The 207,500-nt window shown below is 45.7% G+C and overlaps 2 protein-coding genes across 2 annotated transcripts in view; both read left to right on the top strand.

Annotated features, from left to right (window-relative positions):
* Window positions 1-27,279, top strand: part of rpf2 (ribosome production factor 2 homolog) — a 28,176-nt gene extending 897 nt beyond the window's left edge. The window contains exons 2-10 of the mRNA XM_078212334.1: window positions 5,200-5,332; window positions 7,455-7,492; window positions 11,879-11,918; window positions 13,604-13,685; window positions 15,317-15,393; window positions 15,510-15,609; window positions 19,857-19,959; window positions 22,669-22,813; window positions 25,835-27,279. Coding sequence (XP_078068460.1) covers window positions 5,200-5,332; window positions 7,455-7,492; window positions 11,879-11,918; window positions 13,604-13,685; window positions 15,317-15,393; window positions 15,510-15,609; window positions 19,857-19,959; window positions 22,669-22,813; window positions 25,835-26,020 — 904 coding nt within the window. The 3' untranslated portion in view covers window positions 26,021-27,279. The remainder of the gene's footprint in view (window positions 1-5,199; window positions 5,333-7,454; window positions 7,493-11,878; window positions 11,919-13,603; window positions 13,686-15,316; window positions 15,394-15,509; window positions 15,610-19,856; window positions 19,960-22,668; window positions 22,814-25,834) is intronic.
* A 20,248-nt stretch (window positions 27,280-47,527) lies between these two features.
* On the top strand, window positions 47,528-186,676 carry slc16a10 (solute carrier family 16 member 10). The gene is made up of 6 exons (XM_078212343.1): window positions 47,528-48,005; window positions 141,624-141,768; window positions 145,907-146,333; window positions 167,455-167,595; window positions 169,650-169,878; window positions 178,603-186,676. Exons 1-6 carry the CDS (start codon window positions 47,543-47,545, stop codon window positions 178,842-178,844), a joined length of 1,647 nt encoding a protein of 548 aa, XP_078068469.1. The 5' UTR covers window positions 47,528-47,542; the 3' UTR covers window positions 178,845-186,676.
* The last annotated feature ends 20,824 nt before the right edge of the window (window positions 186,677-207,500 follow it).

Genomic DNA, 207,500 nt, shown 5'->3' with positions numbered 1-207,500 from the left:
TCCGGGCCTGGGGGAGGTGAACACACACTGGCCCTGGGGGGAGAGTCCGGGCCTGGGGGAGGTGAACACACACCGGCCCTGGGGGGAGACTCCGGGTCTGGGGGAGATGAACACACACCGGCCCCGGGGGGAGAGTCCGGGTCTGGGGGAGATGAACACACACCGGCCCTGGGGGGAGACTCCGGGTCTGGGGGAGGTGAACACACACCGGCCCTGGGGGGAGAGTCCGGGTCTGGGGGAGGTGAACACACACCGGCCCTGGGGGGAGAGTCCGGGTCTGGGGGAGGTGAACACACACCGGCCCTGGGGGGAGAGTCCGGGTCTGGGGGAGGTGAACACACACCGGCCCTGGGGGGAGACTCCGGGTCTGGGGGAGATGAACACACACCAGCCCCGGGGGGAGAGTCCGGGTCTGGGGGAGATGAACACACACCGGCCCCGGGGGGAGAGTCCGGGTCTGGGGGAGATGAACACACACCGGCCCTGGGGGGAGACTCCGGGTCTGGGGGAGATGAACACACACCGGCCCCGGGGGGAGAGTCCGGGTCTGGGGGAGATGAACACACACCGGCCCTGGGGGGAGACTCCGGGTCTGGGGGAGGTGAACACACACCGGCCCTGGGGGGAGACTCCGGGTCTGGGGGAGATGAACACACACCAGCCCCGGGGGGAGACTCCGGGTCTGGGGGAGGTGAACACACACCGGCCCTGGGTGGAGAGTCTGGGCCTGGGGGAGGTGAACACACACCAGCCCTGGGGGGAGACTCCGGGTCTGGGGGAGGTGAACACACACATACAGGCCTTTAAAGAGATACCGCACAGTTGGTTGTTGCACAAGGTTAAATCTCACGGGATCCAGGGTGAGGTAGCCAAATGGATACAAAATTGGTTTGATGCCAGAAGATAGAGGGTGGTTGTAGAGGGTTGTTTTTTCAAACTGGAGGCCTGTGACCAGCGGTGTGCCTCAGGGATCAGTGCTGGGCCCACTGTTATTTGTCATTTATAGTAATGATTTGGATGAGAATATAGGAGGCATGTTAGTAATTTTTCAGATATCATCAAGATTGCTGGCATCGTGGACAGTGAAGAAGGTTATCTAGGATTGCATGTGTACGGCACTACAGTAACTGACTTCATTCGCAAGTGTGTAGAAGATTGTGTGCCAAAGAAGCAAATCCATGTGTTTCCCCACTGGAAACCATGGATGAACAGGAATATCCACTGCTTGCTGAAGTCCAGGTCTGAGGTGTTCAATTTATGTGACCCTGACCTATACAAGAAAGCCAGACATGATGTACAGAGATCCATCAAAGATGCCAAAAAACAGTACCGGACCAAGCCAGAGTCCCAGGCTAGCCACACGGACCCCCGCAGACTATGGCAAAGTCTGCAAGACATAAGGCTACAAGATGAAGGCAAGTAAAATCACCTGCACCAACGCACCCCTCCCAGATGAGCTCAATGCATTGCCCATTTTGAGCAAGAAGTCAGCGAGAGCATGCTCTTCACTCCAGAAGCCTCAGACGAACCTGTATCCGAGGTCACCATTGTAGACGTCAGAGCAGCCTTCTTGGAAGTCAACCCATGGAAAGCAACTGGCCTGGATCTACTGGATGAGCATTCAGATTGTGCACGGATCAGCTGGTGGGGGTATTCGCAGACATCTTCAACCTCTCTACACCAATCTGAGGTCCCTATCTGCTTCAAGAAGACGACCGTCATCCCGGTACCAAAGAAAAGCCAGGCAGCGTGCCTTGTTGTTCATTGCCCGGTGGCTCTGACATCCATCATTATAGAAACTAGATGCAAGAGTAGGCCATTTGGCACTTCGAGCTTGCTCCGCCATTCATCTTGATCGTGGCTCATCATTGAATTCAATATCCTGATACCCTCCCCTTGATCCCTTTTAGCCCTCAGAGCTATATCTAATTTCTTCTTGAAATCAGACAATGCTTTGGCCTCAACTACATTCAATAGTAGTGAATTCCACACATTCACCACCCTCTGGGTGAAGAAATTTCTCCTCGCCTCACTTCTAAAAGGTTTACCCCTTATCCTCAAACTATGACCCCTGGTTCTGGACTCCCCCACCATTGGGAACATTCTTTCTGAATCTATCTTGTCAAGCCCTATTAAAATTTTATAAGTTTCTATGAGATCCCCTCTCTCTTCTAAGCTCCGGTGAATATAATCCTAACCGACTTTGTTTCTGCATATATGACAGACCTGCCTTCCTCGGAATCAGCCTGGTAAACCTTTGCAGTACTCTCTTTTTATAGCAAGGATATCGTTCCTCAGATAAGGATACCAAAACTGCACACAGTACTCCAGGTGTGGCATCACCAACGTCCTATATAATTGCAGCAAAATATCCCTACCCCATACTCAAATCCTCTTGTTATGAAGGCCAACAGACCATTTGCCTTCTTTACTGCCTGCTGTACCTGCGCACTTACTTTCAGCGACTGATGCACGAGGACTCCAAGGTCTCGTTGAATATTCATCTCCCTCAATTTACACTCATTCAAGTCATAATCTGTCTTCCTATTATTGCTGCCAAAGTGGATAACCTCACATTTATCCACACTGTACTGCATCTGCCATGAATATGCCCACACACACAGCCTGTCCAAATCACGCTGAAGTATCTCTGCATCCTCCTCACAGCTCACTCTCCCACCCAACTTTGTATCATCTGGAAATTTGGAAATAATACATTCAGTTCCCTCTTCCAAATCATAAATATGTAACGTGAACAGTTGGGGTCCTCGCACAGATCACTGTGGAATCACATTTGTCACTGACTGCCAATCAGAAAAAGACCCATTTATGCCAACTCTTTACTTTCTATCTGCTAACCAGCTTTCGATCCATCCCAAGACATTACTTGCCATGTGCTTTAACTTTACATAGTCTTATGTGAGACCTTGTTGAAAACCTTCTGAAAGTCAAATAAATCACATCCACTGGTTCTCCTCGGTCAACTTTGCTAGTTACATCCTCAAAAAATTCTAATAGATTAGTCAAGCATGATTTCCCTTCTGTAAATCCATGGATGTTGTCTTTATATAATGTGAACAGTTGGGGTCCCAGCACAGATCCCTGCATAACCCCACTAGCCACTGACTGTCATTCAGAAAAAGACCCGTTTATGCCAACTTTTGTTCCTATCTGCTAACCAGCTCTCTATCCATCTCAAGGCATTACCTGCAATCTCATGTGCTTTAACTTTACATAGTATTCTGTTATGTGAGACCTTATCAAAAGCCTTCTGAAAGTCTAAATAAACCACATCCACTGGTTCTCCTTGGTCAACTCTACCAGTTATATCCTCAGAAAATTCCAATTAATTCGCCAAGCATGATTTCCCTTTTGTGAATCCATGCTGATGTTGTCTGATTATACCACTGCCTTCCAAATGCTGAGTTATGAAATCCTTGATAATAGACTCTAGCAACTTCCCCAGAACCGGTGTTAGACTCACTGGTCGGTAGTTCATAGAATCCCTGCGGTGCAGAAGAAGGCCATTCAGCCCATCGAGCATGCACCCAACCACAATCCCACCAGGTCCTATTCCCGTAAGACCACATGTTTATCCTACAATCCCCCTGACACTTGAGGGGTAATTTAGCATGGCCAATCAACCTAACTCTCACATCTTTGGACTATGAGAAGAAACCGGAGCACCCGGAAGAAACCCATGCAGACACGAGGAGAATGTGCAAACTCCACACAAACAGTGACCCAAGGCCAGAATCGAACCCGGGTCCCTGACGCTGTGTGGCGCAGTGCTAACCACCGTGCCACCCTAGTTCCCTGTTTTCTCTCTGTACCTCCCGTTTTGAATAGTCTCACAGCACTCGGGACCCAGGTTCGATTCTGGGCTGTCTCTGTGGAGTCTGCACGTTCTCCCCGTGTCTGTGTGGGTTTCATCTGGGTGCTCCGGTTTCCTCCCACAGTCTGAAAGACGTGCTGGTTAGGTGCATTGGTTGTGCTAAATTCTCTCTGTGTACCCGAACAGGCGCCAGAGTGTGGCGACTAGGGGATTTTCACAGTAACTTCTTTGCAGTGTTAATGTCAGCAAAGTTGTGACAATAATAAACTAAACTAAAGTCACTGGAGGTCACTCCAATCATGATCCAAGCAGGGATGAAGGAATCCATCATTGAGAATTGGGCTGGTGTTCATCAGAAGCAGTGATTAAAAATCTCTGTTGGCCCTTCTCCACTCCTGCCCCAGCTCTCCTTCATGTCTGGTATCTATAGACTCAGTTACAGTAACACACTCCTGGCTGACCTTTCAATTTGCATCCGCTATACACTTGAGCTTATCCAAATCTATGCTGAACTCGCACCAAGTCCTGATTAGTGCATACCCCTGAGCTCGCTGACTTACATTGACTCCCCAAGTCCAGAAACCCCATCATTTTAAATTCTCATTGATTTCAGCTCACTCACTGGCCTCGCTCCTTCCCATCTCTGTAAAGTTCTCTCGCCCTACAATCTGCATTCATTTAATTCTGGCCTTTTGTGCATCCCGGATTTTCATCAGTCCCGTAGAACAGTGGTTAGCACAGCTGCCTCACAGCACCAGGCACCCAGGTTCAAATCTGACCTTGGGTCACTGTCTGCGTGGAGTTTGCACATTCTCCCCGTGTCTGCGTGGGTTTCCACCAGGTGCGCCGGTTTTCTCCCACACTAATTGGCACTTAGTGTCAGGGAGGCCAGCCGGGTAAATGTGTGGGGTTACAGGGATAGGGCCTGGGGGGGATTGTGGTCAGTGCAGATTCGATGGGCCAAATGGCCTCCTTCTGCACTGTACGGATTCTATGATATATCTCCAGCTGTGTTGGCCTAAGCTTTGGAATTTCCTTGCAGTTTTGATGTAGTGTTTACTGAGTTAAGCTGCTCTTCGTTCTGTGGCAGTAGGTGTGCCTTTGGATTACTAGCCTTGTGCTATTACCACTATGCCATCATCACCTCTCTCTCTCTTTTCCGAACCCCCCCCCCCCCCCCCCCCCCAACCAGTTTAAGTTGAGAAAGAGGGAGTTTATTTCTTACTCTGTGATTTTCTAGTTCCTTGGTTGGATGAAAGCTATCATCTTTATGAAGCTGAGGGTTTGTTTCTATTGCTCTGCTTGATATTTCTGACATTGTAATTCTAATATTTTCTTGTTTTCTTTACACTCCTCAACTGTAGCAAGCCCAAGACAAAACGTGCAAAGAGGTTTCTTGAGAAAAGAGATGCGAAGGTCATCGAGAACATTAAGAATGCCATGCTCATCAAGGGAGGCAATACCAGTGAAACGGTGACACAGGCTCTCAGAGATATTGTGAGTTTTGTCATGTGTATTATCTGTATTATTTTCCATTGGTTTACCAAGGTGACATGATTGCATTCATGTGTCACAATTGTAAATATTTGCTATCCAGTGTTTCCATTGAGACCAGGGTTGGCAGTGCTAGAGAATTGAATTGTCCACCCATTGTTTGCACTGAACATTCCTAATAATTATCATACTCTTGTGCCTTTTAGCAATCCAACCCCAAAATATTCCTGTACATTTCCTCCTCCAGCAACCTGTAAGGGATTATGTTTTGGTGGGGAATTATCTCTACTCAGCTGTGAGTTGACAGGACAAAGGAGAATTTTATACCATAATTCTGAGCTAGTTTGCAACCTGTTTCTTAGAGTAGGCAGGACTGTGTTTTACTCATTGCAAATTTAGATTTTATTTATTCTTTCATTGCCGGCAAAGCATTTGTTGCCCATCCCTAATTCCCTTGGTAGGCGCCAACCACATGCTGTGGGTCTGGAGTCACCGACCAGGTAAGGACGGCAGATTCCCTTTCCTAAAGGGCATTAGTGAACCAATTGGGTGTTTTATTACGAGTGCCGGTTTCAATGGCTACTATTCTAGACTGCATTCTAATTCCACCAGCTGCCATGGTAGGACTTGAACCCTTGTCCCCAGAGCCTGAACCCTGGGCCTCCAGATTACTAGTCCAGCAACATTACATAGAAACATAAAAGATAGGAGCAGGAGGAGGCTAATAGGCCCTTCGAATCGGCTCTGCCATTCATCACGATCATGGCTGATCGTCCAACTCAATAGCCTAATCCTGCTTTTCCCCCATAACCTTTGATCCCATTCGCCCCAAGTGCAATATCCAGCCGCCTCTTGAATACACTCAATGTTTTGGCATCAACTACTTCCTGTGGTAATGAATTCCACCGGCTCACCATTCTTTGGGTGAAGAAATATCTCCTTATCTCTGTCTTAAATGGTCTACCCTGAATCCTCAGACTCTGACCCCCTGGTTCTGGACTCCCCCACCATCGGGAACATCCTCCCCGCATCTACCCTGTCTAGCCCTGTTAGAATTTTATCAGTCTCTATTACCACTAGGTCCTCCCCATGATTTATTTCCTGCTGTGCATAATTCTCTAGCCAGAGTAGTTGGGCTCTAATATTGCAATTTAGCCACTTGTTTAGTTCATGAGTGGCTAAAGATAAACTGAATCTATTTTTGTTCTTATCCTGTGAAGGGAAATATTTTGAATGGACCTATATGTTAAGCTGATCTTTCTCTGTACCCTGGCTATGACTGCACCTTCTTTCCTTCTCCTCTATGTTTCTTTTATTCATCCGTGGGACGTGGGTGCTCCTGGCTGGCCAGCATTTATTGTCCATCCCTAGTTGCCGTTGGAGGGCAGTTGAGAGCCAACCACATTGCTGTGGCTCTGGAGTCACAAGTAGGCCAGACCAGATAAGGACGGCAGATTTCCTTCCCTAAAGGGACATTAGTGAACCAGATGGGTTTTTCCCACAATCGGCAATGGTTTCATGGTCATCAATAGATTCTTAATTCCAGGTATATTGAATTCAAATTCCACCATCTGCCATGGTGGGATTCGAACCCGGGTCCACAGAACGTTAGCTGAGTTTCTGGATTAATAGTCTGGTGATAATACCACTAGGCCATTGCCTCCCCTTATGTACTGTATGAACTGTATGCTTTGTCTGTATAGTGCACAAGAAACAATACTTTTCACTGTATTCCAATGTGTGACAAATCAAATCTGCCATCTTATTGAAAACCTTTGCTTTGTTAAGTACATGACTGAGGTATTACTATATTGTATTTAATTAGAATTCTTGATGTTTACTGAATACAATTCTCGAATTGCATTCAGAAAACTTGGGAGGTTTTTTGGCTCCCATTTTCTGCTAAGATTTCTAGGTTTTGTAATTTGAATTTGTGTCTCTTGTTTATCGCTGTCACCCTGGGCCACTTTGTGCTGAACGGGGTATTTGATAGCGGGCTTAAGGTGACAATGCCTAGCAATTCAGGTTATAAGAGCTTTAAATTGAACAGAAAGTGGGTTTATATGCTGTCCTGTGAACAGTTTCAGAGTAATTTATACTGACCCTCCTGTTCTCTGTTTTGCAGTATTCTCTAAAGAAACCAAATGCAGTTCTATATCGGAAGTAAGTATTATTAATGAGCTGGCACATTTCAGTATCCTGCGTTGAGCCTAGTCAAGTTGTTCAGCTGTGGATAGATCCTGTCTTTGAGCAACATTCGCTCATGCACCTTCAAGCGTGGTTCACTGAATGGCAAACTTTACTAAAAAATTCCCCTCTTCACAGCTTATTTTGTTGAATTCACATTGCTTATAATGTTGGCGGTGATTATAAAATCACCGCCAACATGAACAGATGTTGCAGTTGAGAAATTTTCCCACACCTTTATTCAGTGACTCGGAGATCTATTTTATTGCCTCCGTCCATCTTGACATCGAACAAATCTGCATTGAGTGGGGATCAAAGCAAAATACTTCAGATGTTGGAAATCCGAAAGATAAAGAGAAAATGCTGGAAAAACTCAGTAGATGTGAAAAATTCCTTGGAGAGAAACGGAGTTAACGTTTCAAATCCAATGTGACTCCTTTGGAACAGCAAAATTGGAGTTCTTGTCATGTGACCTTGCTTTTATTTCTGTCACTTACTCTGCCTAATCAAAATCCTGCTAATTAGTGTAAAAGATCTGGATACTTTAAGGATGCTCTCTTAAGAACAAAGAAAGTTACAGCACAGGAACAGGCCCTTCGACCCTCCAAGCCTGCACCGACCATGCTGCCCGAATAAACTTAAACCCCTTACCGCTCAGGGGACCATATCCTTCTATTCCCATCCTATTCATGTATTTGTCAAGACGCACCTTAAAAGTCACTATTGTATCTGCTTCCACTACCTCCCCCGGCAGCAAGCTCCAGGCACCCACCACCCTCTGTGTAAAAGACTTGCCCCCTACATCTCCTTTAAACCTTGCCCCCCTTAATGCTATGTCCCCTTGTAATTGACTCTTCCACCCTGGGAGAAAGCTTCTGACTATCCACTCTGTCCATGCCCCTCACAATCTTGTCGACTTGTAGACTTCTTTACCCCAATGACTAAACATAGTCAGTGGTGTTGGGTCATTCAGGACTAGAAAAATCCAAGCTGATCTGTGCAGATTTTGTTGGGGCTAGGGAGTGGGAAGGAGACTAAAAAAATTATATTCAAGCTGAAAAATGTGTTTTTCTAATTCATTCGTGGGACATGGGCATCGCTGGCTGGTCAACATTTATTGCCCATCCCTAGTTGCCCTTGAGAAGGTGGTGATGAGCTGCCTTTTTGAACCGCTGCAGCCCATGTTCTGTGGGTTGACCCACAATGCAGTTAGGGAAGGAATTCCAGGATTTTGACCCAGCGACTGCGAAGGAACAGCGATATATTTCCAAGTCAGGATGGTGAGTGGCTTGGAGGGGAACTTGCAGCTGGTGGTCTTCCCATTTATCTGTTGCCCTTGTCCTTCTAGATGGAAGTGGTCGTGGGTTTGGAAGGTGTTGTCTTAAGGATCTTTGGTCAATGTAAGGAGTTAAAAACTTAGTTGTCACTATAATTGCATCTGGAATAGATTTCTAAACATTTTTAATTGTGAGGTATCTGAGATTTCCAATTGGAATGCATTTGCTGAAATACAGATTTAGGGGGCTGGTTTTTGTCACCTTGCCTCAGTTGGCTTGAGGACAGAAGTGCATACGCTAGAAGTACGTACCAAAGCTTGAACTGATACTAAGGATAACATTGCATTGCAATCATGATGTAGCGTTGCACTGTCAAAAGATACATCTTTCAGAAAAAGGACAAAAAAACACAGGGCGCTACTCAAGGAAGAAGTGCTTCTCCTTACGTCAGCAATGGGCAACCTGCAGCCCATCTGGGTTCTAGGCCCACAAGACATTTTGTTGACCGTTGCCCACAGGCAGGGCTGCCACATTCCACTGATTTCCGTCCGTGTCGTTTTTTTTCTACCAGTATGACAGAAGTGATCCGCACGTAAAGCAAGGACAAGTGAAGTGAGGTCCATGTTGATTGCTCACAACACTGACTGCGCGACAGTGCACTCCCTCTGCGTCAAAATTGTAAATATTCTTTTGCCTTTACCATTAGGAGTTGATAGTTCCACTCATATATAAATGATTAAGCATTTTCTATAACTCGTTATGAAATATTCGGCATGTATTAAATGTATTCAATCTTATTCACGGGGGTCATAGAAACTAGAAGCAGGAGTAGGCCATTCGGCCCTTCGAACCTGCTCCGCCATTCATTTTGATCATGGCCCATTGATGAATTCAATATCCTGATCCCCCCCCCCTTCCCCCCTGTATTCCTTGATCCATTTAGCTACATCCAATTTCTTCTTGAAATCAGACAATGTTTTGGCCTCAACTACATTCAGTGGTAGCGAATTCCACACATTCACCACCCTCTGGGTGAAGAAATTTCTCCTCACCTCAGTTCTAAAATGTTTATCCCTTATCCTCAGACTATGACTCCTAGCTCTGGACTCCCCCACCATTGGGAACATTCTTTCTGAATCTACCCTGTCAAACCCTGTTAGAATTTTAAGTTTTTATGAGATCCCCTCTCAGTCTTCTAAACCCAAGTGAATATAATCCTAACCGATTTAGTCTCTCCTGATATGACAGACCTGCCATCCCAGGAATCAGCCTGGTAAGCCTTCGCTGTACTCCCTCTATAGCAAGGGCATCCTTCCTCAGATAAGGATGCCAAAGCCACACACAATACTCCAGGTGTGGCCTCACCAACGCCCTATACAATTGCAGCAAAACATCCCGATCCCTATACCCAAATCCTCTATGAAGGCGAACATACCATTTGCCTTCGTTACTGCCTGCTGTACCAAGGACACAGGACACCAAGGTTTCGTTGAGTATTCATCTCTCAATTTACATTCATTCAAGTAATGATCTGTCTTCCTATTATTGCTTCCAAAGTGGATAACCTCACATTTATCCACATTATACTGCACCTGCCATGCAGATGCCCACACACACAGCCTGCCCAAAACACGCTGAAGCATCTCTGCATCCTCCTCACAGCTCACTCTCCCACCCAACTTTGAATCATCTGCAAATTTGGAGATAATATATTCAGTTCCTCCTTCAAAATCATTCATATATAATGTGAGCAGTTGGGGTCCTAGCACAGATCTTTGCGGAACCCCCACTGGTCACTGACTGCCAATCAGAAAAAGACTCATTTATGCCAACGCTTTGCTTTCCGCTAGCCAGCTTTCTATCCATCCCAAGACATTACCTGCAATCGCATGTGCTTTAACTTTACATAGTAGTCTGTTATGTGAGACCTTGTCAAAAGCCTTCTGAAAGTCTAAATAAACCACATCCACTGGTTCTCCTCGGGATCAATTTTACTAGTTACATCCTCAGAAAATTCCAATAGATTCGCCAAGCATGATTTCCCTTTTGTAAATCCATGCTGACTTTGTCTGATTATCCCACTGCCTTCCAAATGCTGAGTTATGAAATCCTTGGTAATGGACTCTAGTAACTTCTCCAGTACCAACGTTAGGCTCACTGGTCTATAGTTCCCTGTTTTTTCCCTCCCTTTTTGAATAGCGGGCTTACATTAGCTACCCTCCAATCTGTAGGAACTATTCCAGAGTCCAAAGAATTTTTGAAAATAACCATCAATGGACCTACTATTTCCAGGGCTACTTCCTTAAGCACTCTGGGATGAAGGTTATCAGGACCTGCAGTTTTATCCACCTTCAATCCCATCAATTTCCCCAAAATCAGTTCTCTCCTACTGCTGATTTCCTTCATGTTTCTCTCAGCACTTCTGGCACCTTATTCATGTCTTCCTTTGTGAAGACTGAAGCAAAGTACAAATTTAATTCCTTGGCCATTTCTTTATTCCCTGTTATGAATTCTCCTGTTTCTGACTGTATGGGGCCTACATTCGTTTTTGTCAATCTTCTTTTCTTTACATATCTATAGAAACTTTTACAGTCAGTTTTTATGTTCCCAGCTAGCTTACTTTCATACTCCATTTTTCCCTTCTCAATCAATCCCTTGGTCCTCCTTTGCTGAATTTTAAACTGCTGGCAATCCTCAGGCAGATTGCTTTTTCTGGCCAATTTGTATGCTTCTTCCTCGAATCATGGTTCGTGAACCGCCTGATTTCAAATTGTGGCGCACTGAGGGGACCATTCACAGGGCCTAGGCCACCCATCTCTGCCTTATATTCTGGTCACCATAAACAGTATTGCCAAGAAGTACATTAACTGGCAGTCCGTTCTATGCCATATTGTTCTAATAACATCCATAATTGCTCACTCCAAGCATTGTGAAAGGTTTTGATACATTTCAGTACATTAGTGTTCAGATTTATATGAATTGCAAAACCCATTTTGGGTTCTCCACTAAAAGCAATGGGAAGCTGAAACAGAAAAATCTGATTTTGAAGGAAATCTGTTTCTAAATCTCATTTCTTTTTAATCAGGAAAAATATAACTCGGCCCTTTGAAGATCAGACATCAGTGGTGAGTAATCGGATTTTGAAGCACAATACTTGAACACTGCAGATCCTGGTTTATTTTAATTTTATGCTTTTATCCTGTTTCTGTGGACGCGATAATTGAGTTTGATCATTGTGTATATGTTTGTACTGCTGCTATTTTTCTGATGCTGATGTAAGGCACTGATATTTGAATCTTCTGCAGAATTACAGAGGCAGTTAATAAAACTGCAGCTCTCTAGTTGGTTTATGAATGAGGGAGGATTTTATTAGGTGCGGACAAGTAAAGGAAACCCATTTTCAAACCTCCCTTTGCCCACTGAAATAAATCTTAATTTCGGTCCAGTGCAGTGCTCTGGAGATCTAAAAAGTTTTAAAAGTTTATTTATTAGTCGCAAGTAAGGCATACATTAATACTGCAATGAAGTTACTGTGAAATTCCCCTAGTCGCCACAGTCTGGCGCCTGTTCGGGTCAATGCACCTAACCAGCACGTCTTTCAGAATGTGGGAGGAAACCGGAGCACCCGGAGGAAACCCCACACAGACATGGGGAGTACATGCAGACTCCACCCAAGCTGGGAATCGAACCCGGGTCCCTGACGCTGTGAAGTAGCAGTGCTAACCGCTGTGCTATCGTACCGCCCCTTGATCAGGAGAGTGTTGTGCTAATCCTGTCAAATTCAGACATAGGGGATCAATTTCAACTGTGGCAATGTTTGCACATGGCCTTGTTTAACCCAAGTGAGGCCACATTGGCTTTAAAATCAGTGCCTAAGGAACAGACTTTGTTGCAGGCATAGCAGACAATGGTTTTGGCCTTCCTGCTGCTCAGCCAAAGGAGGCTGACGCAGCTAAGACTTGATGTTGGCCAGGCAGTCTGATGCTGCTGAAGGTGTTTGTCATAAGGTTCAGAAAAGTGGTGGGAAGCTGGGCATAATCAGCAAATTTTGGAGCTAACTGCCTGCCTGCAGCTGGTATCTAGAGGATCTGAGAACAGTTGGGAGTGCCCGATCGTTACCCTGCCTGAGATACACCTTAGAGCCTCTGTCTTACATGACTCCGTGTTACAACATAATGTAGGGTGACATGGCAACACTGCTAGCACTGCTGCCTCACGGCGCCAGAGACCCAGGTTCAAATCCGGTCTCGGGTGACTGTGTGGAGTTAGCACATTCTCCACGTGTCTGCGTGGGTTTCCTCCGGGTGCTCCAGTTTCCTCGCACCAAAAATGTGCGGGTTGGGTTGATTGGCCATGCTAAATTGCCCCTTAGTGTCAGGGGGATTAGCAGGGTAAATACTTGAGGTTACGGGGATAGGCCCTGGGTGGGATCGTTATCGGTGCAGGCTTGATGGGCCAAGTGGCCTCCTCCTGCACGTAGACATTCTATGATAAGAAGTAATTACTGATGGACCTGGTTTTGGGGTGGGGGGAAAGAGAGAATCTGTTTAGTAACCATGTCTTGCTGATGGGGGAAAAAGATAGTTAAGGGGTTAGTGAAGACATAATTGATCTGTTGCTGACTCCAACAAAACACTGTTGCTATCCGGCCTCCACAGTGGTGTCGTACATGAAGTAAAAGAAGGATCTCCACAACTGTAGAAAATACTTTTTTAAAAATTGCTGTCGATATTCAATCAGATTACGGGATAGGTTTTTGAGGCGAAGTTTGTAATAATCTTCCTCCTCTGAATTCCTTTTGTACGAACAGGAATTTTTTTCGAAGAAGTCGGATTGTTCTTTATTTATCTTTGGCTCTCACAATAAGAAGCGACCGCACAATTTGATAATTGGTAAGATTGCTGAGATGTTCTTCAGTTCCGATCGTTCAGATTTACAATACGTATAGAATACATCTTGCATCTGTAACGTCAGACAGTCCACCTAACTGTTCATTACTGAAATAGCCCCTGAAATTTACACACAATTTAACGACTGCCGCCTGATCTCAGCAGTTGATTGTTGCTGCGATTATCTGGAGGTGCCCACTTGGAGCCTTCAAGAGAAAAGGCCAAGTTGGCAGCTGAGCATTGTGACTGTTCCAGAGCCGAGACTCCCTGTCAGCGTTGTCAAGGGAGATCTTCATTTGTGGGGGCCAGAAACCACTATGCCTATAACTGTTAACTCTCTCTGTTTAGATTTCATGTAATGACACTGCTCATCCTCCCCTTTCTCTCACCTTCCGCCTCTGTCAAATTCCCTTAACAGGAATTGTTTTCACGGTCCAGCTTCAGGTTTTAGCTTCCCTACTCATGCCTCTCTTTCAACCCTGGGGTTTAGTCTCTTAAATCTTGATTTCACAAACAATGCAGAGCTATGAGTAAATCACGAATGCAGTTTCTGTATTTGACAAGTTCCCATCCTCTCAACTGTGTTGTTAGGAACTGAGTTGATTTCTTACTGTGAGAAAGAACTGATGACAAAGTATATGTTTAGACAATATTGACTGCAGTGATGTTAGTTGATACGAGTCCCTATATTTGTCTTGTGATGTTTATGGGGTGGTTATGTGGAATTTATGAAACATAGAAACAGCTGAATATTAAATATATTTAATTAATATTAAAATAAAAGCAAAATGCTGTAAATCTGAAATAAACATAGAAAGTGCTGAAAAAATTCAGTAGATCTGACAGTATCTGTGGAGAAAGAGCAACATAGAGTTAATGTTTCGAGTCCGTATTACTCTTCAGAGCTGAATATTATTCACCCAAGTCCCCAATCACCAGACTGATAGCAGTTTAAAATTTACTTATTAGTGTGACAAGTAGGCTTACATTAACACTGCAATGAAGTTACTGTGAAATTCCCCTAGTCACCACAGTCCGGCGGCGCCTGTTGGGTCAATGCACCTAACCAGCACATCCTTCAGAATGTGGGAGGAAACCGGAGCACCCGGAGGAAACCCACGCAGACACGGGGAGAACGTGCACACTCCACACAGACAGTGATCCAAGCCGGGAATCGAACACGGGTCCCCGGCGCTGTGAGGCAGCAATGCTAGTTAATCACTGTGCTGCCTCTGAGCAGTTTCCTAAAACTGAACGCTACCTGTTTTAGATTAGAGATTTGTTAGGGGATTTAAATGCACAGTAAGTCATCGGATGCAAAATTTAAGATCTCAAATCTGAACACCGCTGGAAGCATAAAGCAATTTCAGTTTTGATGTACGGAGACACTGAATTGCCTTTTTGTTGTCATGTGCACTTTTATCAGTGATTTTTGTTGAATGAGTTGTTTAATTGAGAGGAACAAAGAATGACTCTGTGTAACCATGTCGGCCAACTGTTTCTAGCAGAATTGCACTGTATGGTTCAGGGGAATACTATTACATTTCATATGCTGGCGTACAGTTTGTATAATTACACCTGGATGTGTTAGCACAAAATATTTCTGAGCATTTCATTATTCTCCTTCTTGGCAGGCCGCATGTTTGATTACCATGTTCTGGACATGATGGAGCTTGGAATTGAAAAGTTTAGTGGTTTGAAAGATTTCAAGGTATTGTTTTATAAGCTGTTGAAGGATTTGCCATTTGAATTCTCTGAAGCATTAATTAATTGAAGCAATGCAGCGGAATACATTTAAACAATCTTTGCCATTCAATTACTTTCCAGAACAGTAAATCTGCAGAAGGATCCAAACCAATGTTGATTTTTGCTGGAGATGCCTTTGAATTAGATAATGATCTTAAAAGACTGAAAAATCTCTTCATTGGTAAGTTTGCCTCCATAACATTGATTGCACTTCAAAAGTAATTGACTGATATTTGAAGTGTTTTAAGGTGCCATGAGAATGTGATAAGGCACCGTACAAATAGGAGCTCTTAATGGAGCTGGTTGCGTCCTTCCTATTGGACAATGCGCATGTTTAAAGGATCACTCCAGATTTTGGCAGGTTAATAGGCCAGTGTCCTATGCCCACACACAAGGACGGCCTCAACCGGGATATTGGGTTTATGTCACACTATTTCACATAAATATTTCTGCTTTTTTCCTCCTGAGTCTTTATCATGCGATCCTAGAATCAGAATTTATGTCACACTATTTGTAACTCCCACAGTTGCGTGGACCTGCAGAGTTTCACTGGCTGTCTTGTCTGGAGACAATACACATCTTTTTAGCCTGTCTTGATGCTCTCTCCACTCCCATTGTTTTGTTTCTTAAAGACTGGATTAGTTGTAAGTATTCGCATTCCAACCATTATTCATGTAAATTGAGTCTGTGTCTTATAAGTTCTGTTTGTGAACAGAATTCCCACTCACCTGAAGAAGGGGCTCAGAGCCTCGAAAGCTTGTGTGGCTTTTGCTACCAAATAAACCTGTTGGACTTTAACCTGGTGTTGTTAAACTTCTTACTGTGTTTACCCCAGTCCAACGCCGGCATCTCCACATCTTGAGTGATTGGACATGGATTTCAAAATGCTTTATAATGAGGTGTCAGTCTACCAGTCAGGAAATGAGCAAGTGACCACATATCTACATTTTCACAAGGACAGAGAATCATAGGGTTTCATTTGTATATTTTTCTCAGTTTGCGGAGGATGGCAAGGAATGATGCTTATTCTTTTATGGAAAGTGGATGTCGCTGGCGCGGCCAACATTTATTGCTCATCCCTTGTTGTCCTTGAACTGAGTGGCTGAGAAACAGAGAAAATAAGAGCAGGGGAAGGCCATTCGGCCCTTGGAGCCTGCTCCACCATTCATTATGATCATGGTTGATCATCCAACTCAATAGCCTGATCTCCTCTCCCCCCCGCCCCCCCCCCCCACCCACAATATCCCCTTCGCCTCAAGTGCTATGTCTAATTGCTTCTTGAAAACATATGTTTTACCCTCAACTAATTTCTTTGGTAGTGAATTCCACAGGAGGACCACTCTCTAGGTGAAGAAATTTCTCCTCCTCTTTGTCTTAAATGGTCTACCCTGTATCCTCAGATTGTGACCCTTGGTTCTGGATGCCCCCACCATCGGGAACATCCTTCTTGCATCTGCCCTGTCTTGTCTTGTTAGAATTTTATAGGTTTCTATGAATTCCTCCTTCATTCTTCTGAACTCCAGCGAATACAATCCTAACTGACTCAAGCTCTCCTCATACTTCAATCCTGCCATCCCATCAATCAGTCTAGTTAATTTTCTTTAGCATTCCTTTAGAACAAGAATATTCTTCCTCAGATGAGAACAAAACTGCACACAATATTCCAGGTGTGGCCTCACCAAGACCCTGTATAATTGCAGCAAGATATCCCTGCGCCTGTATTTGAATCATCTCACTATGAAAGCCAACATACCATTTTGCCTTTTTTTAATGTTTGCTACAGCTGATGCAGAGGTGCTGAGAGAAACATGTTTTAGCGGGGAGCTGAAGGAATTCAGCATTAGTAGAGAAATGGTTTTGGGGAAAGTGTTGGGTCAATAAATCTCCAGGTTCTGATAATCTTCATCCCAGACTACATAAGGAAGTGGCCCTGGAAATAGTAGATCCATTTATGCGCAACACGATGGTTAGCACTGCTACATCACAGCGCCAGGGACCCGGGTTCAATTCCTGGCTTGGGTCACTGTCTGTGTGGAGTTTGCATGTTCTCCCCGTGTCTGCTTGGGTTTTCTCCAGGTGCTCCAATTTCCTCCCACACTCCAAAAATGTTCGGTTGATTGGCCATGATAAGTTGCTCCTTAATGTCAGGGGGATTAAGAGGGTAAATATGTGGAGTTACGGGGATAGGACAGGACCTGGGTGGGTTTTTGTCAGTGCAGGCTCAATGGGCAAATGGCCTCCTTCTGCACTGTGGATTCTATGATCTATGATCATTGGTGGTTATTTTCCAAAATTCTTTGGACTCTGGAATAATTCCTACAGATTGGAAGGTAGCCAATTTAAGCCTGTTTTTCAAAAAAGAGAGATAGAGAGAAAACAGGGAACTATAGATCAATGAGCCTAACATAGGTACTGGGAAAGTTGCTACAGTCTATTATCAAGGATTTCGTAACTTGCATTTGGAAGGCAGTGGTTTAATCAGACAAAGTAAGTATGGATTTACAAAATTATGCTTGCCGAATCTATTGGAATTTTTTGAGGATGTAACTAGTAAAGTTGACCAAGGAGAACCAGTGGATGTGGTTTATTTAGACTTTCAGAAGGCTTTCGACAAGATCTCACGTAACAGCCTAGTATGTAAAGTTAAAGCACATGGGATTGCAGGTAATGTCTTTTTTTTTGTATGGATAAAAAACTGGTTAGCAGATAGGAAGCAAAGAGTTGGCATAAATGGGTCTTTTTCTGATTGGCTGTCAGTGACTAGCAGGGCTCCACAGGGATCTATGCTAGGACCCCAACTGTTCACATTATATATTAATGATTTGGAAGAAGGAACTGAATGTATTATCTCCAAATTTGCAGATGATACAAAGTTGGGTAGGAGGGTGAGCTGTGAAGAGGATGCAGAGATGCTTCAGTGTGATTTGGACAGGCTGAGTGGCATCTGCATGGCTGATGCAGTATAATATGGGTGGTTATCCACTTTGGTAGCAATAATAGGAAGACAGATTATTACTTAAATGGGTGTAAATTGAGAGAATACTCAGCGAGACCTTGGAATTCTTGTGCATCAGTCGCTGAAAATAAGTACACAGGTACAGCAAGCAGTAAAGACAGCAAATGGTATGTTGGCCTTCATAGCGAGAGGAGTTGAGTATAGGAATAGCGATGTGTGCTGCAAATGTATGCGGTGTTAGTGAGGCCACACCTGGAGTAGTGTGTGCAGTTTTGGTGTCCTTATCTGAGGAAGGATGTCCTTGCTATAGAGGGAGTACAGCAAAGGTTTACCAGGCTGATTCCTGGGATGGCAAGTCTGTCATATGAGAGACTAAGTCAGTTAGAATTATATTCACTAGAGTTTAGAAGAGTGATAGGGGATTTCATAGAAACTTATAAAATTCTAACAGGGTTAGACAGAAAGAATTCAGAAAGAATGTTCCCAATGGTGGGGGAGTCCAGAACTAGGGTCAACATTTGAGAATAAGGGGTAAACCTTTTAGAACTGAGGTGAGGAGAAATTTCTTCACCTCGAGGATGGTGAACGTGTGGAATTCACTAGCACAGAAGTTGAGGCCAAAACGTTGTGTGATTTCAAGAAGAATTAGATATCGCTCTTGGGGCTAAAGGGATCAAGGGATATGGGGGGGGGAAGGGGGGATCAGGATATTGAATTCGATAATCAGCCATGATCAAAATGAATGGCGGGGCAGGCTGGAAGGGCTGAATGGCTTTCTGCTTTTCGTTTCTATGCTTACCTTCAGTAACTGGTGTACGAGGGCACCCAGGTCTCATGGCACATTCCCCCCTCCCGGTTGTGCTACCAAAGTGGATAGCCTGGCATTTATCCAAATGATGCTGCATCTGCCATGCAGCTGCCCACTCACTCAGCCTGTCCAAATCATGCTGAAGCATCAACTCAGCTTGGCTAAATCACACTGAAGGATCTCTGCATCCTCCTCCCCAGCTCGTCCTCCCACCAGCTTATTAGGCCATTTCAGAAAACAGTTAAGAGTCAACAACGTAGGTCTGGGTCTAGAGTCACACATTGGCCGGGCAGGGTAAGGATGGCAGACTTCCTTCACAGAAGGGCATGTGAGAGAGAGCAAGTAGTCTGTGTGCCGATCTGTGAGCTGCGGAATAATGTGTGGCTTGCAGAAATAGTGAGGGGGAAGGGAGGAGGGCGAGTAGATGTAAAGGAAGAAAGAGAATGAGAGTGTGTTCCATATCTACTGATGCAGCTAACTAAACATTTGAACCAATGAATAAACCAAACCAACGGTTAAGTAACATAGAATTGCAAATCTGAAGATAGACTTCAACTTCCTGTTATACTTTCATTACAGGTTTCCTTCTGAAATCTGATTCAGTTTAACATGTTGGAGTTGGGTACTAGTTGATTCATTTGATTTCTTCCAATGTAATTCACAGATTTCTTTCGAGGACCCACAGTGCCAAACATTCGTTTAGGTGGCCTGGAAATTGTTCTGCATTTCACGGCTTTAGCTGGAAAGATCTTCATGAGAAGCTATAAGTGAGTTGTCTGCAGCCAGCTACCTATTTATATTTATAAATAATCTCACAAATCTGGTTCTTGGATATCAGGTCGGTGTTTAATCTGTCCACTAAAGATGTGCATTGTCTTTGGGCTTACTCATATGGCTGAGGAGTTTCCAAAGTGCCTTCAGATTAATTGGTATTGATGTTTCCCAACTGGCTTAACAGTGGGCAATGAGTGTGGGTAGAGGAAACTGCACTTCGAATTGTAGATTCACACAAGGGTTTAAATGCAACCCAGCCTGATGGGGGGAACCCTCTTTACTGGCAAAGGCTCTAACTGAGCTTGCTATAAATGATCTCGATTCATTTTGTAATGTTTGCCTGTTCTTGAACAAAGGTTTGGTGAGAGATCTGTAGGTTGCTAATTTAGTGTGTTTCTATGTGAATTTTGTTGTTTGTTCTTGGGCATCACTGGCAAGGCCAGTTATTAATGCCCATCCCTAATTGCCCTTGCGAAGGTGGTGGTGAGCTGCTGCCTTGAGGCACTGTAGCCCATGTGGTGTAGGTATATCCACAATGCTGTTAGGGACAAAGATCCAGAGGGTCAGTTGCTCACCACAGATTCTCGTTAATGGCTAAACCCCCCCCCCCCCCCCCCCCAATGTTGACGATCGTGGATGCAGCGATGGTCATGGCATTGAATGTCAAGAGTTGATGGTTAGTTCTCTCTCGTTGGAGATGGTCCTTGCCTGGTACTGATGCAATGCAACTGTTACTTGCCACTTGTCAGTCCAAGCCTGGATATTGTCCAGATCTTGCTGCATTTGGACATGCACTGTTTCGGTATCTGACTCGTGAATGGTGAACCTTGTGCAATCATCAGCAAACATCTCCACTTCTAACCTTACGATGGAGGGAAGGTCATTGATGAACTGTAGCTGTGAGGATTGGAACTGTTGTCCTTGAAGTAGTCTGAGATAGAACTATTCAAAAGGGATGGACAGGGTAAGCAGTGAGAAAATGTGTTTCCATTCAAGAGAACATCAAGAACTAGAGGGCGCAGATACAAAATAATTGGAAAAATAAGTAAAAGGGATGTGAGGAAAAAGCTTTTCACATAGAATGTGGTTGTAATCTGGAACAAACTTCCTGAGGGTAGTCGAGGCAGGTTCGATCAAAGTATTCAAAGGGGAATTGGATTGCTTTCTGAAAAAGAATATGAAAGTTGCAGACTCAATGGGCTGAAGGGTCTCTTCTGTATTCTATGATTCTAAGGTTATGCAGATAAGACAGGAGAGTGGGACTAAGTAGAATGCTGTTTCAGAGAGAGAGAGTCAGTGCAGGCCTGATGGGCTGAATGGCCTCCTGCACTGTAAAGATTCTGTGAAGCAGCTACCCTGAGGATGTCCTGCAGTGATGTTCTGGAGCTGAGCTAGTTGATGAGAATGAGATCATGCATGCTTTTTCCCTCTTGTTGGTTCTCTCGCCCCCTGCTGCAATCCCAGTCCAGCTCTGCCAACTCAGTCTGTGATGGGACTAGCGAGCCACTATTAGTGATGTACAAGTACATTCTCCATCCTTGTCACCGTCAGTGCTTCAACCAAGTGGTGTTTAACATGGTGGAGTACTGGTTCACCAGCAGTGGGTTTGGGGGTACATGGTAATCAGCAGGAGGCTTCGATGCCCCTGTTTGATCTGATACCATGGGACTTCCTGGGGTCCGGAGGCGATGCTGAGGACTCCTAGGGCAACTCCCTCCTGACTGTATGCCACTGTGCCGTGCCACCTCTGCTGGGTCTGTGCTGCCGTTAGGACAGGACATGCCCAGAGTTGGTTTCTGGGACATTGTACGGTATGATTCTGAGAATATGACGATGTCAGGCTGTGCCCTGACAAGTCTGTGAGACAGCTCTCCCAGATGTTAGTAAGGAGGACTTTGCAGGAGCAACTGGGCTGAGTTTACCATTGTCTTTTCCGTTGCCGAGGTTGATGGCGCGCGGTCTATCTGATTTCATTCCTTTTTTAGACTTGTTCGCGGTTTGATACGACTGAATTGCTGGGCTATTTCAGAGGGCATGGAAGAGTCAACAATAGTGACCATGAGGTTGCAGATTGTAGTCAAGTACAAGGAGTAGGAAATCACATTGGTCTTTAAGGGATGTTGTTGATTCTAACTGTAAACTCTGGTTTTGGGGCAGAGCACAGGATGAATTTAACTTTACTCGGGAGTCCTTGGTGTGAACAAGATTCAAAAATCTCTCTCCCCACTGCAAGCCCAAAGTTCTGATACTGGAGACATGAAATGGGTACAACAAGCAATGAAACAACAGGGCAGTCGAGGACGAGCTTCAAGAACTCTTTGTATTATTGGAGGCGCACAGCAAGCATTTTGAATAATTTTTCTGAAGATCAAATCCTTCCTGAAGTATCCTTATATTTATCGATGCAACCTCCTGATCTTTGCATATGTGAACCTTTCCATATTTAATTGTGTAGCCTTATTCTCGGATACACGAGCAGCTAAACTTCTCTTGTATAAAATATTGGTTAAAAGTCCATGTGAATCCGACATTCTATTTCCTGTTCTGTTTTTGCCGGATTAATTCTATCTTCTGGTAGGTGGCAAGGCTGTCTGTATAATTAGGGCAGTATTAAAGGAGCAGGTTGTCGTATTGTTTAGTGCATGTTCTGTCTGACTATTACCAAGGATCTTGACAAATGAAGATCTGCCTTACTCACACAGGGTACTCTTGAAGAAATCAGGTTGCAGAACACCCAGGATAGAGCTGGAAGAAATGGGTCCCTCCTTCAATTTTGCACTCAGGAGAACGCATTTAGCATCTGATGACCTCTACAAAAAGTCTCTTAAACAACCGAAGGCTCTTAAGGTGAGACGAGTAAACACAGAGTTAAGTTCCTAGGATAGCATTGAATTTTGGAGCATGTTTTTGTTTAAACTCCGCATAACCATTAAGACGAGAGGCGGGGGGAGGCAATAGCTTAGTGGTATTATCATTATTAATCCAGAAACTCAGCTAATGTTTCGGGGACCTGGGTTTCAATCCCGCCACAGCAGATGGTGGAATTTGAATTCAATCAAAAAAAATTTGGAATTAAGAATCTACTGATGACCGTGAAATTGTCAATTGTCAGAAAAACCCATCTAGCTCACTAATGTCCTTTAGGGAAGGAAATCTGCCGTCCTTACCTGGTCTGGCCTACATGTGACTCCAGAGTCACAGCAATATGGTTGACTCTCAACTGCCCTCCAAGGGCAACTAGGGATGGGCAATAAATGCTGGCCCAACCAGCGATGACCAAGTCCCACTAATGAATAAAAAAAGCTTAGAACCATAGAATCCCTACAGTGCAGAAGGAGGCCATTCAGCCCATCGAGTGTGCACCGACTCTCCAAAAGAGCATCTTACTCAGACCCACCACCCTGCCCTATTTTAAAAATCCCAAGTGGCTTGTTAAGAAATTGAATTTAGTAGATCTCTTTTGTGGACTGACACCAGGTAAAATAACTATGGGAATTGTTGGAGCATCATTAAAAATCCAACAGGTTCACTAATGCGCTTGAAGGAACATGGCCAGCCATTCGATGCACTCTGACCTTGCAAGTGACTCCATTCCCACACTGCATGGTTGACTGTCAATGTCCTCCAGGATGATGAAGAAGTGCGACCTTGCCAGTATCTCCCACACGCCAAGAATATGTAACAAAACTTTTTTTATAGGAAGGGGCTGTTTTTTGATAGATTGCAGAGTAATGTGTAAACTAGTGTTGGAGGAAGGGAGGCACAGGTGGGAAACCCCTTGAGGTCGTGAGAGATTAGGCGAGGATTTCAAAGCGGAGATGGGGAAATCTTCATGTCAATTGACTGGAGCGGAAGTGTACTTGGCCACCACCAGAGGGTGGCAGAGTCCAATGTTGTGGTGTTGAAGATGCAGCATTTTTACTGAGTTGGAGTTTGTGTTGACTCCCTTGGAGATATTAATTTCAAAGTGGGTATATGAAGGAAAGAAGTAAACAAACCCCAAGTTACTACTATCTTTACTTAACTAGAGTCTTTCAAGTTAAAGCTGCACCTCTTACAAAAAATGAGTTAAGTTAGTAAAGAAAGCTTGCATTTATATAGCACCATTCATGGCCACAGGATGTCTCGACGCACTTTACAGATCATAAAGTGCCTTTGTAAAGCAGTCACTGTTTTAATGTTGCGTAGGTGGCAGTCAGTTTGCAAACTGCAAGATCCCACAAACAGCAATGTTATAATGATGAGATCATCTGTTCTGTCATGTAGATTAAGGGATCAGTATTGACCAGAACACTGAGGATAACTGGCCTGTTCTTCCTCAAAATAGTGCTGTGGGGTCTTGATACCCGCCTAATAGGGACCTCCGGTTAATGTCTCAACTGATAGGTGACGCCACCAGCAGTAGAGCACTCCATCACTGAACTGGAGTGGCAGCTTTGATTTTTGTGCTCGAGTCCTGGAAAGAGATTTGAACCCACGGCTTTCTGACTCAAGTGCTACCAATTAAATCAAGGCTGACGCATCAACGGGTGTTTCGAAGCAGATTTTCCGTGACCAGGATTTGACCCGACATATTTGATTTGATTTATTATTGTCACATGTATTAACATACAATGAAAAACATTGTTTCTTGTGCGCTATACAGACAAAGCATACTGTTCATAGAGTACATAGAGGAGAAGGAAAGGAGAGGGTGAAAAATATAGTGTTACAGTCATAGCTAGGGTGTAGAGAACGATCAACTTAATATAAGGTAGATCTATTCAGAAGTCTGATGGCAGCAGGGAAGAAGCTGTTCTTGAGTTGGTTGCTATGTGACCTCAGACTTTTGTATCTTTTTCCTGACGGAAGAAGAATAGAGAATGTCCGGGGTGCGTGGGGTCCTTAATTATGCCGGCTGCTTTGCCGAGGCAGCGGGAAGTGTAGACAGTCAATGGATGGGAGGCTGGTTTGCGTGATGGATTGGGCTACATTCACGACCTTTTGTAGTTCCTTGCGATCTTGGTCAGAGCAGGAGCCATACGGAGCTGTGATATATCCGGAAAGGATGCTTTCTATGGTGCATCTGTAAAAATTGGTGAGAGTCGTAGCTGACATGGGGAAGTCCATTGAATTTCAAATCCAGTCAGTGACCTCTTGACCATCGCAGTTTCATTGCAAAATGTAGGCTACCAAACTCTTTAAAACTACATCAAGTATACAGCACAGAACCCTGCCAGGTTTCACCGCTGGCAGCTGGAGTACAAAGAATATCAATAGGAATGGTCACTTGTGGTATAAGCATTGGAGAATATCAGTGCAGGTGAAAAGATGAACTTCAGGAGAGAGTGAGAAATAAGTTATTTTTATTAGTGTCGCACGTTACATTAACACTGCAATGAAGTTACTGTGAAAGTCCCCTAGTTGCCACACTCCGGTGCCTGTTTAGGTACACTGAGGGAGAATTTAGCATGGCCAATGCACCCTAACCGGCACGTCTTCCGGACTGTGGAGGAAACCGGAGCATCCGGAGGAAACCCACACAGACATGGGAAGAACGTGCAGACTCCACACAGACAGTGACCCAAGCAGGGAATTGAACCCGGGTCCCTGGAGCTGAGAGGCAGCAGTGCTAACACTGTGCCACCGTGCTATCCTGTCAATCGTATAATTGAGCTTAAAGGTCTAATTAGCATTGCCTGTTAATTTAATGCTCAATATCTTAAACTGTTGCAGCTTTATTCATTTCTCCAGGTGTTTAAATCGCTGGTGACTGCTCAATGCAACTTTGATTTTGTTTTTGTTTATTCCTGAGCTAAATGAGACTGGGGCGATTATTGTGAAAAGAAGAATGTTTTCTGCAATTATGTTTTTGACCTCCTGTTCCAGGCCAAGAAGAAGAAGAACATTTCCCAAGATGTGTTTGGAACAACATACGGCCGAATCCACATGGAGAAGCAAGACCTTGGCAAACTGCAGACGAGAAAAATGAAAGGACTGAAGAAGAGGAAAGGAGGGAAGATGGTGGTTCCTGAGGAGGCAGAGAGCAGCCCCAAGAAGGCAAAAGAACAGTAATGGGACTGCTGGTAAAAGCAAGGAATCTGGCAAACTCCACCACTGCTTTTTCAAGTGATGAAGCCAACTGAACTTCCAACCCCAGCAAGCACAGACCAAATAAGTGTTGAAATGTCATCTGACAGACTTCTTGCAACAGTCAAAGTGTTGATTTAAATGATTATGTTTTTATTGTTGCAGAATAGTGATGGTTACAATATTTCTGTTGGGAGAGTGAGATATCAGATTTATGTGAAGTGAAATTCTCCATATGATTGGGAAGCCGTACTGTTTGAGAAATCTGTCCCTGTAGAGCGGTTTGACCCACGGAAGTCAGCAATTAACTTCACATTGCTGGTTTAAATGTAGTTTCAAACTACATTCATGCTTGCTTTGGAGGGGTAAGTACTAAATCACTGCTAAATAGTGATGAGAAGTAAGCAATTGGCCAAATAAAAGAATCAATTTGGAAGAAATGTAAAGTTCTCAAAAGTATTACCATCTTTCATAACTTGTGAAGCAAGTAAATTGTTTTTTGGATTTTGGAATACAAAATGCTGGTTACTGGCAAAGCTCACTTGGCAGTTTCATTGCTTTCAGTAGCACTTGGATCTATTGGGTTAGGAACTTCAGTGTGAGCTTTGCATCTGATTCATTCACCAAAATTCCAGTACTTCTATTTCAGATTTCCAGCAACTGCAGTATTTTGCTTTCTATTCATAGGAAGGTCCAGCTAGCCCACCACCTTCTGAACTCTGAAATGAAATAAGAACTCGTGCGTTTGCTCATAATGGTAAATTAAAATTAGTAATAGCAGGAAACTTTAACAACTATTGCGTGGATATTTTGGCTGTGGTCCATTTGTCTTCTGCATAATATTAAGTATAATTTTATTGTGCCATAGAACATATTGTGCAATTGCACGCCCCTCGCCTGTTTCAGTTACCCTCAGTGGGAGAATGTTTACAGGTCCCTGATTATCAGAAGCTGCAGATAAATGACTTTGGGTTATGAATGAGGGAAACTTTGCTGTTCTCTTTTTTGGTTATCAAGCATAACATTATGCCAGTTTTGTATCAGAAATCTATATTCTGTTGGTTTGAAGCTGATGTCTCCTCTTCCCTTCCAGTGAATTTGCAGAATTGTTGAAATTTAGCATCTGTGATCTTAGTGGCAATCCACTTTGCTCAGTTTTTTTAATCCATTCTACAATTTGTTGATGTACAGCTCTCAAAAAGGGCCATAGACACCTTGAGAAATAAATTTGGTTTTGAATATTGTGCAAGTAGAGTTTCAACTTAAAACAGAAATTGTGATGTTGATATCCCAAGTGAAGTCCTGGTCTCTCCCTCTCTCTCTTTCCTCCCCCCACCACCATGAGCATAGGAAAAATGGTACGGTGACTGCTGGCTGTGGTTTGGAGAGATTGATTTGGCGACACTCGTTTTCTTTGGATTTGGCTTGATTTTGTTTTACAATCTCCCGAAACAGAAAATCACTTCAATTTGCAAGGTACAATTACGATGAGAGGGAACACCGTCTATATAGAACAGTACAGCACAGAACAGGCCCTTCGGCCCACGATGTTGTGCCGAGCTTTATCTGAAACCAAGATCAAGCTATCCCACTCCCTATCATCCTGGTACAAAGGTATTTCTGAGCTTCTAATCTGGGGTGGAGTTATTCCGTATATGTATTGTGTTACGGTCCCAGCTGATACTACTCAGATTCCAGAGTGAAACCTGGCTTCATAGATCCTAACTTTTTAGAAACCATGGAGGTAAGTTACTGAACAAATTCACAAAAGTCTGCTGATGGAGTTTTAACATAAAGAATTTTTAAAAATCAAACAAGAAAAATGAACTATATTCTACCAGACAAAAAGTTTGGAACAATCTCGATGCGAACAGTGATTCAAAAATTCACTATACCTTAACCCCTGATATATCTTTATAGAGTAAGGAGTCTAACAACACCAGGTTAAAGTCCAATAGGTTTATTTGGTAGCAATCGCCACTAGCTTTCGGAGCGCTGCTCCTTCGTCAGATGGAATGGAAATCTACTCTCAAACAGGGCACAGAGACACAAAATCAAGTTACAGAATACTGATTAGAATGCGAATCCCTACAGCCAACCAGGTCTTAAAGATACAGACAATGTGAGTGGAGGGAGCATTAACCACAGGTTAAAGAGATGTGTATTGTCTCCAGACAGGACAGCCAGTGAGATTCTGCAAGTCCAGCAGGCAAGCTGTGGGGGTTACTGATATGTGTCTCTGTGCCCTGTTTGAGAGCAGATTTCCACTCCATCTGACGAAGGAGCAGCGCTCCGAAAGCTAGTGGCGTTTGCTACCAAATAAACCTGTTGGACTTTAACCTGGTGTTGTTAAGACTCCTTACTGTGTTTACCCCAGTCCAATGCCGGCATTTCCACATCATATCTTTATCGATATATACAAATTTGGAAAGATACACCAATTCACCATATCTATAGAATCCCTACAGTATAGAAGGAGGCCATTCAGCTCATCAAGTCTGCATCGACCACAATCCCACCCAGGCCCTATTCCCATAACACCACGTATTTACCCTGTTAATTCCCTTAACACTAGGGTCAATTTAGCATAGCCAATCAACCTAACCCGCACATCTTTGGACTGTGGAAGGAAACCAGAGCACCTGGAGGAAACCCACACAGACACGGGGAGAAAGTGCAAACCCCACACTCTCACAAGACCGGTATTGAACCCACTGTGAGGCAGCAGTGCTAACCACTGTGCCATTGTACCTACCTGAATATTGGATTACATGTGAACTATGGTCAAACACACCACACTTCAAAAGTTACTGACTGCCCATGACAGATGTGTCTATGGGATTTCCCAACAACTCGCCCAGATTCTTGTCACACCGTGAGCTATCTGGTCTCATTGAAGTTCTGTCTTTCTCATGAGGGTTTCCAATCTCTATGTTTGAAAAAGCTGCCTTGGGATTTTCTCCAAACTTTGCTCCCAATTGGACGATTTCAACAAGGATCAATCTCCAGGATTTCAATTGCTTTTTGAGATTCCTCTGAATCACAGTGCGCTCAAACTTCACCTTCCAAATAAGCTTCCAGACCTTTGGCCTTGCCAAGCAAAACACCACTGCCTTAAAAGGGTGCCTTTGCCCTTATGGCCTGCAGCAAGGAGTAACCAACCTTTCTCTGCCCACATGGTTCCTCTGGGCTTTTCTCAAGGCCCACATTGCTTCTGGTCTGCTGCTCACTACTCTTGCCTTAACTTGGGGCCTTTTTCTTTGCTTCTATCATTTATTTTAACTGCCTTGGACTTTCTTTAGGGTCTGTAATTCCTGAACTGCAACTTTAAATCAAGGTCAGTATTTACATTTTGAATTTCATTACAAAGAACAGATACTATTTATTTCTATGTCCTAGAACAGGTGTACTGACTGTGTAAAAGACAACGTGGTGTGTTCAAACCGAGGCAGTGGTTTAAAGTACTCAAGTCAGAGTAACTTAGCAGTACAGAATAAATGTGACCTGTAGATCAAAGGCTGTCTTAATGTCAAGCAAAGGGACGACCAGCATAGCTGGGAAAAGCATTGCACCCAACAAGGTGGAATTTTACCAGCAGAAGATGGGAGAAGTGCCATGAGATCATTTACTTATTTCAGTGTTAGACTTGCTTTCATTCTGGATGATTATTTTGTAGCTTTTTCAAATCATAGAAATGGGCTATGGCGCTGGTATGGACTGGGGGCTTAGATTTACTGACAAGCGTATTTCCAGTGGTGTGGAACTTTTACCTGCCTTGGAGCTTTCTCCAGCCGTAATTCTGGTTCCTGTGTTGTTTACATTGTTATGTGGACTCCAAGTCCTTCATTGGGATATTGCTCCAGACTGGAGGCAGAGAGATTAGCTGCAGTTTGGCCTGGGAGGTCCGCTGATCTGCAAGCCATTGTGGCACAGTGGTTAGCACTGCTGCCTCGCAGCGCCAGGGACACAGGTTCGATTCCCGGCTTGGGTCACTGACTGTGCAGAGTCTGCACATTCTCCCCATGTCTGCATGGGTTTTCTCCGGGTGCACCAGTTTCCTCCCGCAGTCCGAAAGACGTGCTGGTTAGGTGCGTTGGCCACGCTAAATTCTCCCTCAGTGTACCCGAACAGGTGCCAGAGTGTGGCGACTGGGGGATTGTCACAGTAACTTCATTGTAGTGTTAATGTAAGCCTATTTGTGATACTAATAAATAAACTTTTTAACCAAACTGCTGGCGAGAATTCTTTTTAAAATCCAAATTTTTCACGTTGCTGGACACTGCTATCAAGGATACCATCTCTGTTCTGCTGAATCTTTCTCTGTGACATCCCCTTTTAGATGGTGGGTTTTGTGCTCTGATAGCATCCAGCTCCTGTGTCCAGCATTCAATTTGGAAAATGGGGGAGGTTAGCAGAAGCTGTATTTCCCTTGTATTAATTTGCGTTTAGCTGCACACGCAAGGTTCCTGGGTGTGTTCATTGCCAAAGGTAGGGCTGAGGAAAGGTATAGTCAGATTTCCCTGGCATGTTTTCAGTCTGTACCTGCACAGACTTCCAAGTCTGCCAAAACAAACAATTGGTCGTGGTGGAAAATCTAGCCTGACGCTTTTTAAGATGTGCAAGTTAGGTGGATTGGCCATGCTAAATCAACCCTAGTGTCAGGGTAAATACATGAGGTTATGGGAACAGGGCCTGGGTGGGATTGTGGTCGGTGCAGATTCGATGGGCCGAATGGCCTCCTGCACTGTGTAGGGATTCTATGAATGTAAAATGTTCACTTCAGGCGTCAAGCCATTGTAATTTGGAGAAGAAACAGTGGCTGGTTCAGGCACTAATTTAATATCACTGGGTTTTTATATTTGAGACTTCCTGACGACAGGATTTGTCAGATTCCTGAGCTAAGTCATACTTTAGGATGACGCACACAGTTATTTTACTTGAGCAATAGTTGTCTGGCTGGTTTCTACATTGCTTCAATCAATTCAAAGCGACAGCAGAATTTTTTCCTGGAATTCTTCCCATTTTTGCTCCTATAACTTCATGCACCTGCTCTTGATTTTATTTTTTCCACGGGCTCATTTATTTTATCAGGGCAAGAAGCTTGTTATTTGTCAAAAAGTTTCCAATAGCTCTGGTTTCTCTCCTGATATTCATCAGTGGTCAATAAGAGGCATTCATTTCATGCACCAGGTATCTTCCCTTGTCTGACGGAACTGTATAAAACACTCATTAGGCCACAGCTACAGTACCATGTACAGTTCTGGTCACCCCACTATAGAAAGGATGTGATTACACTAGAAAGGGTGCACAGAAGATTCACCAGGGTGTTGCCTGGGCCGGAGCGTTTCAGCTATGGAGAGGGGCTGGTTAGGCTGCGGTTGTTCTCCTTAGAGGAGAGAAGGCTGAGGAGGGATCTGATTGCAGTATGCAAAATTGAGAGACACGGATAGGAAGAAACTTAATTTCCTTAGTAGAACGGTCAATAACTGGGGGACATAGATTTAAGATAAAGGGCAGGAGATTTATAGAGAATCTGAGGAAAGAAACAGGAACCCTCACAAAAAGTATTTAGATGAGCATTTGAAACACCATTGCATCCAAGGCTATGGACCAAGCGCTGGAAAGTGGGATTAGAATAGATAGGTGCTTGATGACCAGCGCAGACAAGATGGGCCAAAGGGCCTCTTTCTGTGCTGGAAAACACTGACTCTCTTTTGTCACAAGGTGGTGAGTTTATTTTTTTTAAATTAATGTTCTCAATTAATAAGCAAACATGATGGCTTCAGTTGTACGCTCCATAAATATCAGCAAATCGAGTTCAAAACCACAGGAGAGCTCCACTGGGCCAGTTTGCACTGTGACAGAATAGAGGAACTGTCCAATTGGCCCTGTACTTTTCTCAAAGTCCTGCATTTTTTTACCCCCGAAGTGTATAAAGACATGGTTATGTAGGGGTTCCACATAATCTAATATACTTCACACTAAGGGGGGCTCTACCAGAACTATTCCAGATTGTTGTGATATTTGAACTGGTTCACTAACGAGTGTATGCATAGATTTGATCCATTCATCAGTAATATTACACGGTGAAGATTTTCATAACAGATATTTCCAGGTGAAGAATAAACTATCACACACTTAAAATGCCTCAATCGCTTGTATTTATAAAGCACCTAGGGGGAGGTGATGGCCTAGTGGTGTTATCGCTAGACTACTAATCCAGAAACTCAGCTAATGTTCTGGGGACCCTGGTTCGAATCCTGGCAGATGGTGGAATTTGAATTCAATAAATTCTTTATTCTGGAATTAAGAATCTACTGATGACCATGATATTCCAGATCACAGCAATGTGGTTGACTCTTAAATGTCTCCTAGACTCGGGTGGGCAATAAATGCTGGCCAGCCAATGGGATGCTAATGTTCCACGAATGAATAAAAATAAACCTCTCACAACCTCAAGTCTTCCCAAAGCAGGAAGATGTGCCAGCTGCTCCAGGAAAGACCCCATCTCGAGCCCGAGGTTTAATTTCATGACTGGAATCTGTCAGCAGTGGATAAGTTCACTCTCAATTGGGCTGTCTATATTAACAATGAGACACATACAAGAATCGCCAAAGCAGATTCAACATCAGTCTGAGATTGATGAAGAGTAAATCTGCTGACTGAAATGAAGGTGTATTGAGCTGTAATCCTGCCCATTCTGCTCTACACGTGAGAGACTTGTATGTTATGCCAAGAAGTTCAACCACTCTCACTTCAGCTGCCTTCAGAAGCTTCTGAAGATCATTTCACAGGACAAAATACTGAGAAGCTCATCCGAGTTGGCATGCCAAGCCATCCACACCACATTGAATCCCTACAGTGCAGAAGGAGGCCATTTGGCCCATCGAGTCTGTACCAACCACAATTCCACCCAGATCCTATTCCCACAACCCCACACATTTACCCTGCTAATTCCCCTGACACTCAGGGGCAATTTAGCATAGCTAATCCACCTAACCACATCTTTGGAGTGTGGGAGGAAACCTGAGCACCCGGAGGAAACCCACGCAGACACGGGGAGAACGTGCAGACTCTGCACAGATAGTAACCTGAGATCAGAATTGAACCTAGCTTCCTAGCGCTGTGAGGCAGCAGTGCTAACCACTCTGCCACCATGCCGCCCCTAAAGAGAGAGTCACAACTGAGTGGGCTGGTCATGTAGCCATTTTCTTCACAAAGCAAATATTTTATGGAGAATTGGAGTCTGGGCTGCTTGTCATGATGTTCAAAGGAAATACTACAGGGGAACTCTGAAGGTGTCACTTAGGTTTGATGTTGACTTCAAGTCCTGGAAGCTGACCCAAGATCATCGCACTTGGTACAACCAAATAAAAAAGTTGCATTCCCCCATCAAAAGTAAACCCGTAACAGAGGCAGAGAGAAAAGGCAATTAAAGAAAATCCCAACCAGCAACTTGTCCTAACCTCGCTCACCTGTGGTATCCTGCTTTATTTGCAGCAGAACCTTCTTGGTGCAGATCAGCCTTAGCGGCCAACTGTATACCCACCGGAACACTGCCAAACATCCCAGATAATGAGCATGTTCATCCTGCAAACTAAAATGATGACCATGAAAGAGGTAGAATTGGTTCGAATTTGCTTCACAGTCAGCGATTGTGAAGAAATATCAAGAAACATGCAGCTTTGACTTGGTAGTATTTGGAATATGGACAGGGAATTGGGAGGAGATATTTATCCTTATTGTGATGGGTATCAATTATTTTAAATGTTTAAAGAAGTTAATGAAAAGCAGCCAGCATAATTAAGGACCCCACGTACCCCAGACATATTCTCTTCCACTTTCTCCCGTTGGGAAAAAGATACAAAAGTCTGAGGACACATCCCAACCGACTCAAGAACTGCTTCTTCCCTGCTACCATCAGAGTTTTGAAGTTGATCTTTCTCTACATCCTAGCTCTGACTGCAACACTACATTCTGCACTCTCTCCTTTCCTTCTCTATGTACAGTATGCTTTGTCTCATAGTGCGCAAGAAACAAGCTAAGGTCCCAATACTAACCCCTGGGGAACTCCACAAGAAATTTCTTCCTCTAACCTAAAAAACACCATAGGATATACATAGAAAATACAAGGAAGAGTAGGCCATTCGGCCCTTTGAGTCTACTCTGCCATACATTATGGTCATGGCTGATCATCAAATTCAATATCCTGATCCTGCCTTCCCCCCATTTCCAGACTCGAAATGTTGATTCTATTCTCTCTCCACAGATGCTATCAGACCTGCTGAGATTTTCCAGCATTTTCTGTTTTGTCCCTCAGCCTTTTAAGGTGAGTTAACACTTTTAACTAAGTGACCATTTCAGAGTCAACCAAAGGACACTAGTGAACCAGATGGGTTTTTACGACAATGATTTTGTGGTCATCTTTTAATTCCAGGTTTTTATTGAATTCAATTTCATCATTTGTCTTGGTGGGATTTGAGTCCAGTCCCCAGAGCATTATCTTGGGGAAGGGTCTTTGGATTACTGGTCCGCTGACAATGCCATTACTCCCTTTTCACACAGATATCAAATTATATGGCCTTAAATACAGCGGGTCAAGTAATACTCTGTTCAAATGCATGGTGGCAGCAGATGTCTGAAATGTTTGTCATTTGACACTGTAAGCCAGTTATGCAATACGTGTTCATGCTAAATTGTAAAACGGTATTATCTGTTGTGCAATGAACTGTTAGATGTAGTCAGTGAACGCAAAGAGGGAAATCCTTGCATCAGAACTGATATCAAAATACTCCAAATGACACAGCATAAACAGGCTGGCTGCTGCAGAATAACTATGTGTGGCTCAGCTTCATACTTAAGTTTCCTTCTCAAATGTCCAGGAGCTGGGTCAAAGTGCTCTCATTGTAATCTTGTCTATCAGTTGTTCTATTTGTAGCTTCCCAAGAGGACAGAACCATGGTGAAGTTACTCTCTGCGGAAAGAACTCTCAAATTATCTGTTTTTATGTAATGCTCCATTGTGAAAAAGCAGGTGAGCACATACAGTGAAATATGTGGAATTGGGAAGACGTTGACATTGAGACTGACTTTAGTCTCCATTTGTGCATTCACATTGCATTTGTCAGATTGGGTCCAATTTAACTCCTTCAAAACCCATTCACTTTCCCGGAGATAAACAAAGGAGGAAATCTCACGATATCGGATCTCTATTTTTAAATTTATTTATTAGTCACAAGTAGGCTTCCATTAACACTGCAATGAAGCTACTGTGAAAATCCCCCAGTTGCCACACATCTTTCAGATGTGGGAGGAAACCGGAGCAGCTGGAGGAAACCCACGCAGACACGGGGAGAACGTGCAGACTCCACACAGACAGTGACCCAAGCCAGGAATCGAACTCAAGTCCCTGGTGCTGTGAGACAGCAGGCTAACCACTGTGCCACCTAGTTTGTGCTCTGTGTGTATTCCCATCTTAAAAATCAGAAGAGGGAATCCCACCTGATACAGACACGAGATCCAGAATGACTCACCTGATGAAGAGGCAACGCTCCAAAAGCTCGTGCTACCAAATAAACCTGTTGGACTTTAACCTGGTGTTGTGAGACTACTTACTAATGTCCTGATGTTACAGCTGTGCTTAACACACAAGGTTCTTCATGTCATATAATAGGCGTTCAGGCTTGCTTGGCACAAATTTGTACATGTGTAATGATGCAGGGGGCGGCATGGTGGCACTGTGGTTAGCACTGCTGCCTCACAGTGCCAGGGAGCCAGGTTCAATTCTGGCCTTGGGTGACTGTGGCGTTTGACATTCTCCCCATGTCTGTGTGGGTTTCCTCCGGGTGCTCCGGTTTCCTCCCACACTCCAAAGATGTGCGGGTTAGGTTGATTGGCCATGCTGAATTGACTCTGGTGCCAGGGGATTAGCAGAGTAAATACATGGGGTTATGGGAATGGGGCCTGGATGGGATTGTGGTCGGTGCAGGCTCGATGGGCCGAATGGCCTCCTTCTGCACTGTGGGGATTCTATGTATTGGCCATGGTGCATTGTCCCTTAGTGTCAGGGGGTTTAGCAGGGTAAATCATAGATCATAGAAACCCTACAGTGCAGAAGGAGGCCATTCGGCCCATCGAGTCTGCACCTACCACAATCCCACCCAGGCCCTCTAACCTACGCATCCCAGGACTTTAAGGGGCAATTTTTAAACCTGGCCAATCAACCTAACCCACACATCTTTGGACTGTGGGAGGAAACCGGAGCACCCGGAGGAAACCCACGCAGACACGAGGAGAATGTGCAAACTCCACACAGACAGTGACCCGAACCGGGAATCGAACCCGGGACCCTGGAGCTGTGAAGCAGCAGTGCTAACCACTGTGCTACCGTGCCGCACATGGCCAAATACATGTGGTTACAGAGATAGGGCCTGGGTGGGATTGTGGTCAGTGCAGACTCAATGAGCTGAATGGCCTCCTGCTGTGCTGTAGGGATTCTATAATTCTATGTTATATTTCAGTCTCATTGACCTCAGTTAAACATGCACCCAATAAATGTCCTGATGTCAGCTGTGCTTAACACACAAGGTTCCTCGTGCCATGTATAATAGGTGGCCAGGCCTGCTTGAATCTGTACAGGTGTACAAAGGCTTAGTGAGAGGATTTGCTATGCCCAATCTTCAGCTGTTGACAATGGATAGAATGGAGGATTTGAAGCTCAGCTCACTGTCAAGCAGAGCACCAAGGTCACACGTCACCTGGTTTGGTCTGAGTAAGAAACCAGGCAGCAGCTGAGGCTGTGCCTGGAGATATTGGCCCGAACTTTCCGAGGAGTGGCAACGACCATCTGATAGCCACGACATTCCTACTTTGCTCCCCAGTGACAGAGCAGGGCATTTCTGGCTGGGATTTCCTATCCTGACTTTGGAAGTGAAGCTGCTTCCTGGTGGCACCAGATTATCGGGGGAAGACTAATCACATATTATGGGCGGCACGGTAGCACAGTGGTTAGCACTGCAGCTTCACAGCTCCAGGGTCCCGGGTTCGATTCCCGGCTCGGGTCACTGTCTGTGTGGAGTTTGCACATTCTCCTCGTGTCTGCGTGGGTTTCCTCCGGGTGCTCCGGTTTCCTCCCACAGTCCAAAGATGTGCAGGTTAGGTTGATTGGCCAGGTTAAAAATTGCCCCTTAGAGTCCTGAGATGCGTAGGTTAGAGGGATTAGCGGGTAAAATATGTGGGGGTAGGGCCTGGGTGGGATTGTGGTCAGTGCAGACTCGATGGGCCGAATGGCCTCCTTCTGCACTGTAGGGATTCTATGATTCAATTATATCCCTTTTTTATGGCGCCATATGCCATATTCTGGTAAGTTTAAATGTCCCAAAGCTTCTTTGAAAGGTAAAGGGTAGGGGTGGGTAAGATAAGGGGATAGGATGGGTAATGGCGAATGGTGAGGTAAGTGGGTAGGGAGGTAAGCTGGCAGGTGGGCAAGATGGTAGGATGGAAGGAGGAAGAATGACGGGTAGGTTGGCAGAGAGAGGTGGGTAGGTGGTAGGATGGTGAAGTGCCCAATCTACCTCAGATTATCCTGGAAAAGTTTGAGTGACAGATGAAGCAAGTTGTTTCATGCTGTTACTATAGACCATGAAACAAGATGCTACTCTCAAGCCAAAAAGGAGTTCTGCCTATCACACAAATGAATCATGTGATATATGAATTTCAGTGTCAATGTGATGTTTGGTATGTAGGCCACATGTCCCAAAGACTAGCGAGTCATCTCAAACCGCCCCCCACCACCACCCCCCCCCCCTCCCCACACCCCCTCAAACAGCATTTCCCTTCCGCTGTTCACAATGGGTAGGGTACAGATCACTCCCAATCAGCCCATGCTTGCAAAACTCAAAACTCAGTGTCCAACATCAGAAACGATTATGCGATTGGATGACATTTGCTAAATAATCCTCAGTATTTGAAAATGTTGATCAGTAATCTGCATGATTCAGCCTTGAATATATTCAGGGATCTGGAAGCCTCCATTACTCCCTGGGATCAATGACTCTTTAAGAGAAGAAACGATGAGGTTTTGGGATTGGTGGGGGGTGCGTGGGGGGGCACGGGGGGGGGGGGCGCGGGGGCAGTGGAGATGGTGGGTAAGTTGAATACAAATCCAAAAGAACAACAATTTTGCAGTCTTGTTGGAGATGGTCAAAGCCTGTGCTTGTGTGGCGCGAATGTTATTTACCACTTATCAGCCCAAGCCTAAATGTTGTCTAGGTCTTGCTGCATTTGTACGTGGACTGTTTTAGTATCTGAGGCATCATGAGTGGTGCTGAACATTGTGCAACCATCAGCGAACATCTCCACTCCCGACCTTCTCTTAGGGGGAAGGTCATTGATGAAGCAGCTGAAGATGATTGGGCCGAGGATGCCAACCCATAGAACTCCTGCAATGACCTCCCAGGAGTGAGATGATTGACCTCCAACTTGCAAGCTGTACCCAGCATACCTTCTAATTTTATCTTTTACTTTCGTTCTATGCTTCTAAAACTTCATTCTAACTCTTTTAAACTTTCTAACAATGCTACCCTAGCTATGACTGTAACACTACATTCTGCACTCTCTCGTTTCCTTCGCTATGCACGGTATGCTTTGTCTGTATAGCGCGCAAGAAACAATATTTTTCACTCTATACTAATACATGTGACAATAATAAATCAAATCAAATCAACAACCACAACTATCTTCATTTGTGCTATGTGTGGAGGGTTTTCTCCCTGATGCCCATTAACTCCGGTTTTATTAAGACACTTTTATACCATACACTGTCAAATGCTGCCTTGATGTCGAGGGCAGACACTCTCACCTTCCCCCCTCACCCCTCCATCCCGATCATCACTGGCATCCCCATCATTCTGTGACTACTCCCCACCACTGCAAATAGAAGAGTTCCTACATCCAAGGCTCCTCCTTGGACCCACCACAGCAGACCTGGAAGTGCCAACCTGACAGTGCCACAACTGGGGGCAGTGCTGCGCAGTGCTTGGCTATGTCCCTCTGCCCCGGGACTGCACTGACCTTTGCACCCCCAGAGGGCTCTCCTCGACAGGTCACGTCTGGGTGAATCTGTTGTAAATCTCGCTGACATGACGTCACATCAGCAAGGGACAGACATCTCATGAGGGGAGAGAAGCTGGTGAGGGGGGGGCTTTAATTACATTTAAATTTATTTAAGTGAATGGAAATCAGGTTCTCGCCCATGAGGCGTTCATGCACTAACGTCAAGCTGGTGTTCATCTCCAACAACTGCCTCCTACTGGCCGACTGTCACTTACAGGAAAAGCAGAGGGTGGGCAGGGGGACATGGAAGCTGAATGTCAAACTGGTGACCCCAGAGATCTTCAAGAAACCCATAAGGAATTACAAAGGTTGGGGAACCGTGAAACCATTCTTTTGAGTCTCCATCGCTCTAGTGGAAAGCAATCAAGGGGAACATCAAGAGGTTTTTCACCTTGAAAGGTGTTCAGAAGGCGAGGTGAGTGCTGACTCCAGAAAGACTTGAAGAATCTGCCCCGGCTGCAGTGGATGGGGGTCGATGTCAAAGAGGATTTCCAAAGAGGTGAAGAGCCAGCAAGCCTCGCCCTTTGTCTCGGAGGCTTCCAAGGTCATCCTCCAGTCCCGAGTCCATTCCGTGGAGCAGGATGAGATGTGCTCACGTTTCTTCTTCCAAAAGGTGCACAGTGAAAGCTCTGAGATCAGCAGCCTGAAAGAGAAAGATAGATCAACAAATTCATCACACTCTGACATTCTGAGGATCAGCAAGTCTTTTTATGCTGGACTGCATGACGTGAAACTGACAGACAGCATGGCCTTGCAGTCCTTCCTGTCGTCTATCACAGATGTCTTAGACGACAGCGAGTGGGAGAACCTGGACAAACTGCCAACTTTGGATAAACTGACAAAGGCTGTCAAGTCCTTCGAGACGAGTGAAACTCCCGGAAGTGAAGGCTTACCAGCTAAGTTGTATTCAGCTCTGTGTGAATGGAGTGGCTTGTGTGGTTTTTGCTACCAAATAAACCTGTTGGACTTTAACCTGGTGTTGTTAAACTTCTTACTGAATGGAGTGGCCCAGAGCTGCTGGATGTGTACGAGAGAATGCTTCTGGACAGCAGTACATCAGAACCCATGAGGAAAGGTATCATCACTTCGTACACAAGCAGAAAGGGGAAAGAGAGGAAATTAGAAATTGGCGACTCATTTCAGAGTTAATTGTGGACTATAAACTTCTAGCCAAGGTCATTGCTAATTGGGTCAGGTCTGCCTCTGGGATTGGTGATCCACCCTGACCAGACCTGCTCTGTTCCCAGCAGGAAGATCTCTCATAGCCTCTCGCTACTCAGGGATACGGTCGCCTATGTGTGGGACGGGGTGTGGATACTTGCCTCATCAGCCTGGATCAGGAGAAAGCCCTTGACAGAATTTCTTAAACATACAAATGATGTGTTCTCCAAAATGGGTTTTGGGGAGGGATACCTCTGAGCTAGGAAGGGAGACATCAACTAGTGTTCCTTATTTCTGCTTAGTGAATCCTTTTGTAAAGGGTCAATGTGTAGTGATCAATTAAAGATGGGATCAGGCTGAGCTGTAGTCCCCTAGAATACAATGTTGAATAAAGTACCAGCGCTGACTTTCTATTGCTGAGGAGTGGTAGCTGGCAGTGAAATATTGGACAGAATTCGCTCATACCCCTGCCAGCAGGATCAATGGCAGGCAGGTGGGGGTGGGGGATGGGGTGGGGGTGAATTCAGCAGGAGGCCCAAAAATCAGTCTTGCTGGTGTGAAATTACAGCAGGCAACATCGTAAAATCCTGCCCACCATGGCGGATCGGAAAACCCACTGGGGGCCGGAGTGAAACTGCTTTTCATCCCGCTAATGGAATGCAGATGAAGGCCTGACTGGAATCTTCCACCATCTCCCCGCATCCAAGCTGGATTCTCTGCGATGCCAGCGGATTCTTCATGATGCCAGCGGCACAGTGCAAAAAATTGGGACTTACCTGAACAAAGCTTGGGACTGCCTCTGGAATTCAAGATGGAGGTCAGCAGCGACCCTGGACCCCGGAACACCACAACAGCGGGTGGGGGAAGCATCTCCAGGTGAATCTTCCAGATTGAGAGACATCAAAGAGATTCATCTTCCAGCCTCAGAGTGTTCCTGGAAATCCATCTCCTTTTCAGGTGCTCCATCCTCCTTTTTCAGTAGTGGTGTCAGTGATGTTGGGCACCTTTTTAATATGGCGCTCGGGTATGGTGGCGAGATGTGCACCATCATGTCACCTCCCCCCCCCCCCCCGCCCCCCGCCACTCCTCACCCCCGCTTCCTCCCACCATGGAATTGTGGTGATATAAACAGGGCCTAATTTTAAGGCTGATAAAATTGGATATCCTAAATTAAAGAATTGGGCATATTAAAATCAAACACAGTCAAACCTCAGGCAGGCCAATTGTACAAATACACAAACGTGTCTGTGCCTGGCCCATCAACCACCCATCAAAGGTCGTTACAATCTATCGAGGCTTAGCAGGAGATCATTGCACCTCATTGAAATGCACCAGGCTATTGTTAGAAGCCTAAATCGGGCCAGACTTTCTGTCACCAAGAGTTCCTGTCGATACCTTATCTGAGAACAAGTTATACGTAAACAACAGCATGGAGAGGGGACACCTGGGGGGGCGGACCCTCGTGTCCTGTCAGGCAGATATCAAGAAACCCACTGGGTATTGGAACCCCCTCCTGGAACCTCATTGGCCAGAAGCCAGAGAAGTTTCTGGAAAGGCAAGCAGGCTGGGGGATAAAGGGACACACTTGGAGACACACAGGAGCGAAGACTCGACAGGGGAGACGGCCGTGACCATTCCGAAGACTGACCGAAGAAGGAAGGAAGGAAGAAGCTGCCATTGAGACTCATCTTCATGACGACGGACCAGAGGGACTCAGAGAATTGGGCCTGCAGTTCAACCAAACCATCTTTACGGGTAATATACTTGAATCTGGGGTATCCTCTTGTTTTATGTGGGTAATTTAAGGGTTAATAGTGTTATTATTAATAAACTTGTTGAACCTTTACTTGTGTTTGTCCTTTGTCCATCTTGCAAATAAGGACACCGGGGTAAAACCTTAGAGTAAGCAAACTGGTCGAAAGTATCTGAGAATTAACAGGTACTACAGAATACAGTGCAAAACTCCAGGATCTGTAATCAATTATGCCAGAGACAGTGTGGGTTCCCGTTAACCTCTGCAATGGGAGACATTCCCCATTCTTGTCCCTGCCATGGTCCTGGATAGGACACCTCCACCCAATATTCCATGTGAATCATGGCCACGATGGGAATAAAATAATTTGCTGCCCCTGACAGCACCGTTACAACAACACTATTCTATTGGAAGGCTGAGGTTTAGGTGAATCATTTAACGATTAGCTCTCTATCAAAGTTTTTTTTGTATTAATGACTTGCTTTGTTACATTTGGGTATGTAGGAACTGGCAGTTTCAACTAAGATCTGGCCGGTGCAAGTTTTTTTTATTCATTGAATGTGGGCTGGGCCAGCACTTATTGCTCATCATTTTGTCTACCACATTTTCGTGGGTGTGATTTCCTTCTTCAAAGGACAATGGTTTGATGATCAGCCATGATCATAATGAATGGTGGAGCAGGCCTACTCCTCGTTTTTATAGTCTTATTGAATTGAAATTTCGTCACCTGCTGTGGTGGGATTATGAACCCGAGTTCCCAGATCTTGTTCTGGATTTCTAGCATTTCCCCTTCGATTTGAAACCTAATTTCTCTTCAGGGGAGTGAGCAGTTTTCAATTTACTGTCACTTATTTGTTATGTAAAGTTTATTTATTAGTCACAAGTAAGGCTTACATTAACGCTGCAATGAGGTTACTGTAAAATTCCCCTAGTTGCCACTCTCCAGCGCCTGTTCAGGTCAATGCACCTAACCAGCATGTCTTCTGGACTGTGGGAAGAAACCAGAGCATCCGGAGGAAACCCATGCAGACACGGGGAGAACGTACAGACTCTGCAGAAGCAGTGACCCAAGCCGGGAATCGAAGCCGAGTCTCTGGTGCTGTGAGGCAGCAGTGCTATCCACTGCGCCACCATTATGCGGATGTGTTTGCGTTCTTTATTGAGACTGCACATTATGCAGTATTTTATATTGATGGATAGATCTGAGATACATGTCAGAAACTACTTACAGTGTATTGATTTACCCAAAAACCAAATATTTGAATCACTCACTTCTAGCTTGCTTTATTTACAAACAGGAAAACGAACAAATCAACTTAAAAGAAAGCCTTTCTCATGTGAGAAAATGCAGCTTATTTTCCCTCAGTGACTGAGAAAGTTGAAATAATTTTCACAGCACCCACCCAAGGGGTCAGTCTGTGAGATTCGAAAACAAATCTGTGGTAAACATACTCTTTCTTTTTGAAAAAGCACATGCTTCAAGTCCAAAAAATGTGAAAGATGTGCAACAATAAGAATGTTCAACGATAAAGATGCTAGAAGTACTCAGCCTGTCTGGCAGCATCGGTGGCGAGAGGTACAGAATTTTCATTTCAGCCCAGTGACCTTTCATCTGAACTGTTCACTTGTTTCCAGCTTACCTTCTCACCCTCATGTCTGAAATTAATTATTTGCTTCCTTTTTTAGTTAATTAATTGCTGAACAATTGAAGGGTGGCAGAGGGATTTGGGTGTCTTTGTACACAAAGTACAGTATGCAATTAGGAAGACAAATGGTATGTCAGCCTTTATTGTAAGGAGGTTGGAGTAAAAGATGAAATGGACAGGAAGGAGGTTAATTTAAACAGCCCAGATTTCTCCTCTCACCACCCATCCATCAACAGAAAGGTGTTTTTGATTTGCATCCCACTTTATGAAAGGCAGCGTATTTCCCAACCCCCAATTTTCGGTGAATAACCTCACTGCAAACTCAAGATAGGATGAACTCAAAGGGTTAGTTGATTTGCATACACTCAAAATGCAAAAAGAGGGTTCACAACTTTTCCCCCCTTTGCATTCATAAAGTTAAAGTAGGATAGAGAAAAGAAGCTTTTATAGTGCAAAGGCCACGGAGAAAATAAATATTGGTTCATGTGAGGTCCAGAATCAAAGTCCAATGAGGCATTTCTTCATGGAGGTCAGTGGGCTGAAAACTGATACTGTATAATTCACATTTCTGGTGGCGTCGGTTTCGCACAATGAGATAGGAAAAATCAGTCTTGTAGGTGATGGTACAGAATTTCCAGCAGAAGCAGTGTAGATGGGGCCAGGTGTTCCACCTGGGCATGTCTCCTTTTCTGTAAACCATAGACTGAGACTTTGCAGTTACCTGGATCTACTACAGTTCGCCTACCGCAGCAACAGGTCCACAGCAGATGCCATCTCCCTGGCCCTACATTCAGCCGTGGAACACCTGGATAACAATGACACCTGTGTTAGACTCCTATTTATTGACTACAACTCAGTCTTTAACACCATTAATCCTACGAAACTCATCTCCAAACTCTGTGGCCTGCGGCTCGGCTCCTTCCTCGGCAGCTGGATCCTAGACTTCCAAACTCACAGACTACAATCAGTAAGGATAATCAACAACACCTCCTCCACGATCATCCTGAACATCGGTGCCTCACAAGGCTGTGTCCACAGCCCCTTACTATATTCCTTATACACCTATGACTGTGCGGCCAAATTCCCCTCCAACTCGATTTTCAAGTTTGCTGATGTCACCATCGTAGTGGGTCAGTTCTCAAACAATGATGAGACAGAGTACAGGAATGAGATAGAGAATCTGGTGAACTGGTGTGGCTCCCTCAATGTCAGCAAAATGAAGGAGATAGTCATCGACAGCAGGAAGCGTAGTGGAGGACATGCCCTTGTTTATATCAACGGGGATGAAGTAGAAATGGTCGAGAGTTTCAAGTTTCTAGGTATCCAGATCACCAACAACTTGTCCTGGTCCCTCCACGCCGACGCTATACTTAACAAAGCCCACCAACACCTCCACTTTCTCAGGAGGCTAAGGAAATTTGGCATGTCAGCTACGACTCTCACCAACTTTTACAAATGCACCATAGAAAGCATTTTTTCTGGTTGTATCACAGCTTGGTATGGCTCCTGCTCTGTCCAAGACCGCAAGAAATTACAAAGGGTTATGAATGAAGCCTAGTCCATCACGCAAACCAGCCTCCCATCCATTGACTCTGTCTATACTTCCAGGTGCCTCGGAAAAGCAGCCAGCATAATTAAGGACCCCACGCACCCTGGACGTTCTCTCTTTCACTTTCTTCCGTTGGAAAAAAGATACAAAAGTCTGAGGTCATGTACCAACCGACTCAAGAACATCTTCTTCCCTGCTGCTTCCTAGACTTTTGAATGGACCTACCTCGTACTAAGTTGATCTTTCACTACACCCTAGCTATGACTGTAACACTACATTCTGCATCCTATGGGTGACACAGTGACACAGTGGTTAGCATTGCTGCCTCATGGCGCCACGGACCCAGGTTCGATTCCCAGCTTGAGCCACTGTATGTGGAGTTTGCACATTCTCCCCGTGTCTGTGTGGGTTTCTTCCGGGTGCTCTGGTTTCCTCCCACAGTTCAAAGATGTGTGGGTTGGGTGGATTGGCCGTGCTAAATTGCCACTTGTCAGGGGGATGAGCTAGGGTAAATGCATGGGGTTATGAAATAGGGCCTGGGTGGGACTTTGGTCGGTGCAGAATTGATGGGCTGAATGGCCTTCTTCTGCATTGTAGGATTCTATGATTCTTTCCTTCTCTGTGAACGAAATATGAGAAAAATATCAGCCATGATTGAATGGTGGAGCATATTCGATGGGCCGAGTGGCCTAATTTTGCTCCTATGTCATATGGTCTTATGGTATGTTTTGTCTGTATAGTATGCAAGAAACAATACTTTTCACTGTATCCCAATACATGTGACAATAATAAATCACTTGGATGGGTGAGGAGATTGAGGGGAGGGTGGGTAAGTACTCACTAACACAGTTCGAGAGGTCCAGCACAGCAAAAGGCTTGAGCTTTTGTGATGTGGGGGCTGGAGAGAAGTTGCTGTCTATATCGCCACGCCCCCGATTGTGATGGACAATCGGGATAACCAATAAGAGGGGGTATGGAGAGGAGGCTGGTGCTGGAGCTGTCCAATGGGGGTGAGGCTGGGGAGGATAGTCCGGCCCAGGGGTTGTAACCATTTAAAATGGATCAAAGCTGGGCAGAGCGGCAGTGGCAGACTGAGTGTGTGGGGCAGGAGAGTCTGTAACAGTGAGGCAACTCAAACTGTTAGTGTGGCAATCCCAGTGTGTGAACTTGGGAGGGGAGGGCAAGGGAGAGAGAGGCAGCACCAAGACTGGGAGACAGCATCTTATTGAATTATCCTGTTTTAAATGTGGGACAGGGGCTGAGGGGAGGGCAAGAGAGAGAGAGGGGGGCTGAGGGGAGGGCAAGAGAGAGAGAGGGGGGCTGAGGGGAGGGCAAGAGAGAGAGGGGGGCTGAGGGGAGGGCAAGAGAGAGAGAGGGGCTGAGGGGAGGGCAAGGGAGAGAGAGAGGGGCTGAGGGGAGGGCAAGGGAGAGAGAGAGGGGCTGAGGGGAGGGCAAGGGAGAGAGAGAGGGGCTGAGGGGAGGGCAAGGGAGAGAGAGGGGTTGAGGGGAGGGCAAGGGAGAGAGAGAGGGGCTGAGGGGAGGGCAAGGGAGAGAGAGAGGGGCTGAGGGGAGGGCAAGGGAGAGAGAGAGGGGCTGAGGGGAGGGCAAGGGAGAGAGAGAGGGGCTGAGGGGAGGGCAAGGGAGAGAGAGAGGGGCTGAGGGGAGGGCAAGGGAGAGAGAGAGAGGGGCTGAGGGGAGGGCAAGGGAGAGAGAGAGAGGGGCTGAGGGGAGGGCAAGGGAGAGAGAGAGGGGCTGAGGGGAGGGCAAGGGAGAGAGAGAGGGGCTGAGGGGAGGGCAAGGGAGAGAGAGAGGGGCTGAGGGGAGGGCAAGGGAGAGAGAGAGGGGCTGAGGGGAGGGCAAGAGAGAGAGAGAGGGGCTGAGGGGCGGGAGAGAGAGAGGGGCGGGAGAGAGAGAGGGGCTGAGGGGAGGGAGAGAGAGAGGGGCTGAGGGGAGGGAGAGAGAGAGGGGCTGAGGGGAGGGAGAGAGAGAGGGGCTGAGGGGAGGGAGAGAGAGAGGGGCTGAGGGGAGGGAGAGAGAGAGGGGCTGAGGGGAGGGAGAGAGAGAGGGGCTGAGGGGAGGGAGAGAGAGAGGGGCTGAGGGGAGGGAGAGAGAGAGGGGCTGAGGGGAGGGAGAGAGAGAGGGGCTGAGGGGAGGGAGAGAGAGAGGGGCTGAGGGGAGGGAGAGAGAGAGGGGCTGAGGGAGCTGGGCAGCCTGATGGTGTTGGATCCTCAGGCGGGACACTCCTGAAGCAGACACGGGGGGGCTGAGGGACACGGGGAGGGGGGGATGACAGCGAAGGGCCCGAGTGCCGAGGGCGGCCAGCCTCTGGCGGAGGGACCGGGGCAGGAGGAGGGAGAGGCCGGCAGCCCGGGGCAGGAGGAGGGAGAGACCGGCAGCCCGGGGCAGGAGGAGGGAGAGGCCGGCAGCCCGGAGCCGGCCCCCCGCCACAAGGAGCCGCTGAACGGGACGGCGAGCGCGGCGGAGGCGGGCTGGCGGCTGCAGCTGGGAACCGGGGATGGGGACGGGGAGCAGGCGGCGGGCACTGAGCCTCTCCGGGAGAAGCTGGCGGGCAGCCCCCAGCCCGCTGTCCCGGTGCCCCCGGAGGGAGGCTGGGGCTGGGTGGTGATGTTCGCCTCCATGTGGTGCAACGGCTCCGTGTTCGGCATCCAGAACGCCTTCGGGCTGCTCTTCCTGTCTCTGCTCGACAACTTCGGGGATCCCAACGACAAACATCTGCGCTTCAAGACAGGTAAGCAGAGGCTGCCAGAGAGTGCACAGGGTTAGACCCTCAAATACCCCCTCCCCAAATACACTAGAGAGTGCACAGGGTTAGACCCCCAAATACCCCCTCCCCAAATACCCCCTCCCTAAATACACCCTCCCTAAATACCCCAGAGAGTGCACAGGGTTAGACCCCCAAATACCCCAGAGAGTGCACAGGGTTAGACCCCCAAATACCCCCTCCCCAAATACCCCAGAGAGTGCACAGGGTTAGACCCCCAAATACCCCAGAGAGTGCACAGGGTTAGACCCCCAAATACCCCCTCCCCAAATACCCCCTCCCCAAATACCCCAGAGAGTGCACAGGGTTAGACCCCCAAATACCCCCTCCCCAAATACCCCCTCCCCAAATACCCCAGAGAGTGTACAGGGTTAGACCCCCAAAAACACCCTCCCCAAATACCCCAGAGTGTACACGGGGTTAGACCCCCCAATGTCCCCCTCCCCAAATATCCCAGAGAATGCACAGGGTTAGACCCCCAAATTCCCGCTCCCCAAATACCCCCAGAGAGTGGCACAGACTTAGACCCTAAATACCCCCTCCTGAGAAATCCCCTCCCTAAACACCCTCTCCCTAAATACCCCCAGAGAGTGCACAGGCTCAAATCCCCAAATACCCCCAGGGGGGTGCACAGCCTGCAACAGCGCCAGGCCCATCCCTAACTACCCCCCTCCCGGAGTTAACACCCTCCTGGAGACAGCCCCCACCCAAAGAGACCCCATTCCTCTATATCCCAGAGAGATCCCCTCCCTCTCCCACCCATTACTCCATACATGTTGCAATCTGAAACTTTCCAACCGATTCATCAATGTCCAGGCGACAGGATTCCTATATTTCCTGCCAGTCTTTCTCTCTCCCCAGATTCCCACTGCCAGGACCATCTTTTGGGAATGCTAATCACCGGCCTACTTTGTTGCTGCTGCTTACATGGTACAGGAGAGTTACCTCTGGTGTCCTGCCCAGTGTTAATCCCTCAGTCAACCCCACAAACAGAAACACCCTTCTAAAGTTTATTTATTAATGTCACAAGGAGGCTTACGTTAACACTGCAATTAAGTTACTGAAAATCCCCTAGTTGCCACACTCCAGCGCCTGGTCACATACACTTAGGTTGATTGGCCATGTTAAATTCTCCCTAACACACATCTTTCGGAATGTAGGAGGAAACCGGAGCACCCGGAGGAAACCCACACAGACATGGGGAGAATGTGCAATCTCCACACAGGCAGTGACCCAAGCTGGGAATTGAACCTGGGTCCCTGGCTCTGTGAGGTAGCAGTGCTAACCACTGTGCCACCGTGCTGCCCCACTTATTGTCACTTTGCTGTTTGTGGGAGCTTACTGTGTCTAAATTGGCTGTTCCTACATTACAGCTACATTTCCAGAGTATTTACTTACATGTCAGTAAAGTACTTTAGAACATCCTGTGCACCCAGAATGATGCTACATAAATGCATTCATTTTATTTTGCATCCTTTGATTGCACTGCCCCATTGGCTGGTAGGTGAGTGTGGAGAATGCTTGCAGGCTATCAGTGGGCAAACAAATGTTATTGTAGTTTTGTTGACTGGACAGTGATTGAGAGAGTTGGCACTCTTATAGTAAAAATTACAATGCAGCTTTTTCTGTTCAACAAAGGAACAGGAGTAGGTCATTCAGTTCCTTAACTCTATCATTCTGTCCAATTTGATCTGTCTTTCCTCCAATTCTCTTAACATCCTTACCTAACAGAAACACATTGATGAACAGTCTTGCAGCCCGGTGGCACAGTGGTTAGCACTGCAGCCTCACAGCGCCAGGGACCTGGGTTCAATTCCCGGCTTGGGTCGCTGTCTGTGTAGAGTTTGCACGTTCTCCCTGTGTCTGCGTGGGTTTCCTCCGGGTGCTCCGGTTTCCTCCCACGGTCCAAAAGATGTGCGGGTTAGTGGATTGGCCACGCTAAATTCTCCTTAGTGTCAGAGGGATTAGCAGGGTAAATAAATGTGTGGAGTTACGGGGATAGGGCCTGGGTGGGGTTGTGGTTGGTACAAACTCGATGGTCTGAATTCTGTACTGTAGGATTCTATGAATGTACTCAGCATGTACAACCTTTTTGGCGTAAGTTCCTGTTGTCCTTCATGAGAGAAGAATTGTTCTTGATTTCACTGCTAAACAGCTTAGCTCTAATTTAAAAATGAATTTTGAATGATTTTTTAAGCCCTCTTGCTCTGGTTCTTCACCCCTCCCCCCACACCATCCAAATAATTTTCTACCTACTGAATCCCTTTATTATTTTAAAGACCTTGGCTAAACCACTCAAACTCCTAAATTTATGAGAGTGTATCATTTTGGTAGGAAGAACATGGAGAGACAATATAAAATGAAGGGTACAACACTAAAGGGGGTCCAGGACACAAACACCTCTGTATATGTGAGTAAATCATTGAAAGTGGCAGGACAGGTTGACGGTATGGTTAATGAAGTATGCAGTATCCTCGGCTTTATTAATATGGATACAGAATGCAAAAGCAAGGAGGTCATGTTGAACTTGTACAAGGCAGTAGTTCAGCCTCGGCTGGAGTATTGTGTCCAGTTCTGGGCATCACACTTTAAGAAAGATGTGAAGGCATAACAGGGAATACATGATGGCACAGTGTTTCGCACTGCTGCCTCACAGTGCGAGGGACCCGAGTTCAATTCTGGCCTCAGGTCACTGTCTGTGTGGAGTTTGCACGTTCTCCTTTGACTGCATGGGTTTCCTCCGGGTGCTCCGGTTTCCTCCCACGGTCCAAAAATTATGCGGGTTAGGTTGATTGGCCGTGATAAATTGCCTCTTAGTGTCAGGGGGACTAGGAGGGTAAATATGTGGGGTTATGGGGATAGGACCTGGGTGGGATAGTTTTTGGTGCAGGCTCGATGGTCCAAATGGCCTCCTCCTGCACTGTGGATTCTATGATGCAGAAAAGTTTCATGCCAACCGTTCCAGGGATGAGAAACTTCTGAAAGTTATGAAGATAGATTGTACTGTTTTCCTTGGAGAGAGATGGCTGAGTGGAGATCTGTTAGAGGTGGCCAAAATCATGAGGGGGATCTGGACACTAGTTGTGGAGAAACTGTTCCCACTCATGAAAGGATTGAGAGCGAGAGTGCACAGATTTAAAGTAATTGGCAAAAGAAGCAGAAGTGACACGAGAAGAAACTTTTTCACGCAGCAAGTGAGTTAAGGTCTGGAATACGCTGTCTGAAAGTGTGGTGGAGGAGGAAGGTTCAATTGAAACACAAAGGGAATCTGATGGTTATCTGAAAAGGAAAAATGTGCAGGGGAGAAGGTAAAGGAATAACACTCATTGAAATGCTTATTTGAAGAGCCAATGCAGTTAGGATGGGCTGAATGGCCTGTACTGTAACAATTGTGATTGCTGCCTGCGCTGCTTTACAGGCATTATTAACCTGTTTATTTTAGATGGATACTGTTTGCTTCATAATATTGCCATGGCACTTGTATATGAGTGTTCTGCCATTTGGAAAGTCTATCTTGAGTTGTATTAATTGAATATCTGTCATGCCTCAACTCAGAGTCATAGAGGTATACAGCATGGAAACAGGCCCTTTGGCCGAACTTGTCTATGCGGCCTTTTTTTAAACCCCTAAGCTAGTCAAAATTGCCCGCATTTGGCCCATATCCCTCTATATATATCCATCTTGTCCATGTAACTGTCTAAATGCTTTTTAAAAGACAAAATTTTACCCCTTCTACTACTACATCTGGCAGCTTGTTCCAGACACTCCCCACCCTCTGTGAAAAAATTGCCCCTCTGGACCCTTTTGTGTATCTCCCATCTCACCTCAAACCAATGTCCTCTAGTTTCAGACTCCCCTACCTTTTAGAAAAAAATATTGACTATCTAGCTGATCTATGCCCCTCATTATTTTATAGACCTCTATAAGATCACTTCTCAGCCTCCTACACTGCAGAGAAAAAAGTCCCAGTCTATCCAGCCTCTCCTTATAACTCAAACTGAGCTCTGTCAACTCAGCATCAACTGGGAACATGTCATAGAGCATCGCTAGACCATGACTATCTGGACAAAGTAAAAGCTTTAACAACACCAGGTTAAAGTCCAACAGGTTTATTTGGTAGCAAATGCCATTGCTACCAAATAAACCTGTTGGACTTTAACCTGATGTTGTTAAAACTCTTACTGTGTTTACCCCAGTCCAACACCGGCATCTCCACATCAAATCCAAAGGAGCAGTGTTGAACAAAGAACAAAGAACAATACAGCACAGGAACAGGCCCTTCGGCCCTCCAAGCCCGCGCCGCTCCCCGGTCCAGGATTGAATCCTGAATCCAGGATCCCCGCCCAATTTTCCAGCCTATCTACATACCAATATCCTATCCACCGAGCTGTCCCTCACAGCTACGATGCTTTGTTCATCACAACCTATTAACTCACCCCCTCACCCCCCCATTCCAGACCATGTGATCTCCAGGGAGAGGCGAAAACCCAGAGTGAAAACCCCAGGGCCAATATGGGGGAAAAAAATCAGGGAAATTCCTCTCCGACCCCCTGAGGCGATCGAAACGAGTCCAGGAGATCACACTGGCCCTGATCGGAAAATGCTTCCCAACCCTAGTCATTTCCACTTCCACGAACACCATATGAATTCCCTGCCCCCGAGACAGGTTCCCAACTATCCGCAGTCTCGCTCTGTACTGGCACCAGCAAGATGATCATAGAATGAAGCCTTGAAACAAGAAACAAGGAACAATTAGCCCGCGCCGCTCCCTGGTCCAAACTAGACCACTCTTTTGTATCCCTCCATTCCCACTCCGTTCATATAGCTGTCTCGATAAGTCTTAAACGTTCCCAGTGTGTCCGCCTCCACCACCTTGCCCGGCAACACATTCCAGGCCCCCACGACCCTCTGTGTAAAATATGTCCTTCTGATATCTGTGTTAAACCTCCCCCCCTTCACCTTGAACCTATGACCCCTCGTGAACGTCACCACCGACCCGGGGAAAAGCTTCCCACCGTTCACCCTATCTATGCCTTTCATAATTTTATACACCTCTATTAAGTCTCCCCTCATCCTCCGTCTTTCCAGGGAGAACAACCCCAGTTTCCCCAATCTCTCCTCATAACCAAGCCCCTCCATACCAGGCAACATCCTGGTAAACCTCCTCTGTACTCTCTCCAAAGCCTCCACGTCCTTCTGGTAGTGTGGCGACCAGAACTGGACGCAGTATTCCAAATGCGGTCGAACCAACGTTCTATACATCTGCAACATCAGACCCCAACTCTTATACTCTATGCCCCGTCCTATAAAGGCAAGCATGCCATATGCCTTCTTCACCACCTTCTCCACCTGTGACGTCACCTTCAAAGCTCTGTGGACTTGCACACCCAGGTCCCTCTGCGTCTCTACACCCTTTATGGTTCTTCCATTTATCGTGTAGCTCCTCCCTACATTATTCCCACCAAAATGCATCACTTCGCATTTATCAGGATTGAACTCCATCTGCTATTTCCTTGCCCAAATTTCCAGCCTATCTCTATCCTTCTGTAGCCTCTGACAATGTTCCTCACTATCTGCAAGTCCTGCCAGTTTTGTGTCGTCCGCAAACTTACTGATCACCCCAGTTACTCCTTCTTCCAGATCATTTATATAAATCACAAACAGCAGAGGTCCCAATACAGAGCCCTGCGGTACACCACTAGTCACAGGCCTCCAGCCGGAAAAAGACCCTTCCACTTCCACCCTCTGTCTTCTATGACCAAGCCAGTTCTCCACCCATCTAGCCACCTCCCCCTTTATCCCATGAGATCCAACCTTTTTCACTAGCCTACCATGAGGGACTTTGTCAAACGCTTTACTAAAGTCCATATAGACAACATCCACGGCCCTTCCTTCGTCAACCATTTTGGTCACTTCTTCAAAAAACACCACCAGGTTAGTGAGGCATGACCTCCCTCTCACAAAACCATGCTGACTATCGTTAATGAGTTTATTCCTTTCTAAATGCGCATACATTGATTTTAAGCCAGTTTAAGTATGGAATTCTTTTTAATCTTGAAAGTAAATAGAGTATGGCCAAAGTTACCTGGGTGCAGTAATGGTGATAATGATTCAGGGGCGGCACGGTAGCACAGTGGTTAGCGCTGCTACCTCACAGCGCCAGGGACCGGGGTTCGATTCCCAGCTTGGGTCACTCTCTGTATGGAGTTTGTACATTCTCCCCGTGTCTGCGTGGGTTTCCTCCAGGTGCTCCGGTTTCCTCCCACGGTACAAAGATGTGCGGGTTAGCTGGATTGGCCGTGCTAAATCCCCCTGAGTGTCAGGGGGACTAGCAAGGGTAAATGCATGGGATTATGGGGATAGGGTTTGGGTGGGATTGTGGTTGGTGCAGACTCGATGGGCCAAATGGCCTCCTTCTGCACTGTCGGGATTCTATGCTAATACAGATAGCCCATAGTCTAGCACTGACATTCTTAAACTCAAAACAGTTTATGAGGAGGCCGCCATTTGGCCTGTTTTTCTTGTGCTGGCTCTTTGAAGGAGCTCTTCTCACTTATCCAATTCCCTTTTTTGAAAGATGTGGCATCTGCTTTTATCTCCCCCTTCAGAGAATGTGACCATAACTACCAGCTGTGTTTAAAAACTTTTGTCCCTTCTCTGATGCTGTTGCCAATTACCTTAGATCTGTGTCCTCTCGTTACCAGCCCTGCTATTAGTGGAAACAGTTTCTCTTTACTTACTCTTATCAAAACCCTTTTGTAATCTTGAACACCTCCATTAGATTTTAACAGTACTTGTCAATATTTTTATATGTACACAATCCTTTTTAAGTGGCTTGCCCGAAAACATAACTATGGGTCCGAGTTAACAGTGAAAATGTAAACCAAAACATGTTGTTATAATTTACACCCACGTTTCTCCCATTATAATAAAAGCGGAAAATGTTGGATAAACTCGTAAGCTCTGGTAGCATCTGTGGAGGGAGTAACAGAGTTAACGGTTTGAATCTGTATGACTCTTCTACAATCACATGGGGTGGAATATTCCCAAAAAATGGCAAAGTGTCAGGTTCTGACTGAAAACCGGTGTGCTTCTCTCCAGAAACACAGCCAGCTTTTCTCACCAGATCTTCTGACACTTTGTCAAAAATAAATCGAGCAGGGAGAGGATGTTTTGGGAGATGTGATCTGGTGGGACGGGGCCTAATAGAACGGGCTCCACAGAGATTGGGGCGCCCAGATTTCAAAATAAAGTTAAACAATCCCAACTTGGGACTCCTGGTGGGCAATGGGACCACCCACAACTCTCAAATGTAGAGGGACAACGTCCCCCCCCATGCGCGTGCACCCACACCACACAGGCGTCAAGGTGACCAAACCTGTTCCCCCCCCCCTCCACACACACACACACGCACACAAACACTTCAACAACATCAGGGCACCCCCCCTCCCCATTTACAGTCTCTGCTTCCTCACCCTTATGCAAGCACATCCCCCCCCACCACCACCCATTCGGGGTTACCCTGAGGACCTGCCCTGGTGCTGCCAGGTTGGTAATGCCAAGGTACCAGGTTGGCAGTGACAGGACACTGTCCTTTCATGTCCCTCACCACCTGTGGGGCTATACTCACCTCCGCGCCCCTAGCATGGTCATCACGACTGGCTTTCATTTTTGAAAATCAGGGGGAGCATTTAATGCAGCTGGACCCAGTGATGTTTGGCGGTGGGGGCGGGGAGAGGAGGGAAGTGGCAGGGAAAATCTCAAATTGAAATCTTGCCACCGCAAATCCGAGTTCTGGCCCTACCTGAGATTTAGCAGCCTTAACAGGTTTGAGCCTGTGGTGAACGGGTCCTCAGAATCGCACCCATAGACTTGGAAATTTTAACTCTGTTTCCCTCTTCACAAGCGCTGCTAGACCTGCTGAGTTCATCCAGCACTTTGTTTTTATTTCAGATTTCCAGCATCTGCAGTATTTTGCTTTTATTGTCATCTGATATAGTCTGGTAAATGTAGCTAACTGTGATATTTGTCCTCATTTAATGGAATAGGATCTAACCGTTCTTATAAGCCTGTCATATCATAACCATTCCAATAAATCTGCTTTGGGACAGACCATCACCAGAAACAAAAGTGTGATCCTTGTGCTTTTAGTTCTTATCATGCAGGTAGAAGTCTCGAAACATTAGTGCTGTTCATTGTACCTTGTGTCAATGTTGGTGCCTTGACATGAACTAGTCAATGCTAATCTGTAAAGAAAGGCATTCCTATAGTCTCTGCAATGTACTTTTACGAAACAGGAACTTTCGTTCAACCCAGCAGCGTCATGTTTCTGGCCTATAGGAAACCCACACTGTCAACTCGTGTTGTTGGACAGTAAAAATCCCAGCGGTGCAGAAAAGTTGCATTCTCTCTGCTCTGATTTAATATAAAATGTTCATAACTGGATGAAGCTCAGAACTCCCCTTGCCGTGAGGTTTTTACTTTACAGGCGTAATCAAGGCCTGGTCTGTCGCCGCCTCTTCCACGGCAGTCAGTGTGTTGCTTTTAGAGCACAAACAATGGCTTATCAGTTATTGCGGTGTGTCATCACCCCCACTACTTTGCTATATCACCTGGAATGTAAGTGTCTTGCCGAGCTGGTTCTTACTGACTGCACATCCTATTTGTGACAAATGTTACGTTGGAAGATGGAGCCATCTGTACTACAGCTGGAGCTCAGAACTCCAGTTTTGTTTGTGGTCAAATGTACCGGTTTCATTTCAGGCAATGGTTACAGTAAGTGTGTCAAAGCTTTGACTGCATCTTATTTGGTAACCTGCTTGCATTCATCCAGTGTGGTAGAGTGGTTGTTGACTGTTCTATTTACCTCCCTCTCTGGCAAAAGAAAATCTCAGTCTTGCCTTCTGACTGGTAGTCAGCGAAGTCCCAGAAGGTGTATAGATTTTGCATCTTTCATTCAAAGGAACAAAGTAAACTGGAGAAAGCTAAAGGGTAAAATGCTTCTTGCGTCAAAAAGATACAAAAGTCTGAGGTCACGTACCCTCAACCGACTCGAGAACAGCTTCTTCCCTGCTGCCATCAGACTTTTGAATGGACCTACCTTGCATTAAGTTGATCTTTCTCTGCACCCGAGCTATGACTGTAACACTATATTCTGCACACTCTCCTTTCCCTCGCTATGAACGGTATGCTTTATCTGTATAGCGCGCAAAAAACAAGTTTTTACTGTATACGAATACATGTGACAATAAATCAAATCTCAGCTGGTAATGAGTATAGGAGGAGATTGTGTTGACATGGTGTCATATCAATGCATATGATGCACCATAGTGATTTGTCTTGAATAAATTATCCTCCATTTAGTCTTTATTGTCTTGTAGCAAATGCGGCATCTAATTTATGTGCCACCAATGAGATGTACGGCCAGTTAATCTGTTTTTGGTGAAAGAATGTTGACCAGGTTACCAGGAGAACTCTTTACTTTTAGTGGACCTTTGGGATTCCCAGAGAGCAGTGTGTGCTCAATCGTTGAGCATATTCAAGTCCGAGATCGACAGATCTTTGGATACTAAGATAATCCTGGGATATGAAGATTATCCACAATTCTGATGATTGGAAGGGTGGGATTGAGGAGCCAAATAGCACATTCCTATTTCCTGCATTCTAATGTGTTAGTGCTGATGCTCTTGTGGAAGCAGGCACGGAACGTTTCATAGAATCCTTACAGTACAGAAGGAGGCCATTTGGCCCATCGAGTCTATACCAACCACAATCCCTCTCAGGCCCTATTCCCGTCACCCTCATTTACCTTGCTAATCCCCCTGACAGAGTCAATTTAGCAATGCCAATCAACCTAACCCGCACGTCTTTGGACTGTGGGAGGAAACCGGAGGAAACCCACGCAGACACAGGGAGAACATGCAAACTCCACACAGACAGTGACCCGAGGCTGGAATTGAACCTGGGTCCCTGGCCCTGTGAGGCAGCAGTGCTAACCCCTGTGCCACCGTGCCACCCTATATTAAAGATGCTAAATTGGTGAAAGTGATTGGGGAATAAAAGTAGCTTTCTTTTAATAGCGCAGTGAAGTTTCTCCTGGGTTTGCTGCCAGCAGTGTGGAGGAGATGAATGATGGAGAGTGTTGGATAGTGGTTGAGGTGTAAATAGAGCTGGTAGTTTGTGTGGGAGATTGAGAACAAGATGAGAAGGTGTAGCTGACGCAGATCAGTTCTGAGTTTATTGAAGGGTGGGGAGGTTTTGAGAAGCTGATTGATTGGCCATCTCCTGCTCCTGATCCTTACATTTTTTCCTAACCATGATGACTTCCTGGGATTTTCGTTTTTGAAAATATGCCCCTGAACAGCCCTTGGTTTAATATTTTCACCCTGCAACAGCACCTCTGACAGTGCAGCACTTAGCCCTTCAGTATTGCATTGAAGTTTCAGCCTGGTTTGTGCTCAAGTCCTGGAATAGGGATTGAAGCCATGATGTTTCTGACTCTTAAACCACGGCAACAGAGAGAGAGAGAGAGATTGGGAGAGCTCAAAACCAGTCCTGAGGCTCATCCATGGCCAGAATCGTTCCAGTGGAGGATCTGGATATATTCACTTGTTTCTGCTTCTTGTCACTTAAAATAATTTGTATAAATTATACTGCTAGTTTCCTCATGTATTTGAACTAAGAAGTGAATATTTTGTGTCCTGATTGTTGTAGGGTGATGTACAGTTTGGACAACTAATTGAATTTGGAAACATTTAACGTAAGCTTGAATTTAAATTCTTGTCGGGGTATATTACACAGGAAAGCAGTGGCTGGAAAATTCTTGTCTGACGTCAACAGTCCTATAGCTGGTCCGTCTAATTTTCCATCCCAATCCCGACGATTCCTGCCATGGGCAGGATGAGAAAATCCCAGCCTGAGCACAGTGATTTTTAGTTCTAACACTGGTAGGAATTTTAAATGCTGACTCAGGCGAGGACAATGAAGTATAGCTCGCCAGCATTCCTTACCATGTTGTCTGTCTTAAGAAGAAATCCTGGAGGCTCATCCCACACCCAAGGGTGGGATGGGGCCTGAAGAAGCTGGCAATGTCTGGTTTCTGGAAATCAGGGCAGCCTGGTCTCCAATTTTATAAAAGAGGACCCCGTGGTGCACTTTCACACACAGTCGATTCCCACCATTTGTGGGAGTTCTGTTCTCCGAAGCATGAAATGGTGAACATGCACCTGAGCAGTGTCGTCACATGCTCAGTGTGCACTTTCTACTTGGGAATGATGTCGGGAAAGGTGAGAGTTTAACATTCTAAATCACAGATGAGTGAAGTTTTGGGGCTGCGAACCACGATTACTTGTACTACATTCGCACAAGCATTGGTGGGAGAATCGGTGCAGAATTGATGGGCTGAATGGCCTCCTGCACTGTAAGATTCTATGATTCTAAACAAATTTGCAATAGAGGGAATCGTAAATGACAGGCGTTGACTATCTGATATAGAAGTCTTGCGAGCATTATGACCTTCTTGTCACTTCTAGCTCCCCTGTTAATAATGTATTATCTGAGCAGTTTCTGAGGAGATATGCTAGAATATTAAAATATATATTGAGTATTTAAATCTTGTTATGGTCTTCTGTGCTATAACAATTTTGTGATTCTGTTCACACCTCTTGGGCAAGATTTTCCAGTTGCGCCTGTCCCGAGACTGGAATTTCCTGCACAAGGTCAACGGATCTTTAAATGGTCCATCGAATTTTCCATCCCGCCTGCGACGATTCCTGCAGCGGGTGGGGCAGGAAGATTTGCCCCCTTGTTTGTAAATGTTACTTCTTGGAATACTTCATATCAGTGTTTAGAATGCAATCTTGCTTTATAAAATTTCACTTATGGACAGAAAGATTAATGTAAGTTCTTATCGTTGTTTTCAAATTTGTCAATGGCCTTGCCCCTCCCTATTTCTGTAATCTCCATCTCCACAGCCCCGTGAGATATCTACGATTCTCGAATTCTAGATGTTTGAGCACCCTTACACCTAAAACGCTGAAATTCCCTTCCTAAATCTTTTGATTTGATTTATTATTGTCACATGGAAAATCAGATCTCTCAGTGGGAGAGCATCTTGGGGATAGCGATCATAACTCTATCTCCTTTAGGCTTGCATTGGAAAAAGAGAGGATCAGGCAAGCTAGGAAAGTGTTTATATGGAGTAAGGGGAAATATTAAGACATTAGACAGCAAATTAGAGGAGTAAATTGGAAGGAGGTATTCTCAGGGAAATGTACTGAAGAGAAGTGGCAGTTTTTCAAGGAATGTCTGTCCAGAGTTCTACAGGACAATGTTCCGAGCAGACAGGGAGGAGTTGGTAGGTTAAAGGAACCGTGGTGCACGAAAGCTGTGCGGGACCTAGTCGAGAAGAAAAGGAAAGCGTACAAAAGGCTCAGGGAGCTTGGCGAAGATAGGGATTTAGAAGAGTATACGGCTTGTAGGAAGGGACTAAAGAAGGAAATTAGGAGAGCCAGAAGGGGTCACGAGAAGGCCCTGGCAGGTAGGATTAAGGAGAACCCTAAGGCGTTCTATAAATATGTGAAGAGTAAAAGGATGAGACGTGACAGAATAGGGCCTATAAAAGGTGAAGGCGGGAAAGTCTGTACGGAACCAGTAGAAATGGCAGAGGTGCTCAATGAGTATTTTGCCTCAGTTTTCACAGAGGAGAAGGACCTGGGTGGATGTACTGCGGGCGTGCGGTAGACTGAAAGGATTGAGTATGTGGACTTTAAGAAAGAGGTTGTGCTGGAATCTTTGAATGGCATCAAGATAGATAAGTCGCCGGATCCGGATGGGATGTACCCCAGGTTACTGTGGGAGGCGAGGGAGGAGATTGCAGAGCCTCTGGCGATGATCTTTGCGTTGTCGATGGAGACGGGAGAGGTGCCGGAGGATTGGAGGATTGCGGATGTGGTTCCTATTTTCAAGAAGGGGAATAGGGATAGCCCAGGTAATTACCGACTGGTGAGTCTAACCTCAGTGGTCGGTAAACTGATGGAGAAGATCCTGAGGGACAGGATATATGAGGTTTTAGAGAGGTTTAGTATGCTCAAGAATACTCAGCATGGCTTTGTCAAGGGCAGATTGTGCCTTACGAGCCTGGTGGAGTTCTTCGGAAATGTGACTAAACACATTGACAAAGGGAAGGCGGTAGATGTGGTTTATATGGATTTTAGCAAGGCGTTCGATAAGGTCCCCCATGCAAGGCTTCTAGAAAAAGTGAGAGGGCATGGGATCCAAGGGGCTGCTGCCCGGTGGATCCAGAACTGGCTTGCCCAAAGGAGGCAGAGAGTGGGTATAGATGGGTCTTTTTCTAAATGGAGGTCGGTCACCAGTGGTGTGCCCCAGGGATCTGTTCTGGGACTCTTGCTGTTTGTCATTTTCATAAATGACCTGGATGAGGAAGTGGAGGGATGGGTTGGTAAGTTTGCCGACGACACGAAGGTTGGTGGGGTTGTGGATAGTCTGGAGGGATGTCAGAAGTTACAGAGGGACATAGATAGGATGCAAGACTGGGCGGAGAAGTGGCAGATGGACTTCAACCCAGATAAATGCGTTGTGGTCCATTTTGGTAGGACAAATGGGATGAAGGAGTACAATATAAAGGGAAAGACTCTTAGTACTGTAGAGGATCAGAAGGACCTTGGGGTCCGGGTCCACAGGACTCTGAAATCGGCCCCGCAGTTGGAGGAGGTGGTTAAGAAGGCGTATGGTGTGCTGGCCTTTATCAATCGAGGGATTGAGTTTAGGAGTCCAGGGATAATGATACAGCTATATAAGACCCTCGTCAGACCCCACTTGGAGTACTGCGCTCAGTTCTGGTCGCCTCACCATAGGAAGGATGTGGAAAAGATTGAAAGGGTGCAGAGGAGATTTACAAGGATGTTGGCTGGATTGAGTGGCATGACTTATGAGGACAGGCTGAGGGAGCTCGGTCTTTTCTCCTTGGAGAGACGAAGGATGAGAGGAGACCTAATAGAAGTGTATAAGATGTTGAGAGGCATAGATCGGGTGGATTCTCAGAGGCTTTTTCCCAGGGTGGAAATGTCTGCTACGAGAGGACACAGGTTTAAGGTGCTGGGGGGTAGGTACAGGGGAAATGTTAGGGGGAAGTTTTTCACACACAGGGTGGTGGGCGAGTGGAATCGACTGCCGTCAGGGGTGGTGGAGGCGAACTCAATAGGGTCTTTTAAGAGACTCCTGGATGAGTACATGGAGCTTAATAGGATGGAGGGTTATAGGTAGGTCTAGAAGGTAGGGATGTGTTTGGCACAACTTGTGGGCCGAAGGGCCTGTTTGTGCTGTAGTTTTTCTATGTTTCTATGTATTAGCATACAATGAAAAGTATTATTTCTTGCGTGCTATGCAGACAAAGCATACCGTTCATAGAGAAGGAAAGGAGAGAGTGCAGAATATAGTGTTACAGTCATAGCTAGGGTGTAGAGAAAGATCAACTTAAAGCAAGATAGGTCCATTCAAAAGTCTGACAGCAGCAGGGAAGAAGCTGCTCTCGAGTTGGTTGGTACGTGACCTCAGACTTTTGTATCTTTTTCCTGACGGAAGAAGGTGGAAGAGAGAATGTCCAGGGTGCGTGGGGTCCTTGATTATGCTGGCTGCTTTGCCGAAGCAGTGGGAAGTGTAGACAGTCAATGGATGGGAGGCTGGTTTGCGTGATGGATTGGGCTGCATTCACAACCTTTTGTAGTTCCTTGCGGTCTTGGGCAGAGCAGGAGCCATACCAAGCTCTTTCTATCTTTTCTCTTTTTAGGGCATTCCTTAAAATCCACCTCCATTGACCAAACTTCTGATCATTTTCCCGGATGTCTCCTGTGTGGATTGGTGTCCAGTTTTGCTTTGCAATGCTCCTATAAAGCGACTTGAGGCAGTTTTATTATGTTAACACAATAAATGTACAACTCGTAAGCATTTTATTATGGGGAATATGAAACACTTCATCATTAAGTTTGCCAGTGAGCCAGCTGAATCGCCCTATCTTTAAAACAAAATGCCATTTTCTCTCAGTAATTGAAATTTCTGGACTCTAAAGTATCAAACTTAAAGAAACATATTTCATAAAAACATGTACTGTGAAACACCAAGAATCTAATATGCATCTTGTATATCATAATACAGAAATATGCATTCAGTCTCTAAACTATCAGTTCATGTCCCAGAATAGCATTTAATAAAAATGAAATGTAATTTAATCAGGACTGTAAGTTAATGCTCCTGGTGATATCTTGTATGTAGTATAAACAGTTGTATCGTTTTAAAACAGAGTATCCTCCACCTCATATAGGACACTGCGTTACAATAATTTTAGTCTAAACTGTGATTGGAAACAAAATCAGCTACTCAAATGTTTGGTTTTTTTTGCTACGTTGTTTGTTTATTCTGCTACTTTGAGCAGCAAAGGTTGTCTTTTGGAAGCTCTGTTCACCTGCCATTTTCTTTTTGAAAATCTGGAGTTGAAATTACTCTATTTAATGCCAGAATCTCTGCAGCATGTCTGAAGCTCGGGGCGGCATGGCGGCACAGTGGTTAGCACTGCTGTCTCACAGCGCCAGGGACCTGGGTTTGATTCCCGGCTTGGGTCACTGTCTGTGTGGAGTTTGCACGTTCTTCCCATGTCTGCGTGGGTTTCCTCCGGGTGCTCCGGTTTCCCCTCACAGTCCAAAGATATGCAGGTTTAGGTGCATTGGCCATACTAAATTCTCCCTCAGCGTACCCAAACAGACGCCGGAGTGTGGCGACTAGGGGATTTTCGCAGTAATTTCATTGCAGTGTGAGTGCAGGCCTACTTGTGACTAGAGTCATAGTGCTTTACAGTATGGAAATGGGCCCTTCGGCCCAACTTGTCCATGCCGCCCTTATTTCTTTTTTTAAAACCCCTAAGCTAATCCCAATTGCCTGCATTTGGCCCATATCCCTCTATACCCATCATACCCATGTAACTATCTAAATGCTTTTTAAAAGATAAAATTGTACCCGCCTCTACTACTGCCTCTGGCAGCTTGTTCCAGACACTCACCCCCCTCTGTGTGAAACAATTGCCCCTCTGGACACTTTTTTATCTCTCCCCTCTCACAAAGAACAATACAGCACAGGAACAGGCCCTTCGGCCCTCCAAGCCTGTGCCGCTCCCTGGTCCAAACTAGACCATTCGTTTGTATCCCTCCATTCCCACTCCGTTCATATGGCTATCTAGATAAGTCTTAAACGTTCCCAGTGTGTCCGCCTCCACCACCTTGCCTGGCAGCGTATTCCAGGCCCCCACCACCCTCTGTGTAAAATATGTCCTTCTGATATCTGTGTTAAACCTCTCCCCCCCCCCCCCCCCCCCCCCCCCCCCTTCACCGTGAACCTATGACCCCTCGTGAACGTCACCACCGTCCTGGGGAAAAGCTTCCCACCGTTCACCCTATCCATGCCTTTCATAATTTTATACACCTCTATTAAGTCTCCCCTCATCCTCTGTCTTTCCAGGGAGAACAACCCCAGTTTACCCAATCTCTCCTCATAACTAAGCCCCTCCATACCAGGCAACATCCTGGTAAACCTCCTCTGTACTCCCTCCAAAGCCTCCACGTCCTTCTGTGTGGCGACCAGAACTGGACGCAGTATTCCAAATGCGGCTGAACCAACGTTCTATACATCTGCAACATCAGACCCCAACTTTTATACTCTATGCCCCGTCCTATAAAGGCAAGCATGCCATATGCCTTCTTCACCACCTTCTCCACCTGTGACGTCACCTTCAAGGATCTGTGGACTTGCACACCCAGGTCCCTCTGCGTATCACCTTAAACCTATGCCCTCTAGTTTTAGACTCCCCTACCTTTGGGGAAAAAATATGGACTATCTGCCTTGTCTATGCCCCTCATTATTTTATAGACCTCTATAAGGTCACCCCTCAGCCTCCTATGCTCCAAAGAAAAAAGTCCCAGTCTATTCAGCCTCTCCTTATCATTCAATCCATCAAGTCCCGGTAGCATCCTCGTAAATCTTTTCTGCACTCTTTCTAGTTTAATAATGTCATTTCTATAATAGGGTGACCAGAATTGCACACAGTATTCCAAGTGTGGCCTTACCAATGTCTTGTACAACTTCAACAAGATGTCCCAACTCCTGTATTCAATGTTCTGACCGATGAAACCAAGCATGCCGAATGCCTTCTTCACCACTCTGTCCACCTGTGACTCCACTTTCAAGGAGCTATGAACATGTACCCCTCGATCTCTTTGTTCTGTAACTCTCCCCAACGCCCTACCATTAACTGAGTAAGTCCTGCCCTGGTTCAATCTACCAAAATGCATTACCTCGCATTTATCTCAATTAAACTCCATCTGCCATTCGTCAGCCCACTGGCCCAATTGATCAAGATCCCGCTGCAATTGGAGATAACCTTCTTCACTGTCCATCATGCCACCAATCTTGGTGTCATCTGCAAACTTACTAACGATGCCTCCTATATTCTCATCCAAATCATTAATATAAATGACAAATAACAGTGGGCCCAGCACTGATCCCTGAGGCACACTGCTGGTCACAGGCCTCCAGTTTGAAAAACCACTCTCTACAACCACCCTCTGGCTTCTGTGAAGAAGCCAATTTTGTATCCATTTAGATACCTCACCCTGGATCCTGTGAGATTTAACTTTATGCAACAACCTACCATGCGGTACCTTGTCAAAGGCCTTGCTAAAGTCCATGTAGACAACATCAACTGCACTGCCCTCATCTACCTCCTTGGTTACCCCTTCAAAAAACTCAATCAAATTTGTGAGACATGATTTTCCACTCACAAAGCCATGCTGACTGTCCCTAATCAGGCCTTGCATCTCGAAATGCCCATAGATCCTGTCTCTCAAAATACCTTCCAACAATTTACCCACCACAGATGTGAGGCTAACTGGACTGTAGTTCCCAGGCTTTTTCCTGCAGCCCTTTTTAAACAAAGGCACAACATTTGCCACTCTCCAATCTTCAGGCACCTCACCTGTGACTATTGATGATTCAAATATCTCGGCTAGGGGACCCGCAATTTCCTCCTTAGACTCCCACAACATCCTTGGATGTACCTCATCAGGTCCCGCAGATTTATCTACCTTGATGCGCTTTAAGACTTCCAGCACCTCCTTCTCTGTAATATGTACACTCCTCAAGACATCAATATTTAATTCCCCAAGTTCCCTAACATCCATGCTTTTCTCAACAGTAAATACTGATGAGAAATATTCATTTAGGATCTCGCCCATCTCTTGTGGATCCGCACATAGATTACCTTGTTGATCCTTAAGAGGCCCTACTCTCTCCCTTGTTACTCTTTTGCCCTTTATGTATTTGTAGAAGCTCTTTGGATTCTCCTTTGCCTTATCTGCCAAAACAATTTTGTGTCCCCTTTTTGCCCTCCTGATTTCTCTCTCAACTCTACTCCTATACTCTTCAAGAGATTCACTTGATCCCAGCTGCCTATGCATGTCACGTGTCTCTTTCTTCTTGACCAGGGCCTCAATATCCCGAGTCATCCAGGGTTCCCGACTTCTGCCAGCCTTGCCCTTCACTCTAAGAGGAATGTGTTTACCCTGAACCCTGGTTAACACACTTTTGAAAGCGTGCCACTTACCAGACGTCCCTTTTCCTTCCCACAGACTCCCCCAATTAACTTTTGGAAGTTCCTGCCTGGGGCGGCACGGTAGCGCAGTGGTTAGCACTGCTGCTTCACAGCTCCAGGGTCCCGGGTTCGATTCCCGGCTCGGGTCACTGTCTGTGTGGAATTTGCACGTTCTCCTCGTGTCTGCGTGGGTTTCCTCCGGGTGCTCCGGTTTCCTCCCACAGTCCAAAGATGTGCAGGTTAGGTTGATTGGCCAGGTTAAAAAAAAATTGCCCCTTAGAATCCTAAAATGCGTAGGTTAGAGGGATTAGCAGGTAAAATATGTGGGGGTAGGGCCTGGGTGGGATTGTGGTCGGTGCAGACTCGATGGGCCGAATGGCCTCTTTCTGCACTGTAGGGTTTCTATGATTTCTATGATACCATCAAAATTGGCCTTGCCCCAATTTAGAATATTAACTTTTGGGACAGACCTATCATTCTCCATAGCTATCTTAAATCTAATAGAATTATGGTCACTGGTCCCAAAGTGATCCCTCACTAACACTTCTGTCACCTGCCCTTCCTTATTTCCCAAGAGGAGGTCAAGTTTTGCCCCCTCTCTAGTTGGGCCATCCACATACTGAATGAGAAATTCCTCCTGAATACACTCAACAAATTTCTCTCCATCCAACCCTCTAATACTATGGCTGTCCCAGTCAATGTTGGGAAAATTAAAATCTCTGACTATTACCACCCTATTTTTCTTGGAGCTATCTGTAATCTCTTTACATATTTGCTCCTCAATTTCTCGCCAACTATTTGGGGGCCGATAGTACAACCCTATCCAAATGATTTCCCCCTTCTACCCATATAGACTCAGTGCCGAACCCTCGGATATATCCCCTCTCAGTACGGCCGTGATGCTTTCCCTAATCAAAAGTCCAACTCCCCCTCCTCTCTTACCCCCTGTTCTATCTTTCCTATAGCATCTGTACCCTGGAACATTAAGCTGCCAGTCCTGTCCCTCCCTTACCCATGTTTCAGTAATTGCTATAATATCCCAGTCCCACGTACCCATCAATGCCCTGAGTTCATCTGCCTTGCCTGTCAGGCCTCTTGCATTGAAATAAATGCAGTTTAATCTGGACTTCCCTTGCTGTCTGTCTTGCTTCTGCCTGACCTGTCTGGTACTAGGATTACTGACACTGCCTTTACTAATTAATGTGCTCTCTTTAACTTCCGTGCTGTCCTCAAACTTCTCTTCTGTCTCCCTATTGCTTTGGATCCCACCCCTAATAAATAAACTTTGAAGCTTGTGCCATACTAAGACTGATATTGCCTATGTTCCTTATTTTTTTAATTGTGGCCTTTATTGTTTGAGCAGTATGAATGTGGGAGAGTAACTTCATTGTAAATTTGCCAGTGTTGAAACTCCAGCTGCTTGCTACATTACTGGATCAGAGTTCAATCCCAAAGTGCAGGTCTGAACTTTGTCTAAATAGATGCTATAGGAATTTGTTACTCGCTATAATTATCTAGTGTCATAACCTAAAGGTTCATTTAAATTGTGCAATTTTAAAAAATGATAAGCAACTGGCTTTGATGTATTAAAAGTCAGATGATGAAACTGAAAGGGCGATTGACCCTGTCTGCACCTCTATATCTTTATCGCTGGATTTTGTTTTTGCTCTTCAGCTTTATTGCTGACTACTTGCACTGAAGATTATGATGACGAGGATAGAATTTCCTGAATGCTTTAGCCAAGTGATCATTCATTTTTACTTGAATCTGGCGGTTCAGTTGTACAACTGAGGCTATTGTATACCCTCTCCGGCATGCGTTAAAAAGATCCCACAACGCTAGTCTGAACTCGAACATGGGCATTCTCTATAGCAACAAGGCCAATATTTATCCTTCAACCAATATCACAACCATGATCACAGTGTTGTTTGTTGGACCTTGGTTTGCCTAGATTAGCTGCCATGCTGCTTCCATTACTACAGTGACTACACTTCAAAAGTACCCGTGAAGTGCTGAGGTCATGAAAGGTGCTATATCTTTCTATTTTATTTTTCCACGTGGAATCTTGACGTGTGGTTGAAATCTAGTACCCTGTTTTCTGGCTTTGCTATATCCAGGGGGAAAGGACTGTCGGCATTTCTTGCCCAGTAGGGAGCCGCACTGATGTTGCTGATACAGTGGTGAAGTGAGAGATGACGCTGGTACCATCTGCTACAATCTGGAAGGAGCAGGATTTAGACGTGGGCACTGGTATCCATGCCCTGGTTTGAGACTGACTGGTGGTGCTGCTCAGTTTTCTTCATCTTTGTGAATCATTGCTCCTCCCAGATGTTCATGTAGAAGATGTACTTTATGAATGTGGCCTCTGTACGGAACTCAGTCCTTCTCTCTGCTTCACCCTCCACTCTTTTTTATTTGTTGCTGTACTAATTAGCCCTCTGCCTCTATGGCAGCCCTACCAGACACCTCAGTGGCCACAGTAACGCTGCCAAAGGCCTTAAACTGCAAGCTAAACTCTCTTCTCAGAAACTAGAAGCAGGAGTAGGCCATTCGGCCCTTTGAGCCTGCTTCACCATTCGTTTTGATCGTGGCTCATCAAATTCAATATCCTGATTTTACCCCCCCCCCCCCCACCAAATCCCTTTACCGCAAGAGTTATATCTAATTTCTTCTTGAAATCACACAATGTTTTAGCCTCAGCTACATTCTGTGGTAGTGAATTCCACACATTCACCACCCTCTGGGTGAAGAAATTCCTCCTCACCTCAGTTCTAAACTTCAACAAAACATCCCAAATCCTATTTGATTTGCCCTCGTTTCTCTTTTCCTGTGCATCTGATTTTCTTGCCGTTCCATTGCTACACAAATTTCTGTAATCTTGCTTCATCCCTGTAAATGATGTGCAATCACAGCAGTTTCACTAGTGCTGTTAGCATTCCCACAATGCAGATCGTTTTGATGCATTTAAGGACATCTCGGTTGCTCATTTGTCCTGTTACTAAACACACATGACAGAATGCAAGAAAACCATATGCAGATAACATTTTCCTTGTTGAAGTTGTACAAGACATTAGTAAGGCCACACTTGGAATACTGTGTACAGTTCTAGTCACCCTATTATAGAAAGGATATTATTAAACTAGAAAGCGTGTAGAAAGGATTTGCTAGGATGCTACCGGTACTTGATGGATTGAGTTATAAGGAGAGGCTGGATGAACTGGGACTTTTTTCTCTGCAACATAGGAGGCTTAGGGGTGATCTTAAAGAGGTCTATAAAATAATGAGGGGCACAGATCAGCTAGATAGTCAATATCTTTTCCCAAAGGTAGGGGAGAGTACAACTAGAGGGCATAGGTTTAAGGTGAGAGGGGAGAGATACAAGTGTCCAGAGGGGCAATTTTTCCACAGAGGGTGCCGAGTGTCTGGAACAAGCTGCCAGAGGTAGTAGTAGAGCAGGTACAATTTTGTCTTTTAAAAAGCATTTAGACAGTTACATGGGTAAGATGGGTATAGAGGGATATGGGCCAAACGTGGGCAATTGGGAATAGCTTAGTGATTTTAAAAAAAGGATGGCATGGACTAGTTGGGCAGAAAAGCCTGTTTCCATGCTGTAAACCTCTATGATTCAGATAAACCTCTCAGATAAACTTCTAAATGATAATACTGTCAACTACCAGCATCATCTCCCAGCTGACTGCAGGATGTGGCGTCACACCTTCTGAGAATCAGATCATTAATCTCAATGATAATTAACAATTTGCCCAATGTGCAGGCGAGCTCCGCTCTTTGTGTCGAAATCTTAATCTTTGGCAGAACAGAAAACACTGAAATCACACAGTGGGGAATCGGGCAGGTCTGTTCTCTACACCCTAGCTATGACTGTAACACTACTTTCTGCACCCTTTCCTTTCCTTCTCCCCTATGTACTCTATGAATGGTTTACTTTGCATAGCGTGCAAGAAACAATACTTTTCACTGTATCTCAATACATGTGACGATAATAAATCAAATCTGGCGCAAGACTCTCTCACACAGACGAAAACATAATGGTGTCCAAACTGACTGCAAAGCATCAGACTCAGAAACCAAAATTACTCTGATATTGAGTGCCCAAAATCCAAATAACCATCAAAGGTATCGACTGCCCCAGTGAGAGACCAGATGAGAAATTCCATAGGGCTGTTTGAATCTCTCCAAATCAGCAGCCTTTCTGGACCTTCCACTCTGATGGAAGCTGTTCTATGGATGGAGGCTGCTTTGAGGATCCAGACCCCATTTCATTAACCAGTGGGTCCCTTATATGTAACAGACCCAGACCCCAGACCCTCCCATGAACAGGCACTTCTGTAAACTTCCTCTATTTCTCGCCTTCCTTCAAAAGGACTTCTTGCAAACACATCCAGTCTCTGTCACTATAAAAAGATGTAACGTCAGCTGAGAACTCCGTTCCTGTCTGCAAGGGCAGAAGTCAGACCTGGGCTGGTGACTCCCCCGGTCTGTCTCCGGCCTCATTACTGCCAGAGATTTTCCGTGCTTTCTGACACTCCCTCGTTCTTTTCAGCTTCTCCTCCTCGGCTTCCTGGAGTACGTCAAATGGGTTGAACTTATCGCCTAGCTTAAGTTTTTAAGTTTATTTATTCGTGTCACAAGTCCACTTACATGAACACTGCAATAAAGTTACTGTGAAAGTACTCTAGTCGCCACACTCTGGCGCCTATTCGGGTACACTGTGGGAGAATTTAGCATGGCCAATGCACCTAACCAGCACGTCTTTCAGACTGAGAGGAAACCGGAGCACCTGGAGGAAACCCACACAGACACGGGGAGAACATGCAAACTCTGCACAGACAGTGACCCAAGCCGGGAATCGAACCTGGGTCCCTGGCGCTGTGCTAACCACTGCGCCACCCACAGTACATGTTGGGCGGCATGTACCTCTTGCAGGTCAAAAAGCAATTGGTGATGGCACAGCTGAAGTTTATTTATTAGTCACAAGTAAGGCTTACATTAACACTGCAATGAAGTTACTGTGTAATTTCCCTAGTCGCCACGCTCCAGCGCCTGTTCGGGTCAATGCACCTAACCAGCAACGTCTTTCAGACTGTGGGAGGAAACCCTCGCAGACACGGGGAGAATGTGCAAACCCTCCACACGGACAATGATCCAAACTGGGAATCGAACCTGGTTCCCTGGCGCTGTGAGGCAGCAATGCTAACCACTGTGCCACCGTGCTGCCCTATGAACAGTGCAGTGGAACTGACCAATACAATTGTTCATTAACCTCCAATCACAGATTCCCTGTCTTCAGCCTTGCTGTTCCTCCAATCATAAATTCTGTCTCTGGAGGAGCGGCAAGAACTGGAGGGAGGGAACATTTGATTGGAAGACTGTAGCAGCGAGCTTGGCAGAAACAGAATCTAATTGGAGGAGCAGCTCCCTCTCTGCTCACCACGCCACCAATCACAACTCTGCAGTCAGTTCCCGCTCTTGCTGACTGACGGTTTGAGTTGTAATTCTTTTTAAGCTCCATATGTTGAACTAGCCTCGAAGATTGGAACATGGGCAGCACAGTGGTGCAGTGCCAGGGATCCAGAATCAATTCCGACCCTTGGTGGTTGTGTGGAGTTTGAACATCCTGCCCGTGTCTGCGTGGGTTTCCTCCGGGTGCTTCAGTTTCCTCCCACAGTCCAAAGATGTGCTGGTTAGGTGAATTGGCCATGCTCAATTTCCCCTTTAGTGTCCTAAAATGTGTCAGTTAGATTGATTAGCCATGGTGAATGTGTAGGTTTGTGGGATAGGGCTGGGGAAAGAGCCTGGGTAAAATACACTCCGAGTTGGTGCAGACTCAATGGGCCAAATGGTCTCATTCTGCACTGTAGGCATTCTATGTATTTAAATTGGTGGATTTCGGAGATGCCAATGTTGGAAATCCCCCAAACAGCTGAAATTTCTCATCTCCAGCCCTACCCAACCACTCTTGATGTGTGTGAAAGTTTACAGAGGTGGGGGAGCGGTCAGGTTGTCCTTTAGTAGCCAATTAATATCCCATATGGGCCAGTATTTCACCCATGGAATTGTGGTCCATTCGATGCATGTAGCTCTGTAGTTTTAGCACTGAGCTGGAGTTGGGAAAGGAGTGGATGCTTCCATCAGGAGCCCCTGGATCCCCTCGACGCATTCTGCCAGGCCATCCATCCCATTAACCCTCCCAACTCCCCTCCTGCCACACCTCCACTTGCTCTCCTCGTCATGACTCCCAACCTCGGACATGGTGTCAGCCTGGGCTCCAGCTTTGGGTGCTGCCTGTAATTCCAGCAGTCACTCCTGGTGGTGCAGCTGGGGTGACAGAGCTACAAGTTAATCCAGTTGTCTGACAGCTCTCCAAGCTGGGACTTCCTTCTGAGAAAGAGGCGGAAGTCTTGCCTTGAAGCAATCAATGCTGCTTCCAGCTTCAGATTTCTGCAGGGTACATTAAACATCTGATGTAGCTGCCCCGTATCATAGAAATCATAGAAAACCTACAGTGTAGAAAGAGGCCATTCGGCCCATCGAGTCTACACCGACCACAACCCCATCCAGGCCCTACCCCCATATCCCCACATATTTACCCATCTCAAGACACTAAGGGGCAATTTTAGCACGGCCAATCAACCTAACCCGCACATCTTTGGACTGTGGGAGGAAACCGGAGCACCCGGAGGAAACCCACGCAGACACGAGGAGAATGTGCAAACTCCACACAGACAGTGACCCGAGCCGGGAATCAAACCCAGGTCCCTGGAGCTGTGAAGCAGCAGTGCTAACCACTGTGCTACCGTGCTGCCCTTTCCCACGCTTTTATTTGAATGAAATTTGTCTATGACTGTACTTCAGTTTTTGTATTTCTAGAAAAAATTTGAATGCAACTGGGAAATTGGATTTAACTAGATTTTAAAAAATTGTCCACGTTTTACCTCGGGAAGTATGTCAAATTGACCAGCTATGGTCTCTGAGAAGGGACAAACATATTTAACAAATTGGAAAATGCACTTTTCTTCAAGAAGTTAATTTCTCGAGATTTTTAAATAGCAATTCAAGGTTTTAGACTTTCCAATTAAACAGTACGTGCTACTTATGTTGTCTATGTATTTTTTAATCATTGTATTTGAGAAAATCATTAGCAATTTTCATCCAATTGTCAGCATTCTAGTTGATTGCAATTATAATATTTATATATAAAGAGAATGGTGAATCTGTGGAACTCTTTGCCGCAGAAGGCTGTGGAGGCCGGGTCATTGAGTGTCTTTAAGACAGAGGTAGATAGGTTCTTGATTAATAAGGGGATCAGGGGTTATAGGGAAAAGGCAAGAGAATGAGGATGAGAATCATATCAGCCATGATTGAATGGCAGAGCAGACTTGATGAGCCGAGTGGCCTAATTCTGCTCCTATGTCATATGGTCTTGTATGCATATACAATAAGTATTCGCATTCCAACCATTATTCATGTAAATTGAGTCTGTGTCTTATAAGTTCTGTTTGTGAACAGAATTCCCACTCACCTGAAGAAGGGGCTCAGAGCCTCGAAAGCTTGTGTGGCTTTTGCTACCAAATAAACCTGTTGGACTTTAACCTGGTGTTGTTAAACTTCTTACTGTGTTTACCCCAGTCCAACGCCGGCATCTCCACATCATATACAATTGTAGTCAACAACTTTTTTAAAGTGCTTCTTGTGATAAATTCCAGCATCAAACCTGGAACTGATAGCCCAAGGTGGCAATGTACTAGTCGAGTACGGGCTGGACCAATGCAGATTGTCCTGGTTTCAGGAGTTAGTGCTGCCATATCCTAGCTCAGGTGATCAATGCTCCTGATCTCCATTGCTTATAAACCCCAAGACTTCCGTCCCAATAGCCTCAGATGCTACAACTATTCCCCATCTGCCCCACTGTGCTCTCAGACTCCAGGATATATTTCATACATTCCCAGTTCTTCTAGATCCTGGTGCCTATCCAGAAATCCACTTCCAACTTCTTGCATACAAATATGTCAAAAACTTCACATTCCCACTTACCCCCGTAACCTTTGCTTATCAAAAACCTACCTACCTCTGTTTCCACCCTCTTTTGAGAAAGAGAGTTCCTCAATTCCGAAGCCCAGTCCATCACTCAAACTAGCCCCCCATCCATTGACTCCGTCGACACTTCCTGCTGCCTCGGAAAAGCAGTCAGCATAATCAAGGACCTTGTGCACCCCGGACATTCTCTCTTCCAGCTTCTTCGGTCAGGAAAAAGATACAAAAGTCTGAGGTCACGTATCAACCAACTCAGGAAGAGCTTCTTCCCTGCTGCCGTCAGACTTTTGAATGGACCTACCTCGCATTAAGTTGATCTTTCTCTACACCCTAGCTATGACTGTAACACTACATTCTGCACTCTCTCCTTTCCTTCTCTATGAACGGTATGCTCTGTCTGTACAGCGCGCAAGAAACAATACTTTTCACTATGTTAATACATGAGACAATAATAAATCAATCAAAGACTCAGAGAGAATTTCTCAGAATCCCTGCCTTAAATTGGCGACCCCCTTATTTTTAAACAGTGCCTCCTAGTTCTAGATTCTTAAATCCAGGAACTTCACCCCCTTACCCACGTCCTGATCCCCAACGGCACTGCCACCCATCCTCTGTCAGTACTCAATGACTGCCCCAGCTATTGCCAAAACCTGGGTTCTAAATCCTGTGTTAGGCTCGAGTTGTTTGCAAGTGTTTCTAACTACTCTCAGTCAGTCAGTCTAACGAGCATTACTTGCTGCAGCCCCATAGGATTAAGTTCATAAAGCATTTTAAATCATAGAGACACACAGCTTAAAAGACAGGAAAAACACTGCCTGGATTTTAATGTCATCCAATTAGTATCACCTCACTCCACATCGTTCACTGTAAAAACTGTGACCACCCAGATGATTAATGTGGGTTGAAATGGGAAGCTGCAGTGGCAAGTCTGGTTTGTCTGCATTCTTTTTGCTCAGTGAGGAGGATAAGTGAATTATATTGGAACTAAGCACTGTTTAATTGCACGGCTGTCAAGCTGTCTAAGAATAAACATATCAGCCTCACTGGCAAATGTCACTTCGCTTGAACACTGAGCATTCTGACCGCTGTATTAAGTTTCTATGCATCCAAATAAACATTAATTACTTTTCGGCCATCAATGGGATCGAGTGATCATTATCTGAGAACAGAATTTAGCCCTAGGCTTTTCGTAGAATCCCTACAGTGCAGAAGGAGGCCATTTGGCACATTGAGTCTGCACCGACCTCCCTCTGACCCTATCCTCCTAACCCCATGCAATTTACTCTAGCGAGTCTCCCTGACACTAAGGGGAAATTTAGCATGGCCAATCAACCTAACCCGCACATCTTTGGACTGTGGGAGGAAACCGGAGCACCCGGAGGAAACCCACGCAGACACGGGGAGAATGTGCAGACGCCACACAGACAGTGACCCGAGGCTGGGAATTAAACCCGGGTCCCTGGCTCTGAGAGGCAGCAGTGCTAACCACTGTGCCACCATGCCGCCCAATTTTATTTTACAAACATTTCCTTATAGACTCTAAACATAAGAAATAGGAGCAAGTGTAGGCCATTCAACCCCTCAAGCCTGCTCTGCCACTCTCGGCAAGATCATGGCTGATCTGATTATGATCTGACTTCCCTTGTCGATTGACGATCTGTCTGTACCTCTGCCAGCACCTCAGTAGCTCTCCAGTGGACTGGTGGAGGAAGCAAAAGGCAATATAGGTGGTCATTACATTAGCCGGCCACTTGTCCCTTCTGATTTTGAGTAGACAGCCTGCACATTTCTCCTAAGTTCCCCAAACCCTGACCTGAGTGTGTGAAGAAATAATTCCTGGCTATTTTTAATACTTCATACCTCCTTATGGCAGGAGAATTTGCCATAAAATGAATTCTGCCCCACAATTTCCTTGCAAACATTTGGCTCTTTCCATGTTCCACCCATTAATCCCAAGTTTGAATATATTGTAATAACCACTGGCATTACATCTCCCAGTCCTCTGCTTTTAAATTCACAATGGCCGCCTTTTTTGTACCATTATGACTTCACAGCTTGGGAGAGTTATAAGGCCAGATAGTTAGTGGCGTTAGCTGAACCAAGCAGAATTGAGGAATTTCTCTTTCTGAAGTTTTCGGATAGCGTGATGTATCTCGGGAGCTCTCCTGCACCCTCGTGTCCCACAAGGAAACGTCCTGACAACGGAGTCACCAGGACTTCAGTGAACCTTAGCAGTTTTTCCACTGTTTTGGTACAGGATACTTGACAGAATTAGTTGGAAGTCAAGCTATCTCGATTTTGTCCAGTGTTACATGTGGAGTTCTGCAGTGCCTGTTACAATGTAGGGGTCCTCCAGGATGTTGCGGTGCTGCTACTGCTCTTGTCTGACATTGAGAATTGTTCAATAATCTTGTCCTCGAACATCTTGGCGGAGATTCTTTTATATTCGGCCTTTCCATATGTCCACTTGGTGGTGATGCAGGATGATGCTAGCGAGGAATGTGTAGATACTTTTTGGTATTCGGCATCATTTTTCATAATTTAAATAAAGTGGTCGACCTGGAAAATGCAAACTTTTTTGTCGCAGCTCTGTTGCAATAAGCATCGGGTTCAGCTGCCTCTGTTGCTATTTTGTCTGTTGGTACTTGGATAGTTTGATTACATGGTGACTTGTGAAAGTACCCTTATATGTAAATGAGTGGAGAAATAACGAACATTCTCTGTATAATGGCACCGTTGTCACGCTCTCTAATAAACATATCAGCCAACATCGGCCAATGTCCAGTCTCTTGGACAAGGTGTGTTTGTCTGTGATCTTCGCAGTTACTGACTGGTTATTATGGTGTGCATTATTTTGAACCCCTTTACATACGTTAGTTTTAACTTCTGATTAGCTGCCTTATATTTGATCATGGATTGTGTCCTATCTTTTGGAGATTTTTTTTTGAATAAATAGATTAAAAATTGAGCAACATGTATGAATTTCAGTGTCAATGTGCTGCCAGGTTTGTAGACTGTACACCCCAGCGATAATTGGGCAGTGCTTGTTGAATGACCCGGAGTACACTAAAAGCTACACTAACAAGCAATTTAAGATAATTAGTCATGCTCATAATGTAGCTAATTTATGCTTGTTAGAAGTGATATCCATTCACATACAGGGACCCATTCTTTGCAAACGAAGGAACATGTTCAAACCTTGCTAGGACCTTGGGGAACCTACAGTTCCCATTCTTTTTCTTCATGGCAATGCCTTCGCCAATCAGAGTTGACATACCAACCAGTCAGCATCCTTTCATCCTGTACTTTAAATTGTGATCGTTTCAATTTTGGCATTCTTGCATTTGTCCTAATCTGATGAGTGCAAAATGAAAAGCTTCAGCAACATGTTTCTCTTTTCAAGAACATTCAAAATTGAATCAGCTTTTGTGAATTAGATTCAGAGTTTTGATCAATTTTAATAACTTGATGGATTGTAACATGGATTAAGTTATATTTACCATATTTGGGCATTGAATATTAATTTAAACATCATCTGAAGCATTCTGCATGCCTTTGACGAGCAGGTTGACCTATAAATAAACTGCTTTTAATGATTGGACTCTAGGAGAAACAGGATATTTGAGTATATCAGGATTAAATAGGCACAGCAAATACCACAGAATTTTTAATACCGAGTTATTGGCAGCTTTCTTCCATGTGGAAACATCCTACATTTCAATTTCTTCCTTCAAGCCGCACTACGTTCTATAATTCAGACCTTTGCTGAATTGTGAGCTGTTTGTTGCTGTCACTTTTTATCTATTTTATCGACAGCCGTGTGGATGGGATTTGTCCTTCTCGGCTCTCGCCTATTGCTGAGCTTTTGTGCATGAGGCGATTGGCACCTCAAATGATGCATGTACATCAGCCTGATTCCTGATTTGAACACGCAGTTTCTGCTGAGATTACAGAACCACAAGGGTTTTGCACTTTGGGCTGGGGCAGGGGGGGGGGGGGGGGCGGGAGAGCAGTGGAGGTTGTGAGCTGGATTAAAATTATATTGGGATTATAATTGTGTTTTTTCTCCCGTGAAGTGTAAACTGTACCTATAATTAACCTTTCCAATTAGCTGAGTCAGTGAAACCCAATCAGAAGTGATTTCTTGCAGCATTCAGCAGTTTATCGCTGAGCCAAAATCTGGCTGTAAATCTCCTGTAACTCAGCCCTATATTATCAACCTGTTACGACACTGTGTTAGTCGCTCAGTTGTTAGACCTTCTCAAGAAAACACCATTCTTCTCCTGGCGGGCTGCATGATTACTATTACACTTGGTGATGATTCTGAGTGTTTTGAAGCAGTTACACTGGCTGCTTTCTTAATTAATAGTCGATGGGTTTTGGGAGTTGAATTGGAGTGGGAGTTGTTGTTGTGTGTGTTCTGAATGAGTTGTGCTGCTGCTGTAGTTCATTGGGTCTGAACAGCGGGTGACCTGGATACCCAGCTAGCCTGGGCTGGTGTAGGAAGGAAGGTGGGGAAGGTTGATGGGCGGGAATGAGGGTGTGGGGTGGGGGAGCGTGTGTGGCGAACAAGTGCTGGGGGTTCTGTGTGTTTGTTGGGGGGGAGGGGGGTGGCTGGGATAACCCAGGATTGGCCTGCTGAAGACGCACACACCGTGAAGACTGGCAGACGCCATCCTCATTTCTGAGGACTGATGGCAATGATGGTTGGCAAGTGGTCCTGAGAGGAACAGACGTCATCCCATCCATTGACTCTGTCTACACTTCCCATTGCCTCAGAAAAGCAGCCAGCATAATTAAGGACCCAGGACATTCTCTCTTCCACCTTCTTCCACTGGGAAAATGATACAAAAGTTTGAGGTCACGTATCAATCAACTCGAGAACAGCTTCTTCCCTGCTGCCATCAGACTTTTGAATGGACCTAGCTCATATTAAGTTGATCTTTCTCTACACCCTAGCTATGACTGTAACACTACATTCTGCTCTCTCTCATTTCCTTCTCTATGAACGGTATGCATTTTCTGTATAGTGCGCAAGAAACAATACTTTTCACTGTATACTAATACATGTGATAATAAATCAAATCGAATTTCATTTTGTTGTGGGAATGCTTTAAAATCAAACCGGAATTTAGACTGAGAAAGTGTTTGGTGATTGGAGCTGATTGCTGGTGTGTGAGAGGGATCTTGCCTGCTAGCCAGTTGGTTCTTCAAGATTTTCCAATGTTTTACAGTACACCTAATATCCACTTTGAGATTAAGGACACTGTTTCTTGCTCCTTTCAACTTGTGTCCTTTTACCCTCCTGAAGATGCCAGATTCCAGAAGGCCAGTGCTTGCAACCTTCATAAGAGCAGAAAAAATAGGAGCAGGACACTAATGCTCCTCGAGCCTGCTCCACCATTCAGTATGATCATGGCTGATCATCGACCCTCACTCCACTTCCCTGCCCTCTTCCCCTGTATCCCTTTATTCCCCAAGAGACCAAGTCTGGTCTCTCTCGGCCTTAACTATTTTCAGCGATGGAGCATCCAAGACCCCCTCGGGTAGAGAAGTCCAAAGGTGCATAAAGTTTTGAATGCAGAAATTTCCCCTTGTCTCAGCTCGAAATGATTGGCACCTTATCCTGACACTCTGCCCCCTCCAGCGTTCAAGATTTCTCGACCAGGGAAGCAATCTGCGACTACCCTGCATTGGAGCCAGCGATTTTACATGCCTTCATCTTGTAGCCTGTTATGTGTTGCAGACCTTGCCATAGTCAGCGGGGGTCCGTGTGGCTAGCCTGGGACTCTAGCTTGGTCCGGTACTGTCTTTTGGCATCTTTGGATCTCCTTAGATCATATCTGGCTTTTTTGTATAGTAAGAAGTTTAACAACACCAGGTTAAAGTCCAACAGGTTTATTTGGTAGCAAAAGCCACACAAGCTTTCGAGGCTCTAAGCCCCTTCTTCAGGTGAGTGGGAATTCTGTTCACAAACAGAACTTATAAAGACACAGACTCAATTTACATGAATAATGGTTGGAATGCGAATACTTACAACTAATCCAGTCTTTAAGAAACAAAACAATGGGAGTGGAGAGAGCATCAAGACAGGCTAAAAAGATGTGTATTGTCTCCAGACAAGACAGCCAGTGAAACTCTGCAGGTCCACGCAACTGTGGGAGTTACAAATAGTGTGACATGAACCCAATATCCCGGTTGAGGCCGTCCTTGTGTGTGCGGAACTTGGCTATCAGTTTCTGCTCAGCGACTCTGCGCTGTCGTGTGTCGCGAAGGCCGCCTTGGGTTTTTGTATAGGTCAGGGTCGCCTGACTTGAATGCCTCGGATCTGGACTTCAGCAAGCAGCGGATATCCCTGTTCATCCATGGTTTCCGGTTGGGAAACACACGGATTTACATCTTTGGCACACTGTCTTCTACACACTTGGTAATGAAGTCAGTTATTGTGGTGGCGTACTCGTTTAGGCGGGTTGCAGAGTTTTTAAATACTGACCAGTCCACTGACTCGAAACAGTCCCGTAGGAGATCATTAGATTCTTCAGACCAACATTACACTACTTTCTTTGATCGATTCTCCCATTTCGGTTCTTGATTCTAAGCTGAGAGCAAGAGCATAACCTTGTGGCCTGATTTGCCAAAGTGTGGGTGGGCGATAGAGCGGTAGGCATGTTTGATATTTGTGTAGCATTGTTCTAGAATATTTGGGCCTCTGGTGGAATAGGAGACGTGTTGGTGGTATCTTGGTAGAATGCTCTTGTGCTTGGTCTGATTGAAGTCCCCGGTCACAATGAACCTCGGGATGTTTTGTCTCAAGGCTATTTGTAGTGCTGTATATTTCGTCCAGTGCAGTCAAATCTCCCATCCCAGGAATCAACCGAGTGGCAATCAGTGCAAATAGATCCTTAAACTGCACAAAGTTTTGATCGCACAAAAGCCCAATTAGAATCCTAGATTCTATAGAATCCCTACAGTGCAGAAGGAGGCCATTCGGCCCAACAAGTCTGCGCCAACTTTAAAATGGGTGCAACTTTACCAATTTCTGATCCTACAGCAATCGGGCAGCACAGTGGCACGTGGGATGCCATGGTGGCACATTGGTTAGCACTGCACCATTCACCTTTTTCTGGTATCACTCTTATAAACTCCTCGCAATAAAGGCCATTTGCTTTTCTAATTGGTTGCTGTATTTGCATGCTAACACATTATGTTCCTTTTACTCCGCCAAGTCCCTCTGAATTTTAATATTTAAAAGTTTCACACCCTTTTAAACAAAATTTCAACTGTGACCACAGGGCTAAATGTTATTTATATCCGCCATTTGCGTAAGTGCACTTATTGTAGGCAATAATTTACTGAACAGGAACACTAGCTAATTTTTTGTTAGTTGTATCTCCCTTGACTACTCCAGGCCAATCGATATTTCCCAATCAGCTGAAATAAGTAAGCTAGGAACAGACTGGGAATCCAACCTTGGCATTGATCAGTACTTTATTCGCTAGTTCTTACACTGGTAAGCTAAGTTGTGGGCCCTCCACGATGGGGACTGGGGTTAACATATTTGGTCAATGCGGAGGTGAGTGTCCATGGTTTTTGCCCATAAGATTGTTGTCTTGGGCAGGACCACAGGGTACAAACCCAGCTGGCATATTCTTGGGGGGGGGGGGGGGGGGGGCGTGCGTGCGCACTTTCTCAATGTGGCTACATGCATGTTGTAGGCCAGAGCAATGGATAGTGATGGGAGAGGCTCCAACTACCTTTTCATCACATGGCTGCCCAGGATTCTTGGCCCACTTTTACTCCCTGTCATTAGTGTGCATTGGAAGGAATTGCGGGTTAATAATTGACCAGGTCATGGATGCATCTTCCATGACCATCAAGTCCTCGGCTGGGATACAAACTCAGAGCTTCTGGCTCAGAAGGGGGACATTGCCCACTCTGTCACAAGACTTCCTTTCACAAGTTATTGATTTTGTGTCAATTTCAAACATGAGACCAGCCTGGGTATTTTGATTTGATTTATTATTGTCACATGTATTAACATACAGTGTAAAGTATTGTTTCTTGCACTATACAGACATAGTGTTCATAGAGAAGGCAAGGAGAGAGTGCAGAATGTAGCGTTACAGTCATAGCTAGGGTGTAGAGAAAAATCAACTTAATGCGAGGTAGGTCCATTCAAAAGTCTGACAGCAGCAGGGAAGAAGCTGTTCTTGAGTCAGTTGGTGCGTGACCTCAGACTTTTGTATCTTTTTCCCAACGTAAGAAGGTGGAAGAGAGAATTTCCGGGGTGCGTGGAGTCCTTGATTATGCTAGCTGCTTTTCTGAGGCAGCGGGAAGTGTAGACAGAGTCAGTGGATGGGAGGCTGGTTTGCGTTATGGATTGGGCTACATTCACGACCTTTTGTAGTTTCTTGCGGTCTTGGGCAGAGCAGGAGCCATACCAAGCTGCTTTCTATGGTGCAAGGTTGGTGAGAGTTGTAGCTGACATGCCAAATTCCCTTCGTCTTCTGAGAAAGTAGAGGCGTTGGTGGGTTTTCTTAACTATAGTATCGGCATGGGGGGACCAGGACAGGTTGTTGGTGACCTGGACACCTAAAAACTTGAAGCTCTCGACCCTTTCTACTTCGTCCCCGTTGATGTAGACAAGGGCATGTTCTCCTTTGAGCTTCCTGAAGTCGATGACAATCTCCTTTGTTTTGTTGACATTGAGGGAGAGATTATTGTGACCACACCAGTTCACCAGATTCTCTACCTCATTCCCGTACTCTGTCTCATCATTGTTTGAGATCCGACCCACTACGGTGGTGTCATCAGCAAACTTGAAAATTGAGTTGGAGGGGAATTTGGCCACACAGTCATAGGTGTATTAGGACTATATAGTAGGGGCTGAGATCACAGCCTTGTGGGGCACCGTGTCAAGGATGATCGTAAGGAGGGGTTGTTGCCTATTCTTACTGATTGTGGTCTATGGGTTCGGAAGTTCAGGATCCAGTCGCAGAGGGAGGTGCCAAGGCCCAGGCCATGGAGTTTGGAGATGAGTTTATTTATATATCGGTATTTATTCGTTTATCAACATCACTTTTTTTTCAAATTAAAGATTACCTAATCTTTATTGTTAGTGTTTTTGAGGACTTGCTATGACTGCTGTTTTTCCACTACCGTCGTTACTGCACTTCAGATGTACCTCACTGACTTTAGGCAGTACTTGGTGAAACGTTAGTGTGTCTATATGTAGCTGATGGGATTTATTGTATTTAATTTAACCAGCTTCAAGCTGCTTGGGCTTTTTCCATTCCCCAAAATGCCTGTCAAATCACCTGGAATCAACCTGAATTAATTGTGCAATAGATTTGATTTGTCAGTAATCAGTGTTGTGGTTTAATTTGTATGGTCTCCAAGGGAGATGAGAGCCTCAATGTCTGCAATAAAATCACATAAATTGGATCTGTGATGAGACTGGGAATTTAGCGTACTGCCAACATTTTGCGAGACCCCAGCAGAGACGTGGAAGGGCTGGCTTTAACATAGTCCACCCCTGTGGCTACAGTTAAACTAACCCAGCATGACACGCCGATGTTGATCCCACTAGTGGGTTCTAGGTATGAGGAGAGGTTGGATAAACTTGGACAGTTTTCATTGGAAGACCTAATCCAAAATTATGAGACAATACACATCTCTTTAACCTGTGCTTAATGCTCCCTCCACTCACATTGTCTGTATCTTTAAGACCTGGCTGGCTGGAGAGATTCGCATTCTAATCAGTATTCTGTAACTTGATTTTGTGTCTCTATGCCCTGTTTGAGAGCAGATTTCCACTCCATCTGACGAAGGAGCAGTGCTCCAAAAGCTAATGGCATTTGCTACCAAATAAGCCTGTTGGACTTTAACCCGGTGTTGTTAAAACTCTTACTGTGTTCACCCCAGTCCAACGCCGGCATCTCCACATCAAAATTATGAGCCAGAATAGGTTGGAAAGTCGGAGGCTTTCTCCCAGGGTGGAAAGCTCAATTACGAGAGGGCGCAGGTTTAAGGTGAGCGAGGATAAGTTTAGGGGAGATGTGCGGGGCAAGTTTCTTACAGAGGGTGGTGGGTTTCTGGAACACGCTGCGCTGCCAGTGGAGGTGGCGGAAGCAGACACATGAGCAATGTTCAAGGTGTATCTTGATAGACATGTGAATAGGAGGTGAACAGAGGGATAGAAACGGCGTATTGGCACGGGCTTGGTGGGCCGTAGGGCCTGTTCCTGTGCTGTATTACAATGTATTACAGTGTGTTACAATCTCCTGCTTCTTTTGAACAACTTGTGAGTTGTGGGGTGGGGGGGAAGCACATGCCTGAAAGCAGTTGGGTCCTCCTTTAAGCAGCTCAACTTCTGATGAAATCGCCAGGGCCCAGCAGCAATTTTAACCATAGCCCTGCTCTGAGAAGCTGTGCTTGGGTTGGGAGAAAATGAGAGAGCCGAGTGGGAGCTTGCATGGCACATGTCCTGTTCAGTCTGAATATTACAGAAGGTTCTTGAAGCGCATGCAGGATCCTCCCTTGTGTATTTAAATTGGGCCAAAATTGCTATCAGGCAGTGCCCAGAATGCCCACAAACCGAGGGTTAACGTAGTGGGAGCGACACTAGCCGCACACTGCTGTAGAATCAGAAATTGGTGAAGTTTCACCCATATTACAGTCACAAGGAAGGACAGTTAGACCACTAACCGCTCAGCCAAAACTGAAGCTCAAGGAAGCCATGTGAAATTGCTCCTCTTAGACCATCAGGCGACCATCGTACTGAGGTGGGGACATCGCCAGTTACACCTCGAGAAGCAGCACGTTGGCCAGTGGGGAGTGAGTCTGGGGTGTGGGGAGTGAGCCCCGAGTGAGTCTGGGATGTGGGGAGTGAGCCCCGAGTGAGTCTGGGGTGTGGGGAGTGAGGCCAGAGTGAGTCTAGGGTGAGGGGAGTGAGTCTAGGGTGAGGGGAGTGAGGCTGGAGTGAGTCTGACATTTTCTCTCTGTCCTCCTTTAAGATTCTTCCACCCTGTTTTTTATTTCTGTGGCTTGTGTCAGGTTTTGTTTTATAATATCTCTGTGATGTGTCGTGGGGCATTTATTATGCTAAAGGTAAAATGTGAAAACAAGTTGGTCTTATTAGGGGAATGGCAGGCAATCTCAGTCACATTTTTAGATTTGGTGACTGTAGTGGGGAAAATCACAGAGATGGGTACCTGACACACACAATGGTTGCCTGGCACATAAAATGGTTACCTGAGAAAGAGACATTAAGCTGGCACTGACTTTTAGCACAGACAGCTACTTAAAGTTCAAACATGCAGCACAGACAGTTATTTAAAGTTAAGCATGCAGGAATCAGATACTGCAGGAAGCCAGTGAGAGATTGAGGTACTTTAAAGATAAGGACAGACCCAAGACAATTAGATCTGATAACAAGATCAGCCATAGATGGGAACAGAAATACATAAATGCAGCAAAACTAATCACTATATGTAAAGACCGAAACCAGTCATTGATAGAGGAAATGTATCCATTCTATGAAACAATGCGATGTTAAATGCCCATGTCTGTACCTGTCTGATTGTAACGATGTGTTAACTATCGATCACCATGATCTGTCTGCTCAACTATAACGATGTGTTAAATGGCTAATGTCCGGACTATCCATTGTCTGAAAAGTATAAAAATGACCAAGTGCTATTGTATGATTGAGAAGGAAGCTGCCAAGTACTGCGGAGTACCAGTGCTTTCTCCCTCGAAGCTTTGTGTCCAAAATAAAGCTGTATTATTGAACCTCCAGTCTGACTCCGGTGGTAATTTTCCCACAACAATTGGCATTGTTGGCACGGATCCTATTACTGGTAAGTTTCGATTGATTGGCCACGATCGGAAAGCCGGGGTAGAGATCACTGAATCTGTGGGAGTCAGACAAGGTCAAGGATACAGTTTGAAAGGGGTTAAACTTAAGGGGTATTTGTAGTAATATGTATTGGAGTGTATATGGTATAGTGATAAGTACTAACTGCTGATAGTGATAAGTAACTGTTACTTGTGCTGACCGACTAGAGGACAAGGTAGTGCCTGTCTCAAACGCACAGCCTTAAACCAGTTGTTAAGAGGGGAAATCCCCCACACGAAGGTCAGGAATTGAAGTGGGCATAGAGACACCAAGGGCACTTAGGATTGTAAAGCACAAGTGGCAGATTTCGGTTAACATCAAACTCTGTAGTGACGAACAAACGCAGAGTTTGCCACCTGATTGCATGAAAGTTTTTAAAGTTGAGTACTGGACTGTCAATGTTGTAAAGCGGTGTGGAAAAGGAGCTTGATCCACTCTGACCTCGAGCCAGACTCCGGTGGAGAAGCACACATTGCCAAGGTGGTAATAGTGGAGCCGTGAGTATAAATTGAAACGAGAGTAGTAATAGTGACTGGGGGTAGTGAAGTCCCTTCGGTAGAGAGCACACTTTACTAGGGAGTAATCGTGGCTGTACGGTGCCTAAAGCACGTTGCCAAGGTGGCAATAGTGACCGGGGGTAGTGAAGTCTGCGAGATGGCAGATAAAGAAGTTAAGAGGGGATCTGCAGGTTCTCTCATTGAAGTGTACATGACAGACAGGCAAGCGTTAATAAAGAGGATGCAAAAGGATGGCTGGGGTACTTCTCACACCTTAGAACAGCAGGGAAAGTGAATAGATGGAGAAAATAGAAACAAGACAAAGAAGATAGGGGTATTATTAGTACATCAGTTAGCTGGACTAATTGAGCAAGTAGTCGCCTCTACTAAAAAGTGGAGTGAAGATAAAGAAAAGATTATAGAGTTAGAATCCAGAGTCAGGGAACTGGAGAAACAAAACCAAGTGTTAGAAGAGAAGCAATGGAGAGGGGAAACTGTTCCTCTACCTCCTTACGAGTCCACACACAACAGGGACCAACCGCTCCTCCAGAGGAGTGGGAAGTGCTAGAACACAACTTAGCGCCAGTAACCCGAGGGGGAACAGATGCGCAGCCAAAAACGAATTATAAACCATTCACCCCAGGCAAAAGGCAGCAGATAATGGCTTCCCTGGGTAAATTACAACCTAGAAGCGCAAACACTAAATTCTGGGAAGAATTAGACACAATCTGTGTAAGGACACCAATTACACCTGAGAGACGTACACCAGCTGGTCAGGGCAGCCTGTCCAGTGGATAAGTGGAGGCAGGTAGCAGGTGGACCCGCCGCTCCTCCAGCGCAGGATTATAGTGGAGGACGGTGGACACATGTCGTCGCCCTAACATCAGAAATAAATGCCCAACAGGCACCCTTCGCCCAGTTTAAGGCAGTGATTCAGAGAGTGTTAGGGAATGCTCCTACTAACTGGAGCAGAATCACCACAACCAAACAGTTAAAACGGAAAGGAGCTTCTGAATATGGGGAACGATTGTTCCAAGTGTATCAAGAGTGCTCAGGGCAAGAGAACCCAGGTCGTGGAGATCGAGCGTTCATCCAGGCTTTTAAGGATGGACTCTCCAGTGCTCACCAGGTCATCCAAAAAGTGGGAGTGATTATGTCCCAAGATTACGATGAGTTGGTAGAGTGGGCTAGCGGCGTACCGGGAGAAGAGAAATCCCAGACAAGAACAAGGCTAGAAAGAGTAGCAGCTTACGGGAACGGGACTAAATCTAAACTGATTTGCCACAATTGTGGCCGGCAAGGGCACTTTGCGAGGGATTGCGGGGCCCCACGGAAAGGAAACAGATTTGGAAGCAGTGGGAAACATTGCAGCCACTATAACAAATATGGACACACAGAAGCAGTGTGTTGGGATAAACATGGGAGACCCCCCACCCAATCCATGACCACAGCAGAACCGGAGGAACCACGGAACCTCGGGGTCAGCAAGACTGACGGTCTGCAGCCCCCATTCACAAGGGTAAGAAGGAGGGAAGGATTTACGTGTCAGCACTAGTAGGGGGCAGTCAATGTGAGATGCTGGTGGTCACAGGAGCGTCCATATCTGTCACCGACCTACCCTTACCCACTACAAATAAAATTATTTACTTAACCAGGATAGGAGGGAACAAAACACCCGCCTACCTGAGCGAGACCACGTTAGTAGAGATAAATAATCTGTATATACCAATGAGGTTTTATGTATGTAAGAATAACGAGGGTACAATAATGGGAAATGATTTGATGAAAGAATGAGATTTTGATAGACTGTGGAAAGGGAGAATTAATCTGGCCAAGACAGGACGGTCGGAAAACTAGAATAGGGAAACTTACAAGTCACCTCGAAACTATTAAGGTGGCCACAGTCACCACCAGAAATTGGGAATTAGAAACAAGAGGGTTCGGAGCCATCTGTGCCTCCATCCCCGGAATATGGGCTCAAACAAAGTTAGATATCGGTTTGACTAAAACGGACCCAATAAAGGTACCGGGACCGGAACATAAGCCACACCGACAATACCCAATCAAACCAGAGGCAGAGAAAGCTGTAGTGGAGATAGTTAAAGGGTTAGTGGAAAGAGGGATTCTGAGAGAAACCACAAGCACCACTAACTCCCCAACCTGGCCTGTGAGCAAGCCTGACGGAAGCTGTAGGCTCACGATAGATTACACTGGACTCAATAAAGTCACGTCCAAGTTGCACCCCAAGCCCTTCGACAATCCTGAATGGACTGTCCCAGGAGCACAAAATATTCACAGTATTGGACATAGCCAACGGATTCTGGTCCCTACTCTTGGATTCCGAATCCCAAGACAAATTCGCCTTTACAGTGGGAGACAAGCAGTACACTTAGACTCGTTTACCACAGGGATTCCACAACAGCCCCGCTATATTCCATCGAGTAATGAGTGACATCCTGAACAGGGTAGAACTGCCAGAGGGTAGCACGGTCCTACAATATGTAGACGATATCCTGATAGTTTCGGAGTCCAAGTCGGGATATCAAGAAGCTCTATGTTTAGTATTGGACGAACTCAAAACTGCAGGGCTAAAGGTGAGCCCCAAAAAGGCACAAATCGGGAAAACACAGGTCCTATACCCAGGACACCTTATATCCCAAGGACTTAAAGAAATGCCAACAGACTGAAAGAAAGCAATACAACAAATGTCGCGACCCGTCACCGTAAGAGGGGTCAGAAAGGTACTAGGATTATTTAACTACAGCTGGAGTTTCATCCCAGGGTTTGCAAAATTGGCAGAACCTATATACAAAGACGAGTCAAAGGGGGAAAACCAGCTTTAGATCCTGTTGAATGGGGACCCAAGCAGGAAGAGGCTTACAACAAACTAAAAGCAGAGCTGATATCAGCCCCTGGACTAGGATTACCGGATTCTAATAAGGACTTCCATATCCATTGTAGCAATAAGGGAGGGTTCTATTCCGCAATGGTAACACAAGACCATGGCAACAGAAGGAGATGTGCAGATGCAACAGAAGGAGACCCATAGGGTATTATTCAACCGCAGAAGGGCTGGAAGTCACCGGACTACCAAGGTGCATAGCCGCCTTGGATTGCGCCGCCTGGGCTGTAAAGGTTAGCGAGCCAGTAATCATGGCAGGGAATATAATCCTTCACACCAAACACACCTTGGTGGAAATGTTGAACACGGGAAAACTAAGGTCAGTCTCAAACATGAGAAGGGCTAAGTGGGAAGCTGTCCTCCTACCTCCAAGCAAGTCCGTAATAATAAGGGATACAGGGAATAACCCAGCAGAAGGGATTCTAGACACAGGAGAGCCACACAATTGTGGAGATATAGATATGGACGTAGAAGAGGTAGGATATAGGATAGACCTTTAACAACAGCTGAGGAGACCTTTTTTGTAGATGGGTCACGCAAATATGTGGAAGGATCACCCCGAACAGGGTGGGCAGTAATAAATGATAAATTAGAGACAGTACAGCCAGGAAGGATTGACGGAGGTCTATCCGCGCAAGTGGCAGAACTAGTGGCACTCAGGCACTAGAGTTATCTGAAGGTAAAACGGTGAACATCTATACAGATAGTCGCTACGCGTTCGGAGTCATACATGACTATATGACAGCATGGGGTAGAAGAGGGTTCATAACCACGGGAGGAACTCCTATCAAACACCAACAAAGAATTGAGACATTGTTGAGAGCTAGCGCGAAACCTCGAAGCCACCGTAATCAAAATTAAAGCGCACCAGGAAGAGATAACCCGGACTGGTTAAATTTCAAAGGGAACCCCATGCCGCAGACAGGGCAGCACAGTTAGCCTTAGGACAGGAGACAATTGGCGAGCTGCCAACAGCAGCAACAGAACAGACAGGAGACTAAATAGATATTCGGGACTTACATGAGGATACCTCAAAAGAGGAAAAGGAAAAATGGGAAGCACGGAGCAATCAAAGGGACTGATAACGTTTGGAGACGGGAAGATAAGGCAATAGCACCAGAGTGCATACAAAACACCCTATTGGAACTACACCATGGACTCTCACATGCGGGTAGAGAGGCCATGATAACTAATATAGGAAAGGAATGGTGGTGGAAAGGAATGGGAAGAGATATAGCCCGACACTGTCGCCGATGCGTGACGTGCGCGCAACACAACCCTGGTCGACCCATAAAAATTAAGATGGGACACCAGCCGAGACCAAAGGGACCCTGGGAATATCTGCAAATAGATTTCACAGGACCACTACCACAATCCCATGGCAAAACCTATTGTCTGGTTATTATAGACCAGTTCACCAGGTGGGTAGAAGCGTTCCCTACTACAAATTGTACTGCTACCACGGTGGCTAGGATATTGGCAGAAGAGGTAATCCCTAGATGGGGAATACCCCTACAAATCGATTCGGACCAAGGGACGCACTTCACTGGAAAGGTGGTAAAACCAATATGTCAATTAATGGGGATAAAACAAAAATTCCACATCCCTTACCATCCACAGAGTTCTGGAATGGTGGAACGTATGAACAGAACACTTAAGAATGCACCAGCTAAAGCCATACAAACATCGGGGAAAATGTGGACGGAGGTATTGCCCACTATACTAATGAGACTAAGAGCTACCACAAACAGGACAACCGGATTAACCCCTTATGAGCTAATGACAGGACGGGCGATGCAATTACCACAAAGCATCATAACAGGTGGGACCGATGTAGGTCCACTAAAAGATAAAATTAGGAGGTATGTTTTGGAACTAAGCACCCAACTAAAAGGGATGCGCAAATTGGTAAAAGACAATCCGGAAATAAAAAGACGCAGAGAGAGAGCTTGAAATGCTCCCTGACAACCCAACAGTGGGAAGTCGCATCCTAGTAAAAACATTACCTGACAAACCAGGGTTTGCACCAAAATGGAATGGGCCATATGAAGTTATAATTAGTGGAGACACTTGTGCCTGTATAGACATAAGAGGGAAAGGTGTATGGAAACATTGGACCCAGCTGAAACTACACAAGGAAACGAGTGACTGAATTAATGAATTAACCGAATTGCTTTCCTCAACACCGGCAAAGACTGCAAGCAAGAACAGCTGGCGCGTGTGGGTTGATATTTATACACTTTACAAAAGTTATACTCATAGTATTAGAATTGACATTTGCTCGTTGCGGATATGTATTTAATCGCATATGTAACTGTACTACTTTGCGTTGTCGCAACTGTAAATTTGACTGGGTTGGAGGATAACTTATTTTACAAAGCTCACATACATTTACACGGGAATCGAACTGTATGTTACCCGCTGGCACAATCAGTAGAAGCCCTATTTGTAGCCACCCCGGGTGGACCCCTCATGACTTATATACAGTAGATACATCAGATGCACCCTGTAAGGGACAAATTGGCAAATATAAAAGAGGTATACAGGGGAGATGTGTGGGACTTGTAAATCCCACAGATCCTGTGTACAGGGAGCTCCAACAGGTGGGAGGAAGAGCTTGTTCAGATACTGCAAGCTATCCGCTTTGTTTTACGGGGCAGGGATGGGGATGTGCCTATGCCTTGGTCCCCAAGAATGATTCCTGCGTACAGACGCAGTGTCAACATCGTCGGGTTAATAAGGGACAATTTACTTGCACTTGTGATGAACAGAAATGTCTGAATATAACCGCGGGAAGACAGCTCATTTGTGGACAATGCAATGGAACTCGCATAAGCTCAGCCAAATGGACATACCCATTTGATACTTACCAAGTGGCGGGATCAAACGGGGAGTCAAGTAAACCGAGCAATTGGCAATATAAACAAACTCATAATCGGGACACTAAATGTTACTGGGCTAAGAAGGGATATGTGTTCCTCTTCAATGGTACTTACACGACAGAAACACCAAACCTCCCAGACCTTTTTGCAGTAGGAACAATAGGAGCACTCACTGTTCCATGTCCTCAGAAGGGGCATATCCGAAGGAGAATAGTAACTCGGGCTATCAGCAAAGAATTCTGTGCTGATTGGGAAGCCCGCGTGTGGGTTGATATTTATACACTTTACAAAAGTTATACTCATAGTATTAGAATTGACATTACGCGGGCACAATGGGATCATCACTGGGATACGGGTTCCTTGGAGCCCTATCTCTGGGGGGTGGCAGCAGCAGTGATTAGTGCAAAGAATAGGAACCATATTGTTTGTGGACTAACAGTCCTGGGAAACAGCACTTCAAAAGCACTGGAGGCTGTTAACCAAGAAATGGCTGAACTGAGACTATATGCACAGCAGACACGATATGCAGTGGACTACCAGCTAGCACAACAAGAGGGAGTGTGTACAATCATAGGCAATAAATGCATAACCCATGTCACAGACAAATCCTATAACATTACACAAGTCATCAATAACATCAGAGAACAGCTTGATAACTTCAGACAGGGACCTAAGAAAGGAAGTAGCTGGCTGGAATGGTTAGTAGGGGGATCCTGGAGGTCCTACTTATTACATGGATTGGTCATACTCATTTCAATTGTAATTGTCTGTTGTCTAATTGTTGGATGCCTTAATGTCTGTTGTAAAATGATAGTAACACGAATTGTGCCAGGAGCCAGTGTAACCATCGAGGAAGAACCCATGATGAAGATTTCTGAAGACACCAGAAGAAGGAAAGAAAATTAACCTCTACATGTGAAAAAGCAACTGTTGGTCTAGGGATTATTAAAATAATAATAATCTGGACCAAAAGAGGGCAATGTAGTGGGGAAAATCACAGAGATGGGTACCTGACACACAAAATGGTTGCCTGGCACATAAAATGGTTACCTGAGAAAGAGACATTAAGCAGGCATTGACTTTTAGCACAGACAGCTACTTAAAGTTCAAACATACAGCACAGACAGTTATTTAAAGTGGGGGTCTCCAAACATTTCAGTACGAGGACCACATCGCATATTTTACACATTTTCGGGGGCTGAAGAAAAAAAAATTAGTTTTATAAATGAATGAATAAAATTTAAATGAATGAATAAGTTTTATTTGGATCATCTTTGTAATCAGCATGATATGATTCAGAACAAAAGAGAAATGTGACAATTACAAAGAAACAATGCCGTGCTTACACTGAGAAATGATATATAATGAGTAAAAATGTCAAACATTAGCAAATGCTCTGACAAAAGAATCAATTATTTAACTGCAGATGAGAAAAGCAGACTATTCATTTTTTAATTTATTTACTGAAATTTTACAAATGTTTACTTGAAATGAGAATTTGCCCAATTTTGTGGCACACAGTCAGAAAAATAAACACGCCCCAAGAAAGAACTTCAGTAAAACAAAGCAAAGAAATTCAAAATAAACTTGAACCATTAATAAAGGTCGAACAAAAATAAATTCAGTCTGCACCTTTCTACACAATTCTGGCAATTGGAGTTTTCAATCGTAACCAACAAATCATGAAGTTTTGCACAAGATTAATGGGAATGATGGAACTGCTTTTTTAATTTCAAAATATTGCTGAACCGAGGTTTCAAACTTGAGGAGCCAATTATTAGAATGGACTTCAAATGCTCATCAGATAAATTTGCTCAATATTTGGACTTGACATACTTCATTTTTGAAAATGTTTGTTCACACAGGTACGTTGTACCAAAAACTGATACACATCCACAAGCAAATCGCTTCAAATTTGGAAACTGCTCAGGCTGCAAAGATTTATAAAATTGGATCAGATTTCCTTCTTTATACTAGTCTTTCAGCATGTCATCTGATTGGAGATCAATCATTTCCATTTGAAACTGACTTGGGAGTGTTTCAACGTTGCAGCCAAATGGATTTTGAAACAGCTTTATGTCATCTGTTTCCATCAAGATCAGAAAATCGTTCCTGAAATTGTTTTTGCAAGTCCTTAATGATTTCTGTTGCAAATGAAGAAGGAAATTCTGCTTCACTTTCTTCATGAAAATTTTCACAACATGGAAAATGAACCAAGTTATGAACTTTCAGCTGTCCTTGAAATAGCATCAGTTTTGCCCTGAACGCCTTGACATGCGCGAATAGATCACAAATCAAATTTGTTTCACCTTGCAACTTCAGATTCAATTGATTCATATGGCTTGTCACGTCTGCAAAAAATGCCAATTTCCAAAGCCAGTCAGTGTTTGATAAAAGTGGTTCGGGTCGATTCTTCTCTGTGAGAAAGGAATCAATTTCCTCTCTGAGCTGAAAGAACCGTGATCGAACCTTTCCACAACTAAGCCATCGAACTGCTGTATAATAAGGCAAGTCACCGAACTCGATCAGTTTCTTTCAGAAAATCACAAAACTTGCGATGATTAAGCCCGTGAGATCGAATGAAATTCACTATTGAAACAACAGGTTTCAGAACACAAGACATATCCACATATTTTCCGCACAATACTTGTTGATGGATAATGCAATGCAGAAACATGGGCTTTGAGAATCCACCAACCTCACAAGCTTTTGTGATTTGTCCAACCAAACCTTTCTTCACCCCAGACATGTTCTTTCCTCCATCAATTGTCACGCATTGCAGTTTATTCCACTCCAGGTTATATTCTAACACAGTTTTTTGCAATTCTTTGAAGATGTCTTCTCCAGTTACTGTGCTGTGCATGCTATGCACTGATGCTAATTCTTGTGTCACATTAAATTCACTTGTCGACGCCACGGATGAATACTAAGAGATGTGATGTGTCACACACATCAGTCGATTCATCAAGTGTGAGAGAATACAACTGAAAATTTCTTGCTTTGTCGGCAATTTGATGAAATATATTGCTTCCTATATCCTCAATTCTACGAGCAACAGTATTTGGCGCAAGACTGATGATTTTGAACAGATTTGCTTTTTCTGGGCATAACTCTCCCACTGCTTCCATTCTACACTCTTTGATGTGATCTCCATCGGTGAATGGCTTTCCTCTTTTAGCCAACACACAAGCTAGTTTGTAACTGGCCCTGGTTAAAGCTTCATTTTCAGTTCCCTTCTGCATAAAAAAAGCTTGTTGGGAAAGCAACCTGTGTTTCATTGATTCAAATTTTTCCGAACGCTGTGTTCCTGTGAATTGGGAATAACTTGGTTCATGTTTGGTCTCATAGTGCCGACGTACAGTGTACACCTTCAAAACTGCAACAGTTTCATTGCATATGACACACAAGGCTTTATCACCTACTTGTACAAAGAAGTACTTTACACCCCATTCTTCATTAAACAGGTGGCACTCACTGTCCACTTTTCTTTTTTCCTTCCATAACTGAATTGGTCTGAATTGCCGCCATCATTGTCATTGGAATTGGTCTGAATTGCCGCCATCATTGTCATTGGAATTGGTCTGAATTGCCGCTATCATTGTCATTGTTCTCGCTCATTTCAGACAGATGGAGCTTACGGATTGAATAAAGCAGCTGTCACTCAGTCAATGCAGAACGGCAATTGGATAACAGATGTCTCAATTGCTGATTCGTGTAATGAACTGTCAGTCACAGGACGGCAGCTCTGATTGGACAATAGGCTGGTAAAGAGGGCAGGGATTCCCATGGGTCCATCAGACACCGCGCAGAGCAGCAGCAAATGTCCGGCCTGTGGCTTCCGTCCCCGCGTCCGGATCCTGAGTCAGCGGCGGGGTTCCGGACGTGGGAGTGTTTTCGGCAGCGGGAATCCCGTCCCGCCCCACTGGTGGCGGGCCGGATGTGGCCCGCAGGCCGTAGTTTGGAGACCCCTGATTTAAAGTTAAACATGCAGGAATCGGATACTGCAGGAAGCCAATGAGAGCTTGAGGCACTTTAAAGATAAGGACAGACCCAAGACAATTAGATCTGATAACAAGATCAGCCATAGATGGGAACAGAAATACATAAATGCAGCAAAACTAATCACTATATGTAAAGACCGAAACCAGTCATTGATAGAGGAAATGTATCCATTCTATGAAACAATGCGATGTTAAATGCCCATGTCTGTACCTGTCTGATTGTAACGATGTGTTAACTACCGATCACCATGATCTGTCTACTCAACTATAACGATGTGTTAAATAGCTAATGTCTGGACTATCCATTGTCTGAAAAGTATAAAAATGACCAAGTGCTATTGTATTATTGAGAAGGTAGCTGCCAAGTACTGTGGAGTACCAGTGCTTTCTCCCTCGAAGCTTTGTGTCCGAAATAAAGCTGTATTATTGAACCTCCAGTCTGACTCCGGTGGTAATTTTCCCACAACAGTGACGGTCACCAAAGCATTTAGAATAAGTTTTTAAAATCCTAACCCGGCACCAAGTAACGTGAAGGGTAATCAGTTTGTTTAAAATATATGTTGCCTGGCCTGGCAAAGTTCTCTCATTTTGTGACTAAGTGCAGAGACATGGGGGGGTCCGGCAGCTCGCGTCCCACTGGAATGGCAGGATCCCACGTCGGATTCTGTGCTGGGAATCTCATTCTGTGCAGGCGGGTTCCCCTCCGACTCTCCTGGTGCGCCAGCAGCTGATTTTCCCACCCACCCTCAGCTGGTGGGTTTGAATGTCCTGCCGCCATATTTAAATACCAGCCCAGCACATTCGTATCACTCTCTCCAGCCCACCTGTCTTCAGCAGACTGTTCAGCATGTCAGCAACCCAGAGGCAAAAGGACATCGCAGCCTCAAGACTGTTCCTCGTGTCAACCACCCTCCCCCCCCCAAGCCTGTTACCTGTGAGGTGCCCATGCCCAACATGGACATCTACCCACCTTATCCTTCCCCTTCCGGTGAATAATGTGGTATTCCTTTGACCCCCCTTGTTTGTGAGTTTTCACGCTGTCTTGTAGGGTCCGGCTTCCCTCCCCTCAGTCTTCGCTCTGCCTTCCCTCTTCTTTATCCGATTTCTTGTCCCTGTCCTTGCCATCATGAGCCCTCCCTCCACATTGTCCCGCTTGTTTTCGTCTGTTCTTTCCCCAGGTTGAACTTTGACCCTATGTTGCGGTGACAGCATGAGTCCTGCAGCACACATCTGGCTGGAGAGACATTGGTGTGAGGCACCAGGAGCTGTCATGAAGCCGCATTGAAAGGCCTGGCGGATGTTGGCGGGCAGCTGATTTACTGAGCATTCATGAGATGCAAATATTGTTTGTGCCACCCACCAGCAGCTAGAGCGACCCCCACCATTGGTTGGTACGTGACTTCAAAAGTATGAGGTCACGCACCAACCGACTCAAGAACAGCTTCTTCTCTGCTGCTGTCAGACTTTTGAATGGACTTGCCTTGCATTAAGTTGATCTTTCTCTATACCCTAGCTATGACTGTAACACTACATTCTGGACTCTCTCCTTTAATTCTCTTCGTACGGTATGTTCTGTCTGTATAGTGCACAAGAAAGAATACTTTTCACTGTATCCCGATACATGTGACAATAATAAATCAAATCAAAATCATTAACCCGCCATTGGGAGAATTGCAGTGTGATTTTACATCGGCAAGTTTCCAACCTTTTGGCTCCTGTCAGATTCACTGCGATCGCCCACCACTAACCGTGGTCATGGTCGCATCTGCCTCCTGTCAAGTGAGACACTGGGTGTGTTTTTGGCGTGAGGCCCTGGCAATGGTTACTGGTGCACTCCTTAGATGGTCCCGAGGTACCTGAAACAATTGGACGTGTGGACCCCCAAGTGTCCTCTTTATCCGTCCAAGAGCGACAGCCGATTTTGAGGCAGATAGGTAATGCAGGAATTCAGCAGTTCTGCTGAATGGCTTGCGCTGCCCTTGCCCTGTGCATTGATTTATTTTTCCAAATTGTATGAGTGACTGTTCTTGGAAAGGGATTGCATTATGTCTGTGAGGGAAAAGCACGTGTCCATGGGCAAAGGTGCATTATTATCAGATGTGAACATGAAGACTCTGCACTGTAATGGTTTTGTTTGTTTGACTTTAGTGCCTTAGGTTACAGATGCATTTATCAAGCAGGAAACCTCTATCCAGCAGAATTTGACATTGTCCCTTTTAACACGAGCTGCTCTCTGATGAAGAATATTGTTCATTCCCCTGTGGCAGCCCCTCCCCACCTGGCTAGGAAGGTTTTAGTTCTTTTGTTTAACTTGTGTAATTAGGAATAAAATTCTGCTGCTGGTTTCTTTCCGAAGGGGGGAAGGTTCTTGCATGTTTACATAACTTTAGTGCATCCTAATATCTCGCTGACCTTTTATGTTAATCATGATGTGGAGATGCCGGCGTTGGACAGGGGTAAACACAGTAAGAGTTTTAACAACACCAGGTTAAAGTCCAACAGGTTTATTTGGTAGCAAATACCATTCTTGGAGATCCTCTCCACTTGGAACCGGCAGTTTGCGGTGTCGATGGTAGTATGATGTGGAGATGCCGGCGTTGGACTGGGGTGAACACATTATTTGCTACCAAATAAACCTGTTGGACTTTAACCTGGCGTTGTTAAAACTCTTACTTTTATGTTAAGCCAGCCAGCTCTTCTTGGGCAGAAATGTGAGAATTTACATACCCTTGCAGGCAGGTTTTTACATGTAATGATCCCCTAAATCGAACGTTATTCAACCCTTTTATTTGTTTGACTTTCCATGCTTTGTGACCCCTGAAAACTATCCAGTCACATCATAATGTTCTGTTTATGTTGGAGGTCAAAGCAATAACTTCCTGAGTTCAATTCCACAACAATGTGACAGTGCAGCTCAGGGGGCTACCACTCCTCAATGTTGGACAAAGGATCCCCATGGCTGGAACCTTGAGGTGTTTAATTGGAGTCAGGATTCCTTTGTTCTCGCAGACACTGGCTTTGGGTTAACTAAATGAGGGTCCTCTTCTTGCAACCATTGTGTTAAACCAATTGATGCTTGAGCCATTATATTGGAGATTCGGATCTGCAAAGGGTTGTCTTTGTTTGAAGTTTGCTGGAGTAGAACCATTGTCTGCTGGGTTGGGATGTTTATGTTAGTCATGATGTGGAGATGCCGGCGTTGGACTGGGGTGAACACAGTAAGAAGTCTCACAACACCAGGTTAAAGTCCAACAGGTTTATTTGGTAGCAAATACCATAAGCTTTCGGAGCGCTGTTCCTTCGTCAGATGGAGTGGAAATTTCCACTCCATCTGACGAAGGAGCAGCACTCCGAAAGCTTATGGTATTTGCTACCAAATAAACCTGTTGGACTTTAACCTGGTGTTGTGAGACTTCTTACTATGTTTATGTTAGGCCAGGGATGCTGTGTTCCAGATGTTTGAAGTGTTTAACCTTTGTTACTTTGAAACTGCTGGAAGGAAGCATGTGACCAGCTGGGACCACCTTGTCAGCACAGCAATTGTCCATGTCAAAAAGCACAAAAAATGTCTTTGTAAAGTAACGGTAAGAAGTCTCACATCACCAGGCTAAAGTCCAACAGGTTTATTTGGAATCACGAGCTTTCGGAGCGCTGCTCCTTCATCGGGTGAATGATCTGCGTCTCCACATTATTTAAAAAGTACTCCAGCTGTCAAATATACATTTCCCTTTACATCGACCGTGGCAGTAGCTTGCCTTGTTGCCCTTATGTCATTTGGCTTGATGAGGTTTCTCTTAGTCTGAATGACTTGGAGATTGTTGTTAGTACTTAGTTTTTTCTTGAAACTATTTATTCAGAACTATTTACGTGCGACACTGCATATTAAGCACATTATTCTCTGGGCACAGACTAGTCTGTCTGTGTCTTGTTCCCTTGGAGTCTCTTGATCATCTGACTCTTGCATCATGCTTCCATCATCATTAACATCATTATCGAGCTAACATCATTAACCCCTTATTCCAGAGCCCACTTCCCAAAGGTTGTGTATGCTGAGTCATTCGGAGCTGCAGACGGGGATGAATTGACAAATTTTCACTAAGATGTACAGAATGGTGGCAGGAAAATGGATTTGAGACACAATCAACCACGATCTAATTGAATGATTTGAATAGTGAATGGCATACTTTGTCCTTGTTTCTCAGAGGTTCTCCCAGAACACGCAAGTCTTGCAGTTAGCTGTGCTTGCTTCTGCTAACTTAGTCAATGGTCACTTGAAGGTGCGCTGAAGTGCCGTGGTTCTACCTTTGCTCCTTTTGGCCCTGTTGGGTACATTTAAACCATTGTCGCTGTTGTAATATCGGATATGTGGCAGCCTATTTGTGTAAAGCAAGGCCCCTCAAACCCTCGGTTTAAGTTCTCAACTGAAATACTGTATCTCCAACAGTGCAGCATTCAGTCAGTACTGTGTACGGTGAAGTTCCTAGTACATGTAGATTTGGGAACTTCCTCTCTGAGCACCAGCTTGTGGCAGCCATGGAGTCAATCTTTGAGGGTGCGATGCTGATCTGAATGTGTTCCATGTAATGCCTGGTTCAGCAGTTTGGGGCAGACCTGGATTTATGCAACAGTGCAAACGATATTTGAGTGAATTGGCAGCCTGTTCTGCACCTCATTTTAATTTAGGCTTCCGGATACAAAGCCAAAATCTACCCCCATTGAGTTTGAAAGGTGCGGTCAGACAAGTTGCCACCAGACAATGGGTGAGATTTTCTCTGACGCCGACAAAGGCCGGTGCCGGGCGGGAGAAGCAGCGTTGAGGCTGCTGACCGCAACGCAGCCAACCGATGACGGGGAGATCGCTTCCTGCTTTTTACATCATCGTGAAACACGACTTTGGCCTTCCCGCAATCTTTTCCACACCCCTCTCCTAACACGAATGGGAGCAGAAAATGTCGACCACTCTGACTTGGCATGCTCTCTCTAACTGTGTGAACGGTAACCCTGAGGCTTAAACTTACCATCCGCAGAATGAAGGATGCTATGGAAGACTGATGGGAATAGAACAAACTGGATTATCTTTCAAACAGAAAAATATTACATGTTTTTTAATTGTAGTAAAATTGAAAGTTCTGAATATTTAGAGAAAATTTTATTATTTGTGCTGATTTTCTTTTTTGATTTGATTTATTATTGTCACATGTGTTGACATACAGTGAAAAGTATTGTTTCTTGCGCGCTATACAGAGCGTACCGTTCACAGAGAAGGGAAGGAGAGAGTGCAGAATGTAGTGTTACAGTCATAGCTAGGGTGTAGAGAAAGATCAACTTAATGCAAGGTAAGTCTGACAGCAACAGGGAAGAAGCTGTTTTTGAGTCGGTTGGTACGTGACCTCAGAATTTTGTATCTTTTTCCCGAAGAAAGAAGGTGGAAGAGAGAATGTCCGGGGTGCATGGGGTCCTTAATTATGTTGGCTGCTTTGCCCAGGCAGTGGGAAGTGTAGACAGAGTCAATGGATGGAAGGCTAGTTTGCGTGATGGAATCTGTAAAAGTTCTTCAGGTTCTGGGAGTCTTATCATTGAGTGCAATAACTGGTTATTTTAAAGTTTTAAAAAAATGCAGCTATCCAATCCCACAACTCGCCAATGATCTTTTTTTAAATTCATTTGTGAGAGATTGGTGTCGCTGGCTGGCCAGCATTTATTGCCCATTCCTAGTTGCTCAAGGGCAGTTGAGAGTCAACCACATTGCTGTGGCTTTGGAGTCACATGTAGGCTAAGGATGGCAGATATCCCTCCCAAAAGGACATTAGTGAACAGATGGGTTTTTCCGACAATCGACCATGGTTTAATGGTCATCAGTAGATCCTTAATTCCAGATGTTTTTTATTGAATTCAAATTCCACCATCTGCCGTGGTGGGATTTGAACCCAGGTCCCCAGAACATGAGCTGAGTTTCTGGTTTAATAGTCAAGCGATAATACCACGAGGCCATCGCACCAGTTTGCGCAGTAGTATTGGTTAAACACGCACACTTGTTGCTTTCACTTGCTTTGGGGAAGAGACAGCTGGTCCTGTTTGCCTGCAAGCTGCTGCAGTGACCAAGTGCTCAGTTCAATGAGCTAACGTACAGTAACGTTAAGCAGAACAATGTGTTTATCAGTATGGAAAAGCAGAGTAACTGGTATTGCACGTGATATCGCTGCTCGGGGAGACAGTGCTGTGGTGCTGGACTAGTAATCCAGAGGCCCAGGCTGATGATCTGGGGACATGGGCTCAAATCCCACCATGCCAGCTAGTGGAATTTAAATTCAATTAATAAATCTGGAAGATAGAGCATGAAACTATTTTCGATTGTCATAAATTCCCATTTGGCATCCTTACCTGGTCTGGCCTACATGTGACTCCAGAGTCACAGCAATGTGGTTAACTCTGAACTCCGAAATGGCCTAAGAAGCCTCCAAGTCGAGGGCAATGAATGCTGGCCTTGTCAGTGATGCCCAAATCCCATGAAAGAGAAAGAGAGAGAGATCCTGAGTTGGTCATTTGTAAAGTCGCCTTTGTCTCGCTGAGGCCTGGTTTGAAGATTTGCTTCAAGTTTGGTTTCAAGTTTTCACAGAAACCCTACAGTGCAGAAGGAGGCCATTTGACCCATCGAGTTTGTACCGACCACAATCCCACCCAGGCCCTATTCCCGTAACCCCACTTATTTGCCTTGCTAATCCCCCTGACAATAGGGTCAATTTAGCATAGCCAATCAACCTAACCTGCACATCTTTGGACTGTGGGAGGAACCTGGAGCACCCGGAGGAAACACATGCAGACACGAAGAGAATGTGCAAACTCCACACAGACAAGTCACCCGAGGCCAGAATTGAACCTGGGTCCCTGGCACCGTGAGGCAGCCCCTGTTTTGATGTTGACACTACCTGAATGATTTGATTTGCAGAATGTAGGATAATTGAAAAGACACGTTTGCAATAGGAAACGCAGAAATAACTCACCAAATGACCAGGAATCAACTTTCTAGATGTCTGGATCTGATTGGCTTGCATAAGTTCCCCTAACCCTGCCATTGCATGTGAGAAGTCACAAGATACTGCAGAACTCAGTCACAATTCCTGTGCATCAGAGTGTTGAGCCAGTAACTTTGCATGCGTATGACAGTCTATGATTCAGCAGGATGCTTAGCTCTGTGCGTGTCTGCTTTCTGGCATTTTCTGCTTTTGTTTCAGATTTCCAGCGTCTGTGGTATTTCACTTTTGAACTCACCTCATTTCTTTAGCACAGTAAGGATAATAATTCTGCCTAAATTGTTGGCTTGCATTCTATTCCATTTCTTCTATTATATCTTTATCCATTTAACTGGGAGGGTTGCCACAATGCTGGTTGACTCCCTCCTGTCAGTCACCCATTCTTCTACCAATCCTGCTCTCATCACTGCATCCTTATCCTGTTCTCCTTCTTCCTGACAGCCCCATCTACTCACTTACTTCACCACAATTTTTCTCAAAACAAAAATTTGATTTATTATTGTCACATGTATTGAGATGCAATGAAAAGTATTGCTTCCTGCACGCTATACAGACAAAACATATTATCCATGGAGTACATAGGGGAGAAAGAGAGGAGAGGGTGCAGAATGTAGTGTTGCAGTCATAGCTGGGGTGTGGAAAAATATCAACTTAATGCGAGGGAGGTCCATTCAAAAGTCCGATGGCAGCAGGGAAGAAACTGTTCTCGAGTCAGTTGGTACCAGGCATGAATGTGGACGGGCCTTCATTGATTCCACACCTATCTCTTGGATTGAGCTATTGGCCACCTCTCTGATATCTCGTTACGTAGTTTAGTGTAAAAACAAATTGTCTGATGATGCTCTTGTAATGATTTATAATATTTAAAACTATTCATAAATGCAAGTTGTCTCCGATTAATTTCTTGAGCTGGTCACATGGCACAGAATCTCATTCCAACTCGACCCATCGTTGTATTACTGAGAGACGCTATATTCAAATCTTTGCTGTTTCTACTTTGTCAGTTGGTTACCGTGTTGTTTAAAGACCATTTTAAAAAGGGATGAGAAAACAAACTTCAGTTGTAATCGGAAAATGCTGGAAAAACCCAGCAGGTCTGACAGCATCTGTGGAGAGAGAATAGAGCCAACGTTTCGAGTCAGGATGGCCCCTCATCAGAGCTAACCTTTTCAAATCATCCAGACTCAAAACATTGGCTCTGTTCTCTTTCACAGTAAGAAGTCTCACAACACCAGGTTAAAGTCCAACAGGTTTATTTGGTAGCAAATACCATAAGTTTTCGGAGCACTGCTCCTTCGTCAGATGGAATGGAAATCTGCTCTCAAACAGTGCAAACAGACAGAATCAAGTTGCAGAATACTAATTAGAATGCAAATCTCTACAGCCAGCCAGGTCTTAAATGTACAGACAATGTGGGTGGAGGGAACATTAAACACAGGTTAAAGAGATGTGTATTGTCTCCAGACAGAACAGCTAGTGAGATTCTGCAAGTCCAGGAGGCAAGCTGTGGGGGTTACACGTCAGATTTACAGGCTGTGTTTCTTGTTTTAAATGTGGGATCACGACTATAGTTTTGTGACTGTCAAAGAGCCTTAAAGCAGTGACAGGTTTTTTCAGGATAAACTTCATAATGAGTTTCATTTGAGTTCAGACTGTGAAGCTCTTACGGTTTTTGCCAAATGGCTTTACTGGAAGTTTTCCTTTTGACATGAATATTCTGCTGGGTTCAGTTTCAAGTTTGGGAAGTTAATCTTTAATTTTCTGCGGTGGGACCTTCTTTTACAACATCTCCTTCTGATCTGCAGAGGCCAATTGGTGGCGAACAGTTGGAAACCGCTCTTATCTCACGAGTCATTGAGTTGAATTGTGGTTCTTGCTAATTAACAGTGTAGTTAAGACGTCCCACCATGCAGCCATTCAAAGCTAGCCCTTTGTTCGTTCAGTCACCTGTTTCCTTGCTACAGTTCTTGCCCTTAATCCGTTTGTTCAAAGCCAATTTGTCACCATTGCTTCTTGGCTCTTGCCAATGTAGGGAATTATGTCCTACTGGCAAGCAAATAAGCCAGTCTGATTAGCTTTTACCCAGTAATGTAGAATACACTGTATTGTTCAGGTTCTTGTTCAAGTCTCATCCATTTTAGAGGTTAAGATCTAGTGGCTGCATTAGCTGCGGCGTAAGTGCTGTAATGGCCACTAAATCTCCCGAGCAGCCAAAACCGGGATTTTCGCCACCGAGATCTGTTTGAAATTTTCTCCGTTCCCCTGCCACCAGTGACATAATCAGGTTTTATGCCCAGAAAGGTTGCGAACCTGATTTCCATACATTTTAATAATTACTGGCTTGGCACCGTAACATCCACCCACGACTTATCTTATGCCTCACCTCTCTCCCGCAGTGGCATGACATCTGTCTGGTGCAAATCGCTACTGGTTTTAAAAAAACGATCACCAGTCATGATGACCACGCTGGATGTGGGGGCACAGAAGTGTTTGTAGCCACCCCCCCCCCCCAGCATTGAGACATGCTGGCAGAGGGTTAGCCTTCTCCATTGGTTCCCTTCTGTGTGTGGAGGTTGGGGTGTTCCCCTTGTCCACGTGGGGGTCCCGATGCACTGGATGGGATGCAATTTCCATTGTGGGTGGGGGTGAGCTTAAACGCCCCGATCACTGATTCTGGTGTTCATAGAAACCCCGACAGTACAGAAAGAGGCCATTCGGCCCATCGAGTCTGCACCGACAACAATCCCACCCAGGCCCTACCCCCATATCCCTACATATTTTACCCGCTAATCCCTCTAATCTACGCATCTCAGGACACTAAGGGGCAATTTTAGCATGGCCAATCAACCTAACCCGCACATCTTTGGACTGTGGGAGGAAACCGGAGCACCCGGAGGAAACCCACGCAGACACGAGGAGAATGTGCAAACTCCACACAGAGAGTGACCCAAGCCGGGAATCGAACCCAGGTCCCTGGAGCTGTGAAGCAGCAGCGCTAACCACTGTGCTACCGCACCGCCCCGTGTTCTTAGGCCCTGTCCCTCCAGCTGGCTGTGTGACCCTCGCCATCACTAATTGCACAGAGTGCCGTTAAATCAGGTGGCTGTGAAGCCAGCGAGTCTCGCACAGCTTTCCTTGCCTGATCCAGCACTCGGGAAGTTTGGGAAGATTGTACTGGAGGTTGGCTGAAAGCTGTAGAACTGTCCAGCAGCATTTTTCCAGTGCTTTCAAAGGCAGAGGCTGGAAAGTTGAAGGTGAATTAGCGAGTCCGGGACGGTATTGTCCAGGCTCCAAATGTTTCCCACCTCACCGGGGGAGGTTCCCACCATCTGCTTCCCATCAACGTGGACCAGGCATGATGGTCTGTCTGGTGGGGGCAGAGGCTGTTGAGGCTTCCCCCCTCCCCCTGGAGATCAGGAGTGGGGTGGGGGGGGGGAGATGCCAGCTTGGCACACTGACACTATCCACGGGGCAGTGCCAGGGGAGTGGGGCATGAGTTGATCGGAGCCTTCTGGGCAGACGGGGGGTAAGCAGTGATTGGGGGGAGCCGCCTGCGCACTGCACAGCAATCGGGAGGTGGGGGGGCGATCAGGGCTGGCCATGGAGTGGTGGGGAGGGAAGGGGTGGGTTGGGCTGGCCATGGTGGGGTGGGGGGGTCAGGCTGGCCATGGGAGGGGGTGGGTCGGGCTGGCCAGGCCATGGGGGGGGGTGGGGGGGGGGTCGGGCTGGCCATGGCCGGGGGGTGGGGGGTCGGGCTAGCCATGGAGGGGTGGGGGGGGAGGGGGCGGGGAAGGGGGTGTTGGGCTAGCCATGGTGGGGAGGGGGGTGGGTCGGGCTAGCCATTGGGGGGGGGGGTCAGGCTGGCCATTGGGGGGGGGGGGGGGAGTCGGGCTGGCTATGGCCGGGGCGGGGGGGGGGGAGGGGCGGGGGAGAGAGCAGGCCATGGCGGGGGGGGGGGGGGGGGGGGCGGGGGGGTTGGGCTAGCCATGGGGGTGGGGGGTCGGGCTAGCCATGGAGGGGTGGGGAAGGGGGTGTCGGACAGGCCATGGGGAGGGGGAGTTGGGCTGGCCATGGCGGGGTGGGAGGGGGTGTCGGGCAGGCCATGGCGGGGTGGGTGGGGGGGGGGGGGGGGTGGTGGGGGAAAGGGGCGGGGGGTCGGGCTGGCCATGGCCGGGGGGGGGGGGGGGGGAGGTGTCGGGGCTGGTGATCAGGGGGGAGATCTCCCTAGGAGATCAGCGCAGTGGCTGTGTCGTCTTCCTGGGCAGTATTAGGGCCCCTCCAGCATGAATCCCCTGGCGGACTCTGAAGCTCAGAGTGCCAGAAATCTACCTGACAAAGTGCACCCAAAAAAGATGGGCGGAAACATCTTCCCGTTTTTCTGCCCATTGGGCACTCAGTTTTTGTTTGGGAAAATGGCCCCCAGTGTCTTTCACATTTACCTGATGGAGCTTTTGTCGGCGGCGCTGTTTTATTTGCTTGACAATACGAACAAAACAAATCTAGGAATGGAACAAAGATTCAGTCCGTGTCGACATCTCCAGCACATTAACGCATGTGTCTCTCTTGACGTTGGTTAGAAATGACAAGGCAGACTTATTGAACAATAAAAGGCTGTATGAACAGTACCATGAATAAACAATGGATTTACTGTAATTATATACACTTATCCCTCAACTAACATCACTAAATCATTATCACATTGTTATATTTGTGGGCTTGTTCTGTCTAAATTAGCCGCTGTGTTTCCAGCAGTGACCACACACTGCAGCAGTCCTTTATTAGCACTGAACAGCCTTTGGCATCTCCTGAGTTTGTCAAATCCACTTGTCTCCATTTGTGGCTCCAAGGCTTTGAAAAAGGCCGAGTTGTTTTTCCTGCAGTAACACTGAAGAGGAAACAGTTTTGGAACGCAGTCCCTTATCCAGTCGCTTGTTGCCAGCCAGCTGTCTTTGGCTCTATTCTGCCCCTTCATCCCCCTTTTGATGGCTGCAGAATGTTTTCTAAAATGGACAAAAGGCTGCAAACCCCCGTCTGACTACAGAGTCGTCTGTTAAATAGGCTGGAAAGAGCTACAGTTAGCTATTCTCTAGCACAGAGATGGTGCAAATCTTCCACTGATTGCCAGGAGAGAGGTGATTCCAAACCTTGTTTGCCTGCACAGGCACAAGGCTGCAGTTTGATTCCTTGTTTAGAAGATGAAATGTTCTGTCCTACCCATTTATTTCTTATGGCAATCTGCTTGTGCCTGGGCACACTTCGGCATGATGGGGTGGTACAGTAGTTAGCACTGCTGCCTCACAGCGCCAGGGACCCAGGTTTGATTCCGGCCTTGGTCACTCTCTGTGGAGTTTGCACATTCTCCTCATGTCTGCGTGGGTTTCCTCTGGGTGCTCCGGTTTCCTCCCACAGTCCAAAGATTAGGTTAGGTGGAATGGCCATGCCAAATTGTCCCGTAGTGTCTGGAGGATTAGTAGGGTAAATGTGTAGGGTTACAGGAATAGGGCCTGGGTGGGATTATGGTCAGTACAGACTTGATGAGCCGAATGGCCTCCTTCTGCACTGTAGGGATTCTATGATGTGGAGATGCCGGCGTTGGACTGGGGTAAACACAGTAAGAAGTCTCACAACACCAGGTTAAAGTCCAACAGTTTATTTGGTAGCAAAATCCACTAGCTTTCGGAGCGCTGCTCCTTCATCAGGTGAGTGGGAGTTCTGTTCGCAAACAGGGCATATAAAGACACAAACTCAATTTACAGAATAATGGTTGGAATGCGAGTCTTTACAGGTAATCAAGTCTTAAAGGTACTTAAACACAGGTTAAAGAGATGTGTATTGTCTCCAGACAGGACAGTTAGTGAGATTTTGCAAGCCCAGGCAAGTCGTGGGGGTTACAGATAATGTGACATGAACCCAAGATCCCAAGACAATACACATCTCTTTAACCTGTGCTTAACGCTCTCTCCACTCACATTGTCTGTACCTTTAAGACTTGATTACCTATAAAGACTCGCATTCCAACCATTATTTTGTAAAATGAGTTTGTGTCTTTATATGCCCTGCTTGTGAACAGAACTCCCACTTATCTGACGAAGGAGCAGCGCTCTGAAAGCTAGTGGATTTTGCTACCAAATAAACCTGGACTTTAACCTGGTGTTGTGAGACTTCTTACTGGGATTCTATGAACCAGGAAAGTGGTGGGATTTACATAATGTCATTTGATGTCAGTACGCTGGAGACATGTATCATTTGACTGCTATTTTTTGTTCTGGTGAGCCTTAATTTTACTGTTGTGTGTGCAGTGATCATTGATACCGCAATCTAACCTGATACAGACCAAACTGCCTGTAATAATTTCATCAGCTACCTGGGTCATCAGCTCTGGAATTCCCATCCTAAACCTTTCTCCCTCCCAAATGCACTTAAAACATATCTCTTTGAATAAATTTTTGGGACGCACTGGTCCTTGTGCCAAATTGTGTTTGATATTGCTCATTTGAAATGCTTTTGTTCGGTTTACTACTGTTTAAATAAAGGTTGCAATGTAAATATAAGTTGTTGTTATGTAAGCAAGTGTTTCAGCCAGTTAGCACATAGCAGGTTCAGGAAGGCAGCTCACCACCATCTTCTCAAGGGCAATTGGAGTGGGCAATAAGTGCTGGCCTCCCTTGAATGAATAACAACAAAGCAAGACACCAAAACAGCAAATCAGACAAGTGGGGCGGCACGGTGGCACAGTGATTAGCACTGCCACCTCCGCGCTAGAGACCCGGGTTCAATTCCAGCCTCGGGTCACTGTCTGTGTGGAGCTTGCACGTTCTCCCCGTGTCTGCGTGAGTTTCTTTCGGGTGCTCTGGTTTCCTCCCACAATCCAAAGATGTGCCGGTTAGGTTGATTGGCCATGCTAAATTGACCCTTACTGTCAGGGGATTAGCAGGTAAATAGGTGGGGTTATAGGAATAGGGCCTGGGTGGGACTGTGGTCGGTGCAGACTGGATGGCCCGAATGGCCTCCTTCTGCACTGTAGAGATTCTATGGTCACTTCTATGCTTCTGGAGTGGATTGTGCTGAAGACGTTTCTTTTGAGTGATGCCGTGAGTTTTTTCTGCTTTCTACTGAACAAGAAGGTACCTTTCAATTGAGAGGCAGTAACTGCCAATTCTCTTTGCTGCGCTGGGGAGTGTGTTGGATGATTTTATGCTGCCGTGTGTGGCCCTGCCAGGAGGAAAGAGAACCTGACGGCATCGCTCAAGGGGTCGTCAGAGCATACAAGCCTCTCCACCTCCTCCAAGGTGGCAACCTGTGGAGGGATCGAGCTGCTTCACGCGGAGTCACAGTGTTTTAATGATGAGGCAAAGCAGAGGAGGAAAGGAAAGGTTAGCAAATCCTACATTCTGAAACCCACCACCTCGTGGGGCATCCTGTTCCATATGCTTGACCTCTTCTGTAGGATGATGACCTGTGACCCTGAATAGACATCATCATCTAATTTGGGGTCAGGTGACGACGATGATCAAAGTCCTAAGCTTGATGTTACACTTAGAAATTGGAATGTGCTGACAAACAAGCCCGCAGGGGGTGCAGGGAGCCAGTTCAGTGCCTGTCAAGAATGGGCCTGCATATCATAGAAGAAATCATAGAAACCCTACAGTACAGAAAGAGGCCATTCGGCCCATCGAGTCTGCACCAACCTCAATCCCACCCAGGCCCTACCCCCATATATTTTACCCACTAACCTACGCATCTCAGGACAGTAAGGGGCAATTTTAGCATGGCCAATCAACCTAACCCAATGGGCTGTGGGAGGAAACCGGAGCACCCAGAGGAAACCCACGCAGACACGAGGAGAATGTGCAAACTCCACACAGACAGTGACCCAAGCCGGGAATCGAACCCAGGTCCCTGGAGTTGTGAAGCAGCCGTGCTAACCACTGTGCTACCGTGCCGCCCATATGTTTTTGATGTTCATTATCCAACACCTAAATGAGGCATTCCCAGGCAGTGTGACAGAGAGAATCTAGGGAACTTCCAGCTGCAAGAGAGATGGTCCAACAGCAGCATCCTCTCCCAAACCGATGTGCCTGAACATGCAAGCACTAATCACTCAGCTTGTCTGGCCAGGACTGTCATCTGTATGCCTGACAACAGACATCAGAAACAACTGTTCTACTCAGAACTCTGCTTTGGCAGGAGACTCCCAGGAGGGCAACAAGAAACATTTTAGGGATGTCCTCAAAGCATCTCTGAAGAGGTTAAACGTTAACCCCCACCCCCTGACTCGTGGGGGTTCCTGGCTTGTGATTGACCCAACATGCGAAAGGTTCATGTGGGCAGGCACGAGACTTTGGGAAATGAAGTCGAGGTGTTAGACAGAGCACACATCTGTTTGACCCTCCTGGCACCAGCTGCCCCATGCGACGGTCTACAGATTTCACATTGACTTATCAACCATCTCAGAACCCGTTGAGCAGAGTGGAAGCAATCAGTTCGATCCAGAGGTACTGCATAAGAAGACAAGATTGAGGCATTGGTGTTGCCAGCAGTGATCCTGTGCTAAATTCTCAGAAGTGGCTGGAGCAGGGGGTTGGAATTGAACGTAGAATTCTCTTGCTTCATTGGTTGCAGTCTGTGCTGGTCCCTTTTGAAGGTGCCCTGTTAGGCTGCAGATGAGTCTGGTGTCAACTGTATTCAAGATGCATCAATATTGTCTCCAACACTCAAATCAGTTACCCTTTTCAATGTCTGCAATATGGCAGGATTGCATATTAAGCTCAATCATGTCCATGATGGAAGCAATAGGACCTGAAACACCATCCAAATTTTGACTGAATGTGTTGGCTCATTTTCTCTCTTTACCTTCCAATCATCGCCCGAAACTCAATTGCCTAATTCACCGGCAATCCATAGAAGATGCAGGGCATTTTTCTTTATTCTTTCGTGGGATGTGGGAGCCAGCGTTTGGTGCCCATCCTACAGAGTGGCTTGCTCGGCCATTTCAGAGGGCAGTTAAGGGTCAGCTACATTGTCATGCGCCCCTGGCATCTAGCGTGGGCGAGACCAGATAAGAATGGCGGAGTTTAAAATTTATTTATTAGTGTCATAAGTAGGCTTACATTAACACTGCAATGAAGTTACTGTGAAAGGTTTAGTGAACCAGATGGGTTTTTCACAACAATCATAGAATCCTATAGTGCAGGAGGCCATTCAGCCCATGGAGTCTGCACCGACAATAATCCCACCCAGACCCTATCACCCAACATATTTGTCCTGCTAATCCCTATAACCTACGCATGCCGGGACACTAAGAGGCAGTTTTACCATGGCCAATCAACCTATCCTGCACATCTTTGGAGTGTGGGAGGAAACCAGAGCACCCAGAGGAAACCCACGCAGACATGGGGAGAATGTGCAAACTTCATGCTGACAGTGACCCAAGCCAGGAATCGAACCCAGGTTCCTGAAGCTGTGAGGCAGCAGTGCTAACCCCTATCGATGGATAGTTGTCAGATCCATTTTCTATTCCAGATTTATTAATGGAATTCAGCAGCTGCAATGGTGGGATTTGAACCCATGTCCTCAGAGAATTTGCCTAGGCCTCTGGGTTATTAATCCAGCGGATACTACCACTATGCCACCATCTCCCCAAATATACTGAAGAGTTTATTGTAGATTGCCTTTCCTGCTGAGTAATCACCTGGCTAGACTGAAAGCATTTTGCTCAGCTCAGCTCAGCTCGGGGGGGGGGGTGGTTTGGATAACCTTCATCTAGCCTCATGTCAAACCTTTTGATGTCCTTGCCAAATCAATGTTATTTTATTACTTTTATTAGATATTAGCTCAAATTTATCACCCTAGTGCTCCGTCTGCAAGCAAGAAAGAATGATATCTGGAAAATTGTTGGCTTGTTTTATGTAGACTCATTTTGTAATCTGAAGAATTGTGCTCATTGTTTTAGTAAAGTAGGTCCATTGCAACATAATCTTTTTTTGTTTTTGCTGACACAAATGGGTTGAAGTTCCTGAGGAAGTGCAGACAGCTACTGATATGGATTGATGTCATTGATAGTGGGATATGAAGTAAGTTCCCACACCTAATAAAACCAGCAGCACCTTATCAAGTCCACTTTAATAATCACCCCTTCAGCAATTTATTTTTAATGGCCACTATTTCTGTTATGCACTTTGTAACCCAAAGTGCTGATGTAGGTAATCTTGGAATGGAGGCTCTGTATGAAAATAAAAGTACAGATACGCAAAGGCTACACTAGATTTAATTCATGGAATCATAGAATTGCTATAGTGCAGTAGAAGGCCATTCGGCCCATCAGGTCTGCACCGTCTCCCTGGCAGAGCATCTTACCCAGGTCCTATCTCTCTAACCCAATGTATCTACCCTGCAATTCCCCCTAACCTACAATTGGAACATTATGGGGCAATTTAGCTTGGCAATTCACCTAACCTGCATATCTTTGGACTGTGGGACAAAGTGCAAACACAGACACCCAAAGCCGGAATGGGTGGCAAAGTGGCACAGTGGTTTGCACTGCTGCCTCACAGTGCCAGGGACCCGGGTTCGATTCTGGTCTCAGGTCACTGTCTGTGTGGAATTTGCACATTCTCCCCATGTCTGCGTGGGTTTCCTCCGGGTGCTCCGGTTTCCTCCCACAGTCCAAAGATGTGCGGGTTAGGTTGACTGCCCATGGCAATTTGCCCGTTAGTGTCAGGGGGAACTAGTAGGGTAAATACATGGGGTTAAGAGTCTGGGTGGGATTGTAGACGGCGCAGACCCGATGGGCCAAATGGCCTCTTTCTGCACTGTAGGGATTCTATGATTCTATAGCCCGAGTCCCTGGCGCAGGGAGGCAGCAGTGCTAACCACTGTGTCACCGGTCCTTTGAAACCAAACCAAATTTTGCCTTTTACAAGGGCTGTTTGATTACAGTTTAGTATATTTGCTGACATGTTGTTTACCAGTTTGAGTTGTGGAGCAGTAAAACAAGTGAAGGACGTAACTAGGATTGTGACTGATGTAACAAGAATAAGGAAGCGTCAGATTTAGATTGCACCTTTTATCATACCTCAAATGCCAAGGAATTGTAAGTCACGAATGTTTCTCACTCCCCCTGCCCTGCCCACCCACAATTGTAGAGCGTCTCAAAAGAGAGCTATTCTCCATAAAACTCGAATGAAGAGAGCTCATTTAGGCTTTTCTATCCACACAATCCACTGAGGCTGTTTACGTTAACCCTTTGGTGACTCATTTGGTAGCACCCGCATCTGAGTCGGAAGATGTAGGATTAAGCCCCACTCCAGGCTGGCAGTCCAGCGCAGCGCTGAAGGCGTGCTGCACTGTCAGAGTTACTGACCTTGGATGTGGAGTAAGGCAGGAAACTGGAGTTGAGGATCACCACATCGGAATCAGTCATGATCTCATTGAATGGCAGTGAAGGCTCAATGGGCCGAATGGCCTACTTCTGCTCCAGTGTCTTCTGGTGCTCAAGGGAATCCTGTGCAAAATTGGGTTCCTCTGAACACAGCCATTGCTGGGCCGTCTGCATTCAGGAAAATGTGGGTAAATGCAGTCTTACCCAATGGTCCTTGAAGGCCTACCACCCACACCTCAACTCAACCAGAGTCTCAGCCAGCCAAATTCGGCTTCCTTCCCCATCCTCCAGCCAAAGCTGGAATTCTGCCTCAACGGCACCATCCAAAGAAACCAGCAGATATATCTGCCATGGGCCTGTCGCTGGCCTCAGTCAGTGAGTAGTGGTGCAGTGGTTAGCACTGCTGCCTCACAGCCCCAGGGGCTCAGGTTCGATTCCCAGCTTGGGTCACTCTCTGTGTGGCGTCTGCACGTTCTCCCCGTGTCTGCATGGGTTTCCTCCGGGTGCTCCGGTTTCCTCGCACAGTCCGAAAGATGTGCTGGTTAGGTGTATTGGCCATGCTAAATTCTCCCTCAGTGTACCCGAACAGGCGCTGGGACTGTGGCGACTAGGGGATTTTCACAGTAACTTCATTGCAGTGTTAATGTAAGCCTACTTGTTACATTAATAAATAAACTTTAAACTTTAAATGAGTGTAGTTGAGCCACTATCCAATTTCCAGATGAATGAGACAGTGTGTGTTCCGGGAGTACAATATTATTGAGTTTTATGTAATTAACCTGACCCTGGGAATTCTGATAGGCAGCGGTGAGCACCAGTCCACTACAATCCCCCAGTGTAATGGCAGTGAACCGGAACGGTCAGCTTTAGTGGTCAAGATTCATAAGAGAAGATAAATATCTGCACATTTGCCTGTTCACCTGGGGATTCAATTCTCGCACTGTAATAGATATTGCACTGAAGTCAATAAGAAAAATGACTTGGATTTATAGAGTGCCTTTCTCAGTACGTTACTATCAATGAAGTATTTTGGGAAGGTAATCACCTTTGCAACCTAGGAAAAAACGGCAGCAGATTTTCCCAAAGACACCCCATGAAAAGCAATCTGTTTCTGTAGTGCAAGATATATCTGCATGAGACAACATACCCGCATCTCTGCTGCTGATCGTGAATTACCGTTGTAACGCATGGTCTGTGTGAGGCACTCCGTGTGCTGCTATACTGCCGTTTAAAAAGCCATTCCTGAACACACATCTCATTACCATGATTCTAGTCTTCCCCCAGCTGGGGAGAGATTTTTATTTAGTGGTATGTTCAGTATCATTCCAATGGTGATTGCCCCTTAGTATCAGTGGGATTAGTGGGGTAAATACGGGGGTTAAGGGGATAGGGCCTCGGTGGGATTGTTGTGGGTGTAGGCTCTCTTTCTGCACTGTAGGGATTCTATGATTGGAGTTTTTTTTGTGCTGCAGTCGTGCCTGTGAATCGTATACATGTTTGATTTATACTTTTAGAATGCATTGTCTCGGTTAGTGATGTATAATTAATTGTGTCAATCTGGTAACCTTTGTTCAAACTATAGAAATTTCTGTGTTGAGGGCTGTATTATGTTCACAATGCCCATACCATTCTACATTGCAACAGTGACTGCGCTATTTTTATTCAGTAACTGTAATCCACTTCAGGATATTCTGAGGCCACCAAAGGTGCTATCGAAATGCAGATGCTCTATCCTTCATTCTTAGCGCCAGTTCCACAGTGGGGCAATGTGTTCTAATGTCAATTCTTTACTCCTTCCCCTTCTTCCTCTTCACCCACATTTGCAAATCCAAATGGGTGGTGGGATTTGATTGATTATTGTCACATATATTAGTATACAGTGAAAAGTATTGTTTCTTGCGCTGTACAGACCGTTCATAGAGAAGGAAACAAGAGAGTGCAGAATGTAGTGTTACAGTCGTAGCTATGGTGTGGAGAAAGATCAACTTAGTGCGAGATAGGTCCATTCAAAAGTCTGATGGCAACAGGGAAGAAGCTGGGTTGATTAGTACGTGACCTCAGCCTTTTATATCTTTTTCCCGACGAAGGCAGGTGGAAGAGAGAATGTCCAGGGTGCATGGGGTCCTTAATTATGCTGGCTGCTTTGCCGAGGCAGCGGGAAGTGCAGACAGCGTCAATGGATGGGAGGCTGGTTTGCATGATTTGGGGGGGGGACCAAGGAATGGCGTCAGATAGCAATGGGAATGTGAGTTTTGGCAAGCCGAACTCTGTCTCTTGTTTCTGTGGTGATAAACTGGGAATTGCAGATTTGCCATCTCTATCCATCCTCCACATCTGCTGCCAGGTTCTTCAAGGCCCCTCTGGTAGCAAGGTGGTCCAGAAACCCACTGTGCTTTAGGTGGGATCCCAGTTGTCAGATGCATGATGAGGTTCTCCATCAGTTGTGGGACCCTCAACGTTGATGTATTAGATAGACCCTGTGTGCACTAAATTGGTGCTAGGAGTTGGCTGACCTGACAGAGACTGCAACAAGTCACTCTGGAATAGATAGTCTTCTTCCCAATTGTATAGAAAATGTTTATGGGCCAGAAACCTTCCAACACATCACCTTCCCCTTCCTATCCCGCCACAACAGCTCCTCCCAGCCCTTGAAGAAACATCACAGGAAGAAAGACAGGTGCATTCCTGAGAATAGTCCGTACAGGGAGATAGCTGGAGTCAGAAGAACAGTAAGATGCTAAAGCTGCACTTCAAGGATGCCTTCAAGCATGATGTGAGGCTCTAAACATTGATTTCTACAGGTGGGTGGCACTAGCCAGCAACAGAGGGAAAAGGCCACATTACCCGTGGGCTGGCGTACAGCACCATGATAATTTGAGGGTAGCACAGTGGTTAGCACTGCTGCCTTACAGCACCAGGGACCCGGGTTCGATTCCCGGCTTGGGTCACTATCTGTGTGGACTTTGCACGTTCTCCCCGTGCATGCGTGGGTTCTCTCCGGGTGCTCCGGTTTACTCCTACAGTCCAAAGGTGTGCAGGTTAGGTGGATTGGCCAGGCTAAATTGCCCCTTAATGTCAGGGGGATTAGCCAGAGTAAATGCATGGGGTTATCGGGATGGGGCCTGGGTGGGATTGTGGTTGATGCAGACTTGATGGGCCGAGTGGCCTCCTTCTGCACTGTAGGGATTCTATGATTCTATCAGTGGTTGACAACTAGTGCCATTGCTGAAAATAGCAACCCCCGCAGTGACACCGAATAGCCACTTGTGGCAGAACCGTGGCTCCTCCTGAAATGGTCTCTTCAGCCATCAGTCTCGATGCATCATTTGAAACTTTCCCCTGGCCAGTGGATGTGCACAGTAAGAAGTTTAACAACACCAGGTTAAAGTCCAACAGGTTTATTTGGTAGCAAAAGCCACACAAGCTTTCGGAGCTCCAAGCCCCTTCTTCAGGTGAGTGGGAATTCTGTTCACAAACAGGGCATAAGTTCACAAACAGGGCATATAAAGTGCATGTGCTCCATGTCTGTCATCTCGCTGACACAAGCTGACGACCTATCCCATTTGCCGCATCTGCTGTTGATCATGCTGAGAAGCGCACCTTGCCTTGTTCATTGGCTGCAGCATGATTTTCATCTTCTTGCTGCTCTGCGGCACACCGACAGAAGGGACAGTGAGGTCATGTAGCCAGGTACACTCTGAGCGATGATGTACTCCCCTGACGTAAGCTGGAAACAGGCCCATTAACATTCAGCTGAAAGGCAGATGAGTGTTCTATAGTTTCAAATGCTTCTAAACACATTTTTAGAAAAGCTTTCATAAACTTTTAAATGCTACTCCTTTGATTTTTGGTGCAAGTGTAGCATGTGTGTGTACGCCACAGGTTCTGTTGCCATTTGAACCTGAACCTTTGTCACTATTGTGTCCAGGCTATCATTGTGATTGTGCACACAAAATAAATAAATAATGGGGGAGATGTTTGCTGTGCCCTTTCCCAATAAGGAGTCTAACAACACTTACAGTGTTGTTCGACTCCTTACTGTGTTTACCCCAGTCCAACGCCAGCATCTCCACATCATCCCTTTCCCAATGCCAGGACTGATTTAACCTTGAGCAACGTCATGCAGCTCCAGATGAGTGATGGAAATGGTTGCAGAGCACATCTCATGTGGCAAGCAACTAACTTAAAAATCTGTACTGTCTATTATTCCCTAAATATGCCCAGTTATTACAGTGATTACAATCCTCCCTGTGTTCTGCCAAGTGAGTGTTGAGAAAAATGTAAATGTTGTCCTAGTCCCAGATGACCACAGGCTGCTCTCCCCTCTGAGGGGGATTTAACCTGAGGATCACCACACCTCAAGCAAGGGCAAGGTTGAGAAGGCACTTGATTCATGAATAACCTCAGCCAGTACAGGAATTGAACCCACACTTGTTGATGTTGCTCTGCATCACTAACCAGCCATCCAAACAACTGAGCTAACCAACCATTGTGTCAATGGGGTATTGAGTTTAAAAATTGGCAAGTCATGTTGCAGCTTTATAGAACCTTAGTTAGGCTGCACTTGGAATATTGTGTTCAATTCTGGTCGTCACACTAGCAGAAGGATGTGGAGGCTTCGGAGAGGGTACATAAGAGATTTACCAGGATGTTGCCTGGTATGGAGGGCATTAGCTATGAGGAGAGGTTGGAGAAACTTGGTTTGTTCTCACTGGAACGACAGAGGTTGAGGGGGCGAGCTGATAGAAGTCTACAAGCTTATGAGGAGCATGGGCAGAGTGAATAGTCAGAAGCTTTTTCCCAGGATGGAAGAGTCAATTACTAGGGGGCATAGGTTTAAGGTGCGAGGGAGGGGCAAGGTTTAAAGGAGATGTACGAGGCAAGTTTTTTACACAGAGGGTGGTGGGTGCCTGGAACTCACTTCCGGGGGAGGTAGTGGAAGCAGATACGGTAGTGACTTTTAAGGGATGTCTGGACAAATACATGAATAGGATGGGAATAAAGGGATATGGTCCCCGGAAGGGTAGGGGTTTTAGTTAAGTCGGGCAGCATGGTCGGTGCAGGCTTGGAGGGCCGAAGGGCCTGTTCCTGGGCTGTAATTTTCTTTGTTCTTTGTTCTAACCTCACTGTTTTGATTGTAGGAACTTGTGTAGATTTGCAAAAATAATAACTTTCAGAACGAAATATTTTATTGTTTCTTTCCTACCACAAAGTTCAATTGTTTAGATTTTCTTTGTATTTTTAAAATTTCAATTCTTTGAGCGTGAATGGTGCGGAATTAAATCATTGATTTAAATGCAGGTGCGTGTTTTTCTTAAGGGAAGAAATTCAATAGGTGTCGAAGGGAAAGTGACGACGAGAAGCAGGCCAGAATTCCAGGAGCATAGTGATCTGGGAATGTTTTTGATTTGATTTATTATTGTCACATGTATTAACATACAGTGAAAAGTATTGTTTCTTGCGCGCTATACAGACAGAGCATACCGTTCATAGAGAAGGAAACGTGAGAGTGCAGAATGTATTGTCACAGTCATAGTTAGGGTGTAGAGAAGGATCAACTTTGTCCGGGGTGCGTGGGGACCTTAATTATGCTGGCTGCTTTGCCGAGGCGGCGGGAAGTGTAGACAGAGTCAATGGATGGGAGGCTGGTTTGTGTGATGGACTGGGCTTCATTCATGACCTTTTGTAGTTTGGCAGGAGGAGATTTGTAAAGGGAAGGAGATATTAGTATTTTAGATGTGCTCTGGTGTACAGAGTGTGTACAAGGTGGGAGACTGGCCCAGAGAACATTAGAATAATGCAGTCTGAAGGTAACAAAGATGCAATGGTTTTGGGGTTCAGCAATAGATGAGGCTATGCAGGCGCAGACTGGGCGATGTTATGGAGCCTAATTGATGATGCGGATTGGAATTTGGGAGCTCCACTCAGGGCCAGGATTGTGACTGGCCTGGCTGAACCTGGGAAAATGGCCAGGCAGATGGATGAGATCGGTGGCGTGGGAACTGAATCTTTGGTGGGAACTGAAGAGGGAGGTTTGATTCTCACCAATATGTAGGGCAGCATGGTGGCACAGTGGTTAGAACTATTGCCTCACAGGGACCCGTGTTCGATTCCTGGCTTGGGTCACTGTGTGGAGTTTGCACGTTCTCCCCGTGTCTGCATGGGTTCCCTCCGGGTGCTCTGGTTTCCTCCCACATTCTGAAAGACGTGCTGGTTACGTGCCCTGACCCGAACAGGCGCCGAACAGTGGTGACTAGGGGAATTTCATAGTAACTTCATTGCAGTGTTAATGTAAGCCTTACTTGTGACTAATAAATAAGCTTTACTTTACTTTAAATTCTGATCACCCAGTGTGACTTGCCTCAGGCGAATGATGGTCTTTTATTGTCATGTTCACCCTTTCCATCTCAATAATGTAACAAGTGAACATTTATTTGGGTGAGTGAGGAGACTTGCCTCCCTATTTTCAAGCAGTAAGTCACTATTCCAGTGATATGTTGAAAGCAGCAGCGCTTTTGCTGGGGCAGGATTTCCAAGCCACAGAGGAAGGTCCAGGTCAGTACACTGTTGTGGACTTTCATGTTTACTTTTTTTAAAAGGTTCCATATCTTGAAAGCCAGCCTGCTTAACAGGCGTTGTTTCTTGTAGGATGAAGTATACCCTCTAGTAGAGACCAAGGTTAGGTTTCTGCTCCTTGGGAACGAGATACCTGGCAATGAATACAGCATTGTTTGGAGTGGTTGGGGTTGGGGGAGGCTCCAAGAGATTGGGTAGAGATGAGGACCTGGGAGGGTGGAAAAATTGGATGGAGTAAGAAGCCTGAGTGCTTGGTGAGTGGGTTTGTGGGGGTAAGGTTAGGGAGAGTGATCCTCCTCCATGCCCTCAAGCAGTGTTGGAAAGGCATATGAAGCATATTATATAAACGATCTGGAAGAAGGTGTAACTGGAGTGATCAGTAAGTTTGCGGACGACACAAAATTGGCAGGACTTGCAGATAGTGAGGAGCATTGTCAGAAGCTACAGAAGGATATAGATAGGCTGGAAATTTGGGCAAAGAAATGGCAGATGGAGTTCAATCCTGATAAATGCGAAGTGATGCATTTTGGTAGAAATAATGTAGGGAGGAGCTATACGATAAATGGCAGAACCATAAAGGGTGTAGATACGCAGAGGGACCTGGGTGTGCAAGTCCACAGATCCTTGAAGGTGATGTCACAGGTGGAGAAGGTGGTGAAGAAGGCATATGGCATGCTTGCCTTTATAGGACGGGGCATAGAGTATAAAAGTTGGGGTCTGATGTTGCAGTTGTATAGAACGTTGGTTCGGCCGCATTTGGAATACTGCGTCCAGTTCTGGTCGCCACACTACCAGAAGGACGTGGAGGCTTTGGAGAGAGTACAGAGGAGGTTTACCAGGATGTTGCCTGGTATGGAGGGGCTTAGTTATGAGGAGAGATTGGGTAAACTGGGGTTGTTCTCCCTGGAAAGACGGAGGATGAGGGGAGACTTAATAGAGGTGTATAAAATTATGAAAGGCATAGATAGGGTGAACGGTGGGAAGCTTTTCCCCAGGTCGGTGGTGACGTTCACGAGGGGTCATAGGTTCAAGGTGAAGGGGGGGGGAGGTTTAACACAGATATCAGAAGGACATATTTTACACAGAGGGTGGTGGGGGCCTGGAATGCGCTGCCAGGCAAGGTGGTGGAGGCGGACACACTGGGAACGTTTAAGACTTATCTAGATAGCCATATGAACGGAGTGGGAATGGAGGGATATAAAAGAATGGTCTAGTTTGGACCAGGGAGCGGCACGGGCTTGGAGGGCCGAAGGGCCTGTTCCTGTGCTGTATTGTTCTTTGTTCTTGTTCTTTGCATGCATTTGATTTGATTTATTATTGTCACATGCATTAGTATACAGTGAAAGTATTGTTTCTTACGCGCTATACAGACAGAGCTTAACGCTCATAGAGAAGGAAAGGAGAGAGTGCAGAATGTAGTGTTACAGTCATAGCTAGGGTGTAGAGAAAGATCAACTTACTGCGAGGTAGGGCCATTCAAAAGTCTGACAGCAGCAGGGAAGAAGCTGTTCTTGAGTCGGTTGGTACGTGACCTCAGACTTTTGTATCTTTTTCCCGACGGAAGAAGGTGGAAGAGAGAATGTCCGGGGTGCGTGGGATCCTTAATTATGCTGGCTGCTTTGCCGAGGCAGCGGGAAGCGCAGACAGAGTCAATGGATGGGAGGCTGGTTTGCGAGATTGACTGGGCTTCATTCACGACCTTTTGTAGTTTGCCAGAAAATCCTGCCGATTTAATTGGCTCTCTGGATCCTCACACTTGTTGGAATCAGACTGGGCAACTATCTGCAGCACTTTTACTTTCATAGTCGACGACCTTCAGTGAATCAAAAAATTGTTTATTGTGCAAGAGCAAAGCCCTTTGTTGCTTCCAGGCTGTTGAGCTGTTTTGTTGGAAACCTTGTGCTCAAAAACCAAATGACAGCTTTAGATTCAATCAGATGCTGCGTAGAATTATCACTTTTTAAATACATAGAGAATACCTTCTTTCTTTCCTACCTGCCAACAGTGGCTACATTTAAGAAAGTAATTAATTGGTGGCAAAAGCATTTTGCTCCGTGTCCAAAGATACGTAAATGCTGAACGTTTGAGGTAATTTTAGTTGTGATGTGGAGATGCCGGCGTTGGACTGGGGTAAACACAGTAAGAAGTTTAGTTGTTAAACTTCTTACTGTAATTTTAGCTCCCAGAAACAGGTGGAATTGGGTTGGGTGAGGAGGAGGGCTGCAAGGTGGGGACTAATGACCCTGTCAGGGGTGACCTCCGCCCCTGCCCCAGGGCAGCTTTCACGGCAGTGGAATGAGCAAGCCATGCAAAACGCCGTAGACACCTTGACAGGACTGGCAGATCCTGCCGACGGCCAATGGCTGATCTTCTCCCCTGTTGGAAAACAATCTGGTGGTGAAATGGTGGCACAGTGGTTAGCACTGCTGCCTCACAGCGCCAGGGTCCCAGCTTCAATTCCCGGCTTGGGTCACTGTCTGTGCAGAGTTTGCACATTCTCCTCGTGTCTGTGTGTGTTCCCTCCGCATACTCCAGTTTCCTTCCACAGTCTGAAAGACGTGCTAGTTAGGTGCATTGACCCGAACAGGCGCCGGACTGTGGCGACTAGGGGAATTTTCACAGTATCTTCATTGCAGCGTTAATGTAAGCCTTACTTGTGACACTAATAAATAAACTTTTTAAAAGAAGTCTTTTGCAAGTATTTTCTGCTTGTTTACAAAGCAGCTGGTTTGATACTACATAGTTGCTGCTTTGAAAACAAGAGATCTGAACTGGAGAAGTCCATGAGGGTGAAGGGAATTTTGAGATTTTCACAGCATTCATAGAACAAGAAAGCTGAAGGAAAGAGCAGAAGAGAAATGGAGGAATTCAGATGAGAATGAACTGATGTAGTTACAATAGCTTACGGTTCAAAGGTTTTTTTGTAAGAATGTAACCCTCAAAGCAAATAAAAATTCACATCTAAAGATTGACTTATTTGTTGTGCAGTAACTTAATGTAGGAACATGTTGAGTGAATTTAATGAACATCTAAAGGGTGGCAGGGTGGGATGAGTTCGACTGGGGAGCTTTGGCAGGTTACCTTCATTTTCGAGAGATTAACTTTAGTTGTTGTCACCAAGATAAAAACCGAGTTGGGTTGGCTGATAACCATTTTCTTGTAGAACGGGAGGGTTATCCTTCACAAAGTCTGTGTGATTGATGATAATTCCTCAACCGGCTCAGTGGTAGATTTTATGATTAATGACTTTTATGAGCCTGGGAGGCTGAGTCATCAATAACCTGGGGCTAGAACCTGCTGTTTGCTGATGCATTAAGCAGCATTCTCCTGTTTTAATTTTATTTGTTCAGCAATTGCCAAAGTTGCCATTTATTGATCTTCTCAAGTTGCCCTGAGAGACCGGTGGGTTCTCCCCCTCTGGGACCCCGCTGAAATGCGTGAGAGGTGGAAGGCTGCCGTTGAGGAAATTTTGGATCACTGTGGTGGCTGACCTTGAGCTGGATCTAGAGGGGCCGACAGTTGCCTGCAGAATCTCTATGTAGGCTGGAATCTGTCTAGTCCAGTGTGGCACTATTCACGTCACAGGTAGAGCAAGCAGCTGGTAGGACAGCAGGAATTGACTCAAGGCTGCCTTGCTGGAATAAATGCAAAATACTGCAGATGTAGGAAATCTGAAATACAAACACAAAATGCTGGAAAAACTCAGCCGGTCTGACAACATCTGTGGAGAGAGAAATCTAACGTTTGAGTCTGTATAGCTGTGAGATTGCAAATGTTAGCTCTGTTTTTCTCTCCACACAAGCTGCCAGATCTGCTTTCTTGGGACATTGCCTCCACAGCACCTGTCGCTCTGCGCAAGAACAAGCTGTTCCAGTACAGCTACGACACTGGCATCCATCTGGCAATGTGGAAAATTACTCAGGCATGTCCTGTACACAAAAAGCGGGACAAATCCAACCTGGCCTATTACCGCCCCATCAGTCTACTCTCAATCAAGTAAAGTAATGGAAGGGGTCATCAACAGCACTGTCAGGGGGCACTTGCTCAGCAATAACCTGCTCACAAACATCAAGACAGCATTTGACCGAGTGTAGCATCAAGAAGCCCAACCAAAACTGGAGTCAATGGGAATGGAGTTCCTCAGGGTGGTGTCCTAGGCCCAACCGCCTTCAGCTGCTTCATCAATGACCTTTCTGCCATCATAAGGTCAGAAGTGAGGATGTTTTCTGATTGTTCAACATCATTTATGACTCCTCAGATACTGGAGTAGTTCATGTTCCAATGCAGCAAGACCTGGACAAGATCCAGGCTTAGGGTGACAAGTGGTAAGTAACATTCACACCACATAAGTGCCAGGCAATGACCATCACCAGCAAGGGAGGATCTGACCATTGCCCATTGAAGTTCAATGACATTACCATTGCAGGTCAAAGGCTAGGAATGATGTGGTGAGTAACTCACCCCCTGACCACCCCCACCCCATCCACCATCTGCACTCGGCACAAGCCAGGAGTGTGAATACACCCCACTTGTCTGGATGGGAGCAGCTCCAACAACACTCAAGAAACTTGACACCATCCAGGACAGAGCAGCCTGCTTGATTGCTAATCTTTCCACAAACATTCAATCTCTCCAGCACCGACGCACAGTAACAGCAGTGTGTACCATCTGCAAGATGCACTGCTGGAACTCACCAAGACTCCATTGACAGCATCTTACAAACACATGACCACTACCATCTAAGATGTGGTGATGCCGACATTGGACTGGGTTGGGCACAGTAAGAAGTCTCTCAAAACCAGGTTAAAGTCCAACAGGTTTATTTGTAATCACGAGCTCCTGGTTTCACCTGATGAAAGAGTAGCGCTCCGAAAGCTCGTGATTCCAAGGGCAAGAGCAGTAGATACATTGAAACACCACCATCTGAAGGTTCTCCTCCAAGTCACTCACCATCCTGAATTGGAAATATTTCATTGTTCCTTCACTGTTGCTGGGTCAAAATCCTGGAATTCCCTCCCTAACAGCACTGTGGGTGTACCTACATCACATGGACTGCAGTGATTCAAGATGGCAGCTCACCCCCACCTTCTCAGGGACAGTTAAGGCTGGGCAATAAATGCCCACATCTCATGAATGGAAGTGTCGGTGCAGAGTAGCTGCATCTGAGCTTCAGTGAGAATTATCACCCACGGTGCTTTGGATGGAGCTGATCATTTGTTCCATGTTAGACAAAATGTTGTGTGAATCTCTGATACAAGTTGCCAACCTTTGGTAGTCTGGGTCCTCTGTTGGCACCTGAATTCTCTAAAGGCCTCCAGTGAGCTGGCACCCAGCTCTTCCTAACCTCCTCCTTTAGCTTCTCATTCTCCACATGCAAAACGGCTTCTCTTAGCCTTCCCTATAGCACACCCGGTGTGTGGAAGTGAGCTAGTGTGTGAGGAAATTCAGGAATACTGGTTGACTTCTCTTGAAATGCCTACGGTATCGCCATGTCTTCTGCCACTTGGGAGGGAAAAGGTTTATCTTTCAGTGTGAATGGAGAACAAAGTAAGCAAAAGCTGGTGAAATTAGCTGCACTTTGTCATGCAGTGTGTGTGATGTGGCAGAGGTCTTGAGGGGGGGGGGAAAAGGCTATAATGTCAAGAGATCTTGTGTGACATTTTTGGGGCAGCACGGTGGCACAGTGGTTAGCATTGCTGCCTCACAGCTCCAGGGACCTGGGTTCAATTTCCGGCTTGGGTCACTGTCTGTGCAGAGTTTACACATTCTCCCCGTGTCTGTGGGGGTTTCCTCAGGGTGCTCCGGTTTCCTCCCACACTCCAAAGATATGCGGGTTAGGTTGATTGGCCATGCTAAATTGACCCTTAATGTCCTGGGATGCGTACGTTAGAGGGATTAGTGGGGTAAATATGTGGGGTTACGGGGATAGGGCCTGGGTGGGGTTGTTGTCGGTGCAGACTCGATGGACCGAATGGCCTCCTTCTGCACTGTAGGGATTCTATGATTCTATTCTATGATTTTCTTCAGCATTACCAGTGGTTCAACCATGGTGGTTGATGCACTTTCTTCAATGGGGGTGAGGATAGATTGATGGATTTGGTCTCTCTGTAGTGGAGCGATCTTGTGTGCAACACCTTCTGCAAGAAAGCAGGGAATGTGCTAGTGACAGTCCCATGAGCCATTTAGAGAATGCACTCAGTGGAATAGTTCCTATAAAGAGTATTGGGTGTGAGATACGGATTATAATGGTGATATGTGCAAGGTGGTGGTGTGAAGTTTACCGCACTGTCTTGGAATTTTATTTTTTATTCATACATGGGACATGCTGGCTGGCCAGCATTTATTGCCCATCCCTAGTTGGCCTTGAGAAGGGGGTGGTGAGCTGCCTTCTTGAATCGCTGCACTCCATGTTCTGTGTGTTGATCCACAATGCTGTTAGGGAGGGAATTCCAGGATTTTGAAGCAGCGACTGTGAAGGAATGGCGATATACAATGGAGCCCCGTTTTAACGCGATGGTTGGGGTCCATAAAATGTGATCGTGAATGCTATTGGGGTCGCGCTAAATCAGGGTCGCGCTAATTCACTAAACCGGAAATAGTTTTAAAAAAGGGTCCATCGCGCAATATCCGATTTCGCACTAAATCAGGGCGCGTAAAATCGGGGCTCCACTGTATTTCCAAGTCAGGGTGGTGAGTGGCTTGGAGGGGAACTTGCAGGTGGTGGTATTCCCATGTATCTCCTGCCTTTGCTCTTCTAGATGGAAGTGGCCATGGGTTTGGAAGGTGCTGTCTAAGGATCTGTGGTGAATTGCTGCAGTGCATCTTGTAGATGGTACACACTGCTGCTACTGAATGAAGGGGAATATAGTTTCTGACAGTCAGAGCTTGACCACACCAGTGAGGTTATTGGATTTCTTTCAGCATTGCGAGCATGACCTGGGAACTAATCTCCCCACATCGGCTTCCTCCGCTGTGATTCCTTCTCACTGGTGCACGGGGGGGGCTCTCTCTCACCGAGTGGGAGTGGGCTTAGAGTAGAGAGCAGGATCTCCTTCCACCTGTCCACTGCCTGCACTAGAACTTCCGAAGCAGCATCTGCAAGCCTAGCAGCCATTTCCCTCCCTCCTGCCCCAGTGTCTGCGGTTAGAGTCTGCCCCCTTTCTAAGAGGTCTTGCTTAGCTTTTTCAAGTTATAATGTCCTGTGTCTGGGGCAGCAGTAAAAGTTGTCTACAAGCCACATGTCTTTTTGGCTAAATTACACTTCTAGCCCATTATCTCCAATAAAGTAATAGAGGGACAAGCACAAAGTATCCAACAGTGTCATTTTAGCACCATCGTCCTAAATTTGTACTTATTTTTGGATGTCACACAAGAAATCACTGTTACTCTTGTTGCATTTGAGGATTTGCATTGATGGGGAAAGCTATGTGAAGTGTGATGATTTTATAGATTCCTAATTAATCCTGAATGGGAGTAAAATATAAATGTGTTTCAGAATAACTGGATTAAAGGTAGAAGCTGCGTCGCTATATTGAACTTCAAGTTGGAGTTTGGAGCCCGGCTACCTTGAAGGTAGATAGCGGTATCTTTAGTCTGTAGATTAGATAAGTGCAACAGTTTCAGGTGCTAGACAAATCTGTTGTGGTCAAATCAACATGTACGTGTAAAGCTTGCATAGGACCTGATTGCTGTTATATAAACAGATAATCAGATGGTCATGTAACTATTCTATGTATACGGTCCAGTTAAAAGTCTGCTTCAGCAGCAGCACATCTGCTCTGTTGGGTTCATTTCCCCTTCCTGAGACACAAGCACAGAATCTAAGCGTGTTCCTGGGTGGCACAGGGTGGTTAGCACTGTTGCCTCACAGCGCCAGGAACTCTGGTTCCATTCCGGCCCTAGGTGACTGTTTGTGTGGGGTTTGCACCTTCTCCCGTGTCTGCATGGGTTTCCTCCGGGTGCTCTGGTTTCATGAAAACGTAAGAACGAGGAGCAGGAGTAGGCCATTAGCCCCTCGGGCCTGCTCCGCCATTCAATAAGATCATGGTTGATCTTTTCGTGGACTCAGCCCCACTTATCTGCCCGCACTCTAAAGATGTGCAGATTAGGTTGATTGGCCATGCTAAATTGCCCCTCAGTGTAAGGGGGACTAACATGGTAAATATGTGGGGCTATGGGGATAGGGCCTGGGTGGGATTGTTGTCGGTGCAGGTTTGATGGGCTGAATGGTCTCATTCTGCACTGTGGGGATTCTATGATTCTTCACTGCAGAACCAAGGCACCATCAGAGATGAAACTTTGGGAGGAGATGTTAAAGTCCAGGCCCCATCTTCCCCCTCAGCTGGGTGTAAAGGTTCCCATATGAACAATTTGAAAAAGGATTCTCCTGATGGTCCAGCCAATACTTATTCCTTAATCAATGCCCGAAACAGATGATCTCATCATTTCCATCATTGCTGTTGGTGGGCCCATGCTCTGTGCAAATTGATTAGAATCATAGAATCCCTACAGTGCAGAGAGGCCATTCAGCCCATCAAACCTGCACTGACCACAATCCCACCTCTGCTCTATTCCCATAACCCCACGTATTTACCCTGCTCATCCCCCTGAAACTAAGGGGCAATTTCCCATGGCCAATCAACCTAATCTGCACATCTTTGGATTGTGGGAGGAAACCGGAGCACCAGGACAAAACCCACGCAGACATGGGGAGAATGTGCAAACTCCACACAGACAGTGACCCGAGTCTGGAATTGAACCCTGATCCCTGGCGCTGTGCTAACCACTGTGCCACCATACCACCCAATTGCTGTGATTCCCACAGTATACTAGTGATTCGACTTAATTGGGATTGTTTATTCATTCACAGGATGTAGGCATCACTGACTTGGTCAGCATTTATTGCCCATCCCTAATTGATCTTCAGAAGGTGGTGGTGAGCTGCCTTCTTGAATAGCCACAGTCCCTGTGGTGTAGGTACACCCACAGTGTTGTTAGAGAAGGAATTCTGGGATTTTGACACTGTGTGGCTTGGAGGGGAGCTTGCATGCAGATTGTGATGTTCCCATGTATCTGCCTCCCTTGTGGGTTAAGTAAAAATTCAAGATATCCTGAAGAACTATTTAAAAAAATCTTGCAATATTAGCAATTTTCCTGAGTGTTAGACCTTAATAAAAGCAGAAATGTTCCACACTCTACCGCAAATAAACCTTTACATTTCACCCTTTTACTTGTTTTGTCTTATTGAAATGATAAAATTGAAGCATTTGTTTATTTTAGCTTGATACGTCAAGGTTATTAAGTAGAATTTAATTCGATTCTTCAAACTAGAGGTAAGGGGGAAAAGGTTCAGTGGAGATGTGCAGGGGAGGTTTTTTTACACAGAGAGTGTTGAGGGCCTGGAATGCACTGCCAAGTGAGGTGGTTGAGACAGACACATTCGCAACATTTAAGACTTATCTGGATAGACACATGAACTTACGGGTACCGAGAGATACCGGCGGTTGGTCTAGAATAGGACAGTGTCTAGTCCAAAGATGTGCGGGTTAGTTGGATTGGCCATGCTAAATTGCCCCTTAGTGTTAGGGGGACTAGCTAGGGTAAATGCATGGTGTTGTGGGGATGGGGCCTGGGTGGGATTGTGGTTGGTGCAGACTTGATGAGCCAAATGGCCTCCTTCTGCGCTGTAGGATTCTATAACGTGATCAGCGTAGGCCTGGAGGGCCAAAGGGCCTGTCCTGTTGATGTACTGTTCTTAGTTGTTCTAGATGAGCGGTTTTGTGAGGATCATGGTATCAATTCCATTTGGGAAAAAGCTGATCTGTTGTTGGGTCAGCATTTTCCATTCTCTACTGAATGTTACTTTTAGTTTTCCCATAGTGAGGAATAAAGGTATCTCTTGTCCAGGCTGCTGTCCTGAGTCAAGACTCTGGGCTTCGCTCCAGCTGGTTTCAACTGGAATCATTGGGATGGTTTGAGGATGTTACACACACACATATGTACCATCTTACCCCCAACCCCCTCCCTCAGTGAAAAAGGGAAATGTTCAAGGGTACCCATGACTCATCGCTCACCACAGGAAAACCTTTGATCCCACGAAAGGCCAGCAGAGCTGGGCTTCTGCTGTACTTTTAACAACCATGAACTGTTCCCTTTCATTGTTCAGTGTTTTAGTGCTGGTGACCAGGCCTGTGCTGTGAGCTAGTGATATCTCCACCAATACAGTTGCCTGAATACTTTGCCTAAATACTGCCAGTTTTACAAGAGGGGAGTGTTTATTTTTCACACCACTCTGCTAGCTATGTCTTATTCTGTTAAAGTTTAAAGTTAAAATTTATTTGATTTGATTTATTATTGTCACGTGTATTAACATACAGTGAAAAGTATTGTTTCTTGCACGCTATACAGACAAAACATACCTTTCATAGAGAAGGAAACGAGAGAGTGCAGAATGTAGTGTTACAGTCATAGGGTGTAGAGAAAGATCAACTTAATGCGAGGTAGGGTCTGTCCATTCAGAAGTCTTGATGTGGAGATGCCGGCGTTGGACTGGGGTAAAGGAACTGATCATCTGTAAGATCTTCATCCAATGGGATGAAGCAGCAGTATAATATGAAGGGTACCATTCTTAGCAGTGTAGAGGATCAGAAGGACCTTGGGGTCCGGGTCCATAGGACTCTTAAATCGGCCTCGCAGGTGGAGGATGCGGTCAAGAAGGCGTACGGCGTACTAGCCTTCATTAATCGAGGGATTGAGTTTAGGAGTCGGGAGATAATGCTGCAGCTTTATAGGACCCTGGTTAGACCCCACTTGGAGTACTGCGCGCAGTTCTGGTCACCTCATTACAGGAAAGATGTTGAAGCCATTGAAAGGGTGCAGAGGAGATTTACAAGGATGTTGCCTGGATTGGGGGGCATGCCTTATGAGGATAGGTTGAGGGAGCTTGGTCTCTTCTCCCTGGAGAGACGAAGGATGAGAGGTGACCTGATAGAGGTTTACAAGATGTTGAGAGGTCTGGATAGGGTAGACTCTCAGAGGCTATTTCCAAGGGCTGAAATGGTTGCTACGAGAGGACACAGGTTTAAGGTGCTGGGGGGTAGGTACAGAGGAGATGTCAGGGGTAAGTTTTTCACTCAGAGGGTGGTGGGTGAGTGGAATAGGCTGACGTCGGTGGTGGTGGAGGCAAACTCGTTGGGGTCTTTTAAGAGACTTCTGGATGAGTACATGGGATTTAATGGGATTGAGGGCTATAGATAGGCCTAGAGGTAGGGATATGATCAGCGCAACTTGTGGGCCGAAGGGCCTGTTTGTGCTGTGGCTTTCTATGTTCTATGTTCTAAACACAGTAAGAGTTTTAACAACAGGTTAAAGTCCAACAGGTTTATTTGGTAGCAAATGCCACTAGCTTTCGGAGCCCTGCTCCTTCGTCAGATGGAGTGGATATCTGCTCTCAAACAGGAGGAAACCCACACAGACACGGGGAGAACGTGCAGACTCCGCACAGACAATGACCGAGGTCGGAATTGAACCTGGGTCCCTGGCGCTGTGAGGCAGCAGTGCTAACCACTGTGCCACCGTGCTGCCCTACTGTTCTTTCAGAGGAGGAAATTTGCTGTCAATTCCTGTACGTGACTCCAGTCCCATGTCACTGCACCCGATTGCAAACTGCCTTGTGATTTTTTTTTATTCGTTCATGGGATGTGGGTGTCGCTGGCTGGGCCAGCATTTATTGCCCATCGCTGAGGACACTTAAGAGTCAACCACATTGCTGTGGGTCTGGAGTCACATGTAGGCCAGACCAGGTAAGGACGATAGATTTCCTTCCCTAAGGAACGTTAGTGAACCAGATGGATGCAGCCTGGGAGGATACTTGAGAAGGAACGGCACTCGTTTGAATCAAACTACTAGGAATGGGCAATAAACGTTGGCCGCTGAAGGTGGTGATTCTCTGCCCCAAAGGGAGGTAAAGACTGCATCATTAGAAGTATTTAAGGTAGAGGTGGATAACAGATGAAGGGAGAGAGGGCTGTGGGGAAATGGCACAGAAAAGGAGTTGAAGCCTGCATAGATCAGCCATGATCATATTGACTGGCGTGGCAGGGTTGAAGGGCCTGGTGGCCGACTCCTGTCTCTATTTCTTGTATCTTGTCAACTGGGCTAACCTCCCACAAGTTTAAATTTTAAAAAATTGAAAATGATGTTCATGTGACCTAGGCCCAATTTTTCTGCTCCTCCGTGAAAACTGATCATCTGTAAGATCTTCCAGACAGGTCCTGATCCTGAAATAATCACCTGACCTGCCACTTGGCCGAGAGGCTGGCTAACCTGGCTGAGTGCTTTGTCAGCATTAGTCTATTTCTAATTCGGAATGCCAGCAGCTGCAGCATTTTGCTTTGTGAGGTAAAGTGCTTGAATAACTTGTTCAAGGTGGAGTTGACGGTTGGATAGGGATTTCATTTGAAGGATAAAACTCAGACCCAATGCTTTTCTGCACAATGATGTTGAGACAGGATGGGTTTGAAAATAGATAGGTAGCAAGCAAGTGACTGCAGGTTATTTAAATCGGACTCGTGCCCTATTCTTGGCATGATCCCTGAAATTGCTCCCCCTTCCCCCTGCACTGCTCCATCTCATGTTTCCCTGATCTGAGCCGTTCCCCTGGCAGCAGGAGGAAGAAAGGAGGGTGGGTCCTGAGGGATGGGAAATGATTCTGTGTTTCTATAGATATAGCTCATGTGGCTCAAGGGATCAAGGGATGTGCGGGGGAAGGCAGGATCAGAATATTGAATTTGATGATCAGCCATGATCAAAATGATTGGCAGATCAGGCTCGAAGGGCCGAATGGCCTATTCCTGCTTCTAGTTTCTATGATTACACAGGGTCTCCACATGAGCATTCTTAAGTTTATTAGTGTCACAAGTAGGCTTACATTAACACAGCAATGAAATTACTGTGAGAACCCCCTAGTCGCCACATTCCGGCGCCTGTTCGGGTACACTGAGGGAGAATTCAGCATGGCCAATGCACCTAACCAGCACATGGAAGGAAACAAACCAGAGCACCCGGAGGAAACCCATGCAGACATGGGGAGAATGTGCAAACTCCACACAGACAGTCACCCAAGCCGGGAATCAAACCTGGGTCCCTGGCGCTGTGGGGCAGCAGTGCTATCCACTGTGCTGCCCCCTGCGCCCCCCCCCCCACCCCCACCCCCCGGTGCTGTGGGGCAGCAGTGCTATCCCTCCCCATAGTAGTAGTTAATTAAAGGAAAGGACTTGCATTTGAAATCCCCCAAATGACCCAAAGCAGTTTGCAGCCAATTAAAGGCTTTTGAAATATAATCAGTGTTGCAATGTAAAATTTGTGGTGGCCAGTTAACTCTCAGCAAACTCCCATAAGCATTTGTGATCGTGATGAAATGATCTGTGTTTTAGTGATGTTGGTTAGGATATTAATCTTGGCCAGGACACCTCGCATAACTTGCATTTCTTTGAAATTATGCCATGGGATCTTTCAATGTCCTCTTGAAAGGCAGATGGGGACCTCTTTTTGTCCCTTCATCTGAGGGATGGCACCCCCGACAGTCTGGCGCACTCTCAGTTCTGCACTGGGGTCTCAACCATACGTTTCACTGTATCCCAATACATGTGACGATAATCAATCACTTCAATTCAATTCAACCTTGTCCCCTTTTTGAGAACTTGGAAGCAGGAATTGCATGATCTTTCAGGATGGAAATGGAAAACAAAAGTGTGCGTCCTAATCTACACTGTGAAAATATTTGCAGTTGATTACCAGGAAATTCTACAAGTAGCGTGTGTTATCAATTATTAATCTGATGTCCCAATAGAGATGGAAAAGCAAATATCAGCACTACGTGCGGAATTGGCCTTTCATGATAACAAAACATTTGTCATTCTCCCGCATTCTAAAGGTATTGCAAAGAGCAGAGCAAGCGCCCTAGACCCTTCTCAGTGACGTCTTGCAATTGTCTCGAGTTGATGGACATGTTTTCTTCACTCCCCAAAGACTCTGCCTCCACTTTGGAAATTGGGAAGTATGGGAATTGCTAGTGTTTCTGCGATAATGCCAGGAGGTGTAGGAATGATTGAAATGAAGACAGTCCAGGGTCACTTGTTCGTTTCCCATTCCAACCCCCCCCCCCCCCCTCCCCCACCCTCAACTTGCAAAAAAGTATTCAGCCAGGTGGGAGTAAATCAGCCCTGATTCTTTAAATCATGGTGTGTGCCCAGGAGCCAGAGTGATCCGTGTGAACCCGGAGAATGAGCTCAGGGAGATTGTAACTTGTGCAATACCTCGACATGCCCCCTGCGGCTCTTGGTTATGCAAGCAATCGCAATTCAGGTGTAAGAGATTAACACCCAGCGCGCTTTGGGGTGGTCAGCTTCGCTGTGCCTGGATATCAGTTCAAACTAAAAAGTTTATTTATTAGTCACAAGTACGCTTACATTAACACTGCAATGAAGTTACTGTGAAAATCCTCTAGTCACCACACTCTGGCGCCTGCTCAGGTACACTGAGGAAGAATTTAGCATGGCCAATGCATCTCTTTGGACAGTGGGAGGAAACCAGAGCACTGGAGGAAACGCATGCAGAGATGGGGAGAACGTGCAAATTCCACACAATGATCCAAGCCAGGAATTGAACCCGGGTCCCTGGCACTGTGAGGCAGCAGTGTTTCTTTCTCTCATTACCTTTGCTGCGATGCACTGGCACAGAATGGTTGATACATTTGGGATATAAACAGATACTAAACTTCAATAATAAGCATTACCCGACCCTTTGATGTTGTGGTCAGGTGTTATATAACTGTATCAATCATAAATATTCATCATGGAGTGCGGTTACAAGTGGTGTACCTCAGGGATCAATCATAAATATTCATCATGGAGTGCGGTTACAAGTGGTGTACCTCAGGGATCTGTTTTGGGGCCACTGCTGTTTGTAATATTTATTAATGATCTGGATGAGGGTATAGTTGGGTGGATTAGCAAATTTGCTGATGACACCAAAGTCGGTGGTGTGGTAGACAGTGAGGAAGGGTGTCGTAGTCTGCAGGAAGACTTAGACAGGTTGCAAAGTTGGGCCGAGAGGTGGCGGATGGAGTTTAATGCGGAGAAGTGTGAGGTAATTCACTTTGGTAGGAATAACAGTTGTGTTGAGTATAGGGCTAACGGGAGGACTTTGAATAGTGTGGAGGAGCAGAGGGATCTAGGTGTATGTGTGCATAGATCCCTGAAAGTTGGGAATCAAGTAGATAAGGTTGTTAAGAAGGCATATGGTGTCTTGGCGTTTATTGGTAGGGGGATTGAATTTAGGAGTCGTAGCGTTATGTTGCAACTGTACACAACTCTGGTGCGGCCGCACTTGGAGTACTGTGTGCAGTTCTGGTCCCCACATTACAGGAAGGATGTGGAGGCTTTGGAGAGGGTGCAGAGGAGGTTTACCAGGATGTTGCCTGGTATGGAGGGGAGATCCTATGAGGAGAGGCTGAGGGATTTGGGATTGTTTTCGCTGGAAAGGCGGCGGCTAAGAGGGGATCTTATTGAAACATATAAGATGATTAGAGGTTTAGATAGGGTGGATAGTGATAGCCTTTTTCCTCTGATGGAGAAATCCAGCACGAGGGGGCATGGCTTTAAATTGAGGGGGGGTAGTTATAGAACCGATGTCAGGGGTAGGTTCTTTACCCAGAGGGTGGTGAGGGATTGGAATGCCCTGCCAGCATCAGTAGTAAATGCGCCTAGTTTGGGGGCGTTTAAGAGATCCGTAGATAGGTTCATGGACGAAAAGAAATTGGTTTAGGTTGGAGAGTCACTGTTTTTTTTTAACTGGTCGGTGCAACATCGTGGGCCGAAGGGCCTGTTCTGCGCTGTAATGTTCTATGTTCTATGTTCTATGTTCTAAAGTTGCCTGGACTCAAATATATGCCATCATATTATAAACAATATAATGTCATGTGGTTTTGCAGTGATTTCATTGAAAGCTTTTCTGAAGTAACTTCCAGAAATTTAGTAACTTGTTACTTATGCACAGTCAATAAGATCAAAGATTAGTTCCAAACTTATCACAACCTAAAGCTTGGACTTTGCCAATGGAATGAGGGTACATTTTGTTTTGGGAGTTCCGTACGTACATTGTACATACTGTGTTTACACAAATGCATGTATCTTTTGCCTGCACATTCTGTTTATATATTTTCAAGAGTGCTTCAGAAATGGGGCAGCCACAAACATTCTGTTCAAGGGAACCTATTACCAGAGACCAGTGAAATTTTGTGAAGCAGAAGGTCGTGACTTTCATTTAGTAGGCACGTCACACTGAAATGTGCCCTACCTACTGCACACCTCGTGTTGTAGCCCCGGAGTTCACTTGGGTTAGTAATATGGGGGCCAGAGTGAGAGGCTATGACCACAACAGTTGCCAGTATGAGGCCCGGCCTATTTTAACTCCTGCATTTGGTTCAAATTTGCCAACCTGCCTCCTACCCGAAGCCATTGGCAGAGATGCTCGGGCTGGTGGGCCAGACCGGGTTTTTGGGAGGCAGGAGACAGCTGCTGGGGACCTGAGGGAATGGTAGCTAATTGGGAGGGAAGTTGGGATTGGGAAACCTTTGTTTGCAGTGAAGGGGTTGTGGGGAGGATATGGGTCAGTTGTGCTGGTGTGAGAAGGCCTGGTTAGCAACGGCCCAAGTTTTCCTTGTGGGGCTAGGGGGAACAATCTTTGAAGTCAGTGGAGAGTAAAATGGGGTCGGTGTAAAAGTGGCATTCCGCTTCATCCCTTCCGTTCCCACTCTCAATGAATCGGGTTACCCATTCCACTCCTGCCCCCACCTTCTCTTCCATGGCACAAATTTAAAATCATGCGAACATACAAATTAGGAGCAGGAGTAGGCCACTTGGCCCCTCGAGCCTGCTCCACTGCAATAACCTCAACTCCACATTCCTACCGAACCCCAATAACCTTTCACCCCCTTGTTTTTTCCTCTTCTATGTCCATAAATATCCCCATTGCCTCACCTCACCCTTTCTCTGCAGCTTCCCTCTGTCTGCCTTTGTACCCTTTACCCTTTAATTCTGCAGCATTTGTTATTCCTTCAATAACTGAACTTTCAACCATCTGGGACTTGTTTTCTGGAACTCCTTCAGTAAACTGCTTCACTTTTCAACGGTGCATTCGCTAATCTCTCTTAAACCGTAGAGACATGCAGCACAGAAAGAGGCCCTTCGACCCATCATGTTTGTGCTGGCCAGTGTTTGGTCCTGTGGCCTTGTAAGCTGTGGGGTTTCAAATGCTTCTAAAATGCTATGAAAGTTCCCGCCTCTGCCATCCTTTCATGTCATCTATGAACTTACTGATCATACCTCCCACTTTCACATCTAGATCATTAATGTACATTACAAACAGCAAGGGAGCCAGCACTGCTCCCTGCAGTACAGCACTGCACCTGGGCTTTCAAACAACCTTTGACCATCACACTCTGCCTCTTGTCACTAAGCCAATTTTGGATCCAAATTGCCCTGGATCCTATGGACTCTTGTACCTTCTTGACCAGTGTCCCATGAGAGACCTTGTCAAAAGCCTTACTGAAGACATCAACTGTACTACCCTCATCTACACAACCAGTCACCTTCTTAAAAAATTCAATCAAGTTTGTTAGACATGATCTCCCCCGGTAAAGCCATGCTGACTATGATTAATCTTTGCCTCTCCAAGTGGAGATTAATTGTGTCCCCCGGAATTATTTCCAATAATTTCCCTACCACTGATGTTAGACTCATTGGCCTGTAATTACCTGGTTCATCCCTATTTCCCTTCTGGAATAATGGTACCACATTATAGCTGTCCTTCAGGCCTCTGGCACCTCTCCTGTGATGTGGAGATGCCGACGTTGGACTGGGGTAAGCACAGTAAGAAGTCTCATAACACCAGGTTAAAGTCCAACAAGTTTATTTGGTAGCATGAGCTTTCGGAGTCTCAAGCTCCTTCATCAGGTGAGTGAGGACTTGTGTTCACAAACAGGACATATAAAGACACAAACTCAATTTACAAGATAATGGTTGGAATGCGAGTCTTTACAGGTGATCAAGTCTTAAAGATACAAACAATGTGAGTGGAGAGAGGGTTAAGCACAGGTTAAAGAGGTGTGTATTGTCTCTAGCCGGGCCAGTTAGTGAGATTTTGCAAGCCCAGGCAAGTCGTGGAGGTTACAGGTAGTGCGACATGAATCCAAGATCCCGGTTGAGGCCGTCCTTGTGTGCGGAACTTGGCTATCCGTTTCTGCTCAGCGATTCTGCGTTGTCGTGTGTCATGAAGGTTGTCGTGGAGAACGCTTACCCGAAGATCAGAGGCTGAATGCCCGTGACTGCTGAAGTGTTTCCCGACTGGATGGGAACACTCCTGCCTGGTGATTTTCATAAGAAAGGATGTCCCGAGGCATTTTACATTGGGGAAACCATGCAGACGCTACGACAACGGATGAATGAACACCGCTCGACAATCACCAGGCAGGAGTGTTCTCTTCCTATCGGGGAACACTTCAGCAGTCACAGGCATTCGGCCTCTGATCTTCGGGTAAGCGTTCTCCAAGGCAGCCTTCACAACACACGATAATGCAGAATCGCTGAGCAGAAACTGATAGCCAAGTTCCGTACACATGAGGACGGCCTCAACCGGGATCTTAGGTTCATGTCACACTATCTGTAACCCACATGACTTGCCTGGGTTGCAAAATCTCACTAACTGTCCTGGCTGGAGACAATACACATCTCTTTAACCTGTGCTTGGCCCTCTCTCCACTCACATTGTCTGTATCTTTAAGACTTGATTACCTGTAAAGACTCGCATTCCAACCATTATCTTGTAAATTGCGTTTGTGTCTGTATATGCCCTGCCCTTCTTAAACACCTTGGAATTTTAATTACTACCCATACTCTTCTACGTGAAGCTTCTTGACAACATTTATTTGATTTGATTCATTATTGTCACAGTGAAAAGTATTGTTTCTTGCGTGCTATACAGACAAAGCATACCGTTCGTAGAGAAGGAAATGAGAGAGTGTAGAATGTAGTGTTACAGTCATAGCTAGGGTGTAGAGAAAAATCAATTTAATGCAAGGTAGGTCCATTCAAAAATCTGACAGCAGCAGTGAAGAAGCTGTTCTTGAGTCAGTTGGTATGTGACCTCAGACTTTTGTATCTTTTTCCCGCAGGAAGAAGGTGGAAGAGAGAATGTCCGGGATGCGTGGGGTCCTTAATAATGCTGGCTGTTTTTCCGAGGCAGCGGGAAGTGTAGACCGAGTCAATGGATGGGAGGCTGGTTTGCGTGATGGATTGGGCTGCATTCACGACCTTTTGTAGTTTCTTGCGGTCTTGGACAGAGCAGGAGCCATAACCAAGCTGTGATACAACCAGAAAGAATGCTTTCTATGGTGCACCTGTAAAAGTTGGCGAGAGTCATAGCTGACATGCCAAATTTCCAATTTATGGTCGTAAAGGCAAGAGGGAAGTTGTAGATTAATGGAGGCGTTTGCATTGAGTTTAATTATCTTTGTTTCTGGAGTACTGCTCCAGAAAAATGAATAGCCCAGAACATGCAGAGGATCCGTCTTAATGTAGGATGTTGGTTTGCTGGGAGACAATAGCAAAGCATTATTAGCGTTCAGTGTGTTATATGTGTCTTCTTTCTCTGCAGCATGGGTTGGCTCATTGTCCATGGGAATGATTTTCTTCTGCTCGCCTATCGTCAGTGTTTTCACGGACCTTTACGGATGCAGGAAGACTGCAACAGTCGGAGCTGCGGTGGCTTTCATCGGACTCATTTCAAGTTCATTTGTCAAGTGAGTTTTCAGCTGCGTGCTTTGAATGTTTTGCGCTAAATTTATGGTAACTGTTCTTCTGTTCCTGTAGATACTTCAAATATGTGCTTTTAGGAGCATTTTTAACATTGGCTGCTCCCCTGTGGATTGCAAATTAAAAAGATCTTTTAGGAAACATTGGGCACAATCTTGTTGAGGCACTGGGGGCCTTGGCTGGAGAGATGGCGAGAGACCCACGCTGCCACTTTTCAGGAAGCCTTCCCCGTACCCCCCAAACCACACTTCAAATCAGATGGGCCTTCCCTGGATTCAAGATCCCAGGGACAGAAGTCTCACCAGCCTAGCGATGCCGGCCGGAGGCTGGCAGGCAGCTCCTGTGCTCAGCAACACTGCAGCATGAGTGGTGGCTATTGCAGGAAAAACACCTACTGGAGTTTCAGGATCAAGAAATGAGTCAGGCCACTTGTAAGTGGTGTGGGGGAGGGGGGGGGGTACTGTTGGGGGTGCAGGCTGGGGTCAGCAGCACAGCAGAATGTTGTTTGTGGGGATTCAGTGATGATAATGCCATTGAATGTCAAGGGTCGATGGTTAGATTGTCTCTTGTTGGAGATGGTCATTGCCTGACACTTGTGTGGCGCAAATGTTACTTGCTGCTTCTCAGCCCAACACTGGATATTGTTCAAGTCTTGCTGCATTTGGACATTGTCTGCTTCAGGAGGAGTCATGAGTGATGCTGAACGTTTGATTTGATTTATTATTGTTGCATTAACTTGGATACAGTGAAAAGTATTGTTTTGCATGCTATCCATACAAATCATACCATACGTAACTCGCTCTGTGAACATCCCCACTTCTGACCTTATGATGGAAGGCAGGTCATTGATGAAGCAGCTGAAGATAGTTGGGCCTAGGACGCTACCCTGAGGAACTCCTGCAGTGATGTCCTAGAACTGAAATGGTTGACCTCCAACCACCACAACCATCTTCCTTCATGCCAGACATGACTCCAACTAGCAGAGAGCTTTCCCCCAGTTGCCATTGACTCCAGTTTTGTTTGGGCGCCTTGATGCCTCACTCGGTTAAATGCTGCCGTAATGTAAAGGGCAATCACGCTCACCTCACCTCTGAAGCTCAGCTTTATTGTCCATGTTTGAATCAAGGCTGTAATGAAGTCAGGAGCTGAGTGACCCCGACGGAATCCAAACTGAGAATCAGTGAGCAGGTTATTGCTGAGTAAATGCAGCTTGATAGCGCTGTTTATCATCCCTTCCATCACTTTGCTGATGATCGAGAATGGACTGATTGGGCAGTAATTCGCCGGGTTGGATTTGTCCTGTTTCATGTGTACAGAACATACCTGGGCAATTTTCCACATTGCCGGGTAGATGCCAGTGTTGTAGCTGTACTGGAACAGCTTGGCTAGGAGCACGGCAAGTTCTGGAGCACATCTTTAGTATTGCCAGAATGTTGTCAGGGCCTATTGCCTTTGCAGTATTCAATGTCTTCAGTTGTTTCCTGCTATCATGCGGAGTGAATTGAATTAGCTGGACTGACATCTGATGCTGGGGACCTCGAGAGGAGGCCAGGATGGATCATCCACTTAGCACTTCTGGCTGAAGATTTGTGTGAAGGTTTCAGCCTTATCTTTTGCACTGATGTGCTGGGCTCCTCCATCATTGAGGATGGGGATGTTTGTGGACCCTCCTCCTCCAGTAGGTTGTTTAATTGCCCACCACCCTTCACAGCTGGATGTGGAAGGACTGCAGAGCTTGGATCTGATCCAATGGTTATTGAATTAATTAGCTCTGTTTATTACTTGCTGCTTATGTTCTTTGGCTTGCAAGTAGTGTTGTAGCTTCACCAGCTTGACACCTCATTTATACGTATGCCTGGTGTTGCTCCTGGCATGCCCTCCTGCATTCTTCACTGAACCAGGGTTAATCCCCTGGCTTGACGGTAATGGTAAAGTGGGGGATATGCTGGGCCATGAGCATGGCCAATCAACCTAACCCGCACATCTTTGGACTGTGGGAGGAAACCGGAGCACCCGGAGGAAACCCACGCAGACATGGGGAGAACATGCAAACTCCACACAGACAATGACCCGAGGCCGGAATTGAACCTGGGACCCTGGCGCTGTGAGGCAGCAGTGCTAACCACTGTGCCACCATGCCTCTCTGGTGAAAAGAAAAAAAGAAGATTGATGCAGCAACTCTTGTAAGGGTTGTGGGTTCATCCACTCCAGCTCCCCCCCATCCTCCTCCCCTCCTCACAACATTAAATCAATCCTAACCAAAGTCCCAGACAGCATCCTGTGACAGTAACCATGGCGGTGTAATATCGCACCTCATCCGCTAGATTCTTTAACACAATCAACCACAACACCTTGCTGTAATATCTCCTCGGCATTGTCCAGCTCAGTGATCGAGCCTTCCTGACCCAACACAACTACTGATAACAGTTTGCAAGGGGAGACCCTGTGAATGATTAACTGCATTGAATTCATAGAGCTTCTTGCCATGAGGAAAGAAAACGAGAAGAAGCCCCTTCTTAGCGCTGTTGCCAGAGTGATTTAGCTTTTCCTAGACCTATATTAATGCTACTGCCCCAGACGCCTGTCTCTCAGTTGTCGGAAAAACCTTACTTTGACCATAATGAGAATGGAGCAAGGGTTGGAATGAACTCTCCGATGTGCCTGAGATTTGTTTGGAAATGGGTGATCTTTAACAATACTTTTATGCCCAGCTGATCATGTGGCACTGTTGCTAAGTTTGCAGATGATACAAAGATATGTAGAGGGACAGGTAGTATTGAGGAAGCAGGGGGACTGCAGAAGGACTGGAATAGATTAGGAGAATGGGCAAAGAAGTGGCAGATGGAATATAATGTGGAAAAGTGTGAAGTTATGCACTTTGGTAGAAGGAATGGAGGCATTCAAGATTCTCTTAAGGTTGACGTGCAGGTTCAGTCGGCAGTTAGGAAGGCAAATGCAATGTTAGTATACATGTCAAGAGGGCTAGAATACAAGAGCAGGGATGTACTTCTGAGGCTGTATAGGGCTCTGGTCAGGCCCCATTTGGAGTATTGTGAGCAGTTTTGGGCCCCGTATTTAAGGAAAGATATGCTCGTCTTGGAAAGGGTCCAGAGGAGGTTCACAAGAATGATCCCTGGAATGAAGAGCTTGTTGTATGAGTAACGGTTGAGGACTCTGGGTCTATACTCGTTGGAATTTAGAAGGATGAGGGGGGATCTTATTGAAACTTACAGGATACTGCGAGGCCTGGATAGAGTGGATGTGGAGAGAATGTTTCCACTAGTAGGAAAAACTAGAACCAAAGGGTACAACCTCAAGCTAAAGGATGATCCTTTAAAACAGAGATGAGGAGGAATTTCTTCAGCCAGAGAGTGGTGAATCTGTGGAACTCTTTGCTGCATAAGGCTGTGGAGGCCATTCATTGAGTGTCTTTAAGACATAGATAGATAGGTTCTTGATTAATAAGGAGATCAGGGGTTATGGGGAAAAAGCAGGAGAATGGGGATGAGAAAAATATCAGCCATGATTGAACGACGATGAAGACTCGATGGGCCGAGTGGCCTAATTCTGCTCCTATGTCTTATGGTCTTATGATATTTTGGAGTCTGTTTCTTGAGCATAAGCGGATCACAGATTCATCCTGATATATTTTCTCTAATTTATAAAATTGTATAAATGCCACGGTACAAGCCATAATGGCACAGTGGTTAGCACTACTGCCTCACATCACCAGGGACCCGGGTTCAATTCCGACCTCGGCTCACTGTCTGTGTGGAGTCTGCACATTCTCCCCGTGTCTGCGTGGGTTTCCTCCGGGTGCTCCGGTTTCCTTCCACAGTCCAACGATGTGCGGGTGAGGTTAATTGGCCATGTTAAATTGCCCCTCAGTGTCAGGGGGACTAGCAGGGTAAATACATGGGATTATGGGGAGAGGGCCTGGGTGGGATTGTGGTCAGTGCAGGCTCGATGGACCAAATGGCTTCCTCCTGCACTGTAGGGATTCTATTATAGAATATAGCGCGTTGTAACTTGTTTAGTTTTGCTTGCAACTTCAAACTTACAACTGATGTTTTTTTTCCACTCTTTTTATCTTTCCCCTACCACTCCACGTTGTGTTGAATGCAGGTCCCTGGAGCCCATGTATTTTACATACGGAGTCGTGTTTGGTTGTGGTTCTTCATTTGCTTATCAACCATCTCTCGTGATTCTGGGACACTATTTCAAGCAGCGCTTGGGCCTGGTGAATGGTATTGTCACAGCGGGCAGCAGTGTCTTCACCATAGTCTTACCTTTGCTCTTGACAAAGCTGCTGCCAAAGATTGGACTCGCCCATACTCTGCGTGTCCTCAGTGCCTTCATGTTTGTGTTGTTTCTGGTTGGATTCACTTACAAACCCCTCATCCCAGTGAGCAACCACAGTAAGTCCTCGAGACGAAAACTGAACATAAAAAAAATTTTCAATGTGAAGATATGGAAATTCCTAGGATATCGCATCTGGGCGTTTGGAATCCCAGCTGCACTCTTTGGATACTTTGTGCCTTATGTTCATCTTGTAAGTATTTCCTATTTACATGCAACACCAAAAACTAAACTTGCATTGTTCCATTTCACCTTTAACAGGTTTGACAGGAGTGCTAACAATCGAAAATTGATGCACAAGACATTAGGACAAAGGTTTGGTCAAAGAAACAGTTTCTAAAATGTATCTTAAAAGGTCAGAAGAGGTGGAAAGGTTTGGAGGGGGAATTCCGCACAATGGGATTTAGGTAACTACAGGTACGGCTGCCAGTGGCATAATAGTTAGCACTGCTACCTCACAGTGCCAGGGACCCGGTTCGATTCCCGGCTTGGGCCACTGTCTGTGCGGAGTCTGCACATTCTCCCCGTGTCTGTGTGGGTTTCCCCCGGGTGCTCCAGTTTCCTCCCACAGTCCAAAAGACATGCTGGTGAGGTGCATTGGCCGTGCTAAATTCTCCCTCAGTGTACCTGAACAGGCACCGGAGTGTGGCGACTAGGGGATTTTCACAGTAACTTCACTGCAGTGTTAATGTCAGCCAACATTAATGTACATTCCCACATTCTGAAAGACGTGCTGGTTAGGTGCATTGACCCGAACAGGTGCTGGAGTGTGGCAACTAGGGTAATTTCACAGTAACATCATTGCAGTGTTAATGTAAGCATTACTTGTGATTAATAAATAAATAAACTTTTACATGTGACACTAATAGATATACTTTATATCGCGTGAAGACAGTCAAAAGATTATGGAGGGGTTTGAATACAAGGGTGAAAATTAAGATTTGTAGTACTGCTGGATCAGGAACAAATGCTTGGACAGATAGTTGGATCAAACCGGAATTTAATAAACCGCATTGCTTGGTGGGTGCTTCAGCTCACCAGCAGAAAGAATAGAAAAGCAGAATGTCTGTATTGAAAAGATGAAAGACCAGTGTGCGTACTGTTCTCCCTGCTAAAGAGGGAGCCAGGCCCGGGAGGAATCCCTCCACGGTGCAGCCTCCATGCTGTCTTGTCGAGATTCCAAAAGGCAGAAACTCTTCTGCATCCAGACGAGATATTTAGATTTAGAAATGCCGAACTTTAGTGAAGATATTTATGTAAAACACAAAAAGGGCCCATTTTAGTAAAAACCTGCTGAAGTAAAATTTATCATCGCACACAATCGTTTCAGCACATGGTATTGGGACCTCTGCTGTTTGTGATTTATATAAACGATCTGGAAGAAGGTGTAACTGGGGTGATCAGTAAGTTTGCGGACGACACAAAATTGGCAGGACTTGCAGATAGTGAGGAGCATTGTCAGAAGCTACAGAAGGATATAGATAGGCTGGAAATTTGGGCAAAGAAATGACAGATGGAGTTCAATCCTGATAAATGCGAAGTGATGCATTTTGGTAGAAATAATGTAGGGAGGAGCTATACGATAAATGGCAGAACCATAAAGGGTGTAGATACGCAGAGGGACCTGGGTGTGCAAGTCCACAGATCCTTGAAGGTGACGTCACAGGTGGAGAAGGTGGTGAAGAAGGTATATGGCATGCTTGCCTTTATAGGACGGGGCATAGAGTATAAAAGTTGGGGTCTGATGTTGCGGTTGTATAGAACGTTGGTTCGGCCGCATTTGGAATACTGCGTCCAGTTCTGGTCGCCACACTACCAGAAGGACGTGGAGGCTTTGGAGAGAGTACAGAGGAGGTTTACCAGGATGTTGCCTGGTATGGAGGGGCTTAGTTATGAGGAGAGATTGGGTAAACTGGGGTTGTTCTCCCTGGAAAGACGGAGGATGAGGGGAGACTTAATAGAGGTGCATAAAATTATGAAAGGCATAGATAGGGTGAACGGTGGGAAGCTTTTCCCCAGGTCGGTGGTGACGTTCACGAGGGGTCATAGGTTCAAGGTGAAGGGGGGGAGGTTTAACACAGATATCAGAAGGACATATTTTACACAGAGGGTGGTGGGGGCCTGGAATGCGCTGCCAGGCAAGGTGGTGGAGGCGGACACACTGGGAACATTTAAGACTTATCTAGATAGCCATATGAACGGAGTGGGAATGGAGGGATACAAAAGAATGGTCTAGTTTGGACCAGGGAGTGGCACGGGCTTGGAGGGCCGAAGGGCCTGTTCCTGTGCTATATTGTTCTTTGTTCTTTGTCCTTAACTGGTGGCACAGTGGTTAGCACTGCTGCCTCACCGCGCCAGGGACTCTGATTCGATTCCCGGCTTGGGTCACTGTCTGTGTGGGGTTTGCACATTCTTCCCATGCCTGCATGGGTTTCCTCCAGGTGCTCCGGTTTCCTCCCACACTCCAAAGATGTGTGGGTTAGGTGGATTGGCCATGCTAAATTGACCCTTAATGTCAGGGGGATTAACAGGGTAAATATGTGGGGTTCTGGGGATAGGGCCTGATGGGTGGGATTGTTGTTGGTGCAGGCTTGAAGGGCCAAATGGCCTCCTCCTGCACTGTTAGGATTCTATGATTCTTCCCGGCTGCGATTGTTTCCTTAACCAATATACAGCATCCACCCCCTTACAGTTTTTTTAAAAACCCTCTCTAGCTTCACTGGTTGCACAAAGCACTGCTTCTTTGGAATTTTAACCAATTTTTAAAATTTTTCCTGACCTACTCGTGAAATAAATTGCACTGTCAAAGAACAAAGAACAGTACAGCACAGGAACAGGCCCTTCGGCCCACCAAGTCTGTGCTGACACTGGTGCCTCTCTAATCAAATATTTTCTTGCCTCTACGTGGTCCACATCCCTCTATTCCGTGCCTATTCAGGTATCTATATGTTATAGAATCTGCTTCCACCACCACCTCCAGCAGCACATTCCAGGCATTCACCACCCTCTGTGTGAAAAACCTGCCCCTTTCATCTCTTTTAAACTTTACCCTCACTCTCAACCTATGCCCCCGAGTAATTGACCCTTCGATCCTAGGAAAAAGGCTGACTATCCACTCTATCCAAGTCTGTCATAATCTTCTAAACCTCTATCAGATCCTCCAATGCTCCAATGAAAACAATCCAAGTTTGTTCAACCTTTCTTCATAGTCCATATCCTCCAAACCAGGCAACATCCTGGTAAATCTCTGCTGCACTTTTCCAATCCATCAACATCCTTGCGGTAGTGTGGCGACCAGAATTGTACACAATACTCCAAACGCAGACTAACCAAAGTCTTATACAGCTGCAAAATGATTTTCCAATTCCAATTATACTCAAGGCACTGACCGATGAAGGCCAGCATGCCATACGCCACCTTGTCCACCTGAGTTGCCACCTTCAGGGAACTGTGCATCTGCACGCCAAGATCCCTCTGTATGCTAATATTTCTAAGGGCTCTACCATTTACTGTATACTTTCCTTCTGCACTAGATCTTCCAAATTGCATCACTTCACATTTGTCTGGGTTAAATTCCATCTGCCACCTTTTGGACAGGCCTCCAGCCAATTTATATCCTGCTGTATCTTCTGACAATCCTCCTCACTATCTACTACTCCCCCAATTTTTGTAAATTCTGCAAATTTACTCATCAGACCACCTACATTTTCCTCCAAATCATTTATATATATTACAAACAACAGAGGTCCCAGCACTGATCCTTGTGGAAAACCACTCGTCACAGACCTCCAGTGCTATTCTCTGCTTTCTATGCCACAGCCAGTTTTGTATCCATCTTACCAGCTCACCTTGAATCCCATATGACTTCACCTTCTGTATCAGCCTGTCATGAGGAACCTTATCGAAGGCTTTACTAAAGTCCATGTGTACAATCCTCTGCCCTGCCCTGGTCAATTTGTTTTTGTCACTTCCTCAAAGAACTCAATTAAGTTTGTGCGACACGACCTCCCCTTCACAAAACCATGCTGCCTATTGCTTATAAGCCTATTCTCTTCCAGATGTGAGTATATCCTGTCCCTAAGAATCTTCTCCAATAATTTCCCCACCGCTGATGTAAGGCTCACAGGCCTGTAATTTCCTGGATTGTCACTTCTGCCCTTCTTAGACAGAGTTTAATCAGAGTTCACTTGTTGTCGCAATGACTTGAATTTCCCTGTGCGTTTGGCTGCTTTCCAGAGCAATGTCTCAGTTTCAACTTTTGCAACTGAACATCTGTTTCAGTGGCTGCTTCCCCTCCTCCACTTCCCAGCTGGACAGCAGTTGTTTGCTTAATGGCAGGTTCCAGCACTGGCTTTGCTGCAGAGGAGGATGCTGCCTTTTAAAGGGGATCAGGGGGTATGGGGAAAAGGCAGGAGAATGGGGATGAGAAAAATATCAAGCCATGATTGAATGGCGGAGCAGACTCGATGGGCCAAATGGCCTAATTTTGCTCCTCTGTCCTATGGTCTTAACACCGCTGTATGCATTTTTACATGATCTTTCCTAGGATTCCTTTTCCTCTGCAGGTACCAGTTGGACTGATTGCTAGTTAAAGATGATCACTGCTGTCTGTGCATTTGAAAGGGCAGGTCTGGGGGCTCTGCACTTCAGCCTTGAGACTGAATTTGCCAGAAGTCGAATGTGGATCCGTTTCACCCTCAGCAGCTGATTCTTGGGGGATGTGAAATTCAATCTGAAATGGCTCTGTTGGTGAGGATCACGGCTTGCGTGTCATTGCAGAGTGAGCGGAGGATGGTGACAGAGGAGGAGGCAGTGAAATGTGGAGAAGAGGTGTTTTTGGGCTTGTGTTTGTCATCCTTGATGTGTTGGTGTCACCTCTGCAGGTGCTTGGCAGGTTGAGAGTTAAGGAACTAACACTCCCACAAGAAGGGATGCGCATCAGGGATACAAACAAAGCGGAAATCCTTGCCTTGAAAAGCTCCAACCACACTCCCACCCCACCGCCCACAAAAACGTTTTCCCCCTTTAGCCCGCCCACTTCATAAAATCATAGAATACTACAGTGCAGAAGGAGGCCATTCGGCCCATCGAGTCTGCACCGACCACAATCCCACCCAGGCCCTATTCCCATAACCCCATGCATTTACCCTAGCTAGTCCCCCTGACACTAATTTAGCATGGCCAATCCACCTAACCCGCACATCTTTAGGCTGTGGGAGGAAACCAGAGCACCCGGAGGAAACCCACGCAGACATGGGGAGAACGTGCAGACTCCATACATACAGAGTGGTGAAGAAGGCATTCAGCATGCTTGGTTTCATCGATCAGAACATTGAATACAGGAGTTGGAATGTCTTGTTGAAGTTGTACAAGACATTGGTAAGGCCACACTTGGAATACTGTGTGCAATTCTGGTCACCCTATTATAGAAAATATATTATTAAACTAGAAAGAGTGCAGAAAAGATTTACTAGGATGCTATCGGGACTTGATGGATTGAGTTATAAGGAGAGGCTGAATAGACTGGTACTTTTTTCTCTGGAGCGTAGGAAGCTGAGGGGTGATCTTATAGAGGTCTATAAAATAATGAGGTGTACAGATCAGCTAGATAGTCAATATCTTTTCCCAAAGGTAGGGGAGTCTAGAACTAGAGGGCATAGATTTAAGGTGAGAGGGGAGAGATACAAAAGTGTCCAGAGGGGCAATTTTTTCACACGCACGGGTGGTGAGTGTCTGGAACAAGCTGCCAGGAGTAGTAGTAGAGGCGGGTACAATTTTGTCTTTTAAAAAGCATTTAGATAGTTACATGGATACGATGGGTATAGAGGGATATGGGCCAAATGCGGGCAATTGGGATTAGCTTAGGGGTTTTAAAATAAAAAGGGCGGCATGGACAAGTTGGGCCGAAGGGCCCGTTTCCATGCTGTAAACCTCTATGACTCCATGACAGTGACCCAAGCCAGGAATCAAACCCGGGTCCTTGGCGCTGTGAGGCAGCAGTGCTAACCACTGTGCCACCGTGCCACCCACAGAAACTGACACCTGTAAACTGAAGGTATTTCTCTGTCTGTTAGGGCACTGCAGAAGTGTCGAGAAATGTTGCTGAATGAACGCACCATCCATCCCAAATACAGAGGGCAGAATAATGGGGAATTGGGATGGAGTGTAAGGCTGCAGGCAGGTTGGAAGAAAAGGGAGGATTCCACCCATCTTATGGGGTCACAGCCAGCTCTGCAAAGTGAAGCCCCCATAGAACTCTCCCTTCCTTGGGGCGGCACGGTGGCACAGTGGTTGGCACTGCTGCCTCACAGCGCCAGGGCCATGCTAAATTGCCCCTTAGTGTCAGGGGGGCTAGCTAGAGTAAGTGCATGGAGTTGTGGGGATAAGGCCTGGGTGGGATTGTGGTCGGTGTAGACTTGATGGCCTGAATAGCCTCCTTCTGCACTGTAGGATTCTCCTGCTCAGCACAAAAACAGGTTCCTTGGCCCAACTTGCCCATACGATGTAAAACAAAATCTGGCTGCTCACTCCTGCCCGACAGCCCATGCCAAACATTTAATGGTGTGGGCAGTGTATCAGGGTCAAAAACAGAAAATGCTGGAAATCTCAGCATGTCTTGGCAGTATCTGTGGAGAGAGAAACTGAGTTAATGTTTCAAGTCTGTTACGCTTATTCTTACATTTTGCTTTCACTGAGCACTGACCTCCCATTACCACATTCTGATGTCTCACCTTTATACAACCATTAGCATCTTCTCCTGTCATTAACACCTCCTCTGTCTTGTGCCCGATATGGAAGGAGGAATGGAGGCATAGACGATTTTCTAAACGGGAATATGCTTAGAAAATCAGAAACAGAAAGGGACTTGGGAGACCCTGTTCAAGATTCTCTTAAGGTTAATGTGCGGGTTCAGTCGGCAGTTAGAAAAGCAAATGCAATGTTGGCATTCATGTCGAGAGGGCTAGAATGCAAGAGCAGGGATGTACTTCTGAGGCTGTCTCAGGCGCTGGTCAGATCCCATTTGGAGCATTGTGAGCAGTTTTGGGCCCCATATCTAAGGAAGGATGTGCTGGCCTTGGAAAGGGTCCAGAGGAGGTTCACAAGCATGATCCCTGGAATGAAGAGCTTGTTGTATGAAGAACGGTTGAGGACTCTGAGTCTGTACTTGTTGGAGTTTAGAAGGATGAGGGGGGATCTTATTGAAACTTACAGGATACTGCAAGGCCTGGATAGAGTGGATGTGGAGAGGGTATTTCCACTAGTAGGAAAAACTAGAAGCAGAGGACACAACCTCAGGCTAAAGGGACGATCCTTTGAAACAGAGATGAGGAGGAATTTCTTCAGCCAGAGAGTGGTGAATCTGTGGAACTCTTTGCCGCAGAAGGCTGTGGAGGCCAGGTCATTCAGTGTCTTAAAGACATAGATAGATAGGTTCTTGATCAATAAGGGGACCAGGGGTTATGGGGAAAAGGCAAGAGAATGGGGATGAGAAAAATATCAGCCATGATTGAATGGCGACGCAGACCCGATGGGCCGAGTGGCCTAATTTTGCTCCTATGTCTTATGGTCTTATGTCTTAATTGCAATCTCTCCCAGTGTTCTTACCAATCACTGACCTTCTCCTGTACAATATAAAATCTGTCACATTTCTCCCTCTCTTTCACTCTGAAGTAGTCAGGCTGTTTTTGTTTCAAATTCCAGCATCAGCAGTCATCAGTTCTTATCAGGGCCACGTCACTCGTAATGAGTCTGATTGGCCTTTGATTGGCTAGTTGAATGTTGTGAGCGGGCAGCTGATTTCAGTACCCCATCCTCTATTAGGAGGGTGATCTCAGGGGGTGTACTCCAGCCCCCATGCCTAGCTAGCGCATGTAAAATGCAGCCCAGAATCTGACCCTGAATACAAAAAGTTGCAGCACCTTGGAATCCCTCCAACTGCGTGGAAGGGCACTCGAAGCAAAAATATCCCAACCCGTTACTCTGAAAGCCAAATGGAGGAGTCACTGAGGCACTCTCCATATCTGTAGCAAACATTTGAGTTATCTTCCTCATTGCTTCCCCAATCATGTTGACCTACTTTCAACACCCAAGAAGTTTCACATTAGTCTAAACTTCCTCTATTGAGGTGCTGCTGTTAATTGCCGGTGTCTGTTGTTCTCTTGTTGCTGTAGCTGATTCAGCACAGCGACTGCGGTCGCAACAAAGAAATATATTTTGGAAAATTCTGAAAGCTCGGCAATTTGGTCTGGCTTATGAATAATGTAACCTCCCCCAGCACTTCCCTATTATAGAAAGGATATTATTAAATTGGAAAGAGTGCAGATTTACTATGATGCTACCGGGACTTGATGGTTTGAATTATAAGGAGAGGCTGGATAGACTGGGACTTTTTTCTCTGGAGCGTAGGAGGCTGAGGGGTGATCTTATAGAGATCTATAAAATAATCAGGGGCATAGATCAGCAAGATAGTCAATATCTTTTCCCAAAAGTAGGGGAGTCTAAAACTAGATTTAAGGTGAGAGGGGAGAGATACAAAAGAGTCCAGAAGGGCAATTTTTTCACACAGAGGGTGGTGTTTGGAACAAGCTGCCAGAGGTAGTAGTAGAGGCGGGTACAATTTTGTCTTTTAAAAAGCATTTAGACAGTTACATGGGTAAAATAGTTATAGAGGGATATGGGCCAAACACGAGCAATTGGGACTAGCTTAGTGGTTTAAAAAAAGGGCAGCATGGACAAGTTGGGCCGAAGGGCCTGTTTCCATGCTGTAAACCTCTATGACTCTGTGACTTGTAATAAATAGCAGCTGAGCTTTAAAGTATCCAAGTGTGACTGGTCAATTAACATTCATGCATTCTGCTCTCTTGCAATTGTGGAGGTGGGTTTTTTTTGCTTTCTCAGTGGCAATCATTCATCGTTGTGTTAGATCCCATATCCAGTGGTGCCAGTAGTCTAATTTTATCACACATAAAGAAAACACTTCCTGTCGGAAATTGATTCCTTAATTGGACCGTCTTAATTTGAATACCCAATAAACAATGTTGCGGATTGGTTGATGGTATCTTGCTTGTAGCCTCCTCGTTGCCCCCGCTGGTAAACTCAGTCCACCACTGAGGGACTAAATGACTGAAAAATAGCACGAGACGGCCATACTAATCACGAGACAGTGTCAATGGAAAGCCCGTTGTTGACAGATAAGACCGGATGGGATGGGATGTGTCCCGAATAAACAACCTCCCCGGGGTGGCGTCTGTAGCAGCATGCTGTGCAAAACATTAATGTCACTGCGACACAAGCTGTAGCTCTCCGGAGCTAGCAACAAGATCATCCTCAACTCAAACCGAAGAGGAGATCTTCATCCCCCCACCTCGCCATTTGCTACCTTCCCGACTGGAAACTACATTCGAGTGCCAGACCAGAAGAATCAGCAAACCCCAGTGGCAGATGACATTGAACCTGTTGTAGGAGGGCTCATTATCAAGCATCAGTCAGAGAGGTGATTATCCATGACCCCATCCCAGGGTTGGTTCTGCAGGTCCTGCTACACCCTCCTCCCCACCATCAGCTTGCTCAATATCCATGTGACCTAAGTAGGTTAAAAACATCCGAACCAGGTGTTGCCGCTGCGGCAAAACAGGAGAATATCAATCCATTGCCTGCCACTACCCTAAGTGTAGCAGAGAAAGGCAACCTGTACCGGTCGGAGGTGATGGCCTAGTGGTATTATCACTAGACTATTAGGAAGGCAAATGCAATGTTAGCATTTATTTCGAGAGGGCTAGAATACAAAAGCAGGGATGTACAGCTGAGGCTTTATAAGGCTCTGGTTTCACATTTGAAATATTGTGAGCAGTTTTGGGCCCCGTACCAAATGAAGGATGTGCTGGCCTTGGAGAGGGTCCAGAGAAAGTTCATGAGGTTGATTCCGGGAATGAAAGGCTTGCTGTATGAGGAGCGTTTGAGGGCTATGGATTTGTATCAATGGATTTTGGAAGGATGAGGGTGGATCTCGTTGAAATTTGCATAATACTGAAAGGCCTGGATAGAGTGGACATGGAGGAGATATTTCCATTTGTAGGAGAGACTAGGATCAGTGGGCACAGCCTCAGAGTAAAGGGAAGACCATTTAGAACCGAAAAGAGAAGGAATTTCTTCAGCCAGAGTTTGGTGAATCAGTGGAATTCATTACCGCAGAAGACTGTGGAGACCAGGCCAAGACTATTTAAGACAGAGGTAGATAGATTCTTGATTGGTAAAGGGATCAAAGGTTACGGGGAAAAGGCAGGAGAATGGGGTTGAGAAACGTATCAGCCATGATCGCATGGTGGAGCTGAATCGATGGGCTGAATGGCCTGATTCTGCTCTTATATCTTAGGGTCTTAAATCACCCAAACAAATCACTGATAAAAACCTGCTAAACACCATCATGGGGAAAGGTCATCCAGACTCTCAACATTAGCTCTGTGTTCTCTCCACAGATCCTGTCAAACCTGCTGAGTTTCTCCTGCATTTTCTGTTTTTCCCCCAGTCATGAACAACTTAGGGTGTGTCGCAGCAAAGCGTAACTTGAGGAGTAGATATAAAGTAGACAGGAGGAACCTCTTTCCCTTGGCAGACAGTTTGAAAACCAGTAGTCATAGATTCAAGCTAAGTGGCAGAAGGGTTTAGAGGGCCATGAGGAAAACCTTTTTTACACAGAGGGTGATGGGTGTCTAGAATTCATTGCCTGAGTTGGTGGTGGAGGTAGAGACCCTAAGACTCTTTTAAAAAGTACCTGGATCTGCATCTTAAGTGCCGTAAACTGCAGGGCCATGGACCGGGTGCAGGAAGATGGGATTAGAAAGGGCAACTGGGTGTCTTTGGGTCAGCATGGACAAGCTGGGCTGAAAGGCCCCCCTCTGTGCAGTATCATTTCTATGATTCTATGGTAAAGACACCCCCACCATCGGGAACATCCTCCCTGTATCTACCCTGTCTAGTCCTGTTAGAATTTTATAAGTCTCTATGAGATCCCCTCCACATTCGTCTGAAATCCAGCGAAACAATCCTAACCTAGTCAATCTCTCCTCATACGTCATCCCAGGAATCAGTCTGGTAAACCTTCGCTGCACACCCTAGAGAGCAAGAACATCCTTCCTCAGAAAAGGAAACCAAAACTGAACACAATACTCTGGGTGTGGCCTCACCAAGGCCCTGTATAGTTGCAACAACACATCCCTGCTCCTGTATTCGCAACCTCTTGCGATGAAGACCAACGTGCCATTTGCCGTCTTTACCACCTGCTGCACCTGCATGCTTACCTTCAGTGACTGGTGCACAAGGACACCCAGGTCCCACTGCACACTCCCCTCTCCCAATTTACAGCCATTCAGGGAGTAATCTGCCACCTTGTTTTTGCTTCCAAAGTGAAAAAACCTCACATTTGTCCAAGCAATGGCTGGCCTGACACTTTCGAGTCATGCATTCTCTGTAACTGCTTTGGTGGAGTGTAAGTCCCACTCCCACCACCTGAACACAAATTGAGAAGCTGCAGAGAGGGTTGTGGGCTCTGATATTTGTATTCCAGAATTCCAAACTTTGGTAAAAGAGAATGAATGCAAAATGTCACGCTGAAAGAGCATTAGATGTTTAAGTAAATATAGAAGTACGTGTACCTGATCGAGGTGTATGTGGGTTGCCTACAAAAATTAGTTCTTGTGAATAAGATGCTGCCACCAGAGTCAGATCTATGGGTTTGACTGTGATTGTTCTTTGAACATTATAGAATCATAGAATCCTACAGAAGGAGACCATTTGGCCCATCGAGTCTGCACTGACCACAATCCCACCCAAGCCCTATTACTATAGCCCTCATCGCCACTGTCAGGAGGAGCACGGCACCTGTTCATTAACCTGCCATTCTATTGATTCTTTTGGTTTTGTTTTTGGGCAATCTTTTTTTGAGTCACAGAAAAAATTGTCTGGATTAAAAGGACTGTTCTCTTCTAGTTTCCTGTCCTTTTGGTAATTTAGTGGTATATTGCTTCAAATATAGCATTTTATTTACTTTCCTGCTTTTCTTATGCTGCTGGTTCATTCCATTGCAAAAGGGCGGCGCGATGGCACAGTGGTTAGCACTGCTGCCTCACAGCGCCAGCGACCCTGGTTCGATTCCTGGCTTGGTCACTGTTTGTGTGGAGTTTGCACATTCTCGCCGTGTCTGCGTGGGTTTTCTCCGGGTGCTCCGGTTTACTCCTACAGTGCAAAGATTTGTGGGTTAGGTGGATTGGCCATGATAAATTACCCCTTAGTGTCGGGGGGACTAGCTAGGGTAAATGTATGGGGTTGTGGGGATAGGGCCTGGATGGGATTGTGGTCGGTGCAGACTCGATGGGCCGAATGGCCTCCTTTCTGTGAAAGGCTTCAAAGACTGTGAGTGGGAGTGAGCAGGTTACTGCCAGGGAATGTGAGTTGATCAGGAGTGACCCCTGGGAATGTGAATTGATCAGGAGTGACCCCTGCTTTAAGTGAGCTTGTGCATTATATTTCCATCAAAACAACTGCCCGTCGGTTCATTGGCTGGTGTGGAGCTGGTCATTGCGCAGCAGGGAATGTACAGCCGGCCTCTTCCACTCCAGAGGCAAATTCCTATCGAGGACTGAGAGCATCACTTTTCATGGGCAATTGTGTGGAAGCAGTATTAGATTGACTGTGTGGTTTAAAGGATTATATGGGTTCTTTTTATTTTCCTGGTCAGGACCTATTGATTTGGTTGGAATATTCCCTGGGGGAAGACCTTTTTATCAAGTCCAGTTAGAGTGAGGAACATAACAATGGGCCTGTATTCAGATTGTGTCAACTGTAACACCATGGATTTGTGGCTACAATTCTCTCGGCTGGTATTTGATGCCAAGTTGCGTTTTACAATTGTTTTATTTGTTCATGGGATGTGAGCATCGTTGGGAAGGACAGCTTTTATTGCCTGTCCCTAATTGGCCTTTAGTAGGTGGTGATGGTGAGTTGCCAGTTTGAACCATTGTATTCCACGTGGTGTGGGTACTCCCACCACAGCACTTGGTGAAATTTGAATTCAGTAAAAAAAAATATCTGGAATTAAGAATCTACCGATGACCATGAAACCATTGCCGATTGTCAGAAAAACAAGCTCACTTAAAGCAGGGGTCACTCCTGATCATGGTTTCATGGTCATCAGTAGATTCTTAATTCCAGATATTTTTTTTTACTGAATTCAAATTTCACCAAGTGCTGTGGTGGGAGTACCCACACCACGTGGAATACAATGGTTCAAACTGGCAGATCTGACTCTGGTGGCAGCATCTTATTCACAAGAACTAATTTTGGTTCACTAATGTCCTTTAGGGAAGGAAATCTTCCATCCCCACCTGATCTGGCCTACATATAACTCCAGAGCCACAGCAATGTGCTTTACTCTCAACTGCCCTTCAAGGGCAACTAGGGATGGGCAATGAATGCTGGCCAGCCAGCCACGCCCATGACCAACGAATGAATAAAAAAAAATTAAGACAGAGACGAGGAGGAATTTCTTCTCTGAGGGTAGCGAACCTGTGGAATTCTTTGTTCGACACTAAGATGTCAGGGAATCGAGGGTTATGGGGATAAGGCAGGAAAGTGCATTGCGGATTATCACATCAGATCAGTCATGATCTGATTGAATGGCGGAGCAGACTCAATCAGCCGAATGGCCCATACGTCTTATGGTCCAAATGCTGGGTATCATTCGGTATCCATTTGGAAGGAACATTATCCCGGTAACAGTACCAGTGACTTACTGCAGTCTTTCTGACAAACTTGTTACATTTCTGTAACTTTCTCAATGAACACCATGCCATAGTTTGATTTTGCAACGTTGTTGCAAAGAAGTTGCAACATGTCAATGTAGCAAAATCTAAGCTATTGTCTGCCTGAATCCTTGTGTGAAGGGAAATTTGACTGGGTAAAATGGTGCTAAAGCGTGACAGAATATTCCAGAAGTCATGGGTTCGTGACTTGAGTAGCCAAAGGGATTAGGTTGTGCTACGGGGCGGAACGGTAGCACAGTGGTTAGCACTGCTGCTTCACAGCTCCAGGGACCTGGGTTCGATTCCCGACTCGGGTCACTGTCTGTGTGGAGTTTGCACGTTCTCCTCGTGTCTGCGTGGGTTTCCTCCGGGTGCTCTGGTTTCCTCCCACAGTCCCAAGATGTGTGGGTTAGGTTGATTGGCTCTGCTAAAATTGCCCCTTAGTGTCCTGAGATGCGTAGGTTAGAGGGATTAGAGGGGAAAATATGTAGGGATATGGGGGTAGGGCCTGGGTGAGATTGTGGTCAGTGCAGACTCGATGGGCCGAATGGCCTCTTTCTGCACTGTAGGGTTTCTATTTCTATTTCAAGCTTCCAACCTAATTGTGGAATGAAAGAGGGCGAAACATGGAAGAGAGGAGGAGACCATTTGGCCTTCGAGCCTGCTCCGCCATTCATCACAATCATGGCTGATCATCCAACTCAATAACGTAATCCTGCTTTCTCCCTATCATAACCTTTGATGCCGTTCGCCCCAAGTTAATATTCGCATGCAAATATTCACAGGCGGGGCATAAAGTAGACTGGATGCTGAAGTGACTTTTCAAAAAGCTGGATACAGGGACGGTGGTGCGGGTAGCACGTGTGGAACTCCTGCCTTGCTGCGAGTGTCGTGACAGCAGGCTCCTTGAGCACAGTCAAATATCTGTCCTGCTCCTATCCACTGGTATAGGTGTCACTGAGAGTTGCCGCAGGATGGTGATCAGGAGCATTGTGCCTCCACCCTCAGGGACATTGAAGTAAATAATCAGCTTTTCTAATTACGTCCCTCCCTGAAATTTGCCCACTTAGCCCAGGAGTGCGTATTAAAACAGACCTTATCTCATCGTACTAACTGTCTCACCCCGCTGAGTCATGGTGTCTATATCTATGTTCGTGTTACATTTCACTCTTGATCAAGCTGGGCCCAGCCTTAAGGCACTCATGTGATGTTGATGAGTTGCCTGCTGCCTGGAAATGAGCACATCTGCTGCATTTGGATGATAAATGCATTAGAATCTGTCTCATCTGTACGTTTTGTCCAATGTTTTCCACTTTCAATAGTCATAAGTTAAGTGGAAATCTGCACAACTACATTCATCTGAGATCAGCTAACGGCTGAGTAGGCAACTCAGATTTCTACCAAATAAAACCTGAAAACATGGGCCACAGCCAACCCATTGGTTGCCAGGATTGTTTTGGGTTTCCAGAAATCCCCAATAATCTGCTGTGATCAATTCGGTAGGGAAGTCATACAGCTGTTTAATTTTTTAACAGTTATTTTCTATGCACACTCTTAATTAGGAAAATATTGGAAGTGAGCACAACAGCTGTTTAATAGTCAAGAGACCAGCCAGGTAACAGGGTTCACTTGCTAATTGATGTGGGGAGACAGTGTGGGGAGATGGATTTGTCGAATGCCCAATAGCAGGAGTATGGGCCAGTTGAGAGGCAGGGATCATGTGATGAAACCTCCAGGAACAGGTTTAACCAGATTCGATAACCCTTCAGTAACCTGCAGTTGATAATGGCATCTAGCCCAATAAATACCTTGAAAAATACCTTTTAGTTTATGCTCTATGCTAAAAGCAAATTAAATTTGGAAAGGAAGTTCGAAAGTGCTGACAGCAGCCACCCTTTGGCAATAGAGTGTTGAGAACTTGTACCTTGTGCAAAGCATTCCGGGTTCTGTTAATGTTCCCGTATCAGAAGAACGGCCGTGAAGTCACTTTGCGTTGTCTCTTCATGTTCTTCCAACCAAAATGAATTGCTTCACATTTCTCTGCATTGAATTCATCTGCCACTCCTCTGCCCATTCCATCAACTTGTCTCACTGTCCTTTTGAAGTCCTCCACTGACTTCCTCACAGTTCACAATGCTTCCAAATTTGGTTCACACACAAATGCTGAAATTGTCCCCTGTACACCAGTGTCTAGGTCTTCAATATATAGCAGGAAAAGCTAGGGTGCTAACACTGAGCCCGGGGAGGGGGTTGTTGTGGGGGACTGATTACGTGACCAGCCTTTTTCCAGCCTGAAAAAGATCCATTAACCACTACTGTCCTGTCACTCAGCCAACCCCATCTCCATGTTGCTACTGTTCCTTTTATTTTGCTTACAAGTTTGTTGTAAGGCACTGTGTCACGTGCCTTTTGGGAGTCCATGTGCACCACATCAATGGCATTACTCTCATCGACCCCCCTCTGTTCCCTCATGAAAAGATTCCAGTGAGTTAGTTGAACTCTTGTTCTCCCTTAAGAAATCCATGCAGGCTTTCCTCACTTAACCTGCATTTGTCCCAAATTACTGTTTTCAGAAGTATCCCTATCACCTACATTAAACTGCGCGGCCTGTAGATGCTGGGCTAATCCTTGCACCTTTCATTGAGCAAGGGCATAACGTTTGAAATTTTCCGGTCTTCAGGCACCACTGCTGAGTCGAAAGAAGACGGAAAGATTATGGCCAGTGCCTCTGCGGTTTCCACGCTCACTTCTCTCAGTGTCCTTTGGATACTTCTCATCCGGTCCTGGCGCCTTATCAGCTTTTAGGTTTTAACAACTTATCCAATACCTCTCTCTTATCAAGTTTAATTTTCATTCTCTATGAATGGTATGCTCTGTCTGTACAGCACACAAAACAATACTTTTCACTGTGACAATAATAAATCAAGTCAAATCTTTCACTATGGCCACTATCTTCTTGATAAATGGCAGGAGTTTCTGGGAGTAATTGAGGACACAGTGCAGAGGTTCATCCCAAACAAAAGAAAGGTTATCAGAGGGGGGATTAGGCAGCCATGGCTGACAAAGGAAGTCAGGGAATGCATCAAGGCAAAAGAGAGAGCCTATAATGTGGCAAAGAGTAGTGGGAAGTCAGAAGATTGGGAAGGCTATAAAAACAAACAGAGGATAACAAAGAGAGAAATAAGGAAGGAGAGGATCAAATATGAAGGTAGGCTAGCCAGTAACATTAGGAATGATAGTAAAAGTTTCTTTAAATACATTAAAAACAAACGGGAGGCAAAAGTAGACATTGGGCCGCTCCAAAATGACGCTGGTAATCTAGTGATGGGAGACAAGGAAATAGCTGAGGAACTTAATAAGTACTTTGCGTCAGTCTTCACAGTAGAAGACATGAGTAATATCCCAACAATTCAGGAAAGTCAGGGGGCAGAGTTGAATATGGTTGCCATCACAAAGGAGAAAGTGCTAGAGAAACTAAAAGGTCTGAAAATTGATAAATCTCCGGGCCCAGATGGGCTACATCCTAGAGTTCTAAAGGAGATAGCTGAAGAAATAGTGGAGGCGTTAGTTATGATCTTTCAAAAGTCACTGGAGTCAGGGAAAGTCCCAGAGGATTGGAAAATCGCTGTTGTAACCCCACTGTTCAAGAAGGGAACAAGAAAAAAGATGGAAAATTATAGGCCAATTAGCCTAACCTCAGTTGTTGGCAAAATTCTAGAATCCATCGTTAAGGATGAGATTTCTAAATTCTTGGAAGTGCAGGGTCGGATTAAGACAAGTCAGCATGGATTTAGTAAGGGGAGGTCGTGCCTGACAAACCTGTTAGAGTTCTTTGAAGAGATAACAAATAGGTTAGACCAAGGAGAGTCAATGGATGTTATCTATCTTGACTTCCAAAAGGCCTTTGACAAGGTGCCTCACGGGAGACTGCTGAGTAAAATAAGGGCCCATGGTATTCGAGGCAAGGTACTAACATGGATTGACGATTGGCTGTCAGACAGAAGGCAGAGAGTTGGGATAAAAGGTTCTTTCTCAGAATGGCAACCGGTGACAAGTGGTGTCCCGCAGGGTTCAGTGTTGGGGCCACAGCTGTTCTCTTTATATATTAACGATCTAGATGACGGGACTGGGAGCATTCTGGCCAAGTTTGCCGATGATACAAAGATAGGTGGAGGGGCAGGTAGTATTGAGGAGGTGGGGAGGCTGCAGAAAGATTTAGACAGTTTAGGAGAGTGGTCCAAGAAGTGGCTGATGAAATTCAACGTGGGCAAGTGCGAGGTTGTACACTTTGGAAAAAAGAATAGAGGCATGGACTATTTTCTAAACGGTGACAAAATTCATAATGCTAAAGTGCAAAGGGACTTGGGAGTCCTAGTCCAGGATTCTCTAAAGGTAAACTTGCAGGTTGAGTCCGTAATTAAGAAAGCAAATGTAATGTTGTCATTTATCTCAAGAGGCTTGGAATACAAAAGCAGGGATGTACTTCTGAGGCTTTATAAAGCACTGGTTAGGCCCCATTTGGAGTACTGTGAGCAATTTTGGGCCCCACACCTCAGGAAGGACATACTGGCACTGGAGCGGGTCCAGCGGAGATTCACACGGATGATCCCAGGAATGGTAGGCCTGACATACGATGAACGTCTGAGGATCGTGGGATTATATTCATTGGAATTTAGGAGGTTGAGGGGAGATCTGATAGAAACTTACAAGATAATGAACGGCTTAGATAGGATGGACGTAGGGAAGTTGTTTCCATTAACAGGGGAGACTAGGACGCGGGGGCACAGCCTTAGAATAAAAGGGAGTCACTTTAGAACAGAGATGAGGAGAAATTTCTTCAGCCAGAGAGTGGTGGGTCTGTGGAATTCATTGCCACAGAGGGCTGTGGAGGCCGAGACGTTGAGCGTCTTCAAGACAGAAATTGATAAATTCTTGATTTCTCGAGGAATTAAGGGCTATGGGGAGAGAGCGGGTAAATGGAGTTGAAATCAACCATGATTGAATGGTGGAGTGGACTCGATGGGCCGAATGGCCTTACTTCCGCTCCTATGTCTTATGGTCTTATGGTCTAAACACAGATGTGAAGTAATTGTTTAATACCTCAGCTGTGCCTTCTGCATCCTTCTGTAAATCCCCTTTTTGGTCTCTAATCACCCCTACTCCTTCTATCACCCTTTTACTATTTAAATGTCTATAGAAGACTTTGGGATTTCCGTTTATGTTAGCTGTGCTAGTTCATATTCCCTCTTTCCTCCTCTTATCTTATTTAAAACATTGAGTGGCAATTAATCCACACTGACCCCACTGCCTTTCCATGAATTGCCTTCCTCTTCTGACTGAGTGGGTGGTGTGTCAGTCAGAAGACACCAGATTCTTCTTTGAACGTGCAGGTAGAGCTCTGATGATGTCATTGAGACCTGACAGCCATTTTAAACACCACACCTTTTCCTCCACTTGGTGGTAAAGAGGAACCAGGGCTGGAAGAACCTCAGAAAATCAAGTGGATTTATTTCCTTTCACTTTTCTTGTGGGACCAGAGGAGCAGAGGTGCTCTGAGCTCCACGAGGAAACAATCAGCCTCTCCCATCCTGAGTGTTTTCTTCTTAATCATGAGGTTTCCACTTAACCCCAACTACTAATGAGGCCTATGCAAATTAGGAGGCCTGGGCTAACAGCTGGGGACGGCACGGTGGCACAGTGGTTAGCACTGCTCCCTCACAGCGCCAGGGACCCGGTTCGATTCTGGCTTTGGGTTACTGTCTGTGTGGAGTTTACACATTCTCCCCGTGTCTGTATGGGTTACCTTCCACAGTCCAAAGATGTGCGGGTTAGGTTGATTGGCCATGCTAAATTGTCCGCGATTTCAGGGGATTAGCAGAGTAAATGTGTGGGGATACGGCAATAGGGCCTGGGTGGAATTGTAGTTGGTATGGATTCGATGTGCTGAATGGCCTCCTTCTGTACTGTAGGGATTCTATGATTCTATGGCTATTTTTACCTCCACCTTGGCCTCTGCCCATGTGACTCCTGGCTAGGTTCCAAAATCATTCTCGGCTGCCACTTCAGTACAATATTGAGGTTCCATTTCAGAGATGTTATACTGAGTTCAGGTTAAAGGTCCCAGTGGTCCGGTCTAATGTTTGTCACTCAACCAGTCCAGTTAAAAACAAATTAACTTGCTGATTGCTGCTTGTGAGATCTTGCTGTGGACAAATTAGAACATAGAACATAGAACATTACAGCGCAGTACAGGCCTTCGGCCCTCGATGTTGCGCCGACCAGTGGTACCAATCTAAAGCCCCTCTAATCTACACTATTCCAATATCATCCATATGTTTATCCAATAACCACTTGAACGCTCTCAACGTTGACGGGTCCACCACTGCTGCAGGCAGGGCATTCCACGCCCTTACTACTCTCTGAGTAAAGAACCTACCTCTAACATCTGTCCTATATCTCTCACCCCTCAATTTAAAGCTATGTCCCCTCGTGCTAGCCAACACCATCCGAGGAAAAAGGCTCTCACTGTCCACCCTATCTAATCCTCTGATCATCTTGTATGCCTCTATTAAGTCACCTCTTAGCCTTCTTCTCTCTAACAAAAACAACCTCAAGCCCCTCAGCCTTTCCTCATACGATTTTCCCACCATACAGGCAACATCCTGGTAAATCTCCTCTGCACCCTTTCCAACACTTCCACATCTTTCCTATAATACGGCGACCAGAACTGTACGCAATACTCCAAATGCGGCCGCACCAGAGTTTTGTACAGTTGCAGCATGACCTCCTGGCTCCGAAACTCAATCCCTCTACCAATAAAAGCTAACACACCGTACGCCTTCTTAACAACCCTATCAACCTGGGTGCCAACTTTCAGGGATCTATGCACATGGACACCCAGATTCCTCTGTTCATCCACACTACCAAGTATCTTACCATTTGCCCAGTACTCTGTATTCCTGTTACTCCTTCCAAATTAACTTGTCAATTTACCCACAACCCAGGGAATGCATTTCAAAAGTAATCCATTGGCTGCCTGCTCGTGAAAAGTGCGAGAAAAATGCAAGAAGTCTCTCAATCGCAGGTTAAAAGTCCAACAGGTTTATTTGGCATCACGAGCTTTCGGAGCGCTGCTCCTGCATCAGATGAGACCAAAAGCTTGTGATACCAGATAAACCTGTTGGACTTTAACCTGGTGTTGTGAGACTTCTTACTGTGCCCACTCCAGCCCAATGCTGGCATCTCCACATCATAAAAATGCAAGTTCGTTCTTTTTGATCCAACAATTGTTTTTTTTTATATTACTACTGTACGGTTTTGTGCAAACTTACTGCCTTTGTATCAAATGCCTCTGTTGTTTTAAACAGAGGTAATAATCAAATTAAAAGAAACAGGCCAGTTCCACCACTCTTCCAAAAGTACAAGCAGTGACTCCATCTGTTAATCTTTACTGAGTATAATCATTGTGCCTTAAGAGCCATAATAGCATAATCTAGGTTTTTGTTTCTTTCTTAACAGATGAATTATGTGAAAGAATCTTTCCCTCTGAGTAATGAAGAGGTTCTTCTGATGTGCATCGGGATCTCCTCAGGGGTTGGCCGATTGCTTTTTGGCCGGGTTGCTGACTATTTATCTGGTACATACAAGGTGTTCCTTCAGGTAAGGCCGATTGCTGTTATAAGGGACAGGTGGCTGCAGGGAAAGAGGTGGGGTCTGTACCAGCTCGGTCACTGATGAACCCGAGGGGTTGGGAGGATGGTGGTAGTGGCATTGAGAACTCATTGCCTCTTTGCCAGCGCCTACACATGGATTTAATGCAAGGTAAAGTCTGTTGTACCTGTTAATTCTCAGATACTTTCAACCAGTTTACTTACTGCAAGGTTTTACCCCGGTGTCTTTATTTGCAAGATGGACAAAGGACAAACACAAGTAAAGGTTCAACAAGTTTATTAATAATAACACTATTAACCCTTAAATTACCCACATAAAACAAGAGGATACCCCAGCAGATTCAAGTATTTTGGTTGAACTGCAGGTCTGATTCTCTGAGTCCTTCTGGTCCGTCGTCACGAAGATGAATCTCGATGGCCGCTTCTTCCTTCCTTCTCTGGTCAGTCTTCCGAATGGTCACGGCCGTCTCCCCTGTCGAGTCTTCGCTCCTGTGTGACTCGAAGTGTGTCCCTTCATCCCCCAGCCTGCTTGCCTTTCCAGAAACTTCTCTGGCTTCTGGCCAATGAGGTCCCAGGAGGGGGTTCCAATACCCAGTGGTTTCTTGATGTCTGCCTGACTGGCTGTCTTGTCTGGAGACAATACACATCTTTTTAGCCTGTCTTGATGCTCTCTCCACTCACATTGTTTCGTTTCTTAAAGACTTGATTAGTTGTAAGTATTCGCATTCCAACCATTATTCATGTAAATTGAGTCTGTGTCTTTATAAGCTCTGTTTGTGAACAGAATTCCCACTCACCTGAAGACAGGGCGTAGAGCTCGAAAGCTTGTGTGGCTTTTGCTACCAAATAAACCTGTTGGACTTTAACCTGGTGTTGTTAAACTTCTTACTGTGCCTGACAGGACACCAGGGTCCGCCCCCCAGGTGTCCATCTCCATGTTGTTGAACTTGTTATCAGATAAGGTATCTACAGGAACTCTTGGTGACAGAAAGTCTGGCTCGATCTGCGCTACAAACAATAGGCCGATGCATTTCAATGAGGTGCCATGATCTCCTGCTAAGTCTCAAGTAGAGTGTAATGACCTTTGATGGGTGGTTAATGGGTCAGGCCCAGACACATGTGTGTATTTGTACAATTGGCCTGCCTGAGGTTTGACTTCAATATATCCAATTCTTTAATTTAGGATATTCAATTTTATCAGCCTTAAAATTAGGCCCTGTTTATATCACAACAAGTCACCATCATCCCATCGACTGCTTTCCGCTTTGAGGGGGAGAGCTGATTGGTGGTGATTTAACCTGAGGATCACCACACCTCAGGCGAGGTGGAGAAAACGGGACCTTCATGAATAACCTCAGCCAGTACGGGAATTGAACCCACGCTGTTGGTGTTGCTCTGCATCACTAACCAGCTGTCCAGCCAATTGAGCTAAACAGAATGGATGAAGCTCAGCACCTCATACTGATGGGATATAGTTACATAGATCAGTGGGATATGGTGTCATAGAATTCCTATAGTGCAGAAAGAGGTCATTTGGCCCATCGAGCCTGCACTGACAACAATCCCACCCAGACCCTATCCCTGTAATCCCATGTATTTACCCTGCTAATCCCGCTGACACTAAGGGGCAATTTAGCATTGTCAATCATCCTAACACACACATCTTTGGACTGTGATGGAAACCGGAGCACCCGGAGGAAACCCACGCAGACACGAGGAGAACGTGCAAACTCCAGACAGACAGTCACCCGAGGCCGGAATTGAACCCTCGTCCCTGGCATTGTGAGCTAGCAGTGTTAACAACTGTGCCTCACCAACTAATGGTGGAATGTTAATAACGCACGTTGCTACAGTGTAGTGCATGCAAATATGCAACACTGATACCCCAAATATAATAATTGGCTCATCTTATTACTTAGTATAGTAGAGGTAGCATTAGCCTATATTCTGAAAGCTCCTTGAATAAAATTGCTAAACTTTCAGAATTTTCTTCACATAAACAGGAGCAGGTGAAGAGGATTGAACTTTTTTTTGTCATTTTAGGTGGCGTCATTCTTTGTTATTGGCCTAATGTCCATGATGATTCCACTGTGCCAAGGCTTTGGTGGCCTCATCACAGTCTGCCTTTTCATGGGTTTATTTGACGGATGTTTCATCTCAATCATGGCCCCCGTTGCCTTTGAGCTGGTGGGTTCAGAGAATGTATCGCAGGCGATAGGATTCCTCCTCGGATTGATGTCTATTCCAATGACAGCCGGCCCACCCATTGCAGGTACGGTGCACTGTTATCCAACTGTCCGTCTGTCTGGAGAGTTTGAGACATAACTGTCCTTCTAATACTGAAACCTTTGGTTACTTAATAACTTTGACCATCAGAGTTTTGATGTTTGAAAGTGAAATAATCAACAAATGATGGATGAATGAGAAACTCAGACCTATGCTGCCGACTATTCAAATGGTGAAGAATAAATTGGAAAACACTTTACCAATTTAGAAACTGTTTGATTAAAGCAAATTACTGCGGATGTTGGAATCTGAAACAAAAACAGAAAATGCTGGAAAATCTCAGTAGGTCTGACAGCATCTGTGGGGAGAGTAGAACCAACATTTCAAGTCTGAATGACCCTTCATCACTGACACTTCCCTTCCTTTACCTCTCTATCTCCATTTCCAGTGATGAACTGCCTTCCAGTATCCATTACAAACCAACGTTTCGAGAGGGGGGCGGGGGGCGCCACCAACAAAGGCAAGCAGAAGGCTTGTTCCTCACCCCATCTTCTCCTCTGCCCCCAGCTTACATTTAGGGCTCAGGTGCCTATTTTGTTGGCAATTTAAGTTTTGTTTTAATACCTTAGAATCATCGAATCCCTACAATACAGAAGGTGCTCATTCAGCCCATCAAGTCTGCTCCAACAAAGGACCTTACCTAGGCCCTATCCCCATAACCCCACGTATTTACCACACTAATCCCCCTAACCTGCACATCTTTGGACTGTGGGAGGAAACCGGAGCACCCGGAGGAAACCGACACAGGCACTGAGAGAACATGCAAACTCCACACAGACGGTGACCCAAGGCCGGAATTGAACCTGGGTCCCTGGTGCTGAGAGGCAGCAGTGCTAACCACTGTGCCACCGTGCCGCCCCCATCTACACTGGAAATTCATTATATCCTCCATGAACACAGGAAAAAAAGCAATTCATTTAATTTACATTTGCTACCCCTTGGTAACTGTATTTGTTACCTTTGGGATCGTACAGTTGCTCCATCATTCTCTTTCTCACCACGGTAAAATGCATTGCTCGAAGTTTAACAAACTAACCGCAGGCAGCAGCATGGGGGACATCCCGATTCCAGTCAGACCAACATCTGTTGCCCCTCTGGTGTACAGTTTGTCCTGTTTGATGGTTTAATTGAATCTGCACATTGTATTGACACTTTATTTTCATAGTAACTTCATTGCAGTGTTAATGTAAGCCTATTTGTGACTAATAAATAAACTTTCCTTTGCTTAAACGTAAGCACAGCATCAGCGATAGCACTGCTGGGCAAAATGATTGCACATCATTGAGCACGGAAAGAGGAAAGCGATTATCTTACGTGGGGGTTGTAAATCACAGCCAGCAGCATGTAATCAGAAGGAAATAGAACCTGGAGTCGATAACTCTTATCAGCAAAAGCAATGTAAGGGGATTAATACTGGCTAAGCAAGGAAGACTGGGAGGAAATCTGGTGCCACGTACTGATACTAATTTCCTCCTGTACGGAGGAGGAAGCATTGACGTGGTTTGTTGTGCGTGTGGTTAGTTAAATGCAATCAAAGATCCTCAGGTAAATATCCAGTGGAAAAACCTTTTGGAGGTGAATATCGCTCCAAATCGACACTGACCCCACTCTGGCTGACTGTGAATTTGCTTCCCTGTTAATGGCCTGCACCTTCCATACATTGGAACATTGCCATGCCAGTCCAGTTCACAGTGTAGCCGCATTTTTACTTGGGGCAGAAGCCAGGCCAGTGGCCGTAACAGGAGGCAAACACCATGTCCTCTGCACATGAGGCCCGAGGATTTTACAGGTCCTTTCAGCTTGTCTCCTGGCCAAAACCAGTGTGGAGGAGTTAGTCAGTCAATGGCCAATTATTGGGCAGCAGCCTCTGAATAATGGCCCCCAAAGCTGCATTAAATCACTGGGAAGCAGATGGGGAAGAAGCTCAGGCCTCACAACAACCGGGGAGAAACCCAGAGCGGGAGTGCCCTTGTGGAGCTGAACGCAGTTCCTGATCATCATCTTCCCGTGAGGTTTGGGCCTTTACAGGCCTCTGCTTGTCTTCCCATTAGATTGGGCTGGAGGCAGAGCCACAATGGTTTCCCTGCTGAGGTTTAACTACTACTCAGGGCCCTGACAATGTCAGCATATGTTAAGAAGGGTGCTGCGAGTTTCTGATGGGTGCTCAGAGAGACTAGACTAAAATTGGACCTTGTGGGATCTGCGATAGCAAATAATTACCCTATATGGTTCAAAACGGGACAACCACTTCTGTACTCCCTAGAACCCAAACCCCAACTGTCCCTCATTTTTGTCTGTCAGATTTCCTGAGAGCAAGATTATAGGAACAGGAGTTGGCCACTTGGATGGCCCTTCAGGCCTGCTCTGCCATTCAATACAGTCATGGCTGAAATGATTGTGGCGTTATTCACAATGAGGGAATATCACTGGGGAATTAAATTCTCAAGCGTTGGAGGATAGCTTGAAGTTAAGAGTCACCAACTGTGAAAGTGCTGGGGGATTTGGCAGCACAGAATGGAGTCTCTCGGTGTAGTAATATTTTCATGAGGGCAGGAGTGTGGGCTCCGGTTGGAAATGAGTGTCCCAAGGTGTTGAAACACTGCAAGACATTATCAGTATTGTGATATCTTCGCAATTCCTGCTTTAGGCGGCACGGTGGCACAGTGGTTAGCACTGCTGCTTCACAGCGCCAGGGACCGGGTTCAATTCCGGCCTTGGGTCACTGTCTGTGCGGAGTTTGCACATTCTCCCCGTGTCTGCATGGGTTCCCCCTGGGTGCTTTGGTTTCCTCCCACAGTCCAAAGATGTGCGGGTTAGGTTGATTGGCCATGCTAAATTGCTCCTTAGTGTTAGGGGGATGTCAGGAGGGAAGATATGTGGGGTTGTGGGGATGGGGGATTAGCAGGGTAAATACTTGGGGTTACAGGGCTAGGGCCTTGATGGGATTGTTGTTGGTGCAGGCCCGATGGGCCAAATGGCCTCCTTCTGCAATGTAGTTATTCTATGATTCTATTTTACAGTCTTTATGGATTGCATGGGCCTGTGGTAAATGAGAACTTAATTTTTGACTGACCTCAGTAATAAACTTTCTGTTTGGGAGATGAGCAAAGAGTTCTGCTGTTTCAGAAACACGTAATGTACAGCACTATGAACAAACACTAATTGAATATGAAAATGCCAGGGGAGAGTCTGTCAACTAATCACCACAAAGGTCCCTCTGAGTCGATTACAACACCCATTATTCCAGAATGTCAACCCAGTACAAAGTGCCTATTGGTTGCACTACAGAGTTCCACGTGACAGATTAAATGCTGTAGACATTACCTGGAACTGTACTCCCATAAAACCGATCTTATCTCCAATATAAATTCCTCTGTCTGAAATGGCAATTTTAACTTTCTTTCCAATTGCTTTTTTTTAAAAAATGAGGCAAAATCTTGCTCAATAAACCATAGAAAGAAACCATAGAAACCCTACAGTGCAGAAGGAGGCCATTCGGCCCATCGAGTCCGCACCAACCACAATCCCACCCAGGCCCTACCCCCACATTTTTACCCGCTAATCCCTCTAACCTACGCAATTTAGGATTCTAAGGGGCAATTTTTAACCTGGCCAATCAACCTAACCCGCACATCTTTGGACTGTGGGAGGAAACCGGAGCACCCGGAGGAAACCCACGCAGACACGAGGAGAATGTGCAAACTCCACACAGACAGTGACCCGAGCCGGGAATCGAACCCGGGATCCTGGAGCTGTGAGGCAGCAGTGCTAACCACTGCGCTACCGTGCCAACGGCAGTGTTGGTTCCAGTGTGAAAAACGGAATGCCGGCATGTTTTTGGTCTGAATCTGGCGGTTCATTGGTATTCATTTTTATTCCCACGAGTTTCACGGCGTGTCCCCTCCGATTCGCCCACGCGTAATGACTAACTGCTGTAGGCACTGGGGAGCTCCAGATAAACGGCTTCCCAGCACTTATTCCACAAGGACTGTAGGGGATGGCAGTCACAAAGCCAGCACCGTGCTTCACAGCGGGGCCCTCACCGGACCGCTCGATGGAGTGACGCAGAGGCGGGAAACCCTACACCCATGTTGCAGGAGATGGCAGTCCAGCAGGGACACCATCCCCACCTGGGATGCAGCGGCAGCTCTGGGAAGACACCATGATGTAGTGGGAGGGTGAGGAAGGTGAAGAAACTGTAAGCACTTAGTGCTTATATTCACCCATGCCCACTAAAATAGGCCACCATTTTGTTTTAAAATGTTTGGCAATAAATTTCACTTAATTCTCCCTGAGCCTCCACCCTGTGTGTGCCACCAAGCTTGGGGCAACCACCATGCTCACCCGGCACCTCATCCCTGTGGAGTGTGAGAATGGCAGTGCTATGTCCCTCCCACCCTCTTCCCAGCTCCCACTAAGGAAGGGCAGTGCCTCAGCTGCAATATGGACAGGAACCCAGGAAGGAGGACATGGGAAGCACTGCCAGCATACCAACCTTCACAACCCCTTTATAGCAAGGAATGCCCTGACATGAAGAGTAGATAAGGCCTGCAAGTGACCCTTCCTGACCCTTCTTCCCAAAATGGCAATTCTGGAACCCCCACCCCTGGCCCTGAATTGAACTTATCTGTAGATAACCCCCCATGGCTAATTAAATAACCTACATTGTACTTGGCTGTATGTGAATTTACTGAGCGATTAACTGGAACAGAGTGGACTTGTGTTTGGTCCTGCTGTCGGCAGTGTTACCTTTTTGCTTCATCACATTAAATGTCTTTTGATGTCGGGGTCTATTTGTAGGTGACCAGCACATGTCTAGGCCTACAATGTACTATACCCAGACTTCCCAAAAAAACCATTAACAAAACCCCCCACAACCCTATGACCGAAACTTCATGGCTGTAGGGATTCAGGATAAACCCTGAGAATGGATAAGACATTGGCTGAAGGGTAACCAGAGACACACTCACTTGACCATCTGCGTCAGAGTGGTTAAAGGACCATTACAGTTTCTATAATGTGCAACTAACTGGGAAGTTCCATGCAAAGCAATCCAACTGAGGAATGATACAAGCAGGTCACTGTAGAAATGACAGAATAGTTTGGATAAAATATGAACAGCGGTGATTCATCAGTGTGAAGTGCTGTACTTTTTTTATTCATTTGTGGGACATGGGCGGCGCTGGCTAGGCCAGCATTTATTGCCCATCCCTAGTTGCCCTTGAGAAGGTGGTGGAGAGCTGCCTTCGTGAATCGCTGCAGTCCATGTTCTGTGGGTTGACCCACAATGCCGTTAGTGAGGGAATTCAAGTCTTTTGACCCAGCGACTGTGAAGGAACGGCGATATATTTCCAAGCCAGGATGGTGAGTGGCTTAAAGGGGAACTTGCAGGTGGTGGTGGTGTTCCCATGTATCCCATGTACACACTGCTGCTACTGAGCGTCAGTGGTGGAGGGAGTGGATGTTTGTAGATGTGGTGCCAATCAAGCGGGCTGCTTTGTCCTGGATGGTGTCAAATATTTTGAGTGTTTGTTGGGGCTGCACCCATCCAGGCAAGTGGGAAGTATTCCATCAAAAAAAGAAACCACCCCTAAACATCACAAATGGGGTTGAAGTAGTCAACTATGAAGCTGGCCATCTGTGCCGGCCTAAGTAGACTCAGTGCAAACGTGTCCATCCATTGCAAAGCAGCCGGTCAGTCGAATGCTGAACTCCATAAACACACGATAGAATATAAAGCAGAGAGCATCATTACCAAACTGGTGACTTCAGCACTTCACCCCCAGTTCTGCTCATTAAATACTTGAGGAAAGGGTCATGGAGAGGTTGATGAGGGTAATTCAGTTGATGTGGTGTATATGGACGTCCAAAAGGCATTTGATGAAGTGTCACATAACAGGCTTGTCATCAAAGTTGAAGCCCATGGAATAAAAGGTTTAGTGGTAGTACAGATATGAAGTTGATTGAGTGACATTGAAAGCAGAGTATTGGAGTGGTGAACTGTTGTTTTTCTGATTAAGGGAAAAGATACGTAGTGGGGTACTCCAGAGGCCAGTGTCAGGACTGCTGCCTTTCTTGACCTATCTTAATGACCTAGACTTCAGTGTACATTACGCAATTTCAAAATTTGTGGACGGCACACCATTCGGAAGTACTGTGAACTGTGAGGGAGGTAGTGATAAACTCGAAGAGGACTCAGTCAGGCTGGTGGAATGGGTGGATGTGTGGCAGGTGGAATTAGTGCAGAAGCGCATGAAGTCTTTCATTTTGGTACAGTAAGAAGTCCCACAACACCAGGTTAAAGTCCAACAGGTTTATTTGGAATCACGAGCTTTTGGAGCGCTGCTCCTTCCTCAGGTTCATTTTGGTAGGAAAGATGAGGGTGGACAATATAAAATGAGTGGGGATCAGGGGCAGAGGGAGCTGGGGGTATGTGTGCATAAGTCATTGAAGGTGGCAGAATGGGTTGAGAAAGTGGTTAATAAAGCATTTGGAATCTTGGGCTTTATACCCGGGGGCATTGAGTACAATAGTAAGCCAGTTATGGTAAACGTTTAGTAAAACACTCCGCGGGATTTCACGGGCAACTTGCTGCATGTTTCGTGGGAGACGGCCCACCATTGGCCAGCAGTGGGATCTTCTCATCCCGCCATTGCCAACGGGGTTTCCTATTGAATGCAGCCCTCGCCACCGGGAAATCCATGGGATGCCCCGTTGGCGAGACCAAAAGGTGTGGTCGATGTGAACAGCCTGAAAGTTCCTGCCGCTAGTTTAGTCTCAACTGGAATATTGTGCCCAATTTTGCTCACCACACTTTTGGCAGAATGTGAAGACATTCGAGAGGCTGTAAAAAAGATTCTTGAGAATGGTTCCAGGGGTGAGGGTCTTCAGTCACATAGATAGATTGGAGGAGGTGGAACTGTTCTGTTTGGAGGAGAGAAAACCAAGAAGAGATTTGTCCGAGGTTTTTGAAACTGAGGGGTCCGGACAGAGTAATTGGGGGAAATCTTCCCACTGGCGGAAGGGTCGCAGATCTGAGAATGAGGCGGTTTATGTTAGAAACAACAAACTTGAGGATATCTTTATTACGCAGCATGTGGTTAGAATTCATACAATCCCTACAGTGCAGAAGGAGGTCATTTGGCCCATTGAGTCTGCACTGACCCTCCAAAAGAGCACACTACCTAGGCCCAGTCACCGCTCCTATCCCCATAACCCTGCCCATTGATCATGGCCAATCCACCCAACCGGCACATCTTTGGAATCTGGAGTCTCTGTTCCACCTGAGAGTGTAGTGAATTAAGGCTTTATATAGGGAATTGGATAATTATCTGAAGTGAAAAAGAATTGCCAGGCTTTGAGAAAAAGGTAAGAGTGGGATTATCTGGGTTCTTCCTGGGAGCTGGGACAGATGTTACGGGCTGAATGGCCTCCTTTTGTGCTTGTAGCCCTTCTATGAGTCCCGATACCTATTTGTCAAGGATGGGAGGAAGATTGAAGAAAGGTGAGATATTCTGACTGGGAATGAGGAGTGCCAAGAGATTATCTTAATGCCGATTCATAAGAAAGTTGAATGGGTTGCTCTGGAACATTATTTTGAATGCACGGGACAGGGGGGCACAAGACCAATCGAATCAAATGCAGATCAGATGGGTATTAGGAAGGATTTTTTCCCGATCGATCGATTTTATGGACTGGTGTCCGTGAAAAATAGACCGGGGAAAACTCTGGAATCAGTAAAGAGGCAATTGGAGGCATAGTATTGTACTCTTATTAGTATTGTATTGTATAGTATTGTACTTAGTACTCATATTGTATTGTATAGTATTGTACTTAGTACTCGTATTGTATTGTATAGTATTGTGCTTAGTACTCATAGACTCTTAGTACTGTAGAGGATCAGAAGGACCTTGGGGTCCGGATCCATAGGACTCTAAAATCGGCCCCGCAGGTGGAGGAGGTGGTTAAGAAGGCGTATGGTGTGCTGGCCTTTATCAATCGAGGGATTGAGTTTAGGAGTCCGGGGATAATGATGCAGCCATATAAGACCCTCGTCAGACCCCACTTGGAGTACTGTGCTCAGTTCTGGTTGCCTCACTATATGAAGGATGTGGAAAAGATTGAAAGGGTGCAGAGGAGATTTACAAGGATGTTGCCTGGATTGAGTGGCATGCCTTATGAGGATAGGCTGAGGGAGCTCGGTCTTTTCTCCTTGGAGAGACGAAGTATGAGAGGAGACCTAATAGAGGTGTATAAGATGTTGAGAGGCATAGATCGGGTGGACTCTCAGAGGCTTTTTCCCAGGGTGGAAATGTCTGCTACGAGAGGACACAGGTTTAAGGTGCTGGGGGGTAGGTACAGCGGAGATGTTAGGGTAAGTTTTTCACACAGAGGGTGGTGGGCGAGTGGAATCGGCTGCCGTCAGTGGTGGTGGAGGCGAACTCAATAGGGTCTTTTAAGAGACTCCTGGATGAGTACATGGAGCTTAATAGGATGGAGGGTTATAGGTAGGTCTAGAAGGTAGGGATGTGTTTGGCACAACTTGTGGGCCGAAGGGCCTGTTTGTGCTGTAGTTTTTCTATGTTTCTATAGTCTGTAGGATCTCTCTGGGATGGATGGATGAATCAAGGTGGGCTGAATGGCTTCCCTCGTCTGTAATTATCCTGTGACTTTTGTAAAGACAGTGACTCACCACTCTTTCTTTTCCCAGGTTTTCTGCGTGACTCCCTGGGGTCATACAATCTTGCCTTCTACCTTGCTGGTGTGCCCCCGATGCTGGGAGGAGCCATCCTCTGCACTATCCCTTGGATCCAGTACAAGAAGCGCAAGAGGGAGCAGGAGTTGAAAGTGTTGGCTGGAGAAACGGCAAACAAGATCCTGGATCCAGATTCCAAGAATCTTCTCGTGCTGGGTAGTGGTGAGCCACAGAAAGAATGTGCGTCCAGTATTTAACAGCAAATTTCACTGCACAAACTGATGGCAATTCAGATCTTACAAATTAATCTATTTTATAAGTTTGTGTTTTTTTTTGTCGCAATAAAATCACAACAGTTAAGAATTCCTGAGGGAAGGGAGAAAAAAAAAATGAAGGAACAAATAAAACCAGAGCAACAAATTGGGACGGGTCTACCCGGAGAATACCATGCTGCATTTCTTGTCTGCTAAGCCATTTATTACACTAGTTAGTTTTAGTCATCTCTCTCAAATTGGATGTCATTCTATAATCCAAGCTTAATTTGCAGCGATGCCACTACTGACCCAGTCAAGCGTGTGGCCTCCTTCAGAAATACCTACAGGGGCTGCAGCAACGACAATTCTCACTGGCCAGCAGGACATTTCAATCTACTATCTCGGCAATGGCATCAGCACAACCTCCATTCGAGGGGCTAATTTCGTCTGGAAACTATCTGGACGTTTTCAAAGTAACATATTGCCATCATCTAATGAAGGCGAAGTTCCACACTTGAAAACCACTTCACCTGTACAGAAGCTCAGAAACATTTCCTTATTTCCAGTGCTCCTGGAGTAACTGAAAATTCTTAATTTTGCTCCATTATCCGATACAAATCAATTATCTTCAAAACCCATCCTGCCACTGCCACAATGGTTTATGTATCTATTACAGGTAATGCTTAATTGACTATAACAACAACCATAAGTTTATTATTTATAAAGTGCTTTTAGCGTGATGAAACACCCCAGCTGCTGTACAGGAGCGTTTAACAACCGCCCCCCCAGCCAGCTAAGGCGTTATTACAGCAGTTGGTCAAAAACTTGATCAAAGAGGTAGTTTTTCAAGACCCTCATAAGGGGGGGGGGGGGGGTTTGGATCTAAGAGCAGGAAGTTTGGCCACAAATTGTGGAGCAATTGAAATCTTTTGTGCTTAAGAGGCTAGAACTGGAATATCTTCTGGATATTACGGAATGGTAATCATCAATGTACACTGGACTGTGTAAAGCAGATCCCACAGGCATGCCTGTTCTGTAGCTTGATAGGTTTCAGATGGTTAGAATTACCCCGAGTCCTCAGTTGACTGCCATTCGTCTTGACTAAACAGTATTTATTTTTTGGCTTGTGTAAAAGTCCAAGAAGTATTATTCTGACATGAGCCTGCTTCAAACCTTCTCTGTATCATGGGTGCTGAGGGATGAGGCTCATTCTAGGTCAGAGTGTTTGGCGGTGGCAGCCGTCATCATTCCGTGCTGTATAGTGATTCGGACTTGGATACTGCAAAGTGCCTTCCTCAATGGAGTGTGCAGATTATAAGCCACTGTTGGTAATGCTGAGAGCTGTGCGCAGTGAGGTGGGTTGGAGTAGATTTGCTCTGCGTATCATGTACCTTCCTTGAGTCATTTACTTGTTCAGAGGGAGCACGGGAGGGCAATTTGTATTGCCCTCTCCAGCGGGTTAGATCATGGTTACTAATGTTGAGAGAAAATGCTGCATCTTCCCTCCCGCCTCTCCCTCCGCCGCCCCTTTCACCGCTTTAGTAAGCGGAGGGTGTATTTTGGTCTTACAAGTAGGTTTCACATTTTGTCGTGAACTTGTCAGTCTAACACTTCCAATGGCCCAAACAATCCTCATTCAATACTCAATTTCTAAACTACCTCATTTAATTTTACACTTCTGTTGCTGCAAAAGTGAAGCTCGCAGTTAGGAGAGGAAAGGAGTTAGATGTACATTTTAAAAATGAACGTTATAGAAAACTTCTGATTTTGGTGTAGAATTTTAAGTTAGTGGGTGAGGGACCTGTCCAATTTTTTTGACTGTGAATAGGGCAGAAATGTGCTTATTGTTCTGTGGTTTAAGGTGCTGGGGGGTAGGTACAGGGGAGATGTTAGGCGTAAGTTTTTCACACAGAGGGTGGTGGGCGAGTGGAATCGGCTGCCGTCAGTGGTGGTGGATGCGAACTCAATAGGGTCTTTTAAGAGACTCCTGGATGAGTACATGGAGCTTAATAGGATGGAGGGTTATAGGTAGGTCTAGAAGGTAGGGATGTGTTCGGCACAACTTGTGGGCCGAAGGGCCTGTTTGTGCTGTAGTTTTTCTATGTTCTATAAAATTAGCAAAAGTGGCCAAACATTACTGCAAACAGAACATTTGAGCAGGGAAAAAGTACAAAGATAAAAATAAATGGTCATAATTGGAACTGACCTTGTGTAGAAAGCCAGGAAGGAAAAAATATATTGACCGTCGCATTAATATATCAACCATTGTTGCAGTCATGAATTTGTAACAAAGGGTGGTGTGCTGGCTCTTTAATAGTCATTCCCTGCTGCTAAGGTGCTAATGATTAAACAGTGTTTCCTCTTTGCATCTTCTGCGACTGAACATGCATGACATTATCTTTATTAGATCACATGTCACTAAGTGAAAGTTAGAATCCAAATTTATATTTTCCTACAAACGTGCCTGGTAGGAAATAAATCTACATCAATGTCAAATGTTATCTGTTGCAGTAATATGTACACACATGGAGGCAATGGAGCAGCTCACACAGCTTTCTTCCATTCACTGACGTTTTGCTTTTGTGCAAAGCATTCATTCTCCAACATCTCTTTGACTTTGTGCAGGTTATGTTGTACATTAATGAAATCCTGCAACCTAAGTTAGTATCTAATATACTTTGATAGACATTTACACCTCTGCTTAGAGAATAGGCAGTTAGTTCCAATATTGTTCTCTCCCAGGTAGATGGCGATGCATGGGAATTTTTAGGGCGGCACAGTGGTTAGCACTGCTGCCTCACAGCACCAGGGACCCGGGTTTGATTCCCGGCTTGGGTCACTGTCTGTGTGGAGTTTGCACGTTCTCCCCGTGTCTGCATGAGTTACCTTTGGGTTCCTCCCACAGTCTGAAAGACGTGCTGGTTAGGTGCATTGGCCATGCTAAATTCTCCCTCAGTGTACCCGAACAGGCGCCGGAGTGTGGCGACTAGGGGATTTTCACAATAACCTCACTGCAGTGTTAATGTAAGCCTACATGTGACACTAATAAGTAAAAACTTTTAAAAAACTAATATGACCTGCATTCCAACTAGTCTGCAACTCCACTCTACGTTCAAATGCTCACAGATTGGAATCCTGAATCCTATACTATTTTTTTTAAACTCTGAAGGCGGAGGTGGGAGGAATTTAAATTGCCTGTCTCTGCTATCCAGCTCTGTGTAGAGTTTCCCTACCTCCACTACCTAACTGCAATAGGGTGTGACTCAAGGTAAGTGTATTAAATAAATCTTTCAAAACACTTTATAAGGTCATAATAGTAACAGGAGTAGACCATTTGGCCCTTCAAGCCTGCTCCACCAGCTAATAGGATCATGGCTGATCTGATTATGGTCTTAATTCCATTTTCTTGCCTGTCCTTCTTCCCAGGATCCTTGACTGTCCTGTAGATCAAACAAACCTGTATAACCTGGTTGTGAATATATTCAACAGCCCAGCCTGAACTGCTCACTGAAGAAGTGAATCACAAAGATTAATGACCCTCTGAGATAAGAAATTCCTCCTAATCTCTGTCTTAAATGGGAGATCCCATGTTTTGAAACTGTGCCCCATGCTTCTAGAATCCCCCACGAAAGGAAACATCCTCTCAGTTTCTACCCTGTCAAACAGGATTGTCGATGTTCCAGTAAGATCACCTTTCGGCCTGCCCAAACGTCAATGTGTTCACGGTCCAACTTATCAATCTTTCCTCCTAAAGTAGCCCCTTCACCCTAGGAATGCTCCATAGACAACCTCTGAACCGCTTCCAATGCAGTTATATCCCTCAAGTAAAGAAATAAAACTGTATGTAGTACTCTAGGTCCAGCCCCACCATTGCCCTGTACATTTGTAGCAAGATTTCCTTCCTCCCAAAGCCTCAGATGACGCCGGAGCGAGGTGACTTCTTGCAAGCTGTGCCCAGCATATCTTCTATGTCTATCTTTTACTCTCGTTCTTTGCTTTAAAACTTTATTCTAACTCTTTTACTGTAACATTACATTCTGCACTCTCTCCTTTCCTTCTTTATGTACAGTATGCTTTGTCTGTAGAGCGCGCAAGAAACAACACTTTTCATTGTATGCCAACACGTGTGACAATAATAAATCAAATTACTTTTATATGCCATCCCCCTTGCAATAAAGGCCAGCATTCCATTTGCTTTCTGAATTGCTTGCAGTAGCTGCATGCTAACCTTTTATGTAAGGCCAACCAGATTCCACTCTACTGCTGTGTTCTGCAGTCTCTCCACTTAAATAGCATTCTGCTTTTTCTTTATTCTTCCTTCCCCAAGTTGACGTCCTCAGACTTTCCCACATTATACTCCATGTATTAAATTTTTGCTCCCTCACTTACCCCCTCTATATCTCTTTATTTCTCCTGTGCTCTCCGACCTGTGTTAGTATCGTCAGCAAATTTGGCTACAATACAATCAGTCCCTCCACTCATTAATGAAGATTGTAAAATAAGTTGCATCATGTATGTACACTGCATTTATGTGAATGGGCAGCATTGCGAGGGTTTTTGTACCCCCCCGCCGCCCCAACTGCCACCAAAAAAAATCATTTTATCACTTAGGTCACTTTTTTCTATCTGTGACTAGGACCCTTCACCTTTCACTTCTGCCATGTCATCCAGTTTCACCTCTACTTAACCTTTACTATCATTTCAGTTAGCCTGTGGCGTGTTGTACGTGCCGTTGAAATGCCTGCTATCTTTATGGCGGGAGCATATGTTGTGTTTTGCTGACTCGCCTCATTACTGACGATAGTGATGAAACTTGACTGTCGAAATATATTAAGGTAGACTCTCCACCTGCAGGTGGTGTGAAGCAACACACACCACTGACGAGCAATATTCCTGTGTTCGCCAATGCCAACCTCACCATTTTATACCAACCCTTTGCCACAAATGTGCAGCTCCAAAGACGCCAGTATCAATGTCCAGTACCACTGCAGTCTGGGTACAAATGGCTGCATGAGTCCACATATTCTGCAGAGCCACTACTGTCTTCTCTGTTCAACCGTAAAAGCATTGATCATGATCTGCTTTGGACTCTTTCCCTAATGTGAGTTTTATTTCCGCGAGTAATTACTTCAAGTTGACCCATATATTCAGGGAAGGAAAACGTTTTGTGTGACTTTCCTTTTGGAAGCAGTCAATGAAGAAAAAAGTCGCTTTCTAATTTTTATACTACCCCAAATATCCCGGCTTACCTTGAAGTCCACCTGGCGGAACGACCCGTGGGGTTAAAGGAGCTGGAGGTTAACGAGGTTCCTTGGGCCCCATGGCTCTGCATTGGGTATGGCAGGGGAAGATGTTGTCAGGCACTCGTTATAGTTACAGAAGTTATTGTTCATTGGTGCGGTTCCACAGGAACCGGCCAAAGAAACCGGATGCAGGTCTGGATGTGGAAATTGCAGGTCCATTAGCCCAATGTCAGTAACTGGTGGAAACGCTGAGAATGTTTGAAGGAGTCCTAACGTCAATCAGTAGCAGCCGGCATGAAACTCAGAGTGGGAGGATGGTCCTGCCAAATACATTTCTTCCATCTCTGAGGATGCTGTATCAATAGAACAGCAGGTCTTCTCTGACATTGCCTGTGGTCAGAGGACCACTCTGTCTGACAGCTACAGGAACATAATTGGCGATGTGTCAACATGAATAATTCTGCTGCAGAGGCAGTGCTGTGATTTCCTTCAGGTGAAATGTTGACAGATTGCCATTTTCTGTGGTCAGTTAGTGGGTCATTTGACTGACAGCAGTATTTAACTGTTTTACATTTGTACCAAAGTGTAAGTCCGAACTTTAATTTATATACACTTTGAGTGGAATTCCCTATGCTGTTGGATAATGTCAGAAAATACACTGATCGAGACTGCGTGGACCACTTTCTATTATTTTCCAAATTTTAGAAATTGCTGAAATTATAATCAATTAAACCAAGGAACGAACAGTTAGAGGAGAGAGATTAGATAAATGACTTTAAATCTTAACTGCTGGAAGGATTCAAATCTGCAATGCTATTTGGCAAGCAAATAATGAATGAAAAAGGGTGCGACATAAGTTTGCAATAATGAAATGGATTTAGCTGAGGGAAACTCGCAAACAGCTCTGAGAATGACGGCGCAACCACGATGGGCCAAGGCCTCTCCCTGTGCCGTAAGCTTACAATGATTCTGTGAATAACAGAATGACTTTCAACGTCCTTCCCTGGATGTTTGACTGGCAGAGATCAGATATTAGAGGGTCAAACCTCAATGGGCTAAATCTTCCTGTCCTTGACATATCCTTGCATTCTTTATATTGTCCACCGGAAGCAACGTGATTGCACTGGACTGGCAGTGATGTTGAAACCAATGATTGCATCTTGTTCGCTGTTGTTGTAGAATATCCATTATCCTGCCAAAGAGTATTTGCTGGATGATTTTATTTTGGGACCAGCTGTCACTGGAATAAATGCAGGATTCTATGCACCAAAAAAAAAGACTGATTAATGCAAGGGATCATCTCCAGAAACTGGAGACACCCCTCACTTACAGTGAAATAAATTCAGGCCTGACATTTCAGGGTCCCCATTGTAATATCATCAACCACCCACCAGCTTTCAGGGCAAGATTGCTATGACAAAGAGCAACAATTGTATACTTTAGTAACTCAGATATTTTCCGCCCCACTTTCTGAGGAGCCCTTTGGCAACTCGTCGCTAAATGTGCAATTAATTATTCTTGGAATACAATTAACTTAAGAGTGTCACTGTTTGCCATTGTAAAATGTTGATTTTGTTTTGTTTTAAATGCTCTTGTCGTGCCCTTTGCAGTGGGATGCCCACATCTTTCACTGTGAGTCTGTTTAAGATTCATGCCTTGTATGTGAAACCCGTTTGGGACTTCCATCTCAAACGTCTGGTGTTTGCCTGTCCACCGTGTCTACCCGCTTTTTAGCTACCATGGTGGATTGATACTAATCACCTTCACTGGTTGCTTCGCTTCAGAGCTAATTATCTTCAGTTGAATGATGTGCTGTTTGCAGACAAAGTATTTTGTTAATTGATCCTCCAAGACTGTTAGTCAAACTTTGAAGCATAGTTCAAAAACGAGGACAAACCCATTCTGGGCTGCTTTGTTTAAGAACCACAATGTCCTCTTTCTCATGATAAACTTGACTCACTTGTTGCACATGCTGTCGAAACACGTCTGCTTCTTGTATTCGCAACACCTAAGGCAATCTGCTGACCTCCTCTCACTGAAGACAAGAGGTGGTCAATATTTTTAATATGCCCCAAAGCTACCAGCAAAGCGTTCACTGGACTCAAGTTATTTGGTGAATTCTGTACACAGGAATCAGTTTTGGGTACAACTTGCAGGGAAACGCCTGCAAATTTTTTTTTAAATGACTGAAATGCATCACTCAATCATGTTTGCCTGTTAATTATCGCTACATTATGCAAAACCAAAAAATCTGCTAATGCAAGTTTTAGGAAGAATTCCACTATGCTAGTGTTAAAAAGAGTAGCAGATTATTGATTGATTAGACTTTCTACGTGCCGACATAATCATCTTCCCAATCAGTGTTTCAGCATGTATTGGAATTTGCAGATAATTGTACTCTGACTGGTATCATACATTGTTTACATCTTCACATCTGTGAATTTTTGTGACTCTTCAACAATCCAGATTTATGACAATCTATTTAGGAGCAAACGGCATTCGAGGAATTTGTCAGTAAATTTTTCCAGTTTTTAAAAGAACCGATGCTCATCTGTATTTAAGGATATGCAATAAAGATATAATTCCAAGCTGTGTGTGTGTCTGTGTCACGCTGACTTTTGTGGAGGCTCCTATGACCTGATGGTAGTTGGTGATCAGAGTGGCAAGTGTAAGGTTACACTTTCACAGCCGTCCCTATCCAAATTCACTGGAAATCTGAAAAACTCCTGGATGTCTGCTGTCCCGTTTTAACATTAACACTTGGTTTCATTTCACCATTCAAAAACACCAACAATAGCCTTTTCTGTTTCTCTACTTGTACATTTCCTGTGGTGCATTATACACAGCGAATTGACGTACATAAATTGGACAACGCAGCACTTAGTATCGAACGGTTGTGCCTTGTGTCATAGAGGTTTACAGCATGGAAATAGGCCCTTTGGCCTAACTTGTCCATGCCACCTTTTTTAACTGCTAAGTTAATCCCAATTGCCCGTGTTTGGCCCATACCCCTTTATACCCATCTTGCCCATGTAACTGTCTAAATGCTTTTTAAAAGACAAAATTGTACCCGCCTCTACTACCACCTCTGGCAGCTTGTTCCAGACACTCACCACCCTCTGTGTGAAAGAATTGCCCCTCTGGACACTTTTGTATCTCTCCCCTCTCACCTTAAACCTATGCCCTCTAGTTTTCCCCTACCTTTGGGAAAAGATATTGACTATCTAGCTGATCTGTGCACCTCATTATTTTATAGACCTCTATAAGATCACCCCTAAGCCTCCTATGCTCCAGAGAAAAAAGTCCCATTTTATCCAGCTTCTCCTTATAACTCAAACCATCAAGTCCCGGTAGCATCCTAGTAAATCTTTTCGGCACTCTTTCTAGTTTAATAATATATTTTCTATAATAGGGTGACTAGAACTGTACACAGTATTCCAAGTGTGGCCTTACTAATGTCTTGTACAACTTCAACAAGACTTCCCAACTCCTGAATTCAATATATCAGCTCACATTATTTACTCAAGCTCCGGTTCTAGAATGGGGAATTTGAAACTACATCTTGCTGACTGATGAGGTGTGAGTGCAAGCAACTGAGCCATGCTGACAGTATGGGGGAATTTTCCCATCCCGCCTGCCGTGGGAATCGTACCAGGCGGGGTATGGACCTTGCAAAGGTCCGTTTACCTCGGGCGCAATTTTCAGGTTTTGGCGCGTGCGTGGCTGGAAAATCCCACTCTATATGTTTTGTGATTTGGCTCCCAGGTGGTGATAGATGAATGTGATGTTCTGCCTTGTCTCTCAAAACAAATCCCACTGCCTGACCATCCCCAGGCCCTGCCTCTCCCCATGCTTCAATCTTCCCCTTTACTCCTCAGATCCTGAAGCAGTCTGTGCCCATGTGCAGCATGACCTGGATAACATTCAGGCCTGGGCTGAAAAGTGGCTAGTAACGTGTGTGTCACAAGTACCAGGTAATGACTATCTCCAAGAGAATCCAACCATCTCCCCTTGACATTCAATGGCGCTACCGTCACTGAATCCCCATTATAAACATCCTATGGGGGGAAGGGGGGGGAGTGGTTACCACTGGATTAGCCATATAAATACTGTGGCCACAAAAGCAGGTTAGATGCTGAGAATCCTGTGGCATTAAACTCATCTCCGGACTCTCCAAAGCCTGTAAGAAGTCTAACTACACCAGGTTAAAGTCCAACAGGTTTATTTGGTAGCAAAAGCCACTAGCTTTCGGAACAGGCTGTTCCACAGGCACAAAGACACAAACTCAATTTACATGAATAATGATTGGAATGTGAGTCTTTACAGCTAATCAAGTCTTAAAGGTACAGACAATGTGAGTGGAGGGAGCATTAAGCACAGGTTAAAGAGATGTGTATTGTCTCCAGACAGGACAGCTAGTGAGATTTTGCACATCCAGGCAAGTTGTGGGGGTTACAGATAGTGTGACATGAACCCAATATCCCAGTTGAGGTCGTCCTCATGTGTGCGGAACCTGGCTATCAGTCTCTGCTCAGCGACTCTGCGCTGTCGTGTGTCGTGAAGGCCGCCTTGGAGAACGCTTACCCGGAGATCAGAGGCTGAATGCCCATGACCGCTGAAGTGCTCCCCATTAGGAAGAGAACAGTCTTGCCTGATGATTGTCGAGCGGTGTTCATTCATCCGTTGTCGTAGCGTCTGCATGGTTTCCCCAATGTACCATGCTTGCCCAGAGCCTGTCTAAAAGGCACAAACCAGAATGCAGCTCCAACAACATTCAAGAAACATGACAGCTCATCCATCATTATTAAACATACACAATTCCACATGCACTCCCTTCACTCCTGGTGTACAGTGGCAGCAGTGTGATTACCTACCAAATGCACTGCAGCAACTCTCCATGATTCCTCAGACAGCACCTTCCAAACCTGCAACCTCTGCAAGAAGGACAAAAGTAGCAGCTACATGGGAACCCCACCACCTGGAAGTTCCCCTCGCAAGTCACTCACCATCCTGACTCAGAAATATATCGCCGTTCCTTCACTGTTGCTGGGTCAAAATCCTGGAACTCTTAATCCTGATGTGGAGATGCTGGCGTTGGACTGGGGTAAACACAGTAAGAAGTTTAACAACACCAGGTTAAAGTCCAACAGGTTTATTTGGTAGCAAAAGCCACACGTGGCTTTTGTGTGGTTTTTGTAAAGTGTGGCTTTTGCTACCAAATAAACCTGTTGGACTTTAACCTAGTGTTGTTAAACTTCTTACTCTTAATCCTAACAGCACTGTTGGTGTACCTACACCTCAGGGACTGCAGTGATTCAAGAAGGCAGCTCACCACCATCTTCCCGAGGGCAATTAGGGATGGGTAATTGACTAAAAAGAAGTCAACTTTGTGCTGATTGTTAATCTGGAATTAAAAGTGTAAGGTTACCATGACATGATTGTCATAAAAATTCTTAGTTCAGTAATGTCCTTTCGGAAATTCCTTGAAGGAAATCTGCTGCCCTTATCTGCTCTGGTCTGGCCTACATGTGACTCCAAATCCACAGCAATGTAGTTGACTCCTAAATGCCCTCTGAAATGGCCAAATAACTCAAACTCAGTTGTATCAAACCACAAAGTCTAAAAGGAATGAAACTGAATGGATCATCTGGTGTCAACCAGAAATGACAATAGCAACTCTGCTCAGTCCATCCTGCAAAGTCCTTCCTACCAGGTGAGAGCTGCATTGACTCTCTGAAAGTGCATCCCATCAAGGCCATCTCTCTATCCCCGTACGTTTAGCATGGCAAGGTTTGCTAGTGCTGTTCAGGAAGGTTTAAACTAGTGAGGCTGGGGGGTGGGAACTGGAACAGCAGGCCAGTAAGTTTAGGGACTGGGGACAAAAAGTGAGACTGAGATAAACATAGTGCAGAGTAAGAGCAGGCAGAGGGAGGCCTGGAGTGCATTTGCAAGATGTATAACAGGTAAGAGAGATGAACTGAGAGCCTGGATAACTGCATGGAATTATGATGTTATTGCAATTATGGAGACATGGTTAAAGGAGGTACAGGACTGGCAGTTTAACATTCTGGGATAGCGTTATTTTAGACGGGACAGAAGGGGAAACAAAAGGGAGTTGCATTGCTGAATAGGGAGCACATCACAGCTGTGTTGAGGGAGGACACATTGGAGGGATCTTGTAGTGAGGCATCATGGGTGGAGCTCAGGAATAGGAAGAGTGAACCACAATGTTGGGAGTGTACTCTAAACCTCCCAACAGCCCGCAGGAGACAGAGGAGCAGCTGTGTAGTCAGATACTGAAAAGGTGTGAAAAAAGCAGGGTACCTGTGGTTGGGTGACTTTAACATCCCCCATATTGACTGGGACTCCCTTACAACCAGGAGCTCGGATGGAGAGCAATTTGTTAGATGTGCTCAGGAGGACTTTTTGATACAGTATGTTGACAATCCAACCAGGGAGGGGGCCATACTAGACTTGGTATTGGGGAATGAGACAGGCCAGATGATTCAGTGGGGGAGCATTTTGGGCTTCGCAACCATAATTCCATGAGATTTCAGGTAGTCACGGATAAGGACAAGAGTGGCCCTCGGGTGAGGGTGTTTAATTGGGCGAAGACCAATTACATTCAAATTAGACAGGAACTGGGGAATGTGGATTGGGAGTGGTTATTTGAGGGTAAATCCACGTCTGGCATGTGGGAGGCTTTTAAAGGCCAATTGATTGAAGTGCAGGATAGTTATGTCCCCGCAAAAATGAAGGATAGAAATGGCAGGATTCAGGAACCATGGATGACAAGGGAAATTGTAAGCTTAGTCAAAAGGAAAAAGGCAGGATACGATAGGTCTAGATATCCAAAAACTGACAAAGCCCTTGAGGAGTATAGTGAAAGTAGGAAGGAACTTAAAAGCAGAATTAGGAGGGTTAAAAGGGGCCATGAAATGTCTTTAGCAAAGAGGGTCAAGGAGAATCATGAGGCTTTTTATGCATATATTAGGAGCAAGAGGGTAGCAAGAGAAAGACTAGGCCCACTCAAGGACTATAGAAGGAAGTTATGTGTGGAGCCACAGGAAGGGGTGAGGTTCTTAATGAGTACTTTGTATAGGTATTCACCAAGGAGAAGGACATGACGCATGTTGAGGTCAGGGATAGGTGGATGAATGCTCTAGAGAATGTCAATATATCGCAGGAGGAAGCATCCAAATTGCATTAAAGTAGACAAGTCCCCAGGGCCAGATAGGATCTATCCCAGGTTACTGCGAGAGGCAAGGAAATAAATAGTTGGGGCTTTAACAGATATCTTCACATCTGCTTTGACCACAGGCGAGGTTCCAGAGGACTGCAGAATAGTCAATGTTGTTCCCTTGTTTAAGAAATGTAGCAGGGATAATCCAGGAAATTATAGGCTGGTGAGCCTGACGTCAGTGGTGAGGAAGCTTTTGGAGAAGATACTGAGGGACAGGATATACGTACATTTGGAAGAAAATGGATTAGTTAGTGACAGGCAGCATGGTTTTGTACGGGAATGGTCATGTCTCACCAACTTGATTGAGATTTTTGAAGAGCTGACAAAGATAATTGATGAGGGAAGGGCTGTGGATGTAGTTTATATGGACTTTAGTAAGGTATTTGACAAGATCCCACATGGCAGACTGATACAAAAACTAAAATCACATGGGATTCGGGGTGGGCTGGCTAGATGGATACAGAACTGGCTTAGTTATAGAGTGGAGATGTAACACCTGGTTAAAGTCCAACAGGTTTATTTGGTAGCAAATGTCATTAGCTTTCGGAGTGCTGCTCCTTCGTCAGATGGAGTGGATATCTGCTCTCAAACAGGGCATACAAGAGCATTCTGTAACTTGATTTTGTATCTCATTTACAAAGCACTTGGCAAGGTCTGTGGAAGAAAGCCAGCTGCTAATAAGCAGCCTCATAGCTGGATATTACTCAGAAATGGAAAGGTACCTTTTTCCATAACTTGTGACTCTGCGGCCTAATTGCTTCCCTCTTGACTGGGGCGAAGTGTTTATGCTTCAGAAACTGCAGCAGGGTCAGGGCAAGCTGCAGAGACTGCTAAATATTTCTCCCATCATAATAAACATCACAACCACTTGGATATGAGGACTGAGACCCCATTTGGATTGTGAGACACTGACACCAGTCGCTTACAATAGACAAAGGAAAGACACGTTGATAGATGATAATATAAAATATTGCTCTTGGCTTGGCGTTAGTTCTTCCTCTCCTGCTCCTTGTGTCTCCTTGTGTCCAAAGATGTGCGGGTTAGGTGGATTGACCAAGCTAAATTGCCCCTTAGTGTCCAAAGATGTGTAGGTTAATGGGATTACCGGCGTACATGCATGGGGCTATGGGGATATGACGGGGGGTGGTGGGGGCCTGGTTAACCTGTCGGAGATGTCTGTCCAAGAGTCGGTGCAGATTCGATGGGCTGAATGGCCTCCATCTACACTTGAGGGATTCTATGTCTATGATGTCATGCACCGGAGAACGGAGAAGTTCATGAAGCTGGCCTCAAATTCTCTTCCCACAAGGAAGCTTCTCTTTGGTATTCTGGCCTGTGCCAATAGAACAGATCTTGAATCATATCACTCAAATGATATTCGAGACTGGGATTGACCGATATCTACAAAATGATAAGGGACTACAGGGGTAGTGCAGGAAAATGGTGTTGAAGGAGAAAGATCAGCCATGATCTCGGCGGAACAAGCTGACTCCAGCTCTCATTTCTTATGTTCTTATGACTACTAGCTGTTGAACTGAAGCCTTACAGCTGAGCATGATCCCAGGATCATTGCCTGCTCTGTGCTGTGCTAACACCCCTCAGGCAGGGATTATTCCAGCAGGGTGGCACGGTGGCACAGTGGTGAGCTCTGCTGCCTCACAGCACCAGGGACCTGAGTTCAATTCCAGCTTCGGGTGGCTGTCTGTGTGGACTTATTCCCGTGAAACTCATCTCCAAACTCTGTGGCCTGGGCCTCGGCACCTCCCTCTGCGACTGGCTTCTGAACTTCCTAACTCACAGACCACAATCAGTAAGGATAGGCAACAGCACCTCCTCCACGATAATCCTCAAGACTGGTGCCCCACAAGGCTGTGTTCTCAGCCCCCTACTTATACTCCTTATACACTTATGACTGTGCGGCCAAATTCCCCTCCAATTCGATTTTCAAGTTTGCTGATGACACCACCGTAGTGGGTCGGATCTCAAACAATGACGAGACAGAGAACAGGAATGAGATAGAGAATCTGGTGAACTGGTGCGGCAACAATAATCTCACCCTCAATGTCAACAAAACGAAGGAGATTGTCATCAACTTCAGGAAGCGTAAAGAAGAACATGCCCCTGTCTACATCAATGGGGACAAAGAGTCGAGAGCTTCAAGTTTTTAGGTGTCCAGATCACCAACAACCTGTCCTGGTCCCCCCCATGCTGACACTATAGTTAATAAAGCCCACCAACACCTCTACTTTCTCAGAGACTAAGGAAATTTGGCATGTCAGCTACGACTCTCTGCAACTTTTACAGATGCACCATAGAAAGCATTCTTTCTGGTTGTATCACAGCTTGGTATGGCTCCTGCTCTGCCCAAGACCGCAAGAAACTACAAGAGGTCATGAATGTAACCCAATCCATCACGCAAACCAGCCTCCCATCCATTGACTCTGTCTACACGTCTCACTGCCTCGGCAAAGCAGCCAGCATAATTAAGGATCCCACGCACCCCGGACATTCTCTCTTCTACCTTCTTCCTTTGGGAAAAAGATACAAAAGTGTGAGGTCACATACCAACCAACTCAAGAACAGCTTCTTCCCTGCTGCTGTCAGACTTTTGAATGGACTTACCTTGCATTAAGTTGATCTTTCTCTACATCCTAGCTATGACTGTAACACTACATTCTGCACTCTCATTTCCTTCTCTATGAATGGTATGTTTTGTCTGTATAGAGCGCAAGAAACAATACTTTTCACTGCATGTTAATACATGTGACAATAATAAATCAAATCAAATCAAATCACGTTCTCCCCGTGTCTGCGTGGGTTCCTCCGGATGCTCCGGTTTCCTCTCACACTCCAGAGATGTGCGGGTTTGGTTGATTGGCCATGCTAAATTAACGCTAGTGTCAGGGGGACTAGCAGGGTAAATATGAGGGGTTATGGGAATAGGTGGGATTGTGGTTGGTGCAGACTCGATGGGCTGAATGGCCTCCTTCTACACTATAGTGATGCTATGATTCTTCATATCAATAGGCTAAAGAGAGGGAAAATTCAACTGGAACCCCGTTAGTAATAGCTGTCCAGGTAAATCTAGGTGTGTAGATCGATCAGGGATAGGGCGTTGCCCCATAGTCAAATAGTTTGCTTATACTCAGTGGCCCTGCTCACACGGAATGAAGTACCTGAGGCCCCATAAGGGGAAGAGAATATTGAACAGATAAAGTCGTAAAAGGAAGACACAAGTTTGCCACAAGCTCTAAGGAGGATCCTAAATTTATTCCGGTTGTCTTCCTGAATGCAGCAAGTGTTTTATAGAAAATATCAGGAACGGCAATCCTTCGCTTGTCATAGAACATAGACATAGAACAGTACAGCACAGAACAGGCCCTTCGGCCCACAATGTTGTGCCGAGCTTTATCTGAAACCAAGATCAAGCTATCCCACTCCCTATCATCCTGGTGTGCTCCATGTGCCTATCCAATAACCGCTTAAATGTTCCTAAAGTGTCTGACTCCACTATCACTGCAGGCAGTCCATTCCACACCCCAACCACTCTCTGCGTAAAGAACCTACCTCTGATGTCCTTCCTATATCTCCCACCATGAACCCTATAGTTATGCCCCCTTGTAATAGCTCCATCCACCCGAGGAAATAGTCTTTGAACATTCACTCTATCTATCCCCTTCATCATTTTATAAACCTCTATTAAGTCTCCCCTCAGCCTCCTCCACTCCAGAGAGAACAGCCCTAGCTCCCTTAACCTTTCCTCATAAGACCTACCCTCCAAACCAGGCAGCATCCCGGTAAATCTCCTCTGCACTCTTTCCAGCGCTTCCACATCCTTCTTATAGTGAGGTGACCAGAACTGCACACAATATTCCAAATGGATGCAGATTAGTTACTGACATGGAAGATTCCGGGCCTCTTTCTCTTTTTTACAGTTTTTTATAGAACTGAAAGGAAGAGAGAATTTGACTGTTTTCAGATTGTGCTGGAGCTCAGACAGTTACCCATTAATTTCGCATCCCAATGGATTCATTAGGGATCCGTAATGAGCTGCGGGCAACATCAAAGCTATACGATGCCGATTCTGATTGCAGGACAACCCTCTCATCCCAGGGACTAACTCAGTGAGTGGTGGCTGCCTCCAATGCTAGTAAATCCTTCCTTAACTATGAAAGACCACCAGGACTGCACACAGTGTTCAGGTGTGCTCCCACCAAAGCCCCACACCATTGTGGCAATTGGTTAAGGTCCCACTGGACCTTTGGGCCTTGGGCTCCTTCTGAAATGAAGCCTGGCCCTCACCATGAGAACAGAGTGCAGACATTATGCAATGCTGCTTAGCAATCTAGCTTGCCTTGACGTTATAAGCTGCTCAAAATGCCGTGATGTTTAAGGGTGAGGCATCTCTGAAATGTTCAGATCATTACCACCCGAACCTTAACACCAATTAAAAGTCAGTCCCACAATGCACCTGGATTGCCTTGACCCTGCTCCAAGAGTGTGATGCTGCCAGTTGATGTGTCATTGTGTGCGATGTGTCACTGAAGGTCGACATCGGAAAAGTATTTCCTGCACCCTTGTTACCTGTCCTTTCCATAGATGCACTCTTTCTCTTTACAGCCTCACTTCAGCCTACACTGGCCAATTAACGAAGGGGTCATTATGGCCTGGATCGAATGCCAAAATGGCGGCTGTGTAAAGACAATCATAGAATCCTACAGTGCAGAAGGAGGCCATTCAGTCCATCGAGTCTGCACCGAACACAATCCCACCCAAGCCCCATCCCCATCACCTCATGCATTTCCCCCTTGACACTAATGGCCAATCCACCTAACCCACACACCTTTGGACTGTGGGAGGAAACGGAACACCTGGAGGTAACCCACGCAGACACAGGGAGAACGTGCAGACTCCGCACACACAGTGACCCGAACCGGGAATTGAACCCAGGTCCCTGGCGCTGTGAGGCAGCAATAGTAATCACTGTGCCACCATGCTGCCCAAGGAGCTGCCATGGCTACTGGTGTCGGAGATTTGCTTTCCCTGCCGTCACTGTTCTCCAATGTACCAACCGCTCATCACTGGGAACACAACTAAAGCCCTTCAAGGAGCTGAGCCCACAGTAGCGGCTTTCCCACTTGATTCCCACCTGGCAGGAGCGGTCACTGAAGATGGGTTACGTTGCTGTAATCAGTGAACAATTCATTGTGTAGGTGCCCAGATAGACAGTTCCTGACACAGATCCAGGACTGGAGCAGAGGCAGGAGTCTAACAGCAAGGCAGAATGTGAATACTCTGAGGCTCAGAGTTTCCAATGCTTCTTTTTCAAAGGCCGTGAAATGTACACTGTTGATTGTACTCCAAGTCCAGTTATCTAAACAAGGACAGTAAACAGATATAATACAGTGTGTAACTTCATAGCTTGAGAACAAACACTGGAAAGAATAACACCTCCACATTCACTCACTCTGTGTTCTGTACTTCTATTGAATTAAGCACAGTACACAGAGCCTTTGGTGACCAAAGACCATATCTCTGCTATCTAGACTCTAGGCTGTCTGCTTCCATTGAATCTGGGTCAGTATTTGATTACTCAGCAAGCAGCAGAATGAAGTATCTGCTTTTTAAACTAAGATATTCAATGACAAAATGAAAATCTATTCAAGTAATTTGTGGTGTTGGGTTGAGTCTGGCTACAATTCCCACTGCCTCAGAAAAGCAGCCAGCATAATCAAGGATCCCCACGCACCCCTGGACATTCTCTCTTCCACCTTCTTCTGTCAGGAAAAAGATACAAAAGTCTGAGGTCATGTCCCAACTGACTCAAGAACAGCTTCTTCCCTGCTGCCATCAGACTTTTGAATGAACCTACTTCGCAATAAGTTGATCTTCCCCTACACGCTAGCTATGACTGTAACACTACATTCTGCACTCTCTCCTTTCCTTCTGCCCTATGTATGGGGAGAATGTGCAGACTCCACACAGACAGTGACCCAAGCCGGGAATCGAACCCGGGTCCCTGGCGCTATGAGGCAGCAGTGCTAACCAATCAAGGAATATGATGAAAAATTACTGGCCTGAAGCATTAACTCTGTTTTGCTCTCCACTGACGCAGCAGGACTGCGGAGTATTTCCAGCACTTTCTGTTTTGCCTCAGGAATATGGGGACCAGGTGGGAGAGTAGTGCTGAGATAGAATATCAGCAAGATCAAGGGGTTGTGTGGCCTATTCCTGCTTCTCTTTCTCACATTCTTATAAAATAAGATTTTTAACAGGGAAAACTGGATAAAGTCTCAATGTTTTCTATAAAATCTAAGGCAAATTGTGTGCACATTTACCTGGTATACTTCAACACCCATTTAAAGTTTATTTATTAGTCACAGGTAAAGCTTACATTCACACTGCAATGAAGTTACTGTGAAATTCCCCTAGTCACCACACTACGGTACCTGTTCGGGTCAATGCACCTAACCAGCACGTCTTTCAGACTGTGGGAGGAAACTGGAGCACCCGGAGGAAACCCGCGCAGACACGGGGAGAACGTGCAAACTCCACACAGACAGTGACCCAGGTGGGAAATCGAACCCAGGTCCCTAGTGCTCTGAGGCAACAGTGCTGACCACTGCGCCACCATGCCCTCCCAATCTTGCAATAAGCAATGAAATGTAGATTTACCAGGTATATACAATGCTTACAGTTATCCAATACACCACCTTTGTATAGATTTATCCAGTTGCTATTATGATCATAATTATTCTAAAGGTACAATTTTTACACACCAGGCCCCTAAGTTCAATAAAACCCATGCAGCTTGTTCATTCTATGTGTACCTGGAGAACGGTAAGAAGTCTCACTCCACTAGGTTAAAGTCCAACAGGTTTAGTTGGAATCACAAGCTTTCGGAGCGCTGCCCCTGCGTGAGTGAGTCCTGTCGGACTTTAACCTGGTGTTGTGAGACTTCTTACCGGGCCCGACCCTGTCCAACGCCGGCATCTCCACATCATACCTGGAGAATGACAGTCTTATGAACTCAATCTCGGAAACACTTGCGGAACAATAGAATTGAAATGCATGTTGGAGCACATCAATTACTCCACTGACTGTAGAAAGATGCTGCAGTAAAACTGGGTAAATGTCAATAACCAGAGCGGTGGCACAGTGGTTAGCATTGCTGCCTCAGTGCCAGGGACCTGGGTTTGATTCCCAGGTCTGGGCCAGAGTCTGAGTGGAGTCTGCACGTTCTCCCCGTGTCTGCGTGGATTTGCTCCGGTTTCCTCCCACAGTCTGAAAGACGTGCTGGTTAGGTGCATTGACCCGAACAGCCGCCAGAGAGTGGTAACTAGGGGAATTTCACACAGTAACTTCATTGTTAATGTAAGCCTTACTTGTGACTAATATTTAAACTTTACTTTCTTTGAGATTTTGTGTGGCTCGTAGACGCCATCTGGTGGTTAAAATGTTTCGCGGTTTCTGACAATGGGCTGATTTTCCTGGCCTTGTGGAAATGGACTTGGCAGAGGGGGCTGGGGGGAGGGGGCTCTGCGTGCGTGTGTGTGAGAAAATAGGGGGTAGCCATGTTAGGAATGTTCACAAACCATTCCCACTTCTGTGTGACGTTCCTGGTGGTGTATAGCCGCTACCACGGGGTGCCCAAGGTTATGAGAGACATGGACAGAGTGGGTAAGGAGCAGCTGTTCCCCTTAGTTGAAGGGTCAGTCACGAGGGGACACAGGATCAAGGTGAGGGGCAGGAGGTTTAGGGGGGATTTGAGGAATAACCTTTTTACCCAGAGGGTGGTGATGGTCTGGAATGCGCTGCCTGGGAGGGTGGTGGAGGTGGGATGCCTCACGTCCTTTAAAAAGTACCTGGATGAGCACTTGGCACATCATAACATTCAGGGCTATGGGCCAAGTGCTGGCAGATGGGATTAGGTGGGAGTTCAGGTGTTTCTAATGTGTCGGTGCTGACCCGATGGGCTGAAGGACCTCTTCTGCGCTGTATGATTCTATGATTCTAGATATTGTTAGTGTGGACTCGATGGGCTGAAGGACCTCTTCTGCGCTGTATGATTCTATGATTCGACACTGGGTAAGACCCCAGTTAGAGGCTCATTGTTAGCCTCTGTCTTGGATGAAGAGGCCCCTCATCACATGGTGAGGCCACCACTCAATGGAGGCTTAGGCCGATCCTGACATGGAGCAGCCAAAAGCAGCAGGAAAATCCAGCGCTACGTTTTAAATAACTCCATCACATTCTCTTACTCTCTAATCTGATTATAGAGCTAAAGAGCGATTAATGCCTGCTAGCTTCTGTCTAACTTGAGCCAAAGCATCGGAGAAAAATACATTTAAATCTTTGATGCTCAGCTAAAGGCACGCAACTCCACAACATCCAGATTAGATCACAGCTCTGCTGTCACGCCACATCCAGTGAATTGTGGTGGACGGTTAAACAACAAACCAGAGGAAGAGAATCCAAATGCATTCTCAATGATGGCAGGCCTGGCCCCTCTGTGCAATAGACAAGGCGAAGGTGTTTGCAATCATCTTTCAGCTTAAGCAGTTCATACCCAAAGCATGCAGCAGGACCTGGACAATATTCAGATTTGGGCTGATAGGTGACAAGTATCATTTGTACCAATCCATCTAATTTACACATCTCGGGACACTAAGGGGAAATTTAGCATGGCCAATCCACCTAACCTACATATCTTTGGACACTAAGGGGCAACTTAGCATGGCCAATCCACCTAACCTACGCATCTTTGGACACAAAGAGGCAATTTAGCATGGCCAATCCATCTAACCTGCACATCTTTGGACACTAAGGGGCAATTTAGTATGGCCAAAGGGGAAATTTAGCATGGCCAATGCATCTAACCTACACATCTTTGGAGTATGGAAGGAAACCAGAGCACCCAGAGGAAACCCACGCAGACACAGGGAGAATGTGCAAACTCCACACAATCAGTGACCCAAGGCCAGAATTGAATCTGGGTCCCTGGCGCTGTGAGGCAGCAGTGCTAACCACTGTGCCACCGTGGCTTATTCCAGAAGCTGATAAGGCTCTTATTGATATCACATTGTATCTCATTAGAGGCTTTGCATGCAGTAGGTTAGGTTACAGCTGTAGTGCCGGTACATCAGAAAGAGATCGCTTATATTTATGTAAAAACTTCTTCTATTCACAGACTGACCCAGTGAGAAATTTTTAGCTAATGAGTATAATCACTATTCTAATGTGGAGAAATACAGCAGCCTGTTCGAGGGTGACTTGCTTCCACTCGGGGAGGTGGGTTCTGCAATGGTTGAACAGTCAATCCTGGAGCCGCAGACTGTGCCACAGGTTTGGCGGGTGGTGTTTGGGGAGGTGGGTGGGTGGGTGGGACGCTCTGGATTCTGCGCTCCCATTCCATTGTTTACTATTGGCCTCTGCGTGCTCCACTTGGTGACGCTCGAGGTGATTGGCACCTTCATGATGCTTCTTCTCCAGTTTGTGCGTTCTAAGGCAAGTGATTCCCACGTGTAAATGGGGATGTTGCATTTATTTAGGAAAGCTCTCAGAGTGTCCCTGTAGCATTTCCTCTGCCCTGCAAGTGAACCCTTGCTATTATGGAGCTCGGAGTAGAGCACTTGTTCCGGGAGTCTCGTGTCAGGTATATAGACAATGTGGCCCGTCCCTCACAGCTGATTGAGCGTGGTCAGTGCCTCGATACTGGGGATATTGGCCTAGATGTTGGGAGATATTAAGAACACAAGAACATAAGAACTAGGAGCAGAAGTAGGCCATCTGGCCCCTCGAGCCTGCTCCACCATTCAATAAGATCACGGCTGATCTTTTCGTGGACTCAGTTCCACTTAACCGCCATAACCCTTAATTCCTTTGCTGTTCAAAAATCTATCTATCCTTGCCTTAAAAACATTCAATGAGGTAGCTTCAACTGTTTCACTGGGCAGGGAATTCCATAGATTCACAATCCTTTCTGTGAAGAAGTTCCTCCTCAACTCAGTCCTAAATCTGCTTCCCCTTATTTTGAGGCTATGCCCCCTAGTTCTAGTTTCACCCGCCAGTGGAAACAACTTCCCTGCTTCTATCGTATCCATTCCCTCCATAATCCTATATGTTTCTATAAGATCTCCCCTCATTCTTTGGAATTCCAATGAGTATAGCCCCAGTCTACTCAGTCTCTCCTCATAAGCCAACCCTCTCAACTCCAGAATCAACCTAGTGAATCTCCTCTGCATCCCCTCCAGTGCCAGTATATCCTTTCTCAAGTAAGGAGACCAAAACTGTACACAGTACTCCAAGTGTGGCCTCACCAGCACCTTATACAGCTGCAACATAACCTCACTGTTTTTAAACTCCATCCCTCTGAGCAATGAAGGACAAAATTCCATTTGCCTTCTTAATTACCTGCTGCACCTGCAAACCAACTCCTTGTGATTCTTGCACAAGGACACCCAGGTCCCTCTGCACAGCAGCATGCTGCAATTTTTTACCATTTAAATAATAGTCCATACATTCCTACCAAAATGGATGACCTCACATTTACCAACATTGTACTCCATCTGCCAGACCCTCGCCCACTCACTTAGACTATCTATATCCCTTTGCAGACTTTCAGCATTCTCTGCACGCTTTGCTCTGCCACTCATCTTATTGTCATCTGCGAATTTTGACACACTATACTTGGTCCCAAGAACATAGAACAGTACAGCACAGTACAGGCCCTTCGGCCCTTGATGTTGTGCCGAGCTTTGTCCGAAACCAAGATCAAGCTATCCCACTCCCTATCATTCTGGTGTGCTCCATGTGCCTATCCAATAACCGCTTGAAAGTTCCTAAAGTGTCCGACTCCACTATCAAAGCAGGCAGTCTATTCCACACCCCAACCACTCTCTGAGTAAAGAACCTTCCTCGGACATCCTTCCTGTATCTCCCACCATGAACCTTATAGTTATGCCCCTAGTAATAGCTACATCCACCCGAGGAAATAGTCTCTGAATGTCCACTCTATCTATCCCCCTCATCATCTTATAAACCTCTATTAAGTCGCCTCTCATCCTCCTCCGCTCTAAAGAGAAAAGCCCTAACTCCCTCAACCTTTCCTCATAAGACCTACCCTCCAAACCAGGCAGCATCCCGGTAAATCTCGTCTGCACTCTTGCCAGCGCTTCCACATCCTTCTTATAGTGAGGTGACCATAACTGCACACAATATTCCAAATGTGGTCTCACCAAGGTCCTGTACAGTTGCAGCATAACCCCACGGCTCTTAAACTCCAACCCCCTGTTAATAAAAGCTAAGATGTGGAGATGCCGGCGTTGGACTGGGGTAAACACAGTAAGAAGTTTAACAACACCAGGTTAAAGTCCAACAGGTTTATTTGGTAGCAAAAGCCACACAAGCTTTCGAAGCTCTAAGCCCCTTCTTCAGGTGAGTGGGAATTCTGTTCACAAACAGAGCTTATAAAGACACAGACTCAATTTACATGAATAATGGTTGGAATGCGAATACTTACAACTAATCCAGTCTTTAAGAAACAAAACAATGGGAGTGGGGAGAGCATCAAGACAGGCTAAAAAGATGTGTAGTGTCTCCAGACAAGACAGCCAGTGAAACTCTGCAGGTCCACGCAACTGTGGGAGTTACAAATAGTGTGACATGAACCCAATATCCCGGTTGAGGCCGTCCTTGTGTGTGCGGAACTTGGCTTGATAGCCAAGTTCCGCACACACAAGGACGGCCTCAACCGGGATATTGGGTTCATGTCACACTATTTGTAACTCCCACAGTTGCGTGGACCTGCAGAGTTTCACTGGCTGTCTTGTCTGGAGACAATACACATCTTTTTAGCCTGTCTTGATGCTCTCTCCACTCCCATTGTTTTGTTTCTTAAAGACTGGATTAGTTGTAAGTTTTGGCATTCCAACCATTATTCATGTAAATTGAGTCTGTGTCTTTATAAGCTCTGTTTGTGAACAGAATTCCCACTCACCTGAAGAAGGGGCTTAGAGCTTCGAAAGCTTGTGTGGCTTTTGCTACCAAATAAACCTGTTGGACTTTAACCTGGTGTTGTTAAACTTCTTACAATAAAAGCTAACACACTATAGGCCTTCTTCACAGCTCTATCCACTTGAGTGGCAACCTTCAGAGATCTGTGGATATGAACCCCAAGATCTCTCTGTTCCTCCACATTCCTCAGAACCCTGCTGTTGACCAACTCCAAATCATCCATGTAAATCGTAAACAATTGCGGTCCCAACACTGATCCCTGAGACACACAGCACTAGTAACTGATCGCCAACTCGAAAAACACTCATTTACCCCCACTCTTTGCTTTCTGTTAGTTAACCAATCCTCTATCCATGCTAATACATTACCCGTAACACCGTGCACCTTTATCTTATGTAGCAGTCTTTGGTGCAGCACCTTGTCAAATGCCTTCTGAAAATCCAGATACACCACATCCACAGGTTCTCCATTGTCCACTGCACATGTAATGTTCTCAAAGAATTCCACCAAATTAGTCAAACATGACCTTCCCTTCATGAACCCATGCTGTGTCTTACCAATGGGACAATTTATATCCAGTATTAGGTCTCATGTTCGCACTGTCCTATTGTGATCAAAGTAATGTTTTCACCTACTGTTGCTCTGTATTAGAGAGGAGGACATTAAGCTACCATTAATATATAATAAAATCATAGAATCCCTACAGTGCAGAAGGAGGCCATTCGGCCCATCAATATTGGAGATTGGCTCTTGTTGGTATGCCAATCTTGCTGGTGAATTTATAGGATTTTGCAGGGGCAACGTTGGTGGTACGTTGGCATCTTTGGCAGCCAGTTATCGCACAGGAAGATCCCACAAACAGCATGGCGATCAGTGACCAGTTCCTCTTTCTTGAAGGTGCTTGCTGAAGGCTGAAAAGGTCATGCAGTGATTGGCTCTGATCCCTCTGAAACCATGCTGTCATTATCCCAGGCACTCCCTTCAGCCGGTGGACACAGCCCTGGTTGCCCAGGGAGAGTTGGACTGGCTGTATATTGGCCATGTCCAAAGTGAAAACTACTTCTGTCCATTTAGTGAAACATTTTATTTTTCTTCTTGTCAGCGCCGTCCTTGTTTTTTTGCAGTGTAATATTCAATGACAGTCACATAATATTTAATAACAATCACATAATTGAATAAATTAACTCTCGTAGCTAATAATCTATTAGTGGCAATGTCCATGATGTCTTTTTGCTATCAACTCTTGATGAGTTAGTGACCTTGGTGCTGTGTATGTTGGCCATACAGTCCAGTTTATTCTGAACAGTATGATTAACAGTGTCACGCCCTTGAGGTGAAACAACCTCTGAGGCAGAGAGGAAATCTCCAGCGACATCACCATGCTGCCCACTTGATATTCCTGATTAACCTTTGACCTCTTGGTGAGGTGGACAGGGGGCTAGGAGGCAGCTTCACAACTGGCCTCAGGGCCGGTGCTGCTGGGAAACTGTTCCCAAAAATAGAAACTAGAAGCAGAAGTAGGCCATTCAGCCCTTTGAGTCTGCTCCAACATTCATTTTTATCATGGCTGATCATCGAATTCAATATCCTGATTCCCCCCTCTCCCACAATATCCCTGATCCCATTAGCCCCAAAAGCTATATCTAATTTCTTAAGTTTATTTATTAGTGTCACAAGTAGGCTTACATTTACACTGCAATTAAGTTACTGTGAAAATCCCCTCGTCACCACACTGCGGCGCCTGTTCGTGTACACTGAGGGAGAATTTAGCATGGCCAATACACCTAACCAGCACATCTTTGAGCTGTGGGAGGAAACTGGAGCACCCGGAGGAAACCCACGCAGACATGTGGAGAACATGCAAACGCCACACAGACAGCGACCCAAGCCAGGAATCGAACCTGGGTCCCTGGCACTGTGAGGCAGCTAACTACTGTGCCACCGTGCCACCCCTAGATCAGACAACATTTTGGCCTCAACTACATTCAGTGGTAGCGAATTCCACACATTCACCACCCTCTGGGTGAAGAAATTTCTCTTCACCTCAGTTCTAAAAGGTTTACCTCTTGTCCTCAAACTAGCTGCAATGTTCAGCTGTTGTAGGAGGGAGGTCTCTCTTGTATGTCAATGTTGGTGTTATCTGGAAAAATAACGAGTGTGGGTCAAAACAAAAGCAATATTGGGGCCTATGTTCACACTGTCCTCTTGTGGTCAAAGTAATGTTTTCACTTACAGTTGCTCTGTATTAGAGAGGAAAACATTAAGCTACCATTAATACAAATGATGAATTTTATCGTCCCGCCCGCCAGGGGAATCAGCGAGGGGCAGGCAATGGAAAGGTCCGTTGACCTCAGGCGAGATTTTGGGGATGAGCAAGGCCATAAAACTCTGCCCTATAATTTACTGAGAAAACATTAACATTTTACCCAGACTGTTCCTTGTCTAATTTTAAAACAATGTTTTCACTCCATTCTCAAAGTTACAAAGCCAATGTTCAGAATGGACCAGGCCAATCCAAATCCATTCCTTATTCACTCCAAAAACCAAATTCAAATTGAATCCAATTCATGGTCCCCACGAGATACAAACAGGATCCAAGCCGACAAGATAAGACATTGCATCCCACCTTGGGCTTGATCTGATGCTCAATCTTAGCCAAAAGGCCGGGAAGCGATGGATCGCCATTTAGATATTTCAAGGATGAAACTCTGGAATTCTCTTCCTCAAAAGGCATTGGAAGCAGAGTCTTTTTCAGGTAGCCATGATGTGGCTTGTTTTTCAGGGTGAGCTGGATAGATGCTTCATTAACAATTACTCAAATAGTGAGTTCCAAAAACAAATCCCCCCTTGTTTGTATAAATGGTAGGGTGGGAATGTTAACATTGATAGACTGACCTGGTCTCTCCAAACATTGTCCCCTCTAACACAGGTAAATGACAGCAACAAAAATCTCTCCTTGTTAATTAGTGAGTGTATCAAGTGGCTATTAATAATTCACTTCTGTTCATATATTTGCCTGGTATGATTCTACAAATCTTTACACAAGATTGTTTTAAATTCTTTCATGGGATGTGCCCATCCCTAATTGCCCTTGCTGGGCCATTTTAGAATCAACCACATGTCTCTGGAGTCACATGTAGGCCAGACCACGTGAGGCAGCAGAATTTCCTTCCTGTAATGACCTCAACAAGGCCCATGACATTGGCCTCTTTGAGTATGAGCTCCCTGATTGAGGTCATAATTGCCTGCCCAATCAGGGGACCTCATCTTTATATAAAAATGGGAGTGTCAGGTCTGCTGGCACTCCTGATTCTGACTGTGTAGCAGAAGCACTCTAGGAGTGAAATAGAGTTTGCAAAGAAAGGGAATCTGGTGAAGGGACACTGGCCTCTGAGGAGTTAGTTCAGTGGCGATGAGGAAAAAGAACGACCTTAAGGAACTTGCTTGCTAACAGCTGGCTTCGCTGGGGTAAGGCATTTTCAGGTATTGTGCCCCTGTTTGGATAACTGGACTCTTTTTGACCTGGCTGTGGAGGACTGGGCCTAATATTTGGAACACGTGCGTTACTTTTTTCAGGCTAATGACATTGTGGCAGATATAAAGCAATGGGTCATTCTTTTGATCACCTGTGGACCATTGCATTTGCTGTTATTTGCAGCTTGACTTTCCTGGAGACACCAGATACCAAAACCTTCCAGGAATTGGCAGACCTCGGAAGGCTAAGCGACCTCTGATCCTGAGAAGATACTTCCTCAGTATTCCAGGAGAAGGGGGAGACTGAGTGTTTCTTAACAAGGTTGAGACAGCTGGTGAAAGCTTGTGAATTTGGGTTGACATTTAATGAGATGCAAAGAGACCATTTGGTACGGGCAATAAATAATGTAACTATCCAAAAACACCTGTTGGCTGAAGGCCAACTGGACTGCAAACAGTCGGCCTTATCATTGGAAAATGCGGCAAGTGAGGCATATGAGATGCAAGGTATCCTGATGGAAGTGAACACCCAGGCCAATTCATCTAAGTTTGGGGACCACCACTTGAGTGCACGTGATTACATAGTCTCCCTCAGGAAGGATCTGGATACAAGTAAACCCAGATCTGCCCACAGTACAGCCCCCAAAGCAAAGCCAAGCTTTGACCAGACAGTCAATAGACCCT

Source organism: Mustelus asterias, chromosome 5 (assembly GCF_964213995.1).
Source record: "Mustelus asterias chromosome 5, sMusAst1.hap1.1, whole genome shotgun sequence".
Classification (NCBI taxonomy): domain Eukaryota; kingdom Metazoa; phylum Chordata; class Chondrichthyes; order Carcharhiniformes; family Triakidae; genus Mustelus; species Mustelus asterias.
This window is presented reverse-complemented; position numbering and strand designations above follow the sequence as displayed.

Bases quoted from the DNA above. Each gene is read 5' to 3' on its own strand.
- slc16a10 (XM_078212343.1), top strand. From the start codon at position 47,543: ATGACAGCGAAGGGCCCGAGTGCCGAGGGCGGCCAGCCTCTGGCGGAG. The intron at 48,006-141,623 runs GTAAGCAGAGGC...CTTTCTCTGCAG, and splicing joins ACATCTGCGCTTCAAGACAG to CATGGGTTGGCTCATTGTCC. The intron at 146,334-167,454 runs GTAAGTATTTCC...CTTTCTTAACAG, and splicing joins TTGTGCCTTATGTTCATCTT to ATGAATTATGTGAAAGAATC.